Source organism: Drosophila mojavensis, unplaced genomic scaffold (assembly GCF_018153725.1).
Source record: "Drosophila mojavensis isolate 15081-1352.22 unplaced genomic scaffold, ASM1815372v1 contig_36, whole genome shotgun sequence".
Lineage (NCBI taxonomy): Eukaryota > Metazoa > Arthropoda > Insecta > Diptera > Drosophilidae > Drosophila > Drosophila mojavensis.
This window is the reverse complement of record NW_025318858.1, coordinates 15,655,525-15,939,348: the sequence shown is the minus strand read 5'-3', so window position 1 is coordinate 15,939,348 and position 283,824 is coordinate 15,655,525. Positions and strand designations below refer to the sequence as shown.

General features: G+C 37.6%; 10 protein-coding genes, 1 long non-coding RNA gene and 3 other non-coding genes across 23 annotated transcripts; 4 read left to right on the top strand and 10 right to left on the bottom strand.

The window, feature by feature from the left end:
* The first annotated feature begins 5,158 nt into the window (after positions 1-5,158).
* On the top strand, positions 5,159-11,491 carry LOC122757229. Its single transcript, XR_006357181.1, has 2 exons — positions 5,159-5,343; positions 5,698-11,491. It is a non-coding gene; the product is annotated as an uncharacterized LOC122757229 (long non-coding RNA).
* Positions 11,492-61,422: 49,931 nt separating this feature from the next.
* Positions 61,423-62,510, bottom strand: LOC6576955. 3 transcript variants are annotated; one of them, XR_001449436.3, is made up of 2 exons: positions 61,740-62,509; positions 61,423-61,678 (listed from the first exon to the last, which is right to left on the bottom strand). XR_001449436.3 is itself a non-coding variant. In XM_002002896.4 (2 exons), exons 1-2 carry the CDS (start codon positions 62,396-62,398, stop codon positions 61,645-61,647), a joined length of 696 nt encoding a protein of 231 aa, XP_002002932.2. In that variant the 5' UTR covers positions 62,399-62,506; the 3' UTR covers positions 61,423-61,644. The 3 variants fall into 3 exon arrangements, 2 of the variants coding, with proteins under 2 accessions (XP_002002932.2, XP_015020917.1); XM_002002896.4 differs by having other exon boundaries at positions 61,423-61,739; positions 61,798-62,506; XM_015165431.3 differs by lacking the exon at positions 61,423-61,678 and having other exon boundaries at positions 61,831-61,923; positions 61,993-62,510.
* Positions 62,511-107,663: 45,153 nt separating this feature from the next.
* On the bottom strand, positions 107,664-108,881 carry LOC6576954 (alcohol dehydrogenase-related 31 kDa protein). 2 transcript variants are annotated; one of them, XR_006357131.1, is made up of 4 exons: positions 108,745-108,881; positions 108,275-108,679; positions 107,827-108,210; positions 107,664-107,767 (listed from the first exon to the last, which is right to left on the bottom strand). XR_006357131.1 is itself a non-coding variant. In XM_002002895.3 (3 exons), the coding sequence occupies exons 1-3, from the start codon at positions 108,838-108,840 to the stop codon at positions 107,881-107,883; spliced, it is 831 nt and encodes a 276-aa protein (XP_002002931.1). In that variant the 5' UTR covers positions 108,841-108,881; the 3' UTR covers positions 107,664-107,880. The 2 variants fall into 2 exon arrangements, 1 of the variants encoding a protein (XP_002002931.1); XM_002002895.3 differs by having other exon boundaries at positions 107,664-108,210.
* A 28,869-nt stretch (positions 108,882-137,750) lies between these two features.
* On the top strand, positions 137,751-230,689 carry LOC6576950 (protein outspread). Of its 5 annotated transcripts, XM_032729147.2 has the most exons (12): positions 137,751-138,651; positions 187,263-187,283; positions 189,090-189,170; positions 216,113-216,178; positions 216,658-217,231; positions 225,125-227,931; positions 227,991-228,125; positions 228,193-228,332; positions 228,406-228,555; positions 228,621-228,732; positions 228,922-229,243; positions 229,624-230,689. In XM_032729147.2, the coding sequence occupies exons 1-12, from the start codon at positions 138,430-138,432 to the stop codon at positions 229,854-229,856; spliced, it is 4,863 nt and encodes a 1,620-aa protein (XP_032585038.1). In that variant the 5' UTR covers positions 137,751-138,429; the 3' UTR covers positions 229,857-230,689. The 5 variants fall into 5 exon arrangements, with proteins under 5 accessions (XP_032585038.1, XP_032585039.1, XP_032585044.1 ...); XM_032729148.2 differs by lacking the exon at positions 187,263-187,283; XM_032729153.2 differs by lacking the exon at positions 228,922-229,243 and having other exon boundaries at positions 229,624-229,720.
* On the bottom strand, positions 205,762-206,874 carry LOC6576953 (alcohol dehydrogenase 1). The gene is made up of 3 exons (XM_002002894.4): positions 206,719-206,874; positions 206,259-206,663; positions 205,762-206,198 (listed from the first exon to the last, which is right to left on the bottom strand). Exons 1-3 carry the CDS (start codon positions 206,809-206,811, stop codon positions 205,932-205,934), a joined length of 765 nt encoding a protein of 254 aa, XP_002002930.1. The 5' UTR covers positions 206,812-206,874; the 3' UTR covers positions 205,762-205,931.
* Positions 209,503-210,717, bottom strand: LOC6576952 (alcohol dehydrogenase 2). Its single transcript, XM_002002893.4, has 3 exons — positions 210,568-210,717; positions 210,108-210,512; positions 209,503-210,049 (listed from the first exon to the last, which is right to left on the bottom strand). The coding sequence occupies exons 1-3, from the start codon at positions 210,658-210,660 to the stop codon at positions 209,783-209,785; spliced, it is 765 nt and encodes a 254-aa protein (XP_002002929.1). The 5' UTR covers positions 210,661-210,717; the 3' UTR covers positions 209,503-209,782.
* On the bottom strand, positions 211,811-231,770 carry LOC6576951 (alcohol dehydrogenase 2). The gene is made up of 4 exons (XM_002002892.4): positions 231,487-231,770; positions 212,751-212,855; positions 212,288-212,692; positions 211,811-212,220 (listed from the first exon to the last, which is right to left on the bottom strand). Exons 1-4 carry the CDS (start codon positions 231,670-231,672, stop codon positions 211,954-211,956), a joined length of 963 nt encoding a protein of 320 aa, XP_002002928.2. The 5' UTR covers positions 231,673-231,770; the 3' UTR covers positions 211,811-211,953.
* Trnap-agg lies at positions 230,866-230,937 on the bottom strand. Its single transcript has one exon. It is a non-coding gene; the product is annotated as a tRNA-Pro (tRNA).
* Trnap-agg lies at positions 231,144-231,215 on the top strand. Its single transcript has one exon. It is a non-coding gene; the product is annotated as a tRNA-Pro (tRNA).
* Positions 231,771-231,976: 206 nt separating the features above from the next.
* Positions 231,977-232,048, bottom strand: Trnap-agg. The gene has a single exon. It is a non-coding gene; the product is annotated as a tRNA-Pro (tRNA).
* Positions 232,049-234,110: 2,062 nt separating this feature from the next.
* On the top strand, positions 234,111-235,907 carry LOC6576946 (alcohol dehydrogenase). Its single transcript, XM_002002890.4, has 4 exons — positions 234,111-234,396; positions 234,718-234,951; positions 235,010-235,414; positions 235,477-235,907. The coding sequence occupies exons 1-4, from the start codon at positions 234,172-234,174 to the stop codon at positions 235,747-235,749; spliced, it is 1,137 nt and encodes a 378-aa protein (XP_002002926.2). The 5' UTR covers positions 234,111-234,171; the 3' UTR covers positions 235,750-235,907.
* Positions 235,908-237,540: 1,633 nt separating this feature from the next.
* Positions 237,541-264,974, bottom strand: LOC6576945 (protein numb). 3 transcript variants are annotated; one of them, XM_044008557.1, is made up of 4 exons: positions 264,959-264,974; positions 255,377-255,404; positions 240,101-240,349; positions 237,541-239,244 (listed from the first exon to the last, which is right to left on the bottom strand). In XM_044008557.1, exons 3-4 carry the CDS (start codon positions 240,305-240,307, stop codon positions 237,847-237,849), a joined length of 1,605 nt encoding a protein of 534 aa, XP_043864492.1. In that variant the 5' UTR covers positions 240,308-240,349; positions 255,377-255,404; positions 264,959-264,974; the 3' UTR covers positions 237,541-237,846. The 3 variants fall into 3 exon arrangements, with proteins under 3 accessions (XP_043864492.1, XP_015020916.1, XP_015020915.1); XM_015165430.2 differs by lacking the exon at positions 264,959-264,974 and adding an exon at positions 264,268-264,879; XM_015165429.3 differs by lacking the exons at positions 255,377-255,404; positions 264,959-264,974 and adding exons at positions 240,531-241,070; positions 252,055-252,546.
* A 207-nt stretch (positions 264,975-265,181) lies between these two features.
* Positions 265,182-265,657, bottom strand: LOC6576944 (40S ribosomal protein S28). The gene is made up of 2 exons (XM_002002888.4): positions 265,378-265,657; positions 265,182-265,316 (listed from the first exon to the last, which is right to left on the bottom strand). The coding sequence occupies exons 1-2, from the start codon at positions 265,505-265,507 to the stop codon at positions 265,249-265,251; spliced, it is 198 nt and encodes a 65-aa protein (XP_002002924.1). The 5' UTR covers positions 265,508-265,657; the 3' UTR covers positions 265,182-265,248.
* Positions 265,658-265,825: 168 nt separating this feature from the next.
* On the bottom strand, positions 265,826-267,221 carry LOC6576943 (cytoplasmic dynein 2 light intermediate chain 1). Its single transcript, XM_002002887.4, has 2 exons — positions 266,941-267,221; positions 265,826-266,882 (listed from the first exon to the last, which is right to left on the bottom strand). The coding sequence occupies exons 1-2, from the start codon at positions 267,145-267,147 to the stop codon at positions 265,971-265,973; spliced, it is 1,119 nt and encodes a 372-aa protein (XP_002002923.3). The 5' UTR covers positions 267,148-267,221; the 3' UTR covers positions 265,826-265,970.
* Between the last annotated feature and the right edge of the window lie 16,603 nt (positions 267,222-283,824).

The window sequence follows — 283,824 nt, the reverse complement described above, 5'->3', positions numbered from 1 at the left end:
TTTGAGCAGTGCTTCTCTTCTTATTTATGTATATATATATAAATGTGTGTGTTTTTTGTTGGCAGAGTTTCTTCAGCAGGCCAGCCGAAACGAGCTGTGCAAATATTTGCCAAGCATTTAGAGGCCATCGGGTGGTTCGGGTGGCTCGGGCTGTAGAGCCCTATCGGCAGTGTTTGCTGAGTGTAACACGCTGTTTGCTTGTATTCCATCCAACACTCGAGACGTTGATTCCGCACGCCAGTTGACTCCGGCTGGGCAGAGACTAGTTAATTTGATCGTCTCTCGCGCTCATGGAGCAGTTTCCTTAAGACTTTTGAAACGTAATACGACCGAGTTGCCGGAGATTTATGAGGCGCACTCGGCCGATGCAGTTGGTTGGTTACCGTAATACTTGTATTCAGTTTTCACTTTTCGCAATGGCCAATCACAGGTGCCGATACCTGTTCGAGTGAATGGATAAACACACTGTGGACAGCCAGGCGACGTTGTCTGGCTTTGATTTACATCATATAATGCGCATTTTTCTCGTGTTTAACAGACTTAATGTCTGTTTATAAGCTTTGCCAGAGAGCTCGCCCCGTACCCCGCACACGCCGCGCGATGCCATCAAGAATCTCAGTGACTCTGGTTTTCTTGTTGCGCTATAAAATATAACATATATGCTATGTTTATAACAATCTGATTTATTGCATTTTGATAACCTCACGGCCCCATCTCTCACTCCGCTGCAGCCGAGGCAGCCTAGGCAGCCAGTCGAGCGGAACTGCTCCGAGTGACTGTGCCAAATGCTAGCAATATTTGCGACCATAATTTATGGTCCGCTCTTATGGTTCAGATTTATAGGGGCGTACCTCTATATATGCGACTACTTGTGTATGGGTGAATGAATGCTTTCAATGATTTTATTTGCCAGAGCTTGAAGGGCGGCGTGAAAGCCAGAAGACTGATAGCGAGAGGAGAGAAGAAAGTCAGGGGAAGAGAGTTGAAGGATGAGGTGAGTGGGTGGAGAAAAAGAATGATAGCAGAGAGAGTGGATAGAAGAGAAAATCATGGAAGCATAGAAGAGTCAATGAGAGAAGAGTGAACAAAAAGAGATTAATAAATGAAAATGGTAAAAGATCACAGAAGGAATCAAAAGAGGTGAGAAAAGGAAGAAAGGAGAAACAAATACAAAAACTGGAAAGAGAGACGAAAGAAGAAAAAAGAAAGAAGAGGAGAGAGAGTGAAAGTGAAAGAAGAATTTAGAAAGAGCAGAAACAAAGTAAAAATTGAAGAAAATAAAGAAATGGGAAGCGAAAAATTATGATGGTAGAAAAAAGAAAGGAGAACGGGAAACAAGACGAGACAGAGCTGAAAAGAACCAAAGAGAAAATCGAAGAGAGACGGAAGCAAATAGAGAGAGAAGGGAAAAGTAGAAAACAGAAAAGAAGAAATGAAAATAGAGAAGACGAAATAAGTAGAGAGAAGAGACCAGAAAAGGGGTAATACCAAAAGAAAAGGTAAGAATAAAAAGGAATCTCAGTAGCGAGAAAAATGAGAAGTGATGAAATTTTGATGGCAGAAAAAAAGCTTAATTGAGAAATTGAAGAGATTAGAAGAAACGGGAAACAAGATACGTGAACAGAATAGAAGAAATGACTGTAGAGGATCGCAATTAAATATATTACGCTTACGTTTCTTAGAAGTATCGTAGTTCATCTCACTTATCTAACAACATTCCATCTGTCATAAAGGAATTTAAATCGTTAAATTTATTATTTAATTTAAACAGAAGTTGCTCACTGAAGTACAAATTATTTTTAATTTCTCTAATCTTACTTGGTCTAATTTTTTTTTATTTTTTATTTTCCTGTTATTGGCAAAAGTATTCAGAGTGTCTGCTCTGCTGATTCATTTGGGTCTTTAGGACGGTTATCAGGGCATTCTTCAGCCTTGCGGCACGTGTGGAAACGCTGTGCAGATTGCGTCAAGTGTCGCTTAGTCGAGCTCGTCTGCTGCGCCAAAATTCAGTTCGCCGAAAAACTTGAGCAAATATTTTGAACTGACAAATGAAAGAGTCAACACACGTTTTCCTTAGACAGCGTCTACGTTGGGCAAATAAACAGAGAATTTGGCTTCATTCTGTTTGCTCGGAAAGATTCAAACGCTGCTCATGAACTACTTGAGAATCATTGGCAAATATTTTGCTAAGTAGAGTGCGCTCACCTCACCTCAATCTGCGATCCTCGCCAAGAATTTCAGATTTTTGTGCATTTGTTAGCACTGGCTGGCCAAAATTTAAACAATGAGCACGTGAATGCAATGTGCCCAGCTAATTGACGGGCAGACCCAAGAAAATAAAATCAAATCAAATTCAAGCACTCAGCCAGGCAGCCGTCCGTTCAAGCGGCAAGGCGGCGACCCACTCGAAATGGTCTTGTCAAATTTGAAAAGCAACATTATTTTGACACATTCACCAAAAAAAAAAAAAATTCACTGAGATGCAGATCGTGACAGGGAGACCAGAGAGGGAGAGAGAGAGAAACTAGCTAGAGAGAACCGCAGTGACGTGACTTTGGCAACAAGCAAAGCAAATTGTGTTAATCAACACGAGGGCAGCGCTCACAAGCTACGTTTGCATGGCTGTCAATCAAGGAGGAGGCGGGTCGACGGCGTGACCATAAACATGAACTGTATACCGTGAACCGATCCCATGGAGCGTCGCTAAGCGGGGGTTAAACTGCCGTTGATAATGACAGCTGAATAATTCTGATGCGGCGCGACATGGAACATCATCAAAACAATTTCACGCTACACTTGCAGCCAACACAGAACTGCACAGATACAGATACATTCGCCCACAGATGCGCAGAGAGAGTGCGTGTGTGTGTGTCTGTGTGTGTGTGTGTGTGTGTGTGTGTGTGTGTGTGTGTGTGTGTGGGGCTGGCGTCGCATAAATTAAATGTAATGTGACATTTTTACAAAATGCGCTCATTTCTCAACATATCCGGCTGAAAGAAAAGCCGAAGCAGACAACAGAAAATACAAAGGAAATCGAGCAAGAAATATCGAACTGGGAATACTCTCTATGCTGAGACAGGCAGACATTGAGGATTCTTGATTGTTGAATATATACGTATTTATTTATATTTATTAATAATAATTTCTATTACGTTATAGTTGACTTTTCATTGGCATTATTTACAAGTGTATTCAAAATGGTAATTAATTCCAGAGATAAAACTGGGGAGGAGTTAGCATCGATGAAGCTGATAAGGTAGAGAATATAATCTGATAAATAAAAAATATATATATATTTATTTATATTATATTATTTGTTTATGCTATTTACTGACTCGTGTTAATTATCTTTTATGTTATATTTAATAAAATAATACAACATTTATTTATATTATATATTTACTTTTTTTTATATATATGTGTATATATATATTATATTTATTAAATATTCATTATATCTCAAAATAATTTAATAATAATAATTTAGAATAATTAATAATAAATATTAAAATAATTATTGTTATATATAAATATTTATATTAGTTTAAAACTATTTCTGTAGATAGTTTTGTATATATATATTATGCCTATTCCTATACAGAATATAAACTGATGCCAAACATAGCTTCAATGCACATTTTTTATTGCTATATATTTATTAATATTTATATTTATTGAGACTGATTTAAATATTGTTTCATTTTCGCAGATAGTTTTTCACTGCAGACTTTTTATTGATATATATGTATATATAAACATTTGTATTTATTTATACATATTCGTTATTTCCACAGAAAGTTTTTTATTTTTCTTACAGATTTTATTGCTATATTCATACAGAAAATAAACTCATCGTAAAGATTGTTTTCAACACAGATCCTCGCCCGAAGCAAACCATATACATAAATATTTAATATATTCCGATATAAATAATCCATTTATGGCTAACATATTTCATAACACTTTCATAATACCCGCTGCATGCAGAAGATTATCTATAGACATACATATATATATATGTATGTATATTAATGAAAAGCAAACGTGAAAAGATGCGACAAAATGAGACGCATAAATTCTCATATGAGCCAGGCGAAATATTTCGCCTTAAATTAGCCTCAATTAAATGTTAATGCATTTTGACATTTCGGCTGTCGCTCGCCGCCTCCTTTCGCTTGGTAGGATTAAGTGTACAAATATAAATATACTTATGAATAAGATGGAGGCCTCTCTATCTCAGGCAACGCGTCGCAAGTTTGTCATATTCACATTCACATTCACATTCTCGAGTCGGCTCGCATTCATGAAAAATGAATTATGATTCGAGTGAGTATCTTTTGGATGCGCTCTGCGCCGTATCTCATCTCGACTGTGCATGTCTCTCGCTCAGATGCAAAGAGCAATTAGCGCTGATGTAGTCCCAGCAGCTGCATCTTCATTTATCATACGGCTGCCGCTGCCGCTGCTGCTGCTGCTGCTGCTGCTGCTGCCACCTGCTTTCCTTTATATTTTATGGCCGACTTTCGGCTGGCAAATATGTGTGGAAATGATTTGAATGGCTTGAATCAACACTCACTATTGTTGCCAGCGATCTGCCTCGTTAACAGACTCTGGCAAAGCTAAATACATACATATATACATATGTACACACATACATATGTATGTGAATGCCCAAGTGGAAGCTCTATCTGTTTTAGGACTTGTGCTGGGAAATCAGTTTTTGCATAACAAAATTCATTAGACTTTTAGCATTATTTAATTTTAGCTCTTGCTGATCATTTATTTTGCATATATATATATATATATATATATATATATATATATATATAGATCTACTTTTCCTAATTTCCATATTGCGAAACCTCCCATATTAGCTAGCTAAATTGCAGCTATTATTGCTATACACGCAGAAGATTGACTTTCCTCTTTCTTCTTATGTATATACATACATAGTATGTACATATTTCGGCTAGTTAGAATTCTTCAGGATTACGTATTTAGTAATATTTTGTCTAATTGCAGTGTCTGCTGCTCATTTTTCTAGAAATTTCTCGAGCTTGCTTTTTAGTGTTCGCTAATATCAAATCACAGTAATTATGCAACACTAACTAATTATCGATAGCTTTAAATCGCCTGCTATCGTGGCAGGCTGTGGGTATAAAAGGAGCCCACAGCGGAGCTAGAATTCAGTCGTCGCAGGGACCTCTCCTTGAGTGGAGGTTCGCTTCAATCAGTGTCGTGAGACATTAATGAGCTTTCCTTAACTGCGCGGCTCAACATTTTTTTTTGTATTTTTTTTTCGGTTTTTTTTTTTTTAATTCGGCCAATTGGTCGCTGTCAGAGGTGATGCCAAGATGGCTTGGATCACTTCCAGAACGCTCTATGAGTGCTCTGGCTTCCTGAATGTATATTGCTGATTCAACAGTGGAGTATTTTTTTTTTTTTTTTTTTGTAGAAAGTTTGATATCAGCCCAAAGGAATATTTATTCCTTTAAATCGGCCAATTGGCCTATGTCAGAGGTGATGCCAAGATGGCTTGGATCACTTCCAGAACGCTCTGCGATCATCGTTCTGGCTTCCTGATGAATATTGCTAACTCAACTATGGAGTTTTATTATTGGGTAGTTAATATCAGCACGGCAAAAGTGCAGGGAATATTTGTACCCGTAAATCGGGGACAATTGGTCGCTGTCAGAGGTGATGCCAAGATGGCTTGGATCACTTCCAGAGCGCTCTATGAGTGCTCTGGCTTCCTGATGAATATTGCTGATTCAACAATGGAGTATTTTTTTTTTTTTTTTTTGTTGGGAGTTTGATATCAACCCAAAGGAATATTTATTCCTTTAAATCGGCCAATTGGCCTATGTCAGAGGTGATGCCAAGGTGCTTGGATCACTTCCAGAACGCTCTGCGATCATCGTTCTGGCTTCCTGATGGGTAATCTCCATATAAGCACGTAACATACAAAAATTAAATCGAAGCGGGCCATAGAGAGACGCGGAAACATAAATCATTTTTCCGTTATCTTGCGCTTATCCTCTTATTAGCTAATCAAATACTGCATATCTTAATTTTTTTACTTAATAATTTTTTTTTGAGTCGAAAGTAGACGAAACCCTGCATTCAATCTTGTGGCGTACTTAGAAGTCCCAGCAAATGTATCCATCAGTCATGAATCTTATGTTTGTGTAGTTTCAGTGCAGAAACGATGTTTCAGATCGAGGGGAAGCATAATATATCCGGCTTTAGTGCTGGGTGATCTTTTATTGTTGGAGTTAAAACATATTCAATATCAAATTTTCTTCTAACTATAGTTTGGGTGTAAACTGATAAGGAAAGTTATTTATGCGTGGTCAAGATTCGGTTCAGTTTTTCTTAGTATTAGGTGAACCATATTTTTCAGTGTTGAGTCTTCAGGGTTTTACTTGGTAATTTTTCTTCGCAGCTCCTGGGGTTTATGGAGGTGTATGCATTAGCCATTTAGTTGCTGCTTCTTTAACTGTGATTGACTAAAATTTAAAAATTCTTCATAACTATATTCAGTTATCTGTTGCTGGTAGTTATCCTTAGTTATCGTTTTTTGTTTAGCTCTTGTAGAGTTTCAGGGGCGTTATGAGTTTCTTGCGCTTACGCACCAGATTTGGTGCTGAATGTATTGCTGCTCCGGCACCATCTCTAGCTGGTATTTCAGGGAGTTGGTATGCTCTTTTCTTCTATAAGTCTGGAACTCAAATACATTATCGTATTCTTTGGCGCGTGTTGTTCTATGTTTGTTACTGGTTCCAAAAAATATCCGGTGGGCTATGGCATTTCAATTGGAATCGCTGATATCGCAGCGAAAATAGCCTTCGTATTCTTTCGTTTCGGGGCGTTTGGATTTTTTTTATGAGACATTTTCGGTTTGCCGGCATGGGTCGGTCGATGTTCTAAAAGATGTGAGTGTAAACTGGCGTGAGTTGCAATTGCTTTTGGTCGTTGTCATTTTGAAACGCTTGATGTGAGCGTAAAGTCAAATTGAGTTGAAGTAATTTAATAATTTCTAGTATTCCGGTAACTTTGAACTTCAACCAAAGAGGCCATATCCTCAGACGGCTTATAAACTAGCACTACGCGATCCAATTATAATTTTGGAATTTGGCGTAGAATGGAATGATGTTTGGTCAGAAACTGACATAGCTTGTGCAAGCGCTCTCAATTTGAGATCTGGCTGAGATGCAGGATAAGTTAAATATAATTCTCGGCATCGTTTTGGTTAACCACAAAGCAATTTCGTCGAAAACCCCGCCCAGAGCTTGACATTTCAGACCCGAACAGCTGCCGCCATCCGAGCTCCTTATCGAGTATGCATGTGAGAGTTTACCTGCATTTTATTCCCTTTTATATGGGATTTGCGTAGCTCTCGACCCTCTCATGCTCTGCGGTTGTCCTTTTTGCTGGGTCGTTTGTTCGCTCGGCCGTTCGGCTGCATGTCATCGTTAGTGTCTGCTCTCGGCAGGGATTTGTAATATTATGCTGTCAAGTCAAACATGCCCACTGACAGTTAGCAACTGTCTGACGGGCGGACGGTTGACTCTAGTATGTAAGCTGACGTCGGGCTACACCCACCACCCCTCGCAGCAAAGTCGGGTAGTAACTTGCCAGTGGGCGGGCAATGGGTGATGGGTGTGCGGGTATGGTAAAATTGTGGGTTGGTGAGTGGCATGCGGGGCGGCTGCCAATTACACTTCTGACTTGACGCCGGGGCAGCGTGTGTGCAGAGGCGATGACAGTGTATCCTCGTAGTCCTTGGTCGCCGGCGCTGCGGGTTTCGGTTTGATACTAACAAATAATGACATGGCAATTTGCAGATTTCACAGCATGCCCAAAGCTCTCTGGCTGCACGTAAATAGTCGGCAAATATTCCACTCGAACATCGGCAGTCAAGTCGAGTTAACCAAGCCAATTCAAAGCGCAGCTACAAGTTTGTTTAGTGCTGCCCGGCTTGGGATTGCTGCTGCTGCTCTGCAACTGGAATTGGAACTAGAATTGTTGCCCGTCCCGGCTATCAGTGTCAAGTCAAGGTGGTTGCTATTCCTCCTCCTCCACCTCCTGCTGCAGCTGCTGCTGCTGCTGATGATCCCCCGCCGTGGACCGCCTGCCAATGTCAGTTAGCTAAAAGTCCTGGCCTAGTCCCCGCCGCTTGTCAACCTCTCTGTCCGCCCCGCTGTGCGTCGCATGCGCCCCAGAGAAATTCAATTGCGAGCATGGGTTAAAAGCTTGCCAAACTGACAGCAGCTCGACCCGCACCGGGACAGCGACGTCTCCTGGCCACTGGTGGTCGTGCTCGGGTGAAGACCTCCTACGTGTCCGCTGTCAAATTTCCTTGTCTCTGGCCCAGGCTCAAGCCTATATGTCAGCCCCACACCGAGCGTGTGTGTCCCGCTCTGCCTCTGTGGTATTGGAAGAGTTGGAGAGCTGAATGTATTTTTTTTGGCCTGGCTGCTGTCATGAGATTAAGTCATTAAATAAATGTAAAATCGGAAAACTGCAAATTAAAGTCCTATAACTAGTATGGGGTGTTCGTTGTTTGTTGGATGTGCTAAAACAGCTTGATTTATTAGAGTCTAAAGTATATAATGTTTTAATGAAAGTATGGAGAATCAATGATAGTATATGAATTTGAGTAGGAGTTCGTAAAGTGGGTTCGTCGTACCTTTTCTCTTTTGAATTTTTTCTATTGTATTTCAATCATATAAATATTTCAAAGTCAACATCTGCATTTGTTTGGAATTGACATTATATAATGAGTAAAGTATTTAAAGAAATATACATATATATGATTCTATTATATTATTTATAGTGCATACACTATTGGTAACGGTTTTAAGTACAGCTTATCGAAATGTCCTCGTACGGGAATTGGAATGTGCCTTGATTGCTTGCAAAACAACATTTAGTCGTGAATTGTGAAGTGGAAAGCCAGAAGTTATCTGGATTGATTTCAATAATACATCATTCGTATCTTCTTTAAATGCACTTTATAATTGTTGAATTGAATAGTTGGTAGCTGTTTGAATGACTCCAGTATTTTTTTCTAGTCTGTGCTATAACTGGATACCGCATCGTCATTCTCATCGTTATCATCGGCTCAGGAATATCGTCGTCATTCATCGTATTAAATTTCTTATTCCCCATTCTTGATATGTATTCTGTATTTCCCGCAATAAGTCATCTTTGGAAATTCCGGTATCTGCATTTCGGCATATGAGGTATCAGCGATGGTACCTCGAAGTTATACATATTGTAAGGAGTTGGACCTGGGAATGAGCCCTGTGGTGGTACATACTGCGTACCATGCATATGTTTCTCTTTTTTTTCTATGACAAAAAATTTGCTCTTCAATGGAATCGAAAAATTTTGTAATTTTAAAAAGCCCATGGATATAGTAAAGTAATGGAGTTGGAAAACTCGGAAGTTAAATTTCATGAATTATAAGTATGATTAAAAAAATAAAAAATGTACACAGAAGTTTAATGCTCGTGTTTCTTCATCCGATTAAAGCAAATGTAAAGTATCGAAGAAGTTTCGTAGTCAGCTTACTTGAGTTTGCGTGCTTTAAATACCTGACAGTTTGTGTGCTCTCATCCCTTCGTTTTCATTTGTGCAAAGGCTAAGCCTACTGGCCAACTGCCAAGTATCATTAGATGTTGGCCGAGCCATAAAAAGGCATTAAGATTGGGCAATGGCGGACTGTCAACTGCTGCTGGCTTACAATCAATTAAGTTGGGGGGGAATTGCATAAATCGATGCCGCATTTCTAAAATGTTACGAGCCTCAAATTGATTGAAACATTTATGCAGCCTTGGAGTTGCCTTTAGCCAACAACACCAGCAGCAGCATCAGAGTCAGCCAATAAACCGGTTTACCAAAGGCTTTTGCCGACCTGCCAATTGACTTCGTCCATTCCGCCGGAGGGAGACCAAAAAGCCGTCAAGTCTCTGTATTTATTGCACTTCCTTTTGCATATAACTTTCAAATTAATTGTCGCTCCATGTAAATTAATACATTGCTGCAGCGCTTACTAGTTGACTCAAAGTGTTTGGGGTGTCGCTCAATATATTTTCAAATGTATTTGATTTTTGACTGCAAATATCGTTTGCCGTTTCGCTATTTAGTTTGGGTATACGGATATGAGTGTCTTGTTTTGAAGTTTCCGAACTAAGATTGGTTAATATTGTTTTCCATGTTGGTGAATTAGGTGCTAATTTTCTTTTTGTCTACAATGTACAGATAAGCTTAATAATTGATGTGAAGACGCAGTTGACTTTTTAAATAGAAGAGCCAATTGTTTCAGCTTTGAATTAGGTTTTATTCCTGTCTCAGGAACTGTGCTTCGGTTGTGTTGGGAGTGATCAATGGGTATTCCATTCTTTGTTTTTTTGTTTTTTTGTTTTTATCGACATTCATAGCTTCAAGGATAAGCCATGTCATCTTCGCAATTAGTAGCGGATTCATCATTAATTGCTTTATTATTGTCATTAGATCAGGGCGATGAATGAAGGAGGATGAGCCTGAGGAAGTACAACAAAAATTTAAATGTATAGATGGCATATTAAATTGTGAATAAATTCTTATTGTTCTTAATGTTACTTCATCATTGTCTTAATTAAAAATGGATTTTTGAGGAAGTTTAAATTTTGTTAATATTTTGCTTAATTTTCCAATAAAAAGTGGTCTACTTCTTTTTCTTTTTCTTTTTGTTTAAGACTGAGAGAGAAAGCGTCGATTACTCTAGGAAAATATTCTGTTAGGCACGTGTTCAATTTGGGATCTCATAAATATGTATATGGAAGGATGAAAGGTGTTGAAAATAAATGATGTGCAAGTGGATTTTGATGAGTGCGTGGAGTTCTGTTTAAAGGAAGAGCCTTGAATTACGTAAAGCCGTATTAAAGTCTTATATGATATCATAATAAAGAAATTAAAACATATTCAGTATTCGACTTTTATTGGTATTTGTAACTACAAATGTTTTTAGCTAAAGTTGATAACGGGATACATTAGTAGTTTCATGATTGGGGGTTAGTGGGTGTAAAGAACTGCAACGTTTAGTGGTTTCAATGAGACCATGTTTATTAACATACATATTCATGTATGCTCTTAACAGCTGAGTAGATGATCGCGTTGCCACCAACTAGATGACAAAGTATTGCTAGATGGCCAACAAGAAGCACGGAGCTCCGGCCATAGGGTGGGGCACCCACCAATCTATGTAGCACTTTATTTTGGAAACATTGCCGAACTTAAACGTTGGAGTAAGACGCTGTGGGCCACAGTTGAATGCCGTATGTCCATACGGGCTTTAGGATGGACTTGTATAGCGAACGTGTGATGTGTGAGTATTTTTCAGCATGCCTCTGGACGATTTCGTAGCTGTTCCTAATAGTATATCATATATGCAAATATCTTTGTATGTTTAATAAAATATCGTTAGGAATGTATTTGTCTATAATTGCATTGTTCTCAATAGATTGGGTTGGGTAAATGGTTCTAAATCGTATGTTTTATTTCATTGTCTCAAACTAAAGAATGAGTGATCATGATCATGAGGGATCAGTTTTTATCTAGACGTTGGTTTCGGTTTGAAAAGGGAACATATCGTATCGCCAGTTGCCTAAAGATGACTCGAAAACATTTAGTGTTGGGTAGCAACCTTTTCCAAGGTTGGCCTACCTTTATGGCTTACTTAGATATAGAACCCAACTCATAGAGAGAAGAAGAAGGACGAAAATGAATCAAATTGTGTCTAGTTTTTAAATGCGATAATATTTTGGAAGTAATATTTATACTTTTAATAATAATAATTCAGTTATTCTATTGTAAAGTTTTACACAATTCCATATTTAATATTGTATTGGCTAATTGTATTGTTATTTAAATCATATTCATTAAATAAATTTTTTAACTTGCATCTATTTGAGATATTTATGGAGCTCATCTGTCTTTCTTTTACTCTCGTTTTCTATCTCATTCAGGGGCACTGCTACTGATTGTGTCCTGCTGTCAACCTGACAGTCAATTCCGGTGCCTGTGCTGCTCATCTGTCTTGGCCAGGACACTGTCTGTCGCTGTTCGCAGCAGTTCCTGTTGTCCTCCCCCCCTCCACCACCTCGCCAAATGGGCCTGCCCATCAATTCTCTGGCCGTCTCTGTGCTGACGGCTCATTAGCATGTGTGCGTGCGCACTTTCTGTGTGTGTGTGTGTGTGTGTGTGTGTGAATCCCCTCTCTGTCTGCTGCCGCTGCCTTCGGCCCAGTTGTCAGCCTGTCAGCCGCTTCGCCATTAATTTCGCCAGCCATGCAAAGCCGCGCTTCGGCGCGCCTCGAGCTCTGTAAAAACTAACCTAACCTGCAGTGTAATGCGTTGTATTGTTCACGCAAAATTTATTTCCGCTGCGTCATGAACATCCTGCTGTCGTCGCTGATGTGCGGGTATGTTGCTGCTACAGTTGTTGTTGCTTTTGCTGTTGCTGTTGTTAATTTACGTAATAAATACGCTTGAAAATTTTGCACGCACATGCAAAATGAATTACGTCGCTTGACGTTGGCGCACTAGCAGCAACAGCAGCAGCAACAGCAGCAACAACAACGGCAACAGCAACATCAGCAACAACAACAACGACAGCAGCAACTTAACTGTCACTTGTCACAGGAACGTTTCATGGGGGCCCTTGGCAGCATGTCCTGGCAGAGCTCGGGCTGCGCTGAGCTGGCAGAGCCGGCGACGTTCTCGTCGTCTCTCACATGTCAACGCGCGTCGCTTTGCTTGGCATTTTTGTGATGTGAAATGAAGCAACGAGGTGACAGCCAAGGGGAGTTGCTGCTGCTGCTGCTGCTTCTGTTGCTGCAACCAGCAAGCGGCAGCAACAGCAGTACAAAATGAATTACTCGCGTGAACAACAAAAACTGTCAGAGGGCTGTCAGGCTATGCCATGGCGCAGGAGGCGGCTGTTGTTGTCATTGTTGCATGCGAGTGTGTGTGTGAGTGTTTGAGGTGTCAGCGCATCGCATTTGAAATGCTCAAACACACACACACACATACTCTCACACAGAGAGAGCAGTTAACAACCAACAGTCAACAGCGACACGCTGGCAACATGGCTGCAGCAGCAGCAGCAGCAACAGCAACTGCCTGCTGCCAGCGGCAACATGTTGCCAGAGCTACACATGCGTGCCTCTCCTTCTGTGGCACACTCCACAAGTGATTATCTTACCTAAATTGCTTGTAGCAATCCACCAAATTTGACGTCCTCGCAACTAAGGGCGTTGCTGCTGTCTTTGCGCATTTTTCTGTTGTTGTTGTTGTCTTTTCTGTTGCTGCGACTGCTGCTGCTGCTGCTGTCGCTGCTGCTGTCGCAATTTTCATTTTCGCACTCCATTATAAAATAATTTTTTTACATTACTTATGCCTGTCAACGTCTGCTTTGACTGCTTTTCCTGTTTCCGCAGCAACGCCTCCTCGTCCTTAGCCGCGTCGTATCCTTCGTGGCTGGCAAAGATTAATATGTTGCCGCTCAGCCATTTCCTGGCCGCACTTTCAGCTTGGCTCCATCTACCTACCACCGCCCAGCTGAGCTCCTCCGGCGTGTGTGACAGTTTGCAAATGTGATTGACAACTGACACTTTCATATAAATTTAAAGCTTTCACACACACACACACACAGCGAGTAGCGCGTTGACAGTCGACACAACACATTGCAAGCGAAGCAGAGGCCGCCTCGGTGCCCTGCCAAGCTCTGAATGCCTGACTGCCTGCCTGACTGTGTCTGTCTGTTTGTCTGACTGACTGACTGAGTGACTGACGGCCTGACTGATGGGCGTTACGACTCCGCATGACGACGTCTGATGGACAGCCTGCCAGCAGTTGGGCGTGTTTTGCCATCAAGCAGCCAGCTCAGCTCAGCTCAACTCAGCTGGAAACAGCAAATGGCCATGTCCACCAATTACAGCAACCGACTTCTAATAGAGACGTGTAATGGGCTAGCGCAAACCGCCAAATTTATTAAAAGCCCAATTCAAATAAGCAACTCTGAGCAACTCTACTCGAGCTGAGGTACCCTGTAAGCAGATTGGCGTACAGAAGCATTAGTTTAGAATTGTTTATATTTCATAATATGTATATACATTTCATATAATAAATATAATTTAATAAATAATAATTATTTCGTTTTTCTTTTTTTCTACTTTTAGTTTCGTCATTTTTTTTTATTTCAGTGTATTAAAATAATAATTAATACTAACTAGCAGATTGGCGTAACTACAGAAGCATAAGTTTAGAATTGTTTATTTTTAATAATATGTATATACATTACATATAATAAATAATAATTTAATAAATAAATATTTCGTTTTTTTTTACTACTTTTAGCTTAGACTTTCTTTTTTCAGCGTATTAAAAAAATAATTAGTACACAAAAGTTTAAAATTGTTTGTATTTAATAATGCAAGAAAATTATTCTACTTGACTAGATCCATATTAACCTCTCAATATAGTTGTATTAAGCTTTCAATAAATTTGAATATTATTTACACATCTTGAACCCATTTCACCATCACGTAGTGAATAGAGTTTTTTGATGTATTTAATCGATCTCAATTAGAAGATATAGATAGATTAGATAGAAAAGTCAGTTTGAAATTTTATGATTTTAACCAAAACTCTATCCTTCACTGGGATCGAATAAATTTGGCAAAATTCTTATCGCGCTGTATTCAACAAATTTTGATGTATATTTTTATAAATCTGACAATATTTAAGCACTCATACAGCGTGGGATTGACTGAAGTTCCGCTTGGCTTTTATTGGCCTAAGTAACCGTCGATTTTTCAACAATTTTTCACTCGATGTATGCTTAGCTGCTTCCTGTGATCCCAATTATCTCCCATGCGCGTTGATTTGGACAAATATTCCAATTACCATGACTACTTCCGCTATCAGGGCTGAAGGCAAACTCAAATTACGGTCTAATTGCTATTTAGAGTTTCGAAGCAATGTCCCATTATTCAAACATCAGCCATAAATGCTGACACGGCCCGGTTGATAATAGACTCATCATTACCGGACTCTCTGGGCACCTGGCAGCGGTCGTCGCATCATCATCATCATCATCATCATCGTCGTCGTCATTATCATCACAGGGGCACAGCAGGTAGCTGGCAGCATATGGCAAGTGGGAAACCATTTGGAGGAACCTGTCGCTCGTGCTGACGACAAATGTCTTTGGCCAGTGCAGCGAACGGAAGTGACATGACAGAAATCCCTGGCAGCTCGAGCAGATAAAAAACTTGATTATAAATGTCGAAGCTGTGCAGAAAATAAAACTAATAAATTGATGTTGATCAGAAGCTGTTAACCGAGCCGAACCACAGCACCCGAGCAACAGCCATGACAATGACAATGACAATGACAAAATCAACTCGCCTGACAGTGATGAAAGTGACAAAGACAATGGCGCTGAATGACAGCCCATCCCAGCGAATGACTAGATAGAACAGGCGCAGACCCAGACCCAGACCCGGGCCATGGTAATCGGGAGCGCGAGTGAGAAGTCTCGGCATGACTTGTCAACTGGGCATCATCAGCACTTTGCCTGCAATGGCGATGATGTGGCTTGCCACTGTTTTGCTTACGATTTCAATGAGCGACGCGCTGCATTTCGATGGGGGGACTCCACACATTTCATCAATCATATTTAGCATAGAAATTACATTTCACTTTGAAATTCTAAAAATTATGTAAAATTACGTAATACATTTCATCAAATATTAATTAAATATAGAAATCAAAATACATCTTACAAAAATCAAATTTTTATATTCTTTCATTTATGTAAAATCTAAAAGCTGCGAAACTCTCGATGATAACAAAGGTAAGATGTATAAATTAATTAAAATTAATTAAAAAAAAAAAAAAAAAAAAAAAAAAAAAACAAAAAAAGAAAAACAAAATAAAAAATTTCATACCTATTATTACTTAAATATATAAACTAAATTAAATTTTGAAATTCTAACAATTATGTACAATATATTAGCTGTGAAACCTTCAACAAAATATTATTAAGTTAATATAGAAACAACAAATATTTTTCTTTATATTACTTAAATATTGATATAAGAAATAATTGTCATAATATTAATTAAATAAAGAAAATAAAATGTAATCTAGAATTTGTATTAAAAAACTTGTCTTCGTGTATTTCAACAACAATTTTTATAAAATATTATGAATATGTTTTGGAACACTACAAACCCGATTATCTCGTTTAAGCTGCTTCTGTTTCATTTGTTCATCATTCACCATTCCATCAATCAAATATAGAAATGAAATATCAGAATTTATAAATTACAATCTGCCTTCGGCTTTGGTCCATTTAGTTCAAGTTGCTGCCGTTTCGTATTTATCATTTAGCCCTCAATTGTCTATCGAGCCGACAGTCCGTCAATCAGGCATTCAATCATTCAGCCATTGCGACTGTTGTCACTCACTGCCGAGTTGCATGAGGCGGACTCAGTGTGCAGCACGCTACAATGACAACGGAGCTGAGCTGATATTTGCCTGACACTTGAGATTGATTGTCATCCATCAAGCGAAGGGCCTCTCGCTCGTCTGCCGTTGTTTGTTGTCGGCGAAGATTGGAAGGGCGAGGCAGAGTCTGCCTTTTGCTTTTGACTTTTGCCTTTAGCATTTCGAATTTACATGCAAATCCCCGCTGGCCTTGGCCAAAACAATTCGGGCGCGCTGACCACAGTTTTATATTCAATTACGTAGCTTCCACAGTCAGTGCCTGTGTGTGTGTGTGTGTGTGTGTGTGTGTTGACCACAGAAGTTCGTCAGATCAGCTACATCTCCATTACACTCACAACAGCTGCACTAATAATCAAAGCCAGCTTTCATATTCGACTTTGCCTGCCTGACATGTGCTGGCCAGACCGATAACCGCAGCAAACAAACCCAATGCAATCTGGTCGAGTCAGCTGGCCATAATTGCACGCCTCTCAATGCCCAAGACAGCCGGCTGTCGACAGGCGAGGATCGAGCCAAGTAGCGCATAAAGAAATTGAATTCATTAAACATTAGCTTCCTGACACGATTGCCAGCACTGAACTCGGTCAGTGGAGGCCTTCAAACATTTAGTGTCGCCATATGCAAATACATAAATTTTATGCACAGATCCGAGAGCGCAGCTCCAACTTTCAAGTCCTCAGCCGGCAGGCAGCATATACCAGTTGCCCAGTTGTCCAGTTGCCCAGTCGACAGTCTCGAGTCGTCAGTCGTCGTGTTGGGGAACAGAAGACATACACACGATAAAGAAATTCGATTAGGCATCAATTTTAAATGAGACGCACTTCCCTGCTGTTGGCTGCCTGGTGGCTAGTGGCTGGTGGCTGGTGGCTGGCGGGCCGCCTGCTGCGGATGCCACGTAACCTGATATGGTGACACTCGTCGACAAAGTCGACAGCGTCGACAACGGCCACATCGTCAAGACAAGACAGCGTTGCCGCGGCTGCAATCTAATTTATGACTTAATTATCGGGCCATATTTAATGTGTCCAATAAACTAGTCTACAAAATTATACCAACACATCGTTGTTTAGGCCTGTTGCCACTCGCTTCAGTCCACAGCCAGACGACGCCGCTGCTCGCTCCCTGCTCGCCCCCTGTTGCTGCTTGTGGGGCTTATTAGGCTTTTGGTTTATGCGTGGACGGGACAGAACTTGAATTCGCAACTCGGTGGCCTCCTTTAGTTTTGCGGCCATCAATTTGCTTTTAAATGCAACAATTTGGTTTCCATTGCGCCGGATCTCTACAGACGCATTCGCGGCTTCTCCCCACTAGCCCGCAGCCCCGCTCCACTCTCTCTCTCGATGGTCCACGTCATCGTCACTGCATGCAGTCAACGTTTTTGTTTTTGTGTTGTTTTGTTTTTTGGGTTGGTCTCTGGCTCTTGCGGTGTCTTGGCGTCCAACTACGTTGCCTGGGCAATAAAAATTTCGTGAAGTGGCAATAAAATTCCATTTAAAATGGCAGCGATTATGTCTCAACAGACCATTAAAGTCACTCAAATGACAACTACTACTTAGCCACACTCACACACTCTCAACTGCCTGTTTTATTTTCGTTTTACTCTTTTTTTCTGTTTTTTGTTTTTAATTTCTCGGATCGTCGATCGCGACATCTGTCGATGCCGGTCTTCGCACAGTGGGACTTATTTAACGGCTCGCCGTTTGTTACCATGGGCCCACTGGCCGGAGAGCGCGTTTCGTTTTTAAAATATTGATAGGAGTCGATGGGGCAGAACAGATGCTATCTACTAGAAATTAATATTACAACATTTCCATTTCAATTTTAATTTATATATCAACTAATTAGTTAGGCGCATTTGTGCTCGGGCTGCTGAGACAATAGTAGAAAATTTTGGAGTTCTGAATTTATGAAGGAACTATTCAAGGCACGAAAACTGGTTTCATAAGCCATAACATATTAGTCGGAATATTACCGGATAGGTTTGTACGTTTTCAGCTGAAGTTACTCGTACAGCTGAGTTGATGAGAATACTCGGGGTCTATTATATGATTTATTTTTTGAAACCCATCTAAAACACATATTAAATTTCTACAAATGTAGAATTAACTAATTTGAAAAATAGCTTAAAGCTTCAGTAGTTAGTGCTTAATTTTAAGATTTTAAATTTTTTCTTTTTCTACAGTTTTTTTTTCTAAATTTCCTCTTTGATAAGAGGAAGTTTGAGATCTTCTGTTTTAATTTTATATTACTTCTAAAGTCGAAATACAAAATAAATAATATTGATGAAAAAAAATAATAAATATTTGATTGACTTTGTTTAAATTTATATTTCTTTTTTTTATTGGAAATAGGATTACTTTATCGACATGCGAAAGATATTTAATTTTCAAATTAAAATTTCAATTCAATTCTGCTTTCCTATCAACCAAAATTGTACTACGTATGGTATACACGAGTCTACATGCAAAATTTCAGCTCTCTAGCTCGTATAACTTCTGAGATCTAGGCGTTCATACGGACGGACATACAGACGAACATACAGCTATATCGACTCAGCTCATCGCCCTGATCAAGAATATATACACTTTATGGGGTCTGCGATGATTCCTTTTGCCTGTTACATACTTTTCACAAAACCATTATACCCTGATTTCCCATTTTCAGGGTATGAAAACAGGCCTTTTAACTACGAATATGAATGTCCTAATTAAAATTCAATATTTGTAAAACTTTTAGCCAACAGCAGTCAAAGGCTGTACAGGAATATCTAGAGATAAGAACTTTGACAAGTGCGCAGCAGACTTTGCTTTGAGGACATAAATTAAATTAGATGACGGCATCTGCTCGTATATATATACGTATGTATAAGTGCAGTTTAGAGTCTGTGAATACCTATTTCCTGCTGACTATACGTTTATGCGCCCTCTTCTTGATGGCCATAGGGTTGCAGTTCAGACGCGCTCGTTTGGGCCACGATTATGGCTGCCTTCCTGACCATTTTCGTGCAGCTTAACGGCGTATGGTGAAACAACGTTTAGATAAGAGGCGGACTCCAATGTACATAGCGCAGGAGTCACTCTCCACTCCCGCTCAGTCTCTCTGATATGCTTCCTTATTTGCGTGCTGGGGTGTCTCCTTTCAAGTGGCATGAAAATCTTCCATGAAATCCAGGCGAATGGAAATTTAATATAATTGGTTTGAGAGGGCTGCAGACAAAGGAAATTCAATGCCATAATTTGGCATTCAAGTGGCTGAAAACACCAAAAACAACAACAACAGCAACAACAACGAGATTGCTATGGCAGCGCTCGCTGTTGATGTGACGAACGAAGTTGATCCTCATTAGTGGTCACATGTCAGAGCGGGTCGCATTTGCTGCATAATTTTGTCATTCATCATTTTTCGCCCATTTCATTTTATGCTGCATGCCAAAGGACTCGTATTTCATGCTCGCGCCGCTCCCCACTCCCTGCACTCATGCCACACACACACACGAAACAAAAAAAATCTTTCAACTCCTGTGACATGTGACAACAATGTGGCCCGTTGTCATTGTCATTGTTGTTGTTGTTGTTGTTGTTGTTGGTAGCTGTTGCTGTGACACATTTGTTTTCCTGCTGACTGCGACATTGTCTCTTGTGTATGTGTGTGTGTGTGTGTGTGTGTGTGTGTGGGAGCGAGGTGTGATTTTCAACAAGTTCGCTTTTTGGATCATGTGTTGCCAGTACCTTCTCATTGATGTTGTCTCTGTTATAGTTGCTGTTGTTATTGTAACTTGTATGTTTTTTGATGATGATGAGGATGTTGTTGTTCTGTATTTTGGCTGCTTTCATACGCATTCTTTCGAGCGTAAGCCGTGTGATATATCACGCCCCAGACGACACTGAGTGATGACTGACGAAACGCTGGAATGATGACGGAGTGCCTCTAATGACAAAATGAGCTGGTCAGCTACTGTCAGCACATAAGTCGACGAATACATATACATATGTACATAGATATACATATATTAAGGTGTGCAACGAAACCCTGAGGTAAGCACTTGAGCATGCCATAATGAAGTTTACGTCATGAAAATTCATATTCGTACTAATTTCCATTTCAGATTGAATTGAAAATTTATTCGAAGAAAATTTAAGAAAAATAAAAAATCTATTAGTAATTATATATGAATATAATACATAAGACCATATTAAAATATCTATAATTAATAAAAATTGTATAGATTAAATATCGTAAAATAATATTCATAACAATATTTAATATTAATTATAGAATATAATAAAATTAATTACTTAAATTCTAATGACAATAAAAAATATATGAAAAGTTGATGACATGGCTGATATGAATAAAAATTAATTATTCTATAATTTATTGCAAATAACTTAGTTAAGGTTTTGCGGTTTTTGAGTTAAAAAAATTTTAAGTTAAATTGTTTTTTCTTTATTTTTTTTCCAATTTTTCTTTTTTTTTTCAATCTTATCTGTTCCTTATCAGATTATTTTCAGTACCTTTTCTCTCCACTTTAAACACAGCATATTGTGCCATGGCAGCCGAAAGGAACTCAAGAACTGCTGAGTTTCCCGGAACGTCGCCAGAGTTGTCATTGCCTGCTGTGCGATGTCGTTCGTTGGGCTCTCACTGGGATCCCACTGCCAGATAGACAATCTTTGGCCAGGCAACCCTGCAGCCCGAACAGGCTGGCTGGCGGAAAGGAAATGGCAGAGACAATGAGCAGGAGGCGCGGCAATGCGTAAGACGAGAAGCGGAACAAAAGTTTCTCGACACTCGCAGCCTTTTTGAATGGCATTTTTTCTGCTCTTCATTCTCTCGGCTGGAGCGTAATTGTGAGTGACAACGTCTTGATGCCTGATTATGATAAATGAATTGTTAAATTGAATTAGGTGTTGCCGCGCTGCTGTCACTCAGAGCCAGCCTCGTGTTTGCCCCTTTGTTCTATTATTTTTATTTTTTATTTATTTATTTTTTTTTTTTTTGCTTTGCGTTCTCGCGGCCTCTCCACAATTAAATTGCATGAAATTTGATATTTTTCGGGGTTGTCAACGGCAAAGGGTTGCCCGACCAGTGGCTGGGGTCTGCGTCTTTCTTTGACAGGACACTCCCCCCCCTCTGGCACTGAACAATTGTGCCACTCGCTCCATTTCCTACGTGAAAATTAGCTCAGGTTACCTTAATGCTGGGCTCTTGATGGCACTTTGTTTGCTTACTTATTGAGCTTACTTAGCGATCCGATTGCAAACGGGGCAGAAAAGTTAATAGATAATGGCGTAGGTTAATATCTATGTCGAGGCAAAGGTATCACTGGTATACTTATGGCAGGGATGTATTTTAAATAATAATAACTTGTGAATTTACTAAGAGGCTTACTCCTAGAGTGCCGAACGTAATTAAAATATTGAGTTATTATATGGATCTAGGCTAAAGTTGTGTGAAAATAATCATAATTGTTCTCTAAAATACCCCTGAGAGTATTATCGAGATTCGCATCAGAACTGCAAGAACTGAATAGAAATACAAGAATTATTTTATAATTCAAATTTGTTTCTTCAAAATACACCAGAGAATATTTTCCATCAATTTGCATCAAGACTAGGAATTCAAGGAAATTTAATGGAAGTGCTTATTACTAAGAAATAGATATAAATATATTTAAAGTATTCCTAATTGCCTTCAGCAGGCTGAATTAAAATAAACTTTTAAGTGTATTTTAGATTCGTAGCTGAAGTGTAGAAGAAAGAGAAAGTAATTTGAATGGAAAGATATATCGATATCAGATAAAAAAGACTATCTACTTTTACGCGGGCTTTAGTGTAATATGAGCTCTCTCAGTTTTATTTATTTATTTATTTATAACATTTAATTTTTATAACAATTTAATTTAAATTTTAATTTTAATTTTAACAAAGTTACTTGATAAAATATAATACCAATTATGCACATACTAATTAAATACTAATATAATATACTAATAAAATACCAATATAAGCTAAGACCATCGGCTATCTAAGTAGACTGGAGAGTCCCATCAGATATACAAGGAGAGAGCCCAACCAAATTAACTGATTGGCTCGGTTCATATTCGAACGAAAGAAAGTTTAGACCTATTGTTACTGAATTATATCAAAGATATTGCTCATTGAACACAAAATAATTTGACTCAGCGCCCCCAATCACTAGCACTTTAGTGTGGGAGCGCATAACTTATATTATCCGGTACTATACAAATACTGATACAATATATTTCCTAATGTTTATGCTAACCCTTTAGAAGGATCATATGTTACATAACTGAATGAGCTCGCTCTACAATTCTAATATAACTCACAATCCAACTTACTTGATAAGTTCTACTTTTGGTATTATAAATCAGCTTGGACAGAAATACAAATGAATTTTGCATGTGCATTTGCATTTGGCTGTTGCAAGTTGCAACAAAGCGATATATTAGATAGACAGAAGACAGACGACAGACAGACACGCACTCCAAAATTGTTAGTGTTGGGCAACAGCAGCAGCAGGCAGATGCAGATGCATGTGTCAGAGCCAAAAGAGCAAGTAAAACAGAGTTGACACCGACAACTGAGACCCAAATTCAAAATGCAATATGAACACTCACACATGCCAGAGCTAAAGTGTGCATGCATGTGCGAGAGTGTGAGAGTGTGCATGTGTGTGTATGGTATATTTGTTATATGTATGCATTTCAGCTCAGCTGCCACTGGCCATTAATTTTCGACCAGCAGAAACAGCAAAAGCAACTGCAACGGCAACAACAACAACTGAAGGCAACACCCATGCCTTCTGCTTACGTTGCGTTACGTTGCGTAGCTGTTGCTGTTGTTATTGCTGTTGCTGTTGCTGATGCTGCTGCTGTTGTTGCTGCTGGGAGCTTCTGTCGCTGTCAGTAGCGACAGTGCTGCTGCACTACCATTCTCCACTCTCCACTCTCTCACACTCTCACACTCTCCACTCGCGCTGTCAGCCAACAATGCTTTCACTGTCAGGCACAGAGACAGTAGAGACGTCGACGTCGACGTCGACGACGACAGAGACAGAGCGGAGTGGAGCGACAGTGGCTGTGTTGTTGCTTTGCAATTTGTTATGCGTCGCATTGTTGCTGTTGCTGTAGATTTTTATATAAATTTTTGCCATATTACAACTCGGGAGAGTACGACACATGTCAACAGCAACGATGCATTCTGACAGCCCAATGACATTTTCTACATTTTCGTAAATTGCTTCGATTTGTTGTTGCTGCTGTCGCTGCTGTTGCTGTTGCAGTTGTTGCTGTTGCTGTTGCTGTTGCTGTGTTGCCCTTGTGCACTGTGCAGGCGTGTTACATGACCAAAACGTTAGGTGAACTGCGAGTGGTGCCCGTTGTGCAATGCCAACAAATAGACGAAATAAACGCAATTTCATTTCACATACATTATATATACAAATATATCTATCTGCTCGCATGGTAATGGGATGCTGTTACAGTTATAAACTCTTCCCGAAAATGGTAATTGGTTGGAAATTGAATTGGTAAATGAACAAAACACAAAAATATCTTCTGAGAATATTTTCGTATAATAGAACTTATTCGAACAAGCTTTATATAAGACTAGCTTCATCTAAGAGAACATTTCGTGCAAATCTTTTATAATGAATCACGCATTATGAAAATGTATTCCCTGTTCAGCATTAAATGAGTAATAGCACTAACCAGTGCTAATAGTGAACACTGTACAGCACTGTATAGTAACAGTTTATGTTCTCACTTAATTTCATGCTGTACAGTACTAAATGAGTTCATATGCGTTAATTTCAGTTTCGATGATGGAGTGAATATTAAGTTTTGTATGGGTTGCATATAATCTGCGAAAATAGGATTTATTGCTAAGTTGTGTAGATTAATGATATCTATTACTTCCGTTTGGGTTTTTAGGTGAGCTTCTATCATGATGTATTCAAGGTCTTTGAGAGTTTATTACTTCTCCAGTTCCATAAATTGCGAAAATTTATTTGTCGGAGGGAATAAAAAAACGGCAATTCTTTGAAAGTTTTTTTTTTTTAATTATCTGGAGTTATTTTAACTAATTTTGATTGAAGAGCAAGCTTGCATTTTTTACGATTTCTAAATCGTTATCACTAGGTGTTGACTTTGTTTTTTTTTTTTTTTTTTCCAATTATTTTTATGTGCAATAACAAGGTTCAGTGTTGGATAGTTGCTATTCTCGACCTTCTTTGAACAAGCTTCAAAAGGAGCCACAAGGCTTGCCAATGCAATTAAAATATTTGATATTTCCATCCAATTCAACTCGATGGATTTAAATAGGTGAAATAGCGTATTCCAACGTGTTGGGCAGTAGCTCTTGAAGGTGCTATTTAAAAAATAATTTTGACCAGACTTCTTAAAATACTTTACGAGCTTGCTGCAGCTATTCACCATCGTTTCCAATTCTGGCACCACATCCACAACTTTGCCGATAACGTTATGGATTAAATGATTCACACAGTTCAATGTGCTTAGTCCTCTAAATGCAGCCTTCATATTAGTTCTGCGGTCGGAAACTATTGTCGGCTCATCCATGAACAAATCACATCCAAAATCCCGTAAAATCCTTTAAATTTTGTGCTTAATTCTGTCATTTCTCCCCGGTGCAGGATCCTCCTTCCATTGATTTGATTGCAAGCAATCTATTTTTAAGGGTTCCTTCTGCGACCTAATGTATCGTCAACGATATATATGACACTTCGTAGCAGTCGTCTATCCATATAGCCGACGTTATGCTGTATCCAAACTTGGGTGATCCACTATCTCTTTTTTATTTCATGGAAATGAAATTCGTAGAGAGATCCGATGTTCCGCTAGATTCAAGATTAACGTTTAATCCGAATTTCGTACCAATAAATATACAAAATTGGACCATGTTTTTTTTTTTAACGTGAATCCCCAATAATATTGAAGGATCGTCTATTCTTTACTGTCCATTCAGTTGCTCCATTCAGTTGCTAACATTTTTTGGACTCGGCGTCTACATCAACTTCAGAAGGGTTGCGCCTACGACTATTTGTCATTACATAGCATTTGTGCTTAACTAAATTTGATGTGCTCTTCTCAAATTTATACACATGTTTACATGTATTGCACACCACTACATCACATCACGGCTTTCTATGCCGGCTTCATCGACTATTCGAGAAAATGTGTGCCAAACCTAGCTCCGACCTCGTTTAATAGATGGGTACAGCTCATTTGCTAATAATTTTGACTTTATATTAGCTGCGTATTGCTTAAAATCTATTCCCGTATTTGAACAGTGCAACGATGAGTACTGGTGTAATTTTTTTAATTTGTGATAAAATACTTGGACCAATTTGAAGGCGACATATATAAACATACATACATACAAACACAGTTTGACGTGTGACCTCACGATTTTACATATCATAAACTTGCAAAAGACAAGTATCTCTCTCTCTCTCTCTCTCTCTCTCTCTCTGAGATCCTAGTAATTTTTGTACTGGCTACAATGACACGAGCTAAAAGTTCTAGTTATAATTATTCACCTTATTTCTCTGCAGTTAAATGTACACATGAATATCAGACATAACCATTCAACACTCGTCTTTCTTACGATAGCATTATCTCTTGAGTACACATACTTAAATTGCTGTCAGCTAATGCCCATTGTCGTGTCACCTGTTACCCCCGGTTCGAGCTGGACAAATCTGCCGCAACAAGAGCTTAAGTATTTGACCTCAACGGAATATTTATTGCAGCCCCATCGGGCTGGGCTGTAGCCCCAAAAAGTATCTGCTTGTTAGCCCAACTAGCGACACGACCGCTAAGTGATAAGAAAATTACGGGCTACACTTATTAGACAGCAACGTGTCAGAGATAGCGTAGAGAGCTGGGCAAACAAAAGGCTTGCTCCATCCCCCTCACGCCGCCAGCTCTTTTGGAAAATCCTGTTCCACTGGCATGCCATGGAAATCAGAAAGTGTAATAAATTTTAAACAATGCGGAAAATTTACGGTGATTTTCGCTGACATGCCCACTTCTGTGCATTTGGCAGACATAGTAGAAGAGCAATAGAATAGAGAGGGGGAGGGGGGCAGGAGGGTGGCAGTTAAAGTAAAGTGTTGCTAGCATGTCTAGAGAGTCGCCGCCTCGACTCCAGGCGGTATATCAAAGCGGCTGAATACCTCCGCCCCCAACAGAGCCGATGCGACGCACCAGGATGAATGTGTTGCCTCCTCCTCTTCCTCCTCCTCCTCCTCCTCATTGTCGTCGTCGTCGTCGTCGTCGTCGAGGACGTCACAAACTGTTGAAAGCCCAAAGTGAAAGATATATGACTTCAAGTAGGTGTAATCACACTCGCTTACACACGCACACACTCACAAGTACACATACGTGTGAGCTTAAAAAATTGCACTAAGTGTTTTTCAAGGGAAGCCTCGTCGTCTCGTCGTCGACTGCGTTGACTGCGTTGACTGTGCCACGCTGAGAAATTACTTGTCTGGATTGTTGTTGTCTATCTGAAACTGAAACTCGACCTATGCATAAATTGTCTTGGTCTCGGTCTGAGTCGTGGCTGTTCGGAGGGTTCCTTTGGCCCTGTTTCCAGTAGTTGCCCTCAGTTCCCTCTCGCTCCCTCTCTCTCTCCCTCTCCTGCTCAGTCACTCTACCCTTGTCTTTCTTTCGTAGTCTTTATTATTTTGGCTCCGGCTTTTCGCAAAGTATGCGTGAAATACGATTTATTGTTTTCGCTAAAAAGATTTATTATACAAGCTTGCCTCCCCTTCTCTCTCTCTCTCCCTCTCTATTTCTTAGTGTCTCCCTCTGCCAACTGCGGTTGAGCTTTATTTGAAAAGTTTGCAAGTATTCGCACTTTGCACAGTCGTTCGCATCCCTTCACTGTCTGTGGCACAAACAAAAGGTTTTGCTCAACCTACTCTAAGGCCTTGACTAGCATTTCAAATGCGACTTTAGTTAAGAATCAATTCGATTATGAGCAGCAGCCAAAGCAACAGTTCTCACATCATTAATGCGATCTCTTTCTATTCCATTCGGTTCATTACAGCATCGTTTAGCAGTCGAGTTCAAGTAGAGTGAAAAGTGTAACCTCAACACTTCGACACATCCATCACATTCTGTGTGTGTGTGTTTGTGTGTGTGTGTGTGTGTGTGTGTGTGGGGGCACGCCTTCACAATCGAAACTTTGAACTGTGTGGCACAGCTGACCCCAGCCAAGCAGCTCCCACATCATCGACAGCCCACATCCCAGGGGTCTCGATGTCTCGCTGTCTCTCTGTCGGACTGTCTCTCTCCCTCTCTCTGTCTGTCTGTCTGTCTGTCTGTCTGTGCAGCGACACAAATTGCAAGCGCAACACATTTATATAGTTGGCTCCGAGCCGTGCCACAGCTGGCGCTCAGCCGCACAGCCGTCAGAGCATATTATTGTAAATTGAACTCAATTACCAGTGACAGCGGACAAATTGAAGTGGAAATTGAGATCTTCTTTGAGGGCAGTGAGCAGTGAGCAACGAGCAGCGAGCAGCAAAAAACTTAATAAAAATGAGAAATGCCCCTGCCCACTATTGCTTTGGCCAAGAATATGCTTATAAAACGACAACAACAACAACAACAACAACAACAATAACTAATTCACTTAAAAACACTTAGCTCGTCGGCCCAGTCTCGAAATTTGTTGTAGCTCAGAAAATGTGTCTGGCAGTCTGTGAAATGTCATTTGTCAAATGCACTTTGTGTCAATGTCTTTCCATCTGTCTGTCTGTCTGTTTGGCTGTTTCGCTGTTCCTTCTGTCTCTTTGGCTCGCTGCCTTCCTTCTGCCCCTTTTTATCGCAATGCTTTTGATGTGCAACTGTCACAGACATGCGGGTGAATTTGTCTAAAATTCACAGGAAACATAATGAAATAGAGCAGCACCTACAGAAAGAGGGGGCTGAGAGGGAGAGGGAATGAGTGAGAGAGAAAGAAAAACAGTGTGTGAGAGAGAGAGAGATATATATATATATATGGCATCTAGGGACAAGCTGATTTAAGAGTCAATTAGACTTCCTGTTAGTCAATCAATAATAAGCAATAAGAATAATAATATAATTAAAATACATTGTGCTTTCATTAATTACCATTAACCTGGCCATTGTATGGTTTAAATGAAAGACATATGAGGTACGAGAAAAACAAAAATTTCCAAGCTACTTTAATCTGAATTTGATAATAGTTTTGTTTTAAATTTGTACTTGAATTTAATTTTTAATTTCAATTAAAATTGAAATTTTTGCTTTTATTTTATTTTATTTTTTTAAATTTAAATTTTATTTTTCATTTTAATTTTTTCCAAATCAAATATAATAACTATACTCTTTAAATTTAGTCCTATTTAAATTTTATTTTTATTATTATTTTTTTTTTTTTATTATTATTTATTTATTTTTTTAATTTCAATTTGAATTTTCATTTTCTATAATTTTGCTAAATATATAATTTTAAAATTTATTTAAGTATTAATTTTTATACCCTGAACCCATTTTCAATGGGAAATCAGGGTATAATGGTTTTGTTGAAATGTATGTAACAGGCAGAAGGAGGCGTGGCAGACCCCACAAAGTATATATATTCTTGATCAGGGTGACGAGCTGAGTTGATTTGGCCCTGTCCGTCTGTCTGTCCGTCTGTCCGTCTGTCCGTCTGTCCGTCTGTCCGTATGTATGAACGCGTCGATTTCAGAAGATATAAGAGCTAGAGACTTCAAATTTTTTTTAAAATGTCCGTAATTACAGCGCGCATATCAAGTTTATCATTAAAAATCGATAACTCATCCCGATCTTTTTTTATCACCCTCACTTTTGTAAAAAGCGTATTTCAAATACTAGAGACTTGTGCTTTGGCAAGTACATGCATATTCATGTTATAATCATAATCTAAAAGTTTCATGAAGATCGTACGTCCATAAAAAAAGTTATTAAACAATTAAGTTCTCATAGTAAGCGCACACTGCAGCCCATGCGTGTTTATGCGTGGTTGCTTGTATGTGTATGTGTGTGTGTGTATGCGTTTGTGTCTGTATGCGTGTGTGTGTGTATGTGTGTCTATATGCGTGTGTGTGTATGTTTACCTGTGTGTGCGTACGTGCGTGTGTGTGTGTGTGTGTGTCGTGTTTCTTGTGTAAGCTGAAAGTCGCGAAAAAGTATTGAAATATCTATTGCTCCAAGGGTTCAGGGGATCTCGTAGTCGAGCAGTCTCGACTAGAGCTTTCTTACTTGTTTTAATTATAATATTAATATGAATAATAATATAACATGGATTGGAAAACTAATCTAAAACTGCAGCTATTTGAATGACTGCCTGGTAGAGTGATAACAATTCATGTGACTTACCTCATAGGAATTGATTCTCTAATGATTTTATGGTACTGGATTAGGTATTATTATTATTTTTTTTTTTTCTAATTAGTTCGCTGAACTACTCGCCTCTTGATCGATAGCATTTTCTATGTATTTGGGATCCCATCATTATTATAACTTTTAATGAAATGAGATTCATCATGGACATACTATATGCATATGTATATGCATGTATATTGGCTTATATAATGTATATATAAATGAATTTTCGTATATATGTGTGTATATTATTTAGGTGGTAGTCGCGCCTTGATTTAATTGTCTTTTTCGTTTATGACTCGTTGCATTTGGCACATGCCCCATTCCCCATTCCCCATGCCTCATGCCTCTCACTCAGTCAAAACGTCTGATCGCTGCCTGAGGCACTTGCTCCATAAACAGCAAACACAATTGCCCTGTTGCACTGTTGCACAATGCGAATGGGAATGCAACAATGTTGCGCTGCTTTGGGTGGCAAACGCATCGCTGCAAATTAAGTGCCCCGTCCGAGGCTGTGGCAGCCAAAATGAAATGGGTTAATGTGCGGGGCGTGTTGCATAGAAGCAGCAGCTCAGAGCTGCCCATTTGAATACGTATCCAGTGCAACGAGCCAATTCAAAGCAAATCAACTCGAGCTCATCCAAATTATGCACGAAATGTGCAGAGTAGCTAAATGAACAAAAATCTTTGTGTGTGCTTTAGGAGGAATCAAAATCTCATTATTTTATAAGACTATTAATTATATTTTAATAATATTTTGATATAGCCATGAAAATATATTTAAATTTCGCTGTTGGCTGGAAGATTTTTAACAATTCAATATATAATTCATTTTCTCTTTAAAAAAAATTTTTTCTTTAAAACTTTTGTATCTATATACAACAAAAATATATTATTTTCTAAACTTAGTCTTAAATTTCTGTTCATAAATAAATAAAAAAAAAAAAAAAAAAAAAAAAAAAAAAAAAAAAATGGTAATAAATAAACAATAATAAAAGAACTAAGTTTTTTCCTTTATTTAACAGGGATGATTTTCTTTTAAATTACAAATTTTTAAATATTGCACTTTAACTGTAAAAGTCTATGCAAGTGAGTCTATGAAAAAAAATAAAAATAAATAAAATCGATCTATGCAGCTGCTCAGCAATTTATGAAATATTCAAGATAAAAATCGTATTTTTTTTTTTTTTTTTTGCAATAAAATGAGAATTTATTTGTAAATGAATTAAATAGCCAAATTCTTGCATAATTAACATTTGTGTAAAATTTTTAAACACTAATTCAGTGCATTGCCGTACAGCAACAACAACAACAGCAACAAAACAATGGCAACTAAACATCCGGCGGAGGTCAGGAAAAATACAAAAAGCTCATAAATAAAAGCCAGCTGACACGCTGCAGGCGAATATAACAGCAGCAACAACAACAACAACAGCTAAAGGCCAACAAATTTGGTAACTCACAAAACGAACCGAACTGAACTGCAACTAGAATAAATATTATTGGTGGCAAAAATCTGTGTGCCTGTGTGTGTGTGTGTGTATCTCAAAAAATAGTCGCAGTGGCAACATCAATAATAGCTTAAAAATTTGTAAATATTTCATAAATGGCTCATAAATTAACACAAGTAATGCCAGGACTGTTTCAATGATTTGTAGCACGATAATGCGAGCTGCAGCAACAGCTGTTGTTGCAACCAAATAGAGTCGCAGTTGACATTATTTGCGCTTTATCTAAATGCACTGCAAAAAAAAAAAAAAAAAAAAAAAAAAAAAAAAAAAAACATACAGATATATATAGATAGAGATACCAACTGTAACTGGGGCTAAAGGTGGGCTGCCATGCCCCGGCACAAAAGCTGCATAAATATTTTAATATATGATTTACAAGCGGATGCCGCCACAGCGTCCAAGCTCTAAGCGCCGATAAATGCAATCTATATATACATAAATAACTGTAAAACTCATTTTACAAAACAGGATGTTTACCACGAAGTTTGAAAAACTGTTGCCACGGCCCCCACAATATGCACGATGATAAACTATTTCTGGCCAACTTGCTGCCCAAAGAGCATAATTTATATATTAGCTTTTGTTTTATAGATGTTTACGCAAAACAAAATTGTGTAGTTCATAGTGATATATACATGCGATTTTTATTTTTCGTTGAAGTGGGTAAAATTTGTTCATTTGGACTATGGGGACAAGTAAGAAGAAAAACTCAGTCAAAGTGAAAATACGTAGGAAAGTTTAGTGGGTGGGGTCTTCAATCTTCATCTGCTAAAACCGAGGAGAATAATCCAACCTTATCTTACGATATTTGTATGGCATATATAATATAATCATATATGTCTCAATATAAAATTTAACTACTGGAATCAGAATCATTCGTACGTATTCTTACGTTACTTTTATTACTCTCCTCAGACAAAAGAGTTGAGGAACAATCTAAAACGAATAATTTGAAATATATATATATATTATTATCAATTTAGATATCGATTTTGAATCACTTAGTCTCTACATTTTGTATTCCACATTTCGTGTTCATTCGCATTCCAATTTTAATTACCGCAGCTGTATATGATATATGTATATATTTTTGATTAATTACCATCATATATTTTTTATATTTATTAATCAAGTCTAGTATTTCTGAGTGGAGCATTTATGCAATTAGCTGAAAATAATAGCAGGTTAAATGCAGTCAAGCTCAGAAATCCGACTCGACAAGAAATGCGGCTGATTAAGTTGCCGAGTGTTGGCATGCGAGGGAGGGAGGTAGGTAGGGGGATCATTGCGTAAGCTGCGTAAATGTTTGTGTTATTGATTAATTACATTTACAACAATCAAAGCTCACACTGACTGATACCGATCAAAACAAGGCAGAGACAACAATGCGAGGCGAATAGTGAGTGCAGCATAATGCAACGGATCTTCCCATTCGAGTGGAGTGCGTGACTGACTCGAGTGACTCGCTGAGTGACTGACTGACTGACTGACTGACTGATTGAGTGAGTGAGTGAGTGAATGAGTGCATGAGTATGAAGAACTGGAGAACATTTCTAATGCTTGTGCGTTGCCCCCGCTGATGATTGGTTGCGTGTTCAGCTCTTGTCGTTTGCTTGTACCGCATTTGTCTGTTTGGCTCGCACTGCCTTTGATCTTGTGTTTTTGATCTTCACTCGCTTTGATTGATCAATTAAATTCATTTGTAAACAAGTTCTGGGATGACGAGCCGCAAGACCGCGACGCGAGATTTATTTAGTTTCTATTTTGGTAAGCCACAACAAACAGTGCCGAGCAGCAGCACGTTCCCGTTCCTGTTCCCATTCCCGTTGCCAGTCACTTGTTACCCGTTACCCGTTACCCGTTACCCGTTACCCGTTACCCGTTACCAGTCACCCGTTACACGTCGAGCACTCGCATCTGCCCTTGCCAAAGAGCTCGCATTGTTCATTTTTATAGTTGTCAGTGCATTTTGCCTGTCAAGTGTCAAAAACATTGCACTCGCCCCCGCCCCTGCATCCGCCGCCGCCCACAAATGCAAATGCACTTGCGAACGTCTGACAAACAGACAAACAGACAGACAGACAGACGCGACCAACTGACAATTCACAGTTCACAATTTGCAAGTTGCGTTCGCTGAGGATGACAGGCCAACAGAAAACGAGTAAGAGTATTGCAGTCGGCTGTAGCCGACTATGCAATGCTCTCACGCAGCGAAATTGAATCAAATGGCAATATGATATTACTGCAGGGAATAAGCTGGATTATATTATGCTATAGATCAATGGGCTTGGTTTCATATTGATATATCGCATCACATAGGAGAGAGATAAAAAACCTGTACGAATAATACAGTAGGATCCAGTTATCACGACTCCACTTATAGCGTCCGTACGGTTATTACGACGAAAATTCTGGTCCCGAGACGAACTCAAATGGGCAAACTTATACGGTTAATGCGTCTTCGAGGTATACCGACGGTCCCTTGAGCATAATTATAGCCGGACTCTACTGTACTCTCAATAAATGATCCGTTAGTGAATTGGATAGCAATTGAGAAACGTGAGTTGAGTTGTCTATAGTCATTTCATCGGCAGGAATAATTTAAAAAGATAAGCAGAAAATCATAAAAATTAAAAAAAATAAATAAAAATATAACTATTACGTATAAATAAATATTTGTAGAAATTGAGGTAAAATGAAATAAATTCAATTTAATAATTTCCGTTATGCCATGGTTTTAACCGTATTTATATAACCACTTTAAAGTCTTTAGCTTCTAACCCATATACTCTCTTTGCCTGCTGAGCGAGCATATTCATGTGCGATGGGCAATTCGCATTGTTCGCCACAATATTACACGATTCAGTCACAACTGTTGTTGTTGTTGTTGCTGTTGTTGTTGGCTGACGATTGCTCTGACATGGCTGACGCCTTGATTAAACTGTCATTTAGCTTCATTTATTTTGACATAAAACTGACAACAGGCCCCCATTCTAAGTGGGAACTTGAAATGCATTTTCAATTTGATACACAATTTGAGTCGACAACGTTTTCGACTGACCTCATCAAGCGCACGTCACAATAGAGGCGACGCACATACGTTAGAGTAGTACATAAATATATTCAAATTGTATATCAACTGAATGACTTTTTCAAATTTGTATTCAATTAGTTCTCTATTTCAACAAACTTTTTGATGAATATTTAGCAAATGTGCGAGGCGCCTGGCTTTAATAATTGCTTTTCAAATTAGTCTCAATTTCAAACTGGAAATTCATAACTTCGTTAACAGCTTAATTAGATCTGCTTAAGCTATTTTCAAAACTAATTATAAAATAAGCAAAGATATAATATATAAGGGCAATGTAAACACATCTCTCTCATATACACACACACACTCTCTCTCTCTCTCTCTCTCTCTCTCTGCCTGTCTCTCTCTTCATCTCTTCATATTGTATGGCTATAAGTCATTCGATGGAGCAACTCATTTATGCAAAATAACAAGTGATTAAAATTCGCATGCGCCGATATAAAGCTGTCACTGAACATAAATTACAATATGTCAGTCTCGAGAACCTTTGACTTTTATTAATGTAAACATGAAAAGCAACACGCATGCTGAACAACTAACTGAAAGGCCGAGATAAACTCGAGACCAAAGCACAGCCACAGCCACAGCCACAGCCGCAGCTGCAGTCGCAGACCCAACCCAAGACCTAGAGCCAGAGCCAGAGCCCGAGCCAGATCTGAGCCCAGACCCAGACCCAGTCCGATTCCGGTCCTCAACAACGCTGACAGCATGTGTAGCTGCTGTGCGAGAGAGAGAGAGAGAGACAGTGGGGGCATCTCGAGTGAAGTGTTTGCTGATTTGTTGCTACTCGAAGCAGATGCAACACTTGAAGTTTGCCTTTGATTATGGTATAATATTTGTATCCAAAACTCTCCACACTCACACACACACATCGTATGTATGTGTATGTGCATACTCTACCCTGTTTAGCTACTCGCATTCGTGCCTGGCTTTGTATCGGTGCGGTGCTTGAGCTCGGCTAGCGATCATATCATTTTGACATGCTCGTGTGTTTAAGCTGTCAAATTGCCTGCCTTGTCTGCGGCTGCTGCTGTCTGATGCTCTCCAGTTGTCTAGTTGTCTAGTCTGCCTGCCCGGGGACGGTGCGGGCTCCGTAGCTCCGTAGGCTCCTCTGGCTGCATTCAACTATCTTTTTACGTTGGCCGACTTGGCCAGCACACTTCACTCCACGCCATGCCACTCCACTCCAGTCGCAGTTCCAGCCCCGACTTGGCTCTCGGCTCGGCCTGTCTATTTGTATCTAGACAGGCACTCGGCCTTATGCCTCCTTAAGTTGACGTGTTACGCTGTCAGCGTGGAGAAAACCTCAATTTCAAGCTGTCAGTTTGTATGTCAGCTCCAACTGACAGTTCTCCACAATGTCGTTGTCGTACTCGTTGTTGTTGTTGTTGTTGTATCTCTTTCTGCTCATGTCTTGCTTTTGCTTGTGCTTTTGCTAGCTACAAATACTACTATAGATACAGCTACACTTACAGATACTTAGATGGACATTTGAATAATGCGCGCTCAGCGAACTGAGCGAGGCTTTAGCCAGGCGTTTGTTATGGGCTAGTTACATGCTTTATGGCCAACTTGTTAGAGCCACTTAAAACGTAAACGACAACTTACTTCGTATATGGCTAAGCGCATTCGCTGATTCATTTGCAGAATTTAGACTAAATTATTAATAGTTTTCATGTTAAAATCAATGTAATTATGTTGTTAAGATTAGACAAATTTATTGCAATCAAATGAAGAATTATTCATTTGATCTAATTGTAAGCAAAATTGAGGTCAAATTGTATTTTATGTGTGGGATAAATATTCCGAGATATGACCTTTCATACTACATACTATTTAAACGGGGAAAGCCCCGATTCTCTATTAAGAATTTAGAAAAAAGGCATTCATTATGATAATTGATCTTTAATGATCTACGAATATCATTCCGATAAATTATCTTGAATTTAATTACATTTCAATTAGTGTTTAAAAAGACTTTAAATTTAAATTCGAATATGAATGCAGTTGAAATAATTTATGATGTAATTTATCATGTCTATATAATATTATCAATTTCATCTATAGTTTTTAATTCAAATAAGTATAGATCATAAATCATAAATCAGTATATTTAGAATTTCAGATTAGCCTTACATGGCAATGGGCAGCTAGAGCCGGTCTCATAATTACCGGGCTTATATAGTGACATAGCCGAAATATTCAGAAACTATGCCAAAGTTGAGTTAACATGGAGCAGTTAATGTGATAGCATCCGTTTTATGGTCGTTGTGTGCTTGGCATTTAATGTTCTTGAGCGATAAATTAAGCTGTGAACATTTGCTCGATTTGTAGAGAGGTGGACTCGCAATCCTTTGCAAGTGCCGCTGCCTGCCCCAGTTGCCTCAGTTGCCTCAGCTGCCCCCAACAGCCCCAACTGGGGCCCAACTGGGGCCGACTGGTCCGGGCCGGCAGCTGCCATGTCGTTGCACTGCGTCGGACACAAAAGATTTACGATTATGGCGCGACTATTAAAAAGTTTCGCCTCTCGCACACCTCGCCCAAGCCACACTGGTACCAACTCACTCAAGCCCACATTCAAAGTCACAACAAAATATTGTAAAAAGGCACAAACGGCGTGACGACTTTTGCAGCCGGCTTTCGACTTTAGCTCCAACTTCGACTCTGACTCTGACTCTGGCTCTGGCTCTGGCTCTGGCTCCGGCTTGGCATCGGCATTGGCATCGATTAATTATGTGTGGAATTTGGTTTATTGAGTACGAACCGCCTTTAAATTGTCTAAAAGACCAAAGAGCTGCTGTCAGGGCCCCAACGATCGCAGCGACCAGCAAGAACCACAACAACAACGACAACACTAACAACAACATGAGCAACGGGTTTCAACGGCTGACTATGCTCGTAATTTATGAGTTTAACTATAATTTTTAACATTTACGCTGCGCCTGCGTGCGCTTGCAATATGACAATTTCCAAACTTTAACTCGACTCTGGCAAGGGCGGGGAGCCACTGTCCCCTGTCCACTGACCACTGTCCCCTGTCCACCGGGCAACAGCCAACAGCCACCGGACTCTATTTGGACTTTATGTGGACAGCTGCTGGTCAATTGAGTTGGCGTTTTCAGACAGCGGGACTGACTGGACCAGGGTCTCGCTGGCAGCGGCAACCATTTTGTTGGCTTCGATTAGACTGTTAAGTTGTCAGGCTGGCAATTGATTTGTAGCCGGCCCCATCGTTTTTGCCCCAATGTGTCTTACGTAGGGAATTGACTGAGATGAATGTCGCACAAAACGTGCAGCCAAAAGGTGTTGTTCGCCTCAGTTGCCAGCTGATCATAAATCGATAGCTGGACTTGAGCCCACGGATATATCTGCTAATTATTTGTAAATATATATACATATATATATTTTTTGTCTTCTACAGTCTACGATCCATATAAATAATGAACGAGGCGAGGGTCTATATAAATAATGACTACAAAGTTAACTGAAATTTATAGATCATACGTAAATTCTGATTAAAATCAAGTTGATCTTGAATTGAAAGGAATCGCTGGACTTAGAGGTAGAAATACATAAGAAATAAAAGGACGACTATATTTGCACTTTTCGAAATAATGAATGAAAAATTATGGAGCAAATATAGAATTTAACCCTTAGTATTACAATAAATAAGGAAATTATTATTATATTCTTTAATATTTTAAATTATGTGTAAGAGTGAATAAACGAGATATTAGACATCAATGTGGATAGAGTTCGTATCATAGTCAAGAGCATCTCATCTACTCAATCTTTTGTAAGTGCAAGTGGAATACCTTGTGAAGGCGTTATAACCATCAATTGGGTCTTAAGCTAGATCCAAGAGTGTGTACATTTTATATAACGAAGTAAGTATTAGACCTAAAGATCGAAGGTATATATTGATCAGAAATACATAAATAGCAATTATTTAGATTTGATGGATTTAAATTTTGAATTCATGCCAATTGTGCTTCAATAGTTTGCTACTTGACGTAACATATAAAATAAAAATATATAAGATGATTTTTAATACATTTATCATTTAATATTAATATTTTACACTTTAAGGCATTATTTAATTAAAACAATTTTTTTTTTTTTTTTTTGTCATAGATGGAAAAAAGTTATTTAAGTGTAACACGCTTCTTATATAATATTTATGCAATTCCCAAATATTATCTATTATTTAGTAGCATTAAAATATTAAATACCAAATATTCTAAAATATGAATATTTTGACATGTTTGCAAATTGAATATAAATTTTGCAAATATTCATTAACAGCTTCGAAAAACTCTCCACTACTAAAACTACTTAAATACAATAAATTATCGATCAGTGGCCACTTATTTATTATTTATTTATGTACACTGAATGTTGACTTGATGATTAATAGTTCTATTATTTTTCCATGTGATAGATTTTTGATAGATTCTCAGACGTTCGCTCGCACTCCTAATGGACAATGGTCACGCAAATGGAACCCTATTATCTAAGTATTGGTGAGTGTCAAAGTATGATGGATCAAATCTTGTGCGAGTGAATTGTGATGTGTGTGGCTTGGATTGTACTGGATCGGATTGGTCTGAACATGGGAGAGGCGCGATAAGTCATGGCAAATGTTGGATGTGCTCAAAAGCCGCACTAAATACCAAATTAAGTGTCGTTGCGAATTTTCATCTTATCGAAATCTCTGACATTGGCGATTACGTGCCGTGGTACTCGACTGGCGATTGACTAATCATTTTTCAAAATTCATTGCGATTACACTTAATGCATGCTCTAATCCGCAGCATTTCCAGCCCACTGAGCTGGAGATTGTCAGAGTGTGTCGCTCTATGAGAGCGTGTACATAAAAAGCTCTTTGAAATGCTTGTCAGATTCGGTTTCTGTATCTGTATCTGTAAATTGTATCTATATCTGTATCTGCATCTGTAGCTGTTGCTGCTGTTGTTGCTGTTGCTGTTGCTGTGTGTGTGAGTTGGCGTTCGCTTCAAAGGAGTGTGCGACGTCTTTGACGGCAAACGGATTTCCACGCTCCCCTCGACGCCGCACACAAGCCCCTGGGTACCGACTATAATCTGACATTTAATTAATAATAAAGTTGACAGCTTGTTTTGAGTGACTGTGACAGTTTTAATTGAGATTTGTTTTCACAATGCGCTACACAGGCGCGCGTACGGCTTATAGATCTCCATTCAGCTTTTGTCTGTGTCACCCATTCTAATGCTACTGTAATACCATTTTATTCTGATTGTTCTCTATACAGAGATATAATGGCGATAAAAGGTTCTCAGACTTCTATTCAATATGGGGCGATTTCATATTGTTTTCTATAATGTTTTTAAATTTTCATATTTTCGATTTTCAGATAGAGCAAAGATTCACATAATAAGTATAAGAATAGATCTATACTTGATATAAGAAGGTGAGCAAAAAAGCTCAATAATATTTTTTTCCTGTAATACTCCTTATTTTAATCGATCTCTATGCAGCTTTAAAAGTTCTTAGACGAAGATTTAATTCAATAATAGAGCAATCGTATATTGTTCATTTATAAAAAAGTTGAGCTTTAATATTATTTGGAATCTTCAGATTATAAGCTACATTTTGTTTCATTTCTACAGGTTCTCTAAACCAGATTAATGTTTATTGATTGAGTATGGAAAGTCAATCAATTCATTTTAATATTATTATAACAATTATGTTTCAACAGGCTGTAAAGCTATACGCATTGGGCTGGCTACCGCTCAGCGCTATCTCTTTCATCTTCTCGAGTGTTTTTGCCTGGGCATTCAGCTAACGCTCTTACTGCCCTCGTCTCCTGCTCCTCCCCCTCCTTCGTCCATTGCGCCCGCATGCGGGGCTGCAGGGCATACAAATCACTTGAAAAGCCGAGAGCACCTACAACAACATTGCTGCCACTCAAAAGTCCCGTAGCACTTAAGTGCTGAGCGTGGGGCCTTTCAGACAGTTGCCTCTGTCTCTGTCTCTCCCCCTCACTTCCACTCTCTCTTGCTATCTATGTATGTGTGCGTGTAGTCAACTCGATTTAGAGACGATTAGCGCACAAAACACAAGTGGCATGTTTTGATGCTGATCATCAAGCGCGTCTGATTGCCGGCAATCAAATGTTGAGGCATAGCAAATTGTGGGGGTGCTGCTGTTGCGATACGATGGAGCAGGCAGAGATATGGGCCGTGGAGGGGGGTTTTAAGACAGACACGCGTAAAAACGCTTTCAAATTGAGTTGTTAAGTGTCCTACACAACCCCCCCACACACCCATCTCCAATTCAGCTAAACTCCTCCTCCCGCTGTTCGGTGAGCGATAATTGAGTTTTATGATTGACACGACAACTTTGCTTTTTAAATTGACATCAATTTCAATATGTCCCACTGCGAGCGAACGGAACGAACACAACAATGCCAGAGAGCTGAACGATTGAGCGACTGAGCGAATGAGCCAATGAGACAATGAACGGAGCTCGGCGAACCGAAGCGAATGAAACACTGAAGTCCGTCGAGCTGCGATCCCCCCTCCCCCCCACCAAAGGCCCCTTTACTCTATATGCCAGCTATAAATTGTGCAATAAATTTCAATTACTGTTATTTCGCCAGCACACACAGACGAAACACATACATACATACACATAAATAAAGAATACAAAATCAAAGCATAAATGTTAAGGAATCAGAACGACATAGGAATATACTAAAAAAGCGCAATATGAGTGAAATATGATTGAAGACAATAGATTTAGATACATATAGAAATGAAATTTCTGTTATATTTCTATTTTCTGATATATAAACATATAGGTAAAAAATAGAATTCGAAGGGCTTTCTTATATTAAAAATATAAAATATTTTCGAAATTTAGGATGTGTCGAAATATGGATAGTAATCTCTCCCGAGATCTATAATATTTTTATAATTTAATCTTAATTACTTTAAAAGAAAATTTAAAAAAATAAATAAATAAAAAAAGAATAATTTTCTATATTTCTATTTTATTCTATTCTATATATATATATATTCAGATTAACTTAAGAGCTAAGCACTGTCAACTGGTCCCTTTACTTGGCCCTATTACTATCGATTGTTAATATGAATTAAATGATAATTTTTTCAGTTTAATTAAAAGCAAAATTCCATATACGCCTATTAATAATCGACTTCAATCAAATTGACTTTGATATATGTATAAAGTAATTTCATTTAGTATGTATAGTAAAACGTAAGTAAAGTCAATTGAATTCTTCCCAATTCCGTAACTCTAAAACATTTTGTTACAAATGTCCTCTCAAAACTCACATGCCTTTTGGCTGGTTAGGGTATTCCAGTTGTCAGCGTGGCACTAAACTATTAAAGTGGCGGGGCGTGGATGGCAAACCCCAAAGAAACATGTGCACACACAAATTGTGATAAATTTTATGTTAAAGTGCATGAAATTATATGGCGACACATTTGGGCACTCATAAATTTTATTTAAACAATTTACAATTGTCATTCGACAATTGCTTTTCGCTCCGTTTGCTCGCCCTTCCCCTCTCACTCCCGCTCACTCTCTATTCCTCTCCCTCTGTCGCCCTCTTCGGTAATAATTCCTGTTTCTGTTGACATGGGAACCAAACTTCCGACTATTTTATTTACCCATATATCTAAAAGCATACGGTTTGTTTTTCTCCCAATTACGGTATTGATCTGCTATGAAGTCTGTTCAATATTTATGATTTCTTGTGGTATAAATAATAAGTTAATGGGAGTTTGGCAAGGCTAATAACGGGAATACCTTGCAGTACTTTTCGCATATATTTGCCTAACCGAAATACACAACTAAAATATAACCAAAAATCCAGTTTTCACAACAATATAATGTGCCAAGTCTTCGTCCCACTTACATAATTCGAGATCCAGGTATAATATTAAATTTAATTTGATTTGATTTGATTTGATTACAGCCTATCGATAAACCATGAAATCTAGCGGGAGTAAACTTAATTCTTAACATACATTACAAACGTATTCATGCCAGTTTCAGGGAGTTAATTTATGATCAAAAGCTTTTCACACAGAACTATCTATCCATATGATAAAAAAAAAAATAAATAAATAAATATGCTAATCATAATATTAATTAAAAGTTAAAAATTATATTCAAAATATAAAATATAATTATTATTATTACGTTATATTTTACTGAACATAGCTGTATATAAATATTATTTATTTAATTTATTAAATAAGCATATTTATAACAACAACAAAAATCTCAATTAATAAGAAATAAATTATACTCAATACTTCCTTAAATTTTGTTTTATAGATCTTATTTTTATCAAAGCTTGTTCTCCAACAGTTATTTTCATAAAAATAATAGTGTATTAAAATATCACTATGATAACAATTTTGTGAACAAAATCGCTTTTAAAGATCATATAATATATAATGAATATTTTCTTAATACTCCTATAGAAAATATTCAAAGAAACTCAGATAAATGTAATATTTTGTTAGGCTAAAAATGCCTTAAAATTTTACTTATTTCGGCAATAAAATGCTCTTACATATTTAAAAAATATATATATTATTTAAATACAGAAAAAATTAATTAAAAATTAAACATATAAAATTCCAAATACCGTACGAAAATGAATGAAAAATGCGAAACGAATGCAATAAATGCACTATAGCCTAGCCTAGCATTTAGTCCTGTACAGCTTGGAGGACAATGCAGGTCAAATTTGTGGCAGAATGTGAATATAACTTGGCCAGCTGTTGAAGTGGGCTGCTGAAATCAAAACTCAATCAAGTAACATCAAAGCAAATGTCGCCAGCTGACGAGAGGAAGAGAGAGAGAGAGTGAGAGAGATGGCCAGGACCCTTAGCCATCCACACATCCCACTTCGACTCCACCTAAAAAGTTGGTTGGATGCCAGCAGCAGACGCCATCGTGGTCTCGTTTCAGATGTTGATGCTGTTGCTTTTGCTGTTGCTGTTTCTGTCTGACAACTTACTTTGGCATTTGGCTGTCAACATGCTGTCAGAAATTTAAACAATAAATGACCAAACACTTTTCATTATGTTGCTCTTTGCGGTTGTTGCTGCTGCTGCTGCTGCTGCTGCCAGAGACAGCAAGCCAAGACCGTGGAGCAGGTCTGATGGCTGACTGCTGAATGCCGAATACCGAATCCCAGCCTCAGACCCAAAAAGGCAAGCGCCGAAAGAGAGCCAAGAGATTTGTCGACTGACAGCCAGCCAGCCGAGTGGGACAGCCAAAGTGAGCAACATTTGCTTTGATGCCCACCGACAAACAATGCGAATAACCAGAGTAGTTCGATCCAGAGCACTGGCGGCGGGGGCTCTCACAGCTCTCGGCATGCGTATGCATGATTTGGGCTCTGATGTGGGTCAGCAAAGGCCTCCCCGCACCACCGACACTACCGACACCACCACCACCACCCAAGCATGTGAACTGCGCCGACAGAGGTCAAAGTTTTACTGCTGTTGCTGTCATAAAAATGTTGCCAAAATGTTGCTCTCTGGCACGTTTTTTATTTTGGCAGTCCGTGCGGCTGTCTGTCCCTCGTCCTTTGTCTGATCCACATGCGAACCCATTTCAAAAATGTTGACACTCAACATAGGGCAATTAAATTCATTTTTCATTCATTTGCTCCCCTTGTGTGTGTGTGTGTATGTGTGTGTGTGTGTGTGTGTGTGTGTGTGTGTGTGTGTGTGTATTAGTGTGTGACTGTTCTGGACACAGTTGGCAAACGTTGTTGAAACTAACTGACATATTGCGCTGCAAATTTGAAAGGTTTTCCATGCCCACACAATTTTATAGCCACGAAAATTTGTAAAAATAATTCCCAAATTTCCAACAGGCTGAATTCATATATTCCGCATATATATATGTATATATTTTGTTTTCTGTTCATTTTAATCTTTGATGAACATCATTTACAGTCAGTTTCCAACTGACTTATTACTGAACTTGAACATTCTGAAATGTGGTTGAAGAAAGGGCTGCAAAGTAGCTAAAGGTATATAAGTTGAAATAATCTCAAAGGAATAAAGATAATTATCGAAAAATAAATTAAGTTCTGTAATTTGGATTAGCTATTTAATTAGTATGTTACTTACCTTACCTTAACATAGATCAAAATTGTTAGTATAGAAATAATAATATATTATATAATAACATTTAACATAATTTGAAAAATATTTATAATATACGAATAAATTCTTTTATATAGTAAATATCTTAAATCTTAAATAAGATTTGATAGAAATATTTGCATATAAAACAGCAAAAAGAAAAAATTTATAATATAAATATGTAAAAATATTTTTTTTCCATTTATCTTAAAATTTTTAATATAATTTTTCATTACAACAAAATGATTTTAATTGTATATTTACCCTATTTACTTCTTCTTTTATAGTCTCAAATACCTGTTTAAACTATTCAGGTTCCATTTCTATCAGTTTAGGCTATTCAGGGTCTATTTCTATAAATTTCTGTATTTATAAATTCAATTCAACTAAAAAATTGCTTGAAATTTCTTAGAAGTTCATCAGCTAGCCAAGAGCTCTATTTAAAAATATGGCCAGTTACAAGAATAGTATTATGCATAAGGTCTGCTCATGCCTTTGACACCGACCACAAATTGTCTAAAACACACATAAATATGCTACCTGAACGCTCGCTGCAGTCGCTTGGAGAAATTGTTTAAGTGCCTTTAGCTGGCTAGAGTCGCATTAATGGACCCTAAACACGTTGTTGGAATTTGTTTGGCCGCCGTGCTAGGCCGCCATCAGAACAAATTGCTTTATGTGTGATAAAGAAATTTCACCATTTCGCTGTAGTTAAATGCCTTCCCGGGATAGCACCCACCACGTCTGCCAGGATCTGCGGCTGTCGTTGAAGCAGGCGAGCGAGCGAACGAACGAGCAGCAGCAGCGCCCATAAATTTGGTTTTATTTATGAGCATTTAATTTTTGTAACATTAATTTAAACATAACTGCCAAAACATAAATTAGCTTCCGTTTCAAACTAATTATGCCGCCTGCTTCAGTCACAGGCCGAACCCCTCGGCCCCCGCCCCTGCTGCTGGCTCAGTTTCTGTTGCTCTGCTCCTCGTGGCGTGTCCCCTCAGGCCGTTGTGGCAATCGCTCAAGCATGAAAATCGTTGACTGCACAAAAGGCAACCCACACCAAAGACACACACATACGCACACACACACACACACGCTTACACCCACACACTATCTGACGGTGAGCTAAACTCCAACAGACGCCCACAGCGCATAAATTTGAATATATGTATATGCATGCTCCCTCTCTCTCTCTCTCTCTCTTTTAATGTCTCTGTTTCACTCCCACTAATAAGCAGCGCTATGCCGCCGCGTTTTATCTTTTTGGCGTAGCTGATGATAGGTCGAGCGGGGTGGGGTGGGGAGGTGAGCGCAACTCCCTAAGTGCCGTTACACATGCATCGCCTCGCATGCATATAAATTTTATCTGTTTGACGCTCTCCCCTGGTCTTTTGAAATGCCATCAAATTAGTTGTTCATCCAAGCAATTAACCCATAGTGCCGAAATGAATGCAACTTCAAGATCAGGGCTGCAGAGCCACAATACGTGGTGGAAGATCAGATTGACTGAGTTCAAGGAGAATTGTTGAGGCCAAAATGAAAGAGAGAATGAAATGGATCTGCAGAAAAAAATCGACAATTTGCAAACTTTATTTTATTGTTTATTATATTAAAGATCGTCATTTACTATATTATGAATTAAGTTCTGCTAAATTTATTTTATTTATATATATTTAATCTACAAACCTTCCTTTTAATTTCTTGATTTTGTCTTTTAATAATTTTACTAAAAAAATACTAAACTTTTAAGATCCTTGATTATTTAGAGATAGTTATTTAATCATTATGCCTAAAGCTCTAGTAAATATTTGTTAATCTTATACATATATATTAATAATAATGATTATCTAGTAATATTTCAACTTTCAACCGAACTAATTTTCTATTTTATTTTATTATTGAATATTTTATTTATTTTTTGTAATATAATACGTTTCTTCACTTTCGATTATCTAGGGATCCTCCCAAAAATTCTGTTAAGAATTTATTTTATTTATATATATTTACATATATTAAATTAATGTTTATTCTTTGATTTATTTTATTAAAACTTTTTCTTTATGTATGCCTTGAATCACATGGCTGATGCGGCAGCCCTGCCGAAAAAAATAAAGGCAAAAACAACGGAAAGCCAACATAATAATCATAAATATATCAGACAGCTAACTTTCGGCTGGCATAATAAAATCCAATTAAAAACCAAAGAAAACAATGTTTACGACCTGCCAGCGCCCACCAGAAAAGGGGGGCAGCAGCAGCCATGCCTTTGCCTTTGCTTTTGAGCCAAAGGGCTGCCCCAGCTCGCCCTCCCACTCCACGCCTCGATTGTGCTGAGTTATGTTAATAGCACTGTCTGCGTCCACAAAGTGCCACCGATGTCGTTATGCATTTATGTGTGGCGCTTTAATGTCTGCATCCTCGCAGATGCATGCCACAAGCAGCTGCTCGGGCGGCGTCTCCTAATGAGCTACGGTAGGCAAAACAATAATTTCTTTTGGCTCAGACTCCACATAGCTCAAGCAGCTGAGTCCTGCTCCACCTTCCAGCTGACTCTCGCCCCAGAGCGCAGTCGTATCAAGTGTCGGCATAAATCTTCGAATTCACCGACCAGAAAGCATTGCCCTGTGTCTTGGCCAACAGTAATTGCCAGCCAAATGCCAACAGACGCGTTCTCATTCGTTCAGTAACTAATATTTGCAACAAACAGCGGCTGAACTGACTTACGATACAATTCTCGAGTCAGGCGCTTTATTATTCATGACTGTCGGTTTGAGTACGGATTCATTTTGTATACCTTGTAAAAGGCAGATTAATAATCATGGCATATCTTTGAGATTAAGTTAACTAAATTAATCATATCTCTTTTTGTAAATTATTTATTTTATTTATGAGTTATTGTGGACTCCAAAGTAAGTATTAGTTAGGTAAATACTGTTTATGATGCAAGAAAATTGATTCACCAGCAAAATATTTAAAACTAGAAATCATAAAAGCAAAAACAGTTAAATACAATGATTAAATTGTTTAATTCGTTTAAGGCCATTAAATATAAAAATGTTATTTATTAAGTATTTTGGAATACTTGATAATTATTGCTCAAAGAAACAATATTTGATTTTTATTTTATTTTCTAAGCCTCATGATAAAGAAATATAGTTCGGTAAATAAATTAAATGGCTTAAATAACTAGCTAATAATATAACCATGCATGAAATGATTTTTCATTTACTTGTAATAAATAAGTAAATGATTAATAAGTAAATGATTAATTAAATCAATACTTGGAACTTCCAAAAAATATATAGATAGGTATAGATAAATATGGGACGAGACGGAAAAATCATTATTATTGTAAATAATAAAATATATAATGTAATTTGTATTATAATTCTATTTAATGTGAACGTGTAAATAAATAAAAAGATGTAATTATAAGGATTATTATATTTTATTATCATGTTTCTTATAATTAATAAGGTATTAATATTAGCATCATAATTTTTATATGGGGCCCAACCAGGAATGTATAACGAGAGTGCCACATCGCTCAATAATGCTTGTCATGCATATATATCTATACATATATATATATGATATATTCTCGATTCAGCTATACAACTAAATGCTCTACTGACAACTGATAAATTGTTAAGCGGAGAGCCTTCCGCGAAATAGTCACAATAGCAAATCAAGAGTAAATTTAACAACCGCGTGTTACATATTTTGTGCTACAGCCATAATACTCTCTCTCAAAGAGTATACCGATTGTAGAGCATTACAATTGTGGGCAATGAGTTATGTTTGCCACCTCCTTTGCAATTTAGCCCAGTGTCCTGTGGCTCGCTTGGGCGCCCCCAAACACGCAATGCGATGCCGAACTCTTCGCTCCGACACTTACACTCTGACTCAGTCTCATGCTCAGACTCAGAGTCAAACTCAGTGTCAGAGTCAGAAACGAGGGCTCTCTGCTTGGTCCTGGTCCTACGCTGCGTACGTAGCAATTTTCGTGTCGGCTAATTAGCTTTTGGGTGTATTGTTTATAAATTTATGATGCATGTTAAATGGGTTTAATTAATTTATGGCCCCGAACGAGGCCAAGTCCGAGCTGCGCGCTCGGGCCAAAGGCCAGTGCTTAAGCTTTGCCCAATTGAATTTCTCCAGTGAATTATGGTTATGAGTAGTGGTCATTAAGAGTGTACTACATGTTAATTAGGCTTTGTTTCGTGACAGACACCCAAAGAAAAAGAAAAAAGAAACAAACAAAAAACATCCGACAAACCAATTAAAACTTAAAACTCGGCTCACTTATCGTCTCCAGGATCAAGCCGCCCGTTGACACGTCTCCCGCAGTGCCAGACAGCTCTATTAGAAATTCATGCGAGCAACCCCTCAATGCGATGATTATGCTCGTAAATGATGATGCTATTCAAATGTGCATTCCTCATTTAATGCCATGCCGAACTGCTCAATTGGTAACCCCCTAGCGCGATGTATTTTAACTTTCCCCTTTCACCTCGCCCTCTGTTGGTTACAAATACCATCACAGGATCTGTATACGCTGTGTGTGTGTAAGGGAAGGGAGTATATTAGTTTAATACTTATAAGTCTAAAATTGAGTAATTTTATTTTATTTTAATTTATTTTATTTGAAATTCAAAATCTCTTTCGAAAAGTTTTCTCTTTGAATCAGAAATGCCATAAAATAATCTGTTTACGATGGGCAGTCTATAATTGAGCAATTTTATTTTATTCTTATTTACTTTATTCTCTATTCCAATTTCTTTTCAGCTTAGTTTTCTTTTTGAGTCAGAAATACTATCTCTCATAATATCTCTGAATACGCTGTGTGTGTAAAAAAAGTGAGTATATTAGTGAACAATTTTTATTTTAATTTCATTTTTCTTAATTTTATTCTTTTCAACTCAAATTCTTTTTGGACAAGTTTTCTCTTAGTACATATATATTCATTTTGTATTTACATTATTCTCTATTCCAATTCTCTTCAGGCAAGATTTCTGTTAGAGCTTCATCCGCTCAGTCCATCATGCTCGACTGAAAGTGTAATGTAATGTTCGAGTCTTGTTGCTTTCAAGTTTCATGTTCTTTATTGTCCTCATCGTCATCATCATCATCGTCATCGTCATCATCATCGTCGTAGTCGTCGTCGTCGCTGTCGTTGTCACACCCAGGCGCCAGGCCCAAATGATCAATGGCCGCTAATTAGTGTGTCAGCTCTTTTGGAAAGTTTACACATGCTCCCTGCAGTCCGAGATGGTCAGGGGCCCGGGTCTGTGGGCAGTGCGGGGGGCTATTCAGTTACAAGTGTCGCCTGGGTCCCAGTTGGGCTCCCTGGTGTGGCCGCAGGTCATTTATTATATCTGCTGCTGTTGCTGTTGTTGCTGCTGCTGCTGCTGGCGGGGCAGGGCTTGAATTTCAATCATTTTGTAGCTGCGTCGATTAGAAATTGCGATAATGTCCAATGGCGACAAAGTTTTCCGATCCGATTGCGACTCCTACTCCAACTCCAGCTCCAGCTCAGCCTTGACTCTGGGCCGGTGCCTGTCTGCAGTTTGTCAATGCGGAGGCAGAGCCAGAAGGCTTATCTGCACTTGGCTGCCAGTAAATTATGTTTTGTCTGCATCTGCGGGTCATGTTCGTGGCTCGTTTCCGAGCCGAGGCTCACTTTGCCATCCAAAAGTCGTATTTGGACAATGGGAAAGCAACGGCGCGACGCCGATGCCGACGTCGACGCGGCGGCTCTGCGGTCACATTGATTAATGAGCCCCGAGCGCTAATGAGCAGCAATTAATAAAGTCATGGACTTTGTTGACCGCAACAAACGCTTGATGTGGTCAGCAGCAAAGCGACAGCAACAAAAGTGCGAGGTGAATGATGGGCGCTGGGCAGGGGCCAAAGGTCGAGCTGTGATAGGCAGCCGCTGTCTAACCTGGTATAAGACTTTACTGTTGTCATATGCTCAGACACTAGATACAATTTATCTGAAAGAGCTTTGATATCAATTACTTGGTGGAATTGATGTTAGATAGTTAGGTAAGTGTGCATGAAATTGTTATAGTTATATTTATATAAATATAAATATAAATATAAATATAAATATAAATATAAATATAAATATAAATATAAATATAAATATAAATATAAATATAAATATAAATATAAATATAAATATAAATATAAATATAAATATAAATATAAATATAAATATAAATATAAATATAAATATAAATATAAATATAAATATAAATATAAATATAAATATAAATATAAATATAAATATAAATATAAATATAAATATAAATATAAATATAAATATAAATATAAATATAAATATAAATATAAATATAAATATAAATATAAATATAAATATAAATATAAATATAAATATAAATATAAATATAAATATAAATATAAATATAAATATAAATATAAATATAAATATAAATATAAATATAAATATAAATATAAATATAAATATAAATATAAATATAAATATAAATATAAATATAAATATAAATATAAATATAAATATAAATATAAATATAAATATAAATATAAATATAAATATAAATATAAATATAAATATAAATATAAATATAAATATAAATATAAATATAAATATAAATATAAATATAAATATAAATATAAATATAAATATAAATATAAATATAAATATAAATATAAATATAAATATAAATATAAATATAAATATAAATATAAATATAAATATAAATATCTGTCTGGATTTATCTAAATCAATATCGATCTGGCTTTCTTTCTACTTGCTCGAAATGTTATATCTGTTTACAGAAATAAACAAAAAAGGTAATCGGTCTATATAGAACATCAATAGCTGTTCCACAAAAAATGATATCTCATGTTTGTTTGACTATTGTAAACTGCCAAGGAAAATATTCTAGGGAATTCATCATCATTTATTTACAGGGACCTAGGACCCATAAACCAAGTGGCAGAGTGGCAGTGTGTGGGCGTGGTGCCTTTGAAGTGCCGCCGTGCTCGACGTCAGACGTGTGCTCACCTAATTATCAGACGATTCGAGGCATCATAAACTAGTTGTAGAATGGAAGTCTGAGTAAGGGAGAGAGAAAGAGAAACAGAGAAAGGGAGAGAGAAAGAGAGAGAGAGTGAGAGAGAGAGAGAGAGAGAGAGAGAGAGAGAGAGATAGAGAGTCCGTGTGTGTGGCTGAAAACAAATAAGATGCCAGCGATATGTCTTTGCCATAAAAACTGAAAATAGGCGAAATAAATAAATATTCGAAAGGAAAGGAGAAACACATTCAACAAACTGCAATGTAAATGAAATGCAGCCGCACGATTCCGGGCACCGACAATTCCGTACAATTCCAATTCACTTCGTCGTTATGTCGTTGTTATGGTGCGTATCATAAAGTCATAAAAGTGTGAAAACCGCGGCGAGATCAAAAGATCGCATAAGTCAGCACGAGGCCCCATTAGACAGCTACACATACACACACAGACACACAAATAGATATCTATGTATGTTAATATACATAAACTTATACATTAACATATTGTGCTGCAGAAACACTTCAAAAAGTTTCACGAAAAAAACTCATAAAGTCTGATCATTGTCTAAATTTTTCCTTTTGATTTAAATTTTAATCGAATTCATCGTAAAATCTAAACATTATGTATATATTTAAATTCTTTGTAAGCTTCAGACGGACGAATAACAATGCCCTAACTTATTCTCTTTGATTAGGCATAAAATTTGTTGATTTCAATCAAAGAAATTTCAATCAGATAAAACATTATGGCTGTGTTAACTAACGCCAGTACTTGGCCGTATCTTAAATGGGAAATTCCCATAGCTTTATAGGTTTAAATCAGCTCTCCAATTGGATTTGATTGCACTGCATTTAATACATTCATTTCCATCAGATATTTATTCAATAAAAACTCTTGAATGTTGTATTCATACATAATAAAGTGTGATGAGTGATACGAATTTATATACACTAAATCCATTAAGAAGGTAACTTGCTGGTATAAGAGTTTTGTGAAAAAAAAAAAATTATATATGTATATATAGAATAGAATATATATCTATTAATCAATATATTTTAGGTAATGTGTATACATTTGGTAAATACAGGCTTATTTATAATAAATAATTTTTATTTATAATAATTTACGCATTATTATTTGCTTTTAACTGATCTCACTGAAAAAAAAGAAACATATTTATTATTCATCTTAAAATAATATTAATATAATAACAATATGCTAACATTGAACTATCCTTATATTTACAAAAAAAAAAAATTAAATCAGTTCTATCAATTTGAAATTTTAGCAATGGCAATTTAAGACAAAATGTTAATTAAGCATAGACAACAATTATATAAATATACTTGTCTAGGAATAATATAGATTATATTCGAAATATACGAATATAAATATAGATATATATCTATTGTAATTTAAGCCACTAAACAAGATTTCTTAACTTGTTTCTATATTGGTAACATTTTTTTACTTATTGACTATTTTATAATATTAGTATATTTTATTACTATAATAATAATAATAATGCCAATTGAATTTACTTGTAGAGTCTTTATATTTTTAAGTCCAATATTTTTGTTTCTTCAGCAAAAATAAATAAGCGATTAATAATTATATTTGTATATAATTCTATTCCTTCAAGTTTCGGGTTTTCCTGCTTACGTGGAGCTTAACAAAAAGAAAATATCATCCTAGTGCAAATTTGGGGTATGCGATTGCTGTCTGCTTGGGCTGGCAAATTAGTAGCCGGCAACATCCGCTTTGGGGGCGTCAGTTTCGCAACTAAAATTTGGTCCGAGCAATTGGAAGTCGCAACTCAGTCACACACATACACACACAAGCACACACGTAGACCGAGTTGCAATTGCACATGCAAGCTAATAAATTTCATTGATGTGTCTATTTTCGGTCAGCCCCTCCCTGCGCCCGCCTACCATCAGCCAACTGCCAACTCCCAGCGGAGCCTTAAAGTGCCTGCAACGGAAGCAATTTGTAGCTACGAGCTGTAATTTCTATGCGGTGCCCCACGTCCCGCTGGTTTGGCCCATCCGGAATGTTGCTGTTGCAGTGCCTAAAAGACGTCGATAATTCTTAAGCAACGGCGCGAAAATCGACAAAATAGGAGCGTGCAAATTTTCCCTGTCAGTGGCCCAGTTCCGGAGGCCCAGGCGTGAGGTGGGCTGATGGTGGGGCTGGGATGGGCTGAAGGCACTTTGGCCTTACAGCAATTGCTGCACATTTTATTTAACCCTTTTTATGGCCTCATTATAGCCAGGGAAGTGCGCAGACAAAATATGTATACAAAAAAGAAATATATACTGAGGGGAGCAACACGCGGAAATGAGGCTAGGAATCAAGCAAATAAATGTTTTATAAAATGTTCGCAGCGCACACAAAGTAAGTAGCGAATTTTCCCGCACTTCTCGAGCCATTAAAACCAAATTTATTGTTCGCAATGTTTTATGGTTCTCGAAAATTTCGCATAGGGAGCTACTCGGAGAGTCGGTAATTTGGTGGAAAATCAGCAGTCGCGATATGAAGGAGTGCGAACTTATTGGTACTTTGTCTTTCAGGCTCCCCCATGATATATATTCAGACTAATAAGCCAATGTAAAAGAGATATATTAAAGCAGATTTCCAAAGAAAACAAAAGAGTCAGTCGATCCTGAGTCCGATTCTCATTTATAATTTTGAGCAACGAGTAACTGACATCGACAAAATTTGTAGAAGGCGCTTTTGAAATCTTTTCTTGGATTACAGACTCATGCATTCTTATATATTTAATAATAAAACCTCTTAAAATAATATTCATGTAAGCTACTTTTATACTTTCTTCATTAATTCTAAAAACAAAATGAAATATTAATGTATATTTATTTATACTTTATATACAGCTTTATATTTTATTTATTTTTTATTTTATTTTTTTGTTCCGAAACCAATTGCTCGAATTCTTATCTAAGCTGAGTCTTTAGACTATTTCCAGTTTGCTATTGCTCGGAGCTTTAATGACAGCCTAACAGAGTTCCAAGAATATATGCCATAGGTCCAACAAACAGTCGATAAGAATTTTAAAAATATTTTGTACTTCTCTCGAATTATAAAACATATTTTATATGTCATATATACCAAATTTTATATATAATACCAAAAATTATATTTTATATATAATACCAAAAAAAAAAAAATAAGCAAATAGGATACCAACAGTAATCAGCCAGTTTAGCAATTTGTCTACGGGCGGATTCGCTACTGCTTTTATTTTAAAAAATGCCTTTATTTAATTATTATTATCTAAATATTTTTTTTTTTTTTTTGAGTTTTTTTTATGTTAGTTTTTATTTTTAACTTTTAAGGTATTCAAAAATGTAATTCAATTATGAATATAAATAAAATAAATGGTATATAGTTTCGATTCTGCGTTTTTTAAATTAAATTAATATTAATCAAATTATATATTTCATTTAATTTTTAATATTAATTTTTGTGTATTAGACGAAGTATGAAGTACTGCTTAAATATATTATAATAATACATTTTTATAACTTACATATATATAGTATCGCTAATGCATTTATTTAATGCAATAAATTTGTTAAATTTAACTAAAAGATATACATATATTTACTTAATATTTATTGAAGTTATTTATAAATTAAATACCAAAAGCCATATAAAACTAGTTAATCCAGTTGATCTAATTAATCAGATTCAATATTGGCAGCTCGATAAATGAGCTCTACTTTCGGAAACTAGACACCGTTGCTGATTTGAATCCAGGAAGTCTGGCATCTTCATTTCATATTTAGCACGAAAGGGAAAGTCGGAAAAGCGAAATTAATAGCGACTAAAACTTTCAGGCTGAGTCTGCCAGAGACGCACCCATAGAGCAGCAGCAACAGCAGCGGCGGCCGTCGACAACTTCAGCTTGCTTTGGGGGCCAATGCCGTTTCCTTGGCAGGCACAAGTTGGGGGCCATAAATTTGCGAAGCGCAGCGCGAAATAACCGAAAAATGCAAGACAAGCTCTGCAGCAGCAGCAGAGGCAGCAATGGCAGCATCAGCCTCTCTTTAGAGCTGAGAACGGGTGCCGGAGGACTGTGTGATATCTAGCGCACATTCAGCGAGACGATAAATTTTGCAGGGCAAAATGTGTAAATTATAAATACGAGCAATTATTTTAACTCTACTTAACAAATTACCATGCCATAGCATATGGGGCAAAAGGTATAAATTACCGTCTTTTACGACTTGCGGAAATTGTATGGCGACGACGACCCAGCCAGGTTATATATGCGTGTCTATGAGTGTGTGAGTGAGTGAGTGTGTGTGTGAAACTCGGCTTAATTGTCTGTGTGTGTGTGTGTGTGTGTGTGTGTGCTTAATTGTGTGTTTGCCAGAGGCGTCGACGCCGGCGGTCGTTTCGCAATGCAATGCAGCAGCCCCGCACTGCTGCCTAGGTACGGCCATCCCTCACACAACCCCTAGCACTCTCCCCTCTTCATGCACACCACTAAAGTGTGGTGTAAAACTTTTCGAATCAACTTTTAAGCAGCCCAAATGACTTTGCGGCCATTTCACTCGTGTGTGTCTGAAGGTTTGCGATCGTGGGGGCGACTGCAGCCACAGGGCGAGCTCTACTTTGATAACTTGATAGCTTGTGTTCTGTGGACTTCGCTCTCTAGTGGAAATGTTAACAGCTCGCTGAGGTTTGCACTTAATTGCAAACATTTTTCTGGTTTGCTACCCTGCAACATGATACTAAGTAGATGGCATCTTGGATTTTTATAAATTGAAGACTTTTACTAGAGCATTTTTGCCACTTGCCATGTGTTTAACTAAACTTGAGGTAGATCTCAACTCTATTAGGTAAATATATTGATTTATACAGTTTGCTGAGATTTTATATATACATAAGAAGAGATGAAAAACAAAACTAGATAAGCAAAACTAAATAATTTCTCATAAACTCTAATTTGAAATAGAATATTTAAATATATACGTAAACCTATTTTTAAATAAGAGATTTATAAATATCAAAACATCAATAAATTGTCCATCCAACCTATTTTCAAGAAATAGAGCTTACATAGTTTCCTCGAATTGGTTCAGTCAATAAAGTTAACCTCATGTTATGTTTTTTAATTTTATTACAAAATAAGATAACCATGCTATGATATAGAACGATATAGAAATACAATTATTTAATGTTATACCCATGTTAAAATCATGTCATGTTATGTTATTTTTATCTAATTTCATTAAGTTAACATAACTATGCTACTCATTATCCCAATGTCTGTCAATTAAATGGCATAGAGATTCATGCCAAGTCTCAAAAGTGACCTGAATTGAGTTGTAAAAGTTTGTAGTAAACAAATGAAGAAATTTATGCGATTTATGATAATTACACATGAATAATTTACACGTCTTCGCCTTATTCCAAAGCAATCCATTATAACGTGCACCCAAGTCTCCCAAGTCACTTGGCCTCACCCTTATCTCGTCTTGGCGGCCATAATGAGCTTGTGGACTACGACAGCTGCATTCATTGCCAAAAACTGAACGTTTTATTAACGAAATGCGCTTTGGATTTGGATTTGGTGGCGGCTTTTGCCTTTCTTGTTGGCTGTTCTGTCTGCAGTGGCTTTGATGTCTTTACACTGCGCAAAAATGTTTGGGGCAGGCTGGCAAAAGGCGAAAGGCGAATGGTGAAAGGCGAGCGCGCGCGCGTGCAAAAATAATTTATGGATACCATCAACAACCCTTAGAGCTGGAGCTCGGGATGATAGATGGCGTGCCAGAATGTCTGCCATGGCCTGGCAACCATGGCAGCCAAGCGAAGGCGAAGTCGACGGCAAGTTAACCCAAAACCCAAAAATATGCTGCGGGCGATATATTTCTCGCACTCACTGTCATCACGGCCATGTCGAGAGTGCAAGTGGGAGAGAGAGGGAAGAGAGCGAGGGTGGGGGGAGGTGGCAGAGCGAGACAGTTGCAGTAGAGTAGAGTAGCGTAGAGCAGAGTGCCCAGCACTTTGAAATTGAAATGTCGTTTCGCCTGGCGCTAGAATTTTTCATTGCCAATTTCTTGAAGAGCAGTCGCCAGGGTCTGTCAGAAGCTGCCACTGCTGCCAAGTGCTGCCATATTTCTGCCATATTTCTCGAGAGCCAACACAAATGTCACATCAATCTTGTGACCAGTGTTGCGTAAGCAGCAAGGAAAATATTCATTTTGTTTTGGCTGTCGCCCCTCCCTGCCCTCTCTACGACCAACCCAACCCAACTCAACCAAAAAAAAAAAAAAAAGTAAAATAAATCAAGTTCTGCACCGCGACTGCATGCGTAAATGATTAATGACCCCAGCCAAGTAGCGCGATTTTCAAATGGCGAAAACAGCAAGTATATTAAAATATATACACACAATACATATTTATATGCACTACATGTAGATTCAATACGCATTAAGATATAGTAGATGAACTGCAATTAGGAATTATATAGCATTTTCTAGTTTTATAAAATAAATTAAATTATATTCATTTATATTTTATTAATATCATTGCTAAATTTTACAAATATGTGAGACGAGTCCATCAGAAAGCTATAAATGTAAATTACAATTAAAATAACTAATATTTATCAGTCTCATCTCATCTCCTTCTCATTATATTTTTAACAAGTCGATAGGCTTTGATATTTTCTTTTAATTTTATTCATTATTTTCCTGAATTAAAGTATTGCCATATATAAAATTTGATGGAAATAATATTTGATTTATTTTATTATAAAAAGAAAATTTTAGATATGCCATTTGATGAAAATATTTATTTCAATATTTCGATATTTATTGAAAAATAAAAATATTTGTAAATAAAATATTTCTGGATTTATTGATAATATATTGTATTGTATTGTATAATAATAATAAAATTTGCATGAAAAAAGGTTTTTTGAACATTTCAGAATTTCCTGATTGTAAATAAAAAATAAATTAAAATAAATTACGAAAAAATCATTTTTGATAAAAATATTTGTTTACTAAGAAAATATTTATTTGAAATATTTCAGTATTTACTGATAAATAAAAAAAAAAAAAAATGGTATGGAAATATTTAATATCATACTTATTCCGCAATAAAAAATTTTTAGTTGCTATAATCAATTAAATGTATATAATAATTCTTCTTCGATACTCAACTGCATTTCCGATAGCAAATATAAATATTATCGAGCGTTGATCTTCCATAAATAATCATTTAAAAATTGTCAAAACCTGAAGTTATTTGTTAAGTTTTTATTAGGAAATAGTCAAGTGAAGCTCAACAACTAAATGTGTCGAGCACGCAGATGTTTAATTTTCATGCGAGGCAATAGGTCAACGTCATGTCATTTGAATAATGCTCGCATGTGGCGCGGCAGTTGCCGGTGTTGCGCGGCGTTGCGCGGCTAGCCGCAAACTTCTTTGGTGGGTTTACACCTGCCACAGTGAGGCAAAGGCAGAGGCAGAGGCAGAGGCAAGTGGGTTGGCACATTTTATAAATTTTGCGGGTCAAACCGATTGAGCGCATGTGGAGCCAAGCGCTGTGAGGCCAACTGGCCAGCTGTCTCGATACCCTGTAATCAAATGGCCATGGGTTGACTCAGTGCCATTTATTTTTGCCAATTGTTTCTTTACTGGAGTGCGGGGTATGTGCCAGTCGATCAGCAGCCATTGCTGTCGGCTTTGCAACACATGTTGCTGTCGCAGCCGTTGTACATGTTGTCGTCTTGCCGCATGCGGCGTCTCTTGTCGCTGATTAGCATCGCCATCGGCATCGCCATCGCCGCTCGTGTCAGCGCGATAAGCTCCAAAGTCTCATGTCTCGGGCTTTAGCTTGCATCGATGTAGATGCCGATGCCGATGCCGATGTCGATTTGGATGCCACATTTCATTGCCGAACATGCTGTTTATCACGCGGCTTCTAGCGTGTGCAACCAAATAAGTTAGCAAGGTGTGTTTACTTGGCCCAACCTCTTGACAGGCAATGCATCTAGGCGGAGATGCAAGCAACAGGCTCAGAGCGAGTTTGTTCTAGATTTTGCAGCTTGCAATTTGCACATATGTTTTTTGATTTATTATTTATTCTTATAATTATCATTGAATCCGGTTACAACGACTCCACTTATAGCGTCTGTATGGTTATAGCGATGAAATCAATATTGAATGTTATGTGGAGGAATATTTTTATCATATACATATATAATATGAACTTTAGTAGAAGATTTGGCATACAATTTTTTCTGAAGATTCGAATAGTGTATATAATAGTCCGCCCATCGAAAATCTGATTTCAGAGCTTGTTCTTCAGAACATTTGAATTCAAAAATTAATTGCAATGAATTCTTTAATATTTGTAGAAATAATTACAAACAATACTATATTATCTAATATTACATATAATCAATATGTAGTATGCCTCTAGCCGGCAACAAAAATGCACCTTGTGCAATTTAGTACCGGATCTTATGTAGTATGGATCTTATTAGGAAAGTAGAAACTTGAGACGACTCTAAGAAATTTGTCTCAGCCTTCTTTTTATAGGACATTGCCTACTGCTCTGCCATAGACTCTGATTTTGAGTACAAGTTTGACTAAGGTGTTGCTTTCTTTTTAATTATAATCTTAATTAAATCCTCGTTTAAATATTTTCAAGTATTTTATTTGTTTTATATACTTAACCAATACATTTATATATATTTTTTTTATATTTATCTGTTTCTATATTTATTTTATTTGTATTTCTATATATTTTCTTAAGTTCGACACGAAACTCTTATACCTAGTTTAGCGCCGATATCAGGATGCGGAAGTGCTGTACACTCGATGGGCCTAGCTTCTATAAGAAAACATATTCGGCTTCTAAGACTTTTACCGATGTCGACTAATTGGGTGCCCCATCGATCTTGTTCCTCCTATGTCCAAGCATTAACGTAAATGCATTCAGGCATACATTTATGTATATATCAATTTCAATGGGGCAGAGGAAAGAGAGAGAGAGAGGGAGGGAGCTTCCTGCTGAGCTGCTCGCATGCTGTGTGCCGGCACTCACGGCGCTGGCTCCTCCGCGTCTTTGGATGCAATCGCCTCTCGCCATGGCCGTGGATCTCATTAGCTGCTGCATTCGATGACGCCAAACAAGCCACTTAATTTAAATTTAAATGTTTACTTCTCGCTTTGCGTGTGGGGCAATGTATTCGGTTTTAGCCCCGACCGCCTACTTGCCCCACATGCACAACAGAGTTTTTAGTGAACATTGAGCGTTCCCTGCTCTCGCTGTCACGACATGCCAAGATTTATTTTCGGTATTCCACGAGCAACCCAAATGCGCTGTCAGCACAGCAGTTGCTGCCATACGTCGTCCCATCGCTCGGTCCTCTCGTGCAGCGACAGCTACATTAGCGTCTGATGGTGGTCTTGCACCCCCTACCCTCGCCTCTCCTCTCTCCTCCCTCCCTCTCACTCTCACTCACTCTGTCTCTCACTCAATGCACTTGACACCCGAAATTGATGCGATTCGCGCCCAACCCACATTAATTAGGCAATATATTGACATGTGGACATGTGTGTGGTGTGGCTATTGATTTATGCTCTGGCCGGGAGTTTGGTTTTAATCAATTCAGTATCTGTTTGGCTGCATCTAGTATTATTTTTGTTGTGATGCACTTAAATACAAATATTTCATAATTGCATGGTGTACTGTACGTTGACGGAGAATTTTCTATGACCTTCCTCTCATTTATCTCTCATATTTGTCTCACTCTGTGCTTTTCATCGCACTCGACGACACTTCATCGTGCAGCCCCTGTTGAAAATGCGAAGTAACAAATGAAGTACAGCCCCGAAACGTTGACGGTTGGGTTTACCTGTAAATTCATGGTTTTAGAGAATAGAAAGAGGTAGAGAGGCAATCGCTTAACTAACCATCGCTCCATTCCATCCAGTCGGACTGCTCGCTGAATGCCTTCTCTATGGGTGGGTCTTGTTGGGATTGGGATGAGCCAATGGGAGCACTGGATAGATCATTCTCTGGGCTGTCGGACGTTTGCTCTGCGAAAGAAGAGGATTTTGAGCTCGTAGTCTTCAAGTTTGGCGCATCGCTGTTGGTCTGACGCGCACAACTTTCCGTAGTTTTCCTCAAAAGGAGCCAGGAATTTTGCAGAATGTTACCCTCCAGTATGAGCTTCTCATATCCTCTGAGTAGCTTGCGGACATCCACGCCCACCAGCTCGTCGGGCAACGTCTGGTCGCTGAACTGTCTCGATGTTTGGCGCAGATCCTCGAAGCGTTTAATCAGCTCCTTGATCTTACCACCACAGTCCTGGGTCTCGGCCTTCGGTGCTACCGGAAATGAGATGGTCGATGCCGTTTTCGGCTGTGGCGTTGCCGGATCATTGTTGATAGTGCGCAGAATCTGTGCGGTCTCATCCATAAAGGACCTCTGCCGCTTCCGAAGGTCCAGCAGACGCTGCTTCAGCTCGTCCAGATAGGCTAGCTGCTGCGAGGTTGGCTGCTTGCTGGCCATCCTGCCAGTTGCATTTATTTTACACCGGTATTTTAGATAAACATTTATGGAGGTGTGCTATAGGCACTGTTTGTGTAAGCAAATTGTGATGCGATTGGCATATAGAAACAAATTTGCTTGATGCTAAGCACTCGGCTAACTAGATCGCAGATTGATTTCATTCAAATGCGAGCATTCTAATTTATTTTATAATAACATAGCAATAAATTGGTGGAGGGAACGTTCTTTGTGTAGATCAGCTATACCTCATGTGTTAGCATGATTTAGCAAGATTTTAAAATATTCTAAAGAAATGATAAATTATATTTATGCCAGGTCGAAGCTGCTGCTGATCGAAGTACCAAGATGTCGGAGGACGTGCAGGTCCAGCATATAATGTCTGAGCTTCATGCTTAAAATGACCCTTTAAAGTGTAATTATATTTGCTTCAGATAGTATTAGAATGAATGGGGCTTAGATGTTTTACAATAGCTTCCATACTTTGAAATGCGAATGAGCAGAAAAGATGATCAAAATAGTCTTCAAAATATCTATACGTATTCTGATTGATGTCAAAGGCTTAGCAGCTTACAGACTATTCTGGTCAGAGGCTCAACAGATTGTAGATTAACCCGCTCCTCTAATGAACACCAGAGAGCTTAACAAGGGCTTCAAATTATATATAAGAATTAGACTTAGATCTTTAATACAACAGAGCTTCCATATCTAATCCTCCAGGGCAAATAAAAGAGGATTTTTTGAGCTTAAAAAATGTGTATTGTAGTCGCACAAATATACTGATACTGATAAGATATGATATGATATGGTATCTCCTGCAATTCATAGTATATTTCATTTATTCATGGCTACCATTCGGACAGCTCTACCGACATCTGAGCCATAGCTGCTACAGTTATTAAATATAATTTATCTGCCCACCATCGACAGAGCATCCAGCGATCGCCTTGGACAGCGCGCGCTGTTATCCCTGTTGGCTTTATGAGTTCCCAAATTGAGATATCGCATGCAGCGCGAATTGTCGAGTAAGTTGTAGCCCACTGACTGCCATGGATAGCGCGAACAATGGCGATTTTAGTCGGCGCTTTGCAGATACACCTATATATCTTTCGCTAAGCCGTGGATGCCGCCTGTCTCTGGGCAGTGGGTCGAGGGGAGCTAAGGAATTTCACAAAGCCGTCGCCAAGAAAACGTGCCGCTGCCTACCACACGGCACTTGGCCTGGCCAGGCCCAAAAGTTCCCTCCGAGTGCCGTCGAGTGCTGCTGCGGCTGCTGCTGCTGTTGATTTCACCTGGGGGTAGTGCCCGCCCTCACCTGGGCTGCGGATCGCTCTGCTGGGTCGTTGTGCAATTGTTGTTTCATATTTTAATGCCTTTTTGCAGTTGGTAGGCGTGCCACGACACGATTCTTTTAGCCGATAAGCTGTTATTTTTATGTGCCGCCAGATCGGTGTTGCTCTCGCAGAAGTGTGGGCCGGCTTACAGCTTTAAGAAGTTCAAATTATTACAGGGCAATTGTCTTGATCGTTGATTTATGTGCGCTTTTGTTGTCCAACCAGGCTCGACGGGGCAAATTTGCGCCGTTGCTGCTGCTGGTGCTGAAATTTATTAGCGCGGCCATAACGTGCCAGCAATGCCATGCAATATGGTCAGTTGATTACGGTGCTCGGTAGCCACCGTTTTGCAGCACTACCCCCACTAGGCCCACTTAGTCGCTTGCTTATTAAGTCAAAATTTTATTTCATATTATTGTTTGTGTGTGTGAGTGTGTGTGTGTGTGTGGCCCACTCATAATTGCAAACCCCCTACAGACCGCTTGGCTGACAGCAATTCTAATGTCGTAACACCGCCTCCAAAGCCCTTCAGTCAGCCCCTTGCACGACTGCGCAATGCTTTGGCCCAAAGTTTCAAGCCTTCAATTCGCCCCGAACTTAATGATTTCATCTTTCATTGAATTCAAATTTGCTGGCCGTGGGGCAACGTGCAGCACAGCCAAGCAATGACTACATCGTGGGCGTGCCTTCATCATACGCCCCTTAGTTGCAGTCGACTGTGTTCCTCTGGCTCTGGCTCTGACTCTGGCCATGGCTATGGCTATTGCTCTTGCCGTTGTTGTGGACTGTTGAAAGCCGCTGCTGTCGGCCAATATAACGAATTTATTATTTATTTCACCTGACAGCCCGAGCAACAGACTCTATAAATTTCCCTAGCTCGACTCGACTCTCGCCTGGACTCGTATTTATGGCCTATCGCCGGACTGGGCTGGCTGGACTGGCTCGCTTTGGGATGCTCGTATGAAGAAATATTATTGATAAGGTAGGTAAGGCTATTTGGGTCCCTGCTCAGTGCTGATTGAAATGCCGTTGCCTCCAACAGCTTTATTTAACCGGGCTGCCGCCAGCTGCGGTCGAGGCCAGAAATCAGCTGAGGCGGCATCAAACTTTATGGCCAAACAAAAACAACTTTAACCCAATATCCTGCTCGTAGTCATAATTTGAAAAGCAAAGCAGAATAATATATATATATAAATATGCATGTATATTCAGTCGACCGCCTGGGTGCACAAGTCCAAGACCTAATCGGAGTCTGTTCGCTCTCATCCACACAAACACACACACACACACACACACACACACAGACACACACAGCTTTGGCTGGCCCGTATTTCATTATGAATTGCTCTTAACGATGTTTCATTTTTCATGTGCGCATTCATAAACCCTTTTTCCCATTTTTCCCATTTCGCGCTGCTGTAGAGACTGCAGACTCCGAGCAGATTGTTTGCATGGCGAGAAGATTTCCAGCTGCTGCTGCTGCTGCTGCTGCTGCTTCTCTTCAGGCTCCCTGGAATCTCGTTCGGTGAATAATTGCAACACGTTGTTGTAAGCAGAGCCCGCGGCACCATCGACTCGCTTCAATTATGCAGCATTCAGTTCGTGTTGTTAGCTAACTGAGTTATCTCCCTCTCCCTCTCGGTTATTTATTGTGGCTATTCTCCCCCACTCTGAAGCAATTCATATTTCAAGCATTACTAAAATAACAAAATCTGTTATTCTATAGAATTTCAATTAAATGAGAATTTTAAGACTGTTAGAATATGCTGATGTATGGCATCAGCGTTTGCGTAATGCACTTAAAGCCTAAATAATAAAATTTTGTCTCATTATGCCTAGGTAAAATATTTTAGGTAAATATTAAAAAGTCAACCCGTTAAGAAACTGATGAAATTTCGTAACTAAGTTATTTTTCATACTTAATATTACGTTGTTTTTAGCAGATTATATTAAAAACTTTTTAGTATTTTAAACAGCATACAGCAAAGACTAGAGTTCCGAAACCATACTCAAAACTAATATACCCTATACAATCTGTGTAGAATATTAGTATAGACCAAAAGATTATTATATATTATTTGTCTTCTTATTATAGGATCATTTCAAAGGACTTCGAAGGTAACAAAAAAATGTTGTAAGCCCGTTTTACCTATTTTCGGAAATAAAACCTTCTTTGAATATGTATGTAACAGTCTGAAGATGACTCTTTTAAATATATATGTATATATATATATATATATATATACCTGATCTGGACGACAATCTGAGTTGATCTATCTCTGTACCTTTTCCGTCCGTCTATATATGTACGTATAAGCCCGGCGATATCTTAAGCCAATAGAGCTAGAGATTTGCAATTTTGGAATCTATACTCCTGCATGCCATATGCGGTCGGGTAGTCCCAGCTAGAATAGTACTACTGGTTTTTGAAATATCTCGAGAGCCTCAGATTTACTAATATGTAAAAAGTTTTGTATGAAACCTGTAACTGATGTACAATAAACCATTACCACTATAACAAGTTTAATAAAAACTTATGTGAATTAAATTTATATTTATTAATTTCTCATCCTACACCATTTTATACTTTGTCAAATTAAACTTTCAAAAGCTTTTCTGCTCAGATTTTAGCTAGGCACCAGGAAGCGTTCATCAAAAATATTATTATTCAGAAAATTTATGCTTACAAAACTTCATCATAATTTTCTCAGCTTAATTAGCTTTTTTATGCAATCATGAAATATATTTGAAATTGGCAAATTCTAGCTTAAGTAATTTGTCTAACGTGAAGCTTCGTTTCGGAGCACAAAAAAAGCAATTGGAGTCTTCAATTTCATTGCTCAGTTGAGTTAGAGAGGGAGAGTCAAATGGAGAGAGAGAGAGAGAGAGGGAGGGAGAATGAGTGAGGCAGGGCAAGGGTACTTCGTTCAGTTTCAGTTCAGTTCAGTTCCGTTCAGCTCAGCTTGCGCTGCGGCTGTCAAAGGCGCAGCGGGCAGTAAAATCGCGGTAAACACAATTGAAAAACGGGCAGCCCGAAGAGAAGGAAGAGCTGTGCCCAGTCGTGAGCGAAAGAGTGCGGCGGCAAACACTCCACACTTGTCAACAGCGGCTCTACTGATTGTCTGCCCCGTGTAGCCAAGAGCCAAGAGCCAAGAGTCCGCAGTCCGCAGTAAATACAGACACAGATTCTCTACACAGACTCCCCTTGCGCCGATCAGGTATCTGGCAAACGGGGTCGAGGCTGTGGCTGTGGCTGTGGCTGTAGCTGCGGCGGCGGCTGTCGGAGGCTGAAACGAGACTCACGCTTATGCTCACAAATCATAAATTGCCGCCTTAAAATTTATCTTCAATTTTCGAGACCCCATGTGGTGCTTAGCGAATGGTGTTTTGAAATTTATTGCTGCATTTGCAATAAATATTGTCAGTTGGGTTCAGCCAGCGAGCGAAAGAGATGCCATAGTGGGCGGCAGAGGGAGAGAGCTGACTTCTTTGGCGGCAACAGCAGCATTTGCTCTGTTGTTTGTGTGTCTGTGTGTGTGTGTGTGATTGCTGCTGTAACGCCTCTCACACCATCTCCTGGCTAGCCAACCTCTCTCTCTCTCTCTCTCTCTCTCTCTCTCTCTCTCTCTCAGTGGTATGCCCTTCTCTTTCGCCGCGCCTGCTGCATTGTTTATGGTTTTCGTGCATATTAATGTGCGCTGATTGGGAGTCGAGGGAGTTGAGCGGGGCGCTTAAGCCGCCAGTCGCGCGGGCAGTTAGCAGCTGCCATTGTCCCAGGTCCCCCGTCCCGCATCCCCCATCCCACGCTCCATGCCCCAGGTCCCAGGTCTCAAGCCCCAGTTGCCAGTCAGATGGTTAATTTACAGCGCGAGAAATTGATTGCCAGTTGGAGGAGCGAACAATGAGTGGGGTGTTTCCCTAAATTCTGTTGGTTAATTGTGGCTTATTCGACATCAGCTTAGTTGGCTTTGGCAGCAAAACATTTATGGAACGCCCGTCGGTATTTGCCAACTTAATTGCACTCAAGGTGTTTATCGATTCATCAACGATCCGACGATAATAGTCTTTATGGCACTCAGCGACTGCGCGATATAATTATTCATTTGATTATCATTGAATTTCTTGTTTTTGAATATATAAAAAAAAAAAACTATAACTGTTTGATTAAAAAGAAAATGTCAAAAGACTTTTTGAATTCATTTATATTTACTTATTTATTTGTTTTTTATTTGTTTATTTATTTATTTATTTATGTATACATGCATTTATTTATTTAATAAGTTATTTATTTATTTATGTATTTATTTACTTCCTGTCAAAATAAAAAAAATTTACAATTATTTCTGTGTGCTCATTTCACTCAACAACTTTTTATATTTTTTAAATATTTTGTTTAATTATTTTTATTTTTTTATTTATTATTTCAATTCATTTTTTATTTATTCATTGCTTCATTCAATTATTTATTTATTTATTGCCAAAATGTCTATTTGCTACCAATTGTCCTAGTATTTATTTATTTTCATTTTATTTATTACTTGATTGATTTCATTTATTTTATATGTTACTTATTTATTACTGAATTAATTTTTAATCTGAATTTTGTTACTTATTTATTTAATTATTTAAACGGTACTCATCATTCATTACATTTCATTATGTATACGTTAGTCATCACTCGTTAGTTATGCATATAGAGTCTAACGTGTATTTTGAACTCTAACGTGTATTATAAAAGTTGGTATAAGTTGATATAAGTCCACACGACGATATTGGACTCAACTCAATTTCCCTCAATCAGGCACTGTCTAATTCCATTAATTAGAGATGTGCATGTAAAAACAAGACAGGTTCCGTTACTTTAGATGGATTTAGATATACGAGTACGCTGAAGCATTTTCCCACCCACTCTTGGCCAGACTGGCAGACAGCTGTTGTCTCAGTTGTCGTTGCTGGGGAGGGGGGCTGATTGTGTTTGCAATTTGGGGCTTGGCTTTGCAGTGCCCCGTGTGTGTGTGTGTGAGTGTGTGTGTCAGTGCAGAAAGAATTCAATATTGGGCTCTCACCTAGCTAGAATGTCGGGCAACATTGCCGTAGCCATCAATCAATTCAGACACCAGAAATGTAATCCTCGTAGCTGAAAAGCCCGCACTCATCGTTTTGTAGTCCCTGTGTATTTGTGCACACTTCCTGTCGCCACAATTTGTTTGCGCCGCTGTCAAGATGTGGAAGCAACGTCCAACTTAGCTCCTGCTCATGCCTCTGCTGCTGCTACTCCTGCTACTACTCCTGCTACTGCTACTGCTACTGCTGCTGCTGCTACTATAGCCGACACCCATTCGATCCATTGAAGCATGTGACAGGCGACGGGCAGAGCTCATCAATCTCGTGTCGGAGCTAAACAAAATATGCAATGTGTTCACATTGCGGCAAAAAAGCGAGAGCATCGATAAACCAGAAAACCCCACAGAATGCCAGCCAGAGTAGTACAGTTAACAAAAGGCTAAACCAAATACAACAGCCGAAACCCTTTGCGGCCTAACCGCACACACAGTAAATATTTTAGCTACAAACATGCATGTGTGTGCATCTGTGTGTGTGTGTCTACAGAGAAGAGAAGTTGGAAAAAAAAAAAAATTAGAAAATATGTGTTGACAGCAGTCATCAATCAAGCGACACAACTTTTGACATGTCAAATAAACGAGCCGGCGCATAAATTACAACAGCAACAACAAACAGCGACAACCACAACAACAACAGCATATGGAAACCGCTTCGTTGAGATACGTTAAACAAAATGCCTTTGCGTGCCAGTAGCCAGCAAACTTGTCAAACGGCAGCAATTGGAAAATCAATTTCATCAACGAGCAGCAGGAGGAGGAAAGGAGGGAGGGAGAGAGAGAGAGAGAGACACACACAGTGATAGAGGGTAAGAAGAGTCGTTGTTCTGGGTCTGGGGAGTCTTTATGCGGCATGTTGAATGTCATTACATTGCTGATAAGATTGATAACGAATAAACTGTTTGCTGTTCCTGTTGCTTTTGCTGTCGCTATTGCTGTTGTTGTTGCTGTTGCTGTTGCTGTTGCTTACGTGCCTCGGTGTGAGTCATGTGGCTCATTCGAAATTGACAGCGACGCAATCACTTGAAATACTCATTCGTTCACTCAATCACTCAGTCAGCCAGTCCATCAATCAGTCAAATCAGCATGTCGACAGACATTTCCACTTAGAACAAAGAATGCGCAAATTTCATTTTCATGCTCTTAACGGTTCAATTCTAAATACTCGTTCAAAGCAGCAAAAAACGGGCATACTAGATTCGCGTTTGCCATCCAATTCAATGCCGTAGAATTGGAATATATATATATTGAATATAGTTTATTTAGTGTTTACAATATTTATATAATAATTTTAATAAATGTGTGCAGCTGAAGCATTCATATACTATATGGCAAATCAAAAAAAAAAAAAAACATATATCATACATATTACAGAGTTAGGACCAGTAAAGTTTTAATATTGAAAGTTTATCTATCACTATGGACTTTGCTTACTCAAAATGTCGAAATTGTCAATCTTAAACTATCAAAATTTCAATAAAACTATTCTCTATTAATACATCTTGAACGAGTATTATGCAGTCAGTTGCAACCTTCTCCTTAACTCATTATAATTTGTGATATTGTTTATTGTAGCATATCATTAAAAAGTCTCTAGAGAATGAAATACGAGCATATTATCAAAATATTTATCAATAAATCTCTAGAGAAATACGTGAAAATCTAAAATATATATTTTTAGAAAAGCTTGAAGAACATATATCAGCTAGGAAGCTTAGGCTATTTTTAGTTCTTCACACTTGAATTAAATGGAAATGTGTATCGGTTTATTAATATAGAAATATATGTTTTTGGACTGTAAATCAAAGCTCAGTTGACTTTCGCTATACTGAAATAAATTATTGCCCCGATCTTTGGCGCAGATAAAGAGCAGACAGAAAACCTCCAAAAACTACGAGCAGCGTATATGTTATGTGTGGATGACATGCATATATTATCTTAATGTGATTTTTATAGCGATACTTACAGTATTTATTCGCCTGAAAGGGTAGAACTCCATAGATCTCCCAAAACAATTATGGATCATATGTTGCATCGCAGAGTTATTTAAATAATATACATAGCTTACATGTTTCCTTAAAATAAATTTTAGTAAAAATAAGATAATAATATGAAATATAAAACCTCAACTCAAATTTAATCTTTACCATGGATGTTATATAGCTTAGCTAAAAACATAAAGCAATTTCACCAACCCGACGGGGTATTTTATTTTTCAGAACGGACAGAAATTTTTTTATGTTCTATGCATCCAGGTGTTTGATGGAAACTGAACAATTTGAATAATAATAATACATGTTAACAGCAGAATATATTACGTTTCCCAGCACGCAGATTTTATTGTATAGTATAGATGTATATATCTTATATGAGTATATAAACTATAAGGAAGATATTTCCTCTGCCTTATTCTTAGAATTTGAAAGTCTTCTTCAAAAATAATATAGTCCCGAGTCGTTGACATATATTCAGATTTTTCCATTTAATCAGCTGATTTAATATTGTACCATGAACAAGTATCATGCAGTCTATAATGCCCGTTTTCGATATGGCTACATTTTGACTTAGCTTCTAACATATACCATATGCACATATGCATTTGTCTACGGGGTATGTTTGTAGTCGTGCCTGGACGACCAAGCGCGTAGCTTACGTGCTTACAATCGCCGTTGGCAGTTGACAAATCCTTAACCGTTACTTGCGTATGCTGACAGTTTGACAGGCGGCGACATATGCGTGTCTCTCACGTACGGAAGAGCCCCTATCGCATTACTTTGCTGTAGGAGCTTACTTTGTTGTTGTTGTCGTTGTTGGTTGCCTGGGGCAAGCTTTTCATATTTTTGAGCGCGTTGTCGACGACATACACACACACACACATGCACACACACATAAGTCGAATTCAATTTTTATTTTCCATCTACCACAGACATGCACAAAAGGGAATTATTGGGATTTGTAATGTTTTTTTTTTTTCTCTCTCTCTCTTTTTGGCCTCGAGGCTTTGCAAATTTGTTTCCTGAGCCGTTGTTTGAGCTGAGTCAAAATATTGACCATTTTATGTGAATCACCTTGACAGTTGGCAGTCGACCGATAGAGACTGATGAAGACCCCTTGCAAAGTTTGTAAATTTTACAGAGAGACACAAGGCAGACAGACAGAGAGAAATCCTCAACAATTAAGAACTGTCAACAAGTCTTTTGTACACACAACATTTTTGAAATCGCTGAGGAATTCCACAGCCGACAGACAGTTGATTTACTTAGCTAAAAGTAATTTGGCGCTAACTTCTTGCCGCCTTGACTGTTTGTTGGCTCCCTGACAAGTTGGCATCTCTTTGTAATTGATTAGTCTGGGGGCAGGCATGTCGAATTCAGTTTCAGCTCGTTAAGAGCGGGCCGGGCATCGTGTAGATCACTTAAGATTCAGCGATATAAAACAAATGGCAACAGAGACAGAGAGACAGAGACACAAACAGAGACTGTGTAGGTGAATTCATTTGATTGATCACTTGAATTGATTGAAAAATATCAGCGACCTCGCTGCGCAGATATTTCAGAATTCAATTGTAAATAAATGCGATATACAAAACGAAAAGAAAACTAAAATAAATTGTAAGAAATGTATGTGTATGCAAAAGACAAAAAAAAAACTACGACTCGATAAGCTATCAGATCTACCCATATAAACAACTCTACCAGTTGAGTATATACATATTTACCTTACCTTTCGTATAACTCCATAAAGACTTCACAAATATTTGTCGAGTTTAGCCGAGAAGGCTGATCGATGAGCAGCCCATCATAAAACTGTCTAGGTGTAATTCCAGTAGGCGCCAGAGCAAATACAAATAGTAAAAAGTTAGGTATCTCCGCATTCGAGTATATTGTATGATAGAGCTGAGCCATAAATTCGCTCTGGAATGAGATCGTTGATCGCGCTTAAAGCCGGAAATGATCGAGCGACTGGAAATTGATGAGCTCGTTCGCTTATCGCAAACGCAATTTATATAATACAAAATGGCAGATCAAAAGCCAAGCCAACGGCCACGTATTTAATACTTAAGAGCTTCCACTGACAGCAAGGTCCTCGTCCCTGCCATGAGGCCGGCCTCATCAGCGATTCCAATCAGATAACATTAGCACGTCACATCACACAGCGTGCAAAAATTATTATTCATTGAATTTGTGATAAATGTGACAGGGCCCAACAGGCAGCCAGCCAAACGGACAGAGAGACAGACAGAGCTCAGTCCAAGTCCAACTCGGAGTCGGAGTCGGTCGCCAGTTGCAGGGCAACATTGCGTTGCAACACAGGAATGGACGAGGCAACGCATCGAAGCTGTCAAAAATTTGTTGCAAAAGATATTATCTCGGTCGAGTGGGGCAGCTGACTGACGACTGTTTTTCACTGTAGCTCATCAATAATGATGACAGCAATGCTCATGATGACAATGACGATGTTGTTGCTGCTGCTGATGATGATGGTGATGATGATGATGATGATGACCATGATCGATGATTGGCCTTTTTTGTGGCAGACAGAGACGCTGAGTGACGATTGCTGAGCAACCAGACAACCAGGGCCATAAACTATGTGCAGGCAACTGTGACCACACCCATTGACAGGCAGGCAGACAGACAGACAGACAGATGGACAGACGAAGAGACAGGCATGTGCAATGTGCAACGATGGCAACAATTATTTGCGGAGAATCACAACACCACACAAAATGCATCCATGGTATGGCCACTTGATTGATGGGCCCAATAAATTGCACGACGAGCGCATTGTGAGTGTCGTTGATGTTGTTTTTAGAGCAATTGTTGTTGTTGCTGTTGCTGTTGCTGTTGTTGCTGTCACATGTTCGCTAGCAGACTCGCAGATAAGAAAGGTGACAGCCAAGAACGGCGCTGCTTTCGACGCAATTGGATCAGACGAGCAGCGCATAAATGGATAGCACAAGCGTGTCAAGAACTGCAATCAGAGCTCGGACTAGTTTAGCAAAAGGAAATAATTGAAAGAGCGAAAGCAGCTGAAAGACTTTATTAATATCAATTGCAAACCTATAGAGAAGGACTTGCTTTTTACTTTTTTTCTCATCATATACATACATATGATATATCAATGTAAAAAATCAGTTTATCTCCACTATATAAACAGACTTGATTGAAATATATTTATAAGGAAAAAAAGTAAAAAGAAACTCCTCCATAAATGCCATGAAATTATATCAATTATTTAAAATTATATATCAACGACATTGACTTGAAAATTGATAAAATGAAAAGCTTCAATTAATAGTTATTTATAATAATAGAAGTTTCAAAGCTGAATGTAACAAAAATAACATATTTAAATTACATAGAATCTGCAATAATAATTTTTGAATACAAATTTTAAGCTCATATCCTCTTTCATAATGTCATTGTGAATTTTGGTCTTTGAAAGACTTGGCTTTAAAGTTTCCTATCGAAATGAAAACCAAATTAAAATATTATTAAAAATAAAAAGCTCATTTTTTTTAAACATATTTTTTTAAAATAATTTCTTAATAAATATTTATACAATAATCATAAAATTTTAAAAGTCATTAGTAACTTTCATTAAATTTTAATTATACCCTGAACCCATGGATAAATGGATGTATTGTTCATATATATTTTGTATTTAATTCATATTTATTTTAATTTGATTGAAATACATTTATTCAATAATTTGTCTATTAATAAATTTTAGCATCAATAAATTCTTTATTAACATTCACTGTATTTTTATTATACCCTGATAACCTTGATAATAATTAGTACATATACATTTTGTATTTATTTAATATTTATTACAATTTTTATTTCTATACGCAGAGAATGTATATAGTTTCCCTATTTGTAATCCAACCTAAAAGTACCGAAGCAAAATGATCTTTAAATCTATCTCTATTTATCTTGTTGTAGACTACCAGTTAATGCTCCAACAGCGCCGCCAGACCTCTAATGACAAGATCGATTTGAGGAACCAAGTATTTTCTATTTAAAAGCTAAATATATGTACGTCATCAAGTATAGGTGGTAACTGAAGTCAAATCAGATTTGTAGCAGAGACATGATTTCAGTATCTTCTGCGATTCATTGCTCAAGTTCACACTCATTAAACACTTGAGTTTTTCTGTTCTTGGAAAATCCCGACTAATGCATCTGCTCACCGACTGGCTGGCATTTCAAATTTTACAAATTTCTGCTCAGTTCTACGAAGACTATTTTTATTTATATAATTTTTGTACATTTCTCGAGCTCACAGCTTTGCTGTCAGGTGATCTTTGTGATTAATGCACGGCAATCTTTCGAAAGTCTTTGTTCCGAAAGACCTTTTGAGAGATTTGTGTGTGCTCCTCTCTTCCGTTGCCTGCCCTCAGCTGTCTGTGTTTGTTTCCCCAAACGAAATGATGTGTTAATCGCATTTGATTTGTCATTTTCACATGATGTGATTTGGTGGCCTTCCTTCCGTGCCCCCTCGGGTGCCAAAGCAACCCACCCATGTGATGTATAGCAAACAAATGTTTTCTTGACACATTTATTTGTTTAATGAGACGTTGAGTAATTAGTTGGATACACAAGCCAAATGACTCAAATAAAACTGGCTGTATCTATGCATAATGCGCATTCTATGCATAGAAGCCTCAGCGTTTACGTTCGTTCGTCTAGCACAACAATTTATAAATTATGATTGACGATTCGCTGCTGATTGTGTGACCCGCAATAAGTGCCCCCAACCGCTCACAAGCCCCTGCCCTGCTCCAACCCCCCTCTGAGAGCAGCACTACAATATGATTATTTTTTTTTTTTTGTATTTTATGCGGCGCTTTTTGCTCTGCTGTGGTCATTACGGCTGACAGCGCGCCTTCATAATGAAGAGTTTAGATTGATGGCCACACATCAGTCAACGATGTGGAGACGAAAGAAACATAAGAGAATTAAAGCTCAGGCAGGCAAACACTGCGATTTGAATACCCTTTATGAAGAGAGGTGCTGAAAGAAAATGATTTACTAAAAGACATTTATTTATAAATATTCAATTTGTCGTAGATTGAAGACTTAACTGATTGACGTGCTGACTGACAGAGGCTGCCTCAATGAGTAATTGATTGATAAGTCTTAAAGTGATTGACGCATTGCCTGATTGAGTGATTCAGTCTGGAGCTATGTAGATGATTGACTGACTGACAGACTCACTGCCCAATTGATAGAGGTATTGACCGTTGAACTGAGTGATTGACTTGGTTGTTTACTGACTGATTGATAAATATATTGTCTGATTAGTGGGTAACTTAGTGCCTCAATCGTTAACTCACTGAGGGTCAGTCAGCCAAAGTCTTGGTTATGTGATTGACTCACTAACTGCCTCAGTATTTGATGATTGACTAACTGTCTGACTCACTATCTGACTGATAGACTGACTTACTGATTAATTGACCCGGTGAATGTTTAGCTTGATGACTGATTGACAGAGATTCAATGATTGATTGTCGATTAAATATCTAAGTGATTGACTAGCGTGATTATTGATTGACTTGATGACTGATGGACTGCTTGATTGACTGACTGATAGTCACTCTGACAAAGTGATTGACTGATCATTGTTTGACTATATGACAGATTGATTGATTCCAACGCTGTCGGCAATGTTATAGACCCCGCTTAATGTAGGGCAGAGCTGGCAAACGTGATTGCATATTTCTGGTTGGTTGTTTGTCTGCTGCTCTGTTGACATGTCACTAATTCCAACTTTTCTAAGCACTTTTTCTTCTGGCTGCGAATATGGTCTTCTTCTTCTTCTATTTTTCTTTTTATTTTGGATCTGTGCGGCTAGCACGGAACGATGATTGATGCGTTTGGCATACGGAAAACCCTTTTCTGGTGGGCTTTCGAAACATATTTCATGTAGAAATGTCATTTAAGTTTGGCAAAATATTAATCATCTTGGATCGGGGGCCGCACTCGCTGTCATGTGATAAATGAAGTTCGAGCGAGCTGAGGTGGATGGGGAAGTGGCCTGGGTAATTAGCGCGCTGGTCGAAAGAGCTCAGCGTAGTGTGTATGCCCCGTAATGATGTGCAACAATTTGAGGCAACAGAGAACAGAAGAGAGTTAGAGCGAGAGACAGAGAGATAGAGAGGGAGAGAGAGAAATTAAATATGATAAAAGACCCACACACTGACTGTCGGCATAATTAAGTATGACATGCAAAAGTATGAATTATCACAGAGATGTCAAAATGTCACAGCTGGCGAAGACAGAGACGCAGATAAAGATAGAAGCGAAGCGGAAGGCATAAATAAGATACAAGAGAGAGAGAGAGATAGAGCGAGGAGTGACGAGAGACACGGGACGCGGGACGCGGGGCGACAGCAGAGAGCAAAGCAAAGCGCATAGCTGACAAACGAACGCCGCGTGTGGGATTAACTGACTCGAAAATTTATGATATGAAAAATTACTTGTTACTCGACAGCCACACAGAGAAAGAGAGAGACAGAGAGAGACAGAGAGAGAGACGGCGAGAGGGAGAAAGGAAGAGGATGATATTGCCAAGTGTGTGTATTATTTTCTTTTAGATGCCATTCACATTGAGAAATTTGTTGTTCCAATTTTCGTAAATTCTGTGCTGAAAAATGAATGTGCCCCAACAGTCATTGCATTGACAGCGATGTGGCGGAATGGCTGGGAAATGGAATGGAATGGAATGGAATGGGAGTGAAACGTGGCATGCTGGCTGTTCAACGGGGCGTGAGGGTAGCTGTTGTGAAAGCTTATGATAAATGACTTTGAAATGTGACAAAATGCTTACGAGTCGGATTAACGAGCCGACGTCAGCGACAAAGACGAAGCCAAGAGCCTGGCACAGGACAGAGACAATAAGTGAGTGTGTGTGAGAGAGAGAGATAGAGCGGGTTGTCAAAGAGTTGTTGGAGTGATGCCAAAGCTGAGCCGAGATGTGGCTGATTACAATAATGAAGTTGTTGCTTAGGCCTCATAAGAAAAAAAAGTTCCCTAAAAATGAAAAAATAAATGTATATATATAAATACATTTTATTAAAATGTATTTCTATTTTTTTTTTTTTTTTTTTTTCTATAGGGCACCTCTACTTTATATATTCAGTTACAATCACGTAGCGAATTAATCATTGTGTCTTATAAATTAATTGGGTCGGCGTTGCGGCACAGACAACAAAGTCAGTTGGCGGTGTCATTTAGATCCATTTTGCTTATCGGCCTGGTCAAGTATGGCAACGCCAGCGCTCAGCTATCGATGAACGATGATCGTTCGAATTCGATTCCGAATCACCATCAAGTCCATCCATCTTGTTGGTTTTGACGCATGCTCAAAGGGAACGGCGGAAAATACTGAGCCAGCTTTGACAGTTGAGAGTTGTCAGTCGATCGATCGAGGTGATCTCTGGCAGGGCTGAGACATCATCCGTCAAATGGGACGATAGTGTCCATGGTCGGGTCAATTAAGCTTGGCAGCTGTTCGATTTGACGACGGCAAACACTTGAGAGAGCCTCTCGATAAGGTGCTAGATACTTGTTGAGTCCTAGCCGACGACTAGCCGCAATCCATCATATAATTAAACATATCGAGAGTGCTATTACAATGTCCATAAAACGGCACTTAGACGCACGATAGATCCCCTTGAGTGGGAGACTCAGGTGTAACTGGCCCACCACAGCCTCAAGATGGTAAACAACGATTCGAGTGCGTGCGACGCCACTTTCCCAATTCAACATATTGGATTACGATCGGGGGCAACAGTCCCACAGTCCGGGAGCAGCGGGAGTGACGGGAGTAGGCGGAAGAGCGCCACACCTCTGTCCACTTTCGTTTGTTCATATAAATCAATTAATTTCAACTGTCGGCCAGCTGTCAAATTGTTGCTACCGGCAGCGTCTCGGCTTCTGCGAGCTCACAAACAGACAGAGAGAGAGAGGGAGAGAGAGATAGAGAGAGTGCGTGAGTGGAAGAGGGAGAACGGCGTATGGGTGGGTGTGCGGGTTCGGCACTCGCTTTAGATGTGTGCGAGCTGTGAGTGCTGGGACAGCGCGATTCGCTGTGAGACTGGCAGGCAATGGCGACATGTCGAGATTTGCTGAGTGATTGACGACTTTATGTGTCATTAAATACCGTTAGCAGCGGCTGGCGTTGGCGTGACTCTCATTGCTGTTGTTGTTGTTGTTGTTGCTGTTACGATTGTTGTTGTTGCGCATTACATCTGAGTCATTTCTCATGCCAAGTCTCCTATACCCTGTAATCTGGGTATATGTAACTGCAGTGGGCGTCAGTCAGTCGTCAGTCTATCCGTCCGTATTTTAGAGCGGTTTGATTTCAGTTGATATAGGAGCTAGAGACTTGAAAGGTCGAGTTTGTTTCCAAAAATCGATAGCTTCACGCGATTCTTTGTTATCGATTATAAACCTTATTCAAAATCAGCTACACAATTATATCTCCTACAGCTACAATATCCAAATTTCAAATATATATTCCTGTTCTTTTTTTGTTTATTGTTACGAGTTTTGTTATAATAATAACATTTTTTATTTTGATACGTGAGATATTTGCTGAAAGAATAAATATATGTAATTTAATATAAATTACATTTATTTATATATACTATTTTTAAAATATATATTAGATGCCAGAACAGATATACTGTTAGCTAATATTGATTATAACTGTAGAATACTATATATTATTTATAAAATATATAACTTAAGCTATAACAATTTTCTTAAAATAGATGCGCATACGTTCAGTCAATATTGTTAATATATAGATATATACTATTTATAATATATATATTATATGCTAGAATAGATATCCAGTTAGTTAATATATATAGATTATACATGTGGAATACTATTTATCAAGTATATATAATATACGCTAGAAAAGTTGCCTAAAAATAGATATGCGTTTAGTTGATATAAATTATAAATGTATACTATTTCTTAGACTATATATAATATATGCTAAAACAATTATGCGTTTTGTAATCATAGGATATAATCATAATATGGACTATACTACTACTAAGCTTAGATCATATACATACATAGTATATACATATATTTTTTATAGTCCACATAATATATGCTTGAGTTTCAATTACAAAAGTTCATCTCGCACCGTCATGCATTTGACTTGAAATACCCATTGTGAGAGACTGGTCCTTTGGTTCGGACGGTGTGGACGATGTGGTTCATGGCAACAACGGGTCGGCAGGGGACGAGAAGTGAGGGCAGTCGAATGGCAACAACAACTTGTAAGTGGCGCACTCAACTAGCAGCTTATTAGGAAACTTTTTCATTGGATTATATAGTTGAATATTATAATAATCGAGTTAGATTTTCGACGTTGCCGTTGTCGTTGTTGAGTACATGCTAGAGGGGAAGAGCGCGAGGACACATTTCATGCACAATTTCCGTTTCATGGCTGGGCACGGCTATAGAAATAAGCCCATGCTTTACGAGGGGGCTGGCTGGGCGTGGCTCGTGGCTTGATGCGAGCAGTGTGTGTAGCAAAAAGTGGCCAACTTTTTAGGGGCGACGAGGAAATACTTTGCTAAATTGCTTGGGCAGCTGCCCCACCTAAGCCGAGGCTCGAATCAAGCCAATAACAGATTCACACAGGAGCTCACTCTCTCTCTCTCTCTCTCTGTCTCTCTCTGTCTCTTTTCTTCTCTTTCTCTCTGTGTGTGTGCGTGTGTGTGGACGCAACTTTTACAAATCGTTAGCATTTCACACGTTTATTGAGTTGTTTTTGTATGTAAATTGGTTGCATAACTTGGCAGTTGTTGTTGTTATTGTTGGCCGTGTGATATGGCAAGTGTCGAGTGGTCCTTTTGCTATACACTGGATTATTGTCTGTAGATTTTCAGATACGCTGCCCCGCTTCTCACTCCCTCTCTCCCTCTTTCTCTCTCACTCTGTGTGTTTGCGTCTATAAACTTTGATTCCCTTACAATGCGCCAACGCATTCTAAATTGTGTTGTTGCCTGGCTCCAAGTCTGGGCCTTGGCTTTCAGCACAAAGTCTGCGGTTGCCGTTGCCAGTGCTGCCGGCATATTTGTCGTTTGTGGTCTTAACTGCAAATATTATGGCAAATTGAACTGTAAATAGTTTTATTGCCCCGAAGCCACAGGGCGAGAATACGTTGAGCTTGGCGAACTGGCTAGTTTAAGTACACAGACATAACTCTGATTCCATCATTGTTTTTGCCTTTGACCCGACTCAATTCGCTCCTAACCGCAAAATGAAGTTGTTGAAATTCAGACAGATTTACTTCCAGGAATGTCGTTGGTCTCTGCCTCGGCCAGCCCACTGACCAAAATAGCTAAATCAATTTGTAAGCTGACTGCAGACTGCCTAGATTAAGTGAGCAAGTGCTTAACCTGTTTGGAATGCCGCCTTACGCCAAGCTGATTTATTCCTAGCCAGCAAGCTAATGATCCGTTATATCCTATCCAATTGCTTTATATTAATATATTCTGTTTAAGGTATATTTACTAATAGAATATATTATATATTAATTTTTTATATATACCAATTTATATATTTCTGGAATAATATATAATATAATATAGGTATATTGCATATATCTTTCTGTAACATTTAATTTTTTTTTGTTATTTATTTATATATTTATTTATTTCAAGAATATATTTGATTCTACTTTTACATTTTCTTTATTATATTTTATTGAATTTATTTATACTTTTTTTTTTAATAATACAACTGATGAGTAATAAAATATATATATTTACTAACAGATTATTTTCTTCTATAACTTATAATATTTATTTATTAATATATATATTTATTTCAAATACATAGTAATTATGATATTATCTATGAGTTTTTATTTATTTATTTATAATTTTAGAATACATTTGATAATTAATAATAAAGATATATTTACTAATTTTTTTATTTATGTATTTATATTTTTAAAAAGAATAGAATATTTACTTCTAAAAATATATTTCATTATTAATAATACATTTATTTATTTTTATTTTTATTATAATTTTTTTTTTTTTTTCATTTCGAAGTGTTATGCATTAACTGCCCCATAACTATTTTGTGTGCATAAATTGAAGCTGGATTCTTTAGTACTTCGACCGAAAGACCTAGAAAAAAACAGCACAGAGCCATGGCTTGCGATGGAAATGATAAATGATTGGCAAATTAATATAAAATTCATCAGAGTCTGAATGCCTTTGGTCGTTCGTACAACATGAAACTAATAATTTGTGTACGTAATTTGCATAGATATATCATTATTAATATTATTATTTCGCTTTTGTGGAACACGCCTCGCATTTTCATCAATCAATTGCCGGGGCCTGACATGAAAAATATGTCTGCTCGCTGCAACGATGGAAAATGATAATTTATAAAAATTTAAGAGTCAAAGCAAACGTGGCACTCAACATCAATCAAAAAAAAAATAAAAATCTCATCACGCCGAAGCCACTGACAGCCCGGCAGGCTGACGAATGGCCGGACGGAGGGGTAGACGGATGGAACGGATGTCGGTAGCATTGCCCTCCTTTCCTTTGTCCAGTGGCAGCATTTACTTATAAATGAGGCTAGCTCCGAGACGCCTTGTGCCTTGTTCGGGATCAGTTCAGCTGGCAATGTGTGAGGAATGGTGAAAAATGTCAAAGGCATGCGAACAGCTTATGAGATGCGCAGCTGACTTCCAGTCGATGCGGCTCTTGTTGCCAATTTGTTTTGGCTAATGATGCTGTCCCGCTACAGAATTATAATGGATTATCACAACAAATTGCTGCCACAGGGCTACCCACATTAAGGGCCATTAATTAATGAGACCAGCCCTGGTGAGCGCGAAATCTCTTTCGTCTTGTATCAGAGAACCAAAATAATAAAGAATATTCTACGAGATTAATGACTGTATGATATACTCGCCTCTCTCTCTCTCTCTCTCTCCCTCTGTCTATATATATATATATCACTCATTATAAGTAATCTCAACAATTCGGAAACCGAATGATATCGGAAATACAACCAAATTCAAAGAGTTTGAGAAGCGCTTCTTTCTAAATTGCATTGGTTGCATTAACTTTACTAACTAATTAAAGATTTCTCGAATAATATGATTTAATTTACATAGCTCTGACAGACTTATCAAACACATCGATAACTTCTATATTTTTATTGACCAATTACTTTTTGCATTTGGTTAACTTACAGTAGCTTCTTCAGCATAATACTTATTTGCACATAAATTAAAAATAAATTGAAACTTTAAATGGATTCTTTGAGTAGTTGGTTGACTCGACGAGTAATGGAAATTCCTGATGCCTAAGTTATTGCATCTAGTTAACCCACTCAAAATCAAAATTCTAATATTGTCTGATCTTTTGGCAGCAACCAGATGATCTGAGGCTGTAGAGCTGGGCCTATAGCGATAACTGGAAATGAGTGCTGGCCAATGGACGCTGAGTTGACAAGAAGTCAACATGTCGTATGATTAATTAATGCAATTGCAGTTGGGACCTGTTTGCGTGTGCAATTAAATGATAAATTGGCTGTGAAAACATTTGTCAACAGTCGAACAATTTCTGTTCGGAACCAAAAAACAAAAAACAAAAAAAAAAACTGCGTTTCATCGACCAATCGCAGCTCTGGAAGTGCCTTAATACAATCGCTCCGATTGTTATGCTGGTTATAAAAGGAAAATACATATCAAATATGATTTTTCTTTACAAGTTTGCCGAAAATTAATTTAGAAATCAAGATGCTAGTCTTAATTCTTAGTTTCTTTATTCAAGTCAAACCCTCACTAACTCTTAAATAAAATGTTTTTCTTAATATTATTTTAGAATTCTTAGCTTCTTCGTTAATTTATTATATGTAACACAAATTAATGATATGATAATGATATATAAAATATATAATAAGAAATTCCAAATATTTCCATGAACAAAAAACATAAAGCCGAGTGTTGATAATAGCAAAGTACAGGAAACGCGATGTTTTACTGATATACCGTAAGAATATTAACCCTCTAACGCTCATAAGTGTCTTGAGACACTTATTTTATTTTTAAATTTAAAAAAAAAAAAGGGAGCTTTTTTGTCTTTCAAATATTGCTTGATCGTTAATAAAACATTCAAATTTACTGAGAAAAAAGCTTTAAAAGCTCTCCAGTGCTTTAAACGGTACTTTTTATTTTCATAAACACAAAACATATGTTTTTTCGCGCGTGTAAATTGATCTGCTGCATGTGCTGTTGTGCAACAATTATTTTACAAAATCTGTGAAAGCAATCCATTTAAAATAATTTTTTATTGGAAGGTATGTTTATTTACAATTAAAACTAGTTTACAAAAATAAAAATAAATAAAAAATGTGCGTTGTAGCTTAAAAACAGTGATAAGTGTCTTGAGACACTTTTGGGGCTGCAAGCAACTTTTTTTACCAGCAGCTATTTCACAACTGCTTGCAATTTTGTGTGTACACTTATTCATTATATGGATTGTTTTACTAGAAACTGACATATTAACCATATAAAGATGGCAAACCGGGTACGATTTAAATTATCCGATTTAACTGATGAACAGTTGTTGGAATTGTTTGAGAATGTCCCTTCCGATGCAGAGTTATCCGAGTCAAGTGACGACGAGGAAGATGACTTAAATGTGGCAGAAACTCTAATAGCTGCTGTGGAGGATATTAGCACAATATCATTTGCTTGTAATGATGAAGAGAATGTGCCTGATAATGGTCAGTCTGAGCCTATTAGGAAATCCCTGAAAAGACAACGATCGCCACTACCAACTATTAAAGGTATAACATGCGTGGCTTTGCCATCTTCTGGTGGCTTTACTGGTGCTGGTAAGACAACAACATTGCGATATATTATTTTATATTATGTGATTAGTTAATTAATGTCTTTTAGGTATTGAATCAATAGCAAAGGAGCCGAGCAAAATTTTGTGGCGACAGCAATTTATGCAATTGCATGTAAACAATGTTGCTTTTCAAGGCGACTCTTCATTGCCGGCTGAAATAATGAATCTCAAAACTCCTTCAGAGATATTTCGCTATTTTTTTGATGCCAAAATCATGGATATGATAGTGGAAGAAACCATGCGCGCAGCATGGCAGCAACAAATGCTTATATTCTTTATAGGCGAATTCAAAAACAAAACGCAATCAGTGACAAATTGATGGAACTTCCCGATTTTCGCGAGTTAATCGCTGAAGGATTGGTGGCTTTTAGAAATAAAGCCCACGCAGGTCGTCCAGTCAGTACCGTATCTCTACAAGACCAGATGCAGTCACCATCTTTGCGAACAGATCGGTCACCTTTTTCACAATCCCCACGGGCCCGACCATCACAGCTTGAGCTTAAACTTGGAAAAAAAACTTTACACCCAATAGCGGAATTACGTTTTGACCAAGTCAACCACTTCCCAAATTGGTTGGATCGGGACAATAAGAGACGGTGCAAGCTCTGTAAATCATCACAAACGCAATGCATTTGTGAAAAATGTAATTTACATCTATGCTGCACATCAACAAAAAATTGTTTTAAAACATATCATATGAATAATAAAAATTAACATTTCTATTAAATACGTTTTTTTTTTACTCTTAGATGCCCAAGAGTGTCTTGAGACACTTATTACCTTTTTTGCACCTGACGGCTAAACAAAAACTTCTATATTTTTTCTGAGTTCATTTTTGAGTTTAGAAGCCTAAATTTACTTAAAAAAAAATTGTTCCAATTATTTTCCTCCAATAGTTAAGAAAACAGCATTAGAGGGTTAAGAAGGCTGTAACCAATTGCGTCATACTCGTCCATGGTGCAAATGCAGCTTTCGATCTTCCATCTTCGATAAGGCACCAAGCCAAAAGTATTCAAACAAATTAAACAATCAAACAACAGAATATTTCAAAAAGCAAAACTTTTCTAGCCCAACACTTTCTAGAGAGAGAAAGGAAGAGAGAAAGAGTAGAAACAGCGTAATAGAATTGGGGTGGAATCAAGTTCAGCAAGTGTTGCAGCCCACGGCTACAGGCCATGGATGTTTGGCTGGACTACAGAAATTACGCTTATGAAATACGAGCCCATAAATCTATTCGATACGCACTTGAACAACGGCACCGGCTTTATAGCTGGCCAATGCTTTGGCCAACTTGGCCAACTTGGGCTAATCACGCTATTCACAATTCAGCATTTGTTATTCTGGCCAGTGTAATTAGGCCTGCCGCCAAGTGGAACGCATTGCTAAGGAGGAGACGGCAGCAGCAGCAGCTGCAGCAGCAGGAGGAGGCCGGTCAGGCAAGGGGTCGCGGCTCACTTAACAGATGGCTTCAGCTGCGGGCTAACTGCCTGTGCGGCTAAACCAATTGCAGTTGCGTTCCTTAACGCCGCTGCTTGCAATTCAACTGAGCGATAACGGTGCCCTGTTTCACATAATGACAATATTAAATCTCGGCCAGGTAAGCTCCTTCTCCTACTGAAAATTAAATGGATTTCTTAGAATTTTAGAATACTTTAGATTCAAAATATGAAATATGACACTTAAATTTTATCCAATATAAAATTAAAATTAATAAATTAAAATAAATAAATAAAATTAATAAATGCATTCAGCTAAAGATAATGTTTATCTGTATATATAAATAAAATATTGTATTATATAGTCGAGTCCCGATGATTCGAAATGGCAAGGGATCAGTTTTTTCCGACTTCAACAAATTATCGAGAATGAATTTTTTTTCAAGGCGATAGAATTTATTTTATGATTTATTGCGGTTTCCGATTTAACGGGGTATTAATAGTAAGGAGTAGGAGTAACTTCTGAGTAAAATTGGATTCGGTTTGGTAACAGATTTCGCCTGGATTTAATATCAACATATGCCAATAATATTTATTATTTCAACATGTTATCGGTATAATAATCAATAGGTTAATATTGCTATCGGAAGTTCTCATCATACATATACTCGATTTTCTGTTTAATTATATTTCCTAAAAGCTCTGACCAATCGCAAAGTACTAAGTTATATGAATACATATGCATATATAGATATCTATATGTATATACAACATATACGTACATATTTATGTACATATTTATGGCTCCGCTTATTCTATAGCACAAAGTCGTGAGCAGAGGAAATGATAAAGCAACTATGCAACTTCCTTTGAGCTTTTTGTTTTCAACTTGATGACATTGTCATTATGCCCTTCATTATAGTTAACTGGACAGCAAAAAGAAGCTGAAAGAGAGAAGAAAAAACAAATGTGCTGGAAGCGAGCTTCGAAATGTGCAATGTAAAGTAAGTAAAACGATGCAGCGACAACAACAACAACAACAGCAGCAGCAGTGAAAATGAAACGAAAAAACTAAGAGAGAGCAGCGAGTGGAGTGATAAAGAATAATGACCACTTTGCCATCTCGTGGCAAATAATTATTCATCAAATTGTCCAAATTACAGACATTTTACAATGACGCGAGTTCTTCGCCCCTTCTGATGAGTTGGCAAAGCGGCCGCCAGGGCGACGACGGCGACGGCGACAGAGACGGCGACAGAGACGACGACTGCAATTCGTTTCCACCAATTTTATGGTAACAAGCTTCTGCCCTTACCTCTCTCTCTCTCTACCTCACTCTCTCTCCCTCGGTCACCCGCTCTTTGAGTTGAGCAACGCAGCTGCTGGCGAATGAGTTGAATTTGGACCTCAATTCATGTTGCATTGCCAGCTGCATTTGGCCTGTCGTGTTATTTGCAAAACAGTCAGCGTGTCGCGCCTAAAACTATGCAACAGCTGCTGCAGCTGCCAATCACACCCCATCCCCACTCCCCACACACACACTCTCTCTCTCTCTCTCTCTCACATGGCTTTTCTGCTCTATTGCCGCCAGCCGCCCAGTGGGCAGCATTCAATTTCATGGCTCGCCGCTGCCGACAACTGCAATTTGGGGACATTAAGTTTTGACAGTGAATAATCACCACTGAAGGCGTTGACTATACCCACCACACTACGCAATAAAACAAAACACAACACAGCAGAGCACAGCACACACCACATCCAGTGGCGTAGCATAAATGCCGTCCACTATTCACTAGGAAGCAGCTCCCCATTATCGGCAGCTCCGCTACGCCTCTGCACGCATGCATGCTCCTGCCTACTTCTTGCGCTCTCCTTCTCCCATTCTCATTCTCATTCCCATGCTCGGTCGAACGAAGCTCATTCATGAAATCGCGTAAGCCTCTGCGCCTATTACGAATTCAACTCAGCCTTCAGCGTCGGTTGAGTCGGAGCGAGGCGCATATGAAATTTTCATAAGCGAGCTTCAATTTGGAAGGCGACGCGTCGCAGCATGTGGCTGACTGAGAGTGAGGGCTGCCTAGAGTTGAGCTGGCTTTGTTTTGATTTATTTGCCACAGACACGACAGTTAATTTGATATTTTGATTAACTGCAGCAGAAACAAATGGTCGGATTGCATTGCAATTGGTTTCGGGCTTGGGAATGGTTTCGTTTTAGACTTTGACTCTCCTTCTCCCACTTCCTTCCACACCTTCCCCCTACCTTTCCAACTGTCTGTTTCGCCCTTTCACTCTGACCAACCAAGGGCTTGGGTGACAGGGGTCAGTCGCCCGTGGCAAGCTGGCTAATCCCTTACGTAAGCTCTCACTTTCGAGACCCGAACTGAGCAACGACATTTTTCGTGCTTTTCGCTTCGTTTCTTCCATGCTTTCCACATCATTTTTATTCACTTTGCGAAAATGTGAGAATAATTGCTAGGCAGTTAATTTATTATGTCGCTCTGCCCAGGCGAGAAAAGGTATGAGATATTCCGCTCTGACCCCCAGATCTGTTTAATGCACCACACTGCACACTGGGATAGACTCTCTTACGTAAGGAATAAAAAATTAAACAAAAAAACCTGTTCAATTGTTGACGAACATTCTACAAGAATATATCAAAGTTTAGATTCATCAGTGATTTTCGGTTTATTTATAGTGATTTTAATCAAGCTAAAAAATTTTCGGCCTATTATTAATGATTATTAGGCAGATCATCTATTAATATTATGAAAAATATAGTTGATCTTTCTTTATTTTCTATATTATTATTACAATAGCTTTTACTATAAGAATTATTTTTGATTTGTTTTATAAATATTCATGTATTATATTCTTTAACTACTGCTATTCCTATTTCTTAAAATTGTTTACGTATTTATTGTCGGTGAACCACTGTGCGTCATGGACTAACGTGCTGCTGGCAACTGTTTATTGTAAAAATTGATTTATTATCGCGATGTTCTGCTGCTGTCCCTCCACACACACACACACACACACACACACACACACACACACACACACACACACACACAGAGAGAGACTCAGGGGTTGCCCTTGCTGCCAGTTCATCATATACAAACTGGAGTGGCTGACGTTGTTGCATGCACCACCGACAATGACTGCGAAGCAGCAACGTCGTCGTCGTTTGTTGTTGTTGTTGTTGTTGCTGTTGTTGCATATTTGCATCGATTAAAATAAGAATTTTGCATGCAATTCGTGTTGTCGTCGCCTGGCTTTGTCTGCCACTCATTGGGTCCGACAACACACGCCCAGGGCCAGACCCCAGACAGTGAAGCAACCACCGATCCCTCCACCTCCAGCTCCGTCTCTACCTCTACCCCTGTCACTGCCCCTGCCCCCAACAACAACGACATGCAGCTTAATAAATTTATAAAATAGCGCCAAGGAGCGGACACAGGGGCAGGACGCAGGGGTTGGGGGGCGAGGCACGAAAATTCGAGCTGCTTTAAAATGCATATATGCATGAATTTTAACGAATTGCTGATGAAAATGTCGCGTCATAAATTATTTCATATTTAGGGCCGACTAAAAGTGGGCGAGCAGGAGAGGGGGAGAGGGCTGTGGAGCAAAGTGGAGATGCTCAATTTCTGTTTGTCGGCTATACAAAAAGCCGCGTGAGATAAATTACACTGACCGTGCTCCAGTCACTCTCTATCTCTCTCTCTCCTCTTCAGTCTCTCTCTCTCTCTCTCTCTCTCTCACACACACACAGTCTCGGCAAATTGGCTGTCTTTTTCGCTCTGTGCGCGCATAAATTAAATTTTATATTTTACTTTCGAGTTATGCGTCTGGGTAATTATTTTATCTTTCGGCCCCTGCACACACACACACACACACACACACACACACACAGTGTATGTAAAGCAAGCCGTGCAGTGAGCACAGTGAGCTCTGTACACAATGCACCAAGGGCTACGTGGCCACGCATGGCATTCAAAGGTTAATTGGCATTTTCGAGCTTAATTGCCTAGCGAGTGACACATGCACATGCACCACATCAGCACCGCCCAACCACACTACAAACTGCGATAACATCATCGACATGCAACCACCACCGAGGCTGGAGCGGTTGCTAGGACTGGCTGGGGCTGACAGTTTGTTGATTGATTGCGGGCGAAAGTCGTTTGACTGCGCCAATTTAGATGGGCTTCCAAATGGAGTGCTCCATGCCTCAAAGGCAACAGACGAACGGCCGGACGGATGGGTGGACTTACGACTGGAGCCCGGCCACACTCTCGCATGACCATCAAAATGTCATAAAATTGTCAGAGGGTGTGCCAAAGCTTCATCTAATTCGAGGCTAGCATGCAGCTCGACCTGAATGCAAATACATTTCCATTCCACAAAAGTGAGTTACGCATTTGACTTGTGGATTGTTCCATTAGAGAGCTTCCGTCCGTGCTTCCTGCGACTTCATTATGCTCCAAATCTATGACAAATGCACCATTCAGAGTTGAACTGTGTTGGGTTTCAAATGAATTGATTGAAAATCTCCATAAAATTAAACATTTCACTATTTTAAATATATATCTCATTATATAGTAACCCAATATCGATATAGTTTTCTGATTTCGATGAATTTTGAGAAACTTGTATAGTCCTAGTTAGATGGGCTTAAGGTTGAATGGATGGGCATTTACATAAAATCAATACTATCAAAAGGGCTCTATAGGATATCTATCGTTATTGTTGTGGTCGATATGTGGTATAAAGATATTTTAAACTGCAAATACTTTTATTAGAATCGATGTTAGAAATAAATCAAAATACTTATCAACTCGATTATCTCCAGCTCAAAAGTGAAGACTTTAGACTTAAAGACTTAGATTACAGAGTTTATCGATCGATAATTGATATATGTATATAAGTAATACGAAAACGATACGTTATAACATTGAACCAGATTATATTATAAGATCCTTTCAATTTAACAGTGCCCCGGTTTTTAATGCACATCACACAGATCTAAGATCTAAGATCTAAAAACTAATTACATTGTAAATAATAAATCATATTATAAAATCCTTTCATGGTCCTCCAGGCAAATGCAGTTATTCCTGTGCTCAGGAGCACTCTTTGGTATCTAGTATGATATATCACGCAGATCTAAGATCTACGATTTACCATTTAAAATCTAGAAAACCTGTTCACTTCGACTGCTCTAGTGTTAGATTGCTGTATGTTGGGCAAGGGTATCATGCAGTCGCTTAGATCCGCTGCCATCTAGCATATCAGCTTGTTATCTCGCTGCATGTGAGCTACATGCTTATGTATGTATGTATACATATATAGGTATATATGTATTCAGTGCTGTCCGATTATCTGCATTCAGATCTTCCACTTATATGCGCTTATGCATATTTTATGATCTTGCCGAGATCCCAAGCGGGGCAAGCGCGTCATGCTCTTCAACTCGCAAGACCCATAAAACTTGCCATAGCGAAAAATGCAATATGTTACTGCTAAATTTGTTGCTATTGTTGTTGTTGTTGTTGTTGTTGTTGTTGTTGAGTGATGGCCGTATCTAATGTCGGACTGGCTGGGGCTGTCGTGTCGCGGCAGGCGTCAACACTGGCGCGCCAGAATTGGCATTAATGAGTAGACAAAGAGCCAAGCAACAGGCAACAACATGATAAAGAAGAAGATGATGAGGTGGAGCAGGGGGAGATGGAAGTGGAAGAGTATCCACTTAGCAGCGGAGCAGCGCAGAAAATGCGTCGATCAAATTAACAATTTAATTTCTAGGAAAACTAATTAAAAATCACGCAACGCGCCAAGAGCTGTGCAACTAAAGAGTTCGTGCCACCACTTAAACACCGCCCCACCCTACCCCCTCGTCCAGCACTCGCACCACTCACTGTTGCTTCTGCTCAGGCTTGATTGCCAACTGACTGAATGACTTGGCTGAACTGTCTAAATCGTTGTTGTTGTTGTTGCTGTTGCTGCTGTTGCTGTTGTTGCTGTTGCTGTTGCCGTCCGTGTCTGAGCCAAGTGGCTGCAACATGCGTCAAGCATTCGCAATTAGCGATGTTGCAGCCATCAGTCGCCCATTAAAAGCAGGCAAACATGCGCACACTTGATTTTCCAATCAGAACGCCCCAATAAGAGCCGGCCGGGCCTTCACTTCCAACTAGAAGCGGGCTGCCTGCCAGTCGACGATGTCAGCAACATTTGTGCCAGAGTCTTTAACCATGTAACAACAACAACAACAACAGCTATAATAATATATTAAACCAGTAGAGCGAACCTCAACTAAGGCGACGTCTTAATGCCCTAAGCGATGTGAGACGTGTGCAACATCTTTGCGAATCGATATACCCACAGTTGGTTAGGGTATCCACATCAACTTGCAACTTGCAATTGCTGTCTGCCAGCGGCTGATGGATGGATTGCCTGTTTGACTGGCTGTCTGGTTGGTTGGTTGGTTGGGACGCCCCGCCTCGCCTCGCCTCGCCTCAGATGCAAGTCTCTGTCTACTCCTTGCCTTGCCATGCGATGCCACACATGCTAAACTATTTCCTACACCACCAGACCCCCTCGCCGCCTTTCTCCACACCCCTTGTTTGTTCGTGCCTGTCAAGAGTGGCAGCCACTGGGAGCGGCATGGCGCGATCAGCAGAGAGGGCCGTCCCTCGTATGCTCTATGCCTCTCTGTCTCTCTTGTGGCATATCGTCAACATTGACTGCTCACGCAATGCAGCCCAGCACTCTGAGGGGCTGAGGGGTTGAGGGGGGCCATCATCTTTGCCTGGGGCATTGCTGATGTTGCATATAATTAATTTATTATGTCGTTGCCGTCGCAGCCCTTTGTGGCCACAGTCTGAGTTAATGACGTATTTATGGCTGCATTTATAATGCGACTGCACTCAGCTGCTCCTAAAAGGCTCTGCCTGCTATTAGTTTTGCATTTGAAGCCACACACACACACACACACATACACTGATAGGCTGAGCTGCTGATGAGTTGATTTGCTGTTGCTCCTTGGACACGTCTCACAAGCAAAGGGTCCATCAAGCTGCCCCTGTGGAGCTGACCAGTTGGGTGGCCTAATAAACACTCGGTTTATGTTGGGTGAGCAACGCTATGGGGAAATGGATTTTGAACATTTAATAATTGTTTTTAATATTAATAGAATGATAAGAACTTAAATAATAAAAACTGAAAATATAAAAAAAAAAAAAAAATTATCATTAATATTATTATTTGTTTTTATTATTATTATTATTAATTTTATCATATTTTGTTTATATTAATGGATTTTTTTTTTTTCAAATTTGTTATGAAATTTTTTCATTTTAGGGTCCTATTATTTTTAAAGATTGAAATTCTGAGAAAGTTTAAAGTGAATATTATTCCTTATTTTTAAGAATTATAAATTTATGTTAGATCAGAGCCCGAACTGGTGAATTTTTTGTGAGGCATCGTTTGAGTCTTCTCCCAGCTTACCCTACATAGGCCTAACAGTTAGTTGACCAAATAGTATTATTTACAAATTTTGTTAACTTTTTTATTGCTCTTCCTCAATATATAGACAGCTTGCAATTAAAATAAAAAATCCCCATATATTCAATGTTTAGATGCAGTTCCTCAAATATTACGGTTTGCACTAATCGAACTAGAGTTTAAATGGTATATGGTTTACGACTTATTTATCAAGAGAAGACATATGATGTGGTATAAAAAATAATCATGGTTCTCTGCCTATCGCTCCCTTTCTCTATATTTAGGTTTTGGATACACTAAGTTTATTTAATTTTATTATATTAGTATTTTTATTATTATTATATAATATTATATTTATAATATCACAGTATCTTTTATTTGCACTCAGTCTATCATAAAATAATAATAATTATATTTATTATGCAATCTACTATTCCCAATTTGAAAGAAATTTTAATAAAATCAAGGCTATTATAGTACTAATACTTATTTTCAATTCCGACAGCCATCATACTATACCCTGAAAGTTCTTTACATTACAATGTTCTATAACTATAAGCTCACATACATTTACATATTAAAAGACTACGAATGAATCCATCCTCATGAAACTAAAGGAAACTGGGTAAAAGAAGAAAACGTAGCTGACCTTAGAAGAGAATCATCTCCTGTCATTTTTGGACACTCGAGACAGGAATAAAGTTGAAAAGGATAAATTGGGAACTGTAGGAGCGCACACACACACACATGCATTCACATATATACATTCGTATATGTATGCGTTTAACGTATACGAAATTTCGTGCCGGCGCCCATTTGGCCTCGAGGTCAGTTTTTAGTAGAGAAGAAATTCGCATGCCTCACGAATTGTTTTGTGGGCAAATCTGTCACTCGGCCTGTCAAGCTGCCACATACAGGCAGCAGGCAGCAACTGAGCTGAACAATGGACCTGACAGCCGACTAGGCCGGTTAAACTTTAGACCAAAAAAAAAAGAGAGGAGGATTGAGAGAGAGAAATAGAGACAGAGAGAGAGAGAGAGAGAGAGAGAGAAAAAAAGATGCTAGTAACGCGTGCGTGGGTCGGTTCGATTCCCTCCGAAAAATTGATGATGAATACGGAGAACACGACGTTATTCGAGTGTAAAAATTCCATACGTTTAAAGCACTGCTCGGCCTACCCAATTAAATATGAAATATGCGTCTTGCTCGCCCGATGACCGCTAAAGTATTCTTTGTGCCATTGTAAGCAGTGATGCCCCCTTTTTCCCGCTATATCTGATAGATTTTCAAAAGTCCGATTGAGGGAAATATAAAAATAGAGCGGGAAGCGGATATTTTATAAATTTCAGAAATATTTTTCTTTTAAATTTTTTCATCATTTTGTATGTAACTTAAAACTTTTTTTTTCGAATTTTTTTGTCTTGTATTATTATATTTGTATTTGTAATTACATCAAATTGCAGTAATTTTTTGTGGACCCAGCTTGGGCTATATAAGATAGGTTGGAGACCATTTTAGAAATCTTAAATCCGTTTACTTTAATTTATATTTACTTTTCTAATAAAATTTTTTGTTTTCTCACAATTTTATTTTTATTTATATATTTTTATTTATATATTTTATTATTTTTGTTAAAATTTTTTTATATTTAGCTTTTTTTTACTTTTTACTGGTCAATCTAGCTTTTTATGCTCTGAAACCAAAATCAAAATGAAATCAAAATAAAAATGTTCAGCACTGATTGTCAGCGAAACCGCACTTTGCTTTGCATTTTTCCCAAAACGCTGAGCTGAGAAACAACAACTCCCGATTGCCCCCATTGGCAATCGCAATCGCCTGGCCTCACGCTGATTTCAATTTCTCGAACGCCACGTGAAACGTTACAAAATTATTATAACGATGTATGACGATTGGCGGGCCTTTGGTTTTGCGCATTTCTTGACTTTTTGAATGATACGAACCGAACTGGGGGCGCTTTGTCGGCGGCTTTTCTTTTCTTTTCGGGCTGTGTGTGTATGTGTGTGTGTGCGAGGACCGCATGTGGTCAGAGTCGTATTCGGAGTCGGAGTCCCACTGCATTCGGCTGGCCATTCATGATACCCGCTCACTAATTCAACTCGAAATGTGTGAACAACATTTCGATTTCGATTTCGATTCGGATGCAGCAACTGGACGCTAATGATTAATGTATGAACACTTTGAGTGAGTTATGTGCTCACATCTGTTATGTATGCTTGTACATATGTGTGTGTGTGTGTGTGTTTTTGTGTCTCGGTTCGAGTATTGAGAATTCAGTAGCCGTGCGTCGCTGTCGATCGCGCCGCGTGTCATTAAAGTTGACTTAGGCACAGCTGGAAACGTCAGTCATTCCCTTAACAAACCTAGAACTCCACACAGTGAAATGTCGAATCCGATTTGCCGCCACGAAACACTCAACACTGCCGGATAATTGGTTCAGCCCGAAGAGAGCCTCATTGATGATCATCAACTGAGTTGTCAATGAAATCGTCCGTCAATAAGTTCCATTTGTAATTGTGAAACGCATTTGAGGTTATCGAGTTGGCAATAATTAGAAAATTCTTCTATTATTGTGCAGAAAATAAAACTCTATTTCTTTTTTATAAGCTTATCCACTGAATATCAGATTTCATTTCAACAAGAAACCTAAAGACCTTAATTTTATTTATCTTATATTAAGTGTATAATATATATATATATGTATATATAAACATATAACTGCCTTTAGGCAGAACTTATTTATTATATATTATTTAATTATAGCCCCTTTTATTGTTGTTTATGTTGTTTTCAGATAAATAATTTTTTAATTTAAAATTTGTATACTTTATTAAACAAGTTTACTTAGATTTTTAATAATTTGTTGTTATTAACTATTAATGAAAAAAATTAAAAATATAAATAAATAAAATAAAAAATTAGAATATTTCCTTATTTTCTTTCTTTTTTTATGTCAATAGAAACCTAATATTCAAGCTGACAAAGTCGTGGTTAAGAAAATATTCTTATATATTCTTATATAAAATATTAAATATCTTCTATCAATCTTCGATGAGCAATTCAACGCATTTGCCTAATAATATGAAGATAATGAAAGTTATTATAATTATTATTATATATTGTTATTAACAATAACATTTCGATTTGTTCTCTAAAATATAATCAGTCTAAAATATAATAGCATTTTTATTATAATTGTCCTCACCTCAATTTTTTTTAGAGATTGTAAATTTGCAGATTCATAAGACTGACCCCATTTCCATGAGCTTTGCGATTATATAACTGGATTTGCCGTTGCTGCAACCTGTTTATTGAATATCCTATGCCATCCAAGTCATATATATTCACTAGCATCGCTAGAAAGAGAACTCTCTGCCAGAGACACATAAATAACTGAGACGCAATCGCATAATAGAAAATGTCGCTAAATGGCAAACAGCCCTGTGTGACGGGCCCACGAACCCACTAAACCCACTGAACCCAGAGAGGGGCACTTGTTTTATTGTTGGCAATATTTCTGAATGCAGACGGCGTGGCGAGGGCAGCTCGAACTGGAGTTGGAGCTGGAACAGGAACTGGAGCTGGCACTGGTTCGGGGTACATGGAGTTGCCTCTCGACTCTGGTTGAGAGCGTCAAAAGACGTTAATCACGTTGAGTTATGTGACGTTCTTATATCTGAGCCACCAAGTGTCACGTACGCATTTGTTTTCAACGAGCGGGGGCGACTGCCTGGCTGGGGCCGTGGGGGGCGTGGCAGCTGCTGTTGCTGCTGTTGCAATTTTGCAGTTCTTTTTACTTTCTTTTTGGCTGCTTCTCAGTTTATCGCTGTTTTCCAGCAGCAGCCGCTTCAGCCACAGATGATCCAGAGGGACTCTCAACCACCCCTGCCCAGGAGGCCAGACAACAACATATGCCACACACTCCAAGTTCGGAGATTATATTGAAAAGTTTTTGTGATTTTTTGTTTTTTTTTTTTTTTTTTTTTTTTTTTCTGCTGCTGTTTGCCACAGCACAAAAAAAATTTTTCTTTGCTTTTGTCATGTGTTTGTGTGTTGTGTAACGCTCATTGTTTCTTTTGCCATTGTCAACACTCTTGTGTGTGTCTCGTGTTTTGTGTCTCGTTATTTACCAAGCTCCGGCGTACAGCTGCCCCGTTGTCCCGTCGCCCTGGCTGCGGCTGTGCTGGGCGCAAATTGCACTTTTGTAAAAACAAATGGAAGAAACAATGCCAGAAGCAAAAACATTTTCCATTTAGCTTCCTGCCCAGTTGCTCTCGCATCAGCCAGGCATAAGAAAGGGCTTTCGAATTTGTCTAACCTTCTGCTCTCTTTTCATTCTGCAGCTTCTCTCTCTCCTTGTGCTTAACTTCTCACTTGTGCAACCCGCACGGAGCGAAACTTTTGTTGTCGCCTATTTGGCTGCCGTTGACAGTTTAACTTGTGCGACTTACGCAATTCTCGATTTGTCCCGTTTTATCATGTGCAATTCGTCTCTGCGACGAGATGAAGAATCAGATGTCAGTTTCCATTTGCTGCAGCTGCCGATTGGGAAAGTTCGCTTTGAATGGCATTTAGCACTTGCCATACATATAACCAGGGGCGTAGTCGAGGGTGTCGTGGGTGGGATTCCTATTGATATGATATAGGTATGTAAATTTTTAAAATAAATTTTTAATAATTGTACTGATTGTATGTAATTTTAAAATATCAAAACTAAATCAAATCAAGCAAATACAAAAATGAAATAAAAAAAATTAATAAAATAAAATAAATAAAACCAGCTCAACAGAAGCGTTTGAGCTTTTGATGATTAATTTTAAACAGATTTTAGATAGATTTTAAAGTCTGTCACTGGGGCGCAGACCCCAAGCAGCTCCCTCGCCTACGTCCCTGCATACAAATGTGTTGTTTCCTTAGTGCTTTTAGTTATATAATAAAGACTTTGCTGACGAATTTCGTTCAAACCGAAACATTTCAAATCAAAATGTTTACATTTATGCCATCTATTTAGCTTATATAATTTTATTTACACTCATTTCTCTTATTTAGCATATATTTTTATACGAACCTTACTTTCAGATCTTGACTTTATTTAAAATCAGTCAAAATTTTAAAGCTATAAACCATTAAATATAAATTATAAACAAATATAAATTTAAAATGTTTCTTGTATTTTTATTATTAAAATTTATGTTATTTTTTTAATTTATTTTAATGTGAATTGATGTGGTATGAATTTTCATTTTAATTAACCTTAAATATTATTATTGCTTCTATATTGAATTTTAATTGTATTGTGATTACTACATATATTGAGTAGTAATTATATTTGAATATAAATTACAGATTTCCATCAATATACAAGGCCCATTACATCATGTGCCCAAAGTGGGGCACATCATTTGTCCGAGGCACAGCGGACAACAAGAATATATTCATTCAGAATCGAAGGCGTCGGTCGGTTCAACTCATCAATTTGGCTGAAGGCGGCCCATAATCACATGTTGTAATTATGTATTATTTATTTTTATTTATTGTATATTGCTCACACAACTCACAGAGAGCTGTGGGCCGCAGCATTTACTGATTTATCGTTGATAAATTTATGAAACTTTTTATCTCGACCCTTTCGGCCTGTCCAGCTGGCCAATGGACAGGCCATCAGCCATGAGCTGTGAGCTGTGAGCTGTGAGCTGTGAGCTGTGAGCCCTCAGCCGTGAGCCGTGCGCCGTGAGCTTTGAGCTGGGACAGCCTGTGGAAACTCATCAATATCATTAATCATAAAATTAAGTATCATTTATATTAATTTATTATTGTGCGGCAGAAATTTCAGCGGCGCTCGCTACAGCTCCACTGATTTATCACATAATGTTCATTATCATGATGATGTTGTGCTCATTTCGACAGAACAATCTCTCTCGCTCTCACTCGTTCCTTCGGCAATGCCTTGCCCATCATTAATCAGCTGCCGTATCGGGCGTGGAGCGGGCAGCGGGCAGCGGGGGGAGAGAGTATTTCGACTTCGACTTGGACTTCGAATGGTTGGCTGGCTGTTCGTTTGTCATTAGCTCGGCCGCTGCTGTTGTTGCCCTTCGTTTCGTGCTGCTCGGGGCGCTGTAATTAATTATGGGCCTTTGTGCCGTGCCGACGATTTTCAGTGGTTTATGCTTATGAAAAATTACATATAAATTGGAAACACTTAATCATTTCGATTTACATTTTAATTAAAATATTATACATCAAAACAAGACTGCAATGAGGCAGCCCATTAACATAATTCCAATCGAGCTCGAGCTCGAATAACACAGATTTCCCAACTATATATGCTCAACCCTTTTGAATTTTCCAGCATGCATTTTGGGGGCGTGTCTGCCCGAAAGGGTGCCAAAGTGCAGGACAATGAAAAATAATAATGGAATCCTTTACATTTGCCAGGCCAAACGAGCTTGAGACCAAAGGCCAACCAAATACAAAAGAGACAGAGAGAGCGAAAGAGAGAGAGAGAGAGAGAGGGAGGGAGGGAGGCCACACAATCGAATACAAAGCTCGTAGAGTGAACGACGTGCTGGCCAATTCACAATTTAACAAACTAATAAATATTTGTTGGCTTCCGGTGTGCTAAAAGGGATGTGCGAGCCAAGCCGAGTGCAGTCCAGAAATAAAGCGATTCCCTTGGCAGAGCTGGAGCAGGAGCCAGAGCAACAGAACAACAGGCTGGAAGAGCAGGAGCACAAATATAAATCAAAGGTTGTGCTAAACTTTTGGCCTGCTCGATGTCGTTGCCAGAATAACAAGGTTCGCGAACAGCCGGCGAGACGGGGGAGGGAGAGAGCTAAGAGCAGGCGAGGATCAGGAGATGAGGCAGGCTGGGCGAGAGAGCTGGGCGAGAGCTGTGCGAGCTGTGGTGGGCCCGATAGCTGATAGCTGGGTAGGCGACTTTTGCCAGCTTGATAACTTGATAGGTGCCTGCACATTCTTGTTGTTCTTGTCGTCGCTCTGTTGTGCTGTTGGCTCCAACAAGGACACTTGGGTGTTGGTTTAAGGAGCCCGGGCTCTCGCACATGGCTTGCAACTGCCAGGCTGTCGGATATGCACTGACATAAATTGCTTCAGCTGACAACGGCAGCGGCAGGAGCAGAAGATACTGCAGCTACCCAGGAGCCTTGCCCCATGATTACTGCTTGCTTGGTGGCCTGTCCGACAGCCAGCCAGCCAGCCAGCCAGCCAGCCAGCCAGCCAGCCAGCCAACCAGCCAGCCAGCCTGCCAGCCTGCCAAGGCAATAACTTTTCGCCTGGCCTTCGCTTTCCTTTCCATTCCTTTCCATTCCTATCCTATCCTGTTCTATGCTTAACCCATACTATCCAGCTTGTTCTGGGGGCACCGTCTGCGCTTTGGGGTAAAATTAATATTAAAATGGAAGCATCGGCTTCCATCGTCGGACGCATTGCAATGCAAGGAGCCCATAGATATACCAAATGGAGGCGAGCAACGGGTATGGCTAACGCCAGTCAGTGCCAGGCCAAAGGACATTTCCAATTTATTTACGCTCAGAGGCACTTTGTCTGCCCTGCCGTTACCTCAACCCGCTCTCTGCCTCAACTGCTCCTTCTGCCAATCTTTGGCGCCCTCTTTGCTGCTACGCTTTTTGCACTGCGTATGACAGTATTTGTGTAGTCTGTCAGCCGTAGAGCGGAGGAGGTCGTCAGAGTGCACAATTCCGACTCTTTAGACTAGTGGCCTTTCGTTCGTTTTCTGTTCTGTTCCGTTCTGTTCTCTTCTCTTTATTTATTTTTTTCGTACTTCAGAGAGCTTCTCCTTCACATTTTGACAGCAAAATGTTCCTTCTGGTTGTGTTAGTGTGAAAAGTGTTGAAAGGTGTGAAAATGAAAATTTACTACTTACCGCTAAGATTTATATTCTCAATTTTTTTCGCTCTGCTTTTTGTCCCCTTCGTGCTGGACAAGCCGGCGTACAAATGTGGAAAAGACTTTTATGACACGAGCTCACAGCGTCATGAAGATGTCGCTCTTCGGTCTCTCTCTCTCTCTCTTTCTCTGTTTTGGTCAGTTTATTTTCCAGCCACAATTTGTAATACGGTGCAGCCAAAGATATTAATAATAAGAATTTATAATTCTTTAAGATTACTATAATACAAAAATCATTATAACCTGATATTTTAAATATATTTAAAAGTATAAAAATTAATTATATTTGATTAAAATATTAGTAGTAAGATATAAAAAAAAAAAACCTAAAAAAAAAATTATTTTAGTTCACATAGTTTTACAAAATAAAAATATATTAAGTCAACTATAATATTTTTTAATTTTGTTGACTCCAATCTAAATATATTTTAGTTTTGTAAACTGAAATTGTCATTTTTTTGTTGTTGTTTGTTTTTATAGATTTAAAATTATTATTAATTTTTTTTAGATTTTTACACTATAACATACAAAATATTTGTATTTATTTATTATATCTGCAGGTAAATAAAGTCTCAAACGGAAAATATTTGTTACATATTTTATATACATAAAAATATATTTTTTATACAACAAATTGAAAAATTGTATTTTTTCCTGTCTCACTCTTTACTTTGGATACAAACTAGGTACGCTCTAAATTTCACAATGTTATATAGTGTTGGAGCTATACTCACCCATTTCTACGATTCACACATCTCTATCATATAGTTTGCTCTCATTATCGAGTCCTCCGCAGTCTGTTCTCAGCTTGGCCAACATGCTTACAGCTCGAACTCGAACTGTCCCGCTGTCATCGATTGGCATCGTCGTGCCACGTCGACCACAGCATGAAGGACATCAAATCTTGCCTCCAGCTACACACATGATAAATGACTGTCTCCAGCTTGTCGTCCACAATGGAATGCTGCGCTGCTATGGAGCTAACTTCAATCGACTCTACTGTGCGTTTGCAGTTGCTGCACAATTTACATTCAAGTGGCAAGAGAAATAAAAGTAAGGGCGACCGAACAGAAGGACTCGTCCGTCCGTCCCTCCCTCTGCCCGTCCGACCAAGCGAGCCAGTCCAACAGCTTTCAAGAGCGACGAGCGTAAGTGCAGCGGTAAACAAGTTGCTGTCCAGAAGCCAGAGCTGAATCAGTAGTTGAGCAAGAGGGTGAACTCTCCCACTCTCTCAGTTCCTCCCACAGCCTCACCCACAACCTCACCCACAACTTCGCAGCTTCTCAGTTTGGCCACGCCCAGTTGGGCAAAATGTTTGTTGCAGCAACCGAGCTCAACGGGCGGCGCCATTTACCAAGTGTCAAAAGCAAAGCTAAAGCCATTGTCGACATGACTTTGGACAACAACAACAACAACAAATGAACATACTAAAATAAACAACAACATCTGGCCAAAAGTGAAATGCTGCGTTGGCAATTGCTGAGGAGTTGCCAGAAAACTTTGGGTCCTGGCCCTCGCCTGTCACCCGTTCACCCCTCCGTCCGACCCTCCTTCTGTCCATCCGTCTGTCTGCCTGGCTGACTGGAGAACAGCATGTGTCAGCTTTGCTGGCGATTTTACGTCTCGGCGGGCCAGCGGGGCAATGAGAGTGAAACGTTAGAAAACTGGGTGACAAGTAACCGGAAAATGTATTTTATTGTTTGCATCCGGGCATTTCATTCAGCTCAACAACACGCAGCACGCCCAGACTCCGGCCCGGACTCTAGACACGCCTCTACCAGCTTCCCACTGCCAAATCCAACAAATGTCCCACTAAATTTGTCGTGTAATTGATAATATTGCGCCTCTTTCGCATTCAGTCTTTCGTAGGCGGTTAAAAAGTTCAACAGGATAACAAAGGCATAAGCAAATTCGAGTTAGCTCAGTGGTTCCTAACTAAACGAGAAGATGATTCGATTTTATAGACGTTTGTTAGAGCAATGTGACCATATTAGTTATGCGCTTGCAACTCGATATATGTGCAATGTAACGAGGTAAATCCTGTTTAATTAACTAGCTTAAGCCGTTTGCTTAGTAATCTATTTAGTTCCTAATATATTCCTATGAAACTTTCAGCCTAAGTTTTACCTCTTCTATGTAACATTGAATAATTTAGATAAAATTCAAATTAATTCAACTTAGTAAGACTTAATCTTTAGTAAGACTTAAATCAGGTCAAAAACCATAATATCACTTTATATATAAGATGAAATTTTATATAAGAATAATTTTCAATCGATAACATTATAGCAAACAGTTATCGATTTAAAAACATTGATTAAGGTTAGATATCTGGAGATATACAATGATATTTTCACGCTGCTCTGAGGTCATCTGACTGATCTTACCCTAAATTATTTACAACTTAAAGGATCGGAACGCGAATGTCATTCTAGATATTTATTTGAAGAAACCGATATGGCAGATACTATTCAAATAGATGATTAAATGCTAAAATAAATATATATAAAAGAATTTGCATTTTATCAATAATTATTCTTTATTTTAACAGTAAACTATATTCATATTAAATAAAATTAAAAAAAATAAAAATAAATGAATAAAATGAAATAATATAAAATAAAATCTAAAATAAATAACGAAATGAAATAAAATAAAAGATTTGAAAAAAGGAAAAGTAAAAAAAAAAAAAAAAAAAAAAAAATAAAAAAAAAAAAAATAGAAGAAAAGTAAGTACGTGAGCTCTAACTTAATCAACATATTTAAAAAAAATTTTTAATAATTATCATCATATAAATATATGACAACTTAGCATCAAGAACAAATGACCGGAATATTATAATAGATCATGATATTTCAGTCAACTTTATTCCTCTCTAGGGTAGCGGCGAGTCGAGCATATCTGCTGATGTGATTGCGAGTATAGCGAATAATGTGCCACAACATAGATGATTTGCACACAACAGAGATTCTCGTACACCTCTTGAACCGAATGCCAAGTTGATAGATTGTCCAAATGTGCTGCGTATGAGCGAAAGAATGAGCGCATGAATGAATGACCGAATGAATGAAGAAATGGACGAGCCACGTGATGTGCCAGCCGTTTGCCTGATGCTGCCTGCTCGGCGCTCCAGAGATTGATGGTCAAAATGGCTGTTGATACATTGTCGAAGAGGGAGCAGGAGAGGGAGAAAGACAGAGAGAGAGATAGTATAAGAGTGAGAGGGGAATAGAAAGTGCCAGCAACAGCGACTGATGGCTGCTGCTCAGCTTCGAGTTCAATGAAGAAAAATAATCACCCAACATCATTTATTCTCCGTTTTGCCTGCCGCCGCTGTACAACACCCATCAATCTTTGTTGTTGGCCCAAAGTGGGCAGGAACGGCAACAGCAACAGCAACAGCAACAACTGCAGAGAAGCAACAACTATCGGCCATGACCATGCCACGTCTGCTGATGTATATATACTCGTATACTTTGCAACTTGACAGCTACTGACATGGACGCCAAAGCTTTGGCTTGGCTTGGCTTTGGCTTGGCTTGGCTTGGCACAGCTGACAGACGACGACTTTTGACGTTTGCCTGCAATTAACGGATGTGCCCCCTGTCAAGGCAGGCCCCACCGTGCCACCCCCCACATTGAGCAGTGTTGAAAAATGGCCGCAGCTGCAGGTGAAAATGGGCACAGCGAATGCTGCCTAATGTCTTGACAGCCGTCGAGCTGAGTCGCCCATCTTCCATCTATCAGGCCATTTTAATCATTAATTTCAAGGCCCACACACACAGAGAGAGAGAGAGAGAGAGGGAGAGGGAGAGAGAGAGAGAGATAAAACTCCGATTCTGTTCATGTCCTTGTTTGCCAAGACTAATTTGTTGGTCGGGTCGCCAACTATTTCATGTTGGCAAGATTTGATCCTTGCAGCGTTGCCTCATTTTGTTGCAAGTCACTTGTAAAGTCGTTTATCATTTAGTTTTTGCTTTTTGGATGAGCCAAGACCCATGTCTCTCACACATGGTGAATGGCGAATGGCGAATGGCGAATGGCTCCTCCAACAGCCGCATCAATGTCAGCGTCAGACGGCTCATAAACGAGCATAGCCGGAAGGCTGGGGGGCCCAGATGACGTTGAATGATTCTCTAGTGGGTGTGGCAGAAGCTGTGGCATTTGCAAATAAATGAGAAACGGAAGACTCAAGCAGAACAACAAGAAATTTATGCTTTTAAATATGAATCGCTATGTAAAATGGCAAAAATTCCAGCTAATAAATTAAAATTGGCTATCGTTTAAGTATCTGCAAAAATGTTCTAATATATATAGAGAGCATACATCATATAATCATTTTACTATGTATAGATATGCTCAAGACTAAGGGATATAATTTTACAACCAGTTGGTATACTTTTAATAGATGGATCAGGAAATTTCCTATGAATCACTTAAGGAAAAGACTGTAGCAGATATAAACTTTTGCGGTTTGCCACGCCCCCTATGGGCAGACATATATGGTAATAGCTCGTTGGACTTGGGGGGTTAACCCACGTATATAAACTGAATTTCAGGTCTATAGCATCAATAGTGCCAAAAATATAGCAGAATTTGAAAAATCACTCTATCTTCGATTTGCCACGCCCCTAGTGAGCGTAGGTATATAATTTTTTCACTCATCTTTATTGAATCCAAGCATCAGCTCACGTGCAAAATATCAGCATTCTAGATTTACAACTTTAGGAGATACAGTTTTATTTGCCACGCCCCATACTAACTATCAAAATCTGTTCAAATAGTCCAAATAAGAACTTTGTGAAGTAAGCCTGGTTCCATTAGCACAAATTTGTTTTCTTAAAAGCTCTGTGAAAGTCTCTTAAAGACAACATTCCATAGATTTGATATTATATATATTATTATACATATGTATATATGCACATTTATAAGCTACCAACAATCTCTTTCAAAACATTTTATTATAGTCATTTTAAATATTTACTTATTATTGCCGAGCCTAACTTCGCACTTCAATTCGTGCGGCTAAAACTCAAAATGGGAAATCACACTTAAATATATTGTGTTGTATGTGTGGCACGCGAAGTTGGCTGCGGCTGCTGTTTAGATTAGACACCAACCAGCTTGGACATTTTAGTGGAGACATACACCATGAGTGGGGCTTTTTAGTTTCCACATACATTTCTCTTCAATGTGTTGAGTACTGAAAAATGTTCACTTTAGTATAGCCAATGCACCAAGATAATTTTGTACCATATAGGTACAACAATTTAGGTACATCAATAGATATCTTAATGAGAACACATGAAGAGTCACATTTAAGAGGAAATAGTTTGCTTCACTGTTAATTCTTACTCTTAAAAAAGTCCCAGCAACTACTCTAGTCTGGGCTATTATATTAGGCGATACCCTATAACCTACTCCGAAATAATTTAATAAATTCTAATTAATTATATCTAGTTAAGTCATTTCTATTTATTATTTATTCATATGTTTTTTACATATCCATAATAGACAATGTTTTTCTTTTATACATTTGTATTATATGTTTACAACTGAAATAAAAAGTAGAAATTCCATTAATTTATTTCACTCATTCCACTCAATTAATACGGAAGAATTTACTTTTACAGAACAATTTCTTTTTAAATATTTGCCTATAGGTAGTGATAAGTAGGATTGGTTGAAAACTGAATACGACTTACATACATACATATGTGTATATAAGTATCTACCTGATAATCAATAATAAACTGCTTAAGTTGGAAAATGAAAGTCGCTTACTGTTTTTGTGATATATTGAAAACTGTGTTTCCCAACTTCTTATATGACTCAAATGATATTATTCTATATATATGTTTTTTTTTTTTTTTTTAATTTGAAAATTCGTCAACAAAGTTTCTACTAGAAATCTAAGTTATATCACCTATTAGATAGCTGCCTTTATCAGTCCATCATTATAAGAATTATTATAATATCAAATAAAATCAGCCCAGCACACATACATATACGTATTTATTTTATTATGAAACATTCAAAGGTAATTTTCCAATTTGTTTGTGTAAATTAAGGGAATAAAGGTGTATACATAACTGCCTGTTCAAATCTGTGGAAGAATCGAAGGCATAATAAATATTTGCATGAATTTACACCTTTCAGTTTTACCACATTGTCCGATTGTGGTATTTCTTTGTTTTTCTTGGCGCTACTGTGGTGCTTTTAATCATTTTCATCCTCATCCTCGTCCTCGTTGGGCCTTTGCATGTAGTGGAGCAACTGGTCGGCCATATGCCAATACCAATGTAGCTTGACCAACTCCAGCCCCCCTTTGTCGGCTATCCAAATCTGTCCATTCTCGCCACACTCGATCGCCTTGACGATGTTCTTTGCACAAACAGTGGGCGATTGGCATGGAGCCGTGCGCAGGCGATCGGCGAACGATTGGCCATAGCTGAGGAAGGCTGTGAGCTTACGATCGACGAAAAGCTTGGTGGGTCCACAGCACACGGCCATCACAGCGACTCCATTTTGCGAGTAGTACAAGGGATCCTATGAAGATAAATAGGCATTACATTCGATTCACTGAACACTTCCATCAGGTGGAAACACTTGCCGCTAGACTTCTGGTAAAGCCAATCACACCGAATTTGGATGCACTGTAGGCGCAGAAGACGGGCGAGGGATCCAGTCCAACCACTGAGGTCACGTTCACAATCATACCGCCCTTGCCCATCTGCTGCTTGTCCATGTAGGGCAGCACCGTGGCGCAGGTGTTCATCATTCCGGTTAGGTTAGTACTGATCGTTGCATCGATGTCCTGCTCGTCGCAGAGCGTTGCCCCATTGATGAGCACATCGATGTAGTCCATTTGCACCATGACCTCGTCAAAGTACTGCTTCATGTCCTCGCGCGCCATCGTCACATCGTAGGTCCAGAAGAAGATCTGGGTGCTGTGCTTGATCGACTGCAGCTGGGCAATGGCCTGCGGGTTCTCCACACTGTGAAGGATGGCGAGTTTCTGGATGGATTGAAGCGATATTATACCAACTCATCCAAGGCATCCTAAAGCACTCGATTACTCACTGCAATATTCTTTCTCATCAGCACCTTGCACGCCTCTAGCGAGATGCCTCCACAGTCGGCCACATAGCAGATGTGTTTGCCTGCCAAATCGAACATATTAACCAAACGGTTCGACCTCTACTTTATCACTGAGCTTTCGAATTGTGCATTTGCCTAACCTACTTCAAAATATTTTATTTCACATTTTTTTTTTATCTATTTAATTAAATGTAGAGCTTATCTCTTCTTTGTTGTGTCCATTGCTCTGATTCTTTAGGCATTTATTAATAAAAACTTAATTTCGACTGCATAATAGAAAAGCTGAAGAAAACAAAAATACTCAAATTCTCATGAAATAAGCAAGTTGATTAAGCTCTATAATTGAAATGCAATTGATGTTAATGGTATAGTCGAGTAATGTAGATTAAAGCTTGGACCAAGTGTACTTAGCTAATATTCTATATTTCTTAGAATTTAAACAAAATTCTCTTAACTTCCTCAATTGGGTTTTCCCGTATTTCCTACACATTTACTCAATTATTTTCTTGCTTTTGTTTTTTTTTTAATGGAGCATACTTTCTGGCTAAATACTCAGCTATTTCATAGCAGTCAGCTTTTTTGCGGTGTAAACGTAAAGATATTTCGAAAACTGCGCTTTCAAGATTGACGTGAATTTTTTCGCTACAGCCAACTTCACGTTGCGCGTTTACTGCTAAAAGTTTTAGCAAGGACATAAACCTATATGTAAGCCCACTTAGCCAAGACACATATCTTTTTAGATAATGAGACCAGATAAATTTTTATACATATCTGCGAATTTGAATTAATAGACTTTACGCTCAGTTTTGATAAATATTAAAAAAAAAAATAAAAATATTAATTTTATAATATTAAAACTATTTCATTAAATAAATAAATAAATATTATTAAATATTAAATAAATATAATTAAATCTTTAAAGTTTTTAATTTGAGCTAAAAGTTCTGCAAGCCGAAGTCCCAGATGTCAGTGCTTAACTTTTAAATTAATTAAAAAAAGGCAAATTAAAAATTAAAAAAGAAAACCAATCACCTATTGTAAATATGTTTTATTAATATACGCTGGCAAATATTTATAAATTAATTTATACTCTTCTATATATTAAATGCAAATTGAAAATCTCTTAAAAATACATATATTAATTGATGACTTTCAGCCTTTCAGGCACAAAATTTAAATAGCTCAAATAGTAAACTTCGTCGTTCAGCTGCCTATTACAAAAATTAACACTTCAAGGCAAAACATGTATAAGCACCTGAATATTTATATCAAACAACTTGGACAACTCCTTGGCCCAGCAGCCGTCAGTTGTGTTTAACGATCGAGGCAAGCGAATGCCGTTAAATGGAGACTAACTCAATTGGTAACTGCAGCGGCAACAAGTTCTGCGTCTGCGCTGCATCCTCGCTGATGCTTCCTGTTTGATAAATTCAGAAATCAATTGAAAATGCCTGAAAGGCCGACGCGCCAGGCAGCCAAATAGACAGATTCGCGGAAAAGCAGCTGGAAGCAAGCGCGAATTTTTGTCCACTGCCAGTGCTGCTCAAAAATATCACGATATTCGAGTCATGGCTTAGTGGCTAAGCAGTGATTCAGTAGTTAGCCAAGTAGAGTCAATAGTTATAGGTAGCCTATAGGAGCTGATATGGCAAGGAGAAGATAATTTTTAATAGAAATATCTTGGGGATAACAGTTGTATCTGGGTTAGAAAAGGAAAATCAAAAGAGAGTGAGAGAGAGAGAGAGAGAGATTTAGCCAATTGCGGATTTTCTCTGAAGTGACTGAGTCCCTGACTGCGGCGGCTACAGCAGAGATAGACAGAATCAGTTATTGAGGAGAAATACATTTTGAAATTACATATCAATTAAAATATAAAAGAATTTACAAATATTTATTATTTATATAAAATATTATATTTTATATCAATTAATTTAAACATAAATCTCATTAGATAGTTTTATGTATATAGATTAAATGTATTATTCTGAAAAAAAAAAAAATTAATAATAATTTTTTATGCTAGAAAATTTATTTAATTCAAATCAAAGTTTGTGAAGGTCAAAGTTTGTGAACCTCCCAAAATATCAAACCTACATCTTAAATATAATTATATTAAATATAAACTATATTATGATTATCAAAATAATCCAAATAATATCCGATATATCTACATACATATAGCACTCAGTTAAGCTTAACTAGTTCAACACTTTACGTCTCTAGTTCAAGCTAACAGTGAGTTTAATGTAAAACTTCTACAGCATCTCTGACAGTAGTTTGTTAGTCTGTGAGAGGAGGTAGAGGTGGCGGTAGAGGCCGCTCGATTTTGGATGTACCCCTCGCGCGTGCGTTGGCCTCGATGGCCATGCAAATAAATCACAGTAGAAAATGCATTCGATGAAAAAAAGCGACGCATAAGTGCTGCCAAATAAATTCTGCAATTTATTTATTGCACTGCCCGGCCGGCTGCTGTTCGCATCGAGAGTCGAGCTGTGTATGGGGCAGGCCTTGGATCGGACTGAGGCTGGCTATCGGCAAAGTGCGCATACAAAGTATTTTATTTCATTGGCAGCAAATTGGCAATAAGTGAAATTTGTTGGCCAGCTGAGCAGGTGTTTGCCATTGTGGCGGGCTCTGGCTGCAGCTCGATGGCCATTTGGGAAATTGGGTTAGCCGCGATGGGGCGTGCCGCTTCAAACAGAGCACAAAACGTTACTCATATTACCAAGCAGGGCTACGGATGCCCACAGATTCCGTCTGGCTGACCCATATCTGGCATTCACCTCCGAGCCGCGTCCATTATTAATTATGGTGTAGACGCGGAGTGCTTACATTTCCGCATAAATAAATCAATTGTCGTGAGCGTGAGCCAAAGTGCAAATGAATTAGCATTTATACTCGACACCTTCGCGCGGCGCACGCATCGTTAGTCCAGGAGTCGGCGTCAAGTGCAATTTGGCCGCTAACAAAGGCCTATTGTGAGCGAAGCGAGCTTTGGGAAAGTCTTTCGCTGCGTCCAGAAAAATGCCAGACTCTTGAAAGAGACACGAATTGATTGAGCCAGCAGTGTCCCCAGCAACGAATGCCTGGCTGGCCAGCTTGGCCAGCCTGGCCAGCCTCTCCAGCCTCAGCTGTGAAAAAGAACTTGGCTAATGACTGCAAATTAACACCGACAAGCAGCTGGAGACGAGTGTCATTAAGCCGACTGTTTGCCTGCAAGAGAGCCGAGCTAAACTGAAGCACTGAGCTCAGTTAGGTGCTGAGTGAGACGGAGGGGGCCGAGGGGCATCTCAAGTGCTCACTGGGCTTTTAGCATATCTTCTGATAGATCGCCAGCAACCGACTAACTGGCAACGTGCCAACTCGACGTACTTCACTTACGAGCACCAACAAACACAGCTTGGCTAACCTGGCTAACGTGGCCAACTGCAGTCTGTGGCCTCCTTACTGGCCCTGGCCCTGGAGTGAGTCGCGAATGCGCTTCTGCAGCCCATTTAGAGCTGAGTGATTGAGGAAATACCTCGTTTGAAACCTTCATAAATTAGGTTTATCACACTTTCGGAAGTCGCCTATTAGTTGGACCATTTCTAAGCTTCGTACTTTCGAATCAACACTTACAGTGAGTATTATGAGTTTACCTATATGAAATAGACGGAATGAGATGCGTTTTTCTATGTACCATATTAATGTCTTTGACTGTATTTTACTTTTACTTTAATGATATATATGTGTATATTTTTTGAAAATTTTTATTCTATATTTTATTGTGAATTAGTATGCTCGAAATGCTTTGAGTGCATAGTGAAAGTGAAGCCGAATAAGTTGGAGTGAGTGACTCGCCAACAAAATATTCAAGCGAGAACAATTGAGTTGTCGGAGCAGAAGTGAGGGTGCAGAAGAGGTTGCTCTTTGAATGTCAAGGGAGAAGAATTAACAGACTTCGCTGTGGGCTCTCGGCTTCGTACAATTTTTCTCATTCCTTCGTGAATTTCTTATGACTGCCTGAGTACTGCGCCTACCCTCGGCTTTTACAATTCCTGTATTCTATTCAATGATTTATTTATTCTCACTCATTTCACGCATACTCATATTGATACAGAATCGCTCCATTGAATGCTCTTACGCACTCAACTCAATGCACATATTTATTTATAATCGCAAATATGATATTAAATATTAATACAATAGTATTTTTTTTTTTTTTATTTCATTAAAATAAAACTTAACATTAAGACTCAATGCAAGTACGTAATAAAAATATAAAATAAAAATTAAATTAAATTATCATATTAGACATTTATAAGTATGTCATTCATAAGTTTATGCTTTTTGACATTTCTCTTAGAATTTAAAGATATAAAAATAAAATAAAATAAAAATTATTTTTTTGATGTGTTTTTTCCCATTTCCAATTATGTGACTTAATTATATAATAATTATCATAATTAAGAATTATATATTATATATAAGTTTATGTTTTTAGATTGAACTCAAAGATAAATATTTAAAAAACTGATTAAAAATTATTTTATGTTTTTTATTTTTTTATTTTAAATGCGTGTTTCCTTATTTACAATTATGTGATTCAATTTTAAAATAATTATATATAATATATAATAATAATAATATTTTTAAATCAAATTGCCCACCCAAAAATCTCAACTTACTCCATTCAATATGATTCACCATCATCCTCCATTAACTTTTCCCCATGCATTGATTGGCAATATTTTTGGTCTGGCCTTTCCCAAAGACTAGTTACCCTAATTTACCTATTAAATATATACAATTTAAAAGTAGGCTAAATAATGCAACGCAAACAAATGAAATAATGAGGGGGGGAAAGAAAGAATACCTTAAGCTGAGACAATGTTCGACTTTTCTCGTATATTTGCAATGCTCAAATTTCAATTTGCAGCCACCTGGCAGAGGAGAGCCTGGTGCGCCCAATAGAGAAATGGAAAATGTTGGCCGTGGCTTGCAATATGCAAATTGCATGGTCAAATGGTCAAGTGGTTCAGTGGGCCTTTGGTTTGGCCAAGACGGCGACTGCTGGCTGGTGGCTAAGATCGTTTGCATGAGTGCCGATGCCGTGGCCGTTGCCGTTGCCGTTGCCGTTGCCGTTGCCGTTGGAGAGATTGCAGTAAGTGCTCCAGTTTTGTTCTTTCTCGGGAAGCAGCTCACGCACCCAGCGATTGATCCACTGATCCGGTCATGCAAATCACAGCCGTCACCCCGCTCCCCCCCTCGCACTGATGCGGCCAAGCGTGAGCCTAAGAGCTGCCACGCTTGGCTGCCATGCGGAGTGCGCTGAGGCGCCACAGTCACCAGCAGCCCAGAGCGAATCTTGGGCTCAAAACTTTGACGGCTTTGGAAAAGCGCAGTTTTAGTCACAGTTGCAGTTGCCGTCGCCATCTGACCCTAATCGATTGTCACTCTGATGGCTACCGCTACAGCTAGGTGGATCTAATGAATGTGGGCTCATCAGTGCAGCGGCCCCCTATGAAAAGCCTTTGAAATGCAGCTTGACTTTTACTTTGAAGACAACAAGAAAATATAAAATGAAAATGGAAAATGTAAAATGTAAAATGAAGAAGAAAGAGCAAAAGAACCTGCCAAGTCATTTCTTATTGACCCACATAATGTCCCTCCCTCTCTCCCTCTCTCCATCTCTCTCTGTCTCGCTCTTGGTGCAATGATTGATGTCATTCGCGTTCGCCCTTTTTGCTTGTGTGAGCACCCGCCCATCAATTGGGTCAGCTGCTACCGCTGCGTTGTCATTCGCGCAGGTTCAGCTTTGCCCAATTCCCATATTGTACTAGAGCCGGCACGGCTCGGCTCGGTCACTGCCGGAGCCTGCGCTCCGGGAACTGTGTCAAGTGTTTGCGCCTGCGGTCTTTCAGTTTGCCAACCATGCAAATTACGAGTACATCTCGGTGCATAGTTAACCAGTTTTCTTTTCCAATATCTCTCTGAGATTGCTTAGAACGAACGCACTGCACACAGATAACGACGGCATTGAACGAAACCAGCGACCACAGCACAACTCTAATGCCTTCACAATCATTCACACCTGTTGCCGTTTTTTCGATTTGCAGCTTTGTCATACAGTTGGCCCAAAGCGCCAAGAAAAGGCATTAGCCCCATTCACAGAGTCTTAGCTTACTTTTACTCAGGCTGCGACCCAATCTACTGACTGCAACAATCATATGATGTAGGCCCATCAAAATGTCTTATGGGCTGTCGACTTACCGAAAAACTCTCTGTGTATTTCGCTGAAGAGAAGACTCTAGAGACAAATGTATGATCTATTTATACTTGAGAATCTCAAGTTGAGATTGTTCAAATGTATCACTCAAATAAATTATATATATAATTGGAGTTAAAAGTCCTAGTAGTATTTCGTCTGTATATATTATTGAAATTATAATATATTTAATAAGGAATCTAATAAAAAAGACATGAATGATCTTTTTATTCTTGATGCTGTTTCCATGCTAATATAAGTATTGTTTATAAATTATTTTTAATTCCAGCTAAAAGTCCTTGGACTATTTAATCTGTATATATATTTATAGAAAAATATATATTTAAGAATATTTAATATATTTTTTGGCTAAAAAATGTTAGAATATATATTCTGAATAAATTATAATAAGTATAATATAATAAAAAATAATAATAATATAATAAATAATAAAGTAATGAAAATAGTAAAAAGACAATAATATTTATTCTTGTTTCTTCTTATTCTTTATTCACAATATACAACTGAACGTTCAGTGCGGCGCGTCTATTGTGAATGATCTGAATGCTATCTGTGGCAACTGCAGCGGCAGCTAGAGCACTGTGATTAGACTAGTTTATAATTTTCGTGTTGTGTTTAAATATTTTGTGCCACACCTGTGCCATAACAAGGAGAAACACAAACAACTTAGAGCAGAGCCTGGGCAGTCTGGGCAAGCAGCGCTGGTCTAGAATCAAGTCAAACCAGCTGGCAGCACAATTTGACGATGACATAAATACTCCAGTTAACAAGCAGGCGAGCAGGTGAACAGGTGAGCAGGTGAGCAGGCTCTTTGGCCCCACCCAAGTGCAGGATATGCATATATAGCGTATGGATGACTCTTTCGGCTAAAACAATATTTGTTAACATTAACTAAATATTTTAGACAGTACCATCGATACTATTGCTTTATCGAGACCTTGTTAAAATAACTTTCAAACTAAATTTAAGATATTAAAAATTTATATCTATTATAGATAATGAATTAAAATTCTAGTTCAAGCTGCAAGTCGCCGTACAGACTTAAGGCGGCTATTTTAGAGACATCATATATAAATAGCGATGTAAAAAAATATACTCACCCAAGCAAAATGATTATAGTTTAAATAAAAATTAAATAAAAAATTGTGTTTTTCTTTGTTAAAAAAAATATATAAATAAATAAATAGAAAAAATATGGAATATGGATAGCTCTAATAAAACATTATTATAGTTATTTTAAGAATCGATATAAATTTTTTTTTAATGAAATTATAATATATATTTAAAAAAGTTTTATTGCTACTTATTTTATTTTCGTTCTCTGTTTTTAAAAGCAGATGGAACATCTTATAAAGATTTTTTTTTTAACTTAAAAAAATATATATCTAAGCTTTTTTTTTTTTTTTTTTTTTTTTTTTGAGGTAAGTATATTGTATTTAAGTCTGGGATTCTCCACCTTTGAAAGGATTCTTAAGCAGGGCGAACAGCTGAACACATGTCTGTCTCTCCGTCTGCTTCACTTTCATTCAGACTTTAAAGCTTAGTTCAACTATACAGGCCATGTTTAAATGTTTAATTGGTGGCAATGGCAAAAGTTGACTTCCAGTCCAAATACGTCAAATACCACGTCAGCCCACATCCCACAGCTGTGGGAGTTGCTGCCGTCAACTGCATTTTAACATGATTTGTTCGCAATAATGGGGCGAAAGCACCGATTGTGGCTTGTAGAAGAGCTTTAATATCTGAAGAGTTTCGCCGCATATTTGCATGCTTTGATTTTGACAGCGGAACGTCCGTGAGCTGTCACAAGACCAACACAAGTTGTTGATGTGTAAGTGTGAACGTGGGTGTATGGTGTGCATGTAGTATTCGTGTGTGTGTGTGCATAATTGAGTTGGAATTGCATTGGAATTGGGTGACGTGTTGACGACTGTCTGGCGAGCTAACGGGTGTGCCGAAACTTGAGCTCTCTTTAATTAACTGCAGTAACTGTGTGTGTGTGTGTGCCTATCTATGTGTATGTGTGTGTTTGTGTGTGTATTTTATACCTGGAGCCCAATAGAAATGGGAGATCAGGGTATAATGCTTTTCTTAATATGTATGTAACAAGCAGAAGGAGGCGTGGCATAGCCCATAAAGCACATATATTCCAGATCAGGGCAAAGAGCTGACTCAGCTCGACTGATTTGAACCTGTCCGTCTATCTTTCTGACTGTCTGCCTGTCTTCTGTCTGTTTTCTGCCTGCCTTTCTGTCGAAGCGACGAAATATTGAAATATCAGTTCCTTGAAGGGCTTGAAGGATCTCCTAATCGACCAGTCTCAGCTGGAAGGCATTTTATTTTTTTCTATATTTATTTATTTAATTTTTTTACACAATAATAATATAATATAATAATAATAATATAATATGTATTAACACACTTGAAATGTATTTCTGACTGTGGTTTCGATACTTTCAGCCAGCTTTCAGCTCGTTTGCATTTCACACATTCACACTGGCCGTTCATAAATGTGGCAAAGGTCTCTAGCGGAAACTCACTTACGAGATAGTATGATATGACAGCCAGTCGGTTTAGGCTCTGATCGCCGCTTTCGACACTTGTCAACGGCGTGAGTCAAGAATCAAAATATTCATTTATACAAATGCCACACCCAGGTCTCACAGCAGCAATTAAATTATTTATTCATAGCATAAGCTGGGCATATCTTTGAAATAAAGCCTTGTTAGTTGCATTCAAAGCGCGCGCTTGACAAGCTTTATGGCCACAGATCTTTTGATTAGATACCATATCGCTTTTGGTTTTACATATTTTTCAAAATATTGAAAAATATGTTTTGATATGCATATGTATTTTGGGATATTTTATTCAATTGTACTTGTATATGTAGCTCGGAAATGAATAGAAAATCAATGAAAGTAGAGCTAAAGCAGATTTTAAATTTAAATAAGTACTTGACACCACAGTAAGATTAACTTTAAATGGGAAGACTGGTTTTTATGGGATGAAGTATTTTACTAATTGGAAACTTCGATTTAGATATTTCTGAAATACACAAACGCAAAATTCTGAATTCAAAATTTACGAATGCAGATTAATGAATGATACGTCGATTAATCTTCCGTTTTTGGTCAAGTAGATCGTCAGACTGAATCGTTTCATTTCATTTTATTAAAGTCGTGGGCTGGAATACAAATTATGTACATTCATTAAGCTCAAGATTACGAGAGTCTATCCGAATTGCAGACAATATAGAACCAGCAAGGCTCGTCAATTTCTTAGCCAAGCAAATATCATTTTCACGAGTTTATGGAATAAATTCTAGAAAGTAAAAGAAAAAACACACAATAAAACATTATTATTATTATTTTTTTTTGTCAATAAAAAATTTAAACAACAAAAATCTATATAAGAATCTTGACACAAATTGAATTTTAAAGTAAGTAAGAATTTTAAAGCTAAGTAAAATATATTTGAATACTAAATAAATTAACATCTGCTCTCTTCATATAATCTCTGTGTTGAAAACCGATATTTATCGATATATATTAGTATAATAATTAGAGTCAAATTGATATATAGGAATATAAATCCACTCAATCTGTCTTTCAATGAGCTGGGTATTCCGGTAACCCAACAAACTGCTGTGATCTTGTGAAACTAATGAGCAGATATCGAGCCGACATTAAGAGCACTCATAAATCAAACACAGCAACAAAACAAAGTCACCAAACCTATTTGATAAATTTGATTTTTATCATATTCCATATGTTATCAATGAGGGAAAAGTGAAAACGTTAAAAAGTTTCTGTAAATTTGGAAAATTATTATAAATAAATAAATAAATTGTATTCATATGTTAGGCACATAAAGAAACTTGTTCGCCCCCACTGGAAGCACGTACCCGACCCCAATCGTATGGCCGGCCATATGAGTCTATTAGGTACTATAAATACAACAAATATTCACAAATTGTTCACATAAACAAATAGAAAAGTCGCCGGCCCAAACAGAATTCGAGCCCAATAAGAAATGCCAATGCACGTGTCTTGAACATAAATTTAAAACATGTTTCAAATGCAGTTTGGGAACGGGCGGGTGGTAGTGGCACCGGTAGAGGCGGAGGTAGAGGCAAAGAGCTTGCCAGCACACAGCAATAATAAACGCATGAAAATATGCCCGAGGCGTGCGCCAAGCGATTTCACCTACCAAACAGAGCCAGGGAGAGAGAGAGACAGCGAGAGAGAGAGAGAGGGAGAGGGTCTCTGCATATGTTGTTTGTCGCTTTTTGCATAAACGCACCCAATTTTCAATGCGGCCACATGAAGAGACATAGAGCGAGGGAGACAGATGATAGATAGAGAGAGAGAGAGAGAGAGAGAGAGAGAGGTGTGATGGGGAGAGGGAAGCACCAACGCAGCCATTGACCACATGCCTGTGCGTATGCCTTAGCATGTGTGTGTGTGTGTAGGGTGAGCAGGGGGCAAAAGCGGGGCTTCCAATTGGAAATGGAAATGACTGCAAGCGCTTGAAGAGCCGCGCCTCAGACGTGCCTATTAGGAGCTAAAGCCGCACTCTGCTCCGGGCTACATGAAATGCAGTTGGCCTGCCATTGTTTTCTCACATTGGGTATCTCCAGTCTAGAAATGTCATAAAATATGGCTAAGTAGATTTTGAAAATGGAAATGATTTTGCATACAACTATATGCAACTATGTGCATTATATTGTTATAGAAGTGTTGCATTACCAAAAAGGGGAACAATTAAAATAAAATAAACCAAATTAAATTATTAAAATATAAATATAATTAATTAGAAGCAAATTTATGATGAAAGGATAAAATTTTGAAAAATTCCAATTACTTTCGATGCGAATACAGATTTATGATTTTTTAAGAAAACTATACGTATTGAAATTAGAACGTTCGTAAAAGTAGTATTAGTCGTAAAGTAGCTCATAAATAGGCAGTAAATTTAAAAATTAATTATTATTAATAATAATCAGTAGTAAGCGTAACTGTAACTAATATGGAAAAAATTGGAAACAAAATTAATTAATGAAAAAATGCATTATAAAAAAATTTTGTAAGTAGTAAATAAATAACATAAAATAACATAATTATATTTTATGATAAACATTTATTTAAATAATTATTTTTATATAGCAAATCGTGAATCAGTTCATGCTCATGCTATATTTCTAAGCCTTCTGTTTATTAAATTATTAAAACTTTTGCATTTTGTTCTACATGAGCTGCTTGACGATTTTATACTGATTTTTGATAAGGTTTTTAGTATTACAGAATGTAACACTAATGTAAAAAAAAGAAGAAATAATAGTGAAAAATAATATATATAATATATAATCATCAAACACAGAAAGGCCTAGAAAGTGTTTCGAAACATCGCTTCAATTCACACCCCTTTCACCTACTGAGTAAAGCCAAAGCCTAATCACAGTGCATGCCAATGTGTGTATGTGTGTGTCTGTCTGTGGATTTCTCGAGAAGTCGGCGTCAACAGATTTGCTCCAGACGCGCGCAGCTCATGTTTTGTAAAATTTCACTTTTGTAGGTCGCTGAAAATCAAAGGGTTCGGCAATGGCATCGACTTATGAGACAATTAGAGTAAACATATTGCCGCAGTGAGGTAAAGCGCATTACGAACCACTTCAGGTGTTTGGGCGGTGTGGTCTCTGCTGCAGCTGAGAGGCGTTGACTTTCGAGCTGCACTGTTCGTCATATACGAGCGACTAGCCGCCCGCTTCTAACGAGCGAAAGTGCTGTTTTGACATTACAAATATAATATATATACATATATATATATATATATTTTTTTTTAATCTCAGCATTGGCCTGCAGCTTGTTGTTTCTTCAGGTTTTCTGCTTTTCCATTTCGATTCGTTAATTGCATTTTTAGCATTTATAGACCTGCCTCGGGCCAGCTCCAATTTGTTGACGACAAACCGAAAACATTTGCAGCTGCTGCGATGCATCACATCACATGTCCATTGTTCAAAGAGGGGTGGAGCGAGGGTGTGAAAGGAGATCCCGCTTTAGTTATTGTCGTCTTTCAAATGCGTGAAATCGCAATTTTCGGTCTGGGATAAAAAAAAAAAAAAAACTAGCTGCGAATTGCTGCTCCATAAGTATTTTCCACTGATCACACTGAATTGCCAACAATTACTTTCATTTTCACAATGCCCCCGAGTTATTTTTTTCTGGCACACATGAGATGATTAAATAAGACAGAGTGCTCCAGCCGAGGCTCAAATATTGAAAGCAATAAAAGTATTAGAGATACTAGGGATCTGTATTTACTGAAAGCACTTTTAAAGAAGATCAGAACTTAGCCATTGATTTAAATAAATATTATATATAAACCAATTAGAGCTGGCAACGTGAATGAGTATTCTGCAGTCTGTAATGCCCGACTAGTTTTTATATAATTACATTATAAATATGTATTTCAAAAACATACACTTAATTAATGTGTTTAAAATATTTATAAATATTCTCAATTTTAATCGATCAAAAAATTTAAAAAATTATATATTATATATAGAATATATACAATATATTATCATATAAAAACAATAAATAAATCCTCATGGATTATTACGTTGGAGATCTAGAAAGATTTGCTAATCATTCAAGCTGTTATAATAAATAAACTTTTTTGATAATTTCCCAAGAGATCAATTTAAATAATTTACATAATATGAATATACATAGTTTTAAATAAACTTTTTTTGTACCGAAGCTATTCGAAAAGTTTTGCGCTCTGTCATTTCCCTTGCCATTCTCAATGCCCGACAGCATCTTTGGAGTGCACAATTTCTCACAGGGGAACTCAATTTCAATTTCAATTTCGCCACGCCCACTGCGAGCTGAGAAGCGAAGGCGTGTGTCAATTGGCAGCCATAAATCTTCATAGAATCGTTGACTCGCGGCGACAGTGTAAATTTTCATTAGGTTTTCTGAATTATTGAAATGCAATAAATCAAAATCTAGTTAACTTTAGATTAGCAATCAAAGAAGCATTGAAAGGATGCTGACAGCAAATCGTTGCGAACATTGCCAGATCCATGTGAACGAATGCCAATACCAAATTGCAATTATTTTCTGGGAGAAATAGCAGAAGAGAATAGAAGATAATGCAATTCTTTCGCTCTGTTTGGCATGCAGCTTCTTGTCTCTCTCTCTCTCTCTCTCTCTCTCTCTCTCTCTCTCTCTCTCTCTCTGCCCCCCTCTCTCTTTTTCATTCTCATTGTCTTGATAGCTTTCTAACTATCTTCTGTCCTCTATCGTTTTCTCTGCTCGAGCTGTCGAACGAGATAATAACCAGCAACACCCAAAAACCACCCAGTGGTTGCATGTGGCATGTGGCATGTGGGGCTGCCCACTCGTGTGTACAACAGCGAAAACAACTGTTGCCGTTCTTGCTGCACAATTTGCCGCTGCCTCTGCCTCTGCCTCTGCCCCTACCGCTGCCGCTGCCGTTGCATGCAGCCAATGATTAAAACAAACTTAATTCTTAGGAATTTCTACAAAATTGTAAAACATAATTTCCACAGAAAGTTTTTCATCAGCAAGTGTGAGGCTCTCGATTCGCTAACTTTTGTATACCCTGTAATGGAGATATATGCATATCGAGCAGCTCTTACTCTTTGATAGATTAATACTTTATTTTCTTTTTCGAATAAGTAAAATGACTAAATGACAATACTTCGGCTATGCGAATAGAGGGTATCTGCTTATCGGTTATTTTCTGTAAATTTCTCAACTATTCATTATTTTTCTCTGCTCTTCACGAACGACTTCATTGAACAGAGGCTTTTGCATGATTATTGCTCCAGTTACCAGCGACAACAACGATAATCAACAGAATAACAGCAACAACAACAATGCCAACAGCAACAACAAGAAGATTTCGCTTATAGTGAAAATCTATTTACAAATAAATAAAACCCATAATGAAAACAAAAGGAGAAATAATTTAATTATTATGAGAATTATATAATAATAATAATAAAATTAGATTAAATAAAATTAAATAAACAAATTAATTAATTTAAAATTGAATTCCTAATTATTAAATATATACACATATGTATATACATATATTTATATATATTTATTTAAAAAATATTTAAAATAAATATAATAATAAATAAATTCGATTAAATAAAAATAAATAAATAAATTCGTTAAAAATAAAATTTATAATTTTTAAATAAATATATATTTGATTTATTTTATTAAAAAGGAGGCTAACTTAAATAGGTAAAAAAAAGTAATAATAAATATATATATGTATATAATATGATAATAATAATTTCTTTAATAATTAAAACAGGAATTCTGTCTTTAAATATTTGTATATATTATAAATATGCTCTTATGTAAAAATATTAAAAATAGAATATTAATGATATATATGTATTCGTATTTATTAACCTGTTAGATATTCTGTTTCTTGTTTTTACCTCTTCACACTGAAATCAAGAATGAAAATACTCAGATATTCAACAGATATTAGCAAATTGAAAACTATTTATAGTAAATCTGAACGTTGTTGCTGACGTGTGAAATTAGCTTCGTCTTGTCGCAGGTGAAATGATTAAGCCTCTTAAAGTGGCCATTGCTATTGGTAATTCAGTCTCGAGTCTGGCCATGACGTTCGCTTCGATTCTTGTGCACGAGTTTAGCGAATTTCACTACATCAATCAATGCCAAACGGCCAAGCAAGCTTGAGAAACAATTAGAATAATTAACCATTGAATGGTGTCTGTGTGTTTGTGTGTATGTGTGTGTGTGTGTGTGTGTGTGGGCCAACAGCAACAGGTCTTCCAGTCAGTCTTCCCGTCGCGCAACTCGCCAAGTCTCGAACCCTGTCTCTGTGGGTCCATTGGACAAGGTCAGCTCTGGCGTCAGGCGACGAATGGCAATAGTTACACGAGCACGGCTTCAAGTCAAAGTTATGCTGTTGTACCTTTTTACAAGTTCGTGTTAATTAAGTCTAGAAAAACATTTGCCATTGTTCATGTCCAATACAGAAGTCATAGGAGACAGCCAGAGGAGACGTTCAGCTCGACTAAGCCATACTCTGTTCATAGATGAAAATGAATATGCACTGCGAGCGTTCTTGACAAAGTTAACAAAAAGTGGACAAACTCTAATCTAAGCTGTGACAAATACATTCTGAATAAAATATTCTTATAGAATTATTACTATATAATTAAGGTTCAGGTTCAATAGAATTTTTAAAATTAAAATTAAATTATTAAGTTTATTAATGAAAATTTTTTATTTATTATTGATTTATAAAATAAATTTATTTATGAAATTTTTTTAAAATAAATTTCTTGAAATTATTTAACAATGTAAATTAACTTATAGTTTAAATATATGTGTAAATTTAATAAATAAAAATATATTTAATTTTGTCACATACTAAATCTATTAAATATGTATATATACTAAAATTATTATTATTATTATGTATATATACTCAAATTATTATTTGCTGTATTATTTATTTCATTTATTTATCATGAAGTTAATTCATTTCATGTATTTATTAATATATTCGTTAAATGGTTTTATTTATTATTACTATTTAATTTGGGTTAGATTTCAAAATTGACAAGGATATTGTGTGAACGATATTACAATGATCAAAGATGTGAGTGTCGATTGGTGACAACTTTATGAAGGAATGGATATGAAATGAGACTATGCACTATGAACTATGGACGAGTGCGGTGATTTCGCAAGGGTAGAATGATCAAAGATGATATTCAATAAATGTGATGGGAGTTTATCGTCAGCTTTTCCCGTCTTCTTCTGTGTCAGATTCGCCTGGCAAGCGTTTAAATATGAAAGACCCATTCACTGGGATAAATATGTCAAATTTTTTGATTCCAATATCTCAATATCTCAAAATGTCAATATGTAAACAGACATCACTCTAAGTCCTGTCAATTGTGGATCATTTCTAATTATTTATAATAAATAATAAATAATTAATTACAGAATTTGCTGAGATCTTATCTTTATCTTTATAGTACTTTATCTTTATCCAATAGTACTCCCTTGATTTTCTTTTATTTATTCCTTAAGAAAGATTGCCTGCCTCCATCCAATGCCAACTTCTCCAAATTGCACGAAACCAATATACTCCCTGTGATGCGGTGAGTAGAGTGTAGCGTAAAACAAAAAGAAAAACTGTGAATGACTGTAGACTCAAAGAATTTCAATGCCCTCCAGACAGCCGTACACAATTCCCAAGTTTGTTTTCTGTGTCTTACTTTGAACTTGAAGCTGACGTCGCAACTTCTTATGATTGTTGTTGTTGTTGGTAATGTTGCTGGTGTTATACTTGCTGTGTTGCGGTTGTTGTTGTTGGTTGTTGTTGCTGTTACTGTTGCTGTTATTGTGGAGTTCAAGCAGCACGCGATTAAGTCGTAATTTGTAAACATTTTTAAGTGAGGTGTTTGGGTCAAGTTGACGACGATGTCGTCGATGTAGACACCGTTGATGGCAGTCAAGTCGAAGGCTCTCCAGCAGTGCACCAGCAATTGTTCTCAATCACTCTTGAAACCACGCTGGATCAGCACTCCCCATGCGGTCGAGATGTCATTTGTCTATCTATTGTGATGGGAAAAGCGCCGACAACTCGATAACAATAATAATAATAATAATATAATAGTACGATAAAGAGAAAGTTACGCCGATCATCATCGACTTCCGTCCGCATGAAATGCGATTGTCTGAGTTATGTGTGTAGAATCCATAAATAATTCTATTCAATGTATAGATAGATTTGATTAGGAATATGACTACATTTCTAATTGTGACTTCAACTCTTTATGGGTTAATTATTATTATTTGAACAACAAATATATTTTAGATAGTCTTACATAATTATTAACCATTGCTCAAGGTAAAAATTAGTAAGACCATGGCAGTCGGGCATAATCGACTGCGAAATACTCATTCACTTTCACTACATTTAATTTGTTTACATAATAAAATGTAATAAATAATTAATATAAATTATAAGTGAAGAGTACCTAAGGAGACCGCAGTCTTTAATCAGATATTCAAAAGGAGAACACCACCAATCGAGCCTTCAGTTTATATTCGTATAAGACAGAGTTGAAATCGGTTTGTTACTAAATTATTCAGAGTATATAAACAACATCATTGCATTGAATAAAATCTTATTAGCGCTTAACATATATGAATCATATATAAGATGATTTTATTAATTATTATTAATATGTATATAGTGATGGCATGATTAATCATATGATACACAATAATTATTTTTCCATTGGCATCGAAAAATGGATTGTGATTAGTTGAAACCATAATTAATAAATTTGTGCTTGCCATCACTTTATGTATTTCATATATAATTTGATTTATTAAAAATAAATTATGCTCTTTGTTCTCGTAAACTAGATCGCTTAAGCGATCAAAGTGGCCTTTGGGTGTTGTTAGTGCCATCTATATGTCAGGACTTGTTGAGGCTAGATTACTTACTCTATAGGCTACTCTATATACTACTCTAAAGGCTACTCTCTAGGCTACTTTATAGGCTATTCTATATACTACTCTAAAGGCTACTCTCTAGGCTACTTTATAGGCTATTCTATATACTACTCTAAAGGCTACTCTCTAGGATACTCTATAGGCTACTCTATAAGATACTCTAAAGGCTACTCTATAGGCTACTCTATAGACTGCAATTTAATAATTCAAACTATTATCAATGTAGAATAGACTACTCAAATAAGTCAATTGATATTTTTTCTAACTGCAAAAGTGAGCTTGTGTTTTCATATTTTCATTAACTACTTCAATTTATTCCCACATATCGCTGTATGAATTCATTTGGAATTTTTGGGCAACTGCCCACCTTTGGCTGGATTGCAGCAACTCGCGTGGCGATTGGCTGCACATTAATATTTTTGTTTGTGTTTTTTTGCTTTTTTGGCTGTTTGCCCTTTTTTCTCAACATGTGCACAGCTGTAGTTGCTGTCGTTTTGCAATCGAAAATGATTGGAGCTGAGCTGTTCGGCCGGTCTTATGAAATTACCATGCTCAGCCCCGTTCAGCATCCCAGCATCCCAGGCAATCATCATAGCCAAAGTTAGACACACACGTGTCCGTTGGCCATTGCACCCATGATTTGGCCCATTGTTGTTGTTGCTGTTGTGCAATGGTATAGGAAAAAAAAAAAGTGAAAATCATAACTGCTAATTGTATTTAAATGCAATTGCCCCACTGTGCACGCTGCTTACATCATTCGAGAAGGTTTGGCAACGACCAACTGGCCCGGCTGGGGTGAGGCGGGCAGTGAGGGGTGTGGACCTTGCTATTAACTTGTTGCTGTCACTTTCCCAATTTCGAATTGGCTTCGAATGGGATATAAAAAATGCAATTAGAAACACATACGAAACGCATTTGCCATTGGCTTTGAGGGCATGGCATGGGGCTTTTACCTTGCATTGGCCACAGCGCTCGGACACTTAATTGAATTTGTTTTTTATCGCTCTTTATCGCCTGCTTGTTAGTGGGTTTCGCTCGTTGTTGTCATCTGTGCTCTCTAGGCGGCTTTACGATGGCCTCGACTGAGCTGCGCATAACCAGCTCAGCCGTCGAGACTCCCAAGAATCTCAGTCGGAAACTGAATTTGAATCTGAGTCAGCCTGATGCTGTTGCTGTTGCTGTTGCTCTTGCAGCATCCCGCTGAGTTCTCTTACTTTGAATGATTTATTTGCAGCTGTGCTAGTCGCAGCAACGCACTCGCTGCTCGCACTTCGCATTTATTTAGAAAGAGAGTGGGTCAAGTGCAGCCAAAAGTGAAATTAATATTTGATTCCCTTCCATAAATCGAGTCTGCTCACTTTTTAATGAACGACTTCGACTCGGTCTCGCTAAAGTCTAATCTAGTTTATTTATCGTTTAGATTTTCGATTGCTTTTTAAGGAGCTGTAACGGGGTTTTTTTTTTTTTTTTTTTTTCTTTCATTTCAAAGCAGTCCCGACTTGCAGATACTCATCAGCGAGTTACCATTGCAAAAATGGAATTTTGCGCTTTTATAAAAGTTGTAAATACTTTGAAAATTTACATATGTATGTATTAAAATTTTAATGAAATACATATACATATGTAATAAATTGAAATATATATAATCTTTAAATATTTTTGAGAAATATCACGAGCATTGTCTTTTAATATCCGTACTGTGAGTATAAACGAAATATATATATATATATATATTTTTTTTTTTTTTTTTTTGTATTATTTTTATATTTATAAAAATTTTATTTTTATTGTATTTTGCTTTTTTTTTTTTTTTTTTTTTTTAAGTAGAATCCGGTTATGTCGACTCCGCTTATAGCGTCTGTACATACTATTTATGTATCTAATTAATGAATTTTTAAATTATATTTTATGTATTTATTTTTTGTTTATTATTTTTTTTTATTTATGTATTTGAATTTTTCAATTATTCAAATATATACTTTATATATATTTTGGTTTTGTTTATTTTATTTTAATGACGGTTGCTAGAATTTCGCATGATTTTTTAGAATCCTAATTCTCAGCAATAAATTCAGTCGAATTTAATTATTGCATTTATTAGAAACTGAAACAAAATAAACACTTTTTTCTCATCAATCGACAGTTGATAACTTGGTTCCGCATTTGATTGCTAATTCATTAAAAAAATATGGTATTCATTTCGCCCAGGGCCAAACATGCTGCTTTATAAAAAAAATGAAGTTAGTAATTATTATTCTATCTCAAGTCGTCACTCCGGCCAGTGAATCGAATAGCATTCGCAGTTTTCGACGAAAAAGTCTTCTCATTATTATATTGTCTTCCCGTTTAGATCCGAGCCTTATTCCGCATTAATCTAAAATTTATAACCATTTCCTGTGCTTGGGCACAGTCCAGATCTCGGTACTCGCCCAGTTCTCGGTACTTTCAGGCTAGTCACTCAGTAGACACTTTTCTTTAGTATGATAATTCTATAAATTATGAATTTATTTGTTTAATACTTTTATTAAATTTTATATCAACCATTTCCCGTTGATTAATATCGAAACTATCTTTGCTTTGATTTAATACAAATTTGTTTTAATTTATTTATAAAGTTTAGGTTTGACTAAAAATTAAATTATTCAATAATATAAAGAAGCAACTATATTCCATTATTATTATATATTATTATTATCTTTAAATTTCTTAAATAAAAATCTTAAAATATTAATTTGAATATTATTAACCATATATTTTTAGATATTCTGTTTATAATAATTTTATAAATAAATAAATAAATAAGAACGTAAAAAAAAACATATAAAAAACAACATAAATAAAATAATTTGAAATAAATAAATAATATAAAATAATATATATTTAAGAGTAATGCATCGCATCCACATTACAGGGTATCATGGAGTGAGCACTTGCTTAGAACTCACATGCAGTTGGCTTTGCATGTTGGTCGGCTGCATTTCGATTTGAAATCGCTCCAACGATTTATAATTAATTTTTTCGCTTTTGCCAGCAGGTGCACAAATTGGAGCTGCACCGCAGCAACCCACATACGGACGACATTCGACATTCGAGTGCAGAGCACTAGATACTTTATAATGGTGACTGTCCACACACACACACACACACACACACATACAGGCACACTGGAAGCTGGGCATGTGGTCCAGGTGCGACTACTCGACGACTGGGCGGCAATTGCGTGTCGCTGTCTGTGTCTCAATCTTCGTCTTCGTCTTCGTCTCGCTATTCAATTTGAAATGCCCCGCACTGAACAGAAAAATCATTAAAAATGCGCCAATGAAAAATAAATCCCTGTTCATTTGACTGTCACGTCAAATAAATCATAAGACACGCCAAATAGCCAAAAACTGAAGAAAATGAACTGAAACTAAAGGAAAAAATATGTTTTCAAGCAAGTGAGAATATTTCAGACGGGCATTATCAACTGCTAATTACTCATTCATGGTCCAAAGGCTACCAGAATCCTTTTCCGGTTTGCCACGCCCCCAATTGTATATCGAGGATGCCAATAGTAAATTAGTGTTTTGCTCTATAGCCAGATCTGCCGCGCCCCCAAAGGGACGTAGGTATGTCTATCCAATCTAATTGAATTTGGGCTGACAACGCGTGCAATTTCTCTCACTGCAACTTTTCTGATTTCTGAGATAGCGGAGAAGGCATTTGCCGATTTTCCACGCGCTTAGAGGGCGGATCGGTAAAACCTAGGCATTTTTTTTAAGGGAGTCAATACACCAGAATATTTTCCAAATTTCCACTCTCCAGCTTCAGTTCTACAAACAAACGGTCCGACAGAAAGATGGACATTGCACAAAACCAATATACTCCTTTCAATTTATAGAATAATTATATATAAAGTCGTAACCGGGCGCATTTTGCATATGTATCAGCTCCTATCGGATAATGATTGATCAATTTGAGAAGGGTATTCTGGCATTCGATGATTCGTCTTCCACTTAGATGCCATAGCACAAAACCAATATACTCATATCACTTAAGGAAATGAGTATACAAAATAGTAGCTGACTAGGAAACCAGCACGCGGATTCGCATTTGCGTGCTGTCTGCGTGCGGCTCATGAGCTTTTCCATCGCTTGATGAAGAGTTAACGGTAAATTATGCTGTTGTCGCCTTGACCGAAAAGTAAGTCTCCCTGTCTTTCACCCTCCCCCTCTCTATCACTCTCTCTCTCTCTCTCTCTCTCTCTCTCTCTCTCTCTCTCTCTCTCTCTCTTCCGATTCGCTGCACTTTCCCAAACCGAATCGAACAACCGGTCATGTCAATTGGCCAGCAGATAAGCTCCAGTCCCCAGTCCCCCACTTTGACTGGGACTACGCCACGTATACGCAATGTTAAGTAGCCAAAAGTTGCTTAAGTTGCCAAAGTGGCTGCCAGCGCACGTCACATGTCAGGCGCCGTCATTTGTTGTTTTTTGTTTTTTTTTTTTTTTTTTTTTTTATACATACATATTTTCTTTTTGGCCAACATTTTGTGCAACATTTTCCAATTTCAATTTTCCATTTTCTATTTACAATTTTCGTTTTTCGTTTTTCATGTTAATGAAACGCTATTTCCTAACTGAACGCTGTTTGTTATTATTCACGCGCTTGGAGTCCATTATCAAAGCGGCACTTGATAGAAGTTGGCACGCAGCTAGTCGACTGGCAGATGCTCTAACCATTTTGCCTAAGGCACACACTGAATAATATTGATATATATCGAGTATTTCATTCGATTACCTTAACTCTCAGGTAAACAAGCTAATATTGATATATGTATAAGATGCGGCTTCATATCTGAATAGGGACATCTCTCTATAGTCTTTATACATTTAACATATTTTAGTATTTTATTATTTAGTATTTTATTCAATTACTTTAACTCTCAAGTAAACAAGCTTTTCTTATACCGAAAATCATAAATTATATATGCATTCTAGAAGTTCGTTTATATTTTGCATTTATCTCATAAAATCGCAGAACTGCATAGTGCCCCAACACAAAAGGATCTTTCCATGGGATTATTGAAAGCTCAAATTGAAGATCAGTGTATAACCAGGTAGCACCTTTAAAGATAATCTTCGCATTTTCGCGACGATCATATGGATGAAAGCTTAACTGAAGCTGCTATGGGATCATACTATTCGATCTTAAGAAACCGTAGAATTGCCCCAGTTGCCATTCCAATTCGTGTCACAGCTATAAGAATAATATGTGCTTGACTATTTTGCCAGATATTTTGTAAAATTCAAGAAAACCTTAGGCAAGGGTATTCAGTAGTCGATTAGGCTCTTAATCGCTGAACAAAAAACATAATATTTAATTCATAGATCTTGTTCGATGCACAATGCCAAAAAGTGATCAACTCTGCAGCAAATCTTTTAATTCTGAGATAATTTTTAGATAGGGCATCCAGTAGTCGTTGAGGTCGATTTTCATTGTTCATAGTAGAGGGAAACAAAGTAGCATTCGTGGCCGTTGCCGCTGACGTTGTGCACACACTTGGCAAACATTTTCACTTTCACAAAGGTCTATGGACGATTCCCCGATTTCCTCGAGTTGCTCCCCTCTCTCCTACCAGCTCTCTGTCTGTCTCTTTCTCGGTCTCAGCGCGCGAATCGACGGCAAATTGGTACCAGCCATAGACTGTCAGCCGTCGATTTGCGGCGTTTTTCACGAGTTTTTTTTTCGAGTCTTATGGGAAATTGTTCGCAGGTGGCTGCCGTCCGACAGGCAAATGGTCAGAGATCGGTCGCTTGCTTGGCTGGTTTGCTGGCTTACATGGCTCACCATGCCCGCTCAGCCCATGGCTGGCTAGGCTTACGCCCATGTCTGGGTTTTTCTTTTTTCTTTTTTTGGCAGTGCTTCCTCATTGTGTGGAAGCGTTGCTGCCAATGAAATTTTGATGAGTGAGTTTTGGAACTGATTCCTTAATTAACTACCGCATGAAATGGAAAACGAGTACTGGGCATTGGATTATGGAAGATCATATCGGGCAATGTGTGGGCTGCAATCGAATCGTACGAACTTGTAAAGATCGAAGTAAATTGATATATAGGCATCTTCAGTTGAAGATGTGGGCTACTGACTCTTCGAATAGGGTATCTTTCGCACAGTCACTGACATTACCTAATGCATACTCTTACACTAAACAGCTAAATTGAGAAGAAATCCTCGATTGCTGAGAGATCTGAGTTAATCAATTTACATAGACATCATATTAGGAGTTCTAAGAGTTCTTAAAGCTCTTTAATAGAATGCTCACTAGATAAATAAATTATTTTGGTAGAGTATCAAACGGAATTTGGAAACGAGATTTACACTTGGCTTATCCAAGAGGAAAATAATTGAGCCTAGATGATTCAAATTCGACTCCCAGGCTAGCATAAACATAATATATTATTGCCTAGTCTAAAATCATTCCTAATAAAATAAAATATTAATAAAATATGATAGTGACTGATAAATGAGAAAAATTAGTCTTAAAAAAAAACTCAATTTTATGATTTTCATATAGAATACTTAGATGATCAAATCTATTTAAAATAAATCTATTTCTTCAACAAAATTCAATTTTAATATTTTCATTCCATATACATAAAAAAAAAACAATATTCTAATATTTTGAAATATATTCATTCTTTTTAAGTAATTTAAGGCATAAAATAAATCGCATTAAATGATTTTTATTATCCTATTACTGGGCTGTCATCTCAAGTATTTAAATTTCATAATTTCCTGGAACGCATTTCCATTCTTCAGAAAAATGAAATATTTATATTTTTATATGAGATATAATTCCGAAAATTCATTCAAATATTTTAAAATAATTCATTTGTTTTTAAGATGCCGCATTTATATTAAATAACTTACATTGAATGACTTGCAGCTACCCTATTAATTAATTTAAGTGGAAGAGCGAGAGAGAGCGAAAGAGGCCAAATGGAGAAATAGACAGAGGGTGAAATTGAGAGAGAGAAAGAAAGAGAGAGAGAGGGAATTAAGTATACCATTTTTTTTTTCTATTTTCATCTAACCCTAGTTAAAGAACTTTTCCACGGCCCGTCATCTAATAATCGAGCATGCACCGTGGCAATTTAAATTCTACAGGGTATTCGCATTTGTATACCGCCCCTTTGACATCATAATTCATTTCATGTAGCTTACGGCTGTCCAGCTGCCGTTTAATAAACACGAGGCGCAATTCGAACATAAATCTTCTCTTTTCCAACATATTTGAAAAGTTCTCAATGCCTGCGAGCTGCTTCTAAGCAAAGGCTAAGAAATGCCGACGCTTTCAGCTATTTCCGCGACTAGACAAATATTTTGATTAGATTCTCTCTCCCTCTCTCTCACACTCTGGCGCGGCATTAGAATTAAAAATAAATTAATCAAGCGAACACAAAACGTGACAAAAGACCAAAATATCCACACCGCCAGCGGAGGAAGGCGTTGCCACGCCCAATCCACATGAAATTGTGTTTCGATGTGGAGTCAATGCACCTTAAAAAATAAACTCTAAAAGGACAATTGGAAAAACAGCTAAAAAAAAAAAAAAAATTATAAAAAATTAAAAAAAAAAAAATCCAAATTTTATTTTTAAGTTTTTTTTTTCTACTTTTATAAATTAGCATAGAAAAGTGAAAGTGTGATTCGGTTCGGTGTTTGGCGGCGGTTGCTGTCTGCAGCTGCAATCAATTTAATATGTAGCAACAACAACAACACTAGCTGCGACAACAAGTTTGAATGTGGCATGCGGCATGTGGCATGTGGCATGTGCAGCATTTTGAGCCTCGCCCGTTTTAGTTTTCCAGCTTTGAGAAATTCGCGCAGTCGCAAAAGGGCGCAAAAGCTTAAATTGAAAATTGCGGAAAAAATGAAAATGTAAATTAAGTGGAAAGTCAAAATTCAAATGAAGGCTTGCATAAAATTATTTATATTCAAATGCAACCTTATGACTGATTAAATACCATATTAAAATTTTCATTTCAATTTTCAGACCTAGTCTCAAACTGTCGCATACTTTGTTCGATAACGGATATCCGTAAGGATAAACCCACGTCCAACCCCTTTCCACAAAGGCAGTTTAAATGTGATATGACAAATATATGTATGCATATACTATATATATATATATACATATGAATACCATTATCACATTCCGAAACTTTGATTACGTAAGTACATCTAAAGGAAACAAATAAATTTCCATAAAAAAACGCAAATTTCTGACCCAGCGCAGTCGCTGCGCAGTTAGCAGAGCGCGCGATTATGTGTGTTTGGGGGGGTAATCGGTGCATTAGTATGTCTGCTTGTTGTTTCTTCTTTATAAGCAAAATGTCGTAGTATAATGAGTGGAATATGAAATCTGCGAAATGTTTAGTAGATCTCTTCCAGAGCACTCTTACTTCTTTCATATCTGATTGCTTCTGTCATATATATCCTATAATATTTAAATATAAATCACAATTTATGAGATCAACTAAAAACTTATACAAAATTTAAGAACAACATGAATACATTATCAAGCCAAATCTTAGATTAATTCTAATCTATAATAAATAAGTTGTAAATCAAATCAAATTGAAAAATTATTCAAGTAAGAAATAAATCAAACCCCAAACCTTAAATTCATAAAATCCTAGAGTATACCTACATATGTGACTTCTCAAACACTAGATTTTTTTTTTTACCATATACAAACTTACAAATGGTCAGACTTAACTTTCGTTCACCTAATTCGTAATGTGTTTTTCGTTTTTTAGATTCTTCCGCATTCTCGGCAAAACAAATAAAACTCCCTCAGCGCAAGTGTATAAAAATATCTGGGGAATTGGGTTTTACATTGTCTCCAATTTTTGTTGTTTTTTTTTCTGTTTTGTGTGCCGCTGAGACGCGCGTGACTCGATTGACATTTGAATGCGAGTGCTAAATGGGAAAAAAACCAAACCGATCATCAGCCAACAGTTACAACAACAACAACAACAACAGTAATAGAAAATGCAATATGTTGTAATGCATTTCGCAGGTATTTTCACAATTATTAAAGCAAAACTTTTGATCAAACATAAACAAATAAATAATTCCTTATCTAATGCCTTGAATAGGTAAATATTTTAATTTATTAAGGTAAACAAAATTCTATAGAATATACATATATATTTATATAAGAACGAAGAATATTAAATTCTAAATTCTGATTCCGTTAAATAGGAAACTCTGTAAATAAACACTTTCCCATACAATTCAATGTGATTTATAAATAATAAGCTTTTTGCTATAAAAACATCATAAACATTTTTTATTTCCAGTAAAGTGGAAGATATCTTATGGGTCCATGATTTTATCATAAGTAAGTATATCCTACCTGAACTGAAAGAGAGCTCTAGATAGAAGCTCCAGATATAATCTAATCTGATATAATGTAATATATATAATTCAATATAATATCAATTTGTCTAGCTACTGTGGGGATTCCAGCTTCAATTTATAATTTTGAATTATTGTAATATTAAAGATATATTAAAATCAGATTTTACCAATCAAAAGTTTGTTCTAGAATAAAACTTAGCTTTTATAGGTATGATAAATAATCTAAATTCTCTGCAACACAATATACTCTCAGTTTCTTCGACTACTGTTGGGTCTTCTATGCCTTTGGGTAGTGTACTCAAGTCGACTTTCCGGGTGCGCCAGCATCCCAAGGCGTCAGTCAAAATATTTGATGGAGTGTTTCGTTGCCCTTGCGAGACGCAAGCTGTGCGACGCCTTCCCCTGCCCCATCGACCCTCTCCATCTAAATTCATCTCCTTACCCCACCCCTAATCGAGCGCAATTAATCAACTGTTTTTTTTTTTTTTTTTTTTTGTTCAGCTTTCTTTGTTATTGTTGCGCGGCTTGAAGATGCGTAAAAAGGGTTCGCCTCGCTCTTTGTCTCCGTCTCTCGTACTCTCGCCCTCTCTCTGTCTATTCTTCACTTCCTCTCATTCCATCTCGTTCCTTCTAATGCTCTCTGCTACTGCTGTTGCGGCTGCTGTTGTGACGGCGCACTTGAAAATTTGTTGTCTGAGGCTCTTAATGAAGCGTACAGTAAATGGTTATGTTAATTATATGTTGTAGTTGTTGCGGTTGTTGTAAACAAATCGTTTTGGGATACTTTTCCCGGCACTGATTTTCCACAACATTTTCGATTTGATACAAATGATAGGCAAAGGTCAAAAGACGCATTAGTTCAAGTTAAGAACAGATTTTCATATATGTATGTATACGGGCATTGATTAAAGGCAATTAAAGTTGTTATTAACAAATGTTAATGTATTAGTGAAGAAAACTCTTATACATTGAATTTTCTCAATTCACTCGGTTCGACTGCAGCGGAATTTAGCTGTTTTATGGCTAAACTCACTCTCAACAACAACAACAGTTTCGCTGTCAAACCAAGTTTGAAGCAGTCGAATCAGCTGATTGAATCGATCGGCCGCCAGCTCGTTGCTGAGCGAACTCGTATAAGGGAGCGCTGTTGTGATGTCAGAGCGTTGCGTTTGCTTACGCAGAAGCAAGAAGCACGCATATATGCACAGGTTGTATAAGTGCATACGAAACGATTCAGTATGCTCAGTGAGAGTAGCGGTATTTTTTAAGCATGCTGAACATGTAAGCTATTATTATTGTGGTTTTGTTATATCTCTGGTCAGTGGTTATATTAGCAATTCATAGCTGTATGTGAAGAGAGCATCAACGTTGTCCTCCACCGTTGCGTTACCTACCACACACTTGCTACTATGTACTTTACACAGCATTAGGCGCTCTCTCGGTTTTGTCGTCATTTGCGTGCTCTCTCTCTCTCTCTGTCTCTATGTGTTGGTCTCTCTATCGTGTTTGTTTTTGGCGCTCGACTGGTTGCGGCTCGACTTGTTGGGGCAGCCGTGTCAGTGTCGTGTATGCATTCGAACCGATTCGTTGTGCCGAGAACAGCATTTACAAAGTGCGCGTCAGATTCCAGTAACACTTCCAGCCCGTGTGTATTTTGTTGGTGTCCGATGAAGAAGAAGCCAAGTGCAAAACAAAATTGAATAATTTTTTAGTGTGTGCGCGCTGTGTGTGTGAGAGTGTGTGCGTGTGTGTGCTTGCGGTGTGTACGTGTATGTTGTTATTCGCATTCGTATTTATTTTGCTTGCTATGCCAAAAAATATAAAGTTTGATATCAAAATCTAAAGGGCAAAGCTAACGTGCATAACAGTTGGCGAAGGAAATATCGTGAATTGTAACGGGAACGGTTGGCTGATTCAGCTGAATGTTCTGCTATTTTTAGAGCAATTAGGAAAGAAAAACAACAACAGCAGCAGCAGCAGTAACGTTAAAGCCGAGCCGGCTGCTGCGCCGCATCGTCTGTTGAACAAGAACAACAACAACGACAACGAAAATAACAACAGCAACAACTGCGTAGCTGTTCGGTCGCATTTGCATAAATATGTAAGGCTGTCCCGTTCTCCGCCCCGCCCCTGCTACGTTACTCGCCCTGCGGCCAACGTTATCAAGTGTCGAAAAATAAATAAAAGTAAAAGAGTAACAAAAAAGAAGTAAATTGTGCAAAATTGTTAAAATTTGGCTCAGCATTTTGCATTGGCGTGCGCGTTCGTGCGTGTGAGCGAGAGAGTCCAAACAGTGTTCGTGTGTGTGTGAACGCAATGGCGCTCAGCCCTGAGCTTCAATTTGGCTGCTGAGCAGAGCAGAGCTCAAAGCTTGTCGACAGATTCTAAGTTGAAAACCGTGCAGCAGCAGCTGAGCGAATATCCCAAAATGTCAACAACAACGATAACAGCAACAGCAACAACAACAGCCGCAGCGGCATCAGCAGCAAATGCGGCGTCAACTTCGGCTGCGTCGCCCCCGCCAAATGTGAGCGGCGGACGCATCGCCGACTGTCGTAAATTCTCACCAAATATATTCAACAAGAGCAAATGCAGCCATTGTTTTCGTCAGCGAGAGGAGCACAGCGCCGCCGCCTTGGAATGCAATAGGGTGAGTGATCGCATCAGTTCGATGTGTGTGTGTGTGAGTGTGTTAAAACCTATACATATAGGTATGTATGCGTATGCGAGCGGGGGGAAGAAGAGTTCAACTAGTTTTGCAGATTAATATATAAATTTGGGGCTCCCACTTGCCCGCTCTTTCTCTCTCTCTCTCTCTCTCTTTCGCATTGTGTAAATTTATTGTTAGATGCAGTTTGTATATCTTGTGGGATGTTTTTTATAGACTTGTAGCATAGTCCATAATGGTTTTCCTATGTAGCTTAAATGGGATGCTGCTGCGATCCAATCTGTTTATGCATGTACTCCAATTCTTGTAATCTTCTCAGATATTTATGTGTGTAGGTAAATATTCGTTGATGGTGTTTGAAAGTGTTCCATATCAATCCATAGATCTATATAAATATATATAAAATAGAATTTTAATTTTATCTACTATCACTATCTAGTATAAATAACGAGCTTAGCACGATCGATTGATAAAATTTTCAAATTTTGTATTTTTGTAATATTTCATATAAATCTATAGATGTATAAGTCTACATAGGGTGAAGAAGCTCTTCTCTCACATCTATTGAAAATTGTAGTACGATCGATCGACTAAATATTCAAATTTTTCATTTTTATATTAAAGAATATTTGATATATGTGTTTTTAACATATATTAATTTATTTTAAATTTGATCTCCCATCATTTGTTGCAATTAATATATGTATAGCCTCAGTACGACCGATCGATCCATTTTCATTTGAAAAGTTTTTCCAATTCGTCGACTTTCACAAAAGAGTTTCAGATTTTCTTGGGCATTATTTATTTTATGTCAAAAAATTTCTTTATGATATAAGCAACGCGTCTCTTAACTTTATTAAATACAAATTCCAGCATAAAAAAAAAGATAATAATAATAAACGAATCACAGTATAAAATACGGATTTAGCTTCGTTTTGGGGTTTTGTCGTTAACGTGAAACGATTTTCACTTTTTTCCAGGGCCCGGCCCGAGGCGAACCCTCGCCCAAAAATCGCTGTTTGGCATTGTCGACTTTATGTTTTCTATGCTTTGATTGGTTTTTGTTATTTTAATTAGTTTTCAGTGGCACATTCCGAATGGCCATTTATTCTAAGAAACGAAACGAAATGAGATGAGAAAGGGAGAGTTTTTTTCTTTTTTTTTGTTGTCTCTTTTCATTTCTTTTGTACTGCCGCTCACCTTTTCGTAGGTTGCCTTCTAAGCATTGATGCCATAAAAAGTTGCAGCTGAAGCGATTTCAATTTCAGAATTTCTCTACTGCACATTATAAGCAAGTGAACAAAAAATATATGTAGTATAAAGTGAACTCTATTCGTAAATGGAGAAATGTCTAGAAACATTAGCTGAGCTCTATACGAAAATGACACGACGAAAAAAAAAAAAAAATGCAGATCAAAAGGATCCTTAACTTAAATGTATTTATCGATCGACTATATTGATACATCATTTGGACTTAGGGTCTGCCCCACCTTATGCACCCTGTTATATATATTTGCACAAAAAATATACGGAATTTCTAGAATTTTTTACATATACTTGCAAAATATCATTGTACATACGTACTTCCATTTTCACACTGTCATGATATATTATTCCAATGAATGTATGTATATAATATATATACATAAGTATATATGTGATGACTGCTCATCTATCTTATCGCATGGTTGATAAGAAATATAAAACTTTAATCTTGTCACATGAATGTTTTAATATCGAAATCAATTCAATCTATTATGAATGCATAAAATTAATATATTATATAATAAAAAAAATCATATACAATATTATAATACATAAAATATATTTTTATACTCATTCACGAAAGTGAATCAGTATATTGGTTTTGTGCAATGTCCGTCTTACTGTCCGTCCGTCTGTCCGTCCGTCCGTCTGTCCGTCTGTCCGTCTGTCCGTATGAACGCAATCTATTTCGGCGCTATTGAAGCTAGAGACTTGAAATTTGGAACACATACTCGTGTATATCTCCGATTTATAAAGTGTTAAAATTTTCCCGATCCGCCCACTAGGGGCGTGGCAAATCGGAAAATGCATTTTCCGATATACCAGAAATCATATAAGTTGAAGAGCTAGAAAGCTGAAATTTGGTATGTAGGTCCGCATCGACAACCCAAGATCACAAGCTATGGCGGATATATCTCCGCCCATTGGGGGCGTGGCAAATCGGATAAAACTGTATCTCCTAAAGTTGTAAACCTAGAATGCTGAAATTTTGCATGTCAGCTAATGTTATGATTCTATAAAGTCTAAAAATAAAATTATAAGTCTACACCCATTAGGGGCGTGGCAAATCGGACCTGAAGATATAGTGATTTTTCAAATTCTGCTATTTTTTGGACACTATTGATGCCAGAGATCTCAAATTTTGTATATATACTCGGGCTGATCACCCAAGACCAAAAAGCTTTGTCGGATATATGTCCGCCCACAGGGGGCGTGGCAAACCGCAAAAATGTATATCTCCTACGCCTCTTTAGGGACGTGGCATATCGAAAAATACCCTGTAGTTTTCACTTTTTTTGAGAGTAAGCATTCAAACTTTGCAGTTAGGGTACTGTTATCTCGTTCTAGAAACTGACCAAAAATGAGGTGTCTACGCGCAGTAGGGGCGTGGCAAATCGGAAAAGCCTGTATATTCTACAGTATTAGAGCGAAATTTAACTACTAAATTGTTGATGGGATGTGAATGAGTATTCCGCAGTCGGTAACGCCCGACTGCAACGTTCTTACTTGTTTTTTAACAACAATTATGAAATAATTAAATAAATATATAAACTAGGTAAGCGCGTAAAACGACTACAAATAATTATTATTTTAAAATTTGTACTCTAAAACCAAATCAACAAATACAAAGCATAACAGTAATGAAATTTTGTATACATATATGGTATTACATTAATCTGTTATTGTTAGAAGTATATCAGATTTCCACAGACTAGCCCAAACCGTTGTCGATCAATTGTGATCTGTTTATAGAAAAGCAAATATCGAACCTCTACCGGTTTAATATTTCTAAACGCATATTTATACAGTTGGTGCTAAACAAGTTCCGTTTGTTGACTCAAATGAGTTTCTATTGAAATGGGCTGTGGATCAGCTTACCCCACACGCATGTAAATAAATATCTGCTTGGGTTCGTTGAGGGGGACGGTGGGGAGCAGCTGCGTGGCTCCGTGTCTGTAAACAGATGATATTCGGTAATTTTGAAAAGAGCTGCGTTCCAGGGCCTCGGGGTCTACGACTTCCTCAACAACAGGCCAGAGAGACTCTGGTGGTGCTGTGCTAATTTCTGGGGGTCATTCGACCGATTCTGTTCGAGTCGAAGTCGGAATCGGAGATGTCGATGGAGATGGGGGAGATGGGGACGGAGTTGGAGATTGAGTCAATGTACTACTCTCTCACGTCAAGTGTTCTACTCATGGACACGTTTAAAGCGTTTGGCTAACAGTTTTTTGTCGGCGGCAAAATCGATTTCTACACTTAGCCCACAAAAAGCATTTCGTTTCGCCTCGAGGCGTTTGTTTTTTTTTTTACATTTTTTTTATTTTGATTTTTTTTCTTTATTATTATTTTATAAACTGTAGTTCACATCAATTAAAATTATGCCATTTGCCACGAGAGACAAGCGAAACGGCATAAATTTATACAGCTCTTCAACGTTTTCGACACACAGAATTAATTGCGCTGCCTTCGAGTCCCAAGAAGAGAAGTGACTACAAATTTTCGGTCATTGAAATCTGTTAAGAAAAACTTTTTCTCATTGCCCCGACCAAAATGAACAACCTCACAGAATCGTTGAAACACGAGAAAAAGCAACGAAAAATAATTCGGGTCAAATGCTAAAAATAAATTTAGCTCAAACACACAAATTATAGAATATTAAAAGAAAAAACTTGACATGGCGCAGAGGTAAAATAAAAATGAAATACAAAATATCCAAATTAAAATTGAGAAAGAGAATGCATTTTTTAAAGAATTTTATTAGATCATAAAAGTATATTTCTAATATTTGTCAAATTTTAAGCAAGTCAAATTAATTAGAGTATTTTTGGAAAGAAATAGATCTCATAATTTCGGATAAATTTTCAAATTCATGTAAATCATGCCAAATGATTTCTTTGTGTAAAAAAATATTGATAATATACAAATTTTAATAATTTTATAATTTATAATTTTCATAATTTATAATTTTATTTATCTAAAATATGACTTTTAAGTATATAAATGTTATATTCATAATATTTGTGTAATATGATGCCTAATTTATGTTTTGGTAATTTTATATATATTATTATATTTAATATTAGTTTTAGTAAATTTTATATTAGAATAAATGAATTAAGTCTCTATCACGTAAAATTCTATATCCGCTTCAGAAAATATATTGGAGTTACCTATACATATCTTTAGTCTGTTGCAAGCATAACCCGCATACCCTTTTGCTAGGCACTTTGTTTGGATGCAGGGTATAAATAGATGTCGCCAGGCATTTGGTTTTCATTGGGCTGCAATTAGACGTCGCCTCGTCCCGAAGCAAAATCAACGTCAGCCGAGGCGTTGGCCATAGCTCGTGCAAGGGGGGAGAACTGGAGCTGGGGCAGGAGATTGGGACTGGGACTGGGGCTGGGGCTGGGGCTGGGGCTGGGTGCTTGTGCGGTTAATCACCTAGAGCTGCGACCCCAGATGTGAGGACTGCGGACTGGGGTCTGGGAGCATATCGCCGGTCCCCCTAGGCGGTTCGTCTAAATTTAGAATCACCTCACATTTGGTTTTTCCCTTTGCCGCGTTTCAGCTGCCTGCTCTGCGTGTCTTCGGCTTTTGCTGCGCGTTGTCTTCGGCTGTCGCTGTGCATAATGTGTGAGCATAATTGTTGCAGTGCACCTGCATCCAAATGTGAAGACTTCAAAGTGGAGCCCCAGTCGAACTCTCGGGTTACCTAAGCGGACCACCTACAGCCGAAGTGCCTCAACGGTGGCGGCTTAGCAAAGCCAAGCTCGTAAAAGAGTGAGCGAGCGGGAGAGGGAGCGCGAGAGTAGAGGTATCCAAAGGCTTTAACCAACTGCTTCTTCATGCTTCTTAGCCATTATCCCTTTGAGCCATGGCAATTGCATTTCATATTGCGACATGAAAGCTTCATTATGAGGCCGTCAAGCAGCACAGATTGCAGAACTCTGAGCTTCCAGCCGGGCTAAAGGTCATCTCCATCTCCATTGACATCCCAGCGTTGACTTCGTGACTCGACCAGGCAGCAGCAGGTCAATAGCCAAGCTGCAATTCGATAACTAATAGGAATTGCTAAGGTAATCAATGGATTCTGAAAATTGAGTGAAAGATTCATAGCAATTGCTATAGATTAGGTTAGATAATTTGAATGGATTGAAAATATCAAATAATATTTGCTTGTATAATACTGTATACCTTTCTTATATACTCTTTTACAAATGTGAAATGGTATATTGGTTTTGTACAATAATCGTCTTACATTCCATCTGTTTATCCGTATGAATGCAATGCTTTTTCCTCCAATAGAAGTTAGAGATTTGAAACCCTTTGGAACATATACTTGAGTAGCTCAGTTTGCAAAGATCGTAACGATATGTTAGCATCTCACGAACATATATAAATTATAATATAGAAGATATTTTTATATCATCAATCTTCAAGATATTTATCACAACCATAGAGGAATATCATATAATATAATAATATTTTTATTTTTCCCATCAATATTTATTTATAAAATTATATATTTATCGTTAATAAGTGTTCACAAAAATAGAAGTGCCCTTGAATTTTGACTTAAAAGTTGATCAAATTCACGACTTGCATATTTGTTAGTCTATTATTTTATTATTATTATATATTATTTTATTAATATATATAATAGCTTAAAAAAATATTATTTCGTGAACCTGGTCTTAAAACTGTTATATGAAATACCTTCCACTTGATCGTACGGAATATATATCATATGAAATAAGAATAAATTTATAAAATTATGCAAATATGGTTAATTTATTATACTTGTAATTCTCTTATTTTATTAGTATACAATTTTTTATTTCTATGTAAGCTAAAAAATATTTTTTTGTGATCCTGTTTTTAAATTTCTGATATAAAGTGCTTTACACCTGATCTTATGGAATATATATGTAAACTCAAAGCATATCAAATATAGAAGAATATTTTTATATATATATTTGCAACAGTAAAAGTATGTTATAATGATGATAGCTAGAACATAAAATGAATTTTCATATTTGCAGCAACTGCGACTTAGTTTGCTTGAACTCTTCCTGCTGTCGCTCAGTATTTGTTTCTGTTTCTGTTTCCGTCTGTGTTTGTGTTTGTGTTTGCTGCACGGGCAGTCGAAGTGCCTGGACTATCCCTCCAAAGAGATCTCAATTGATCCCCGGGGTGTTATTGTGCTCTTGGCAGCACGCCAGCTTCAACTGAAGTTCTAACTGCGCTGCTGCTGCTGCTGCTGCTGCCCTCTGAGCTGCCTCTGTTGGCAGCTAACCAGTATGGAGAGACAAATACATATATATAAAAGTATTTATATACATACATATGTATGTATATGTTTATATATAGTCCTTAGCTGTACTCCTAGCCAAAAGGGGAACGTGACCAAGTGAACTTTGTTGTTGTTGCTGCCACGTTGATTGATTGCTATGCTTTAGCAGTTGTTTTTGTTGTTCCTTGAGGTGGGCGTGCTGTGTGTGGATATTTGCATGTTTCTAGGTTAATTAGCTGTCCAGGTGCGTTGAACTTTAACAGGTAGCCCACCCAAGCCACTGAACGCTGTGCCTTATGAGTTCTTTGCCTTTTATCTAAATATGTATGCATGTATGTATGTATGTATGTATGTATGTATGCACGCAGATAAAGCAAGGCCAAAACAAACAGCTTTGGGAGATAAACTAGGCACAAGTCAATGCTGTGTGCATTTGTGCAAGTGGAACTAACTTAAAAACAGATACGCAGATAAACGAAATACAAAACAGACAAGCAACAGCTAAGAGGCAAGAGGCAAGAGGCAATAGCCAACAGGTAACAGCCAAGAGGCAACAGGCAGCACTCGCTATCTGGCAGATACTCGCAGCAACTACTTGGGGCATTCAGTTCTAAGCGTTGTCTGTTGTCTGCTCAGATAAGATACAACTTTTGTCTTGCGCTTTTGTTTGCTTATCGCCGCGTTATGTTGCTTTGTATCTGATGGATACGTTTCCATGCTGCAATTAGCAGCGGCTTCAGCAACAGCTTCGGCTTGGACTGCCAGCAACTTCATCTTTGAATTTGGCTTTGGCTTTGGCTTCTCTGCTCAATTTTCTCTTGTTTTTTCTTCAGCTTCTTCTTCGTTGTTTGTTTATTTTATTTTATTATTTTTTTGCGTTTTGCATGCCGCAATTATCAGCACGAACGTCTCTGTCACTCAACCTGAGCAGGGTTGCCCCACACAATGGGCTGCCAGGGTTGCCAACTTTGTGCAACTGTGTTGGCCGCTTGCCTGCGCTTGCCTTGGGCATTCGCATAGGCCTTATCGCAGCGCACAAACAACAAATCATCAATCAAAACAGCAGCGGACACAACACAGCGCTACGAACAAGCCCAGTTAAATCAACTTCTTAACGCCAACAGCCTCATCTTTGTTTCGCCTTTCCACTGGCTCTTAGATCTCTTCATAACACAAAAAAGAAGAGATGAAAAAGCCCAAGCTAAGATTTAGGTTCAGGGCATGTTCTCTAAATCATTTCGAATTACTTTCATAATCGCATGCTGCATCTCGCAAACAGAAGTTAGGCCTCAGGGCTGGCATTTGATATGAACATTGACACTGCCCAAGACAGACTAATAGACAAGATGACAGGACTTGTTTGAAATTGTTAGAAGAGATTTCAAAGTTAGAAAGGCCTGTGGAGTGATTAAAAATGTATAAGAAAACTTAATTAAATATTGTACATATAAAAGTGGAATTTAAAGATGGGATATATAATAAGGCGTACGATCATCGATCTCTGTTAAGTTCTACAGTGGTGCGACAGATTAATAAATACACTTTCATGATTTATGTAAGAAAAGATAGTGTAAATAAATATAATAAGAAACCTTAATTAAATTAAAGAAATATCGAATTGGTACTTAAAATGGAATGTAGAATAAAACTAAGCTATTTAATCTTCAATCTATGCTAATTCTTGCAGGGGTGCTGATTGACTGATAATTATTAATAATGATTTGGGTGTTAGAGAAAGTGAGTAAATAAAAAATGCAAACTTTTATGAAAGGATTTTTTACAAAATAAGAAAAAGAGTGCGATACATTCGGTATTCGACATTCAATTTGCTATAAATCTACTTGATTGAATAGTATAATTATAAAATTTTAAATAAAGTATTCTTATTCTTATTCTTGGATCTTCGATTTTCCATCCCCCATCCCCGACCATTCATCTGCAGTCTCAGTTAGCTTCTGTAGAGGTGTTAAAGCCAATTACCTGTGCAATTTGAAAACCTTTCGTTATTATATTTACAGTAAATGCATTTATCTGCAATTACTTAAGATTTCTTTATTTTCTCGGCCTCCTCTTGCCACTTCATAGATCATTGCGCGTAAAAACACTTTTAGCTTCTTTCAGCGTCATTCTTCTACTGTTTTGTAGCGGCTTTTCCGGGTTCTGTGACATTCCACTGCATAATAGAGTATCTATTCTTATTCTGGCGTGTTTTTTCTTTCCTTTTAGCTGCCACTTGGCGAAGTCCCCTACTAAGTTCCGCTGAGTTATGGCAGCATTTAAACCTGCACCTGAACTGGCTTTAACTGCAGCAAGAGGAAGACTGATAGATAGATAGCCACGTAGATAGTTGGCCGTAGATAGCCAGCCAGGGCATGGCTTAGAGTTATGGCGTGTTGAGAAGGGCAGCCAGATGCCGCAATGATTAATTGATGATAATCAGCAGCGCGCTTGCCATTAAAAGCTCAAGAAGCGTTTAATTGAAAAGCGATAATTGCTAATGATAGCCACACTGCCTGAATGTGCAGCAATATTAAAATATAAAAGAACGCAGAGATCAGAGCTCAGAGCTCAGAGCTCTTACTCATTTGTGTACTCTCTGCTCTCTGCTCTCCTCGCACTCTATGTAAATTTCCATGCTGTGGTCAAGGTGAACTAGCTGCGAGGGAGCTGCTGCAGAGAATCAAGAATCGAATTGCGAGAGCCGAGGCAGGTGAGCAGAGCCAAGCTCTACACACACACACACACACACACACGGATCGAACACTTCCAGGAAGAAGTCTCGTTTCTTCTTGTTTGGCATTCAGAGACAACACTGATAAATCATCTGAGAGGCAGCGCGGTTTCTTCTTCTTATTTACTTTGTTTTATTTATTTTTTGGCTGTCTAGCATTTGAATGCGATTATGAATTTTTGCTGTTGTTGCTTGAAATGCGTAAAATGTTTCGCGATTGGGGTTTTCGTATTGCCTTCTTTTTGTTTGTGTGCTTGCGAGTTCTTGGAAGACTTTGGCATATCGAATGAATGAAGCTAAAGATTTGCTAATCTGATTGGGACGTGCCCAGCGTCGAGTAAGAAATATTTCGAGACGACATTCCAGTTTCTGTCAAGTGAAAAAAAAAAAAAAAACACATTCACACACCAAGGTGAGGAGTGCTGGATTGACAAATACCCTAAGCCCAAGATGCCTAGAGTGATACACATCCATATATAATAGTGTATATATATAGAAGTTTTTGATCATACTACATATCAATCAGTCTTTACCTAACACATCATATTGATTTAAAGTTTCTGACAAATTGCCTGTTAAAATGTGCTTAATGGAGTCAGTGTGAACTATAATGTCTTTTTTATTGAGATTTGCGTACTTCCCTCTGTCTGAAACTATTTCAGCTTTTCGAAAACAAAACTCAACGACAGTTATTAATTCGCATATATGAATTTCGCTATTAAATTTGCCAATTACCGTCTCGAAATAGTCAAAACAGCTGAGTTGAGTGAGGGAGAGTGATGGTTGGGGGGTGGGAAGGGGCAACGCGTTTGTTTACAACCAATAATTTAGGCAGTCGCCGCAGCACAGGCAACAACACATGCTAAATTATGTGGGTGGACACGATAATTTCGCTTTGCAGACACTCGACACTCCGCAGACCGAGACCGCGCAGTGCCAGGCAGCCCCCAAGGTTCGAACACTCCCGCCGCCGCCGCTGCTGCCGCCTGAACCAGACGAATCAAAAACAGATTTCCAAGTCGCGCCCAAAAATAGCAGCCGAAACGTCAACGTACCAACGTCTCAACGTTCCAACGCCCGAACTGCAATCCGAATCCCTCCCGCAGCCCCCGCACTGCAGTCGTTGCCCTTAGGCGCATTTTATTTAAATAAAATAAATTTGTTGCCTGCTGCCTAAAAACAGCGCAAGCTGCAATTACTGTAAATTTGCACAGACAAACAAAATGATGATAGAGGGTAGAGGGTGGATAACGGGGGAGCGGAAGCGGGAGAGTTAGCGGGCGCAGACGGACTGTGCAGCTCTGTCTAGAGTCCAACGAAAGCGAAACTACTCAGAAAAGTTGGCATTGAGAGAGAATTTACATACACTCTGTGTATCATGCTAATTTACATTCATATCTATAATATTTACATTTTTATGAATCAACAATAAAGTATTATTGATTATATTTTCATAAATATTGAAATATTTAAATCTGTTCCCAAAATATATCAAGTAGGAGTATATTCAACTAAAATTTCCAATAATATTATTAAAGTATTCCAATGTATTCTAAAAATATGTCGTATAAGAACACGGTCTAGTAAGAATTTTATTCTATATTAATAACTAAGTATTTGATGATATTAAAAATATTAAGTAAATAAATATATAATAAAGGTATATTCTTATAGAATTTAATATTAATATTTACAATAACAATGAAAAGAAATAAATATATGTTTGACGAAGTCATTGGCAAAAATGTCCAATAAGAATATGTATATGAATAAAAATTGGACTAATATATTAACATTTTATAGATGTTTTAAATAAAGAATATATATTTAAAATATGTCTAATAGAATGTGATCTATATTTTAATATTAAAATCGGTGTATTTATTTATACATAATTTATTTTTTTTATTATCGATTAGCATTAATATCAGATAGAAACAAACTTATAAATTAAGCACGGGCAACTGGGGTCTTCAGCTTGATATTAATTCATATATCTAATAGGATTTTAATCGAATATAAATTAAATCAGAATCTAATCATACAAGTCATTTATTTAAATCGACTTTTTCAATTAGCTTCAGTTCATAATTTGTTGTTGATATCCGATTGAAGAATAATATAATTAAGTAAGCTCAATTTCCTCTTGTTGCTCTTAACAGAATGTTGCTTACATTTTAGTTTTCTGCATTTTTATTTGAATTTTATCCAATAAAATTAACAAATTTAAACCTAAGAAATCAATTTGGATAACATACAGTTGTCAGTGCATAATTCTCAAGTTAGTCTTAATTTAAGATTAATTTTAATCTCTGAGTAAATAAAAAAATAAATAAAAGACCATAAATCAGGTCATTGCATGAAATAGTTGGTACGACAAAACTTTAACTTATCAATTTAATAGTATATTATATAATTTTAGGTGTTTTGGCTCTTAAAGAGTTGGTATGACTGTTTTACTTATACATTGCTTAAAAGGCGGAATATTAAAGAATTGGTATCACTGTTTCTTCGCACACTTTTCGCACTTGAATGAATCAATTAATACATTTATTTTTATCATATAGCTTAAAAGTAAGGGTATTAAGTAGTTGGCGTGATTCACTCACTCTTTTCAACCGATTTCCAATTTTGATCAATTTATTTCGATTTAGATTTACCCATTCGCTGTTCGATATATTCTAGCGAAGATCCACAAGATTGCAGTGGAAGCGAATGCGATTTTGATGCTTGTTATTGGCGGCGGGTGGGTGGTGCGTCTGCAACTCCCCCAACGGCGCACTGGCGTTTTATTATATATATATATATATATATATATATATATATATATATATATATATATATATATATATATACATGTACCTATTAATATATATATATATATCTTTTTTTTTTTTTTTTTTTTCTTAATCCACCTCCAGCTATGTTTAAGTTTGTCTCCGATTTGTTTGGCTGTTGTACGTGGGTCGACGTCAAATATGGCGAAGGCTGCTGCCGTTGCCGTTGCCAGCGACAAAAACAGCCATAAACAAATAACTATGCCACTGCCGATGGCTATAGCGTTGGCTGTGTTGGTTGTGCTGGCGGTGCTGGCGGTGCTTTCGGTGGTTTCGTCTATGAGCTATGACTATGACTGTGTGTGGTGGCTCTAGCGAGCGCTCAGCGCACTGATCATGCACAGCTGAATGTGGTTCAGACAGACTATGTGGCACGCTAGACACACCCGAACTGAACCGAACCCATGCAAATGTGTGTGTGTGTATGTGTGTGTGTGTGTGTGAGTGCTTTTGCTGATGTGGACGAGGAATTTAGCTCATAAAATATTTAGGTGTTTGCCGTATTTGAGCACGTCTTGCATAATTTGTACGTTTGTACTTTTAATTAAAGATATCTGAGATACATATATTGCTATAGTAGTTGATCGCAGCTGCAGATCTGGGCCTGCTTTACCACCTGACTGAGTAGAGCCAGCACAAACTGTAGAATTTTCACTGGGTCAATTGGGGTCAATTGCGGCGGGCAGACACTGGCCATAATTAGCCTTTGTCAATGCCTGAAGGCACATTGGCAAATTATTGGCTCAACAAGATTATGACAAAGATAAAGGTCGCCTGCATGTTGATGGGTTTACAATACGAAAATAGCTGAACTCAAATTGTCTTACTCTCGTAATAATATTAACTAATTTATTGTATTTTCTATTTCTTTCAGGTATGTATCAAATTTGTTCCGTGCTGCATCTAAGAGGAAGTTACGAAAGTGGGTAAATTATTTAGATAAGCAATCGTATATAGTTGAAAATGAAATACTTTCTAACATTACTTGTACTCGGAACAGAAATTTTCTGTGGATACAGTACGAATTTACGATACCCTGTAATCGTATATATGATGTGAAAGTCATGAATTATTTAGCTATAGTACAAATTTTGAATTTAATTAAAATAAATTCAATATATTATTTAAATTATGTAAAACTAGGGCTAGCTGAAAGAAAATATAGCTGAAAACTTGTTAAAAAAAAAAAAATAGAAGTAAAGTACAAAAATTGTAATTAAAAAATCAATAAAAAATAATTTAAAAAAATAATAATAATAATAATTATAAAAAAAATCAAAATAAAAAGTAAACCGTAAAATAAAAAAAAAAAAAAATTTTGAAAAAGTTATACAAAAATAAAATGTAATAAAAATATATATGATTAATAATAAAAATAATTTAAAAACTAATAAAATATACATTAAAAAAATGAGAAAGAAAAATTAATTATTATTATCATAAATATATTATAAATGATTGAAATCAACTTTATTAAAACCACAAAAACAATTTATCAATTAGCAAAAGTATTTAAAAACAGATAAAGCTTTTGTCTTTATCTGGTTTTTATCGATACTAAAAAAAAAAACATAGTTCCAAATATGGCAAATAATTTATTTCCATACATAAAATTTAGTTCAAATATGTCGAATGCTCGTAAGAAAAAATAAAATAAATTAAATAAAATAACGATGCTTATCTCCGCTATATGTGATCATCGTGTCGGATGTCTCACCTACTAAATTCAGCAATTAACTTGACAAAATTAATTATTGGCGGTCGAAAAAGAAAACGAAATGTGGATTATAATTAATTTTAATTTGCTTGTCAATAAAACTTAATTCAATTATGCCCATTGACCAAAACTGAGCTGAAGATTAAATCTACGCCCACACAGGCAACACGCACATGAATTGGCGAGCATTGTTGTTGTTGTTGTTGTTGCTGTTGCCTGCTGAGCCACAGACACTGACAGTCTTAACAACCCGCTTGGCCGCGAATCTTCATTGAAGATGAAGTTTCGAGGGAAATGGTGCCAAAGCTGTTTGCGTATGTTTTCATTCTCTTTTACGAACTTTTTTTTTTTGTATTATTTCTGTTCTTTTCTTGGTTCTTCGAACACATTAGACCATTTAACTGTTCTGCGGCGAATTTCACGTTCTGCTCGCAGTGTTTACATTTTCGCCGCGTTATCACTTATTAACCCACTTCCGGCAGCAGCAAAAATGAAATTAATTTGCAATGGCAAACTAAGAGCATAAGAAAACAACAGAAAAAGAGAAGAGAAGAGCAGAGTAGAGAGAGAGAGAGAGAGAGAGAGAGAGAGAGAAAAAACAGTAAAAACAATTTACAGAACCTAGAAAAAATCATAAATCATCGTGGCGAATTGGGCTAATGTTGCTTCGTGTGAAAGTCGCATCATCCAATCGTGTCTTTTCTCGCAAATTAAGTAATTTCCATTTAATTAATCAAATTACTGACGCATTGGCCATGCACAGAGCGGTAGGCGTGACCAATGCGACCCACTCTTACCACTATTAGGTTACCTGTGCTTACCTGCCCAAATCGATTGTTAATTAAACTGCAGCACAATCAGCACTCGAATGCGTTTCTATTCAGTTTTCCTTTCAGTTGACAAATGCGACAGCAACAACAACAACAACAACAGTAACGGCAACAATGAGAGCTTAGATTGACCCACGTATGTGTGCATGTATGTGTGTGCGTATGTGTGTACGTATGTACGTACGTGTGTACATGTGTATTTATGTATTTGGCCTACTTTATTTCCATTCGTTTAGCTTGTGAAACGGGCCTGTTGAAGCAATAAGAAGAAAATGAAAATAACAATTTGTGGAGCATGATAGACGTCTAAATGCCCTAACTATTAGTGAAATGCAGAAAATTTTGAAATTTTTATTGTAGAGAAAAATGTTGCTTGATCAATGGCATTTGCAAGGAAGTATAGTAAAAAAAATATGTAAAGAAGAGAAGGATAAGGACAGTTAGAGAAGGAAGAACAGAAAAGAAAAGAGGAAATATTACAAAAAAAAAAAAAAAAAAAAAAAAAATAAATAGGAAAAAGAAAGCTAAAGGCAAGGAAATAGAAGAAACAAGGAACACCGTATAGAAAATATGGATAGAAGCGAAATAAATGTGACAATGTGTGCAAAAGAAGCAAAGATAATAATATATATGTAAAGAGAAGAAAAGATAGAAATATATGAAGAATTTTGTAGAATGAAATAGTGAAAAAAAAGAACAGAGAAAAAAAGGAGAAACGAGAAGGAAAGAAAAGAAGAAAATTAAAAGAGAACAAAAGTGAAAGAAATAGCATAAGGCCAACGAAATGAAAACGAAAAGAAAATTGTGGAAATCAGAGAAAGACAGAAAGAACATAGGACATATAACATAAATTGTTTAGGATTGGTTAAAAAATGTAACAAAATATTCTACAAAAATGTTTGGGTATTTATGAATGAATAATAAAGAAAGAAATGAGAAGAGTTAAGTGTCTAAAAAGTATTCATAAAAAATTCTAAAAATAAGAATTGGATAAATTATATTATATATTTGAGTTTCGGAATCATATTTTAGACTTGGACTATTCATATCTCTGTTTGTCTATGTTACAATCCACTGCACGTGTAGCATACCCCATTTAGTCATAGGGTATATGAAATGTGTTATGTGCATTGGTAATTGTAACTTTTTAAAAATCAATTCTGATTGTTTTTCTGTGTTCATTAGAGTCGCATTTGAAGTCGCTTTTGACCAAATTGACAAGGTCTAGGTGCAGCCAGCGCGCTGGGACAGAGACCCTCAAAGGCAGGCGGACAGCTCTGGAGCGCGCTGGACAATTGATTGCTTTACGGATTTCAAATTCAATTTGAATTTGTATTTGCTTTGAACTGTTTTGGCTGTCATTCAGATTTCTTTCACAGTGCGCACGCGCGCCAACTTCCATTGGTAACATGAATGCTCGAAATATGAGCATGGTTCATGGTAACTCACAAACACACACACACACGCACACGCACACCTCATATGTGGCGTTTGCTTAAGTTAATATCTTTGCATAGTTAATGCAGTAGCTACAGTCGGGCAAACAATAGAAAGGCCTTTTACCCAGCACTCGAGAGGTGTTTGGAGTGCGGCCAAAGAACAAACAGCTGCCAACTTCCGCTGTTGGCTGCTCTTCTCAATGACCGCGCTGTCAAAATCGAAGCGAAGAGCGACTGTGAAGGCTACCGTAGAGTGGTGTGACCCCAGCCAGCCAAACAGACTGAGACGAGTTCACCTACACAAAGGCTACAAAGTGCAAAGTCTGTGCAGAGCATTTGCAGCATAGAAATCAATTTTTGCGGCGAGTAAATTACTTTGATTCGATTTGTAAAGTTGCCGCGACGACGAACACTTGGCCTGATACGGGGTACAAGCTGTGAGAATACGACTCGCACTCGTACTCACACTCGGACGGAGAATGAGAATGAGAATGAGAATGAGTTTGAGAAGTCTACTTGAAGAATTCTTCATGTACCGTTGGCGCCCTTTGCTGGCAATTCTCGCCCGTCGTCTTCATCGTGATCATCGAAATCGACATCGGCATCGACAGTCTTTGTCGAAGCTGTTGCTAACTTGTGTGTCTTTCAGCTGTGTGTGTGTGTGTGTGTGAAGTAATCGGTAGTTGAGACTCAAGCCACAGAGCAGCAGCAGCAGCAGCAGCAGCAGCAGCTCAGGCTGCCTCTCTGGCTGGCCTCAAATGTTGTTGTAAGTATTCTTCTGCTCGTTCTCCGCGCTGCGAAAGGTTGTTGAACTTGTTGTACAACTTGGTTTCAATTTTGTTCCCTCAATCAGTTGCCTGTTCTTCGGCTTTTGTGCTCGTTTTGTGGCCATCCGAGCGTCGTTCAGCCAACCCCCGCTCCCAGTTGCCCTTCCTCCTCAAACCCTCAACGGACATTGAGTTCTATTATAGAAAATTATATTATTATTATGTACTCCATTCGCTCTTGGGCTTTGTTTGCGCACACAATTTTACTGTTATTTCACACAGAGCTCGCTCATATGCAAATTACTATATCCGCACTCGAATACACTCACCGACAATAAGCAAGCGTGCGCAATGTATTCGAGTGACTGTTTATTGTAATTCATGCAAACATTCAACAGTTTCATAGACTACGAATTTATTTCGGAGTATATATATGGAAATAGAAATTGGGACTCTAATCTTTTGCTGAAAGGCAGAATTAGCTAAAAACTGTGTAAATTATTAATTTTTATCAAACTGATTAATTATTAATGATAAAGAATTTATTTCTAAGTAAATTGAAAGTAAGAAGTGGGAAAGTGGAAAAGATCAAATCAGAAAAGTATGTATTATATATAATTTATATATCTAGATCTGTTATTTGATAAGGACATAAATTAAAAATTTTGGGTTTCATTTCGACAAGAAACTTTAAAACTTCTTAATGACTAATTGACAACGATTTGTCGTGAATAATAGATTAAGGCGTAATAGATCCCAGAAAGCAAAATTATGATTGATCAAGATCTTAAACTCAGTGAATTCCCATCTGGTTCAGTTCAATTGTCACCAGTTTTCCCTTCCTTCTTTCTTCATGTATAAATAAAGCAACAGAGCCTAAAGGGTTAGCAACTAGAAGTTTGAAGGCATAAATCAAATTTGTATTTAACAGGATAAATCCTTTTGTCCAAATAGAATAATATCAAGCTTAACGCATTAAGCTTACTACTATACAATTTACTATTTCTTTAATATACTTGAGTGAAGCTTTATAAGCCCATTGTGGATATTCAGCAGCTAGACACAGGTTGAGCCGGGTATTCTGAAACCAAGCACTCCCGACTAATGCAGGCTTATTCTTCGTTAGCATCATTCAGTTTCTTGTTGATAAGCATGACAATAGCTTAGCTTTCAAAGCAGACAATCTCAGAGCTAGGCTTTCTTTATCAGCTAAAATATACTTTACTGGAGCTCAGCGCTGAAATACAACTCAAACAATGCTTAGGTAAAGCTTATAAATACAATATATTTTTCGACTCGACTTATCTTCTTAGCTTATCAATTCGTACTGTATATACTTAAATAAAATTTAACAGAGTTTAATCTCTGCTTTGTAACAAATGACCTCAGTAACTAATGCTGCTCCTCTGCAAGAGTACAAATACAATTTAAATGAAGTCCCAATCTTAACAGTTGAGCTAATCTATCTGTGTTCTATTATTCGTCGCTAGTTTAACACCTTTTGTCGTTGTTGTTGTTTTTTTTATTTAATTAATTCGGCTGCCGCAAGCAAAACATAAAATTCAAATAAATGTTCTCATGACCCTAATTAGAAGCAGCCTTAACCTTATCAGCGCTTCTTCTTAGATGCCTGGCGGCATTATCTTTTGTTTTGGGTCGTATCGGTTTGGGTCGTCTCCTTTTAGGGTTACATTCAAACGTGACGCTCCGTAAACCTTTCGATTTAGTTGCCATCATTTGAGATAATGTTAATTAAAAGTCTTAAGTCATAAAAACCTAAGGTGGAATAGTTCAATCGATTGGTTTCTTATGTTGATTTTCATTCTGGCTGGAACTTTATGCCATCGAAATATCTTTTATACTAGGCTTATAAAGAGAAAGAGAGTTCCAATGAATTTATGTTTTTGTTGGTACTGAAACAAGAGATCTTTCGGTTTAATGATGATTGATGGGTTATTCGATATATATATTTATATAGTTTATTTGGCTAACTAAAAGAAATGTTACACTGATTCCAGACACACTATCATAAATATGTTTGGTTAGTGTAAACTTTACACGCCTCATTCCTCAGTCAAATAATAAAAAATAAATTTAAAAAAAAAATGATTATAAATAAAATATTAAAATAAATGTTTAAATGTTATTGTAAAATATATCGAAATCTTGAGTTGAAATTTCCCGAAAATGCTGTCAAATAATTAAATTAAAAAGGAATAAAGGAAAACAAAAATGCTAAAGCTGTGAGTGGCAACCCAAGTGCACTCTTATCGATACATCACATTTGCGATTTATGCGCCAACATAAACCGTGACTAAGACATCGGGACAACTGGCCAGCCGGCCAGCCGGTCAGCTGGTCAACTGGTCAACCAACGTATTCGACCAATTGACACGGGAAAACGACACACATTTCAACACAATTGAGTGGGGCAGGCGATCGAAGTAATTCCCACAGTGCCACATGGCGGACTCTTATGACATTTGCTTTTTAGCAATAAATTACTTATGCATTTTGTATTTCTGTATTTCTGTATTTTTCTTTGTATTTTATTTATACTGATAAACATTTTATACAATATTTTGCGCAACGCCAATGAAATTAATAGCAATTGACGGCCCCAAGACATTTGATTTATTGCCATACAAAAACTCAGCTGGCAGAGTGGCATAGCGAGAGGAAGAGGGAGAGAAAGAGAAAGAGGGTGAGACAGAGCTTGGCCGCGTAACAAGCGCGACTCACAGATGATTTATGAACACGATCTGCTAAATGTGTCCAGCAAGAATGCACACGGGTCAGACACGTGGTCAAAATGCGCCAATGCAAACACAATTATTAACAATCATTCATAGTCAATTTTCACTAATGAAAATAATAATAACAATGATAATAATAATAATAATAAAAATACAAGTAAAAATAATAATAATAAACAATGTAATTATAATAAACAATTTTCTTTTACTTTTTTTTTGCTTTTGTTTTTATTCGTATATTCGTTTTCATATACTATTTTTATAGACAATATGTATAATACAATATTTTTGTATTTTTTGTATATATTTCTAGGAGTTTCATTATGATAGTATAAAATTGCTGTATTAAAAACATTGGGACTCAATTTTTTCAAGATCTATAATAATATATAATATAATCGGACATATTCTAAATAATGACGAATTTGTTGTTCGTCAAAGAGAAAATGGAAAATATTTTTAATACAAAAATATAGGGTAAATTAAAACTGATAGTTAGTTTCGAATTCAGACGTACATATGCTTTCCATAAGTCCATATGTAAGTATATATACAAGACATTAACAGAACATCAAGTATAAAGTCGCTCCAAAAATAGAACACAGTCAGCTCTACAATTGTGGAAAATATTTTTGTATTGGCATTCACACGTTAAATTTAAGTTTACAATGCAATGAAATGAAGCTTATTGCAGAATATAAGCAAAGAACTACTACTTTCTATTTTTGTTAGCATTCTTAGTTCTAGCTAAAATATGTTTTACCTCAATATTTGTGCAGCAAAATTTGACTTTAGTGAAAACTCAACAGAATAATAGCCTTGTAAGCATGGAAAAACCTTGCCCACCTCAGATCCAATAAAATGAAAACCTCTAGACATTTTGGCACGCTGGCAATTGCAGTCACAAACGCAATCGCAATCGCAATCGTATTCCAAGGCCAGTTCAGCAATGCGCCAACTTTCTAGTTCAGCAGATCGAAACGCATTAACAAGTGTAACATTGCCAATTTGTTATACAATTGGCCAGAACAGCGAGCGTGAAAGGCCGCATCGTAGCATTGCGGGGGGCACTGACCAGAAAAGCAAAGAAGGAAGGGGGAGGGGCTGTTGGTAGTGGAGGTGTGGCGCCCTAATGGCAATTGGCAGTCAACGTTGTTGTTATGCAATGTTGGAAAAATTGTCGTTAACTCTTTTGCCTAATTTCATTTTCCGCGCTGCTAACGACGCCGCCGTCTCACTTGAGAAACTCTGTCTGTCTCTCTCTGTCTGTCCGTCTGTTTCTCTCCTTACTCTTGCCCGCCTTGCTCAGGTGTTTCCGTGGTGCGATGTGAGCATGATTATGTTTATTTTCCACTTCATTAAATCGCGCGCGCCCCATGCATGCCACATCTTATGTAATTTCCTCAAAATTGTAACTGCTCTATGTGTATTTTCATTCAGTATGTTGAAGATTTTAAGTATTTTTAAAGTATTTTTAAGTATTTTTTCATTTCGTACCATTTCTGTTGTCGTATCTCATTTTCAGTTTGGTGCCGTTTGTTTATTTGCTTGCTTTGCCATTATTTGAACTTCATTATCCAATCAAATGCATTGTGCAGTCGCTCTCTGTGCGAGTGTGTGTGCGAGAGAGATGGCATGCGACGGGGAGCAATGAAATTTCATTTGAGAGCTTTTTGCGTTTCATTGACTTTTACATTGTTGCCAGTCATTTTGGCACTTGAGCAGCTCCACTACGATTGAATGCCTTTGAATAGGAAGCCGGCAGATCGAATAGGGAATTTTTACTAAATTTCTTATCATCGTGATAAGGCAAACTCATTAAACAATTAAAAATCTATTGTATTTCAGAGCAGTCTGTTATCAGAAGAAAGTCAAAGTCGACTTCAAGTAGGATCTGTACCATTTCCGAATCCAATTAATATATAATTACTATCGATACAGCGTAAAGTGTTCGTTTACCTCTTTCTTTTGTTTTATTTTGGTCCGATTCCAATTCGAATTTTCAGGCCGAGGTCACGATCTCAGCTCAGCGTTAAGTGTGTCAGGGCGGGTGTGATGAGTGCGTGGTCTTCTCTCTGGTCTCTGGTCTCTGGTTTCTGCAGCGACTCTGAGCTTAACTAGGTGCGATCTTTAGCCGAGCAAAGCCATTGTTGGGCTGCTTAGAGCAGCGCAAACGTTGCCCTGACCCATTTTGAGGAACACCCACTGATCATTTCGATGGTCGCAGCGCTTTTGAAATGACTTTGTGGGGCTTTTACTTTTTCTCCAAATTTGGCTGCAACGTGTACCTGCAGTTAAGTAGGTCTAATAAGACCACTTACCGGAGGCATTCATGTTAATACGGATGCCATTACCGTTGACTGTTAAATTGCTGTTAGTGTTACAGATACGGTATATATTAATAATATACTGAATGTTAATGTCGATTGTTATAGTTAAATGTTAATCTTATTGTTTCTATTGCTATTTACTGTTACTGTTCATTTTACTGTTACTGTTTCTGTTACTGTTACTGTTACTGTTACTGTTACCATTTCTATTTCCCCTTCTGTTACTATTTCTATTAAAGGTATTACTAATTAGCTTTACGGCCTTTCGCCACTGTACTTTCACATGAATTGAATGAGTTATTGAATTAAAGCCGCTGACTTTTGTAAATGCAATAAATAATAGAAAAAAACATTCTCCATTGTTAAGCATTGCATTTCCATATTTGTTAAGCCTTCAGCTTTGAATGTTACAATGCATGCGAAATTTGCTCTCTTTGCTTTTACGTACCTTAATAAAATGCACGTAATTACCTGATAATTCCCATTACTTCTATTCGTTATTAATTTTTTACATATGAATTTGATTGAAAGAAAACAAATACTAAGATGTCTTCAACTCACACGCGATATATTTTGTGATATAATTGGAGACAAGTGCTGTCTTCGTATTGTTTTAGACATTGGTTTGCATAACCCCCATAATTGTTACTTAGTTTAGGATTCAATACGCTTTCCGATGGCCTCATACACCTGAATGAATAACGAACTGACTCAAATTCAGATGAGCAAGCAACTGAAGTGAGCATAACAATGGAATGAAATACAAACATGTGTAAATTTTACACTCAGTTACTGACGACTGCTTAACACTCTTTGGGGACCCGAAAAGAGGCAGATCTGATTAGGAAAATCAATCGATGGCTAGGGAATTCAATTAGCGTATATTGAGTCGGTCTTAAGCTACTCACGATTGCTCATTCAAAGCTGAGTGAAACCTTGACTAATGAATAAGTATATCGCGACTGCGATGAATAACTCTGAAATCTAATATTCTCTTTCTTAGGCAGTAATAGTTGAGTAACTAGGTTTAACGATTTTACCTTAAATAGTGCAAAAAAAAAAAGAAATTATTCTTGCGTACAAACAGTAAAATAAACAGTGCACAAAGTTAATTAGCTCTTTTTATATTGTTAAAGAGGCAAACAAGAGAAGCTAATTCCCTTTACTTTAGTTTAGTTTGATATATACCACGAATTTGTGTCGTTTTGCCAAATGCTAACAAGTCTATTCATGAAATTTGCATTATAATAGAAAGTCCCATGCAGAAGTAAAATTATGTAAGTTAAGCTCATAAGAGGAGAATAGTAAATATCAATAATAAGTTTTTAAAATAAGCTAAAATATTTGCTAGCTATTTATTTACTTGTTCTTTCTAAGTTATGTCTCTAGTCTGATGAAAAGTTTTGTTGGCACAAATCATTATTAGGCATTAGTCATCATTAAGTATATGCACTTATATAAGACATATATAGATGATATCTATCCGATCATCAGTAAAGTATGTTTCATACTATTGTTTACCTTACACCACTGACGGTTTCATAACAATCTTGTAATAATACGGGATAGCAAATTGATCGATGATTATAATCACACCTTGATAATTATTGTTGTTGATGTTGCCCATGTTTTAAGTAGGCTGCACTTGCATTGGGCTACAGCTGTTTGTAAGTATAACGAATTTTAAATGGCAATCAACAATAATTCGAATTTTTTGTTTATGATTTTTGGTTATTACTTAAATCTTTGTTGTTTTTCTTTTTTGTTTTTTTTTTTTATATTGAACTCGTTGTGATTGGAAATTTGAACAACTTTCACTTCATTTTGTCGACTATAATTGACAAAGACCAAAGAAAAGCTGCCGCCAGATATAAACAAAGTTTTGGATTTGAATTGAAAACCCAACGAAATTTGAGGCGAATTAATTAGTTACGAATGCATCGAGCGAAGGGGCGCCGATAACTTCTTTCCTGCTGGTGAATGCCTATAAAAATCAAATTTAAATAAATTAAAAATTTACCTACGCCTAAAGAGTTTGCAAAACCCACTCGACGGGTCTCTGTTGCCCTCTCTATCTATGTCTGTCTCGCTCTCTCGCTCTGGAATCCCCTTTCTCTCTATATGTATATATGCACACTTCTATTTATCTCTCTGTACCTCTGGCCATCTTTTTCCAGTTTAATAGCGCTGTAAAAATATTTTAATTATAAATTATTCAAATCTCGCTTTTTTATGGCGTCCACTTACGTTGCCCAGCTAGTTAGCCGTGGATGGCTAGAGGCTTTTAGTTCGGTAACAACGAGAGCTGCAAGCCCACTCTTGGCTAACATGAGCATAAAATGGTAATGGCAAACAACTATCAATAGTCTGATATGCCACGAAGTCAAGTCAAGTGTTGACTGAGGTAATATAAAATATTTTAAACTCATATTCATAGAGATAGCGGCTCGCTATAATTTTTCATATAACCTAAGCGAGCGGCTTTACCTTATTTGCTGCATATTAGTACAAATAGGATATATATTATTATAATATTAATTCGAAGTAATTACAACAGTGTTTTAAGTTCTGCACAAGGTCTCGCAATCAAAAATAAAAATTGTCAAATAAAGATAATCGAAGTTCTTAAATAACAATCGAGAATTTGAATTATTAAAAACAAAAAACACTTGAATAATCAATTTATGTATTTTAACAAAAATTAAATTATGATTTAGGTGTAAGAAGAAGGCACGTGCGGCAAAAATAGCCAAAAAATATTCGGAGAATCTTTTGTTAGTTAGTGAATGAGTTTTTAGATATGATCTTATATGATATGCATATGAAAACACATTCTGAAGTTCTTGATTGAGGTGAACGGGCAGCCAGACAGGCATTCGAAAAATATTATATAATCTCATTATTATATAAAAGTGAAATAATTAATTTTTATCGCAGCTATAGAAGAGGTTAAATTAAATAATAATAATAATAATAATAATATATATATATATATATATATATATATATATATATATATATATTTTTTTTTTTTTTTTTTCTTTTTAATTTAAAAAATTTAGCTTAATATCTTCTAGCATTTTTCAATCAATTTCAATTCAATTCAATTCAATTTCAAAAGCTGAATCTAGGGTTCAATTTACTAGTCAATAGCTCAACTAAGCTCATCATCGTGATCAAAAATATAAATACTTTGCTAGGTCTTTATAAAGAACATTATACTGTTATACCAATTTGTAATTTTTAATGGGTTATAACCCACTTAGGCTGAGCTCAGGTAATACAATCAGTGTCAACTGCTTTCTATACATATATATACGCATATATATGACATATTTGTATAATAGCCCTATAAGCGCACACATATATAAAAGTAGACCATATATCAGATTGCTTTGACGTTACTGGGCCCCCGAAAAACTTATGCAATATTTCTAGCGACAGCAACAGCAACAACAACAACGACAACAGTAGCAATAACAAAAGATCTTGACATACTGGCAAAAAGTTTCTCACATTAGAAAAAAAAAAAAACAACAACAACAGTAATAGCAGCCGCAGCAGCGCACAGTCTATGAGAAAAATCACACATTATCTTTTTGGAAAAATCAATAAATCAGAGCCGCAACCAGCAAAGCAGTTTTTGAACAAAGCCTTCGAAAAACAACAGAGGTCGTTTAGAGTACGCCAATCTGGCAGCCAACATCTTAAATATTTCGCCATGAAAAATTGCACAAATATCATTGAAAGATGCTCCGCAAGCCGCTGCCCCCCGCAGCCCCCCTTCGCCAAGCGCCATAAGCTGTTTCATTTCAGCTGCAAAAGTAAAATGTCAAATATGCAATAAGAGACAACAACAAAAACAACAAGAAAGAACATTGATCTGCAGAAAAACGAAGTTTGAATACCCTAACTGAAATGATTTATTTATTATTCTCCACTGAAGCTCATTTTTATAGAACTTTGTGTATAAGTGAGAGATACGTTATAATATATACTATAGTCATTATAATATATACTATTATTATTTTTATATAAGAGTCAAATTATTTATTAGTCGAGATATTATGAAACTTCATATTAAATGTTCTAAGATTAATTAAAAATATAAATATATCTTATCAAATATTTATTTATGAATGCAAGAACTTCTAGCATAACAGCTCTGATAAACATTATTATCCAATCAATATCCTGGCTATATCAACTGTAATAATACATAAAACTATGCTATCCACACCGCATGTACAAATTCCATAATACCCTAAACATAGGTCAGGGAAACAAAAACAAACTTGCCAGAGTGTCGTTTGCATTTTACATTGTTTTTTCAGTGTTTTTATCGAGGGGCCAATTGTATAATAACAACAATTACAAGCTGCAAAAAATAAATGCAGTAACAATTTAAAATACAAGCAAAAAATCACAGCCACTACATAAGCCAGCAGCAGCCGCCACGAACAGCAGCAGCAACGAGAGCTAAATAAAAAACAATCGACCGAAGGTAGTCGTTACTAGCCCCAACTACATTTTGTCGAGCCCCGACCTCACTTGACTCTTTTTCACATCGAAAACTAAAAGACGAAAAAAAAAAAATGTTAAATGAAAATAAAATAATTCAACTCTGCTAAAAAGTTGGCAGCTTAATACTTACTTAATAAGATAGCTCCATATGCATTGAGCAAATAATGCTTAAAATGCTTTGGGGCTTACATTTAACGGCTCCCCCCCCAAACGCCGAGTCGAATTGTAAATCGGAATTCGGATTGTGTAATCGGGATGCGCTTGCTCAGATAAATGCCGGCTGAGGCAATATATCTTACAAGATAGTTGCATTATGGGAACTGTAGATGTGCATATGGAGATGCTGTCTCTCTACCTCTCCTCTCTCTTAATTTTTAATGTATCTTTCTTGTTATTATTATAAAAGTGGAATTTAATTAGACATTTCAGTAGTATCTCACTTTAGATATCAAGCTCAGAAAATGTATGTCTGTTATTATACTTACTTACTCGCTATATAAATAATGAGACAGAACATATCTATACTTTTATGTCTTTTCTATTCCGTACTCATTAAGTATAGATACATATAAAGATGTGTAAATTTAATAATAGATTTTATGTCTACAGAGACACTAGAAAATACAATCTCGATCATTTTTCCTTCCAGTCTTCTAACATACAATCTTATCTGTCTATTCTTTAAAGATATATAGAACTGTTTATTGTATACTGTTAAGCCTCGTTTTCTCTCTCTCTCTCAATTTCTTTCTCCATCTTTCTCTGCTTTAATGATTATCATAAGTTAGATACTTGTGTATTAAGAACTATAAAGATTGATATTCAACTCATAAAAAACTCAAAGAGAGCGACTTCAACTCTCTGCATATTTCTCTTTCTCTCTCTTTCTCTCTCTCTCTCTATTTCTCTCTCCTTCTCTCCCTCTCTTTCTCTGCTGCAAAGTTTCATATTCAACTGTTATTTGCCTCTCTTTCTCCCTTCCTCTTTGTCTCTGATTTATCCCTCTTCTTCTCCTTATATCTTCTTTTGCCTTTCTCTGTCTCCCACTCCACCAGTTGCTGTTTATCTGTTTGCCTATTAACACCGTTTATGCATAGAGTTAATCGGTGGCAAAGAAACCGTTGAACGCGTGCGAAATGCAGTTGGCGAAAATGATCTAAAAGCCTGAATAGGAGATAACGAGCGTACGATTTATGAATGACAATAATGATGCCATAAAATGTCGAGATGCGGTCACGTCGCATGCGAAAATCAATTAGGCCGTCGTCGTAGCGCGACGTATCTTATGGATAGCGTAACTCATATCTAAGGCGTTTATCTGACTAGCTAGCTTGGCCTGGCCTGGCCTGGCCTGGTCTGGCCTGGGCTGGCTTGGCTTGGCTTAACCGCCTGATGGACCCGTCCAAATTAAAGCCCGCGCAACGCGCAACAGGTTAAATTTACGTTAGCGACGTCGCTTACGGTAAATGTCCGAAGTTATTACCAAAAGCTGACAAATTGCGATTCAGGTTCGCCATTCGATTCGATTACGCGACTTTGCGGAAATAGAAATCCAGATTTATGCAAGCCGATAAGCTGCCCGCCAAAGAGCGCCTACAGCTGGGCGCTATCCAGTCAACGCCTCGATGTGGCCATAGCTAGAGCGAGAGCTGAAGCTGGAGCTGGAGCCTCGACTCGCCAATCATGTCACTGTCCCAAGTGTAGCGGTCCACTGTCAATTGATGTGGATCTTTTCAAAGCTGGCCAAGACATAGGTTAAGTTCATGTGGAATTCGTTTCGACTGGCCGATGCAGTGGTCGGACTTAACCCTTGTGTCAGCGCTGTCTCCTCTATGGCCGACTTCGAATTCGTGGCATATTCTGCAATTTTGTCTGGGTCGGTTTGATGACTTTGATTAGAGCTGTCATAAGGGTTAATTGCGGCTGTCATAAGGGTTAATTTATTACTCAACGATCGGCTGACACCAACATAAGGCCAAATATAGTCAGACAGACAATGGTTCCACTTAGTCTCTGCCCACAGGCAACATCGCCCTCGTCCTCGCTCTCCCCTCTCTCTCTCTCTGTCTCACGCTCCCCAATTTCCATTTGCTGCTCCTCCTAACTGTTGATATCTTGGATCAACTTGGCTGCTTCAACGGCTTTTGGTCTTCGGCACGAACTGGACCTGCATTTGTTTATTTATTTGTTCTGGCCTTTTGTTTGCATTTTTTTGTTGTTTTTTTTTCGTAGTTTTTTCTCTCTCTCATTCGAATGCCTCTTGCTGCCAAATTTGGTAATTTTGCTAAAATGTTGCCAGCCATAAGAAGCTGACAGTCGTTTGTTGTTGTTGTTGCTGTTGCTGCTGATGTTTTATTTTTATTCATATTACCTGTGTTACCTTTCCTTTGGACTCCGTCTGCCTGTCTTCCTTATCATCATGTGACATTTTAATATGCAGTTTGTTCTTATTTTATGAGCGACAGCTAAAGAGTTAACAGTTTCTTTGAACTGGCCTCAGTGACATCCAGTCAAATAATTAACATTGCCTTGCTACGGTATCTTGTCATCTTTGATAAAGAAAATTATTTTTTTAACAAAAAAATATAAATAAATATTTCAAACATACAGTAATATATAATATATAAATAAGTATTAAAATAAAATAAAAATATTAAATATCAAATTTCAATAAAATGAAAAATATATACATATATAGTAAAATATTAGGAAGCTGATAATTAATAAAAAATATATATTATTATTTGCAAAAAACATTTATAGATTAAAGTGTCATCAAATAATTAAAAAAAATTTTTTTCAATTATTAACAAATACATTATGTTAACTTCAAATTATTAGAGAACAGTTTTTATTATTAAGATTAAATACTTTTAATAAAATTAAATATCTAGCCCAAATATATTAAATAAATTAATTAATTAAATGAATAAATATTTAATTAAATAGATTTATAAATAGAAATATAAAACTCAAATTTGTATAAAAATATATATCAATGTTGAAATAATTATTCAAATGTACTTTACATTGAAATTGGCTTCAATTGTATTCAGTTAATCTAGAGCATATCGCCGTCTCTACTTTTTCGACTCCTTCCACTTGCCTTGTCTTAAGATTTTTACTCATTTGCTTAAATCTCTTATGCCTTGCTCAGCAGAGCATTGCTACGTCGGTTGGACTCGTTGCACTGCGAACATTCTCACTTGTATCAGATTTGTTGTCATTATTAGGTCTGGCATGTTTCGACCGTCAGTTTGAATTGTGGCGATTATTTTTGGCATCAGGCCTGGGCTCATCCCGTTGACACAGATTTAGGTGAAATGCGTTTTTTTTCCTGGTGGGGTAATTAACCCACATGCGGTGTCCATCAGCTCGCCAGAGCCAAATGTTAAATTATATGCCACATTTCTGTATGTCTTTATACACATGTCTCTCCGCTGTTGCATTTATCTTGCTTTCGGCCATTGCACAAGCTCATTTCATAAGTGAGGCAGACACAGCGACAGTCGGACAGTCGGACAAAAAGATTTCCTAATTGTTGTGGCAGTTTTCCTTGTATTTTCGTTGCGCATTTTTTCTCACTTTTCCGTCGCGGTCCATTAGCTGCGTTTTATGCATGATTGTTTTTTTTTTTTTTTTCAGTCATTTTGTTGTATGTATCTACTTCAGTTCGCTTTTGTTTAAGTTTTCCCCTTCTTTTGGCTTTAATGTGATTTTGTTATTACACGAGTTGGCTTTGTTCAAATGTTTCGCTCCTCAATTGCAAAATATGCACAGAAATGGAAACGCTAGACTGCATTTTTCAGCTTCAGCTTCAGCTTCTGCTTCGAATTCCTTGCCTTTTCCCATAAATCTCTGGCATACATGTTTTTGGAATGTTCAGCATTGTCAAGCAAAAGCGAAAGTGACTAAAAATATTTGAAGCGCGTTCAAATAACTCTTTAACATAATACATTAACAAATGTGCATATTTTAATACGAATTCTTTATAAAACAGCAACATATTATAACAGAGCATATGTAATTTAATTTCGAATATAGTCCCATATATGCCAGAAATTTAAATACGTTTGTAATACGGATATGGTATACACAAGTATACTTGTATAACAGTATAAATTACATAGTAGTGCATTATTATCACAGTTGTAGTCCAGTTTGTGATGAATTCCAGCACACTTGTACAGTAAAAGTAGCTTAGTAGTACAGTTTTTAAATAGTTGAAATTATAATGCTGTATTACTCGTACCATAATAGGATTAATATTACAGTAAAACTACACTGTTGTAATAGTATTAGTATAATCGTATTAGTATATACTAGTAGTGGTAATAATATAACAGAGTTCGAGCAGTAGTAATACAGTAGTAGTAGTGGTACTAATAGTAGCAAACTAGTACAGTAGTAGTAGTATAACAGTAGTAAGTATAGTAGTAGTATAACTATAACAGCGCAACTAATAATACATATAATAATAGAAGTATAATAGTAGTAGTATAGTAGTATTATAACAGTTGTATTTTAGCATTATACAGTATTAGTATATTAGTAGTATTAGTATTAGCGTAGTGTAGAAGTAGTAGTAGTAGACGTATAATAATAGTACAATTTTAGAAAAAATTTAGCAGAGTAGTATCAGAGTAATAAATATACATGTAGAGTATTGTTAAATTAATAGTAATCTGGTATTTTTACACTGTTTATAGAAGTAAAGATTTAGAAGAGTATAGATGCAGTAGTGTAGAAAAATAACACAGCTGTATATGGTAGAATCTACTAAATTAGAATCATTCTATAACAGCTCGAGAACTATATAACCACTAACTAGCATTGTTGCATAACAGGTGTAGTAATACAGCTGTAGAACAATAGTATCCCACTTAAAGAACAGCTGTAGCCCAGTTAAGTATTTTGTCGTCACTAGGACTTACTTATCTAACGGTTAGACGGACTAGTAGAGCGGCGGGCATTGCACAACACTGATATTCTCTGTTTCATAGACGGGTGTACTGGCTGGCGTGCCTCGCACAATCCCTCTGGCGACCCTCGGCTGCGGTTGCTGTCATGCTCGAAGACAGTTCGTCTGCAAATGCAGAAATGAATATTTAATGCAGACGCAGACGATGCGTCATCGTTTTTCTTGGCCCAATGCCATTGCAGTAATTGCAATTACAATTGCAATTGCAATTGCAGTCGCTGATCAGGCAGTTAACACCCCGAACTGCTGTTCGACTTCCACTCCCAGAGTGAGTCCCAGACTCTGGCCAGGCGCTGCCCAGCTCCGGCTGGGCTATAACTTATGCAGCCACCATGCACTTGGTCATAAATTATTCGATCGTTGCCGCTGCTGCCGCTGCTGCTGTCCCGCTGGCTGTTACTGGCGGAGACCGATTTTATAATGTTGACCCCGGTTCAACGGATCTGGCGACAGGGCATGTGTTGGCCCCCATGGCTGCCGTTGTCCCCTCGTGCCCTCGTCTGGCAAACTTGAAATTTTTATTGTATTTTATCGTCGACGACCGCTGCTCGTCGTTCGTCTTTGGTCTCTGATTGTGTGTTAAAGTTCAAATGTGTCTTACCACATGCGTTGCCCGGTTGCCCAGTTGCCCGGTTGGTCGTCGGTCTTCGGTCTTCGGTCGTTGGTCTTGGGTCTGGGGTCTTGGGTCTGTCTTTCATCCTTTCTATATAAAGGTATCTCAATCTGTCTTGAGCTCTCGGCGCGACTTGCTGCACAAATTTATAGGCTGTACTCTTCGAGCTCCGGAGCTCTGGCAATACTTTTACTTTTGTTTGGCTTGCCTGCCTGCCCCATGCGAGGGAGGGACCACCAAATTGACCCCACATGCATAATTTATTTATGACTGAACGATGGATGAAGCAAATAAAATGCGGATTAAGAGACAAATGCGCTATGCGATAAGAATTGCTACAGTTGCATCACGGCATTCGCTGGCTGTAATTTATATAATTTAAATATATATACATATATGATGTTTTGTAGCTTAAAAATTATTTTGTAATATTGAACAACAATAACTGTTATACAATGTTTTTAAGTATCATACACATGTACATATTTAGACTTATCGTGCATGCATTGCATGTGAAACTAACTTTATTCATATCATTGAAAGCAATTACCGACTGTCTCTTAATGACATTAATTTATTGTTATACAATTAGCTTACAGTCAAAGGGTTAAATTGTACATAAATAGATCTACAATATTATTTAAGACTTATAAAAAGAATTGTACCCAATCCAATATAGAGATGAAATATTCTCTGTTATTCTAGTAAATTATATCTAGATGTAATATAATATATTATTATATATATCTATTAATATGTTATATTATATCTAGGTATAATATTATATGACCTATATTTCTTATAATTACTACTATGTATATTAATATATAATTTATAAGTAGATATATTTTTCATTTATATGACTGAGCTTTGATTTCTTTCAGTGTGCTCTCAATGTAATTAGTTGGAAGCACTGCGCAGAGTCCAAAGTCTTTGAGGCTTTGAGGACTTAGACAGAAATAGAAAAAAAATAGTTTAGCTAGACAGAGACTAGGCCCAGCGGCTGTGATCGGCAGTCATTGTCATTTAAAGTGCTCGGTACAATATGGTGTGCGGAATTTCCATTTTAACCAAATTAGGCAAAGGAATATATTTTTTTTTCTTTACCTGAAACCAAGAAATGCCATGTACAAGCCGACTGTTTTTGGATTGGACATGGCCATTGGTTGCTCTGGGCCTTGCCTAGTATGAGACGAGGACTTGGAAGCAGGAGGAGCATGGGGAAGCAGGCAGAGATTGGTACTTGGATCTGGACAGCGGCAGCGACTGCGACTGCGACTGTGACTAAGACTAAGGCCGCTTGGCCTGGGCAAGGCAGAGATATCATCATCGTTTGGTGAGCGACTGCATCGAGATTGTCTTTGGATTTTGTGGAAAAGTCAATCGCTTGATTGACAAGTCGGTTCGTCAACATCGTTGGCTGGCTACGCAGCAAAATTCAGCAGCCATTTACTGTTTCGATAATGTATATGGCAAAAAGCGATCTTGTCTATGCTGGGCACTCGTTTCACTTCCTGGTTGGGCACTTCTTCGAACTTCTGACTGAGGGCCCTGACTCAGTACTAATGTTACTGTAGATGCTTCTTGTAGAGGTTGAGTTTTTTTGCTTCAACTGACCCACTTGGATAGAAGAACAAAATATATTTAAATTAGATCAATTCGTAATCATTTCAAAAACAATAGCTTATTATTCTTGATGTCTTGAGATTTCATATGCTGTTTGCTTATATATATTTCTGAACTTCCTTGAATCCCATTCAAAATGAATTTAATATATTTATTTTCCCTTTCCCTTTCCTCATGTTAAAAATAGACACCAAGTTACATAAAACATAGCTTGTTGTTTCAGAAAGTGCATTGAAAGAGAGCTGCTTAGGCTTTGACTTGGCATTTGTTTGGTTTTTTGTTATTTTTCGTTTGATTAATTTCCAAGTGTGAAACGAGAAAGTGTGAAAGTTGCCGGCAGGCCACTAATTAAAGTTGATAAATTTGATTTGATACTCTAGTTTTTATTTTGGTTGAGCAAATAGAACATAAAACTCGTCTTATTAAGCGCGGCAAGCGACAGACGGATTTTTAGTGGCTGTTGAATGGCTGAAAATCAGCGAAATATTAGATGATTTATTTTTATGACTGAGCGGCTACCGCTATACGCCAGAGACATATTGCCGGTGTAACTCTAAGTCCAAGTCCAAGTCCGAGCCAGAGTGTCGGAGCTAGAGTTAGAGTCAGACTTGGAGTCGGAGTCTAACTCATAAATATTTACGGCCACCACATTCGCAACTTGCTGACCAAACAAGTTTGCCAGCTGTAAATGGACACAGCTCGGACCTCTTCTGTGTTGTGCTCAGTGGCTGTTGGGTAAAGGCTGTGCTAAAAGTGCAATTAGAATGAGCTCCAACACTTGGCCAGATGCGGGCGGACGAAGGCGTAGGGCAGCTAACGTACTCGCAGTTGCAGTTGCAGTTGGATTCGAAGTCGAAGTCGAAGTCTCAGTCTCCGACTCAGTCGCATTTTGCCGACACTACGCAATCTCGTGGATCAGAGTTTTCCACCGAAACCAGTCGACTGGCAGCGCAAGCCAGTAATTCTAAGCTGCAAGTTGTTTTCCAAATGCCATGCAAGAATATTTTATACTTGATGAACGTGCAGCAGGCAGCAACTAGCATCGAGCATCGAGCAACTTGCAACTTACGACTTGCAACCGGTAACCGGTAACCAGCATTTGCCGCAACAGTAATGCCAATAAAACAACCAACAACAACAAGGCTAACAACAACAACAATATCAGAAGTAGCAGCAGCAGCAGCAGCCGCTAGAACAACAGCAACAATTACGAGCAAAGCAGCAACAACTTTTGACCTAAATTTCAACTTAAATGCATTTTAAATTCATTGAATCGATCTGCAGCAGCGACCACAGAAGCAGCAGCAGCAGCAGCAGCAGCAGCAGCAACAGCAATAGCAACAGCAGCGACAGCAGCAGCAGCAACATTTTTTATTCAATTTCAAATTAAAAAAGACTCGAACTAAATTGAACCACGAAGAAATGTGGATGCAACCTCGACAATTTGATACACTACAAAAATTGTTGAGGACTAAATATTGCGATAATATTTAGATTTTTATGAATATTGGTAAAAAAAAAAAAAAAATCGTTCTCAAATTCCTGTGTAAATCGAATTATCGGTATACTATATTATTAATATTGGAATATATCGATTTTTTGTTACTTATATATTTTTATAAAATCAAATATGTCACAGATTGTATTCCTTACTCAATAAAATCAATAAATAATAATAAATACATTAAAACCTAAAATAGATAAATAAAATATAATATAAATATAGAAATTATATATTCTAATACATATTATATAAATATATTATATTAAATATAATTTGTTGAAAATTAAAATAATTAAATATTATATAAATACAAAATAAAATAAGCATATAAAATATAACATTTTATTTAAATATAAAAAAAAAAAAAAACATATTAAATAATTTAAATAGGACAGAACTGGACTGAAATATTATATAAAAAATATATTTATTTGATTAAAATTCGTTTGTAAAATTTTTTCTAATATCCAGCAGATTATTCATTTATTTTGCGTCTATCAAAGCTGCTGAGAATTTACGAATAAAATTATTCAAAATGTATTTTATTTTTATAAAGCTACATATATAGCTCTTATATTGTATTGTTCATTTTAAGTTTCGTAAATCAGAAGAAGTTGATTATAGAAATACCTATATACATGTATGTGCATTTCTTTGCAACTCAGATAAAATTCGATGCTTCTGATTTAATATTTCTATTGGATTTTTGCAAGTTGATGAAAATATTTTGCAAGCCAATGCGAAAATCTTGAAGATAGTCATCAAGTGCTTCGCACATTGCAAACTGTATGAAAAATTGTGTGGCACTCATTATGGGAACAAGTTTGGTAATAGAAAAATAGAATTAACTATACAACTTGCAGCAAAAGTGGAGGTTTGTTGTTTTACGCGTCACGTTGGTGTTTGCTTGACTTGTTTTTGTTTAGCTAGCTGGCTTGCTGTTGTTTTTGTTGTTATTGCTATTGCTGTTGTTGTTGCAATTGTGAGTGCACCCATCGGCTTTGATAGTTGGCTGGCATGTCGTCAGCGTCGACGTCGACGTCGCTGTCTCCGTCTTTGTCTCTACCTCCTACAGCAACAATGCCCAGGTCGTCTGTTTTCTTAGACGCAGTCGTCGTCGTCGTCATCGTCGTCGTTGTTGCTGTTGCCGTTGCCGCACACACAAATTGAGCAATTCCAGTCAACAACTCCTACTTCTAGTTGAAAAGTAGCCAAGTTGTTTTACTTGGTCTAAACCAGCAGCAACAGCAGCAACAACAACAATGCCCAACAACCATTAGTCAATATCAAATACGGTCATACCCCATGCTAGCAGGTTCTTTTTCTTGCTTTTGGTAATTTCGACTTGAAGTTTCTGTTTGTTCTTTTCACGTATTTTTTCAGGTGCTTAACTGCTGCATTCGTAGTCTCAAAGTTAATTTTTGTTTTGTCCCAAATAACACAGAACTCAATACGGGTCACAGCCAAATTAGCCAATGAAGATCTGTGGCTTAATATGTAAACAAATGATATGAAATATTATTCATACATAAACAAATTTTTATACATTATTTTTAAACTAAATTAAAATATGAACAAACATAAAGTACAGGTTTATGCTAATATGTTTCTTAAAATGGGCATAGGAAATTATTTGTTGAGTTTCTGTCTGGCTGACGATGTAAGAGATTGGTAATAAGCAACTGACCTTAATCACAATAGTTAGGAAGTTGAATTTTAAGTTAATTTATGTAAAATATGCGCAAATAAAGTTTCGTATGTAGGTGTGAAAATTACATGTAAAACAATTGCCTGTCAATAGTTTGCTTAACTTTCATGAAATCTCAAGCTCATTTTTGTCGAAAATGTAAAAATGTATTCACCTTTTATATTCTTTCCATGTTGCAAATAAATAAAAGGTATATTGAAAAGAAAAAAAAACCTATTAAAAAGATTTTTTTTAAATGTTTAAATATTATAAGAGAAAGCCCCAAAACATTTGCAAAATTAGTTAATCCCCATTATTAAATAGCTTTTTCTTAAAGTCTAGGAAATTATTTCTCTAAACATATATAACTCATGCGAGCTACATTTCTTATTAGTTACCTCAATATATAATCTAGAGTATCTGAAAGTTTCTTAAATTCCTCTTCTTATCTAATTAAGTCATTATAGAGTATCTTATGGAAATATCATATCTCGCTGAACTGCAATCGCATAAGGAAACTCGATTCTATATCTTTCGAAAATATCACAAGCCATAAACCTTTATGGATCTACAAGCACAAATATATTCTATAATGAATTTTAAGTGTATCAGCTAGCGGTTTAAAAAACTTCCCTTGAAGACTTAAGCCATTCGAGATTTATTCTCATCATCTTATTAAAATTTCATATCTGAGTCTATCAAGCTAAACTGAGCTGCAATTGCATAAGCCAACTCTAAAGAGTATCTACTAGTCGCTCACACTTCTGATCTACTCAATTCACTTCAGATATCCTCTAATATGTGTACCATATTGAATTTCATTTGACTTTGTTCTTTAATGGATTTTGCGCTGGTTTTTGACAGATTCGTTAATTGACATTGGAGCAGAAGTTTAGCGCGCCGAGAGCAACCTTATGAAACTGCATCCCATTCGCCCGAATGAGCAGTCGGGCGATCGACCGGTTGGGCATTAGACGATGATCATCATCATCATCATCAGCAGACGCTTAAAATCATTATGGCATAAAAGCAAAATCAGCTATTGTAACACTTAACGGTTTCCTGCTGTCTGCGCAGAGCTTCAAGCTTCAAGCTCAACTGAAGTTTTTTTTTTTTTTCATTTTAGCGATAAACGTTTCATGTTCCGCGCCTCGAACCCAACCTGGGACATGTTCTAATCCTGTTGATCTCGCACATTTTGCGTGGCCGCACGTACACACACACAGGCACACTTACATATTTGCATACATGTATGTTGTTGTTGTTGTTGTCGTTTCGGATGTGATCTCTGGTGCTGGCATTTGTTTCGACAGTGGTAGGTTCTATGGCATATCGCTGACAGAAGTCAACTGTCATGTTGTATGTTTCATGTATGCAAATGACGGAAGTCTGGCAAGCTTTTAACGACTCTTGATACCCTGTTATCATCGAATTGCAATTGCATGCAACTCTGACTAGTCAGAGATAACGTTATGGATCGGTTTTATATTAATCTTCATGAATTTGGAAAAGAATCAAGTTTTATTTTGAATTAAGCCTCTGTCGACAGCTTATGTTTTTTATAGGGCTTACCTCACACGTTTAGCTAATACCAAACTATAATAATAACTGTATAATGATATTTTTAATCAGCTCAACGTCTTTTTACTTAGTTCAGCGCCGAAAGTTTTATCGTTGTCGGCTTCAATGATTGAACTCATACACTAATCGAACAAAATGTAATGCTCTTAGAAGAAATTGGAATTTGGGTTAGAAAAATGTTTACTTTTGTAAGTAATAAAGTCAAGTTGTCATCTACAGCATAGAACACAGTTGATAATTTTTTTATTTATTTTTTTTAAGCAGCACTGAGAAAATAATTTTTAGCTGAGAAAACAAATGCAAATGCCATTTAAGGACTCGAATCCATTTTTATTTGGCTTATTATACTTTATTAAAAATGCCTTCATGATACTGAAAGAAATATATAAAAATAAACATATAAAAAAAAAATATATGTATATATATATATATAAAAATAAAAAATAAAAAATTTTAAAATATAAATAAATGTGATATATTATAGACTTCAATAAATTGTAATATAAAGAAGAGTGTTAGTAACAAATAAATAAAATTCAGAATAATAAAACTTACAAATAAAAATTTGTATTTAATAAAAAACAAAATAGTAAAAACTAAATACAAATTACAAACAAAAAATCGAATTTAATAGCTTGAAAGACCTTTTTAAATAGTAAGCCTTATGATATTCACAAAGGTTCTTTCTGTGCTGCTGTTCAGGCTAATCTATGATTATGAAAGCCTTTCGCTGCAAACGCTACCTGACTTGATTTCAATTTGTTAATCAGGTTGAATTTTGCAGTTAACATACTTCTGGCTGATTCGCATTTAAGTTATTGAGCAAACTCTTGTTTCACAATCGCTGCGATTGCGTCCAGAACAGGTAATGTTACAGCTCTGGCCAGATTGGCGACCTGTTCGTGATTATGACTGTCATTTGCTCTCTCTCTCTCTCTCTCTCTCTCTCTCCCTCTCTCTCTTTTGGTCTCTCATGTGCCCCTCAATCTTGCAAAAGAATAGAGTTCAAAAGGCATATTTTTTATGATTATGAGTGCACTTAAAGTTTGTGGGGCCTTTTTGAAGCAATTATTTCGACAAGATCCGAGACGAGGCGTAGTATATAAAGTTGCAGTCATGGTAGAAGTCGACACGGGCCAAGCGAGCCAAACGGGCGACTGAGACACCGAGCGAGTGAGCGTTGTTCCACTTTTCGATTCTCACTAATTGATCAATCGATTTTATAGTGAATGAAATGTGAAATCCTATCCGAACCGATATAGTCATGCCGCATCCATAAATAGACTCTGGGCCGACTTGTGCATTTGGTTTCATTCATAAAAATTGTAAGAATGGCGGCCGGCTTAGCTTTCGTTGTGGCAGCGGCAGCCAATTTTGTAATTACAACAACAACAACAACGAAGCCATCCAAACGGGGCCCATGTTTGTGCGGGTATTAGGCGGCCGAATCGAACCTTTTTGGGTTGTGCTTCAAATAAAGACATTTGTGCCAGTTTTTCAATATGGTCGGACGATCCGATCCATTGGCCGCCTATTTCCAACGCCACTCGTACTCTCCATTCATTCATTACGGCTTGTAACTAATTTTTTTGTTTTCTTCTTCTTTTCTATTTTGCAGGTAAGCTACCTTTGTCCGGCAACAATTCCATTCATAATGCTTATCTATGCCGGCCCAAGCGATACTACTTACTATCTCTAAGTAGCTACAATTTGTGCCAAGGACGGACGGAGAGGCGGTAGCCTGGTATTTGGTAATAGATAAGTTAGTTAAGCTGCATAGATTCGGACAGGCAACAACTGAAAGTAACATGAAAAACTTACTCAAGAGTAATAAAATTAAATCAAGCTAAAAAATGCATAAAAATAGCTTGAAGAAATAGACAACAAACAGTTTCAACTGGGATTGACTTGCAGTCGCAGTTCCACACTAAATGCTTGCACAGTGATTTAAGACTTTGAAACTCCTCGAAGCATTAAACGATCATGAATCGACAGCGACAACGATGACGATGACGATGACAATGACGTTGACGATGGCGATGGCGATGGCGATGACGATGACGATGACGATGATGCCGACATCAACATCGACATCGACAACGGCGACGGCGACGTGGTCCCATCATGTTCACTTTCACTTAGTGTCAACAAGGCAGTTGCAGCTGCAGCTGACGTTGATAATCATTGATCTTCATCGCAGCGAGCGCAATGCATTTGAGTGCTCGACTGTGGCCCCTGTGGCTCGGCCCCGTTCCGCCCCCTTGCCACAGATCGATCGCTGCGAAATTTATGTGCAAGACTTGACTTTGCCTATCGAAGGTTCGTTGCCATTTCTCGATTGTCGTACGAACGCAGTTTAGCCGCTTTTCCTGCTCCGTCCTTACGTTGAAAACGAAAGTAGCTATGCCTTTGACTGTCTGGCGAAAATTTATGCTGTCGCGCAATTATTTCGATACCCATTACAAATACCCAAATGGAAGAGGTTATACCAATTTTCGCTCAAGTGTACGTCGGGTGTGCGTATGAAGAAATGTAAGATAATATTATTAATAGATAGCTCTGAAATGATATATTTATAATATAATCTATTATATTATCATATCTATAAGATAAACATTAATATTAATTAAACAATATTTACTTTTATTAAAAATAAATTGATAGTAAGGAAAATATAATAAATATGATCAATATATATATGAAAGAATTATTTATTAAACATATTTAAATATAATACGGCTATCAATTTTGAGATTTTAAATTAATAAGAATTTTTGGCAAGATACGCAAAACTTTTTTTTTTTTAATCCATAATTATAGATCCATAGTTTTTTATTAAAAACATGAAAGTATTGAATTGAAGTATGTTAATATGTGTTTTAACCAAAGTTTTTCAAACATCATTCACATATTATTCAATTTAATAAATGTCTTTTGAACAAAATGTTGTTGCATTAAATACTTGATAAATAATTTTATATATATTATATATAGAATAAAAAACATATTTTAGTAATATTCAGTTTAATAAAATATTATTTGAATATTCCTATGCTTAGTTTTTAGCATAAGAGTATTTTATTATAAGATTAATGTATTTTTGAATTTTTTAAAGGAAAAAGTCCAAAGTTTACCTAAAGATGGGTATCTCGTTGCCGAACCCTCAAGTCCATTGCACATTTCTTGTTGCGTGACTCTCTGTACTTTTTGACTCTTAAACTTTTCCTCTGCACTGGCCATGCTATCTGCTTAATCATGTGTGCTTAGCAAAGACGTCACAAGGTAGATTCGAGTAGATGATAACAGCGTCTAAATATTTATAAATATATGCGGTATGAGCCTACAGTTAAGCAGCCATATTTCATATTTTCTGAGCATAAACAGAAATCATTACCATTTCCTTTTCTCTGTTGGAGTTGAAATAGGTTTTAAGCTAAAAATAATGTTTCTCTGTTATGTTTAGCAGCAATTTGCCTTGCACTGTTTTCCAACTATTGCCTTGACTCGCTGGCCGGCTCGTTATGTGTTAGTTAATTGGCAACGAGTTGTTGACCTTTCCCGATGAACCAACTTGATTTTCCGTTTTCCAAAACTCATCCAACTTTCGCATGAGGCCCCCCGAAGCGTTGACATTTAATGATGGATTTGACACACAAGGGCAAGCAACAATTTTGTTGCTTATTTACGGACTTTGATTGTATGATGTCTTGTTGTCCGTTGCCCGTTGTCTGTTGACTGTTGCATGTTGTCTGTTGTCCGTTGTCTTTTGACTGTTGCATGTTGTCTGTTGTCCGTTGTCTTTTGACTGTTTCGAAGTAAACATGATTAATTTGCACTGCCTTACCACATTTTTTGTTGCGGGTGGTCCTTTTGCGGATAAACGTTGTGCAATAGCCATTAAAAATGCTGATTGATTTACGAACAAAGCAAGACGTATTAATTCAGATTGAATTTAAACTGAATGCTTTCGATGTGTCACGCAAGCGTAAAAAGTGTATTCGGGAATGCATGAACAAGACTAAGCAGGTGCAATGTGACCATATCTGCAGCTGGATTTGCTACCAAACACGTCAAATGAATGAATTTTGTGACTGATTCTGAGTACAGCAATTTAATATGAATGATCATACTAAGATATAGAGCGGAAAGTTTTTAATATGCATTAAAAGACTTCATATAAACAGTGTGACCGTATATATTTTCCAATGGGCGTAAGACGATAGTCTGAATAATCATGCTGAAGCTTTTATTGGGAAAAACTCTCCGCTAGAACTAGAAAACGAGAGTGTGCCCGTATAATCTTGAAATTTATTAGCAAACAGATTAGATACAAATTTTTTTTTGTGCATATGCCTTAACATATGCTTTAAAATTTCACGGAAAGTCTAAACATTAATTCTAGAAACGTTTAAAAAATATACAATTCTTAATTACATCCATTAGTAATCAGATTAAATGAAGTTTTGATCGCTTAGGGTAATGGCTTAGGTAAATTCAATGAGTATTCTAAAAATATTCAAAAGTCTAAAGTACCAATAAAATAAGTCGATGTTATACATTTCAAAAGAAATATCTTTAAACATGTATTATATTTTATTTTTAATTCTTAGGTCATTCCCAATAAAGTAGAACCGCATTTTTGTACCAATTTCCATTACTATACAGACTAAACTTTCCTATACTTATACTTTACTAAATGATAATCAATTTTGTAATGCTAACAACTATTTATCCACTTGAATGTGCATTTAAATGTAATTCGAAAAGTGTCTAAAAACTAATGAGCTTCAGTGTGACCGTTTGTTTAGCTGAACCTTTTACCCAGCGGTTTCATTTTATTTCTTTTGAATTTCACATTACTCACGCCTCACTGAACCTAATCAATGATAATAAATTTGTAATGTTAGTAACAGTCTGGCCAAATGGGAATCCATTTGCCAACTTGGTCACACTTGGCGATTGCAAAACTTTCCTTTTCGTTTTGCATCTTGCAGTTTGCAGTTCGCATTTTATTCACTTTCGTTTTGTGCACTTGGAGCTCAACGCTGCCAAAGTATTTTATGTATTTTTAAATGCATTTCTAAATGAATTGTAATATGTATGGCTGTATGAGTCGCCCGTCGTCGCCGTCGTTGTCGTTGCCAGGCACGACCTGCGATGCCTATCTATCTATTCCAAGAGCCAAAACGCCAAAACCCAAAAGAGTCTTTGACTTCGTTGCCGTCGCCGTCGCCGTCTCGTACTCCTTAGCTTCAGCTCACGTGGGTCTTTCGAAAATAAAAATCAAATGCAAACACAAAACACAAAACACATGTGGCGCCCAAATTCAGAGAAACAATCCAACCAGTCAAACAATAAAACAGTTGAGGTGATTTTTACTTTTACTTGCCAAGGCTCATGTGCACGATTTTCCAGCCAGCCAGCCAGCCAGCAGCCAAAACGTCGATTCCAAATGCCAACTTTCAAATGGCATAAATGAAGAGACGACAGCGACAGACAATAACCGCAACAACAACAACAGCAATAGCAACAAAAAACAACAATCATGATTGTACAATAGCTATACGCATAGAGCTACCTATTAAACCTATAAACGTAAGAAAAAAAAACACCTCGAGCCCGATTCAAACAGTTTTGGCTCTCTATTGCTCTCTCGTATTTCGTCAAGTGTGAAATGCTGTCTGTTTTTTACATTTTTTATGTTTTGGCCATTGTTTTTATTATCATTGTCTGGCCGACTCCATGATTTCCATTAGAAAATCAATTTTGGACAACTCTTCTATTGTAATAGCTCAGACAATACCGAACGCATTTTCCATCCTTTGTGTGTGGCCAGCTTTGTATAGTTAACAATTTTCAGCGGAATCTAAAGTCTGGAGTAAAGTTTTAATTATTTTCGCCTTTGTATTGACTTTGGGAGTGTGGAGGCTTAGAAGTGAACTACAATGGAGTCGGTGTGTAGAATAGATCTCTGCTGTTGGCGAGGAGTTGCACATGACAGACATGTCTATACAGGCTAACCGCATCTTTATAGCCCTGTGCCATGCACCCTTCTGCCATAACGAGCTTTACGATAATAGCACAACATCTGGCGGTTGCCTCATCTCGCTGTCGGGCAGATGCAGTTGCTGCGCAATGCTCAACGAAAGTGAAAATGCTCTGCGACCCGAGCTGCCAGAGTTATTGTTGTTGTTGTTGTCGTTGTTGTTGTTGATGGTGGCTAAAGTCATGTTTTTTGTTGCCGTTGCTGTTGCTGTTGCTGTCTGGTTTCGCCTGTTACACAATGGGCACGCCCATTGCGATGGGACAATGCGTTGAAAGATAACACAAAAAGCGCCGAAAACTCGCAGCAAGTGCATGCTGCCGAGGGACAATAATATTCTGGGCAGAGGGCCCAGAAAAACTGGTCAAGCGATTTATAAATCGGTTAGCTGGGGCATCGATCCGCATCGGCATCAGGCAAACGATCTGCAGCGCCACGCACCGCCTGGGGTATAAGGCAACGCAAGGCTCTCCGCATTTTATATATTTCTTTAATGGAGCTTGAACTGTAACGCGCACTGCGGGGCAACGACCACAGAGAGCGAGCGCATTGCATCGACGACATTCGCTTTCATTTCGCCTCTGATGTTGGTCACTCGATGCACTCATTGCGACTAGCCGTGTCGTGTCGTGCCGTGTCGTGCCGTGTCGTGCCTTGCCGTGCAGTGTAGTCGGTGCCATGGCGTGCCACTGCTTTGCCACTTCCACTGTAGTATATTCACAGCCAACATCCACACCCCAGCTCTCTTTGTCTCTCTCCGGCATCTCCATCTTCCTCCATCTGGCATGCTGGCATGCACTTGCCGCGATCGCTGCTCATCGGCTCATTCGATTGTTGCACTTGATGTTTGGCTCGCACTCCCATTCCCATTCCCATTCCAATTCCCATTCGCTTTCGATTTCTTTTGAGCTTTCGATTCGTATACCCTGCAGTAGGGTATAGCTGACAGCTGACTGCGAAAGTGTGAGACTAATGCGACGTTTATAATCGCTAGTTTCATTAAATTTATATAATCAAATTTAAATTGAACTACTTTCTCCTTTTTACTTGGTAACTGTCATAACTTTACATGCGAAAAATTAATTGAAAAAAATTCATATGTGAATCGATATATAAAAATAAAATATAATATTCTATATGATAAAATCTGTTTCTAATTCCTTTTTTTCGTTTTTCTGAAGAAGAGAGGTAAATATAGAATATCAAATTTCGTATAAAAATATTGTTCAGTTCTCAATATATTTTCTTTTTACTGCTAAAGTTATTTGATAAATATACATAAAATGTATGGATGATTGGCATACAGCAATATTCGTATTTTATATCATATTATATTAGTTAATTATTTTATATATATTTTTAGTTTAACTAGAAAATTTAATTTAAATTTACTTTATTGTTTATTAAGGTTTTTATATTATTTAAATATAACTCCATTTTATACTATAATAGATTTTCTTCTTCAGTCTTTTTGATTACAAGTTTAAGTTTATACTGAAACAGTTTCTTGAAGTTCCGTCAATTATCGAGATATAAAAATTAGGTATTTGTGATTATTTAACAAATAAACTATTTTCATACTTTTCTCTAGTTATTAAATCTAACTAAATCTGAGTTAATCTGTCAATTATATATACATATACCAAAGTAAACAAATTTCCGATAAAAGCGTTATTGAAGTTATTAAAGTTGGAGAGATGTCGATGACAGTTTATCGACTATCGATTATTATTTAAATCGTAAGCTTGATCTTTAAAATGTAAGTTATTATCAAGTAATTAGGAACACATAATCACCTAGATTAACAAAATGCTGATTAGGAATATTTGATCCCCTGATTTTCCCCATTTCCAATTTGCTCAGGGCGTACACAATAAATATTGATGTGCAGCCGAAATGCGTAATTCTGATGCAGCTGCGGAGGGCGACCTCGAAAATGATGTCGATCAACCTGTTTGTTTATTGGTCGGCGGAGCGTTTTGTCTCTTTCAAGATTTGTCCAAGATACCACTTTCTACGTGGCGCGGCGGGGCGCTCAATAAGTAAGCGTGCGAAACTTATTAATCACATGCCATCATAGCCGCACATGCAGACGGTTTGGTTCGGTTTCGGTTTCGGTTCGGGTTACATGTGTGTGGTACTTATGAATGTGGCCAGATTAGGTGGCATTGGTTAAATCGCGGCTAATAACCGACAGTGGCCCTTGATCAGCGGCTGGCGGGTCGAGCACTTTCATTTTTATTTCGAGTCATGGTCGGCTTCATGCCGGAGATGACGATCGCAGTCACAACGGCTGCCTCGTCATTGATCGTTGTTGGAAAGTTGTTCTCGCACATTAATTATAAGGCTGTTTTTCTTTTTGTTTTTTTTTTTTTTAATTTTTAAATTTTTTTTATCGTCAGTTACCAGACCTGACGACCACACGTGCAGCGAAATATTCGATTCCGAGATCGAAAAGTTTCATTCATGCATCAATTTCTGTTCGCATCGTGCGACCATGTCGCGACTCACTTACTGCCACATTGAAGAGGTTCCACTTGTAAAGCAATTGTAATGAATGCATATGAAAATAGTTAACGTTTTGCCATTGATGAGTGACTGCTTATCGTTATCAAGTTGAGATTTCAATTACATTGATAGTGTTAAGACTGGTCAGGAAAGTTTCCACTTATTAAATGAAGGCAAGCAGAAGGAAGCAAACAGAAAGGCAATAAATTTATACTTACATTGCCTTAAGTTCAAGTTGACTTGATTAATTTGGCAATTAAGCATTAAGTAAAAGCAATGTTAAGGAATATTTATAAAATTCCAATAAATCATTCAAGTAATAACTAATAAGTTTATGTACACTGCGTGTTATCAGTTTATTGCCCACATTCACTTTCTTCGATTATGTGAAATACTATCGAAGCCATTTAAGCTAGAGTGAAAAGGTTTTTATCTACTTAACTAATATACTATATGTATACAAATATTCATATATATTTATTTAAAAGCTTCAGCACTGAAGTATTCGCAATTCGAATTCCCTGTATTACGAGTGCTTACAAGAATGCGATACAAGCACACAAATTTGTTTGTATCATCTGGCGCCTTGAAGATTTCATTTGCTATACTTGATGTATATATGTATATATTATTAGCAGTGTATGTACAGATGTAAGAGGTTGATCAAACTTGTTGCTTCTGTGGTATTTGCGGCTAATAATGATTAAGTCTTTGCTGTTGTTGTTGCTGCTGTGGTTGCCTGGCTTGGCTTGGCTTGAAGCTTAACAACATTAAAAATACACACAGATATAAACAAACAAAGCTGGCAAGCAGACAACAATTTCTGTTTCAAATTGAGTTAAAAGAGACAACAGCAACAGCAGCAACAACAACAACGACAACTATACAACAACAAAAGCAAACAACTTTCCACAAGCAAGTCGCAAGTTTGGCCATAGATTTGATTTGGAGTTGGACACGTTCACGTGTGCGTGAGCCTCTCGTGAGTCGCTCGCAAAGCCAAATCATATGTGTAAATATATAATATATATATATATACATGTGTGTACTTTGTTTATGTATTAGTGTGTATGTTTGTGTGTGTGCCGCAAATTGTTTATTTTTCAATCGGCATTAGCCGCAGCTGCTGCGTCGCACATGGAAAAGTGAAATTTTTCAGCAACACCTCGAATTTATGAGCAGAGCCAAATCTCCGTTAATGACTAGGCCGACTTTAAAACGAAAACGTGATTTTCGTTTTTGATTTGACATTTCGCAGTCACACAGAAAACTGAAGCTGTAGCTGTAGCTGAAGCTGCAGCTGTGGCTCGTTATCAAATTAATCGAAAACAAGTTGGCCGCAATTGAAAATCTTTTTTTGTTTAGCTGGCTTTGCTCATCTCGCAATGCTCGACACTTGAATGTCATCGCTCGGTTGGCTTAATGTCATGCATCATGATTATCCACGACCAACCTTCCTCTTAATACATATATACACCAATATATATTTACATATATATGTATATACTCTAATACTAATCGAATGCATTTTATATCTGTATCTGCACGCTTGCGCAACAGTTCGCGTCTCTGGCTGACTGTGTAAGTATAATACTTAAGCTATTCGTGGTTGTTGATGTTGTTGTTTTCAGTGAATTCATATTTGACATATTCCATTATTGACATTTTTATTTATCATTAATTAAATTAATAAGTTTATTTCTTACATAAGAAATATTATTATTATAAATGTTAGGCTCGTAAATATAAATAAATGGTATTTATAAAATTAATACCGTCTCATAACTGAAATAAATTAATTGCTATTATTTCAAAAAATTTACCATTGTTCTTAAAATTATTCTTTAAGTTTAAATTGCAAATGTGTGAAAAACAAAATAACTAAAAAAATTAAATTTAAAATTAAAATGGAACAGTCTTAATTTATATACATTCTTACATAATACTCAAAGCAATTTCTGTTAATTGAAGAAAAGAAATGAATTACAATTGACTATGATAATATGACATTATCAGAATACAAAAGGACAGAGCAAGGATGTTCTTTTAGAAATGAAACTTTATGACATAATACACTATTATTAAATATGCGCTATATTAAGCATAACAATAGAGAACAAAACATTTTTTAAATGCTATAATGCATAGCAGGTTAGTAAGTTAATTACGCTTCAGAAAATATAGTAACTATTGAAATTTAACAATTGAAATTTAACAATTAAAAACTTTGTTTAAAAATTAAAAACACGCGTTGTTGATATTTGTTTAAAAATATGTGTATTACATAAAGAAGAATTATTTAAAATACATTTACATTTTATATAAATATTAGTTTAATTATATTTAAATTTATTTTATATACATTTTTTATTGTAAGGAAACCCTTCTTATTCTAAAATGTTATATTAATATATCATTTTCATTTATTTATTTCTATTTTATATATATTTTTTTTTCTTCTTATTTATTTTTATTTCTATTTATATTTCATATAAATATAAACAATTACTTGAAATTCTGATAAACATTTTTAATATTTATATAAATGTTCATTTGATCGTATTTATTTTATATTCTTACTTCACTCTTACTTCCCACTCTAAGATGATGTAATCATATATTAGTTATTTACTCAGCTATATTTATTTTTGTTCTTATTTTATTTTAATAAAATTCTCTAAGAATCATCTATATAATCATATGTAAGTAAATCAATTGTCTCATATTTCTTATATTTTCCTATTCATATTCACTTGACTTAAATATTGTTTAGGCTAAAGAAGTTAACCAAAAGCGACCTACATCTCGGCATATACCTATGTCACCTCGACCGTTTGAGTTGACAATAGTATCGAGAGTTTTACCTGGGTACTCAGCATAAGCCTACGACTGGCGCGACAAGCGATCAATGATAGGCCAAAGCAATTGTCATTTATTGTTTGTGGGGCGACGCGTGCAAATTGCCAAGAGAGCTGTTAGCAGAGCTCCACTCCAAGCGGAGGCGGCGAGTTATAAGAACTTTTAACTATTTGTCATAAATACGTTAAGCGTGTGTGCTTTAAATGATATTTACCTGAGCTCCAAAATGCTGAAACACTTCACACATAATTAACGCCGGTACATTTTATTGGCATTCGTCATAGAATTACCCAAACATACACAAATATTCGAGTTGAAGAGTAATAGACTCCAGTGAATATAACATCATCCACCTTACTTTTCAAGTTCACAATTTTTCATTCTTTTTTTTTTTAGCATGTTTGCATTTATTGTGAATCAGGTTTCATGTAATTTCTATTCCCAATTCCAGTTGCCTTAGTCAACAAATTAATTATATTTTACTTTGTTTGTATTTTATAACTAATGCTAATTTGTTTCCGTTTTCAGGCATCACGCAAGGTGTCCAAATGCGGCTACTTGTTTGTGGCACCGGATTGGGACTTCTCGAATCCATTGTATAGAACTAAGGTGAGTTAAGATTGATTTTAGTGTTGTTGTGAGACACAATGAATTAATTTGCAAGTCTGCAGATGCCTAGAAACTGAATATTTAATCAATGAAGAGAACAATATGAAGAGCTTCTGCGTATTGAGCATTTTAAGCCCCATTAAGGGCTATTGAAAATATTTATTTGATCACGAAACTTCTATTGAGAATTGAGTATATATGTAAATATATATACTAGTATACATATATATATATATATTTTTTTATTTGATTATTGATTCTGTTTCAACTGCTGCCGCGTATCTGTAAGTTTTTATAAGGCTATTAGTAACTTAGCTCTCTTAAACAATAATAATCGAGTCTATTATGAAGCTTAATGACTGCATTGATTTAGAAATGAAATTTTGTATAGAGCTGTTTTTGTTAATCACGATATGATTATCGAAGCCAGCTTCTGCTTGTATGTAATATTGAAAATCCCAAATTAATAATAATGCTATATTAGCTGCGGAAAAACATGGTGTGCTTTGTGAAAGAAAGAAAATGAAAGAAAATGCAATTGCTAACTTGCAAAATTTTAAATTCCAATTAATTAATAGAGGTTTTAAACAACCAGATAAGGAATATGCATATCTTATATATGTGTTGGGACTGGATGGGTCTCTGTTGCATTCCCAGTAAATGTTTTAGACTACATTTCACTTTCTATTATTAAATCACTCTCGGAACGCAGCGAATCGAAATCATCTCTTTTTCATATGCCAAGAGTTTCATTTGCCTTGATATATTTGCTGCATTTTTAAACATTATTTCTATTTGGTTTACTATATTTTCAAAATATATATTTTTTAATTGTTTTGTTAAAATACTACATATTGTTATTGTTCAATACTTTAGTAGGCAGAACTTTTAGTATATATAGACATACAGTTGCTGCTTCAGCTCTAGATCTCCCATTCTGTTCAATACAGTTGGATATTCGGGATGCGAAAGAGTAGAAAATTCCTATAAATAGCAAAAATCCAAACATTCCATTTCTTTGTCAATCGAGACTCGAGAGCACAAATATATGCAACTGATCGATTGTCAGCTCACTTTCCCAAATTTCCAATTGTCTATCGTGCAGCAAAAGTTGCATAGAGCAAATTGTTCGCCTTGTCGGGGACAAAAGCACTTGAGCGAATATTTGACAGCACGGAGCCCGGTCGATTAAAGAAAGTGCCACTGGCCCTGACACTGGCAGCCAAAACCCAGGACCCGCTACCCGGTACTGTAACTGCTGCAGCAATAGCAACGGCAGCAGCTGCTGGTCTGGACCAGGCAACGCCTATTCCTCTCCAGCCGATTCGTATCTCGACCAATTAGCGAATGACGTAGCGACGTGACGGCACTCAGCGCATCGTTAAGGCTGCGAAATACTTGTATGCAAATGCCTGGCTGGGGCCGGAGTTGCCGGTTTGAAAACGGACAGCGGAGGGAGCGGGGCAGCGGGCAGAGAACTAGTGGGGGCTTTCTAGAAATGGACAAGTGTCCACTGAGGCCAAAGCAACGTCAACGTCGACAACGACGACGACGACGATGATGATAATAATAAAAGTGTGTTCATGCGCATTGCGCATTTCCTTGTTAACAACATAAATTTACGTATGTTTTTTAATGGCTGGACAGGTATTTAATTAACAATTGCTGCATAGATTCACATCCAGCGTATCAACCGGATGTGTGCTTCCATCTCTATCTCTCTCTCTCTCTCTCTCTTTCTCTTTCTCTTTCTCTCATACCCAACGACAGACAAGTGATTTCGAGGGGTGTGGCAAAAAATTTTCATGTGAGCAGTGAAATTGTTTGAGAAATTCAACAACAGCAACTCCGTTCGTACCGCCAAGTGTTGAGAAGGAATCGAATGTCTCTCTCCCTCTCTCTCTCACTCTCTCTCTGTCTGTCCGTCTCTTCCTCTCTCTCTATATACTCTTATGAGTTTAGCTGCCAGCTCTGGGTGACCTACTAGAGTTGGTTGTGTTTGCCTTTGTTGATCCATTTCTTGATCTATTCGCCGAACCCTTCGAGCCATAATTTGCCGTCTGCATTTGAGCAATTATAGCATTTCGCAGTTTACCGTTTACAGTTTACAGCTGTAGGTGCAGCCAATTTGTTTGTTGCCCCAGCCTAGGCAGCACCGCCAACTCTTTTGGATATTATTTATTCAGTTAATGTGCCCGCACCTCAAACCTGAGCCGAGCTGAAAAATCTTGCTTTTTTTCGCAAAGGCCAGCAGCTATTTGTTTGAAAACTTGTTCAATATGCCCAGGGCTTTCTCTTTGGTGGCAAAAAATAATTAGATTTTCGAGTTCAAAAAACTGAACGGCGTTTAGGCAATTTAATTTACATTCCAGCAATTAAATATCAACAGAAAATGAATTTAGAATTAGATGCTTTAGAATTATAATAAATTAATGAAGATTTTACCAGTAAGAGGCATTGGTACTTGTTCTTAAGTTTTCAGCTTGACTTTTTCGTTTGAATATGGACAAATATTTTAAGGTGAAAATAATAAATGAACACAATCTGCGACTTCAAGAAATATTTCTTACATTTATAAAGCTTCTTCTTGCATGTTATACCCACAAAATTCTTCTAAAATATAATCTGTACCTACTTTTGTCATTGAAAGGAATTGAAAGGAATCAAGGCACTTTATTTATTTTTTTAAATTTATTTATTTTATTTTTTTTTTTAACCCAATGTATTTGTTTTTAATCTACAAAGTTCAACTGACTGACTGACTGATCTTTATGGAACGTCAACATAAATCTCTGATTAAAAAAAAAAAAAAAAAAAAAAATAAGATAAATTAACAATAAGATAAATTGAGAGCTATATATTGTGCACTAAAAATTTCGCATGCATAATTCCTCATAATTTCCTTTGACAACATAAATGCAGCAATTTGGTGCAGATAATTTATCATTTAACTTGATAATGATTACACTTTCGAGTGCAATGGAACCTTGTGGGCATGGCCCTTTATGGCTCTCAGTGCAGCAGCCGCAGCCGTAGCCGCAGCCGCAACAGGTTACAAATACATAGCTACACAGGTACATATTCAGTCGTACCGTGTCTCTGCTTTCCTCTGTCGCGTCTGCTGCATTTATTAACGCGCTAGGAAACGGCTATAAAACGTACAGCTCAGAATTATGTAGATTTTTATCGGCGCGCCAAGTTTTCTGCATACAAAGTGCACAATTTTCATTTGTGAAAACCTGCCGAGCAGGCCAGAACGGAAAGGCAGACGGACTGGGGGACGGACGGACAAATGGAGACACAACACGTGGGCAACATAAGCGTTGACTGAGCAGCAGCCGATAAGCCAATGTGGAGACAACTTCGGGTGGCTGAGGCTAGACTCGTAGCCAACTGCCTGCTGTGAAGGATAACCAAAAGCAAAGCAATGCCTGGAGCCAGCTCCCCTGCAGGAGTTCAATGGCCTGCACTGAAAACTAACCGGCGAAACGGAAGTGTTTGCTAGGCAAAAGCGGCTTGGCAGCAGCCGCGTGCGGTGGCCGATTCCTGTAATGCAGCAGATGATAATCACAATCATCTTGGCCACTGTCCAGAAATGTTGTTGATTGACATGCTGCCAGCCCAGAGAGTGAGACAGCGAGAGAGAGAGAGAGAGAGAGAGAGAGCAGCCAGGCAACGGTGCGCGAATATCTTATAATTAAACCAGGAAGCGTTTGTGCTCCATGCTGCCGGCACCGGCCCAGTCCGAGTCTGGGCTGACCTGCAGCCATTTCAAGATCTGGAAATATTTATTAAAAATTATGCACGCATTAGTGCAGCATCTTGCCTAGCCGCTGTCTCTGGCGGGGAATGTCTTACCTTTATTAAGGAAATGGTTTGCGTTACGAAAATTGCACAAAATGTTGCGTATTATGATGCCGTTGTTGTTGTTGTTGTTGTTGTTGTCGTGATTGCTGTTGTCCTCCTCGTGATTGCTGCCCACAGTTTATGGTCTTCTTGATGGCAGAACTCACTATAAAAAGCTTAACGATTGTGCGATAGGGGCCATTTCGGCTATTTAACGATACGCCCACAGTGAGTTGTCTTAATTTCCTGTTAAGTGATTGGAAAAACTAATTATACCCCAGAGAGAAAAGAAAGATAGAGAGAGGCCGAGAAAGAAGAAGGAGGGAGAGGAGGGTGACGGATCCCTACCTATGTTGAACTTATAAATTCATATTACAACTAAAACACGCTTCGCATCTCCAAATAACGTAAACAAATTCGTTAGACGCTAATAGCAGTTGCAGCGTGACGGCAAAAACAGAAGCGGGCAACGGTCAACGGGTAGCGGGTAGTGGGGCAACGAAATAATATGGAATTTCACGTTTGGCCAGAGTTCAGACAGACGACTGCACGTGGGCGTGCCAACTGGAACAGAACGGAACGAAATGAAATTAAATGAAATGAAATGTTGTTGCATGTGGGCGGAACATAGGAAATGCAATTAATGAATTGTTAATGAAGTCGAATGCAACTTTATTTGTTCAATATATTTATTTTAAGTGGAAATTGATATCTGGATTTAGGTGGAAAAATATTAATATAGAAAAGGTGCTCAAATTGGTCTCTACTTTGGATACAGAAGTTGTCTAGATTATGCCAAGCAGCAGTTCAGGTATATGCTAGTCGTGCAGCCCTTTCTCACTCTGGTCGGGTATTCCATTCTCACTATACTGCTTCCATGCGATGAAACAACAAGCAGTTCGGGTATATGCTAGTCGAGCTCTCCACTTTAACCCATGCATATTTTTTCTATGATGAAAACCGCAAGATCTCTAATATAAATAGCTGTTAGTTATAGGTAGCATATATTTGAGAAAAAAACATAGACGCTACATATTAATAAAATGCTGAACGGATATATTCGCTTGGTAAAAATTATTATTATTTTTTTTTATATTAAAAATATTTGTTTGTGATTTTATTATTATTTCTGTTTAATATATATTATTATTATTATTATTATTATTATTATTATTATTATAAAAGCAAAGTATTTTTTTAATTTATCCTATCTTGCTATAATCAACATTAAAATCTACATGATTATTATTTTAAAAAATCATTTATAATTTTACTTTTATTTTTACGTATTTTACTATAATCCAATATTAGAATCTGCACATTTAATTTAATTCATTTATTTAACATTTTATATTTTAAAAGAAAACCCTGATTTTATCCATTTATTCAGCTGAACTAAACTATATTTTCAAATAGTTTTCATGCTTAATTTCTATATAAGCTATTGAAGTTTATTTCTTATCTTAGGAAGCAGTGCTCGTAATGTATGCAAACACTACATCATATCCATGTATATATATGTATATTTTCAAACATGATTTCTTTTTGCAGTTTGCAATTCAAAAGCCGCAAGTGGGTTAAGCACATACAACTAATTTGCATATAGAAGCTTTGACAGCATGACGCAGAGTGCTTGACTGATTGACTGTCTGTCTCTCTCTCTGTCTATCTGTCTGTCTGTCCGTCTATCTATAGTATGTTGTCGGTATTCTCTCACTCTCTCGACCTCAGTTGGTCTGAGTATGTGGTTGCTAATAAATTGCAATTAGAATAACATTCGAAGACATCTTGGCTGAACTCTCTGCAATAAACTGCAATGGCGGCTGCAACGAGTGGAATGGAACACGAACCTGAACGACCGACCTTGGCTAGGAAACAATGTGAATACACCTATGCTAAAATGGATGACGACTTCTCTATAGTTCTCTTAGTTTTTCATTCATAAATATTAACTGGAATTTGCATGCAAATTCATTCAAACTCAACTTGGCTTATTATGCGCCAAATGGGTGCAGCTCGTGGGTGGACTTGGATATGTGTTAATTAATTGCTTTGCTGTTTAACGGTATTCACTGATGTTTTTCTGTGGCAACACAGAAAAAACACAGTCAGGAAAGAGCAGTCGCTTGGCATTGGCCATTGAGCTGTGGTGAGGAGAGGTGAGTTGCATCAAGTCGAGTCTCGTCGAGTCTCCCGGCTGTCAGTCACATAGAGCACAACTCTATCCAGAGTCTGACGCAAGCATGCAGCGACGTCGTATTGTTTATAGTCATATTTCAAGATGACAACAACGCGTCCAGTTCGCATGGGGCTGCCAGTTTTTCCTCTTGTGTTTTCCATTACATAAACGGAAGGCTGACGAAAAATTCCACGTTGAACGTGGATGACGTTGACTTGGAGCCACGTATTTGGTTTCCACGCCGTCATTGTTGCTGGTCAACGGGGCAAGGCGGCTCCGGCCGGGGTGCGTGGGGAAGCGGCTTAGATTAACTGAGAAACTAACTGTTGTCACATTGACGAACTGTCACACTGAGCATGAGAGGGAGACAAAGAGAGGCAGAGCGAGCGATTAACGTTGCACAAGAACGGAGATTTCAAAGACGTGACCAACTGTATTGTGCGCATTGACAACAGAACTTGCTGGCAAAGTTCTCTAAATACAGGGTATCTTAATACTAATTGCCAGTGGTACAAGCTTGAATTGATTATAATTGACTTGACTTTTGCTATTGCAAATTGTTGTTTATAATTATTACAAATCATATCTATTATAATCTGAACGTGGATAGTGTATATATATGTAAGTATATATATATGCCGATATTTCAGCCGTCGTCTGAAGTCGCAAATGCTCTGCAATGAGTTGACTGAAAGAAAATTAAAAAATTTTTGGTGACTTATAAATTATTTAAAATATTTATATATTGATAAATTATTTGTTTAATAAAATACTACTACTACTAAATATTATAATTATATGTAATATTAAAAAAATATATATATATTTTTTTAAATTTATTTATATGTTTTATTTTACTTTTTTTTATTTCTTAAATATTATTTTAAAGCACTAAATATTAGTATTCTTAAATATAATTTTTGTAACGTTTTGAAATAAAAATAATGAGACTGCAAAAGATTCGCATTTACTAATACAAATATTAATTATAATTTATACGAGGTTATAGTTATATATAAATTATATTATTATTAACATATAATTATATATAAATCATAATTAAAATATTTTTTATTTTTTTATATTTTATTTTATTCGATAATGCATGTTAGGTATAACAGCTTATGGGCAAATATCAACTTAAATGAACAAAAATATTTTTCATTATTCATTAGGCCAAATTATTTTATATTTATTTCTCTATTATGTTTTTATTTATTGTTAAGTTATTTAATTTTTATTCTATCTCTCTTTCATTTGTTAAGCCTGTTTTTTTTTTCGCACTTTATTACCAAATGCTAATGACATCCGGCTACTTTGGTATACGTATTTGGACATGGTATTTAGCACATGGCGCACTCGTTGAGGCGTACTCCATTGAGCTATTGGTCATTTGGACCGCTCGTGGTGTGTTGGGCTGTTGCAATAGCTGCACAAACGCCGAAATGCCCACTGACAAGTTAATAGTCGAGCGGAAGCTGTTTTGACAAATGCACTTCAGCTGACAGCGAGAGGGGAGGCGTCTGTAGGGGGGCAATATCAATTTGCGAAATCGCTTTACAAATCTACAGCGTTCTGCCGATGACATAATTCATATTTTCTGCTGATTGACAGCGCAATTGTGTGTCGTACATATAATTACTATAACAAGACATTGAAACACTTAGCGTTTGCCCAAGCTAATGACATGTTTTTTTTTATGTAACTTCACATAGCGAAAAGATTATATAGACTGACGTTATTAATTATTTTTGTCTTTTTGTCTTGAACTTTATACTATAGGTCGATAGATGTAGAACTTGAATTGAATAGGGGGGGAACTCTCCTGTCTCTCTTTCCTTCTCTCTCTCACTCCTCTCTCTTGCCCTCCCTCACTCTCTCTCTCTCTCTCTCTCACTCTCCTTCTCTCTCTCTTTGTCTCTCTTTTGCACGTTTGCCACACACACATATAAGTACTACTCACATTATTTCTCTCTCGCTCGAAATTAAAGATAGCTCATATCTAAAGCAAATCCCATAACTCTGTATAATTTACAGTTTTTTGACACTCTTGTCATCACTTTTAAAAAAAAAAGAGTTTAATTGTTTAGTATACATTTCATAGAACTATTATTATACATTTCATAGAACTATTATATATGTATATATAATCCCTGAAATGATACATATTTTTCTATGAAAGCAGCCTATTTTTCATGCAACCTATATAAAACTGAACTACTACGTGCTGTACTATCTCTGCATATCAGCAGCATCTTATCAGCATCCGAGTACTATTTATGGCTAGCCCTACATGACACAATGACTTCATAATGCTCTATTTAAATAATGATAATATTTTAATAACAGTAATAATATAAGGAGTATTATATAAATTATACATATATAAAGAATCTAGACAGTTCATATTATTTTAAACTTTTTTTTAAGCTCTTTTCCGATTCGATTCAGAAATGTCCATCACTTTGTTTTCCTATTCAGTGTTTGTTTTCGTTAAGACAAGTTCAATTTATGATGCCTAATTGCGGCATTCATCATTTTGGTTGTCTGTTAAAGAGGCGCTGGCGCTATGTTTTATCGATATGCTGCCGAGAATTGAAAAAGCCCGTCTCACAGTTAAAAAGCTGAGACTGCAGCTGACGCTGATGTTGCTCTGGCTGTCTGTCTTATAAATGATGGTCTAACATTTCCTCGAGAACTGGCATAGCGCCGCATGCCACGGCAAAAGATCTAAAAACGTATGCTTCGCGGCTCGGATGTATATCTGTGTTTCTTTCTAAATTTTGTGCTGCCCACGCACTACAGCTGCCAAAGAGAACGGGCTCCAAAACAAAAATAAAACAAAAAGCAAATAAAACAACAACAAAAATTGAAAATAAACACAAAAATAAGAAAAGAAAAACCTGCTGCATCATTTTTTACTCGAAGATTACATAATGATTGACAATTCATTATGCCAGCGAGCTGTAGCCGGCCAGGGCATTGGAAAGGCGGCTCGAGGTCTCGGGCTCGGGCTCGGGCTCGGGATACTGTGCTTGTTTTTAATGGCTTGTAAGATTAGGCGGCTCTGGGCAATGAGGAAGTGTTCTGTTCTGCTCTGTTCTGTTTGGCTTTTGGGCCCACATCTTGCAGCAATATAAGTTATTAATGGCTGTTTTCATTTTACCTTTATTTTCAGGTGAGTAACTCGAGTGAGAGAGAAGGAGAGAGACCAGAACCGCTCAAGATGCATCTGCACTCGCATATGCCATATGCCATATCCCATATCCCATACACCCAATGGCCGCAATTAAGTAAGTAAATATGCTGAGCTAAGAGCCAAGGTCACAGCGGTCCATAGTCTAATTGACAGCACCTACGGAGGTGTGACCGCAAATATCGTGAACTTTCAGAACAATAGTCAGTCGATCCAATAGAAATCGACTTCTGATTTGACTGACACATTGCACAACTCGGTTCGAGTTCGAGGCTTTGTACACCTGGTACTAATTGAGGCAATTAGTGTGCTCTCAAATGCCATTTTGTATCGATGTGCCTGCGTGTGTGTGTGTGTTTGTATTTTTTTTCAATATTTCTACTCAATTCGATCAGTTGGTTTAGCTGCGAACAGGTGGCAACGGACGGGGTGGCAAGGGGAGCTCATAATTAGCCTAAACATCGACGGTTCAAGCGACTAGCTGTCTGGTAATACAGCTTGAAAACAACGATCGCACGAGCAACATATCGAATGACCTTCGTTACGTTCATTTTTGTGATTGCATCAGAAATTGCTGTGGCACAGGCTGCACGAGTAGAGCATACCCTAGAAAGAACTTTGATACTTGATATAATTAAATTTAATTATCTTTGCAATCTTTTAATTGTCAATTCAGTTGTGTAAAGAGATTTTTTTTCGAAACACGGTTGGAGATTGTACATCTAGAAGTTGCTATGGCAACAGCTTAAAGTCACGAAATGCATTTTAATAATTCGATTATAGTTATGTTTGCTATATAGGGAATAATCTATGTAGGGAATAAGCTATATGCCTAAATGTTATGTAATTTATTGTATTATGTTTGAGAACATACATTTTTGGTGGACTCAGATGAGTAAGCCACAGCGATCTATTCTGAGGCACTGATGTTTGAATGGGAGCATTTTATACCTAACTATTCTCCTTCTATGAGTATTTTTTAAGTGATAGGTGAAGGAGTGGAATGGAAGAAAAGAGTAATCTATATTTATTGCCATGGTGTTTTTTTAATTTTAGTAAATTCTAGTAAAAACTGTACCAAACAAATATCATTAAATAGATGAAACCTTGATTTTAATTAATTATTTTATAATGATTATTCAAATTAAAATTCTTATTTTTTTATACCCTGAACCCATTGAAAATGTTTTTTTTTTTTTTTTTTAGAAATTTTTTTAAGTAATTTATGCATATCGGTTCTTATGTTATGTCATAAAAAAATGTGAAATAATATTAAACGATTATAGAGTATGACTAGTTTATTAACAACTATTAGGTCTCTAGTTACAACTACTATAGGCACTCGAATGAGGCACTCAAAAATGATCATTACAATAATAATTCAGTTTGCAAACTAATATTTATTTTAATATATGTATACTCTTGGTAAGACGTTAACTATTTTTACTCTTTCACAATATAAACAAACAACTACTATCGGAAATTGTTTTAAGCAATGTATAGACAAGCCATAAAATGTCTTCACCTGCAGGTTTATTAACCTATCGAATACCGCAACATTTGAGTACCCATATTTTCGGCTCTGTGGATTCGTAGACAACCTGCTTTGGGTAAAATCATATTTTAACATTTTCCGCTGCCCAAAACTTGTTGAAATTCCACAACAGCACAACATGCACTCAAACATTCACACAGGCACACACACACACAGATACAGGTGTGAGCGGGCCTTATAAATGGTAGCTTCAAGCAACGAACTCTATGGCGCAATGCCTGACTAGATTTCAGCTGAAAATGCGAATTGAAGAGAAAAAACTGCTGTAGTAGATGAACGAACGACCTTAAAGGCCTCCTTTCCTAGTGAACATCGTCGTTGGCTTACTCTTTCTTAGTATATCTAAAAGTTTTGGAATATTTTGGAACTTCAATTTTCAATATATTTGCTCTGATACCTTTGATAAACTGAAGAGGATTACTTGGCTCCATAGCCTGTATTAATTTGTGAATTTCTGTTTATGTTTTTGATGCCTTTTAGACTTATAGAACTACAAGTATGTAGTTAAGTTATAGGCAAGCTTAGTATTCGTTTAATATTTAAATAATTAAAAATATTTTTTAATGCGTTGAAAATATACTAAACAATTTAATCAATATTGATGCAACCAACTTTTTTACAAAATATTTATTTGAATTGTATAGTTTTATGTTTTATAATATTTAATTTTTTTTTTGTGAATTTTTATATATAATATTTAAATTAAAACTTATTAATATAAATGTTTAAACAAATTATTTACATATTATATAATATATTTTGTATAAGATATAAATAATTTGTATAAGTATTATATAAATATATATTGTATGTATTATTATTAATTTAATTTTATCGCCCAATTTCAACAATAAATGATAATGTGTTAAGTAATATATAATAATATATGTAATAAAATATATATTTCAATTAATTATTTAATTTTATATAATAAAATATTAATTCATAATTATTTCCTCTTTTTGTTAAAATAAATAAATGTAAATAGAATATTTATCAATTTATAATATTTTATATTGCATGACTAATATCTAATATCTATCTGGTATATTTATAGTTATTTAATGTGTTTGCGTGTCAGCTGTTGCATGGTGAAAGACTCGAGCGACATCGTGTTGCAGTTTCAGGAAGTTATTCTGACACATCCTTTGCCTGGTTGCGATAGACAACCATGGTAACGCATAGACGGCAAAGAGAGAGAGAGAGAGAGAGAGCCACCTGCCTCGCCCATCAGCTCCATCATTCAGCTTCAACATTTTGGGCGCCTCCTCCTCAGACAGCTCGACAGCTCGACTTCTTCTGACTCTTCCGACTGAGCTGCTAGCGAGAAAATTGTTGTTGCTAATTTTGTTGCTGCTGTTGCAACTCTGTGTATGTGTGTGTATATGATTGTTGTTCGCAACAAAGATGTTCTAAATGTTAAGTTATGTTGTTGTTGCTGTTGCTGTTGCTGTTTGCTATTGTGTGTGGCTGTCGTTCTGCTTCTGCTGCTTCTACAGATGCGCTTGAATTGGGTCTCTCTTAGCTTTGGGCGCTCAGTAGCTGTTGCTGTTGCTGTTGCTGTTGCAGTTGCAGTGGCAGTGGCAGTTGGCTGTTGTTGCTATTGTTGTGTAATCAGCAAATAACGGCACTTAATGACTGAATGAGTTTTTCTTGAGCAGAAGCCAGCAAACGATAGATGCATTTTGCGGTATACGCCATTTTCAAGTATTACTCACGAGGCACGAGACACGAACCATGAGCCATGAGCCATGAGGCATGAGGCATGTGGCATGAGTAGATGAGGCACAAAGCGTTACGCGTACGTATCTAGCGCATCGATAACTTTATTTTTGGGCCGCATTCCGTGGTCCCCTTTTATGGCCGTCTATATGTATGTATTTACAATCGATCTATGACATGGATAGCTTTGTGTACACATTTACACATGGAATAGCTACCTTCTAGCACCTTGGTACTTAGGCATGCCGATCGCTGCAATCCATTTACGGAATATTTATATATATGTAATACAGCCAGCAACGGCACACGCAACTTTTGATTACTGTTGAGCTTCAATGGTTAGCACTGCAGGCTTGGCCGCACTAAGACATACCCTACTTTTCACTCATCACAGAAGTAATTTCAGTCACAAAAAAACATACATATCTATAAAATAGCGTAAGCTATGTCTACATTTACCTCATCAATCCAATCATAGCTAATTCTATCATTCAGTTGACTAATAAAAGGATTTTGACCTAATATATATATTTTTTAAATTTATTTATAAGCAAATTTTTATATATTTTCTATTAATCGGCGAATTGGCGGCTTGAGTTCCATTTAGCTCAATTTATATATTTACATATATACATTATATCACTCTCTTAGACAGTCTATGATTACTTTGAAACTATCCTCATATTTACTACTCTTTAAACTAACTTGGATGTTAGTAAGGAAAGCGCGTTTAATGCGAGCTTAGAAAGCAAGAACTGCAACTAGAGAATTCCCTTAGCTGTACGCATGCCGCATAGCATGCTGAAGAGCAGAGCCCAAGCAGCTCATTAATGAGTCAGTCAGTCAGTCTTAGACTCACTGGCCAGATCGATTGCAGATGAACGACACATGTTGTTCAGGGTGCATGGACGGCGAGTTACTTCCTGCCTGTTTCTGAACCGGTTGAAGATCACTGAGCACACACAAAGCTGAGCACTGGTTGGCGAATAGCGGTCTAGCTAGGTGGCCAATGGCCAGCACTGGGCCTCTCTAAGCTCTGCATTTAAAAAGGCGGCTCATCAAAGCTTCAATCTGTTAGGAAGCAAATTTCTGAACACGTGCCCAGCCTAAAAGATTAATAACACTATCTGTGGAATTTGTAAATCAACTAAATTCGTTCATTGAATATATATATATATATATATATGCATATATTCATTTATATACAATTGCTTCTGTTTATCAATAAGCAAGCTGATATCTAGAAATTCCATTAATTTCAGTGGCGTCAATGCAGAAGCAAGTAAAGGCAAATAAATTATCAATAAGATAAGTGTAGATAAAGACAATGAAAGTGCTGCAGACGGAAGTGCCAGACTAACAGATACCCTAAATCAAAGCAAATATTTGGTAGCGCTTTTAAATGCAATATATAGAGCTGATATCGCTAATTATCTTGAAAGACTTTCTGTGCTTCTTTATCTTGCCTTGGATTTTAATTATAAGTAAAAGATATGAATTATCAATAAAGAATTTCACGAATGCAAATTCTATCCAAGACTGCTCTTACAAACCCACATACAAATGCCGCTTTTATTACCTATAATTACTTATTACTAAAAATAAAATTATTAATAATAAAGCATTAACCTAGAGATATTTCAGCTTTTAAAAAGACTTTATTGATCTCTCACTTATGCTGATACAGAATATAAATATATATTAGATACGCATATAATATATATACTCATTTAGCACTACATTTTCAATAATATTCATTAATTTACCCATCTTTATGCACGCCCATTCGCTTTAGATGCAGATTTATCAAAATTGTTTTTTAATTGCAATACGTGCTTGGCCCCCAAGTTTTTGTACTTAATAACCTGACGCATGCACACAGAGCACAAAAGCTGAAAGCTAAACGCAACAGATTACAGGTATTATGAATTCGAAATGGTCCAGACGCCAGTAAGTCGTTGTTATGTCATCGAGATAAGGCTTCACTTCAGCAATATCAATATAAATATGCACTTCCGATGCAGTAAATATTACCCGAATGGAATTTCTTTTCAGTTTGCGTTTTCTTCGAAAGAATTTGCAGCTTAAAAAGTCTATAAAAATGGTGGGTTTTTGAGTGTAGGGTGATTCAATAATCAGATATCTTTTATATGAGATTATTAGTATCAAATAAAATAGCCAATCAAGATTTAAATGTTATTCCCTTCGCGGTTCTTCTACACTAACTGACCGATGCTACTGCTAGGAATGTAAATAATGGAAAGAGAGATTCGAATATTGATTATTTGATTACATTACTGTGCAGTGTAAGAGGCGACAATGCACACAGTTGGACTGACTAAATACGAAGCAATTCTGGGGCAGCAGTAAAAAACTCTCTACTGCGGCATATTTTATTACATTAACGGCTCGACCCAGCGAAATGCTGGAAAAGTGCCAAAGTTTATTGAACTGCATTAAGAACGACTCGCATGAAAACAAAAATAAATAAATACCATGTTGCTAACACATTGGTGAAATGACACATGCTGACTGCTGGAGAGAAATAAGGCTTCGCATAAAAAGAGCTCTCAAAGTGTCATTTGAAAAGGAAAATAATATAATGCTATATGTTGTACATAAACTAAAAATAATAATGAATAGTCCAAATACATATTTATTTTTTTTATATATTTATATACATGCATACATGCATATATATATATACATATGTATACTTATATATATTATATACATTTTCTGTCAGTCATTGAGTGCATACTTTTAGGCGTACCATAAATTTTAATATTTATTACATTAATATTTTAATATTATTAATATTATTACATTATAAATAATTTATTAAATTAATTTAAATTTCTTCCCCAATACAAATTAAAATTTTGTTATTCGAAATATGAATATTATGGCCTTCTAAGAATAATATAGGTATATTATAAATATAATTTAAATAATACTGACTTATAAATTTTTTTTTTTTTTAGACAGTTATACATTTATATATACATACATGTATGTCTATAATTAAAAAAATTAATAATAATAGATAATACAACAAAACTTAATAAGAAAACTTTTTTAATTTAACCATTTTTTTTTTTCAAATGGACTATTTCTTAAGGGAGACAAAAAAACAATAATCAAATCAATCAGTATAAATCTATATATTTTATAAATCTTTGGATTTATAGTTAAAAAGAGATCACACGGAATACAAATTTGTAATGTCCTGAATGAAATACACTCAATGACAGAATATGAATTCACCATGAGATAATGCTTAACGATATTCTCATGGTGAAAATCTTAGAGGGGAAACTGAGGGGAGTAGGCAAAACTGAGCAGAAATTTATTGCATACTTTCCTGCGTGATAATTAATTACTAATGGGAAATCTATTCATAATTTTACACACATGCTTCAATTTTCTTGATGTAAAATAAGTTATGAATAATTCTGGATATAAATTGAAATCGAATTTCGAAATATTTAATAGGCGACTTTAAATTGTAGCTTGATTCATTTTATTTATTACTAAATTGTAACCACTATAACAACTGATCACATTGCTTTAAGAATTCTTCAAATTATTTAAGGTCGTGGAATATCATTTCATTGAAGTATGTTTTCTTAATAATAGTCAGAAAACTTTCACCCAGTTAACACGTTAAGTCGATGCACTGTGCCATTAACTACTCATATAATATAATCGCTTACAAACCTGTTTTCAAGTACTCTTGAGCCATGTATACCATTGATTATTATTCAATTCAATTTAAATTAATTACTATAAATTATCATTTGACGCAAGTAATATAAGACTTTAAATTAAAACATAAAAAGTGAATAAATTTCTATTCTATTTAAATTTTGTACATATTTTTAAAAATAAGAACATTTCATATATATATATTTTTTTTTCAAATTGAAGAAAAAGAAATTTCCATAGGTATTTTTAGGTATTCTATTATATTTATAGAAATTGCCATATGTTATCCCAAGTGTTTAGATTTTAGTGTCCCTTCGTTTTTCAGCGTGGAACTTTATACAACCTTAGAGTAGATTCCACTCACTCCACCCATTAAAATAGTCACTTTGAAATTTTAGTAGATTTTATTCGATTTATTTATAATTAAATATAACTCAAAAAACATATATATATATATTACATTAGAATGATTTATCTTCAGACTTATCTGGGAATTGGTTTAATATAATTGATTACGTGAATCCATAGGTTCCCGGTTCTCGCGAGTTCAATAATTTAGATATGCGAGTCCCAGTGCTTGGTCCATTCAATGGCTTCCAGGGTACCCAAGTCCACTTTCCAGATGGCGCCATTCTGGTTGGCTTCAATAGCCTTGACAAAGTTCTGGGCGCACTCCAAACTTGTCTGCGTGGGATGCTCCAGCAGCAACTCGCCTACACGAGGCTCCACATCCAGCCACGAGTTGAATTTGTGGAGCAGAGGTGTCTTTGTGATGCCAGGGTTGATGGAGTAGGCAGTCACGCCGGTAATGGGCGCCAGTTTCTGTATATAGGGATCAAATCACATCTATGTTCACTTTTAATCAATTGGTTTAGGACTTACGGCAAGAGAATTGGTGAAGCTGAGAGCAGCTGCCTTGGATGCGGAGTACACAGGCACCTGGTAGATGGCATTGAAGCCAGTCACCGAGCAGACGTTCGCAATGACACCGCCTGGGCCGCCCTTACGCTTGTCCCAGAAGGACATGATGGCCGTGATGGTGTTCACTGTGCCTGTGAAGTTCACCGCAATGGTACGCTCGATCTGGTGGTCATCCAGGATGCCAGCTCCATTGATGAGCAGATCGACTGTCTTAAGCTGGTCAAAGATTTTCTGCAGAAGCTTTGTGCTCTCGGCTACCGAGACGGTGACATCATAGAGATAGAACGTGACGGTCACCTTGGGGTTGAGTGCCTTCAGCTCGGCAATAGCCGCTGGGTTCTCAATGCGATCAAGGATTACCAGGTTCTAAGGAAGGCAACCAGTTTGTATCGAAGGATTTCTTTCATAGACACTCACTTACCTTTGGTCCCTTCTTGACAATCTCGCGACTGGTGTCGAATCCAATGCCACCGAGTCCAGCGACGAAGATGATATTCTTGTTAGCGATGGCCATTTTCTTAGACTTTTTTTTGTGACCTGCTCAGATGAAAACTGATTGCCGTATGAGGCTGGTAAGCCATGTGCCCAGTATTTATAGCCACACGGCCACGCTGCCCACGCAGCACATGGCTTATCAATAACGAAGGCCGCGCAGTCGGCGCCGACGTTTACTTTGCCGCCATTTCGAGTAGAATTTTCGGCGTTCTGTTTTGATTCGCTTCTGTTTGGTTTTTTTCCGAAATTCTACGCAACTCATGCCAGTTTCACGTATTCCATATGTTTTACTTCGACTCAGGATGACTATTTGTTTGTTTTATGTTGTCTTCGTCTGTTCGCTGGTGTCGCGTAGCGATTTTGTCTACAAATGTTAAATTAAATTCTAGGCAGATACGCCAGTGAAGCAATTTATTTATAATAAAACAAACATCGCGGGCTTTATCGACTGCAAAATACACATTCGAAAGACACAAACGAATGCAAATAAGTAAGAAGGCCCCAGTCGAGACTGCTCGACTAGGAGATACCCTGATCCCTCCAAGCTAATCCATCTGCACTTCTTTCATGCACACATACATACATACACATGCATCCACGCGTACGTACAGCACGCGCTCTGCTGTATATACATATGTATTAGAGGCCTGCATGGGTATACGCGCTTGCGGTCGTCTATACTGATATTCGTAAGTGTTTGAGCATCGCAAGCATTGCTGTAAAACGAAACGAACGGTACGCAAAGTCACCAAGTATTCTGTTTTACTTTACTTCTTACGCTTTGAACAATGTAAAACAAAAACCCATGCAACGAAACGAAACGAAACGAAAAGCGAGTAAAGTGAAAAAAAAATTGTACGGTACTTTTATCGCGCGTTGAGCGCCGTTGCAGAGCAAAAATCAGGCTAGAATTGGCTATATATTAAAATCCTTTAATGGCTAAGTTTATAAAATTAAGTTTATATGAATAAAATTTGGTTACTATTTTTATTTCTAAATAAAAATATGTTTCTGTATTCAATAGTAATATGCCAAATCTAGCTTGAAATAGTCTAAGCTAGCAACACTAGCGGATAGCTAAAACGAAAACAAAACTTGAATGATGCTGTATATTTTCTTTCGTTCGTTGCTTCTTTATTGTACAAGCATTTATGTACCGAACTTTTCGGTATGTAAGCTTAGCTCCTTTTGTTTCGTTCGTCCGTGATGCTTGGGCTTACACTATTTGAAAACAAGTAAGAAGGCTCCAGTCGACACTGCTCGACTAGAGGATACCCTGAACCCTCCAAGTTGATATTCGAATCATTCTGCACTTTTTTTATACACACTATAATAATTTCTTTTGTAGACTTACCATCTTAATGAAACTTTCAGAGCATGTTCATAGAGTTAAAATGTATGTACATTCCAAAGCTTAAGTCTCTTGTACTTGAAATACGTTTTTTTAAATTGGGGGCGAAAGGGGCGTGGTATCCAAAATCTGTATGCGACAAAGAAAAGAAAATATATACTTTATGGGGTCTGCGATCATTCCTTTCATTCATTCATCATTCACCATTTTCCACGCCCTCACATAATATTTATAATATTAAAATTTTTTTTTTTGAATTGGAAATAGTCAACTAAAAATTCTGCGATTTTCTCCCAAATAGTGGAAAATCGATGGCATTTTTTAAATGCCACGCCCCTAAAGGGGAGTACATAATTTTGTTTCTGTGTCAATAAAAAAGCTTCACAGCAACTCAATAAACTTTATGCCCATACCCTCAAAACTTAACATGATATGAATTTATCTATGCCACGCCCCCTTATTCGGCTAATGGAGGTTGTCTAAATATGCCATAAAACATAATTTTATAAAAATTTGTATAAGTTTTATTGAGTCTTTGATTTATAGACTTTAACAGTAACTCCCGTACCAAATATGTATATACAGTTTTACATATCGGGCCTCAACTAGTATTTCCCGATTTGCTGCAATCAAAGTGAACATATTGAGAAAATTTGACCAGCTTGTTAGTTAGATTGGGATCTCTACGTGTATATACTTAAACTTCTTTAGCTTCAAGCTTGTCGAACGAATGAAAAGCCCGACAGACTGTCCGTCTGTCAAGTCTGTATGAGATGTGAATGACTATAACTAGGAGACAACAAATAAGGGCTACAATTGAGATATTCATAAAATTAATAAATATTTAAATTATAAATTGATTCCTTCCCTCAATAATGGCCACACAACTTTTATCTAGCTTACCCTCAAGCTGCTGCTGCTATGCACATAGAGCTTAGTTATTTAGATATACTCGCACATGCATATAATCGATTGCCCGTAAGTCTATTTTGGAAACTAGTTTTCAGTTTGTATAGAATAAGCTATTCATATACGGGTAAATCCATAGCACTAGGCGGCATCGCAAACTAGGTTATACTATAGCAACTATTTGTTCGTTTACTGAACATTTCTATCATTTGACGTACGTAAATTGATCGCACGAATTAAAAAACTAGACACTTTTGTACACCTAAATCTAATTTAAACCTATGATTTAAAAGTAAATGGATATATAAGGGACAGCTATTGTGATCCCAAGTGCATAAATATATATAAAAATAGAACAAATTGATCTTGTAAATTTGTAAATTTAGACTACACTGTACAGGTATAATATCATATGATATAAATATTTTTCAAAAATGGATAAGGCTAGTCTTAGTTTGATTTTATTTTATTCTTTAAACTGGATATTGCTAAAAATGCAGTCGGTTCTTAAAGAAAAAAAATATTGTTAACAACTTCTCAGTTACCACACGCCTATTCCTGTTGCCCAATTGAGATATTTGTTTTCCCAATTTTATAAAATATGCTTGTGTATTTATTGCATTAGAATGATTTGAATAATTTTTGTTTTCAGCCTTATGTGACGATTATTTTTAAATTTTGTTGAGTCTGGTGAATCGAATTTCAATTAGCCGTAGTCGTCTTGAACAGCTTAGATATGCGAATCCCAGTGCTTGGTCCATTCAATGGCTTCCAGGGTACCCAAGTCCACTTTCCAGATGGCGCCATTCTGGTTGGCTTCAATAGCCTTGACAAAGTTCTGGGCGCACTGCAGAGTTGTCTGAGTGGGATGCTCCAGCAGCAGCTCGGCCACACGAGGCTCCACATCCAGCCACGAGTTGAACTTGTGGACCAGAGTTGTCTTCGTGATGCCAGGGTTGATGGAGTAGGCAGTTACACCGGTAATGGGCGCCAGTCTCTATAGAGGAAATTACTTTAGTCACAGCACCCGTCTTATTAAATGGTTTTTCACTTACGGCTAAAGAATTGGTGAAGCTGAGAGCAGCTGCCTTGGATGCGGAGTACACAGGCACCTGGTAGATGGCATTGAAGCCAGTCACCGAGCAGACGTTCGCAATGACACCGCCTGGGCCGCCCTTACGCTTGTCCCAGAAGGACATGATGGCCGTGATGGTGTTCACTGTGCCTGTGAAGTTCACCGCAATGGTACGCTCGATCTGGTGGTCGTCCAGGATGCCTGCTCCATTGATGAGCAGATCGACTGTCTTCAGCTTGTCGAAGATCGTCTTCAATAGCTTTGTGGTCTCTGCTACCGAGACGGTTACATCATAGGGATAGAACGTGACGGTCACCTTGGGGTTGAGTGCCTTCAGCTCGGCAATAGCCGCTGGGTTCTCAATGCGATCAAGGATTACCAGGTTCTAAGGAAGGCAACCAGTTTGTATCGAAGGATTTCTTTCATAGACACCCACTTACCTTTGGTCCCCTCTTGACAATCTCGCGACTGGTGTCGAATCCAATGCCACCGAGTCCAGCGACGAATATGATGTTCTTGTTAGCGATTGCCATTTCTATGGAGCTGCTCTCTAGCTGTTCACCTGTTCAAGCGAAAAGTGAATTGCGAATACGTCCAGCAAGCCCAGTGCCCAGTATTTATAACTGCACTGCAGTGCCATGCTGCCGGTCGTATTGCAAGCAAATCTCTCAGTTGGCTTATCAATAACGCTGACCGCGAAGCTGACGTTGGCGTCGACTTAGACGCCAGCTCGGGCAGAGCTGTTGGCGTTTTGTTTTGATTCGTTGCTTTTTGGTTCTTTTTTCTCCAAAGTCAAAGCAAATCATGCCGGTTTTACGTATTCCATGTGCTTTATTTAGACTCGGAGCATTTTTTGGTTTTATTTTGCCTTTGTCTAAACGCTCGTGTCTTCGCGTGTTTGCGTTTATGTGTAGAAATCTTAAATTAAATTCTACATACTACGCAGCTACGCAGAGTACACATCATGCGCCGCCTCCCTGAACTAGTTTATTTATAATACAACTAGAATTAGAAATGAGATATTCTCAACTGTGCTATACCCTGTTATCTAAATTACATGATAATGCAATTGTCAAACTTTTTTATCGAAATAAATATATATTTTCTTCCATATCAAGTAACCAATTATATATAAATAGCATCAATACTCCAAGTTGTTAAATACTGAACAAAAAGCTAAAGAATGTATGAATTATGTAGATGGTTTTGATCTACTTTATCAGACTGAATATTATAGAGTAAATGAGGAGATAATGCAGGAAACCAGTTTTCAATAAGTTTTGAATAAGAGTATAGCTATATAAACCAAACCAGGGTATACTTCTGCAACTATTTGCTTATTTTATTAACTTTTCACAAAGTGAATTATCATATGGCGCAAATAATACTAAAGACTTTATATTCAAAACGATGGCAGTTCTGTTCTATGTTTAGATTCTATTTCGCATATATTACTTAGAACTAACTGATTGGATGCATAGAGGTTGCAGCATACTCGAAGATTGAGCTTATCACAGAACTAAAAAAAATCATAAAGATTTTATTTAAAAAAGTTGAAAAACAAGAAATTTGAATGAGTATTTTTAGGAATCGTATCATATTTATGAAAACAAAATTCTTTTCCGACGCAGCAAACGCCATATGGAAAGTTTGTATACCCAATTGAGATATTAGACTTTGCAATTTCATAAATTAAGCGAGTATATTTATTTCACTTGAAAAATATCTAATCTGTTTTTAGCCTTATACTTAAACTTAAAATTTAGTTGACTTTCGGTGAATCTGATCTGTCGGCCACAAACTTCTGAGTTTCGAGACTTGAGCAATTATATGTGGGAGTCCCAGTGCTTGGTCCATTTGATGGTGTCCAGGCGACCCAAGTCCAGTTTCCATATGACTCCATTCTTGTTTTCTTTGATTGCTTTCACAAAGCTCTTGGCGCACTGCTTAGTCGTCTGAGTGGGATGCGCCAGAAGCAACTGGGCCACACAAGGCTCCACATCCAGCCACGAGTTAAACTTGTTGACCAGAGTTGTCTTCGTGATGCCAGGGTTGATGGAATAGGCAGTTACGCCAGTAATCGGAGTCAGTTTCTATATTGGGGAATGAAATTTGGACAATCGTTGCACACTTTATTAAATCGATAGGCTCATCACTTACAGCCAGCGACATGGTGAAGCTGAGGGCAGCTGCCTTGGATGCGGAGTACACAGGCACCTGGTAGATGGCATTGCAGCCTGTCACCGAGCAGATGTTCGCAATGACACCGCCTGGGCCACCCTGGCGCTTGTCCCAGAAGGGCATGATGGCCGTGGTGGTGTTCACTGTGCCTGTGAAGTTCACTGCAATGGTTCCTTCGATCTGGTGGTCATCCAGGATGCCAGCTCCATTGATGAGCAGATCGACTGTCTTCAGCTGGCCGAAGATTGTCTTCATCAGCTTTACGGACTCCTCTAATGGAACGGTTACATCATAGGGGTGGAACGTTACTTTTGTTTTTGGGTTCATGCCACTTAGTTCTTCAATAGCCTCTGGCTTCTCAAGTCGATCAAGGATAACCAGGTTCTATGGAACAATTTGTAATTTGTTTTGAAAGATCTATTATGCAGACACACAGCCTTACCTTTGGTCCGCTCTTGACAATCTCCCGACTGGTGTCCATTCCAATGCAACCCAGGCCGGCGACGAAAATGATATTCTTGCCGGCGATTGCATCTTTGCCGCCGCCCTGTGCAGGGTAAAAGTGAAATGCATGTTAGGATCTCGAATAGTCTTACTATTTTCCTGTTATTGATAATCGTACTGTCACGCTGCCGGTATTACCGGAAAATCTTTAAGCTAACTTTTTAATAACGCCGGCAGCGTAGTCGACGTTGACGTTGGCGTTGCCGTCGACATCGACGTCGTCTTAGACGCCAACTCGGGCAGCGCCTTAAATAGTTACATATCCAAGTCTTTAAGTCGTGGATGCGGTGGATGTCGAGGTCGATGTCTAAGTAATGAAATGCTCTGCTGTAAATATGGGAGAACAAATAGGCGATATGCAGCAGTAGAGAGCGATACACACATACACATAAGCACACATATATGGAAACATCGAGCACTGTGCGATAGTTGACTGAAGAGAGGGAGAACGCAGTTTGCAGTTCGCAGCTAGCAGCTGGAGAGGAGATTTAACCTTCACTGAATGTCAAAGCAATCGACGTAGTCAAGAACTTTGTTATTTTTGTTGTGGTCGCAAATTGAGCATCAGCTGATTTGCATCTAGTGAGTAGCGCGTCGCTAAAAAGGGGCGTGGGCACTGAAAAAATTATCATGCTGGAGCCAACAAGTACCTAACACGTAGCCCATGCCAGAAATAGCCAATCCCACATAATTTACGAAACATTTTTTTAAGTGGAATGTCAACAATTCGTTCATACGGCATTCATGCTCCGACTATATATCATATTAATTAAGTCTATTTACTGTAAGCATACACTCTATATATGATGTATATGGACCACTTGAGCAGTTCTGTATTTACATTCACGTCTAATTATATACACATTCTGGTTAGACATGTTTGTTTTGCCTTAGCCGCAAGCCGCAATTTACCCGATTGTTGCATGGGGGTATGAACATCTATTGTGTACATAGAAAATATTAATATATTCTACTTTAAGGGCTGGGCGCTAATCGACGTTGATGAGCATGCGAATTATCATGTAAACACATTATCATATGAGTGTATATATTTAAGAGCTCTTATATTTAAAAATAAAAAAAACCCTGGGGCCGGCGATTAAACAAAAATCGTTAGCCAAGCTCAATTGTTCTTAAAGCCACTCAAACCTTGTCACATATCTATTTACACAAAATGAATATACCCCATCATGGGCTACGAGTTCTAGGTATAAGAAAAATGAATGTATCTAGTTATCTGGCAGATTGCCAAGCACACGTGTCGACGGCATATGTTGCTCAGAGTTTACTTAGCCAACTAGGGATTTTTCCAACATTAGGCGAAGTGAAAGTAGTCTACCTGAGCAGCCTTAAGTCCGTAATAAAAATTTTATTTGCTTTCTTTATGACCTTTACAGAATTGTCTGTCATCGTGTTGTAACAAAAATCTGTAATTAATTTGTTATAGATGATCTTTGAATGACCGTTTTACTAATTGGCAGATTGTGTTGCCACAGTGCAGACCCTTAAGCACCGCGAACGTCTGCTGATAAGGTGTCGTCTCTTATCAGACAACCACAAGTCCGGCCTATCAGTTGAGTAAATGTCACTATCAGTCGAGCTCTATTTTTATGTTTTATGTGTGTTACCTAGCAGTCTAGGCCTGCGAGCGATACTAACCCATTATTTCGTTATACACTTTGAAAAAATGTAGCTTAAGTTGTATGAACAAGCCCTTACAATGCATTTATTTTTTTTCTAGATTATTCTATTTACATTCTAAATAGGAACAATTTTATTTTTTAGGGGAAAAATTATATTTTCAGTAGATTTGAATTTTGTTTAGGGTAAAGACTACTAATTATATTACTGTCAATATATGTATATTTGTAACTATATATATACTAAGTATAATTCATAGTATACATATATTATGCATATACATGCATGAATCAGTTTATCTCATACATATTTATCTGTTATACAATTATTATATTATTAAATATATTGCTAGATATAGGAATTAATCCGTCAATGACCTCATTATAAAATATATTGATGAAAATTTATCGCTCTTGTAATTTCGTTTGTCCCTGTCAGCCTATGTTAAAGTCTGTCTACCAATCAGTCTGTCAGCAGTCAATCATTCAATCAGATCACTCAGTCAGCTGCCGCTGTACGTTTACAAATAATTATTTAAAAACAGAACACGAGGCAAAAAAAATGATGATCATCTATTTCAAGAACTTTCTATCAATGAAAAACTTTCGATTTATAGTTTGAAATTCGCTCTGAGCTGAACTGAACTGATAGCAATAGCTGACAAATAACTTATAGACACACTCACATAGTTAGTTATACGAAATGAATTTTGAATAAGAGACCAACTAAACCGAAGTTGCTGCTCCGCATGTGTGCCTGGCCGCACCTTATCCATAATTTAGCACAATAGCTATCTGTGCAGTTAATGGGCGAAGCGGGCAACTTTAATAAAAGTGTAATAAACTGTTGGGCCTCGCACATGGGATGCAACATTTCAACGTCATCGCTGCTGAGGCCTGGGCTTAATTTGCTTTGACTTTTAGCAATTTACATAAATATCAGCCCCACAATAAATATCACCAGGGCCAGTCCTCGAGCACTGGGTCTGCGGGTATACAGTATCCAGTATCCAGTATCCAGTATCCCAGGCTGTGCATTTGTTATGATTTCTGCATTCATCTGCGCCAAGCAACAATAACAATCAGAACCTGTATATAGATGCATGCAATGCCATTGCATGGGCTAGTCATTTATTTATTTATTTTTTTTTTTTTTTGGGGATGATGACGGCAGCTGGAGCTGAGGCGAGGCGACATATGAAAGAATTATGAGTCCTTCGCCTAAAAAAAAAAAGGGGGCGTTGTAGTCACATCCAATGGCAATAATTTACCATCACCACCTCTCGTAGGCAGACGAAAGCCCGAAAATGCTAAAATTCTAAAATGGTAATGATCTGACAAGGCACGAGCCACAGGGCCAATCGTCTGATATGTAAATATATCACCGAAACAAATATGGTAGTGCCGTTCTCTAGTGTGTGTTGATTCATTCGAGAGCCTCTCAGTGGATCGTCAACTGAGAACCAGACTCAACAGTGTGTTGATTAGCAATTAAGAGATTAGGCTAATATTGAGCTCATATTATATTCATATATTATTTTATTTATTATTTTTACTTTCAGCGTGTAGAATGGGGGGGTTGATTCTTATTGAATTGCCGACTCTTGATGAGGTTAAATAACAAATTAAAATGATCTTTCTTTTTTTTTTTCTTTTACAGCGTTGGCAAAGACGATGGTTTGTCCTCTACGATGATGGAGAACTGACTTATTCAGTGGATGATTATGTGAGTATATGTTGTATATTATACTTTATAGACTATGCCTAGATTACGTTTCAGATATTTATACATTGCCAGTCAGTCATCCAGCTGATAAGCTGTGATTTCAGCTCTCAGAACTGTCGATTTTGACGAGAAGCTTTGAAATAATATGTGCTTACAGTATTCATTATAAGATTGTTTCTCTAATAACAGAGGAAGTTACCTATAGACAATAATAGGCTGAGCTCTATACTATATAAGATATTCCCTAAATATATATATATCATATAACCCATATATGCTATATCCTTCCCATGCGAATGAGAAAATAGAGCTTTTGTTTCGGACTGGCAGAGTCATAGAGAATCTTCACAAAGGTTATTGATATGATACATATGTATATGCGAAAGAATATTGTGGTATACCTGATCCAAATATCTCTAGAATGGATTGCAGTTAAAAAGGAAATTCTATCTAAACTCCTTTCGCCTTCTATTTTGCAGCCCGAGACGATACCACAGGCTTGCATCGATATGACCAAAGTGCTCGAAGTAAGCAGCGCCGAGGAGGTTACCGGCCATCCAAACTCCATTGCCATAACGGCGCAGGATCGCGTCACCTTTGTCAAGGGCATCAGCCCGGACGAGTCGCAGTGGTGGCTCAATATACTGACAGCCTTTCCCAAATCAAAGGGCCGGCACAAGCGCAGCACCACGCTGCCGGGCGGCCAAATCAGTTGTCTGCGTCAGTCCTCGAACGTGGACATGGCGATCAAGTTGGGCAACCGCCATAGCTCCTATCACAAGGATACCCTAACGTCTTCCCAATCGGCCGGCAATCTGCTGTGTAATCTCGAGGACAGCAGCTCCACGAATAACGTTGGCCTAACAGTCAGTGCGATGGCCAATGATGATGCCGACGATGGCGTCGAGACGGGTGAGGATGAGGAGGACGAAGACGAGAATCGGGAGCGACAGGTGTCAACGTCGAGGAAAACAAAAGCAACGTCTCCATCCAGCTGCCATGGCGGACAGGATGAGAACAATCGCAATGCGGGCAATGAAATCACAAATCGTGGTAAGCTCTATTTGAAGATGAATTGAATGCGAATCAATATCATCATATCATATCAAATATTGACAGTCAACCTGATGTCGTCTTTGGTGAATAATATATTTCATAAATTGAAAATGAAAATCAGAAGTCAAATCTATTTAAGAGATGGAAATGAAGTGGTCTTTGAACTATAATATATCTTAAAATATTTTAAATTAAAACCAGAAATGTATAGGAAAATTTATTAATTAATATTAATATAGTTAAAGTCAGATGTGGTTAGAGCCCCTCATTTTACCAAGTTAAGGCAAAATCAAGAATTTATTTATAATTCTGTTCTAGAAAAAAGACAGAGATGAGAGAAGAATTATAGGGTACGTCTATCCTAATTCGAATTTATCTTACATTATATGTATTTCAATGCCGATTTCTACTTTATTTTGCAAACACTGAAGCTTCAAGTTTGAACCGGTTCGAATCACAATTGGCTTGCCTTGCTCAATAAAAATTTGATTTGTAGCGAATTTAAAGTAACTGAACGACCACTGGTCAGCGCCTTAAGTACTCCCCATTTACTGTCAGACTTGATAAAGAAGAGTTCCCCTTGGAATTAAAATATGGCTTACCATAAACATATGCACATATACATATATATATATGTATATGTTTGCAGGCTTTCGCATACATCACTCATATATGTAGGTATGCGCCCAGACATATATTACAAAGATGATAAAGTGACTTTTACTTTTCGCCTCAAAGCATTTATTTGCACAATCTGTTTTATGATTGTGATTTTATGCCCCCACCCCGCGCCCGTCCTCCTATCGAGGCATTTTGTAGTTGTGGTTTGTTTTATTTTTGCTGTTGCTGCTTTTGCTTTTGCTTTTCTTCGCTGCCCTCTTTGTATCGGCTGCTATAATTTTTATGATCATTTATGGCTTGCAGCAATCAAAATTATCAGGCACAGGCATAGGCCGGACCACGCCGGGCCAGACAGACGCTGAGCTGGAGGGGGTGGGCACAAAGGGGGTAGGCGATGCGTCGCCTCGTTGCAACGGTTGCGTAGAGCCATGCCAAGGCGAGGGGGGTTCTTTTGGGGGCGGTGCGTGCAGCTAGTTAAAGACCCGGCTACGAAATTAACCTTGAATTCACACAGTAACAACAACAATGCGAGTCCAGCAACTGCCAACTGGCCACCTTCTCCCCCAGCAGCTGCCTACTTAATGGTAGGCTTCATAAATTTTGCTTTAGATCCAAAGCAGGCGCACACAATGCCCAAATGGTCCCTGCCCTTGTGCTCAGAGATCTGAGCTCTGAACCTCTGGAGGTCTACTAGTACCTAAGCTCTCGACTCGGCTCGGCTCGGAGCTAACTCGCTGGGCCCGAGTCCAGGTAATTGCAGTTACTGTGAATGTTCCCACATCCATTGCTGCAGGATACTTGTTCATGGAAAAATGATATTCACGCTCAAATTATAGTGTATTCAGATCGTTGTTCTCTGTCGTTGTCTTCTCGTTACTCCAACCGAAAGCCAAAAGGAAAAAGAATGAACAAACGCGCACACACCACGTTAGCTCTGCTGCTACGTAGATTTCCTGCCGTTACTTGAATACCCGAGTGATCTTCTAGGACGACTTGGCACATACAACAAATCCTCACATTTTCTGCTGATAAATTGCGAGTTGAGTTGAGGCGTTCAAGAACTGACGTGGCATATGCCACAGCTGAAATTTACAAAATAAAAAACAGAGCTCGCCTGGCCTAAGAACTGCAGTAACTGGCTTAACTCAAATAAATCAGATGGATAAAAAATCTCCAAAATTTTTATCGGCTCATCAACCATATAAATGGCAAAATTCTGGTCGATCAGCAGCGTATTGTGCAGTCGGCTAGACTTTAGTCCTCAACGTTATTTATATACTTAACGGTCGTCTAGGTACTCATATTCCTTCTTTTTTTCAAATAGGCAGCCTATGTTTTCATAAGTACCTTGGGGTATCTCCCAGTCGAGACCTCTCAAATAGAGCACACTAACTTGTTTTTCCTACGCCTGATGGCGTTGTTGGGGTCTGGTCCATGGACAGACAGACCGCCCGCCCTGCACATAGAGTCGCAGAAAGAAGAAATGTATGCTCAGGCTCCGGCTGTAGTCAGTGTGTTGTTATGCGGTGTACGTGGTGGGGCCTTTAATGGGCGAGTTTCACGGCAGTTGCCACAAAGTGAATAATTACAGTGCAAATAAATCTTGCAGTCAAAGAATGGACCACAGATTAAATGGGCTAGTCGTCGCTTGAGCGAACATTGCTAAATTATGCATTGCAAATTATGCATCCAAAGGTGACGAAAGACAACTTTTGCTGGACTAGTTTGGTGCTAGCCAAAGAAATTTGAATGTGAACGTGGCAAAGAATACTTGTGATTGAGACATGCATTGATTTTGTTTTGGAATTGGATGTCAACTGAAATATAAAGCCTGAGAACAGAATACAAATTGTATAGCTAAAGCTTTACAATGATCTTTTTTAATAGAAACTCAAGAGAGATCCGCTTTATGCCTTCAGCCAGCTACGGCAATAACATATGTTAGCTAAAGACAGCAGCTTCCTTATATCGTACCGCAATATACAACAGAGAGAGTAGAAGATATAGACGGCGTAGGCAAGGGCTAATGCATATATGAAATACAATTTAAGAGGGATAGGAGAGACCCAGCCAGCCAGCCAGCAATAACCAATCAATATTCATGAGAGTACGAGTTCGAGTACAATTAGTTGGACGTAGTAGTAGAGCTCGCTCGTGCTCGAGCAGTCTCCATGCGGCGTCGCAGTCGGTTAGAAATTATTCAAAGTCATGGCGGCATAGGAGCAGGAGGAGTGCCTTGGGCTGTCAGCCTAGTTGGCTCGGCTTATTTTTATTGCCCAAAAGAAGCAAAGAGGCGAACACGGGCAAATGAACTTGCAATTTGATTATTAATTATGCCAAGGCGGAGTCTGAGCTGGTTTACTTCTGCATGACTGAGTGGACTAAATTGCTGAACTAATTAATCAAACGTGTTTGATTAAAGAATGTTAACCAAGTGATTATTCTTATTTTTTTTAGTTTATTATTTACTAGCTGCAATTGAAATGCAGAATGGGGAAATCTGTAAATTGAATGAATGAAGCTGCAGGTTTTTGACTAACTCTGAATAGGACATTTCTGATTTAGTTATAGCTTAAAGATAGAGGGTAAATAAATGATATATATATCTGCCATTAATAAGATGCAGCTGCTGAATTATGCAATTAGCTTGGGCACACTCACTAGGGTCAATTTCAGACAGGGTTGAGTGCGAAATGAAGAAATTAATGAAGAGAGTAAAATCGATATGATTCGATTAAATAGAGAATGAAACTCGAAATTTAGGGAAAAGCTAGATATATTGTTTGTATGGGAAATTGCCATATTATATTAATGAATCATTTATTTATTAAACTTTATTTATTAAACTTTTAGAGCTTAAAGTTTATAAAATTAAAACTACCTGAAAATTCAGCACTAACTATTAAGGGAATTCTACTTGAAATACAATTACAATTTCAACTGAAAGTAGAGACTGAACGCCCATTTCCGATATGGTATATTTCGGGAGTAACATTGAATAATAGCTGAATATAAACAATCACGAACTCCAATCGACTATTTAGATTATGCACAATAAATATCCTATATAATAGCATGAATATATGTTCAAACTGAAACGAGAAACAACGGACAACATCTCCTCAGACTATTGTAACTAAGTTTGTCTTTTTCTGTGTCATCCTAGGCGTGATACAGTGATATTCATAATTTTCATTTATTTTCCTTTTTTATACCCTGAACCCATTGAAAATGGGAAATCAGGGTATAATGGTTTTGTTAAAAGTATGTAACAGGCAGAAGGAGGCGTGGCAGACCCCACAAAGTATATATATTCTTGATCAGGGCGACGAGCTGAGTCGATTTGGCCCTGTCCGTCTGTCTGTCCGTCCGTCCGTCCGTCCGTCCGTCCGTCCGTCCGTCCGTCCGTATGTATGAACGCGTCGATCTCAGAAGATATAAGAGCTAGAGACTTGAATTTTTTTTCCTAGGTCCGTGTATATCACGCGCATATCAAGTTTTTCTTTATATATCGATAACTACTCCCGATATTTTATTATCGATTAAAAACCTTATCGACAGCTAGTTATTTAATTATACGAGCCCAAACCACTATTAATTCGAACAGCATGTTTTTTTTGCAGTGCGCAATGTTTAACACACTATATTGTCAATACTACTAAAGATAACACATACCAATTCATTTCGTCTTAAAGATAATTTTATTCTCTTCATGATGAAAAAAAAAAATAATGCTCTCTTTCCAACAACAACAAAAATATGAGTAATTTACTAAAACGGTATACTTAAGAGATAAGAAAAAATTGACCACTATTAATTCGAACGCTGCGTAATGTGATTTACTATCATACTCAAAACAATAATTTAATTAATATTAGAATTGTGTAACGTCGCCCTTGGCCTGAATTACACATTTGACTCGTTTTGGCATTGATTTTAACAAAGTTTTGCAATGCTCTTGAGAAATTGAGTCCCACATCTCTTGCAACTTGATTTTCAAATCTGCAATATTCCGTTGTGGCTCATTTCGAAGCTGGTTTTTCATTAGCCACCAAATATTTTCAATTGGGCTTAGATCTGGACTATTTGCTGGCCAATCTAAAACCTCCATTTGATTATATTGCAGCCAATTTTTGGTTCCCTTAGCTGTGTGCGATGATGCTCCGTCCTGCTGAAAAGTGAATTCACCGCAATCTGATAGTTTTGGTATTGATGGCAACAAACTATCTTGTAAAATATTAATATATTTTTCAGCATTGAGTGTCCCTTCAATGAAATGAAGTCTTCCTAATCCCTTGGCAGACATACATCCCCATACCATAGTGCTCGCAGGAAACTTTGTTGTTCTTTTCAGGCAGTCTTTATGATATGTTTCTGACTTTTTACGGATGACGCGTTTTCTCGTATCGCCGACACTAACATCAAATTTAGCTTCATCGCTGAATATGATGATATCCCATTGCCTTTGAGTCCAAGACATCCTTTCCCGAGCCCATTGCAAACGCTTCTTTTTGTGACGAAGCGTAAGCAAGGGGTTTTCCTTGGCCTACGAGTAAGATTACGAGTAAGTTATTGGGTACGATGCACAGCTAATAACAAAACATACTTTATAAAAACCATATCCAATACTTTTTAATTGCAGTCGAGTCCACTCTCGGTGGACAGTTTTGCCAATTGTCTGCGACCATTCAGAAGCCAAATTTCTTAAAGATTGGCGACGATCAGCCTTAACAATTTTGGCCAGTTGTCTTTTGTCGCGCGGTGTTATTGCTGATGTTCGTCCTCTATTCGCAATGTTATTTTCAATATTCCCATTTTTTTTGAAAATTTTTATCACCCCATGCACAGACGACTTACGCAAATTTAATTGCTTGCTTATCTCCGTAAGTGTCTTTCCAGATTTAAAATAATCCCTAATCAATACTCTGATTTCTTTACAAATTGGTTTACCACGCACCATCGTTGCTAAACTTTTTTTTTTTGCATGCTGTATTGTGACATTATTTGCAGATCATAACTAGATAGTGATTCCGTTACATTAGATTCCGTTACATTAGTTGCTTTTGTTTTGCTCTTCTTGAGATTAAGGTAAGCTTACGCAGCGTTCGAATTAATAGTGGTCAATTTTTTCTTATCTCTTAAGTATACCGTTTTAGTAAATTACTCATATTTTTGTTGTTGTTGGAAAGAGAGCATTATTTTTTTTTTTCATCATGAAGAGAATAAAATTATCTTTAAGACGAAATGAATTGGTATGTGTTATCTTTAGTAGTATTGACAATATAGTGTGTTAAACATTGCGCACTGCAAAAAAAACATGCTGTTCGAATTAATAGTGGTTTGGGCTCGTATCTCCTACACCTTTAGAGCTAGAGCTTGCAAATTTTTAATGTAGACTTATATATATTTTATATAATTTCGTATTTTGTTGTAATTTACCCCCACCCCTATATCCACCCCCTCACCCTCACCTTTGTAAAAGTCGTATTTCAAGTACTAGAGACACGTGCTTTGGAATGTACATACATTTTCACCATATGATTACGCTCTAAAAGTTTCATTAAGATTGTACGTCTAGAAATTAAATTATTCAACAAATAAATTCTTATAATGTTGCCCACACTGCAGCGCAGCCCAAGCGCAGTCGCTGCTTACTGCGCAGCTAGCAGAGCGCGTTCTAATACGTGCGTGTGTATGTATGTGTGTCGAAAAGAAAAGCAGACTGATTAGAATAACAGATTAGAGGGTTCAGGGTATCTCCTAGTCGAGCAGTCTCGACTAGAGTCTTCTTACTTGTTATTTAATACGGCTGCCAGTTGGGTTCGTCGAATATGGACAGCCCTGTACAAGTGAATCGAAAGTATTTACTAAATTCCAGTTCTATTTAAATTTACATTCTGCATAGGAAATTTCAGAGATTCCCTTCCTTGGAGTATCTCTTTAATGCCTGATTAGATCTTTTATTTAGTACAAATGTAAAGTCAGCTAGGTTAATATGAATGAGCACTATAAGCATTATAAATTCAATTGCTGGCTTGCATAGCTCCAACGCCTGTCGAGCTGAGCCTAATCAACGGCAACACCGTCCGGCCTCTCGTAGTCGCCGTCTCTGCTTGGCAACTGTGGCCGACAAGTCGGCCAATTAAAGACATGCCCCACCATTTAGCACAGTAACCTTGAACCTGCTTGTTGAGTCAGTCCGTCTCGAGCAGAGGTAACCGTCGCGAAGCTGGCAACATGATCCAACCGAGGCTGACTAACTTAGCTTGGCTGCCTCAGCCTCAGCCAACAAGTTCAGAGTGAAAGAAGTCGGCTTTTCGTAGTTGTTGCTGTTGTTTTTTTGTTATTTTCCTTATGTCTTATACGTTGTTTTGCCCACAACTTAATAATCAAGATAAACGCAAGCAGTTCGATTGGCCAAAAAGTTAGCTAAGAGTTCAACCTGTTCGACTGACCGAATTGATGCACACTTAAGCGCAGACTTTGCTGGCTAAATCCATTAAAAATATTTAAAAAGAGAAAAAAGGTGCCCAGCCTGGTCGGAAATTTCTGTTATTATCATAAAAATTCCGAAACAGGTCCAGCCAGCCAAGCCCAAGGGCACTTCTAAATATATATATATATATATTGTAATCATATATATTTATGGGACAACTCGGCGGCAATGCCTCTCGGCCGATAGTGCCCCGATGGATCGTCGACTCGTTTGGGTGTTAATAAAATTATGGCACTACTACCACACCGCAACGACTCGTCACTCTCTCACAGGTTTCCTTTTCCTCGGCGAAAACTTGTTCGCCTTATCGCGCATCTCAGCCACGAAAGGGATCCTCTTACCATTCCACTCGTTTTAATAATTTTATTATGTTTGCACACAAATAACTTAGCGCTGCTCAGCGGTTTATGGCTTTCGGTTGGTTGATAACATTCCTGGGAGTGTGGAATCCCTGAGCAAGCACTGACACTGATATGCTTAGACTCTAGAAATAGTTGGTCCTATTCATATTTCAATGCGCCTAATGAAAGCGTTTGCTCAGTTTGACAGCCTGAGGGAGTGAGAGAGCTCAAAATAATATTCCTTGAGAGTCTCTAGATTGTGCTCAGTGCCGGATCAACCCCTCAGCGGGGCCTTAGGCAACCATCCATTTAGAGGCCTCATTTTTTTATGTCCGTTCCCTTCTTTTTTCGATTTTAAAAGACTTTCATTTTCGGTGGTCCCAGGCAACTGTCTATAATTCTATTCACTAATTCGTAACGATCTCTTTGCAGTTTCCCAACCCACTGGCTGTTTGCTGATCGAGGACATTCGACGAGATGAGAAGTCCATCAAGGATATTGCCAATACGATAACGAACCTTAGTCAACAGCAGAACAAGCGCTGGTCGACGGCTGTCAACAATGCGCTTAACAATCATCACTACCCGTACCAGACGTCGCGCGACGAGACCGACTTCCAGGTGACGAGCTCCGGTAAAGGCGAGCAAACGACTGGCAATCTGAGACCAAAGTCATTACCACTGGCGGCCAACTCAACGCCAGCCATTGTGTCTGCAATAGTCAAAAAGATACCAACGGTGTTGGTATCCCAACAACAGCAGCAGCAACAACAACAACAACAGCAGCAGCAACAGCAACAACAGCAGCAGCAACAACAGCAACAATCGAAGCAGCAAGTGGAGAGCGCCAAGAGTGGAAAGGCCGGCAGCCGATTGCAGCTGCAGCTGAAGCCCGCTAAGCATTATCAGCACGAGCGAGGCGATCCCGATGGCGGCTGTAATCTGGATGAGCTGTGCGCCAACTATCTGGCCAAATCGGATGAGCTGAGGCCCCTGAACAAGTCCAGCAAGTGCACAGTCTCCGGCAAATCGTCGTCGGCCAAGAGCTTAAAGGAATCCCTCAATGCCAAAAAGGGCTGGCTCATGAAGCTGGACAACCGCACGGGCGAGTGGAGCAAGCACTGGTTCACCCTCAGTGGTGCGGCGCTCTTCTACTACAGAGATCCGCTGTGCGAGGAGAGGGGCGTGCTCGATGGTGTCCTGGATGTCAACAGCCTGTCAAACGTCGTCGAGGAGCCCAGCGTGAGCAAGCAGCACGCCTTTCAGCTGATCACCTGGGACAAACAGCGTCTGTTCCTGGCCGGACTCTCGCCCAGCTCGCGCAACACTTGGCTGGCGGCACTGCGCAGTGCAGCGGGTCTGCCCCAGCTGCTGGAGACCACGGCGGCAACGGTCTCGCCCACGGCAATGAAGCCGAGCGACATTGAACAGGACTTCATGAAGGCGCAGCTGCAGACAAATCCACTCGGCTCTAGTCCGGCCACGCCGGGAACACCGGCAAATGCGCCGCATTTCTCCTCGGACGAGGAGTACCGCACCGCCTCGGAGGGCGGGCGGCGCGACAGCCTCGACTGGGGCTCGCCGCTCTCACCCTCTCCGCCCGTTCTGCGCAGCTGCCTGCGCAATCGCAGCCTGGCTAGTCTCCACAAGCGAAGCCGCAGCTCCCCGCCCAGCTCGCGTCGCAGCACCGTGGACAGTGTGGCCAGCGATGAGCTGCCGCTGATGGCAGTGCCCGAAGAGATGCGGCCAGATCGTGACCGTGATCGTGATCGTGATCGTGATCGTGATCGGGAGCTGAAGCAACAGTGCGAAACACTGCGTACTGAGGCGAAGGTGCGAGAGGCACGCATGTCCGAGCTGCTCTCGACGCTGCAGCGCACGGAGCAGGAGCTGACGGCGCGACTGCAGGAGCAGCAACAGCAGCTGAATGCCGAGCTGAACAGCGCCAAGCAGAGCGCAGCGGAGCTTGTGCACGGCCTGAGCGTGCAGCTGACGGAGAGCCAGTGCAAGATCAAACAGCTGGAGGATCGACTGGCGCAGGGCATCGAGGAGAACGAAAGTCTATATAAACGGTTGCGCGAACTCCAGGCGGGCAATAGTCAGGTGGCCAGCCTGAGCAATCTGCAGCGTCACAAAATGAAGCGTATGGACTCCCTGAGCGATCTGACCACGATCAGCGACATCGATCCCTATTGCCTGCAGCGGGACTCGCTGGCCGAGGAATACAACGAGCTGCGCAGTCGATTCGAGAAGGCCGTCAACGAGATTCGCGCCATGAAGCGTGAACTGAAGCAGTCCCAGAATCAATACGATGCCCTCGAGCTGATCCAAACAGCGCTGCAGCAGAAGCTGGAGCGCAGCCAGATGGAGGATGGGGCCCAGCTGCAATTGATGGCCGCTCGCATTCAGGACTTGACGATCAAGTATAGCACCTCAGAGCGACAGGTGCGTGCGCTGAAACAGAAGCTGGCCAAATCGGAGCGACGGCGTTCGCTCTCGCTGAAGGGCAAGGAGCAGCTGGAGCTGAAGCTGAGCGAGCTGCAACGCGAAACCGTGGAGCGCCAGTCGACGCCCAGCACCAACCCAAGCACCACCGAGTCTAGCAGCGAGTCCAGCAGTCAATCGTCGCCCCTGAATGCCCATCTGCTGCAGCGACTCCACAGTCTGGAGCATGTCCTGCTCAGCAGCAAGGAGCGACTCGAGCAGAGTGTGACCCAATTGCAGCATTTGCGTGCGGGCCATCGCAGTCGTCGCTCGGTGTCGCCACTGAACGAGCGAAAGGACGGACTGAGGCAACTGGAGCGCGCTCTAACCGAGACCTGTGTGCTGGTCAGCGAGCAAATGGAATTGTCGTGCCTGCAGGACTCCTGCCATAAATGCTGTGAGCTGCGGCAGCGCATCGATAAGCTGACAGCACTCCACCAGCAGACCGAAACGGATCTGCAGCGCAGCGAGCAGCTGCTGGAGCAGCGTGAGAGCGAATTGGCAGCCGCCCTGGAGAAGTGCGTCAGCCAGGAGCAGGAGCAGCAGCTGCTGCTGAAGCAGCGCAATGAACTAAGCGACGAACTGGGCCAGCAGCAGGAGCGCTGCAAGCGCATGGAGAAACGTCTTGATCTGCTAGAGAAGGAGCACGGCAAGCAGCTGGAGTGCCTCAGGGAGGTGTATAGCCACGAGCATGCCAATGCCCCAGACGAACTCAGCTTCCGGAAGCGCTATCAGACAGAAATCGAACAGCTAAGGGTAGGTCTATCCATAATCATATATCGATATATCACTAATGCATTCATCTATCCCAACAGACACTATGCGAGAAGGGGCTCAGTGCCATGGAGTCATCGCATCGTCGACTTATCTGCGATATGGAGGAGAAGCACAAGCAGGAAATTGAGCGTCTGCTGGCGGAGAAGGAAACAGCGTTAGCTGAGGAAACGCAGGTTCGTATTAACTTTTCCATTCGCTTTCTATGTGGATCTTAACACAACCCTCCTGTTATAATTCCAGGCAACTCTGGCTGCTCTGGATGCTATGCGCAAGGCCCATCAGAGCGAGGTGCAACGCGAGGTGGCACGTTTCAAAGCCGAGTTCCTGCGTCAGGTGCAGCGCGGGGAGCACATACGCGGAGATGGCGCCAAGCTGAAGGAGTAAGTGCTCACAGTGAAAGAAACGTGGCGAGCGTTTCACATTTCAATAATTCCCATCGTACACTCTTTGCAGAGAGGAGCTCGACGAACTGCGCATGGAGATTCTGTCATTCTCTGAAAAGTATTCCATAAAATGTGTGGAAAATGCTGCACTGGAGGAGAAGCTGCACCAGGCCAATGGCAAGTTGCGGCACTTCCAGCAAATGCAGCAACTGGAGCTGAGGTAAACTATTCACACCCTTTGAATTATCAGACGAATTTCAATCGATATTTCACTTTCATTTACAGAAATCGACAATTTCGCGCCCACTTGGCCTCAGAGGATCCAGGCAGCGATGTGCACTTTGTGCAGGGCCTGACCACGGGATCGAAGGAGGACGCTGCCTGCCAGGACAGTGAGGTAGATAGCTCTGCTTGTTTATATTTGAATATTGATTGTCTGTAGACGAGAGAGCAACTCTATGTATAAAATATCTGTGACTAACACTTAAACTAAAGAAATACCAAAAACTAATACACTTTGTTACCATCTTCCGCAACACAAAAACAAAAACCAAACAATACAAAAAAAAAAAACAAAAACAAAAAGCCTGTTCAGAGCCCACCACAAATAATGGTTGATACAGACACAACAAGAATCACATCTACAACAACAACAACAACAGCTACAACAACAGCATCTCTAGACCCAGACACAGACCCCGTAACGGCATCGAGAGAGCCCGATAAAATGGAGCAAAACCAGTTTGTGATACCCTCCCATAAGCTCAGTCGTTGCCAAACGTCGTCTGCCACAAACATTTCTGATTCCGGCAACGATATCGATACCGCTGACATTGAGCTAGCCTATGAGCCGTGCTACAAGCCCTACGATATATTTGCCATCTATCAGAATCGTTTATGTTTTCAAGGTAAACGAATTGCATTTCACTTTCCTATCACGCTGATCTGAGCACCGCCGTACAACAAATTTCTAATTCTCTAAATCTCTACCCACTGTCTATAACGTATTTCACTGTGGTCCTCTATCCATCTATTCTTCTCTTCTCTTAGCTAGCCTACATAACAGCGATAAATGTATTTGTTGTCTATTCTATTATCGGGTGTGGAGTGTAAAAGCATTTCTTTTTGTGCATAAGATAATCTACACGTTGTTTTCCACTAACACACACACACACACAAACACGCACACACATTCAAGCACAGACTCATATGATTTTTACATGTAAAAATTCATTCGAATTGTCTTAAGCAAAATAATATTCATGTCTCTTGCTTTGTTCTATTAAAGGTCTGAAAGGCAACTCGACGTTTGGAAAGAAATTACGAAAGTCCACTGCTAAAACAACATCACCAGCATCATCGACGACAGCTTCAGCAACAACAACGGCAGCTGCTAATAATATTAACCTGCCCAATTCAAAGGGATCCAGTCACAAACGAACGTATAAAACGGCTGCCGTCATTAACATACAGCAACAGCACAACCCTGACAATGAATTACAACAGGAAAAAGCACAATGAACAACAATGAAATAATGAAACGCTAAAGCTATTGAATTGAATGGAAACCCAAACCCATAACCAAGAGCGAACAAGAACAACAACAAAACCAGTGGAACAACCAAAGAATAATTAGTGCTAATAATAAATAAATTATTTTATATATTTAACATGTAAAAAAAAAAAAAAAAAAAAAACAAGAAAAAAACAACAAACTTAAACCAAATGCAAAATCGAATGGAAATACATAAATATGAAGTTGGCTAACAAAGATGATGTTGGTGATGTTGCTGCAGATTCTCTTAACCAGGAGCGATTAGGAGAACGAGATTGAGTTACACTAACAACGACTGTTCGCCCCCCTCCGCCATTAGCTGGAAGGGACGCTGAGCAATGGAAAAACTGATCACAATAATACACACAACAACCAACAAGAACAAGATCATCGTAAACTAGCTACTTGCTGGTTTATTAATTATTGGCTAAAATCGGATTTTCTTTGTTGACAAAAACATTTTATGTATTTATCAGCTATTTTATTATTGTATTGTATCTGTAACATTTATCCAAACTTTCTATGTCCATTAAATGTGTCATTTACTTATGTGTAGTTTTTAGGCCAAATTGAAAAGAAAACAAAAATAAACCGATAACAGCAGTTAAACCATAAATATGCTCAACTATTATATGTAGATGGCATTGTCAGTAGTTTGTTAGGTTTTCTCTTTAATCTTCAATCAAAATTGTTTTGCATTCATACATAAATGCATATTACACATATAAGCATATAACTGCATTATAAATATTAATAAATTAAACTCTATTTGTTCTGTTAACCATTGGTATTAATCAAATATTTACTACTGATGAAATTTTATTCGTACCACTTTGGTGGCAAACGCAAAATATATTATATTTTTTACAATTAAGTCGTTATTTGTGCAAAAATTAAAAAAAAAGTATAAATAATTGTTTATAGTTTGAAATAAAAAAACAAAAATAAAAAATATAAAAATGTTTTTTACTATTTGGGCTCGTCCGGGATTTGAACCCGGGACCTCCCGCACCCTAAGCGGAAATCATACCCCTAGACCAACGAGCCAGTTGAAGCGATCTCGCCAAAGACGCTATTTGAGTATGACAAAACGAATAACCGGTATTCTTAAATAAAGACGACTATATGCAACCAAATTAGTAGTGACACTGTTTTAAATCACATTTATTTATTTTTACCTTAAAATCAGTCTCTTTAAGATAAAAACGCAAATACGATATAAATAAATTTTGGGCGGTTGGCGAAAAACAACTGGCTCGTTGGTCTAGGGGTATGATTTCCGCTTAGGGTGCGGGAGGTCCCGGGTTCAAATCCCGGACGAGCCCAATGCGCGGATATATGTTATTACTTTAATTAAAATGAAGGTTATAATATTGCTATCAAAGAAATAAAAAATTAATATCTGATTTGATGAAAATAAATATTAACGACTGAATTATTTGAATTCCGTAGTAGTATTTAGTCACTTCCTAATGTAACTTTTGGACAATATCAGGGAAGAGGGAAATCATATCCTAACTTATTTGTTGCCATCTTTGTTTGTTTTTTTTTTTTTTTTTTATATATATGTTTTAAATATAATAACTACACACTTACCTTTTTCTGGTCCTCTGTGTTGTTTGATTTTAACCGTTTGAGCAAAGACATCTTCCAAACATGGTCGCCATCTGTTGACTTACGCTTAGAATTGGACAGACTGTGTGGCTTACTACTGGATACTTTGGAAACGTATCTGGGTGTACATGCTATTCCATGCTTCAGCAATTCAGGAAAATATTTCATTTTAGCTAAAATTGAAAAATTTGATTTTAAAATTTTGAAAATTTAAAATAATAGTCGTCTGGCTACGCAAAACTGAACTAACGAATCATCTACAAATGTACATAGACTGAATTGACAACAGGTTATCAAAAGGTAGGCAGACCAAAACAAAACTTAATTCTGAGTGTCTTTATTATATGCTCTGACTAATAATTTTAATGCCATAAAACTAATTCTCTTCTGTCGCATACTTATTTACACCTATTAATGATAAAAAAAAAAATAAATAAAATAAAAAAAAATTTAAATAAAAAACATATTACTTGGGCTCGTCCGGGATTTGAACCCGGGACCTCCCGCACCCTAAGCGGAAATCATACCCCTAGACCAACGAGCCGGTGATTCAATCGCCGACTAAAAATAAACAGTAACAAAACGTACATCGAATATTTAAGCTTTCAGTAAGAAAGCTTTAAGCTTTTATATATGATATAAATGTGCACATGTATATAAATACTTGTCCACATCAAATAAGCAGACGAAAAGCAATTGAATCTTTGGTTTTTTTGATGATTAGTTTTGCTGAAACTAAACAAAATTAAAGACAACTTATACTAATACTGAAAAGCCTAATTTATTAACCTTAGAAGAAGAAGAAAAATTTCACCAAAACATTGCACAAATTGTAGACAGATTGCGATTGTTTCCGATCAAGATAACGACCAATTGATGGATTCACAAAGCTGGCGAGCCTCAACAAACCAGCCCACAAACAAAGACCGACCCGACCACCAGGCATTGTCGCAATAGCAGCAGCAGCGGCAGCCGCAGCAGCCGCCACAACATCAAGAACACGTTGTAAAATAAACAATTGGTAATTGATACTGTTTGTGCCACATTCAGACTATTGGGATTTGGTATGGGATTCGGCCAGAAAGTGCTTAACATACAGACCCGGTAACACACATTCACTGCAAGCACAGCAATTGGCTCATCATGTTCAACCCACATGTGAAATTGTAAGGTCTGAAAACCGAGAGTCGTTTTCATCAGCTGAGCGCAGCAAACGCCAATCCAGTGGCGGCTCTGGGTCCACTTCTATTTTTGGCAGTTGTGCAAAGACCAAATGAATCCAAATTGTTTTTCAAATGCCCTCAGCGGCAGCTCATATGAGATCAGCTGAAGCCTCTGGGAAATTTCTAAGAATTCAGCTAAATCTTTGACCATTTAGCATTGCGCCCGATTTGGTCTAGCAAATCGACTTGTTTGCAGGAATATAACAATTTGCTTGCATCGTGTTATCTGCTGTAATATTTTTGGACAGACGACTAGATAATAGGCAAGGAGAGGGGCTATCTTTGCAATCTTTGGTCGAAAGTGTCATTCCCCAACGCCCACAAAGAAAGCCGACTGCAACAGCTCCACAAATTCCAGCTGTTGATATAAAATCAGAAAACATTGCATAAACATTGCGGACAATGGGCCACCTAAATGCGCCGATCGTAAATTTCGGTAGTTAGCAGCCAGAGGCCGCTCTTTCCATTTCCCTTTCCCTTTCCCGTTCCATTCCCGTTCCCGATCTCATTCCCATTCCTGTTCCCAGTTTCGTTCGCATTTCCGTGCTCGTTTTCGCGCCAGAACCTTGAAGTCATAAATTTGTGGCCCGTTGCTTCGAGCATTTCTCTTCGCTTGCTTAACAGGGCAGCCACTGAGCGTAGGCTCCAGGGAAAACCAGAGTTCGTGCTGCACCACAAGTCTGAGTCAAAGCTTGGCATTGTTTACCGTCAATAGTCACAAATGGGCTAATGAGAGCTCAGTGGATGCTTAGCAGCCCAATGTTGCTCTGCCTCGTGCTGTTTTTCATTTTCTTTTGCGCCCAGAACAAAATTAAAACTGACTTAATGCATTAAGAATGGAATTCGAGAGGGTCCGACTTGCAATACCCTGGGCTTCTAAGTTGTTTCAAGTTTAGTTTTTTTTTCAACTTTATCATTTAAAGTCTCTAGCGTTCTCTCTGACTGCCTGTTGAGCTGATCAGATTTCGATGGCTGAAACAAAGTTCAATCAATTTAATTTTTAATCATAATTTATTATCATCAAAATAGTTTCCCAAATCCTGCCATCAGTTTAGCATCCATGTTATGCCTTATCGATTATGTCTTAACCCGATCGATCGGAAACATTTTTGGATCACTTTCAAACTCTCTATTTCTGTGTCTTTTTCTTTAACTCTCTGCCTATCTCTCTCTCTCTCTCTATCTCTATCTCTTTCTGTTTCTGTAAGTTATAGATGCCTTGCCAGATTTTTATCAGGTCTTCAAATGCCTTCAAATAAGCTGCCGACTCAATATTGCGTATACGCTCAACAAGAAGTAACTGTTTATAAAGTATCATATAAATCAAGTACGATTTATCTAAAGACTAAGCCTGCTGGCTGGCCAACCAAGTGATCGGTAGAATTTTTCAAAATTTGAAACAAATTGTCATTTTAAAATTAATTTTTTTTATTAGTATTAGAAAATGAACATTCTCCCTGCAGTGCTGCTGAATGGGATCTCGAACACAGCCAGATACATTTGCAAAATACCCAGAGAACGCAATGCCTTTTCTCATATTCAACGCAATCCAACAGACCATAAATTCTCCTTTCGTACATACTCAAGGTGGAACGAACCAGACGATCCGAACGACTGTGATAAGAGAGCCACAAATCATGTTAAAGCCAAATATAAGCACCTGATTAAGGTGAGTCTGGATCTAGATTTAGACAATGTTGCTCTCTCTGTGTGTTTCTCTCTGTCTCTGTCTGGTTATATTGTATATTCGTAATCTAACGGAAATATAATTTTAAATACCATAAGCGGAATAAGGCTGTCAACCTTTTCCTTTTAGGCAGTAAAAGCCACTGAGGATGCAAAATATATTTCTCGTTAGATAATCCACGACTATAAATTTTAGATTAAGTGTAGGGAGTTCTAAGAATTTGTATATTTGCTAATCGTTTACTCTCAATTCTCACATAATAAAATTGAAAAGTTCCATTATAACTGACTCTGCTTTAACCAGGTGCTCAAAGAGGACGCGGAAAAAAGAGAAATGTTGAATATCAGGAAAAGTAAAGAGCGAAAAGAGAGCGCAAAAGGAGGTAAGAAAAGCTCTATGCTACTGCGAAGATTAAGAGGAAAGGGAACTAAACAAATAAAACAGGGAAGAATCGCTGACAGAAATATAATTTTTGTCGCCGGCCTGGGTAGTATAGGTATGGGCGCCAGTCGGGAGATTCTTAAAAAGGGACCAAAGGTGAAAAATCGACAACAAAGTCTAATGAAACGCAAGGCTAACCGATTTGTTCATTTAGAATCTGCTGATTTTTGGTAGATCGATCAAGCCAAAGGCTATGGAGGAACTGAAACGCATCAATAAGAAAGCAAATATTAAGTTCTATAAATATGATGTCACTCTGCCTTTGGAGGCCAGCAGGGAACTGCTGCACAAAGTCTTTGAGGAATATAAGAAAATTGATTTGCTAATCAATGGGGCCGGACTGCTGGACGAGCATCAGATCGCGAAAACAGTTGATGTGAACTTCAAGGGCACAGTAAACACCACAACAGCCATCATGGACTTTTGGGACAAGCGCAGAGGGGGCCCGGGTGGCGTTATCGCCAACCTCTGCTCTGCGAGTGCCTTCAATCCAATTTATCAACTGCCTGTTTACAGTGCCTCGAAGGCGGCAGTCCTTAGCTTCACTATCTCGCTAGCGGTAATTAGCTGGAGATCTACTGCATCTATATGCCTTAATCTCATTAACGTTTTTCTTCACAGAAACTGGCGCCCCTCACAGGCGTAACAGCCTTTTCGTTTAATCCGGGTATTACGCAAAATCCATTGAAGAATAAATGTAACTCGTGGCTTAATGTTGAACCCTGCGTGGGCAAGTTGCTTCTAATACATCCTACACAGACGACGAAACAGGCCGGTAAGAGCTTAGTCGAAGTCCTCGAGGCGAACAGAAATGGTGTCATCTGGAAGGTGGACCAAGGTCGGCTGGAAGCCGTCAAATGGCTAGGACAAAGGTACTGGGACTCGGGTATCTGACATTCTCAAAATTTGCATTCAATTCAGGCCCTGGTCACTGTATTCAGAACTGTTGTATATATATAAATTCATATATTTCAGAAATTTTAGATTTCGGTTCGGTGTCAGTATATAAATTTTAAATGGAAATAAAACTGATATGGTATTATGAGAAAAGACTGGATGACTAATGGAATTTATTAATGATACTGTATCAAAATAGTTTTACAAACTTATTATACAGGAATTTGCGTAAAATCGTATTATATACATATTTAAAATTCCATTCCTTAAAATTAAATTAGGTGAAACCTGTGGTTAGGTGCGATGAAAAATGTTAATTAACAGTACACTAACATTTCACTGCTTGTGCGCTATTTACAGTTTGTCTGAAATTCAAATTTAGTTACCAACCTTATCAAAGGTGCGTGTCTTGGCTAATCCAACAGTTGCTAAATGAAAGCAGTGCAAATTTGGAATTATGCACTGTAAAGCAGTGCGTCAAATATATAAACTGACAGGCCTGGAAATTTATTACTCGTTAAATATAATAAAATTGACAATAATAATGAAATACGATTGAAGCCAAAGGACTAAATTCTTCAAATTCAAATTCTCCTAAATAAAGCGAATTGGCGCTATTTGGTCTTTAAGGAACTCAGTACTAAATGGAAATCTAGCGATACTTTAATAGGATTATTTAATAATAATTTATCTATTAATACCTCAATGACCAAAATAATTTGTACATTCATCTTATTTTCATCCTAGACATATTCTCAGCCTAGTTCAGTGAATTCACTCTTTGTCTGCCTGCGGTTTCTAAGCTCATATTTTAAATGTAATCCATATACAAAAAACTCATATTTCTCATGAAACACAGATCCTTCATATTGTGATATGAATATATACAATTCTTCAATGCAAGTTGCAGCACCAACTACACGTTTGCATAATCTCTTCTTTTCAATACATCATTAAATACAATAAAAATATACACCGTTCTTTTTGTTTAATTAACTTGAAGTTTATTTTTGTTAAATTATTATTATAATTTAAGTATAATACATTTTGTACAATTTAAAATTAATTTAAATTAAATTAAAAAATTGACATATTTATATAGACGCATAAATCAAAAGTGACAGACAAAACATTGGCCCTCGGCATACATATATATATATATATATGTTAAATATATAGAACTCTCGATATACACATATACACAAGCATTAGTTTAGATATATATTAGGTATATATATATTTTTCGTATTATCCTCATTATGTATGTACGATATGTATGGTAGTCAGTATATGTATATGAAGGTATCGAGAATGGGACTGATCATCAACAAGTTGTGGAAGGCTACATCCAAATAAAATACTTTATCAACATTAACCACATATATAACTCGATATATATATAAAATATTTTATGTAAATGAATGTGCAGGCATGTGAAACTATGTACTATAAGTACTATAAAGTAGAGGTGCACTCGTTGTTGCTGTCGAAGGTGGTCTTGGAGCTTGGTTTAAATGGGCGTGCAGCATTTCTGGATATCCGTGCCTATATTATATAATATATATATATATATATATATATATATATATATATATATATATATATATATATATATATATATATATATATATATATGTGTGTGTATGCTGATGTGGGAATGTCGGAAGTGTAAGCAGTACGAGTACCATTCCATTGATTATTGCTAAGCATCACAGACCTGTCACACCTGTTCGCAGGTGTCTCTGTATCTGTGTAGGTGCCTTGCTTTGCTTATTATGCGTAGTTAACTTTACTTTATGCGTAGCGTATATTTAACGGTCTATTCCCGTCTCTGTACTTTCATAGGGTATTTAATATATATATAATTCAACAATTGTTTTGTTTGCGTTAAGTACCTGGAATCGAATAGCGGTTTCTTGATCATTATCTTTAATTCTATCTAACTTCCCGTCGTGCTGTCCTCTGCCCCATTACACTAAGTTACGTTTTTCAAGTGAACCACACTTTGGATCGCCCCATCGCCCAACCCTTCTCTTTCACTCCAGCTCTCCCACCCTCTCTCTCTCTCTCTCTGTCTGTTTGGGAAGCACCATCCTACAGCTGCACCTGGAACGATTGCGCTGGCGCCTTTGGCGGTGAGATAAACGGATTCGTGCTGTGCCTGTTGGTGGTGGCGGTGCTGCTGCTGCTGCTGCTGTTGGTGATACCAGATCCCGTTGCTTGTCCCGGCAGATCCGGTGACATCTTCTTGGCCGCTGCCACATTGGCCGCCCACTCAGCGTCGAAGGGATCGGTATCGGTTAATCCACCGCCACCGACTGAGGCACTCGCCGACATGGTCTGAGACCGTCCCACGTTCGCTAAGTAACTCGGTCTTTTGGGTGGCACAGCGGGCGAAGTGGTGCGCACCACCTGACCCAACCACTGATCCGCATTGGGCAGCTCCACCGCATCGGCGACTGGCTCGAAGCTGGTGCGCTTCGGTGACTGCACCGCCGGCTGCACCGCCATGCCGGCCACGCGAGGCGGCACTTGAGCAGTGGGCGTGCCACTGGCGCTGGTGCTGCCGCTGCCACTGGTGCTGTACGAGATTACCTGCTGCTGCTTCTCGGCGGCAATGATGTTCTGATTGATGCTGCGGTTGTTGTTGAAGTTCAGATCATCCCCAGCCGCCAGCAGTGTGTCCGTCTGGGTGAGCAGCGAGAGCCCCTGGCTGAGCTCCTGGCACAGCTGGCTAACCGTGTCGGCGGCCACGATGGCCGGATCTCCGCCAGCCGTCTTGGCCGGCGACACCTCCGCAATGGGCGAGACACTGCGCAGCGGAGTGTGCAGCGAGTGTGGATTTGGATGGCCGGAGGCAGCGGCCAGAAAGGCCTTCTGCCTATCCGCATTGGACGGAAGATCATTGAGACGCAGCGACATCTGGCGCTTGAAGGGCGACTGGCTGCCGATAGTGCTCAACCGGAAGGAGCTCTGCCGCTCCAGCATGTTCGGTGTGGCATGTGGCCGCTCGATGGCGAACGGATTGAACGGCTTTACCGTGGCGGCTGGCGGGCCGGGCAGCGCTGGGCCATCCGCGCTGCGCTCGTTGCTGCCCACCGTGGCCATGGCCAGGCGCTCGGTCAGCGTCTGCTGCCGGAAGGAGCCGGTGCGCGTGAAGGTCGAGTTCTTAGTGTCAAAGGTCATTGTCACGCCGCACTCCTTGTCGCGCCGCTGCTTGCGCTCCAGGCAAACGGCGAAGGCACAGCCCACAGCATGCGACAACCTCTCGCCGGAGTCCTTGCAAGCGAGAAAGCCGTGGCACATCCAGCGCCGAGTAGTCCCATCCCGGCAAATATAGCTGAAGCCACGCTCGTGATTTCGATCCGGCGCACAGAAGCTCACCTTCTCGATGGTCTGGTCCACAATGAGGCCCTTCGTCTCGTCATCCACAACGCGCAGACCATCTCCACTCACATGAAGCAAGCCGCGCACCGGCCGCCGTCTCGATTGCTGTAGAGCAACGGATAAATTCGATTAGTGAATCATCATCATCATCGGTGAAATTATCAATAAAATGAAACCCAATTGGCAGGCACTCGGCGGATATTATTACCAACTATTGATATCTAATCATCCCAAGCTCTGATTACAATTTCTGACAAGCTTTTCAGATCAATACATTATTTTTTATGTATGCAGTTAGATTGATATGATATATGCAAAAGAGGTTGAGAACAATTTCAATTTGTATACTTAAATTAATATCAAATAGAAAATCAACTCTGTTTGATAAGTTAACATAGATTTGTATGTTAAATTCATGTTAAAAGAAAAAAAAAAAAAAATAAGAATATGGAGTAGTATAAGTTTTTATAATGAAATTAATATATAAAAAAAAAAAAAAAAAAAAAGAATTTAATGGTCAGTCAATGTTCTATACTTGATGGCCTACAAAATATTCCAAGCTAACGTAAATTTTATTTAAATAATATAAAATATATTAATTCAATTCGATTAGTTAACCTGAGGATACTTATATTAGTATTATACTTTATATTGACTGATCTAGATCCTAAGTTCAAGATTATTCTTATGATTATTGAAGATTATTTTCAGACTTTTATAAATACATCATTATCCTATATCCAATGAAACACATCTTAATAACGAATTTTTCTATTGCTTCTCAGCTATCAATCCAAGAGTGAAATGAATGTTGTAATACTCTGCCAACTCATTAAATAATAGTCAAGTCAAACCAATAAGCCCATCTATATCCGTTTACCCCTAGAGTATCCACATTCGTGATCAGCTATTTCTGCATATTTTTGGATTTCACAGTCAATCAATGTGCATTGTGACTCACCCTTAACACTTTGAGTGCCTCCTCGCAGACCTGCATGCCGCGCGACTCGAACACCTCCACGCAGCCCAAGTACTTCACCGAGAACGAGCAGGTGGCTGAGCGCACGGCCTCCTCGTCGGCCTGCCACTGATGCGGCTTCGACGACTCGGGCACACGATCCTTGCGACGTCTGAACGAGTCGCGGAACGAGCGCCGTAGTCGATCCATCTTTTTGGGCGATTTCTTGCTAAACCGAAACGAGGCGGATTTCTATATGGATATTGGATAAACAAATTGTTTAAGTTAATGGATGCATAATGGATTCAAATTGGATTCATATTTATATATTCGAATTGTGGTGCTGTTATGCCAGACAGTATTTAAGAGAAACAAGTGCCGATCAACCCCTGATGTTGTTGTTGTTGTTGTTGTTGCTGTTAGTGTTACCTACCCCATTCTTAACATCGCCGAATTTTCCGCGTGTGAAGCCGCGCTCCAGTGGTTCGTGCGTGTGTGACGACGAGTTTCCCATGGCTGTGGTCTGCTCGTACTCTCCCTTTCACTCTGCTACGTGTGGCAGCTGCTCTTCCTCACTCTCGCTCGCTCTCTCTCTCTCTCTCTCTCTCTTGCTCGCTTTATCCGGTTTGGCTTTTGCGTGAGTAAAATGCTGCCAATAACCGTTACAGTTTGAAACAGACAGCGTTGCCAGATGTCACACGACAGCTGCTTGCAATTCTCTCACTCTGTCTGACTCTCCCTCTCTCTTTTTATGACAGTCTCGTGTTGATAGTTTCTATATATTGTGTATGTTTTATATTATTTGATTGTATTTTATTTTATTGATCTATTTATTGGGCTGTTGCGTTCGCAATTTTATTTGTTCGTTAAATTTGAGTTATGGGCTTTGATTAAATTAATTGATGAGTTGCCGTTGCTGTTGTTTCTGTTTCTGTTGGTGTTGGTGTTGGTTTTGTTGGTGTTGTTGCTCGATCTGTAAAAATATTTTGAACGAATGTTGACGATTGTTTAGCGGCCACTATCTAACGGCAGTTTGACGTCTCTGCTATGCATTGATTCGATTCTGTGAGTCACACACATTCATTAAACCTTATCGAAGGGTGTCACTGGCAACGCCCCTAAAATTCAACAATGCGAATGGATCCATAATTGCTCTGCATGGCTAGGCAACATGCCAGCCCGAATATCTAGTGCTACTGCCTAGCCAAAGACCCACTCAAGGCCAGCTAACCTTTGGGAAAGCAGCCCCCAGTCCCCAGTCGCCAAACTAACAACTGCAAACCCAGTCGGGCCTTATCGTGCGCATGGCTGCCAGTCTCACGTAATTGTTTACACATATTTAATAATATTATTATTTTTTGTTGTTGTTTCGCTTTATATTTTTAATTTATTCTATTTTCTATTTATTTTTATTTTTTTATTTTTTTCTTCTGTTTTGTTCTTATTTATTTATACTTTGTGGGGCTTTTGTTTTCTTTGCGCTGCGGCGACATACGCTGACGTTTTTGTGACTTTATCACATGTCTCATATTGCGGTAAACTTAACCGGACTATATGCGCTATGTGTGCTTTAATTTATAATTAACTCGCTCCCCCCGTTCCTGCCTGGGAAAATGGAGAACACGAGCCACCCGAAGCGCTGACAAAATCAACATGAGAAAACAAACTGCATTAGCTTAAATCGGATGCAGCAAAATGCTTGAGATGAATAAATAAATTCTAAATATTATACAATTTAAATATAACACTTGAGATGGGCACACAGATGAGAGAAACCTTCAGTTGTTATATGATCAGCATAAGAATAAATACATTCTGTCACAAAATTTAAATATAACCCTTAAGATGGATTCTTAATTCAAAGAAACCTTCAGCTGATCAATAGAGTATCAATAGAGAATAGATGGCATTAGCATAAATAAATTAGATAAATTATATAATATGAATATATCACTGGGATGGGTTCACAGGCTGTTATATGATACCAAACACATTTTACCCATTAGCTGTAAAATAACAACATGCTAATTTCTTATCAGACACATAATATTCATGTTATCTTATAGAGAAACAATGACTAATACCAGTTTTTATGGAGCTGCTTGAGTAAGAGTGGGCAGTAGCTTTCTTCTTCTTCTTATTCTGCTTTGGTGCAGCGAGGTAACCACACTTAACTGTAAATCTAAGAAAACAGGTTTATATGGATTTATGCTGCCCAGTTCTGCTCAGCTGGGGGATGCCGCCGCCTCTGCAAGGGCAGCCGAAACGGCTGGCTGGGGCGTTGACTTGTGGCCATTGTGGCTGGATGCTGGTTTGACTGCATTTCTGGCCTGGAGGCACCTCGTATTCTAGTCTGGGCGTGGCTGCAGCTTTCCGAAAGGGTCAGCTGTAGCCAAGCTAATCAAATTGTGCGCCTAAGCCGTGAGATTTAGATTTGTGCTGGCCCCAAACAGCTGCGGCCTGCTCATAATGTAGGTCACTCAACCAAATGCTTTTCAGAGCCAGAACACCCAAGTAATAAAAGGTGATTGCTTTTCTGTAGAAGCATTACCAAAAGTATGATCAGCTTTAGAGGTCACTTTCAGTTTTATATATATAGATATATTATGAGCAGTTGACAGGCATACAGAACCAATATCAAATATCCTATCAAATCCTCTCCAAACTAACGCATAGCACTCGATCGAAATATATCTCAGCTCTCTGATGTATACAAAACTGTATCGCAGTTATGTGATTTATAATGTAACTCAGCATATTTTGTTGTTTGTTTTCATTATGATTCATTTGGCTCGAGAACTGCGTGAACGACACGTTTCGCCTATGAACAAAATACTAATGAAACTGCAGATTTAAGAATACAACAACAACAAAAAGCCTATTAAGTCACTCTCTAAAACTGAACATGATTCCAGCAGTGACAACAACAATGGGCCACTAACTGAACATCATCCGAATGGGGGGTTCATTCAACCACTAAGCCATCCGCAAACAGGTTCCACTCGACCATGAGGAAAATCAAACAGATCGGAGAGTAGTTGATATACATGCTCAGACTATAAACAGATAGATCTATATACACACACACGCACATGTATATATATCCACGTAAAGGTAAAATCAATATTTGCTTCATATATAAAATTTGTATATTTACCCTGCAGGCTAATTAACAAAGGCCATAAAATCGTATACCATTCACGTCAGTGTAATTTCCAAGCAACTTTTAACCAGATAACGATGGGTTAATATTTCTAGATTTAGTGATGCAAAGAAGCTGCCTCAAATCAAATCAATCAGATAGAATTTAAAAGAACTTAAATAAAATATAGATTCTTTGCCTTTGACTCAGATGATTGTGAACTAATAAAGTTCACATGCAAAATGGAATTCATCTGATATTAGCTTGAGCACATGTTAGCAATGATACATATTCATCTATAAATCATATGTCTGGCTGATCTGTAACACATGACACTCTCATGACATAATAATGAAATAATGAATAACCGTAAATTAGCGTGCCACAGCAAATGGCAAATTTCTGCCTTTAGACGCCATTAAGCAATTAACCCCCATGACCAATTTGCAGCGCAGTCATTGACACTGCTAAACCAGACGCCTATCCCCATGTATATATCAAGCAGCATACACTTACTATATTGCCTAGTAATACACTAATTAACATTGGCGCCCACTAGAGCTGCCTAGTGAAGCTTTCTATGTCTGTACAGAGGTCTGCTATTAATTGAGCACCAAAAGTTGTTGCACACGCGGTAGACTCTGACCCCAGCTGCTATCCATCTTTGGTCGGTTGAATGATCAGGAATTTCTCATCGTCAGAGATGTGACAGGGCTAAGTTGAAGGATTTGACAGGCCCACCGATAAGCCTGGATTAGTGCTAGCTGACTAAATCCGTTTAGTCCTCCTCTCTCAGCCTAAGTCGCTGCAGAGGGATTAGCTTACAGGATAACAGTGCAAAGGCTGAAACCCTATACTGACATAGTAAATACTGCAAATATATAATCTCTGTTGTTTTAGACTTCAGACAATAGGAGAGGAGTTGCTAATATTAGTGTACTGGACATACCACAAGGTTGGTGCTAACTAACTAAGAAAATATGGTTATACCTCGGGCTTATTATGATTTTAGCTCTAAAGACAACCACGAATAAGCTTTAATTGATGAATATGTCTTGAAATATGAACAAACACAATAAAGAGGCTTTTGAAACTCATAAATACGAAATCGAATCTATATATATTGAATGTATCTGAAGGCTGGAGCTAGAGAACTGAAATAAGTATTTACGATATTACAGAGAGTGTGATGAAAGCTTACATTAATAACAATTCTCTGGAAGAAAGATACTATAGAAATACTGAACCCATAGTATCCATTGTTCCAATTGTTCATTATTAAAATGATGATCAATGTTAAATGAAAGTAGACGTTTTAAATCCGGCGAATCATTATTAAAATTAAGATCAACATTAAATGAAATCAGACTTCTCTACATTCCACATTATTCTCTGTGAACTAGGAAACAATTAAAAATGCGAATCTATTCATGCCTCTCACATCAGTAGGTAGTTCAGTCACAGTTCAAGCCAACTCAATGTCAACGCAGACAGAATATACATATAACATATATATATACGTGCATTCCTGGATGCATTCAGCAGTTCACACGCTTTGTGGTGGCAAGGAAAAAAGTTGAAAAAAGGATACACATTTATGGCTTCCTCTTCTTTTTTTTTTTTTTTTCCTTTGGCCAGCTTTCGGCGCGTACTTAATATGCAATTATAATTATGCCGCCCTGCGTTTTGTCTTCTGGCCTCATAGTCGGCCAGACGGCGGATCGAGGGTTTACCAACCACCAAAGCTGAAGCCAAATATGTACACAGCTACGATGCGACGTCCTTTGGTACCAGCGTATGTAGTCCTTTCCAACAGAACAGCCAACAATTCTGTTGGTTCTTTCTCCTTCTGCTTCTTTTTCGATTCGTAAGGGGGGAGGGTTTGCTTATCGGAGTGTCGGAATTTAAAATTTGTAAACTCGCCGTTTGTGTTGGTGGTCGTGGGAATTTTCATAAAAAAAGTAAATGTCAAATTAATGCGGCACATAAAAAATGAAATAAATACATGCACTTCATACACGATGGCTTAACGGATGCTTAGCGAAGTAATTAAAAGTGTGTTTCAAGGCAATTAGGCTCTTCCTGTATAACAACAGAGAACGTATGCTGAAAATATTCTTTTCAAGTTCTAGTTAGTCAAAACCAATGTGAGGAATAACACCAAAATCTTAGAGCAAACCTCAGAGCAACTGAAAACACAAAATTCCCACACTAATGGTCTCTTTTAAAACCATATTCGACTGCCGTGTTTCCTCGCAAAGGGTTGCTCAAGATTCGCACTGAATTAGCTGCAAAACAATACCCTAAGATTTGTGCGACTGCTCGCAAGATGACAAAGAGTTGCCTGATGCTGCGATGCCACCAATGTGATGCCCAGCATGCACAGACGAGACAAATTCACACGATGGTGCTAAAGCGCACCCTTAACTGCTCGGCTGGCACGACTAGGCGCCTAGGGGTAGGCCCGGGGAGCAGGGTGCTGGGTGCAGGGGGTATATGCATAGCTATGCACCCAGACCAAATGCAGCCAGCCCTAATAACCAGCTGCAATGCCATGTGCTCGGCTGTTGAAGTGCGTAATTATTAGCTGTCAATTGGGCGTTGATCGGGCCATGGCATTTACCTGGACACCATGGGAACTACCTATGAGAAAATAGATTTTGCATTCTCGCATTGAATCTGTACATAAATCGGATCGGCCCTTCCTATGGCAGCTGATGCAATTGTAAAGGCCATAAGCATAGATGCCCCACTACTTTTCACATTAATTAAATCCCTTGGACCTAAAGACTTCTAAGAATCTCAAACTTCCCAATCATCATAGATATTTAAACTATTAGGATAAAGTCCAGTTTTTCATACATCTTATTTACAATAAAATCCCTTAGAATATATGTTTTATTAATCAAGTTGCCTGCCTTGCGAACTCTCGTAAGAAACCACTTGAAAACAAGAGCAGGAAACCAGGAGCGGAAGTCACAAAAGTCGTTAAAGAAAAGGACTGCATGTAATACATATACAAGCATAAATTTCAAATATGTTTCGAGTATGTCTACGTGCTACACACACACACACTTCTTTCTCTCTCTCTCTCTCTCTCTCTCTCTCTCTCTCTCTCTCTCTCTGCAATCCGGAGGCATCTGCCAAAAAAGAGAACTGAAAACAAAACAAAACATTCGACAGCCATTGCAATCGGTGCCATCTGCCAGGACTATACTTATAAACTCGAAGGCACGCTTCGTTGTTAATGGCGCCGACATGTGTCTGCTGCACGTGGAAGAGTCCTTGGAACTGGGTCCTTGGAACTGGCCTCTAACCAGCTCTAATAGCACATGTCCTTTGCGGGATCTTGTTATTTGATTTGTCTGGCTCCGCAGGTAGAGCAAGAACACACTTCAGTTCGCTACGGTTTGCTGCTAGCTGTTGCTGATTCGAGATCTAAGGATATGCACAACAGCTGCCTAGAAGATATCTGTGTATATGTATCTTTATCTGTGACTATGTACACGTGTGTGTATACATGTTGGTATTTGCATTTGCCTGAGTGTAAATGTCTGTGGGGTTTTCTACTATCGCAACCTGTAAATTTCTATGGGTAAATCTGTATATGTTTCTAAGTATCTGAATCTTAGTATCTGTATCTGTATCTGAGTATTTGTATCTTATTACCTGTTAAGGTATTTGGAGTATCTTTATTTGAGTTTTTGTATCTGAGTGAGTATTTGTATATGTATCTGAGTATCCGTATTTGTATCTGTATCTGTATCTGTACCTGAGTATATGTATCTGAGTATCTGAATCTGTACCTGAGTATCTGTATCTGTATCTGAGTATCCGTATTTGTATTTGTATCTGTACCCGAGTATCTGTATCTGAGTATCTATATCTGTACCTGAGTACCTGTATCTGTATCTGAGAATTTGCTTATCTGAGTATCTTAGTATCTGAGTATCTTAGAATCTTAGTATCTGGGTATCTGTACGTCTGTATATGTGCCTTTATTTGTATCTGTATATGTATCTTTTGTCTTGTGTATGAATTTCAATCTCAGTATCTTTATATAACAAACTCTGCCTATTAGTCAGTGTATCTGCAGCATTATCTAATTATCTGTATACCTAAATATGTATATCTTTGGCTGCGCTGCTATGTCAGTGAACCTTAATCTTTTTTCTTGTAGTTACAATCTGTGTTTGTATCTGAGTATCTTTAGTCCTGTATCTGAATTTCTACATGCTTCTCTTCGGCTATATATCTAAATATCTACAGCTATATACCTGTGTATTTGTAAGTTTGCATTGGCATAGGTTGTATTTTCTGATCGACTTGAGTAATGCGTGGAATACCTGTATTTCGCATTCCTAACAGAAATGACGGAATGACTCAACATACACACAGACTCGCCTCCATATACAAAGAGAGTAGAGTGAGAAATACACACTCACTGAGTGATAAACCTGTTTCAGCACAACTCGTTTGAACTGTCAATCTACATATAAACAACAACAGCAAGTGAGGCTCGCGTAAGAATCATAATCATATGCAGTTGATTTAGCTCGAACAAGCTATCAATACAAAATTTAACATCAGAGCTCGACACATTCATTACATGATTAAGTATTCATAGCTCATATGCAAAAGGCATTCCCGGCCGTTTGGAGTGTAAGACCTCTGCACAAAAATCCCTTCGACTTGGGGGAAAATTCACTTGAATCATGAATAATTGTATGCAAAAGAATGTTACAAAGCTCTGCAGAACTTTTATATTATTCAATAACAACAATGAAATAAATTTATAAATTTTATATTATTTAATAACAACAATGAAATAAAAATTGAAATTTATGAAAAACTTTTTATATTACGAGATAAGAAATAATCGAATTTTAAGGAAGTTCGATTTTCTATTCATGCCTCGTATCGCTTCGTATTCTTGTTAAGTTAACTGTGATAATATAATATAATATAATATAATATATGTAAACAGTGTTTAACAAAAATCCACGTACTACTTGAACAGGGATTTCGCATGACATTGTCAAACAGCGAACTGTCTAGAGTGAGAGATGAGCGAATCTGCCTTATCTGGCACATCAAAAAGAACTTTTTAGGTTTTAAATATTGTCTCGCGCTGCTAAGATAAGGTGAAGCTGCTTTTGACAGTGAGCCAAATAAATATAATCCACGTGCAACGTCCCAGAGATGTTGATTTCAACTGCGCTTAGCATTAGATACGAACAGTATGTGCTTTTGGCAAATTATCTAACAAATTTAAATAGAGTTTTAGCTAACGGATTCATGGGCAACGGAGCATGACAGCTTCTGTCAGGCGCATTCTCTGCTCGCTCTGTTTGTTATAGTTAACAAAAACGTAAAATAAATAAAATAGAGTTGGCGCTTTCCAGAACGAAATCAATTTAATTGTGCGCGAGAGTGTGACAAAAAGTATTGTCGCTCGCAATTCGCATTTGTTTATTTGGCGTAAACGAGGCGCAGTGCAGAGCGCCACTAAATGAGAAGTTTGAAAGAGTGATAACTTAGGCACCTGCCGCCTCGCATAGGTGACAGTGGGGCGCGACAGTGACAGTAATCGATAAAGCGACGCGACGTGTAAACAAAACAAAAAGTCTATTTACGGAAAACCAAAGAAACCCCTCATGTGTGTCCCCAGTTAACAGGAAAAGACAGCCAATAGACAGGCCAGACAACCCACCAAAAAATTTGTCTCATTGATTAATTTCAATTCCACACACGATACTATCTGCTTAACAGCCATAACAGTTATTCAGTAAATCCCATCAATAGGTGGAATTCAATTGTTTCAATGAAATTAAATTCCAAACATCAATTCTTTGATTTGCATAACAAGTTCGAACCAGAACTGCAAATGAAGCAAGCCATGAGCACAGCGAATTTTGAAAAAATGCACTCGAAGCGAACAAAAGTTTGTTTCAACTCGTATAATCTGACTCAGACCTCGATTAGTCCCAATTTAGAGTGCAACAGTAACATTAAAAAAAAAGTTTTACATTTATATATATATATATACAAATACATAAATAGGTAAGATAGTACATAAATATATATGCTATATAATGAATTACGATTATTCTAAGTCTTGGGGAATATCAAGTTTATTATTTAATGAATTATTATTATTATTCAATATAATCAAACTCTTAAGGGATATACAAATATTGTTAAGATATGATGCCCTGCTGACTCTTACCATAAAGCCTAAACGTATTTATGCCCAGTTAACGATTAAATTGATCGTTCCCTAAATATTATTGACCATCAATGCTGATAACATTACATGAGATCCTCAGTTGCCACAGGAAAGCTTAAGGTGAACAAACTTGAAATGCATTTGTAATGCATAAACTATAAAAACTATAGAAGAGCTCCTATGAAGCTGTGCCAACTAATCGCAGCGACATAAAAGAATCAGCGTAATGACAAAACGTTTACATTCGTAATTAGCCAAGTTTAATTTCCTGCCATAAGAACTTAAAACTTTAAGAGGCAGACTCTGACCGGCTATAAAGACAGACGCATTCCTGGGGGAGGCATCTAGCCAGTCAGCCAGCCAGTAAGACCTGATAGTTTAAGTGCACTCTCATTCCGCGAGACATCAGCATATCAGCCAAGCTAATGAGTTGGCCAAGCATAATTGCCCTATGGCTACAATACGTGAGAGCTAAAGGAACGACTAGTAGATGCTCTATACAACTTCAAGTTCTACTAGAAACATAGGAGCGAGTATGATTGAAGAAGATCTGATCGTATAAAAAAAAACTCATGCTCATCATCATCATCATGATGAGCTCAATATATAGATATATTCTAGAAATCAGGGACTATGGTTTCCTTATATAGCGACTTAGACCAGGCTTCAGCTGTCTGTCTCATCATAAGGCTCATCAACCGCAACATCATCATCATATGTATCATCAGCTCTATCTTACTCTGGGGTTATTCAGAAATACAGCCTTGAAGAGGACAACGAGAGAGGCAAAGAAACATTTTTTAAGCTGATGCTTCAGCTCACCATCATGTTTCCTAAGAAAACTTCACTAAACAGAGCTTAAGCTCATGTGTTGAAGATGTGATCTAAGAGCACTGCGAAGTTGGCTTCGTAGCTTCCTCGTGTTTGCTTCGGGTATGCCTTTGGTGTTTGTTGAACTTGCGGAGCACGTTCCAAGCCGCAGATGGAGATGCCAGCGATCTCCAAGAATGCAGTTTGGCATAAGCGAAAGGCAAGTGAGAAAACCAACTGGAAACTGGTTTCAGTCTAGCGATTGCACCAGGCGGGCCAAACAGTTGTTGTTATTGTTGTTTTTCATTTTTCTGTTTCTTTTGCTCTTTGTTTGTTGGTATTTTCATGTTCTTACTTTTTGCTGTGGCTTGTTACCGGTTTTCGGTGGGACTCTAACCTGTGGCTGATGCCTGGCTTTTGGCCGTAAGTTTTTGTGGCCCCAACATTTGTTACTTAAGCTCGTTAACTTTGCTTTAAGTACAACACCTTGACAGTTCTGCGAGTGATTCATTCAAAAGATTTATCTTTCTCTCTCTGTGCTAGAGAATTAGCTATTCGCTCTGGCTTATGGGATATAAGCCAATTCACAGCTTTCAAATACTCTCTAAATAATGAGTATGCAAATAGGGAAAATGTAAAAATTATGTTGAGTGGGTGAGAACTATGTAGAGCTATCTGGGGCCCTTATACAGGAAAGTATCTATTGTTATGAGCACTCTCTCCACTCTAACTAATTTCATTGGTTCATAATTAGCATAACTTCAACCACACCTACTCGAACTTGGGTATTTATTTACGTATTTCCATTTACAGACCAACAAATTAAAACTAAATTCATACAAGTTTACAGAAACATATATATTTGTATATTTGTTTTCGCTGTAAGGTAAGGGCATTATTTAACTGACATTGCCTAAACAATTGTTTACTTTGATATCTCTCCAAAAACAAAAACAAATTGCAGCCTTTACTCACATTTCGCAATGAATCATCTATGCATAACACACACATGGAGATATACATATATAAAATATAAAGATCTACAGTCGACTGCAGTGCTGGCTAATAACGCTAATTGCAAATGTTAGTAAAGCTCGTTAATTGCGATTTGCGAGTTGCCCTGTTGGAAATTTGGAATTATTTTTGGAAAACAGTCCTAGACAGCGCCATACTTCATTTATCTATGAATATAAAAATGGGGAAAAAGATAGAAAATGAACCAGGTCCGCCTCAGTTTAAACAGCTGCCAGCTGTGTGTCAATAGGCAAAGAAGCCATATCTTACCTACCTACATAGCTATGTCTCCGTAGTGATAATTATCGACCAATCTTTGTTATTTACTTTCTGTTTATACGAATATCTAACATTTATCTAACATACTTTAAAAACTTCAGTTGCCTGCTCACAGTTATTTCAATGCATAGCAGAAACGCCAAAGCTAAATATTTGTATACCTACAAAAAAAATTCAACAAATTCAGGAATTATTTTATATATTGTATACGAAAGTTTTGCACAGTCCGATCCGAAAACCTGTACACAACAACAACAGCAGCTACAACAACAACAATTTAAGAATCAAAGAATTGTATGCAAATGATTACATTTCATGCAAAAACTCGTTTTCGGATTGAGAGTCTAGTGGAGTCGTACCATCCACAATATATACTATATAGATCTACATATATACATATATATATATGTCACTTGGGTATTGTTGTTGTTGTTGTTGCTGCTGTTGTATTGCTTTTGCTTGACATTTGTACCAGAGACATACCATTTAAGCATTGTATTTGTGGTTGTATTTGTATTTGGAGAACTGTTCAATTTTCTATCCAAGCGCAATTAAATCCAGCGATGTATTAAATTTTCGATTATCATTTGGCACGTTCAATTAAATTTTGTTTAGGTCACCAAACCGGTTTTCTAGCATTATATAATCTATACCGATTTATATACTGATTTTTATATATTTATACATATATATACATAGTTATTATCTTAAGCACTTAACAAACTTCACGGCACCGTAAGTGATAGAGAAACAGCACGATTTCGTAACACTAGAACACCATTTGATCAAGCAGTACCTGGAATAAACGTAACGTAGTAACTTAACCCCCCGACTTGGTATGAATTATTACGCGGACATGGGCTTTACGGAGCACCACCACCACCACCTAGTGTGGACTATGCAGACTGACGAACTGGCGAACTGTCGGTCAGCGGGCGACGCGCTTTCCAGAGAGGTTTGTTCGATTCGACGGCTCAAATTTGTCTACTGTACTGCTGCAGCGACGGACTGGCTCGAAACTCATTTGCCAAGCACACACATATACACACACAGTCGAGCGCAGAGCAAACGAACGAGCGACCGAACGATAGTAAAAGGGAGAGAGGAAGAGAGCGGTAGAGAGCAAGATTCGAAGAGCGAAGCGTGGTGACAGCTGTTGGGCTTTGTACATACTATACAAACGCATACATCTACACATCTGTGTACACACACGCACACTCATACACGTGCGTGCATGAGTGTTTCGCGCTCTTGCGATGCGCCTGTGTGCGTGGCTTTGCTCAGTGCCATTGTATTATTATTTACTACCAACAACGGCAGTTACCTCGAGACCGAGAGCGGCGACACCGATAAAATTGCTACGCGTTTTGTTCAGCTTGTAGATTTCGTGGAGTAGGCAACAAAATAGATAGGCCAGTTGAGCTCACGAAATGCGCTACAGCCAAGAGAGGCTCTTTGCTTTAACTGATCATGAACTACGAATAATTGGTGATACATACATTATATGTGTGTATATTAATAACAGAAGCTAATGTTCTAATTATGTTTTTTTTTTTTGCAGCTCAAAGAAGATAAGCCAGGCTATAAGATGACCTATTATTCACCAAGATATTAAATTATTTATACTTATCGAAGAACGAGAGAATTATATTTATATTATAAGTATATATATTAAAAAGAGAAGCCATCTCTCCAAGCATTCAATACCTGACACTTTTCGATCTTAGAGTAAAATTTAATTTCATTTTCAATAATACATATCATTGGTATTTTAAACAAAATTACTGTTATTAGTTCTTAATTGAAAATTGATTTTGAAGTTATTTTATGTTTGAAATATTTAAATATTGATATTGAAGCAAAAACAATAGAATCTACATCACTATTTGTATACTAGATACTCTCCCACTGAAATGCCTATATACTCCACTATTTGCAATGTAGGGCATTGAAAACCAGTTGTCAGTTCTGCAGCTGCCCGTTTTACTTACAAATACAGACAGCCATACCTCCAGGTCTGCGCTATATGACACCGACTGGAAATAATTCCCGTCCGAAGAGAATTGCTTTTTTATTGTTTTGAAGAAAGAGAAAATTAAAAGAGAGCCAAACTCGTGTATCATATATCAGCCATATATAGTTAGAGATCGGCGTCGTTAATCAATAATATTATACAATGCCATGACAGTAGCTGGAAGTTGATTAACTGAACCAACGAACTAACAATTGAACTTATCGTATCGTACCGTTCAAGTGCCCAACCTGGTTTCCACGACTGCAATGACGAATGATCAATCGAGCTGGCAGCGAACAAAGCAATAAGACAAGGTCGTTGTGTGAAGAGAAACACAGATAAATGCAAAGAGAGAGAGAGGCCCAGTCGTTGCATGAAACTTGTTGTTGTTCTGTGCATGCGATGGAAAGGTCGAAGACTGAGAAACAGAGAGAGAACCCGAGTGAGAGAGTACAAAGAGCAGCTCTCAGTATTGGAACGTGCGAAAAATTGCAATGCAGCGGCTTAAAAAATATACATGTGTGTGTGTGACTGTGAATATATTCGTATATGTAGGTATCTAAATGTATATACAAATTTCTTTAGTGTGTGTGGTTTGCTTAATGTAGATATGCGTTAGGTAGCTGAGCTGGTACACAGGTAAAAATGCTCTCAATGAATCGTGAAGCCAGAATCGATTGCTGAATCAAGAACTAATATTCAGAAAATGCTATTTCCGCACATAAAGCAGAGCCAACTCACACTTTCATGTTGTCGGGACCTCAACTGGGCAAAAGCCCCGTTAAAAGTCAATTTTAGCAATTTGCCTAAGAGCCAACAAAAGCCAGTCAATAGCAAATGTGCTAAACAAACTACAATTGCATTGTCTACTCCATCAGTCAGATATAGTTTATATATATTCGTATAGTATATACATAGCTGGGCGCTCCTAATGCCAGACACTCCCCCACATAGCCACCCAGTGGATAGACAAAAGATAAGCCACTGACAATGCCACGAATAGCGAATAGCGAACAGTGGATAGTGGATAGCAAAAAGCGAATGTGGATTGGGGATTGGGGGATTGGCAACGGCCACAAGCTGAGAAATCAATGTCGAGATGGCTAGACAAAAGCCACATGTTGAACTAATCAGAAATTCAATCAAAATGTGCAAATGCAGCCGTTAGATGTAACAATCGAAACAATACAATAAAACGTTTCAAAACGATCAAAACAACTGTAATGAAGTCGATCGATATACATAAATGCTTTCGCTGATTTGCGAGACAAAAATAACTTGTGTTTACCCCTTAGCTATGCCATAAATTCACTCTTCATAAATTCACTTTTCGATCCAAAAACCATCTTCGTGAAATCCATTTACGTCGTTTGTTTTGTGAATAACTATTTGTGGAATGTCGATTGGTTTTTTGTTGTTTCTTAATTGTTATTGTATTATTTTTGTCTGGATATATAAAATAGTTGTATTATTTCCTGTTAGTTAAATTTAATTATATATACGCATACACACATATTTATTTATTTTTTTTTTTTATATTACTTTGCTTGACATTTATAAAGAAAATGAATTAGTTTTTGAAATGTTTTTTTTTAATTATTTTTATTTTTATTTTATTTGTTTAATTTTTTTAATATGATAAATATTAATTATATTTTATCATTTATTTAATTTAGATATTTTATTTTATTTTTTTATTTATTTATATTTTTATTTATTTATTTATTTTTTTATGTTGGCACTTGTTTCTCTTAATGTAAAAATTGAATTTTTAATGAATTAACAACTTACCTAAATTTGAAAGTTTAACCGTTGAGCACTGCAAATAGAGAAAACGAAAAAGGTATTTTAGTTGCAATTATTATTGAAATCATTAAAATTGTTCCCCGTTAAGCTGGCTTTAAGAGAAATGCGCTCTTGGGCACAAGCTTAAGAGCTGGCGCTGGTTAATGGCCACGACATTGTAGATGCTTAAAGCGCGACAATTACAAAAAGTTCTCACAGTCATTAAGGTCGTGAAGCATCGCTGGTCTCGTGTTTACAATTTGTTTTCTATACTATCCCATATATTTGCTTACATGTATATGTGCTTACATATGTATGTATTCATGTGCATAGTATATGCACGCACACGCACAGACAAGGCAGACATGCAGCTGGCCTGAGTGCTTGGTGCTTGAGTGCTTCTTGAGACGCTAAAAGCTCAAGTGTGGCTTTGAGCATAGCTGAAAGCTCACTAAGCCTATGCGACAAAGTTCACTCTCAGCTTAAACATGGCTTGGCAACAAAGTTCAACGAACTTGAATAGCTTCTTTATTTGTTTTATAACATATATACATATATAACATATTTAAATCTTTTTTATAGCCGCCCACAGAACATGTTCAATTTTTATAGGGTAACTTTAACTCTGTAAAATTTCCCGCCCATCGCTCAATAAAAAACCAATTAGCTAAGGGTTGCAGCATCCCTGCCACTATTCGCAAGTAAATAAATAATCAGAATATAAAATCCGTCCAGGCGAGTGATATTTTCAAGTGCCTGGCACAAGTCTTAAATGCAATTAAAAACAATTTAGCCGCTTAGATGCAATAAGCGTTAGATTGCTCTAAAAAAAATAATAGTTAAATTGAGAGCCGTTCCTTCTGCGGGGAGGGCACCGCCGGCATTATCAGCCATTTAATTAAGGGCGACACTCTGAGGCGTGAGAACCAGCAGGCGGTGCGCATTAAATAGATTATCATCCTGTAAGTGGTGCTCGAGTGTCTACGCCACCCCACTTATGTATGCGATAGTAAATGTGTAAAATTTAGCTGTTGCCAGAATCAATATTTATTATTGCCATATTTGATGACGAAATAGGCTACTAATTCATTTCAAATTAGTTTTATATTAGCTTACTTTATTACCCCTACTTCAAAATTCCTAAATTTAATTTAGGAAAAATTCATTTAGAAAATACGTTCATGAAGAAAATGACTATAATTTTTAATATACTCATATATATAAAATAGAACAAATATTAAAGTTATGCAAAATTAAATACAAAAAATAAGGTATCTAATATGTGAAATATAAAAATATGATATAGAAAATAAATATAATATAGAAATACATATTTCAAATATATAATAATAGTTATATTTCCCAATTCTAATTCTTTAATAATTAACTCAAGTGGATTCAAATCTGTTGCATACTTTTGGGCAAGTGTAAAAAATAAATGCGAAGGAAGGATGCAGCATAAAGCATGCAAAGTTCTTCCTAATAATAAAATATGCGTGTATATTTTGGAAATATACACAACAATATTTCTCTAAATAGAACATTATATAGATTATTCTGACAATTATAGGCAACTCCATAAATTTATGGTGATATTGAAATCATTTACTTGAATATATTTGAAATTATGAATTCATGTAAATCTTTATATAGATCATCAATTCTTTTAATTCATGTGTGATATTCGAGGAGACTCTCTCTGGGGTTGACTGAGTTTTAAATACTTTTAATTTATATTATTTACTTAATTATGCAAAAAGAAATTTTAAAAATTTGTTTTTTAAATATTTGTAATAGATATTTTTTAAGCAAACTCTTATTAAATGATCTCACTTATCATCCTTTATTTATCTTACAACTTTACCTAGTCATTTACAGATAATTATTATTCAGAAATTAACATTTATTCGCTTAACTCTAAGGTATTTATCTAGACATATAATTCAGACATTTAAAGTTAAAAGCCTCAATAGCCATCTATCGTCATGCCTAAATTTGCCATCTTTAGAATGTTTAATATTTCAAGTATATAAAGACTCAATTTACTGTCGCATGTGCGAACAGAATGCGTAAAGCAATTCCATTAAAAGTATTTGTTCAGCCCACCTCAAGCCCCCCGCTCTATATCCATCTTGCTTCCAGCTATGGATGTGGATCTCTTCTTCCAGCAACAGCTCTGACTGCAGCTGAGACTCTTCGCAAATTATGGGCAGGGAAATGCGAATGAAGCAGCACACGCCCAAAAGCACAGTGGGGAAATTTAAGAAAAAACGTGACAAAAATAAAAAAGGAAATATTGTTGAAGCTTAACAAAAAGAGCTGATGACAAGTAAATTCTCATTTATTTACTTTCTCTTTTTTGTACAACAGTCAAGTCAAATGGCCCCACTGTGCAGCGACAAATGGAACGTGCCTGTTGCGTTGTGTGGGTTGATGCTAAAATTGCAGTAATGCAATTTCTGCACCAATTCCCTCAACTGAAGTGCTATAAATGTGCCTGGCAATGTCAACTCCACTCGCCTCATCTTTACATCTGGTTATACATATAAAATATCTATATACATAATTATATATGCTATACATATGTATATGTATAAGATTGCTTACTCTGCTGTTGCCACTGCTCAAGGTGATATTTTCGTTCAATTGCTCTGCTCGTTCGTCATACGCTTTGCTGCCTGTGGCTTCCTGTATTAATACCAATTCGTTTGATTGGCTGCAAAATTAATGAGCTTATTGCCAGTTCTTCTGTAAAGTGAATTTACACAGTCCATTTGCAAACACACACACACACACACATACTGTCGCATGGCCCACGTGAGTCAATACTATGGAGGCGTGTCAAAATTGATTGGTCTTAAGGCGAGCTGGCCGAAAGATTGATGACGGTTATAAAAAAGCCTAAAGTTATTGCCCTAGCCCCAACAACACCCACAATGTCGTTTACTAGCACCTACACATCCGCACACCTGCACACACACACGCACACATAGCACTCACACACTTTTCGTTCAACTACCTTCGGCCACGCCAAAGTCATTTCCTTTGCCAACGCGCAGAATGTATCGAAAGTTGTTTTTGCCGCTGCCAATTCTCAATTGCACTTGAGGTTCTTCTTCCAATTCGAATTCGAATTAAACTAACAATATTATAGCAATATTCATCGGGGTGTTGCTTCTAAAATTACTGCCATAAAACTGAGAAATCGCAAAGACCTTGAAAATCTAACTGGGTGACTCTCGCCTGGCAATTGCGGTTGCGTTTGGTTTGATATATTTAAATATTATTTATTTAAAGCTCATTAAGAATCTATCATCATCGACAGTAAATGCAAAATTAATTTATTTATTGGGCACTTTCAAATTGAACGGGTTAGCCTTTCAAATTATATACTGATTTCTCAAGTCTTTCTTATCTTATTTTGCTCTCTCTTTATTTCTCACTCTTTTGCTATTTTGCTGTCTCTATAATAACTCATTGTTTTTATAATAACTACACTCAAACACTTCTTCAGCTCAGTCGAACAAAACACTTGAAACATTTTTCGGTATTTCTTCCGGATATATATGCTGGTCTTCTGAATGCACTAAAAAAAATACTCTAATATATTTGGGGCTAATTCAAGAATATTTCCAGTCTTTTTCAATGCATTACTTTAAGCGCATTAAGAGCTATACGGTGCAGAGTACTATGTATGTCAAGGTCGTTCACTCTCGACTAGAGCACTCTTACTTCTGCGAAGCTTTTTTATACCGAGGGAGATGAATTAATTGAATAAATAATAATAATTAATATTAATGAAAATTCATCATAAATCAAAATATTGACAGACGCGCTCATCGAGGCATTATATACTTCAGGTATTTATACAAAATATAAATATTATAAATTGAGTTACCGTTCTGCTGGCAAAATATTGTTATACAATTTTAAGTAAATTGTTAACAATTTAAATGTTAAAATGTTAACATTTTGCTATAAATCTAGATCTAGAGTTCTAGAGAGAAAAGTAAGATGATAAAATCAATAGAATTTGAAGTATTATCTTTAATTTTATGTTAAGTTCATTCATATCTAATTAAAATATGCCTAAATTGAATATATCTAATCATTTTAATTGAAATATCATACAATTACTTTTAAATTCAATAAATTGCGGTTTAAATAAGAAGTAATACAAATTGTTATTTGCATTGGCAACCCCAAAACAGTGTTTGACATAGTCGAACATATTTTCGCACGCCCAAGTCTTTAAATCTTGGATATTCCCACGGGAAATATGACTGGCAGCGCGTGCCCAACTTCTGTGTTGGGCCGCAAAAAGTTGCACTTGCAACACACAAACGCCTGCCGAAGCGCGGCTGAAGGATAATGCGCCACACACGGCAAAGCGACGTCGAGCAAACACTGGACGCGCCTTTGTCTTGGGGTTGTTAGCCTCGTCTGGGCTGTTGCTTGTTAGTTCTTGGCTTGCTGTGTGTCTGGGGGGTGGGTGGGTGCTTAAGGGGGTGTGCCATTGACGGAAATCATGCAAAAACGTGCCGACTGCACGAGTCCTAAAGGAACTGAGCACATACACAATCCTTCGAGCCGCCGTCACTCGTTTCTGGTTGTGACAGTTCCTGGCTTTTCGTTCCCTGCTGCCCCAATTCCAGCTTCTGACTAATTCCGTTCAGTTCGACGCTAACTGACATATTAATAGCTCGCACAGTAAACAGCAACAACCACCAACAGCAGGCAACTAACCCCACAGAGCTTGCTGTGCCATTCGAGTCGAACCCTGGCCAAGGTCTAATTGCTTTAGTAAAGTTAACAATCCGTCGATTGATTGACTGATACCAATTAAAAAATTTAAGTGGATATCCTAGATATGCGACAAATTAGTTTAATAATCAAGGATAATTACTGATATTTCCATCAAAGTCCTACTATGTATATCATGGAAAATGACAGCACAAATGACCTGCTCTACAAACTGACTGTAAATTACATATCCATGATGAAAGGTAGAAAAAATATACATATCTTTCATGAGAAGTTTCATTTAAATATTAACTACAAACTCATTTAACACTTAGGTGAGATTTACGATTTACTTAGCCCATTTTTGGTTAACTGATGACACAGCGGACGAATCCACCAACACACAAACTTGTCGATGGATTTGGGAATCAGTGTGGGAAGAAACCGCATATGCTTTTAAGTAGTCAATTTATAGGTTGCATGTGAGCTGCCATAACTCTAAGTTGGGTGCAATTCGAATGGTGTAGAGCTTAAAATTAATACCTTTATAGGATTAGAAAATGAGAAGAGAGAAACTAATATCGTTTATTGGTCAATTTGCAATAGAACTCTTTAGTTGCTCACGGATGTGTCCCCAACTTATAGGACATTTAATTGGGGTGTAATATTGTTCCTAAAATGTAAGATGAATTTGATGTACGAGATCCCATTCGATGTCAAGAATACTACATAAGTTTATGTAGCATTATAAATCTTTCTGGCTGTTCGTCTATCAGACTTAGAAATCTATAAGAGCCAGAGACTTGAAATTATATTGGAATATCTTAGTATAGGCCGGGTATCTTCTAGAAGGGTTTTCCTTGGTCAAGTATCTCTTAGTCGGATATATCTAAGTCGGATATCGTCTTTTCAAATTTCCTAGTCGGATATCTATAGTTAGGGTATCTCCGAGTCAGGTAAGTCGTAGTCGGACATTTCATAATAGAAAACCTTTCTAGATGAAAAGGAGTGTGGAGGGAGTGCAAAGGTTGAAGAGTAATGAATCTGCACCTTCAGAAGCATTTATAAAAATTGCTTGAAAACTACGAATCGCTGGAGAAGCTAATTACCTCTACTAATAGACAACGCGTCATAGATGACAGCAGAGAGTGCCTCTTAATGTTGAATGAAAGGCAGTTAAAGAATTGTGATAAAAGTACAAGTTATGCACACGTTATGAGTGTCGCAGCCACACACACTCCACACGACATCCGCAGCTAGAGGCCCCACACAAAAGGGGGCCAGAGCCGGATCCAGAATCAGAGACGACGCAAGAGCTCGATAAAGTAGTGAGAACAACGAACTTGGTTGGTTTGGTTTGCTCAGAACGCGGCTAAGTGAAGGTTTTGCGGATGCCGCTGGGAGTGCGCGTTGTCATGCTTGGCTGCTCATTTATGACCATAGAGCACAAGGCACATTGAGGCAGTAAGTGAATGTATCTCAAAGATACACGCAGAGTGTTCAGAGTGCAGCAACTGAACAACTTGAAGTCATTGCTGCTGTTGTGATTGTTGCTCTTGTTGACGGTTCAGTGATTGTGGAACCGTTCTTCAGATCTCTACTTCCCATATAAAAAGAGGGAAAAACTTTGACTGTGATTTCGAGTGCAACAGCTGGGGTCCAGTTAGTCATGCTTGAAGTGCAGCTAGTTAGGAATACAAATTTAGCTGAAGGTAACTCAGTTTTACCTTCAATGTGGAATAAAAGGAGTGAGCAGAACTTTTCAACAGATTGCCATATATGAGTATTGTCTAGGTAGGGAAAAACTTTCAACTTAAAATGTGGTGCTAGACCGTGGACAGTTTTCATCTAGCTCTTAGTTCTTACATTAAATATATAAAGTAAAGCGAGTCTCAGGGAGCTGTAATTCGTTTTTTTCCTCAGCAAGAATTCAAATGCTTCTGTCTTATTGAAATCCCAATATTGATGACTGCAACAAATATATTTTCATCTATATATATAAGTTCATTAGAAAGGTATGGAGGAAAATAAATTGAATCAATTTACAAATACTTCTTCATGCAGTGAACGTGCTCGAATACTTTCTTTTAGTGACTATAAATCAAAGGCACACTAAAATGCATAAGCTTTGCGGTATAATGTGTGGATTATTTGTTCTTGGTTTCGCGATTGTACCTATCAATTTAAATGTTATCGAGTGAAAATATGACAAATGACATTATAGGCAGGCGCTTAGCGTTATCAAAAAAGCTTTTAACAAAGACAAAAGTTGCGAATATATTTGGATATTGTTTCATTTTGTGGATGAATATATATGTAAATGTTTATTTCTGTTAAATGTGTCAACAATGTTTTTATTTTTTTTTTATTTTATTATTTAAGTACATTTGTTCCACTCTATTTGTTTGGAAATAATGAAAGCACACATTTATAGTATTTCTACACACTTTTTCTTTAGGCAAATGACTTGGGCTAAAAATTTATTAAGTGTTAATGGTCTATTTACTAAGAGCTATATTCAATTCAGAGCGCTTACACAAACTTTATTTCATAATTGATTTAATTAAACGCCAGAAAACGGGCAGGTGTATGGATGTAGGCAATTGTGATATCTATATATATAAAATATATTATATAAATATATATGAAAGGTAGTAGGTATGACAAGAAAGTTTGTTCCAGTCTAGACTGCTGCCTTGAATTACGATACCTACCAATTTGGTGGTGAGACTTACTAATTACATACTTAGAAAATTATGTAGAATATATACATATACCCAAATGTATGGGTATATGTCGAATGGTAGACGAATGGTAGACTATTAATGTCGAATGGTAGACTATTAATGCTATTTATAATATATATTATAATATATATTATAATATATATTATATGATATTAATTCATATTCAAATATTTATATTTATTTACAGATATTTCAAACATTGAGGAACAGCTCTGAAAACTGTAGGAAAGTCAGTTGAATAATGTCCATCGAGAATATAAATGAAAAGTTTTAAATTTGCATTAATTATCACATTTTATATTCGTTTTGCTATAATTTTAACATGCTTGAGAAACTAATTAGCATTTGAGTGCAAATCGTTTCATATGTATTATTTATCTTTAATCGATACTCAGGTCAATGTATGGGAAGCGCTGCTTTAAAACACAAGTCAAAAGTTGTAAAATATATTGAGTATGAATGTAATTTAAATTCCACACAAATGCTCAACAATCTTAAAAAGGTAAACAATATATTTAATGATTTTGAAAGCTGCTATGATTAACCGCTGTTGGGTTCATTAAGTCAAAAAAAGAAATTTTTGTAAATGAATGTTTTAAAAATTGTATTTGATAATACTGTCAACTAGTCAACTAGTTTAATACCCTGTAAACTGCAGATATAAATATAAGTACTTCATAGCTGAGATGTTTGTTATGCATATAATCTCAACCCAACCGAATTGTAATCAATATATTCATTTTCAATCAATTTAGTACTAAAGTACATATAATATATTGCGATATATCTAAGTAATGATTGCGAGTGGGCGGCATAAACAAAAGCAGCGTAGGACAATGCACAGATGTAGTGGGAAAGGTCGGCAACAATAGAGAATCTCCATTGAGATTTTGGGGGTGAAACGCTCAGCCGTAATCTCAAACATATGGTAAGGAGCTAACACGCACACACACAAGCAATCACACACACACGAGCATGCACAGGGCGACATTTGGCATTTGGCAATGTGACAAGAAAAATCAAATGCAGAAAAACGACTGTTAAAAGGTAAGCGGAAACGGAGCAGCAGGAAAGTTGACGTCCGTGACGAAACACACACAAAGATGTACATGCATAGATACATACATATGTATATATGTATGTAAGTTTGCGTGGACACGAAATCGGCAGCAATAAGAGCGCCAACGCAGAGCTGCAAAGGAAGGAAAATCAATAATACGGCGATTTCGGCTGTTGCCTTTTGGCTGCTGCTGCTCTGCTGACGCTCTGCTACTGCTCTGCTACTGTTGTTGTTCGCCACCGAAATGTGTCACGGCGAGGGAGCATCGAAATTGGAGCAGCAATTTTTCTTTTAGGGGAATGTTAATAGAAAGCTATTAATAATTGCCTGACAAAATGGCAACTCACCTGTTTTAATAGGTTTTGTGGCAGCTTGAGCTATTCGCTCGTTTGTTTCGTTATTTTTTATTCTCCTATTTTTGGGTTGCTGCTTCAAGTTGAAGTTCACGTCCAAAAAAAAAGTTAAGCTTATTAAGCTTTAAAATTCTGAAAATACTCCGCTGTGTGTGAGTGTGCGTAGGGGAATGTGTGTGCAAGCGTAAAATACAAATACAAGTGCACGCACAACTCCAACTCCAACTCCAGCTCGATTACACAACAGCAGCGAAAAACTTCACGAGCCGAAACGAAGTTGAGCGAAGAGGCAATGCCGAAAAAGAGTCGAATGCTTTCATAAATACGAATATTTTACTTTTATCTTTGATTTGCTTAGCTCCCTTTTTTTGTGGCCGTGTTCACACTTTTAATTAATATATATTTCGTTAAAAATCAGCAGTTGGCGGAGTTTAACTGTTGTCGAGTGCGTGTGTGTGTATGTCGGTCGGTCACAGCACAATCGCAAAGGCACACACAATTACATGCACAACATGTATACAACGAACGCACTACTCTGACGTTGCTCGCCGCTCGACAACAACGCAACGCAACAACTGCGATACGCGAGCGCGCACCATCAACTGAGCAAAAGCCGAAAGACGAACGCCAAAAGTCCCAAGCCGAAAGCCGAAAGCAGAAAGCAGAAGCAGAAAACAAAACGTACCCGAAGTCGTGGCGTCGCCAATGAGTGTAGCTTGCTTACGTTTGGTTATTGACGGCCTGAGAGAGTGGGCAGCGCAGTTGCGTTGAGCGCCGATTTGAAAAAGCTTTCGCGAACAGCTTCTTCAGCAGTTAACGGTACAATACGTTAATGTTTCAAGCTTAAGTGGCAATGCAACTCAATTTAGGGTGCTGCCAACTGTTTTGTGAAACGAAAATGCGCTAAATTTGTAAAATTTTGAATTTTATTGACTTTCTAAATTTTTTAAACTAATCTCTAAACTTGATTGATTACTATTTGGGAAGCCAAACATCCTGTAACTCGTCTTTAATATCAATAATATCGCCCAAACGAACGGGACCTTTCGAAAAGGTATATATTATTAGAATTGAGACAACAAACTGAATATTATATCAATTCACCTTTGACTGCTTTGAGCAATTGCATGCGCGGAAATTTTAACAGCTCCACACGAACCTCCGTGAATAGACCCCTTGCCCCAACTCGACCCAAAACCTTTACAACCCGGGCCGGCGCGGTGGGTGGTTCCATAATTGATAAATTTATTTATATGTATACAATAAAATACACTGAACCATATAAATACGTGATACTCTTTAATTGACTTACTGAATATACATACAGGTACGTACATATATTTGGAAATAGTTCTCTATGCTATAAGAGTGACATATTTTTATACATCTTCCAGAGTGACTTAAAAGACCTGGCTATGTTCAATTTTAAGCAATTTGACGATAAAAACTAATATATTTTTTATTTTTATCACTATGCCTTGATGCCCAGGAATATTCAACAAAACCATAATACACGCTATAAACCTTGTAAGACTTGTGTACTTCTATTAAACTGTCTTTTATTTATTAACGCCAGTACAATATACACCAGTAGAATATAATAGGAGTAATATATATAAATACAAATATGCGAGTCATCCAAAGTCATATCCAAACGAGCTCCCACAGTCCCCATAACAATCCATTTATATCCATAATTAGCAAATCACACTTTCAAACTTTCCCCGTAAGTTAAGATCTCGCAGAATGGCAGCTAGTTCCTCGTCCTTCTGGGCGCGCATATCGTCAATGATGGATTCCTTGAAGCCCGCATCCTTGGCTGGATCTTGAGGCAGTTGCTGCTTTTGTTTCTCCAGCTGCAGCTGTGGCACTTCAACGCTGAGGGTGGCGCCAATGCGCTCCACACTCCAGCGTCCGGCCATCTCCCCAATGCCAATCTGAGCCCAGCTGTCGGTGCCAAACCAAATGGAGAGCGCCTCATTGTAGTCCGTAACATGTCCGCGAAACGGGTTGGTGGGACTGCCAAAACCAAGGTGGCTAATGGTATCCCTGAGCACCTTGGACAGCTTGGGCAGCTTATGTGAATAGAACAAGACGGCGCCACCGATCAGGTGCGCCATGGAGCGCAGGCAGCGACACATGTGCTTCTTCAGGGCCGGCTCGAAGTCCATGAAGATGTCGTACTTGCCGCCCACAAGGACAACGGGAAAGGGCAGCAGGTCCAGCGTGCTGAGATCCTGCTGAGCATGTTTCACGCGCTCCAAGGAGCGCCGCTCCAGATACTCACGCAGCTGTGGGGTCGCCTGCTGCAGCATCCGGCTAGCCGTGTCCCTCAATCCTCGATACGCGCACTCCAGATCCGCCCAGACGCGCTGCGGCTGGGACAGATCGATCATGATGAAGGCTGACATCTGTTGCAGTCCATGCGTGCGCATCGGCACCTCCAGCAGCTGCTCCGCATTGTCCAGGGAGCCCAGCTCCCAGACGTTCAGCACCTGCGCATGCCGGCCGCTGCCCATGCGACGACCATAGCTGTACTCCAGCGCCATTGTTGGGCGCGTCGTCTGCTCCTCCCGGTCGAAGAACCTATTTATAGCCATCGACTTGCCCTGCAACGAGTTTCCCATTGAGTCGATTCCCCCATGAAGCTGCCTTGGCCACACTTACCACACATTTGCTGCCCAGCACGAACAGGGTGCGCTCCTTGGGCGCCGTGGTGCTAGCCTCCAGCTGACGCAGACGCTCCTGCTCCTCGGCCAGGCGACCGGCTATCTCCTGTATGGTGCCCGTGGCACTTAAGCTGCTCGGATTGCTCTTGTCCAGCATGCTCCTCAATTTTCCATGAATCGTGTATAAAAACTGCGGCAAACGCATGACATAGGGCAACACTTTGTTTTGGCTTCCTCAAGTGTCGCCATGGCAATCTGCCAGAGTGGCCGAGTCCTGCAATCATAGGAGCTGTTCGGAACTGCAGGGCAATACTAAAAGCAACCAAATAGGGGTTAGAGTTAGAGCTAGAGTTAAAGTTAGAGTTAAAGCTAGAGTTATAATTAGAGTTGGAGTTAGAGCTAGAGTTGGGAAATATAGATATATGTATACAATACAAAATGTATTTCATTTTGATAATGCCAAACGGCAAATAGATATGTGCCATCTGAACAGATATGGAAAGCAAATAAGAAATAGCAATTTTGGGCACAATTTAAAAGCTTTATGAATATTAAAGCATTAAAATATCAAATATGTATGCAATCTAATAAACCATAGACACAATCCTTAAGGGTTCGTGTCTAGAATACACGTGAAAGAGTATTGAGGATAAACTGCAGATGGGAATTCATAGAATTACGCACTGCTTATTTATAGATTTTATCACTACAATTTTAGAGTCTATGTTTTTCTTAAATATCACTTTTGCTCCAATTTGTCGAATATTTCAGTTGAATGTTATTTTACATTGATAGGTGGCGCTTTTGCTGACATCTAAATGTAATCGTATATCTTGTTTCCTATTGTAGAATAAGCCGAAATTCTTTATATATTATAAAATTAACTTTGATCATTGCTTCAACGGTGTAATTAAAAAGCAAAATAATTTTTGTAGTCATAAAATATAATATTAATAAGTAAAATGGACAGATAAAGAAAGAGTGCAACAAATAAATAGACGCATATATATTTATATAACTGTATATTTGTAACAAGCAGTTTAGCTGTTTCGCTTCCAACTGTTGCAACTAATTTGTATTTTTCTATGTTTTTTTTCGAACAGTTCAGCTCGATGTCGATTTCTTAGTTTTTCTATATTTTTCATTTTGCTGTTTTATTTCTATATTTTCCTTTCTATGTGCAATATTCTTTCTGCTATGTTTGTTTAATGTTCTATGTTTTTGATTTCGATGTTCTCATTTCTATGTGTACTGTTTGCCATAAACTTGTAAATAAAACTGCTTAGTTATTTAGTGCTGCTACTTTACGCTAGATGGCGCTAATTCAAAGCAAATTTTTGCTTTGTGCAGCCAAGGATAAAATTTCCAAGAAAATATACCAAATAAAATAAAAGTAATTTAATTTTTTTTTATTTATTGTTTTTACGGTTATTATTTTTATATTAAAAGTCTTTTACATAAATCCAAAATTAATAAAATTGTATTATATATTCAAATTGAATTATTTTTTTATTAGCTTTTATTATTTCATTATTTATTATATTAAATATTCGTATGCGTATATTTATCCCTACATATATGCACACTGTTTGGTTCAGGCAAAGTCCCAGTTGGAAGTGGGCTCCGGCATTGTTACTTATCTCTATTTGAGCTGCGTTGCTTCATCTGGCTTATTCGCTTTTGCTTTTAGTGCTGTGCAGCATGCCCGACCGGCGAGTCATCAAACATAATTACTTGCCCAGAGGCATCCAGCAATTGACATTTCGGTGGCAGTCCCGTCATCCAAAACTTGGCTACCGACTGCAGACCACGCCCCGTCGACATTGCCATTGCCATAGCTGCTCCCTCCACCCCGCTGGCCAATGGATTTGCCAGCAAACTCATTAGCCTTTGCTGCCGACTTTGAACTTTAAGGCGAACCAGCTCCATTATAGCCGAGGGCTCTAATTGATAATGAAATTCGTCCTTTAAGCTAAACCACTGCACCTTGGAACGTCTGCTCCCATTCCCTGCCCTGCACCCCACCCCACTCCCCAGCCTTGAGCCGTGCAGCCCCACTGATAACTGTTGGCAATGAACCCATATCCAAAATGGAGTTTGGTTTGCCTCTTGTTGCAACTTTCTCCAGCTTTGCGGTTTGCCATTGGAAAATTGTGTTTGTTTCTATACCCTGTCTATGCTCAGGAAGGGTATCTTATGTGGGCAGACTGTGCCCATGACATAAAAAATTATCACAGAAAATAATCTATTATTATCATAAAATGGAACTAGTATAAACTTAGTAATTATTGAAAATCCTTTTTCAAATTAAAAATTCTATAAATGCCTCTCGAAATCTGAAACTAACACCAATTCAAAACTTAAAAGGAAAGCAACATTAATTCTCAGCTCCCATATTTTCCATTTGTTGTAAAAAAAAACTAGAGCTATAATTAATTCAGGATTTGAATATAAAAGGTAAATGGATTTTCGACTCACGCATTTTCCATTTGTTCATTTTTCATTAAGCTTACAAAAACTCCAACTGGAACCCGTTTAGAACTCACTCAGAATGAAAGCAAAATTACATTTTAATTTTTTCTATTTGTTCTAGAAAACGGGAACTAGAACTAGTAGTGAAAGGAAAATCAAACAAATCAAAATCGAGCCACCTTAATCCATATGCTACAACTGATGTGTATAGGGTATATCCTAGTCGATCCACTTATGGCTGACCACTCACAACAGTCCTTTTCTTTGGTCGAGCTGAATGCGCTCCAAAGTCAGTCGATGGCTACGATATGTATGCATCGTCATCGGAGCGGTTCATTCGGTTCGCGTCTGCCTTTATTCGACTTGATGTGCGTCCACTTACTTATGATGATTTATCTAAGAAATAACTCATTTCTATGATAACTCAATTCGGGCTCAGCCTGGCTGGGCTCCGCCTGCTCCGCCTGTTCGGTCAGTTGCCCAATTCACTTTCACTGCACTCGAAGACTCATTCAGTCCCACTGAATTTGTGGCTCACAAAAACTGTAAGGATATAATTATTCAATTCGAAACTCAATGTTTATATATATATAGAGTGTATGATTTCTAACATCCTTCATAGATATGTAGAGCTCATGTGGCCGAGACTTTGTCAATAGGTAAAGCTTGTCCAGGCCGATGAAAAATGAATAACTGTCCAATTCGAATCACAGGGCACCTTAAAGGGGCTCGAACGCGCCACTTTAAGTTCGTAAATCCTATTCACTTGTCCAATGCAACTTGTGATTAAATTAACTTTGGTTTCTGCTTCATTTGCAGAAAGTCTTTTCTCAGGCACTGCATTATCTTCAATTGAGGCTTATGATTTATGATTTTTAAGTCGTTGTTCGATAAAAGTTGAACCTTAATGGCATCTAGAAGCATATCAGCTCAGCAAGTCCTCTTTGGTCAAGCAATATTTTTGATGCGCTTTGCTTTGTTCCAGTTGACACTCTAAACGCTGTATCTCAGGGACCGCACTGACCATCATTTTTCATTAAGCTAGAGTTTAACTGTAATAGAATAGAATATATATATGAAGCTATGTTAGATCATGAGTTACTCACGTACAGCTAGCTCACTTATGATGCCTGGAAGGGATATCAGTCCAATTCCATCCATTTCTGATGATACTGCCCTCTCCATAAATAATATGAAACTAAATTTGTATAGCCAAATGATGCTTAGCAATCGGTCGTCAGGCACTGCTCAAAGCTGAGCCCATTTGAATTATCGGCGCTGTCATCAGTCTCTTGCTATGCTTGCTCTCTGTTCTGGATCTGGAAATATTTGATTTCAGATCCCCCACAAGCAAGCACTGGGCATCTGAATATATTTCAATCGAGTATATTGGCTTACAGCAAATGCCGAGACAGAAGATATTTATATTTTTGCCATATATGTATATCCATGTTATCAATAAATCATTTTCCAGAGAAAATCTATGCTCTCTTCGTCTCTTATGTAATTATACTTTAGCAAGTTTAACAAATTATCCTATTATACTATTATAATGCGAAATGAGTATATTGGCTTTGTGCAGTGTTCGTCTGTCCATCTGTCTGGCCTGGCTGTATGACAACCCAATGTAATATGGAGCATGTACTCGTCCTTAGTTTATGGAAATTGCTCCTGAATGAGTATTAGGCAGTCGGTTGTACCCGACTTTTAATACAGGTTTTAATTGAATTATCAACAGATAATTGAAATGGTTCAAATGATAATAATGATAGATTTCGATTCGTTCATTGTCGTTCCGTTTCGTAATATATACAAGTTCTTTTAATGAACTGGAACTGGAACTATTTATAAATTATTTTTTAAATTATTCTCGAAATCTGGAATTGGATCTAGTTCACATAACTTATACTTGACAGGCAAATGAACCTTTAGCTAGCACATATTCTATTTGGAATTATATTATATATTTTGATTAATATCTACATAAATAGTGAAATTAAAGCAATAGTTAGATGGTTGGCAAAACTACTTGCTTTTTTCACAAAAAAAAAACAAAATCCATTATATCCATTACTTATATAAAATCTCTGGTCGGTATTATCGAATAACTCATGAAGGAAATCGATTATTAGTTATTATTATTAGACTTTAGTTTATTAACTAAGCGCAGATCAAATTGAGTTTTGAATAAATGCAACCATCATCTGGAAGCGCCTTTAAGGACAACATATCACGCCAAAGTGCCACACACACACTCACACACACATCGACATCCTGTCGAATTGCCGACTTGGAAAAAGGATGTGCCGACATCATTTGTCATTTGTCAGGAAGGAAAACAAAGCTAAGAGCAAAGTTGGCATGCGGAAAAAAGTTTAAAGAAAAATAGCTGACAGTGCCGTCGGTACGTGCATAAGTTCAAGTTTTCGCATCGCATCTTCTTCTTGTGCCTCTTCTTCTCCCAGTAGTTCCATTTCTTGCACTTGGAGGCGGGTCTTAATCTTTCGGCTATGTTTGGCCTGTGAAATTGCCTTGGCTTGACCTTCCAGCTCATTTCTATTAGCAGCGCGCATAACAGTTAACCAATCTTGATCTTGAGCACGGCACGGCACAAGCTTCATTGATTGATGACGTCAGCCCTGTTGTGTCGTTCGATGTCGCTCAATGTCGCTGTTCACACCTTGCTTCAACCTGTGCATGTGGCAAAAAACCTGAACGTTAACCAAATTCGATGGGCTGTCATGGGCTAGGACATATGCCGGGAATTGGGAACTGGGAGCTGGGAGCTGAGAAGTGGGAGCTGTGCGTTTTTGCGCCAGTTTTCCCTCTCTGTCAGCTGCATTGGGGCGACTGCAGTTTTTGTGACTTGTGAATTATCGAAATTGTATTATGGAAATTTTATACAAACCAAATTTTTCTTTTTTTTTTTTTTTTTGAGTATTGCTTTCGTTGCTCGAAAATTAGTTTTTCAATTTGCCATCACATGCAAGCAGGCAGCAAATATATAAATAAATAAATAATAAAAAAATAATAAATAGCCCAGTATGCTGGTCCTGGGCAAAGTTTTTGCTTTGTGCAGCAGCAGCAGCGACTCAAGGACGGAGACTCAGAGGAGCAAGTTATGTGCATATTTCTGATAGCTTCACCATTTTCAATATGCAGATTGATTTGCATTTGTATTTGTATTTGTATTTGTATTCGTATTCTTATTTGTATTTGTATTTGTATTTGTATTTGTATTGGGTTCTGCAAGAGCAACGACTTGGCGCGACGCAACTTTTCTGCGGAATTCTTAATTAAAAACAGGCCAGTGTCCCGGCAGAGCTATAGATAACCTAACATGGGCCCTGGCCAACCGGCCATTCATCTAGCACTCGGCTCGCTTAATTTATAGCCGGCGTTAGGTACGAGGAATGCAGCCCGATCAACATGTTGCGCCCATAATGCTCCATGGACCTCGTTGCAGCTCATTGTGGACCAATGCGGGTCGTGGCCCCAGGCGGTGGGCAGGGTGCCGGGGCGAATTGTGGGCTCATTCTGCCTGAGCAGAATTATGCGACAAGCCCACAGAACTGAATAAGAGGTGCTAACTTAGCTCAGCTTAGCGGGCCGCAGACTGCGTGGGCAAAATTTATGACATAAATTCAGGAAACGGTAATCTTGTAAAGAAAAAATTAATAAAAATTTTGTATAATTATTTACATGCTAGAAATAAAAACAAATTTTACACCTCAATTTGTATAAAATAATGACTTTTTGTTCCTCTCTCTCTCTCTCTCTCTCTCTCTCTCTCTCTCTCTCTCTCTCTCTCTCTCTCTCTCTCTCTCTCTCTCTCTCTACCTTTATCTCGCTCACTCTCCCTCTCTCACTGTCTTTCTATCTCCCTCTCTTCCTGTCTCTGCCTATCTCTCCATTTCTCCCTCTCTCTCTCTATCTTCTATCTCACTCTCTCCCTCTGCATCCCTCTCTTAGGACAGACATGGAGATGTCTCTCTATTTCGCTCTTTCTATCTTTCTCCTATCTCTCCCTTTTTGTTTATCTCTCCCACTACCACTCTCTCTTCTATCTCTTCTGGCTATCTATCACTATCACTCTCTTTCTCTCTCTTGCACTCCCACTCTCTGCTCTATCTCCCTCTACCTCATCATTTCTCTCTCACTCTCTCTCTCTTTCTCTCTGTCTCCATTAGCTATCTTCGTATCTAAATCGTTTTATTGTTTTTAATGTTAGCATGAGCTATTAAAGTAAATTTCAAGCTGTAAAGCAATAACTGCTCGATTTGCTGAAAATTTCCCTACCTTTTTTTTTGAAGTGAACTACAGTTATCCACATGTTTTCGGTCATAAATCTGCAATTACCAGCTCAGGCGGCGATGGGATGGGGATTCCCCACAGAAGTTGCTGTTCCCAGTCCTTGCCAGTCCAGGGCATTGCCGCCGAATTGTCGAGGCGAGTCCACAAACTAGAGTTGGAGCATTGTTTTTAATGTCTTTTAGTCTTTTTTTTTCCGGATTTTGGATTTTTCATTTTGGATGTTACTTTGATTCTGGATTCAATCTGTTGCAGTTTAAAGCGTGCTTTTGGGGCCAATGTGGCACATAAATTATGCCTTGCTTGATGCAATTTGATTGGAGGCTTCTCAAAGTTCGCTGCGAGACTTTTCACTTAGTTTCGACCAAGTAAATAGGCAACTGCAAAAGAACTTCAACTTTGGACTCCTCTCCCAGCGCCCTTCCGCCTTGTTGCAACTGCTAATTTTTTTTATATTTTGCTTTTTGTTTTGCATTTTTTCCCTCTCTGTCTTTCTCTGTCTCTGTCTCTGTCTCTGTCTCTCTGTTGGCCAAGTCCTGGCTCGACCAACTCCAACTTGTATGCGTTCACGCTTGGCAGCCAATTCAAGTCGTGTCATTTTGTTGAGTTTGTGTTGAGAGTTCGTTTGGTTGCGCTGCCTGCCGACTTACCGCCGAGCATCCCCCTCCCCACCTTCCACTCCGGCAGCCCCCTGCTTGGCATTCCAAGCTCTTCTGGTAATTCAAATGTCAGTCAGTCAGTCAGTCAGTCAAGTCACTGAGTCAGTTAGTCAAACGGCACACCAATGTAAGGCAAAGTTCTTGCCAGGCTTACACCACTTCAGATTGCCAGCTACATGCAACATTCCCAACCCCTACCCCTACCCCTAGCCCTTTGCGCTGGTTCGCTCGCTGTTCCACGTGGCCAGGTGTTGTCTCCTTTGCAAAATGCATTCAGGCCTTCGCTTAAAACTATAAAATAAGCATTTCGTATTTGCCATGAATAATATCTGTGTTTATATAACGTATTTATTTATTTTTTATTCTCGCTCATCAATTTTAATTGTTTGATTTATTTAATTTATTTATTATCCTTATTAAAGTTTATTTGTATTATTATAATTAATTTCGAATTTACATTATTTCAAATTCATTGCAATTTTAAAATAGTTAAAATATTCATATAATAATAATATATAATAAATAAAATAATATAATAGCTAAAAAATTCCTAAAAATGATTTTAATTATAATTATCCTAAGTTAACTTATGTCAAAAAAAAAATGATAGGCTTTATTTTCAAGGATGGACAATTGTGCATAAAGCCAATATGCTCCCTTTACTTATTAATTGAGTATGGCAAACTAAGGCTAAATAAATGCTAAAATAAAGCTAAAGATTTCCTTGGCCATTTGTAAGTGAAATAAAAGTCGTTTATTGGTCACCAAATCTGGCTTTATTTGGCTAATGTTTTGGTTTTGCTGCACGCATCTAATGCGACTGATTAAGCTAATTCATTGTACGTGTCGCAAGTCAGCAAAGGGCTCAGACAAGTTACATAGGCGGCTATAGAATTTCGCTATGCCCCAATGGATTTGTTTAATCTGGCAGCGATTAAAGCGAGGACCCCGTTCAGCTCCAGCTGGCATTTGCCATAAATATATATACTTGATTTTTGCAGCCTTAATTAGCTCGCTATGTTTATCTAATTAGCTGATAATTATGCTCTGAAATAAAAGAGTCGAAGACAGAGCAGTTCATATAATTCCTTTTTATTTTATTTTATTTATTTATTTATTTTTTATTATTTTTTTTTTTTTTTTTGTCTCCATTGTGAGGACTTGTTCATCTTCGAGTTTCAATTTAAGCTACAATTTAATTATTTATTTAATTTATTTTCTGCTTTATGTACTGTTTGTGGCTGGCTTTTCATTTGCCACTCGAAGCTAATTCAAGGGGCCGCGCCCCTAATCCCGGCCAGCGTCCAACATGCACAGATGCAGTGATGCAGCTGCGGAGCCAAAATCGTCTGCACAAGTAACAAATCAAACGAGTGCTTTTGTAAATTACATTTGAATTATCTTTTCTATGCTGACTCGCACGTACTCTCCCTCTCTCTCCCGTCTCATTTCCTCCCTTCTCTCTCTCCCTCTCTCTCACACACTCTATCTCAGCTGCTATTTTTGCTGATGCTGCCTGGCCACAGAGCAGATGGCAAACATCCTTTAACAGACAGAGGCAACAACAGCAACAACAACTGTAGCAAGGACCTGGAATGCAAAGTGGATCAAACAGCCAAAGTTAATAAACACTTTGCTCGTTGTCTCTGCTGCACCCATAACCCTGCACGCCCCTACTCCACCTCCATCTCCATCTTCTACTACTGCTGATACCCTAGGTCCGTTGCGAGTTATGCGTGGGTATTATGTTCTCCATTTGATATAACGAACAAAAACAAGTCGTAGGCAGTCAAGTTGATTTGGTCGTGTCTGTCTGTTGGTCCTCGATGTCTGAAGTCCGATTCAATGTACGGTGTCCGATTTCCAGTGCTCGATTTGTGATGGCCGATGAATGATGACTGATGTCCGATATCCGATGCTCGATGACGTTCGATGACCGTTAATGACTGAGGTCTGATATCCGGTGTGTAGTGGCTCATGTCCCATGTTTGATATCGAATGTTCGATTTCCGATTTACGATGCCCAATGTCCGATGGCCGATGTATGATGTCTGTTAACTGATCTTTCGATATCCAGAGTTCGATTTGTGATGTCTGATGTCCGATGTCTGATAAAAAATGCCTGATGCCCGATCTCTAATGTTCGATTTCTGATAACCGATGGCTGAGCTCTGATGTCCAATATTTGATGCCTGATGTGGAATATCCAGTATTGGCTCTCTGATGTCAGAAGTCGAACTTCTGATTTCCGATGTCCGGATTCTATTTTCCGATGGCTGGTATATATGTCTGATGTCCCAACTTTGATATCCAGTGCTCAATTTCTGATGTCTGATGAGTGAGGTCTGCGGTTTGATGATTTGTATCTAGTGTCTGCTGTCTGCTATCTCATGTCCCATGTTTGATATCCAATTTCTGATGTCTGCTATCTGATATACGGTGTATGATGTCTAGGGAATGATCTTAGATGTCCAGTATTCGAGTTCTGATAATCCGATTCTGACAATCCAATTATCTGATGATCGCTGTCCAATGTTTGTTTGATGTGGGATTTGCAATATTAATTTCAAATAATAATCATCTCTAATAAGTCAGATGCCCAGGTCTAGTATCTTTCTATCACCCACTCAACCACAGTCCAGGGTATCTCCTAATCAGGCCTAGTCGCCGCAAACACTCTCGCTTGCTGTTGCACACGCAGTGGCACAAAGCCCTTTGGCGCTGTCCGTTTTAGTGTCCATTGCAATTTGGTTTTTGTTGCACAGTGAAATTGAATGCAAATAGAAAAACTCTCTCACACACACACACATACACACACGCAGGCGTACATATGCACACGCACACTACTTAAATTTACGCGTTTTCCATTTCAATTAAAACAATTTCGATTCTGATAGCCCCGCCCCTTGACACCGCCTCGCCGCTGCAAACGCGCTACCCAGTTCGAGCGCCATTAACTAAGCAATATGTGTGTGTGTGTGTGTGTGTGTGTGTGTTTGTGTGTGTGTGTTTGTGTGTGTGTGTCCTCCTTTTTAGCGCATGCAAATGGGCTGCTCTGTTGATTGTGCCGGCAGCTGGCTAATTATTTATAGGTTTAGTCATAGATACACCAAGCACTAACACATATACACACACACATGCAGAGAGCGAGCGAGAGAAATATACTTTCAGGGAAAAGCAATTTGTCTATGGCGAGCGAATGGCATACATTGAATGTTTTTCCCAAAGATCTTGATCTGACGTTTTCAATATTTAAAAAAGTCTTTATTTTAAGTTAATATAAATATGTTTATAGTTTTAAAAACTTAAGTTTTTATATATTTTCTTTGTAACTAATAAATCAACATAAACAAAAAATGGCTGTGGAATGTCAGAAATATATTTTAAATAATTTGTCATTATATTTATGAGTTAAAGAATAATTTAAATATATTTTTACAAATATGTTTGTTTCCTAAGACCTTTAAGTAAAATCTTGGAAGTGTATTTCCGAAATTAATCATTGTCTGAGATATATTAAAATATTTTAAAAATTTTATTTATCAATATATTTTTTTAATAAACAAGAATAATGATGAATTGTTGCAAATATATTTTTTATTTAAAGCCCTTTAATAAGATCTTGTATATATATTTTCATACTTATGTATTTTAAAAATATATAAATATATATATATATATATATATATATATATATATATATATATATATATATATATATATATATATATATATCTTTAAATAAATAATAAATTGAAAAATTATTAAATATATATATCTATTAATCAATAATAATAATAAAATTATTATAAAAATTTTTATAATTTAAGTCAGATTCAGTTAAAAAACCCGAAATTTCTCGAGTTGAATTTGCCAGTTTCCAGTGCTTAATTAATAAATTAATATGAATTTTGGCTTAATTCTGATAAGTAAATAAATAGAAAACCCACTTTCCACTTGCCTTTTTATCTTGAATAACCCGCTTTGTTTATCATATCTGGAATGAAAGAATTTTTATTCGTTATATTTCATGTAAGTTTATTTATACAATTACATATTGAAAATTGTCAACCTAAGCTCTTCATATTTCCTAAGACTCATATATGAATTCATTCTTTTGATTTTTTTGGATCCAGGCCACATTCAAACACCCAATCGATTCTTATTTCTCTGATTCTGCAATCTCTTAAGCACATTCAGCCATTTGTCCGATTACAAAAATATTGTGACTTGTTTTTGGGTCACTAACTCAGAGTATTCATATGCCATAAAGATTATATACATATGCATGTGTTCATGTGTGTATATGTATATATATTTATATATCAGTCAAAGAATGTTGGCTTCACTTGAAACAGACATTGTCTAGCATTTTCCTTTGCATTTCCTCTATTTTTCATCCGCTTCAAGGACTACCTTCTTGTGACTCGTTTCATTCTATACTCGAAATGGCATACCTTGTTCTTAATCATAGTTATGTAGTAAGATAATGGGTGAGATATTAAGATAACGAGAGTTTAAAATGTATTGGAATATAATATGAATTAAAATATGACTAATAAATAAAAAACTATATATAAAAATAATAATGTAAATATAAAATAAAAATATAAACAAAAAAAGAACAATATAAATATATATAAATATGTATAGCACATTATTTAACACATTTCGGGGGCGTGATGAATTGGAAAAAACTATATGTACAGTACAGTTTTACAGCTACAAACTCAGAAGTAGAAGCGAATACCGATAGCCCGATAGCAGCTCTATAGCTGTTTGATGGGAATCCAGTTAACAGTTCGATGTTTGTCCGATAGAATCTCGTTATCTCAGTTGTATTCCAATGGCCACCGGATACTAGTCTGATTCCAGTCTTATATCAGCTCTGTAGCTGTTCGATAGTAGTCCGATTAATAGCTAGTTGTAGTTGTAATATTCCAATGGCTATCGTATAGTTCTTTGATAGTCCAATATCAGAGCGTTGCCTTTCGGTAGTTCAATAGTAATCCGATAACAATCAGATAGTATGTCGATAATAATTTTATAGCTGTTCGATGGTGATTCGATAACAGCTCGCAAATAGCAGACCGATTGTATTGAAATAGTCCTTCAATATCAGTCGAATTGCCGACAATAGACCGATAGTAATCTGCTAGCAAAGAAGAAGATGGACGCTGATTGCAATCTTTTAACTATCATAATGGATTATAATTTATCTGGAGTGCGCAAGCGACGAGGAACAACCATTAATCGAAGACGAAGTCTGTTTATGTTAAGATTGGGTATTACTCGAAATTTCTATGCAGAAACCTTTCTCAAAATATGTTGTTAGCTATGCGATTACTAAATACATACGTACTCATATATTTATTTATTTATTCCTACGAATTTTTGTTCTTATATAACTCTAAAGTTAAAAGTATATTCCTATTGTGGTAGCTGGCACCTCAGCATAAAATTCATTTCCGCCATATTTGTGCGTTGTTCAAGTGTCAAAGGATGTGGTGGAGTGGTGGGGGGAGGAGGTGTTATGTGGGACGTGAAAGTGCTTTTTACTTGTCACCACAGCGAATCGACCTGCCCTATCCATATGTGTTCAGCCACACAGCCAAGCAGGCAACCAGCCAAGCAACCATCCAGCCATCCTGTTCGTCCTGTGCATCCTGTTGGTCCCATCGCACTCCCTTGCAGGCGGCCACAGAGTTTTCACACTCATTTCCATATGTGGAAGCTGAATATTTCCGTTAAATGCGCGACATGTTGTTCGTCCGACGATTTCCTGCGCTGTTGACACTCGACCCAGTGTTATTTTCATACATTGTTTACAAATCGAGCCGAGTATATCGCGTGTGTCGCCTTCTCTATTATTTCCTTTATTGGCCGCGCCCTTCAGACAAATCGAATCGAAGAAATCTACATTTTGGAGAATTGTAAATTTTTACAAATCCATAAATCACGGCATCCATCTTTATTCAACTGCAAAAAAAAATAAAAATAAAAATAAAAATATTTGTTAATAAACAAATATATATAGTATCTAATTATATTTAATAAAAATACTACCTTTGCTTACTTAAAAACTCTTGAATTTCTTAATATATATATTATTTTTTTACTAAAGTACACCTATTAATGTAGCCAGCAAAATTTTTGAGTATTTTGTGATGTATGCCAAAATTAAGTCAAACGTTATTTATTATTCTAAGATGCTTTTATTATTCTAATTTATGTCTATTTTTGAATACCAGTTTAATTTTTAAAATACATGAAAAAATATATATGGTGATAACCATTAAAAAAAAAAATAAAAAACTTCACACCTATTAATTTGACCATATATATATACATATATATCTGTATATACATATATAGCTATATGTATATAGCTTAAGTTTTTGGAATACTATAGTAAATTGTATTTTTTTGCAAACTTTAACGATTTGCATCGGCAATTACATACATACAAATATATTTATGAAAGTACATATATATGTATATATATGACCATGTGTGTGTTTGTATAGTCAAACAGGGAAAGCAGGGAACAAATTTGTGTGCATTATTTACGTGTTGGCTGGCATTTTATGCCAATAAATTACCAATATGCACGAAGGCAAAACTTTTGTTGCATGCAACTCAGGTGGAGTCAGATGGGCGGCTGCTGCTGTGCGAAACTGACAAACTGCACGGATACAGGCGCACACAAGCAAACACACACACACACACATACCTGTAATATTTTTTTTATGATTTTTCGGCGTAACCAAAAAATCGAAGTAAGGGCACAAAAAAAAGAAAGAAAAGAAATCAGAGACATGACACAGAGCCAGAGCGAAGAGTCAAAGAACAACAAGGGCCCACAGAGAGAATGCATCATTCTGTTTGTGTGGGAGTTGTATATATGTGTGTGTGTGTGTGTGTGTGTGTGTGTGTTGGTGTGCGTGTGCATTGGCTGACGCCAAGGAAATTTGGCGTCAGTTTTATACGCAACGAGCGAATGCCACAAAAAATAGAGAAAAAGAGAAAGAGAAACAGTTGCTATGACAGAGGCGAAGCGGGACGGAAAACGAAGTGCGGAGAGCGGTGCGGGAACAATGGCAAACAAAAATCCGGAAAAAATAGCAAATCGCATAAAAACACACACATTGGTCAGGAGGGGGAGGGGTCGATTCATCGGGCAGGAATAACGTGGCCGGAGCATGCTCTGCCACAGAGCAGACGTGGGCAGCTAATGTGGCAGGAGGCGGAGGAGACGGAGCAGGAGGAGGAGGAGGCAGAGAAGGCTGAGACAGAGAAGGAGGTGGGTGAGGAGCCAAAGCAAGCTGAGGCAGAGGAGTCGGAGCAGGAGGCGAAGGAGGAGGAGGAGGTGGAACGACAAACGAAATGCAGCGGGATGACGGGGAGAGCATTGTCAAAGCTCTCGTAGGTGCTAATTAGAGGTAACTAGCAGATTGAAGATCAAATGGGGTTAGCGACAGCATGGCTTTGCGTTGGGGTATGACCAGGATGCGGGTAGATGTAGGATTTTGATTTGATGTGTTGACTACGGCTGAGGCATCAGGAACTTTCGATTGATATATGATATATGAAATATAATAGAGAGAACGATGGACAAAGGTAGACAGAGAGAGACAAAGATGATTGAAAGAGTGAGAGAGAGAGAGAGAGAGAGAGAAATAGATCAAACAGTCCTTAAACTAATGGAAAGGGGTGGAGAGGAAATGGAGAGTGAGAGAAAGAAAGACAACGAAGATAAAAGAGAGAGATATAATGATATTTCAATGAGAAGCAGAATGCGCCTAAATGCTTCGAACATTTTCTTCCCATTAGATTTTAGAATAGTGCAATACTCTATTTCTTCTATTCAACCTTTTCAATTAATTAACTCAAACACTTGAGTTTTTTATTAGAACTTGAGCTTTATCAGACTTTGGAACTTGAACTTGAAACTAACATTCCTAGCAACTCAACATTTTCTCCAATGGAATTTTCATTCTTTGATAACTAATACCAATTCTTCTAATATAAAATATAATATTTAATATAATATGAATAATATGGTAAATAAAATAAATTATAATTAAATTATGTTTAATAAAAATAGAATCTAATGTATACTAATTAATATAATAATTAATAATTAAATAATAAACAATATAAATATATCTAATATATAATATTTACTTCAAATGTATTATAATAATTAATAATTCCATAACAATGAATCAACATATGTCTGTCTCTATGCATATATCCTGCATTGTAGCGCACTCCCAGATTCACCTCAGGCCGTTTCCCGTTCTCCTGCCAGCGCCTGCCAGGCGATAGCTGCGAATGCACAAAGAAACAAAAAGTCAGAAATGCAAGGATATTTGAGTTGGTTGAGCTCAAGTAGCTAACACACACACACACACACACAGGCACACACCAATACACATAGTTATATATATTTTTGGCTGGCAGGTAAACATGGCTGTCGCAGCAGAGATAAGGGCTAACGCCGCAGAATTTTTGCCATCGCATATGAAAGTGGCTCGCCGGTGAGGTCATGGTGGGCGGCAGGGGGCGTGGCATGTGCAACCAAAGTTTTGCATTTGATATTTTTCCAAACGACAGTGAGAGAGAGAGAAAGAGAGGGGGGAAGAGAGGGAGTGTGGGTAGGGGGTTACCCACACATAAACACAACGAATACCCCAAGCCAAATATTATTGAATACCAAAATTTGAAGGTAAAGACAGCTGCGACTGCAAGCTCCGATCTCAGCTCTGTTTATGCGCCCAGCCAGGCGAGGCGATGCGAAACGATTTTGTCACAATATTTCAGGCTTCAGTGACAAATTTGCAGCCAGCGTTGCACAAAACAAAACTCAAACCAAAACTCAAGACTCCTTGGAGCTGCTCAACTCAACTCAACTCAGCTCAGCTCCCTCTCTCTCTCTGTCGCTCATCCTTCCTCCCTCTTTTACTAGTTGCCATTATCAGAACTCTGGCATCGACTCTGTCTCCCTTTGCAGTCTCCATCTTTGTTTCCTTCTCCTTCTCCATCTCCTTCTCCTTTCAGTTGGCATCTCTGTGTTTGACACGGCAATTAAGCATCCCTATTTAGTCGACCCGCTTTCTGGTAATTTACTGAGTGTCGCAGAGTCCATAAACTCCATAATTCAGTCTAAGGCTTGCGCCAAGCAACAGTTGCCGGACACGCCCAGGCCCGCCTCAAAGGGGCGACAAAATGCTCGTCTGCTGCTAAATGCAGCGACAGCGGAAGTGAAAATTGTTCCAGTCCCAAGTCCAAGTAGGTGAAAGCCGAATTTATTTGCCGCTCAAATTCAAATGCCATTCGACTAAGCCCAGTTGCCAAACGGGCCAACAATAGATGACAATTGACTCGAATGGCTGCTGCAGCTGCTCTATCCAGATTCTCATAAATATCGACAGATA

Bases quoted from the DNA above. Each gene is read 5' to 3' on its own strand.
- LOC6576955 (XM_002002896.4), bottom strand. From the start codon at position 62,398: ATGGCCAGCAAGCAGCCAACCTCGCAGCAGCTAGCCTATCTGGACGAG. The intron at 61,740-61,797 runs GTTAGTTAAGCG...ATGAATTTACAG, and splicing joins CTGGATGGAATGGAGCGATG to GTAAACCCAACCGTCAACGT.
- LOC6576954 (XM_002002895.3), bottom strand. From the start codon at position 108,840: ATGTTCGATTTGGCAGGCAAACACATCTGCTATGTGGCCGACTGTGGA. The intron at 108,680-108,744 runs GTGAGTAATCGA...CAATCCATCCAG, and splicing joins TGATGAGAAAGAATATTGCA to AAACTCGCCATCCTTCACAG. The intron at 108,211-108,274 runs GCAAGTGTTTCC...TTATCTTCATAG, and splicing joins GCTTTACCAGAAGTCTAGCG to GATCCCTTGTACTACTCGCA.
- LOC6576950 (XM_032729147.2), top strand. From the start codon at position 138,430: ATGTCAACAACAACGATAACAGCAACAGCAACAACAACAGCCGCAGCG. The intron at 189,171-216,112 runs GTGAGTTAAGAT...TTTCTTTTACAG, and splicing joins ATCCATTGTATAGAACTAAG to CGTTGGCAAAGACGATGGTT. The intron at 217,232-225,124 runs GTAAGCTCTATT...ATCTCTTTGCAG, and splicing joins CAATGAAATCACAAATCGTG to TTTCCCAACCCACTGGCTGT.
- LOC6576953 (XM_002002894.4), bottom strand. From the start codon at position 206,811: ATGGCCATCGCTAACAAGAATATCATCTTCGTCGCTGGACTCGGTGGC. The intron at 206,664-206,718 runs GTAAGTGAGTGT...TGCCTTCCTTAG, and splicing joins TTGTCAAGAAGGGACCAAAG to AACCTGGTAATCCTTGATCG. The intron at 206,199-206,258 runs GTAAGTCCTAAA...CCCTATATACAG, and splicing joins GCTTCACCAATTCTCTTGCC to AAACTGGCGCCCATTACCGG.
- LOC6576952 (XM_002002893.4), bottom strand. From the start codon at position 210,660: ATGGCAATCGCTAACAAGAACATCATATTCGTCGCTGGACTCGGTGGC. The intron at 210,513-210,567 runs GTAAGTGGGTGT...TGCCTTCCTTAG, and splicing joins TTGTCAAGAGGGGACCAAAG to AACCTGGTAATCCTTGATCG. The intron at 210,050-210,107 runs GTAAGTGAAAAA...TTTCCTCTATAG, and splicing joins GCTTCACCAATTCTTTAGCC to AGACTGGCGCCCATTACCGG.
- LOC6576951 (XM_002002892.4), bottom strand. From the start codon at position 231,672: ATGAAATATTTTCCTGAATTGCTGAAGCATGGAATAGCATGTACACCC. The intron at 212,856-231,486 runs GTAAGTGTGTAG...TACCCTGCACAG, and splicing joins ACACAGAGGACCAGAAAAAG to GGCGGCGGCAAAGATGCAAT. The intron at 212,221-212,287 runs GTAAGTGATGAG...TCCCCAATATAG, and splicing joins GCTTCACCATGTCGCTGGCT to AAACTGACTCCGATTACTGG.
- LOC6576946 (XM_002002890.4), top strand. From the start codon at position 234,172: ATGAACATTCTCCCTGCAGTGCTGCTGAATGGGATCTCGAACACAGCC. The intron at 234,397-234,717 runs GTGAGTCTGGAT...TGCTTTAACCAG, and splicing joins AATATAAGCACCTGATTAAG to GTGCTCAAAGAGGACGCGGA. The intron at 235,415-235,476 runs GTAATTAGCTGG...TTTTCTTCACAG, and splicing joins GCTTCACTATCTCGCTAGCG to AAACTGGCGCCCCTCACAGG.
- LOC6576945 (XM_015165429.3), bottom strand. From the start codon at position 240,611: ATGGGAAACTCGTCGTCACACACGCACGAACCACTGGAGCGCGGCTTC. The intron at 240,350-240,530 runs GTAGGTAACACT...ATATCCATATAG, and splicing joins TCGGCGATGTTAAGAATGGG to AAATCCGCCTCGTTTCGGTT. The intron at 239,245-240,100 runs GTGAGTCACAAT...GTTGCTCTACAG, and splicing joins AGGCACTCAAAGTGTTAAGG to CAATCGAGACGGCGGCCGGT.
- LOC6576944 (XM_002002888.4), bottom strand. From the start codon at position 265,507: ATGGAACCACCCACCGCGCCGGCCCGGGTTGTAAAGGTTTTGGGTCGA. The intron at 265,317-265,377 runs GTGAATTGATAT...CCTTTTCGAAAG, and splicing joins ATTGCTCAAAGCAGTCAAAG to GTCCCGTTCGTTTGGGCGAT.
- LOC6576943 (XM_002002887.4), bottom strand. From the start codon at position 267,147: ATGCGTTTGCCGCAGTTTTTATACACGATTCATGGAAAATTGAGGAGC. The intron at 266,883-266,940 runs GTAAGTGTGGCC...AACTCGTTGCAG, and splicing joins TGCTGGGCAGCAAATGTGTG to GGCAAGTCGATGGCTATAAA.